We start from the raw sequence: 288,358 nt of genomic DNA, 5'->3' as shown, positions 1-288,358 counted from the left end.
ACCAATGAGCAATGGTAAAGATCATCCTCAAGCTGAGGGATTGCCGACAACCATCTCCCTAGCACGCCATGGACACGGAGGGTGTTTTTCTTGTTAACTTGTTGCCTAAAGGAGCCATAGTCAACTCAGAGGTCTATATCAAGACCCTGAAGAAGCTGAATCAATACATGCAAATAACCCAATAGAAACATGTTGAAAGTACTGCTCCCGTATAACAACATTCACTCGCATGCCACCTTGTACACCAAGGGCAATTTCATCATTTGGACAGTGTGCTGCTCCCGCCTCCCACAAGTTGAAGGATGAACTACAAGGGAGACATTTCTGGGATGACAACAAAGAGTGCGTATACACATGCATCGAGGTTGCTCCAACACGCTATGATTACAGTGCATTGGCGGAGACTTGATTAATCGAGTCTGTTGGAGTATGGTAATTACCGCTCTTCAGCAGACTTCAGCATCTCATGTATCATCATCCCCATGCTGAAAAATGGCAGTGGGGGCACTTTAACTAAAGATCATTGGACAAGCTTTAGTTAAAGTGCCCCCATGGCCATTTTTCAGTGTGGGCAGGTGATACACATGACGCTCCGGGCGCTCTCAGAGCTGCTCTAACTAAAGCACCCCCCACCCCCACCTCCCAGAGCACATGTATAAATGCCCAAAGTGATGGAGGCTGTCACAGTTGCTGCGCAACAAAGACAAGAACTTTTCGATGTCAGGATAGGTGCTTTTGTTCACCAATTGAAACAGGCTTTTGACGGAGAAGGAGTCCATGTTGAAAAATACCTCTGTGTTCAATTAGGATGTACAAATTTTCCATGCAAGGTTAATATTTTTTTCAATAGCATTTAGCTAATGGGGAGAGGGGGGGAGGGGAGGTTACTCTCAGACTGACTCTTGTACATAATCCAGAGACCAGTTCTGCGAAAGCTGCTATTAATAGTTGTTAGAGTCTCCGCTTCCTGGGTTGTGTGCTAGTTGTGTCCTCACCAGCTCCAGTCCTTTGATGTGTGAAACACTCCACTGGTACATGCTAATTTCTGGCACTATGTTAAGAGGCAAAACTAAGTGAAGTGCCACATGAACATGGCTACCCCAGCTTAGGGAATAGTACACACAGAGTAGCAGGGTAGATTTTGAAATGGCATGTAAGGCAGCAGCACGGATATGACCAGGCAGCCTCTGAAATGAAGGCAATGAATGCTAAGCTGGTCTGAGAAGCAACATGTCCAATAGGCCAGGCTCTGGATGGGGACTGGAGTTCTAGATCCCAGCTCAGCACCTGAATAGTTAGTTGACCTTGGCCAACATCTCACCATCAACACACAGACTCCTTCCCCCCACCTCCAAGCTCATATACTGCAAAGACTCTCTGTAGACGGCAGGAAGCAGAAGCCAGAGGAGAGAGACGGGGCTCAGAGATGCCAGCAGTAGCAGAAGGAGCATCAGGAGGAGCAGGAGCTCACAAGCAAGTTAACCACTTGTGTGCCATGTACAGCCCATGGGCTGGTATAGACCATATGCTCATCAAAGCAGGTGTCATCTCTGAACATGCATCTGTGCAGCACAGAAGCCCCAATCTTGGGATGCCTCATCTCAACTACAGTACAAATACCACCTCTTTGGCACATGTCCTATATCAGACAGAATATGTGCAAACCACAGAGCTCCACGAATCTCCTCACACTCACACCAGAGTCACCCTGAAGTCACTGGTGTTATCTGGCTAGAACAGTGGTTCCCAACCTTTTTAGATCATGGACCAGCAAACCGCGGACCATAAGTGACTGCGGACCAGCATACTGCAGACCACAAGTGACCAGCATACCGCAGACTGGCACACAACCCTTTTTTATACTCGGTATCAAGGATAGGCTGCCGGTCCACAGTATGCTGGTCACTTCTGGACTTCTGGTCCAGCAGCCAACTGTCCTGCGGACCGGCAGCCAACCCTTCATGGCTCTGTACCGGGCCATGGCCTGGTCACTGGGAACCTCTGTGCTAGAAGCAGGAGGAGAGGAAAGGACTTTTCCTGTTGTATAACAACACCTTTAGTTGGGCACAGCTGCAGGAAGAAGCCCATTCCCACAGAGCTGGAGGAACGCAGCAGCCAGGACTCAATGCCTAAGGTGCAACTCACCTGCCGTGTTGGCCAACTAAAAAGAGATCCTGGCCCAGATTTTTATGATACTGCAAAACAAAGAGAAACCCAGTCATCATGGCTAATTCTGAGTGATACAGAGACTGGGGGTGGAGAAAAGCTACAAAAACCATGTGTTGTTCAGAAGCACATCTTACCTCAGCCTAATCCATCATTGTCCACCTACCCTGCTGGGCCCAGGCAGCAGGTCATCAGCTGAGGCCTCTGTTCCACCACATTTTCTCTAGTGATCAAAGGGATGAGATCTGGGGCTCTGTAAGCTTTCCCGGCTGGAATTACCAACTGGTCGGACCATGTGACACTGCCAGAGAGCGGTTTCTTTTCATCTCTCTGCAGTATGTTCATTTAACCTCCAAGACCAAAGAAAACCCCACAAAGCTGAAAAGATTACAAAAGAGCAGACTGGGGTGGGGGGCTTTTTTAAAGCAAATATGGGACCAGCAGCCTGTTGAGACCAAAAATGCAGCTCAGGCGCTACTTCAGTATGTGATGGTCTTTGCTCAGAAGCTTGTAGCAACATGGCGGTTTATTGCCATAGCGCATTGGCTTAGAAGAGGCATAATCTGCATGTGGATCTATGTGGATAGAGCCCTAAACCTGGGGCAAAGGGACACTGCATAGTCCCAAGGGCCTATCCATGGTGATTTGAAAGTAGGACTGTGGCCTGCATGTGTAAAGTTGTGTCTACACCACAGCAGCTGAGTGCTCAGTTGTGTCACTGAAGGAAGAAGCTGTACCCACCTGCTCCTACTCCACATACATCAGCTCTGGAAATGAGGCAGTGAGGAGGTGCCTCTGGCACCATGTTAAGCCTTGGGTTTCTGTCACACTCAAAAGCAGCAGCTTAGGGTCCACCCAGGTCACCCTAACTCCCTGATTTCTGGGGGTGAGGTGTGTGGGAGGGGAGCAGGCGGGTACGGGCCATTTTCTCACCAGAACCCCTGAGTTCCTGCTGCGGTGGTGTAGACGTGCCCTGAGTAATTAAACACAACAACCTTGTATTTTCCAACAGGGTGCTGCTGTCACAAGCTGCTTCTGCAAAGGAACAGTGGGCATGTTTTAGCTGCAATCTCTATTTGCTGTATTAGAAATAAGAAGTCTCTCAAGAACATAAGACTGGGAGCAACTACCTATATGGCTGAGGGCAGTCCCCTGCTAGCCCAGGAGGCATGTCCTATAAGTGCAGATCAATCGAAATGGCAATTTTGCAAAATCTGGCATTGCCTGGGAAATCCACACACACACACACACACACACACACACACACAAAACCCCACAAATGTACTGAAAATAAAATCCTGACTACTCAAAGGGAGCCAGCAGTCCTCATGCTGCTGCAGCCCAGCTGCACAGCCCACCAGGGGGGAAGAGGGGAGGGAGGTTGCCAGCATGAAAGGGAGCCCAAGATGGCTGATGCCCCCACCCTTCATTGCTGATGGGGTGAGGGTTGCCAGTCGTGCATCCCCATCATTCTCCACCAATTGGTGGTGAATGGTGAGGCCGCATGATGGACAAACCTTGCAACCAATCAGCGGTGAGGAGTGGGACCACAGCCAGAGGCCTGTGGGTGCCCCACCATGATCAGCCCCACCATGATCAGCCCATGAATGTGATGGCCGGCCCCACAATCGCTCTGCAAAATTGGCCAGCCACCTCCTTGAGTTGAGTAGGCCCCTAACTATCAGGCTATTTGGAAACTGCTCACGCTCGGCTGGGTAATAAGTGATTAGGGATGAGATGAACCAAAATCTGCTCTGAAATGGGTGGCGGGGTTCTTATTAGTTATGCTAATGAGGCAAAACATGCTAGTGCTTAGAGGTTTTTTAAAAAAAAGGAGTTATGCTAAACTGAGCAGCACTCAAAACACATGGGTGTTCATGCACCTGTGTGTGTGTGTGTGCATGTATGTTTACATGCACACACACAGATGTCTACGTACACACACACACACACACACACACGTGTAATAATGAGTGCATTTTGTACTACGTCTATGCACACATTGCATCTTTCTTAACCTTCTCTCTTGATCCAGACAGAACCCTCTGTGCCATTCAAATTAGCCAATCATCTTCTGACCATGTCTATTTCTTATGCAGTTCCTTAAAGCAACGTGAGCTTTTCTTATAATAGGAAGCATCAACTTGTGTATAGTTTGATTAATGCTCTCCTGCTTATCTTTGTTTCTGAGAACACACAGGCCATCCGGAACGGTTAAATGGGCCTTCACGAGAGCAAATGCCCTTTATCTTGGTAGTCTCCAATTTAGTCGTGTCATATGAGATGAACAGCCAGGCACTATAAGAGTTGTGTGTGGGTGTGCATATTAGAGCTATACATACCCACATGCAAATGAAGGCTAGACAGACATAACTGAAGCAAACAGGACCCCTTAAGAAACACGGCCGGGGCAGATTCAGGGGGGAGGTGCAGTTGCACTCTCTTAGATCCCTGGTCCAGCCAAAATTTAAAACAAACTGCTTGGCAATGGCAGCAGCATTTCTACTCAAATAACAGTGAGTGAGTCACTTGACTTCACGGTTCATTCAAATCTAGTGGATTCCTGCTAAACTCTTCACTCCAGGGATGCTAATGACCCTCTCTCCTTTTTAAATGGTTTTAATGGTCCACTAATCAAGCTCTTTTTTCTTCAGCAGTTCTGCTGCCTGTTAGCTGGTCCTGGTAATGTAGCTCCTATTTCACAGCCCTGCAGATTGTATTTAACTCTGGCTGGAAACGTTAACTCAGGTGGGGAACTACATTTCAGTGAAGCATTGGATGCACTGGCAAGATGCTCAAGAAGGCTGGACTTTGTTTTATGAGTCGGAGAGGTGTCCATTTAATTCTAATGACTACAGGGCTAAAGAAACAACATCTTTGGGTTATTTTTGCCCAGTGTGTTATGTTTTTTAATATGTAAAGTGTGATATAGCAAATTAATGCACATTCAAATATATTTGTTTTTGCTTCTATCTTAAACTGAATAATACAGCCCTGGGCCGCTAGTGTATCTGTAAAACTTCTGGGGTTTTTCATATATTTCATAGGTATCATAGATGATAGGGCTGGAAGGGACCTCAAAGATCATCAAGTCCAGCCCCCTGTCCCAGGGGAACATGTGTTGTGTTATATGTGACATCGCAGCACACCTGTACCCCCTTTGTAAAATCCTAGGTCCGCCCATCAAAGGAGATACCACCATGTCACTGATGTCTCAGACATGCTACCTGTGCACCAATTAACTGATCATTAATTGAATCATCGAACTGAAGGGCTGGAAGGGACCTCGAAAGATCATTGAGTCCAATCCCCCTGCTCTGGGCAGGAATACTGCTGAGATCAAAATGATTTTAATCATTCACCTTGGCAACTACTACAGTTACATGGGCAGAGATATAAAGGTGTTGTCCTAAAATTCTTCTAAGTGGTACCAGTGCTTTAGCCACGTAAACTCATAGCTTGGGTAGCCGAACACGTAGCTTGGGTGTGGACTGCATCCTCTAGCTGACAACTTCATTGCTGCCCTTCTGCCTTTCTGCCATCACGAATTAAAAAATGACCTGGAGAAAGTCTAGGATTTGTATCCTTCTAAACGCGTGAAGCTTTGAGGTTCGGTGCCCACCTCTGTAGCAAAAGACTCAACCTGTCCGACCTCCATAGCAGCCGTCAGTTGTCCAATCTCCTTGCAAGTATCCCATCTACTATAGGTAACTTATCTCCCAAAAGCTTAGTTCTTAAACCCCGTGATGTTTTGCAGTACAGCCATGTTGCCTCCAATTACCCTGACATCTTACTGACTCAGAGAAGAAGATCCGTTTCTCCTATCAAGAGACTCACCGGAAACCACCACCATCCCCCCATTTGTTTTCCTCCTCTCTGTTCAGTTCCAGTAAAGAAAACCCTGAGTCTCCTTCAGCCGTCTGTCTTGGTAAGCAGCCGGACCCTCACGCATGAGGAAGAAATATGTGTGCATTAAGACAGAACATGCCGTATTGTTTAGATGTGAGAGGCAGGCAACAACGTGGGACGTGGCATGAATCAGAGCTGCGGCTGAGCTACAGTTTGTGGGCACCCCGCAACTCTCAGCTGTTGCTGATTATCTGGAGGGATTTTCATTTTTTTCCGTTATATCAAATCCAGCATTTCATCTTTGGCCCTGGCTGCGTCTGTTTTCTATAGATTACTCCTGGGATCCAATAGAAAACTCTCAATGGCTTTGGAGGACACGCAAGCAAGCCACGTTCTACCTTATTTTCCCCTTCGTGATTTCACTGAAATCAGCACTGCTCCGGAGGTATAGATATGTGAAGATGGTGGCCCCGTGCCTTCAAAAGACCCTAAACGTTGTCTGCACTGAAACCAGTGTTTCTAATTAGGAAACTGTTAAAGACAGACAGATTGACAAGTAGACAGAAAATGAGTGGGTGGAGGACTCACAATCCCACTGCTATGGAAAGAAACTTCTCACAAGATGAGAACCAGCGCAGTAATATAAATCATATTAAAGACAACCAGCTATCTGGCATTCAACTGCAACGGACACTTTACTTCAATAATAGAGTAACAACAAAACACGGCATCTTTCATCTGGAAGGATATTCATGAACTTTATGCAGTGAAGTACAAACCAATGCCCACCTCTTGATTCCTGCCATGAAACATGGCATCAGTTTAACGGCGCAGAGCACAGCCACCCAGAAGTTTAGGACAGGAAGTAAAACACACTTGCTCTGATCCCATTCTGTCCCTACGATGTCCAATAGTACTTAGATGGCCTTTAGGTCACCAGCCCTGAGTCCACACCACCCTGCTCAGCAGCCACAAAATTGTTAAGAGGCCTGAATTTATAATGTGCCTCCACCTTTGCCCAAAAAGACCCTTAGGTGACTGGATTGGGCCCAGCGCATATATCCAAAATGACTACCCATTTGTCCATCTGGGGAAGGGTGTCAACTCAGCCTAAGCCCCTGATTTCTTAGATGGTGCGAAACCATGCCAGCTATCGAGACTCACCCCCTTTTGCCCAATGGGCTAGGGCAGTGGTTCTCAAACCCTGACAGATTGCGCACCACCAATTTAAAATTATACAACCGTAAGTACCACCAGCAATTTTTTGTCATATAAATTAATTATAATAGATCTGTTAACAAGTACCACTGACAGGTTGTCTGTGCACCACCGGTGGTACGCATACTACAGATTGGGAACCGCTGGGTTTGGGTGTTAGGGCTCGTATCAGTGATTGGAAGACCCAATTCTAGGCCCCTGTCGGCCTGGAGGAGTTTTGAACCCACAACTCTTAACTTCTCAAGAAGATTCCCCAACTATCAGACCATGGCTAGGCAGGGCTGAGAATATCCTCCTAGCTCCTGCTGAAACTTGACCAACTGGGCAGCGAAAAATGAGACTCACAGGGCCAGGAGAACATGCAAGAACCAGATTCGATGGCCAAGTAAGACAGAGCCCTTTTCAGGCACCCCTGCACAATGGCTACCCAAAAATCACCAGTCACTTTTGAAGAAAACCTCATCTTCTATCTTTTTACATCCATAACAGAACCTGAAACACAAACATGGACCCCAGTTTAATGAATATTCATAATCCTTCCCATTGTTACAACACTTGGGGGCCAAAACCACAGATGCAGATGAGAAAATAAGGAAACAAAATAAGAGCAAGACGACCAGCTGTCTTGAGGTGTTGATCACATTCCTCCGCTTTCCACCCACTTCTCTCTTCTTGTCCTTTTAGTCATTCATCCAGGCAGCAGCCTTCGCAGGTGCTGACAAAGCCGGCGAGTCCAACTACATAAGCTTTTCACCAACGTCCGCTAATTCTCCGGCAGCCGTGCCATGTGGTTAGAAATGGCTGTAGGGTTCTGTAGTTCATAAAAATTCCAGGAATATTAGTTTAATAATAAGTCTAGCCTTTCAGTGTCAGTCCATTACAGACCCCCGGCTAGGCGTTTTAAATCCAGGATGACTATGAGAGAATGTTGTAAAGTCTCCAGGCTGCGAGCCTGGTTTTCTTTGCAAAAGAGGAAAATTAATAAGACAATCTAGAGAATGGGAAGTAGTCCAGGAGACAAAGCAAAAGAATGAAAGAAAGAAAAAAAAAAAAAAGATGGAAGAAAGCCAGATGAGGAAAGATGGAGGCTGATAAATTGCTCTGTAGAAAGGCCCATTAAAACGTTGTTTACCATCTCGTGGTACCAAAGCATGCAGTATTAATAGCCTTCGACACCTTGTAAACTCAGCAAAACTAATTTTGCAGCAGAGAAGAGCTTTCCCAGCAGTCTCCTCTTTCTTGCTTAACACGCATTTTCTATGGCTGACACGTCCCCTTGCCTCGCAACAGCAGAATGCGAAGTGAATTTTTTGCCAGGACACCTGGGGGAATATGCCCCTAACACTTGCAAAAAAAAAAAAAGATCTTTTTAATGAGATTTTTAATGAGCCCAAGTGCCAGCTAGCACCATGGTGGAGCAATGACTGAAGAGGAAAATTAACATCCTCCCCCCTCTCCCCACACACCATGACTACTATTGTCTCCATTCAGGAAAGATGAAGAGGAGAATAACTTGGGGTCATGTAACAAGCCCGTGTCCAAGCTGGGGATAAAACCCAGAGTCCTGACAAGGATGCCTCTGCACTTATCGCTGGATAAGGCTCTCTCCTTTCTTGCCCGCACCCTTCGTTCTAACCCAAGGCAGCAAAATCCCTCTTCCATGGGAATGGAAGACCAGCCCCTATTTTCCATCTCTCTTCAGGGTCACTACATTGGCCTGGCCCAGCCGGAGTCTGGTTGGGCAAATCACACCCTCCTCAGCTGCTCGGTACGAGATAGAGAAGACATACGCAGTCTTGGAGAAGTCCAAGTCCACCATGCCAAAGAGAGCCCGGAGGGCAGCAAAAAGCGGACGAATCCAGAGGCAGTCCAGGATGGTGTAGAAGAACGTCTCCTCCACTGCTTCCTTACAGAAAGGTTAGGCTGCCAATGCAGTGGGCAAAGGTGCCGATGGCCAGGGCCTTGTACAGCAGCTGCTACTTGAGGTCACCAATTCTCTTGGCGATGGGCAGCTTGTACAGTGTGCAACAAGCCAAGTGAGCTTGCTCTGGTGCTGTTGCGAGAGACGGAGCAGGAGAGAGAGAAAGCCTCACACCACTATTACCCAGTGGGCAGGACGCTCTTGCGGGATGCAGGAGAGAGCCATAACCACCAGGCCACAGAGTCTGTTCTCTACTCGGGATGAATAAACCAGTGCTTGGTGAGAAGGAGAGGCTGAATCTGAAGTTCACTGGTTGGGCCACTCCCCGGAAATATAAGATCCCCTGCTCCAATGACTATTTATATATACTAACAGGGGCAGATCTGGGGGAGGAGGGGATGGGGGCAAGAGGGGATGGGGGCATTCAGTGGTATAGTTGCACCTCCCATTAATTCCTACTCCGCTCAAAGTTTAAAACCAACTGCCTGACAGTAGCGACAGCATTTCTAGTGAGGAACTAGTGATGGAGTCTACTGACTTCATAGGTCATTATAATCAACTTGATTCCTTCTAAACTCTTCTATACATAGGTGTTAACAACCCTTGTTCCTTTTTAATGGTCCTTAATGGCTCTCCTAGCCTTTCTCCTGCAATTCTGCTGTCTTTTACCTGCTCCTACTAATATAACTCCCATTTCACTGCCTTGCAGACTGTTTTTACCTCTAGCTGGAAACAGTAACTCAAGTGTGGAAATGTTAACTCAGGTAAGCATTAGCTCAGGTGTGAAAATCATTTCCAGGGAAGCATTGGATGCACTGTTGAGATGGTCAAAAGGGCTTAATTCTGTTGTAAGGATCTGAAAAAGAGAGGTACATTGAACAATAATGACTACAAGACTAATGACACAACATATTTTGCATATTTTTGCCTAGTTTGTTATGTTTTTATATATGATATAGAAAATTAATGCACATTCCAATAAAGGGTTTTTTTTTGCTTTAGTCTTAAATTGAATACTTAATTTAAGTATTCAGTTGAATACATGACTAATTGAATAGAGTATTTGACTTGAATAATTGACTTGACTCAAGTAATTGACTCAATTAAATTGAGTAATTGAACACTTAATTTAAGCCAGCCCCCCACCCTTTTCAAAATCCTAGGTCTACCCATGCACACATAGTGAAACGGCTCCAACAGGAGTCATTGAGAAAATCCATCCCAGAGCAGCATGGAGGACATTCACTGCATTGTAGGACAGCGAGGTTGAGGTCTGAGGCCTGAAAGAGGCAGAGGAGGAACTTGAACTTGGGTCTTCCATATCCCAGCTGAGTGTCCCAGCCCATGTCCTAGATGTTGCATCCTGAAGCAGAGCGCCATTCCCCAATTAAATGGCAATGAAATGGCCACATCGCCACAAACAAATTGGACAAACTGGCATTTTCTGCTTCAAACCTTTTTGCACTTGGAAATTTCACTTAGTAGGGTCAGCTCATGAGCAGGGAGGAGGATACAGAAATAATTGCTTGAACGTACCTCCTTTGAGAAGGCAAGGGAAAGGCTGCAGTAGGTTGTCATGCAGGCCAGTTTATGGAGCCATTGCTGGCCTCCAGTTACAGGTCAGCCTTACCTCCTACTGCTGAGTGAGTAACATGATCTAGCGCTCCCCAACGGTGAGGGAGATTAGTGGACAGCCATAAACACCAGACTCAGTGCATGACCTGGTCAATCCACCTCTGTCGTGCATGCCTTCCCGACAGGGTCTGTCACACGGCCCTCCACCGTGACTCTCGCGGGGCTGATATATGTTCCAGAAGCAGCTGGGTCTTTGATCTCCTGCCATGTTTGGCTGCTGACTTCTTGACCCTTTCAGTAGCACAGCAAGAATCAAGACCAAGATGAACCCCTACCCCACCCTCGCCAATGAAAGGAAAACAAAGAGAGCCCTTGGTTTCTGAATCCCAATTCCCCAGAAGGTCACGTGCACTATTGCAACATTTAGCGGTCTCCCTCCTGGCCTTCAACCAACAAGAAAATCTGTTACTGCACTACCGTGAGTCTGGCTCTGCCTTGCAAGACCATCACACCTGAAATGGTAGTGAAACCATTCCCAAATCTGAAGGCTGCTACACCAGAAGGATCAAATCAGAGCGAGCCCAAGGAAACCCAAAGACACCTTCATCCAAGCTGAATCTCTAAATCCAGATCACCAGTCTGCTGATATCGGCAGTCTTTGCTGCCACTGATTTCAGTGAAGCTACACTTTCTGATGCCGCCTGACAACTTGGGGCCTGCTTTACAGCAGAAAACCTCGTGTTTGATCTTGTTGCCATTTGGATTACATGCTGATGGACACTGAAAGGGTATCAGTCATCTTATCCCAGTGAGGCATCAGGGCCCAATCCAGCAAGGACACTCAGGGCTCCTATACACATGCAGGGAGGCTGCTTTGACACGCTGTAATTGCTGGAGCGCGATCCAGCAGACTCCAGCATCACATGCATCAGCATCCCTACACTGAAAACTGGTGGCAGGGTGCTTTAAACTGAAGCTCGTTCAATGAGCCTTAGTTCAAAGTGCCCCCCACTATTTTTCAATGCGGGGACGCTGATGCATGGGATGCTTCGGGTGCTTTTAATTAGCATGGCTCTCAGAGCTGCACTAATTAAAGGTCCGTCCCACACACACACCTCCTGGAGCATGTCTGTAAATGGCCTAAGCTGTGTCATCAGCCCCCAAAAGCCCAAGGTAGATCTGCCTGCGCCTTGGGGAAGTTACCCACCCAATAGGCAATGTCTCCAGGGGACACATCAGCACCAGGAAAGGTTCAAATGATACAGAGAGGCTAAGAAGGTATCTTAGGGGGCCGACCGCTTTCTCCTGGGGCAAGCAAAGCCCAGCCCATCCCTAGTGTATTTGGCCTTAACACAGCTCCCCTTGCAAGGTCTAAGATATGGGGGCAAGACAGAGACTGTAAGCAGGAAGGGCATTTCAAGGGCAGCTCCATCAGTACAGAGATCTTGGGCTGCAGTACAGCCCCTGGGGTAACCCTGAAGGGCTGTGTCAGCCTCAGCTGGCCCCAGATTTAGGCAGCACAAAGATGGCCCCGTTGTCCTCATCCCCTCTCTCTTTCAGCTGGAGGCACAGCACAGAACAAGCTCCACTGAATTGCACAACCCCCAAAAAGTGACTCGCAACCAAAAAAGTGTACAAGTCTATAAAGAGGCAAGGTAATATAAGCTGCTCCCAGCAATCACATAAACACAGACCTATAATATATATTAACAGTCCACACGTTTCTCATGTGCAGCTCTGAGGCTGGCATGCCCCCCTTCCTGCCCCCCTTTTTTTGTTTGACCCATAAGTCACCATACAAATTTCCAGCCTTCCGAGAACCGACCCGATGAATCTGGGAAGGCATCCAAAAAACATCTGTCGCATCAACAGAGGGTGAAGGGGGAGGTTTATGGGGAGCCGTTGGCACTGGAAACCCATCAAGCAGGATTTCTGTAGCTCTGCCAGGCCCTTGTCTTCAGGGCAGGGCAAGGCGTTGAATGGGTAACTACCTGGAATCGAGAGCGGCGGCGGTGGGGGAAGACAGTGCTCTCTCACAAAGGTTTCTAAAAGCAAAACCATGTTGGGCTAGCGATTTAATGAGTCAGTTGTTGAACGTTACTGGAATACAGATTGATTAGAAACACATTGGCGTCTACTCCGGCAACAGACACACATCCATTGCTGGTGCTGAAGTCAATAATAAAGGGTACAGTAAATAGCTGATGCATGGCTCCAGGTCCCCATCCCACAGCATGACACAGAGGGGATCACCTTCTATCCAGAAGGGAAACAGGACTCCTGCCAAGGCCATTGGAGAGCAATGCACACGGTTGGGGCTGTTTGCAGCTATGTAACAGCATCAGGAGAAAATGTCTAGCGGCTGGTGGGTCTGCTGGATCTAGCTCACCCAATGCACCGGTTGAAAAGACAAGGGTAGGGAATGCACCCCTGAAACAAGCTCCTTAAATTCCCACTTCAAGCCTCACCAGTTCTGTTGTGTGGCCACAAAATGGAAACAAGGTGGTGCTTGGGAAGCCCTGAAGTGGTATAATGCTGCATAACATGAAGCGACTGAATGGTGCTCATTGGAGTCACAGCAGGGTAGTGCTGACCACACAGACTATTTCAGGAGGCACTAAAGGTAACAGGAGTCCTTTCATCAACTTCCAGAGGTGATGAATCAAGCCCAGTGTGAGGGGAGGGTCAAGCCCTTAACATTTTGCTCTTTACATTTACTGTAAAAGTGAGGAGCTAATTGAATCGGGCGCAGACCTCTGTGGAGCTGCCCCAATCCCGGACAACCATCCTTTTGTTCTTCTCCTTCTTCTTGCTCAAGGCTCTTTCCCCGTTGGGCCTGATCCAAAAGCCTGTTGGAATTCAATGAACTTCCAAACCACCAGACGCTCCAGGCCCTAACCACAGGACCAGCCCTTCCTGTCCCTCAATTCGTGTTCAATTTACATTTACTAAGCTCAGTCCGAACTCCTGACCTTTCCCTTGCAAGCCCCTCCATCAACCCTGCTCTCTCAATCCATCATCTGTCACTTAGTCCATAAGATGGACATGTTTGATTCCTCTTTCCCTTTCCTTCCACCCATCTGAGCTACGTCCAGATCATGACGCCTTTGCCAACCCATTCTCCTTAGGTCCCATTCTTGTCCTTATAGATAAATCTCTCATCCAAGGCCTTTCCGCCTCTCACGGTGTTTTTCCTATGGTCCCTAGATACAGGCATCTTCTTTGTTAGACTGACCACATCACCCTCAGGAAGTGCCTCCTACTGACCCACCTCCTCCACCCTATGCTCCAGCTTCCTACAATCATTGCCGACCCTACACAGCTCAGGCCCAACCTATTTAATTACCCCTGCTTCTTGTCAACTGCCCCACCCGGTAACATCCACCAGTTACGGCAGCCTTACTATATACTAAAAGTGTTTATACTGTACTAAAAGCGTCTATACTATACTAATTGCGTCAACTTACTCAGGCTGCCAATGCGGGCTAGCTTAAATCACAGCCTAGCTTATTTTGCAACAGCTTCTTCATGTGCAAGAGCCTAAACTAAAGAGTATAAAGGTATCCCAAACAAGGATGCTCAGAGAGGGTGTCTAGGGGCATAGACAGGCTTTGGTAGAGGGCAAAATCCTAAGCTGTCGCTCTATATTGGACGCTGTGTAGAGGAGTTGTGCCAAAAAGGTACTGCCCAGTGGATATTAGAAGATGTCTAGCAGCCCTCAAACAAATGACAGCTTAAAGCAACCCTCCCGACCTGGCATATCTATACCATGGAGGGTGTTACTACTGGCTGACCATGCCAGATCTCTCTCCACATAGACAAGCCCCAAAACAACTTGTCATGAGGTCTCGCAGGAAGGCTGTCAAAGCCGGAAAGTACAGCTGAGTCACTTGAAGGCCCACGATAAATCTGTCCATCTTCCCGGGATGTTAATTTGCATACCATAATTCATATTAATATCTACCTTCCCTTTCCTGAAGAAGCACAAATGATTTATATATATATATATATTTAAAAAAGAATAGATTAGAGACCTACAGAGAAAAGTGATTTCATTTTATGGGAAATGTCAATATTTTGACATTTGGTTTTCTATCATTTTGAGTTGGAATAAAACCAATATTTGGAAATCCTCCAAGAAATGGAAATCCTTGAGGCAGAGCCGTCCCTTGGGTAGGGCAAATCAGGGCAACCGCCCCAGGCCCCGTGCTTTGGGGGCAAAGCGGCCACGGCCCCTCCTGCGGGGCCTGCCTGGACCTGGCGGCTCAGCCCCGCACCGCGGAAGAAGTGTCTGGCCGTTCACCACCCCACAACCACCTGCCGCCAACTTCGCATCTGCTGAAGAGCAACTCATCCAGGGCGCATGGGATCTGCTTGGCCCGAGCACCAAATTTCATTGCTACGGCACTGCTGTGCCCTGCCTTTGCAGGGGTCCCACAGCCCCATGCAGTGTTAAAGGCTGATTTGCACCGGGCCCCGTACCCCCCTAGGCTCATCTCTGCCTCGAGGTCCCTGGCAGTCACACACGTGCAGGGTCCTGAAAGAGTCACGCACCCAAGAAGCCCAAGACACGCGGAGCCGTGAGCTGAAGAGTTAGTGTTACCTGGGACTCCCAGCACCCGGCTCCCATCAATTTGCTGGCGAGCTGCAGAGATGCCGACAGCCAGGATGACCCCCACTCTGTGGCAACCTGTCGGTGTCCAGAGGTGTTTGGTGAGGATAGATATTGGGAAGCTGCAGCTCCCATGTTTTCAGCTCCCCAGGGTTTAGGCACATGGCTAGTTCCTTTGACTTGGACATGTGCTCCACGCCTTGCTGGAACGTATCATGTGGCATTGGATGTTTATAATCCCTCTTCCATCTGGAAGTCATTATCTCTAAATGAAGTTTATTTGAAGAAATTGTATTAAATGATTACATGTTATTTTTACCTCGGTATGAAAGCAAACTGTTATCCCATTGCTGAGAACCTCTCTTTGGTTGGGATTTGTTTTAATATTTTCTCCAAGCTATCAGACTCAGGGCACGGCAGCTAATTTGGCTGCTTTGCTAAAATGTTTGGTGGTCGGACATAATTTATTAAGAGTTTGACTCTTTATTTAGGTTTATTAGTTACTGTTTCTCTTCTCTGGCCCCTGTGAGTTCTGTGTGCTGCCCAGACAAATTGTTGCTTTCTTTATTTTTTGATGTTTGCAATGAATATTGGAGCCACATATGAAAGCTCAGATAATAAAGAGATCAAGATTCCTCGGGAGAAAAAAAAAACGACCCTGCAGGGATGCCAAAATATCCTCACTTGTGTTGTGTACTAGGAAAACGCTGGACTAGACAGTTTGGGAAATCAAAGGAAAAAGAAGTCTTTCCTGTCCAGAGCAGGAGGGCTGGACCCAATGACCAGCCCTACACATCTGTGAATCTGTAAAATCCATGACAGCAAAAATCTTCTACTCTACCAGATTGAAAGATTTTAAGATAGGAAGGTATGGTTACAACCTGCTGCATCATACACCCGGGACAAGTCCACCCAATAATTTCGGTATCGAGCTCAACAAGTCACAGTCCTACTGGAGTACATCTTTTAAGAGAAAACAACACAGTCCTAATGTAAATATGTCAACGGATTGAGTTCTCATCGCATTGCTTGGCTTTACATCTAAGTCTTGCAGATCCCGTCTGCATAACATCTCTCAGATGCAACCGTTCCTGCCCGTATACACAGCTGAACCCTTGCCTAGAAACATTGTTTTCTCTGGCCTGGGCAAGTAGTCTGGCCCCATTGCCATCCATCCAGAATTAACCTCAGCTTTTATTTTTCTACCCTTTGATCATGTCCTCCACTGCACCACACACACACATACAATGCAGCCCTCGACTGGTTCCCCTCTCTCTCTCATATCAGCCGAGAGGTGCTTATCTTCCCTTTCAAAGCTCTTCACATCTTGCCATCCCTCATTCAGTATCAAGAGGTTGAGTCCTGCCTCTGAGGGACCCGTCTCATCCCACTTCTAGATTTCAAGCCAGCCCCTTGTGACTGGGAGGGGTTCCCGACAAACTTGCCAAAGCCGCATCTTATCCTCTTTCAGCCTCCTTGTTCAGGCTTTCTTTCCGCTGGGAACGCTTGTTACTGGTTAGGCTGCAATTTGCTGTGACCATTGTCTGCTTGCCCAACTACTAGTACTTCATGACTTCCTTGTGCTGTGGCTGTCTGCCTCCATCTGGTGCCTCTTGATTGGAGACTCTCTGGGGCACAGACCACCTTTTGGTCTTGTGCTTATGTTGCACGTGGCAGTGGGTCTACAATTCGTACAATAATACATATTCAAATGTCACTGCTTGAACATACCCAGCTTCGGCTTCCAGCCATTTGATCTTGGAAGATCTTGGCCAGGGAGATCATAAAGCTCTTAGTGTCAGATATCTGTTCTCTTGAGAATAACTGCATTTAGCTCCTTTAGGAGGCTGCATCTTTCTGTCTTCATGTCATCATTGTAGCTCTTCTCATTGAGCACCGAGACGCAGAAAATGCTACAACTTAGCCCAGAAGTCACATAACAAAGGGCCAGCTCCCATGCCACCTAGTAGGCACCAAAATGGACCCAGGCCCTTCAGTGTGATCCTATTCCAGGCTGGTCTATTCCCGCAAAAATTGTAAATACAAAGAGTGGGTGGATTGTCGTTCTGGTCACAACTTCCCATGACAGCCCTAAGGCCAAAGCTAAGATGACAATGCATTACATGAGGGTTGGTGTTTAAGGATTTTCAGGCACTTCAGTTGGGTGGAAAAGAACTGCGTTTAGGAGCATAAGGTCACTCAAGTGTTTAATAGGTAGAATTGCATTTCGCCCCAAGTACTGGACCATACCCTATACAAGTGGGATGCCTCTGTAGCAGTACAGGACACCGGATATTGTAGGACATGCTGCTTCTGCAATGGATTTTTGGATGCCTCACTTGGAGCATTGCCTAGTTTTGGGGCCCAATCTTCAAGAAGGATGTGGACAGACAGAGGAGAAAAAGTTCAGCAGAGAGCAGCAAAGATGATTAGGGACCTGGGCAGCAAGACTTATGAGGAAAGGCTGAAAGAGCTAGAGGTATATAGTCTGGAGAAGAGAAGACCGAGAGGGATAACGGTCTTCAATACCTGAAGAGGGATCACAAAGAAGGATGAGGACAGGCTTTTCTTTGACTGCGGGCGACAGGACTAGGAGCAATGGCCTCAACCTGTAGCAGAGGTTGGAGATCAGGAGAAACTTTCTGACTCTGAGGGTGGTCAAGCATTGGAACAGGCTACCTAGAGACACTGTGGGATCTGCACCCCTGGAAATGTTCATGAGCAGATTGAACAGACACTTGGCTGGGATGCTTTAGTTGGTTTGAGCGAGGGAGTGGGAACTGGACTAGATGTGACCTCATAAGGTCCCTCCCAATTCAAATTTCCTACAGTTCAATTGTTTGAGGAAATCTCTGGGCTGCCTTATCTGGTCCAGCTGAGCTGCACTTATTGCAATGCCAGGGAATCCCAGGTCCACCCTTGCATTCTGCTAAAGCTGAGATTAACTGGAGACCCAACTGCTCACCGGTATAAATTGGAGCAGCCCAAGAGCTACTTTAGTTCATGCTGTTACCCATGGTACAAGGATACCCTTCTGGCAGTCGGGAATAGCCAGAGAACAGAGACCTTTGTATCACAACCCCTTTCCCCTAGTTATATCCCTTGCAGCAATGGTTTGTGAGATAATGCAGCGCTGGTTCCACATTATTTGAGGATTTCCTTTATGCAACACCAGAATCTGGCCTGGAGCCTATATTAAAATGATGAATGACTTGAACAACAGCAGTATCCTCTCTCTGGTCCGCTTTGGCCGACACTGATTACTATCTCCTTTTTGGAACTAATTTTACTATTAAGAAAAGCTCCCCCACTCAGGAGCTCAGTCTGATCATCCCAAACTGGACTCAATACAAACATACTAGTATCATCATTACGCTTGAGAGAGATAAGACGCATTGGCCAAGGGGTTTATAGATGGTGTAATATTCCAGACAGACTAAGCACCCGCAGATCCAGCTGAAGTTGCTGGGAGCAGTATTTTGGAAATTTAGCATCTAGTGCCCATGATTCAGCAATAACATTTAAGAGCTTCCGTGCTCTGCAACTTATCTTATTGGAGGGAAAGTTAGAGTCACATCTGCAGCTGACACATCAAATGGGTATTAGAGGCATTAGAGGAGGCACTAGAGGAGATGTAAATACGTTTAAAGTTTGTATAAAAAATGGTGGTCCCCAGTCATAAATATTTTAGAAACGAGATGGAAAAAGGTGGCATGGCTCCCCCACTGTAAGCAACTTTCAGCTTGAAACCTAGTGAGTTAGGCTTCTTGCCACAATTGCACTGCCCCTATTATGATGACAGGCTTGCTTGAGGTTGGGATGTGCAGCAGAGGTATGTAAGACCTGACTTGTTAACCCCTCCTATAAACACCCCCAAATTTTTGTAGAGTATGACCCAAACACAGCTCTGAGTTTTGCAACTGGCTCTTACTGGGGGCTACTGGGTGCCAAATGGCAGCATAGTTTGAAAAGCAGCACTAGCTCCAGGACACTTGGTATAGGGATGTATTGCGCTCCTGTCTGGTTTGGTGGCACTCGTATTGAGTCGTCGGGTGTACCCCTACTTGCTGCAATGTGCATCACAACTGGAGACTCCTAAATTAGTGACAACCAACAGGCTATGCACACGCTCACTCAGCACCCCCTAAAATTTGGAGATGCACAATCCTGTCACATATAGACCTGTCATGGCTAACTAGTCTACCAGTACAGTGGGGACATCCATAAACCACCAAACTCTCAGCCACGTTACACAAAACCAATCTGGAATCAAGTGTGTGCTTTCAAAGAGTCTTGGTACAATCCTGTGGCACAGTGGAAGACATCCTGAGACAACGCTGATGCCCTCCAGGACGTACCTCATTGCTAACCCCTTGGAAAAGCCTCCTGGATTCGACCTCCCCCTGGGAATTTGGTGCGCTCTGAACTACAACAGAACATGGCAGGGCAGATGTTGACCTCTCTTTCATCCACATGACATCAAAACAAGGCCTGAGTAGAAATGCAGGCTTGTGGCACAAACTACAAACCGTGACATACCGCCAGTGAACAAGTGAAGTCATCGGTGTTGTATTTCTGACACCCACCAGACTAGTACAGGAGCTTCCCCTTGGCTCACCAGTCTTGACATAGCTATATCTGAGTTGCTGGTCACCTGCCATACAAAGCAAGGTGGAGGAGATCATTGAAGAGTGTGCAATTGCTCTTTGGACTGTTGACACATTTAATGGCCAAACACACCTTCAAATGCTGTGCCGAATCAAGCCTCTGTGCTTATACCGCACCTGTTGCTGTACCACCCAACCCCTTGACAAATAAAGGGGATCCAAATGAAGACCTACGTAAGACTGAGATGGAAATGTCTTGTCCTTCCTAGAGCATCTGAAGAGGGCTCAAACCAACCCCCACAGCCACAAAGACCCCTGAATTTTGGGGCCTGGACCTTGGAACTCTTACGTCTGTTCTTTGGGACTCTCCTTCCTGAAAATTGGATTTGTCCCTTTTTGAGACGAGCAAAACAAATGTAAGTTTGGCTGAAGCCAACACCACAGCAATAGCAGAATCCCAGTAGCAGAGAATGCACAGCTACTGGACCCAGTCCCAGGCATGGAAAAGAGGAGCTTGGCATCTCTTCAGATGTCATTGCCCAGTTTGCACAAAGACAAGGAAAATCATTCCCCTGCTCCCTCCCCAGACCTGCTCGTCTTCTCTAGGTATTACTGCCCCCTCTTTTATTTAAAAAAAAACAAAACCTCTTTATGCCTCAGCTTACAACTTCCTCCTTTGACTACTTCTCTGATTTATTGGATTTTTGCACTTCTGAGCACCTGGAAAGTGTTTTTATACCATTAATTTTGAACTTGGAAGTTTCAAGGGTCCTCAGAAGGGCAATAAATCATTCACATTGGGAAGATGTGACCGACACAACCGCCTCCCTTGTCTGAGATATCCCTCTTCCCGCCCTCTCCTACTGTTCCCTCGTCCATGAGGAATGGGGCGTGATAAACGCTGCCACACAGGGAATGAACTTTTCAGACGAGGAGTAACGCTGTAATTCTACCCGTCCAAACTCCACTTGTCTGAGCACCTAATTAAAACCCCCAACCACCGATGCACTCTCTGCAGCTGCGAAGCGACTTGGCTGCGTCATAATGCAGTGGCACACGGCTCTATGGGCCGCTTTCAAACAAGCCATGCTGAACGAGCTGCTCAGATCGCGACTCCAAGCCAGAGCCTTTCTCCGTGTTTCTCCAAAGTAGGATGGTCATCTCTCAAGATGTTTGAAAGTGTTGTCCGAGACTTCCAGATGCTTCGTGAAAATCAAGCCCCTATGCCTCCAGTTGTCTCTCTGAAAAAAAAATAAGAAGGCATACCAAATTAAGCTGTAAAAGTTCCCCTGGGTTGCCATTATCTCCAAAGCCTGATGAAGAGTGTTTGTGCCTGAAAGCTTCAAATTAAAGACTTTTTATTTTGCAAAAATCTAATTGGTCTAATAAACGATATCACCTCTACAACGAGTCCTGATTGCTTTATCAAATCTCTAGCACTTTGGGCAACTATGGCACTAAATGTGGCGAGAAATTCCAGGTCGTGCAAACACAAATGCAGTTGCGTTGTTGTGAACAGGAAATGTGGATTCATTGGATTAATGGATTCATTTTGTCTACACATGCCCATATGATCAACAGTCTTTTGCCCTTGTAGCTTGGTTCATACCTTTCATCTTCCTTGCACGCTCCCTCAATTGATACCACACGGGGTAACCCCCTCATTGCTCAGGGCAAACAAGATCCCTTATTCCGATTTTGAAGCGTAAATGCTGTTCTTATCCTGGATCTGAACAATGCTCAGATCTGTATCAGGCTCACTGAGGCTTGTCTTCTTAAGGTATTCAGTTTGTGAAAAATAAGGACCCACCACCAGCACAACCTGCTCAATGATATGTCACTGGTGCATGTGGGAGGGATAAACTGGATTAACTTGGCATTAATAGAGCTTATTTGACAGATCAGATCTCTTTGGCTTGTCTCTTCTCATCTAAATTATTTTCACTGCAGAGTTAGCATCAAGCTAAAATAATAATCGGACGGAGCTCTAGGTTTACAATTTATAATCTTGAGTCCATCTCTGGTTTATTGCATTATTTCTTTTTTTCTTCTTCTTCTTCTGATTCTCTCTACTTCTGGGTTTGGTCTGGGACAAGAAACGCTGAAACCCTGCAAGAAAGGTTGAATGGTCATCCTGTTCATTTTCAGTATTTTCAGAGACAACCAGTAGATGTCTCTGCAAGCTGTAGAGTTGCAGGAGGCCATGCCGTCTGGCAAACAAAAGAGACCACAGTGGAAGTCAAGCTGTGTGGAAGCCTCTTTTAGTGTGTGATAGTGTAGCTATTTCCCTTAAATGATGGCTGCTGTTTAGAGTGAACTGCAATTACAGACATGACAGCAGATAGGCTGAACAGGCATCTGCATCACAAAAACCATTAGTGGAGTGGGATGGAATAAAGTTAATGAATAAATGAGGCAGGCCAGGTTCTTTGAGTAGATGTGATATCTTTTATTAAACCAACTAAGTAGTTAGAAGAAAGTTTGTTGCAAGCTTTCGGGTGCAATCGCCCTTCTTCGGGCAGCGGGAGTCTCTGCTGGTCTGAGGCTCCAAGGAGTCTATGCCTATGAGTGAGGAAGGGTGACTGTGCCCAAAAGATGGCAAAGAACTTTCTTTCAGCTACTCGGTTAGTCTAATAAAAATCACATCTACCCAAAGAAACTTGCCCACCTATATCCTTAGACCAACACGACTACAACCAAAAACCCAGCAATGAATACATGAAGCACAAAGACTAAGGTACTGGCTTCTCTCTTCAGGAAAAGGTTGAGGCATACTGAATGGGTATCACAGGCACAGTCTGCATTACCACTCTTTGTACTGTACCTATTCAACGTGACGGGATTGCAAGCCCCAGTGCCAGCAACCCCTGTACAGTGTCCTCTGACTCCTCAGACTCATTCTTGGGGCAGTGGGTTTGTCCAAGTTTCTCTGCTTGGCGTCCTCTCTTGATGCCTTGTCCATCCTACAGCCGGTGTCATTTCTCCATCACCATCACAATCATATAAATTCCAGGTTCTGGCATTTAAGAGGATGGGTCCTTTTTGTCATTCTGTCAGGCTCCACCGGCCACCTCACTATTTCAGTAGGCTTATTCCTTTCACTAACAAAACTCTGTTATTAAAGATAGTCTTATGACACCATCCTGAAAAAGGTATTTATGTCTCAATTATGCACACTAGGAAGACAAAAAGTAATATCAAAGTAAAAAAGACATACAATCCACCCAAGCCCAGATAATGTGATTAAAGCATGCCAGTTTTGATAGGCGATGAGGGCACATACATAGCCATGTTCCAATGGCACATGACAGGGAAATCAGGACGGTTCAGTGAAGCCAAACAAGCCCGAGGGATCGCACTGCGGAAATGAAAGGATGCTACTTGTGCAGTTTATTTGAGACATGGGCATGTTTAGGGGATGGGAGGTGCTATAGAAGTCATTGGCAATGAAATAGTTCATCGTAGAATTACTGATACACAGTTTTAAAGCCATTAGTTAGGAAAGCCAGTGTGGAGGGAAATCATAAATAACTTCCTACTTAGCTGTTCTACGGTAGCTTTCATCCAGATCTCTCAAAACACTTTACTAATGTTAATTAAAATGCTCATGAAATTTCAGGCAAAGCGGCTAAATCTTAGCCCTGCGACAGATAAGGAAACTGAGGTTAAGTAATGTATTCCCAGCTGGCAGTTGCAAAAGCTTGTAGAAAGCAGGTGTCTGAGCTCTCAGGTCTCCTCTGCCCCGCAAGAATGACAAACAAAATTAAAAGTCAGAATGCAGGAAAAATGAAACCAATGAAGACATGTAGCGACGAAACCACACGGAGGAACTATGGTAGGCTCAGGGTTAGAAAACTGGTCCTCGGTGCAACCATCTGGCATTTTGGGATCACAGATTCACCGAAGTTGAGGGCTGGAAGGGACCTCGTGAGATCAGAGGAGGATCAGTTGTTGCACCCTAGGTAAGATAAACCATTAAGTAAAATGAGTAACACCAACAACACATTTGTACAGCACCTTTCAGCAGAGGCTAACACAGCGCCTATAAATACTAGGATAAATCCAGATGTAGCTGAACGCCAGAGTCCAACAGAAGCTGCGTCATTGGAAACCATCACTTCAAGGTTGGCAGGAATCACTACTCCCCGCTATTCCCACTTCACCGGAAACTATATCTACATAGCAAGGCAGCATCTATGCTAGGATTGGTATTCAGGAGTGTGGTCCTTTCTCCAGCACTTGATATCTATGCTGTGCAAGTAACCAGTGCCGTAGTAAGGAAGTTTGGCACCCAGCAGCAGCCTGCCCTCACCCCATGCACAGATCCAGGGAGCCCTCCCACATGCTTGCCTGAGAGTGCATGCAGCAGCAGGAGCCACCCATCCCAGCGCCCCCCCAAAAGAGCAGCTCGCAAGTCCGTCCCATGCCCTGCCCCAGCTGGGCAGCACCTGTTGGCACCCCTTTGCTTCGGTGCCCAGGGGGGTCCCCCCCCTTGCTACGGTACTGCAAGTAACAACGAACTATTGAAAACATTTGGGACAGGAAGTGAAAAATAAGACTGCATACTGAGACTGGGGTAGACAGAGCAATTGTCATAATTACTGATATAAGACCACAGCTGGGAGTAAAACATCAAGGCTAATCCGACTAGATTTCATAGATTTCATAGACATTAGGGCTGGAAGGGACCTTGGAGGATCATCGAGTCCAGCCCCCCGCCCGAGGGGCAGGAAGCCAGCTGGGGTCATAGGATCCCAGCAAGATAAGCATCCAATTTACTCTTGAAGGTGTTCAATGTAGGTGCTTGAACCACCTCCGATAGCAGGCTGTTTGGAAGTCACTAGTTTGATATTTAGGTGTCAATAATTAAGTAGTTATAAGGGCTCTCCTAGAAGACACTGGCAGGTCTTTAAAAGAACCGAAGTTGTTAAAAAGTAGGATCACAAATTTTGCTAGGTCTCCAACCGGAGCGAGAGCTGCCCCTGGGGCTGCTATAACACTCCCACTGTGCTTTCAATAGGTCAGTTCCCTGGTAACCAAGAGCAGAGGAATATGTTTTTTAAAGGCTGGATTTTCAAAGGCATTCCTCCTAGGTCTGTCCCAGCTCCCACAGAAACCAGTGGGGAAATTCCTGCTCGCCTCCAATGGGTAGAGGACAAGGGCCTAACTCATCTCTGGGAGGTCAAAGCATGAGGGACATCCTGTTTTCAAACTAGAGCATGGTTTCTCAAAAACTAGGACTGAAGGGTTCCTCAGTGCCATTTCCAGAACCCATTCATGTTCTTTTAATTTACAGCGTTAAGAAAACCTTTCCAGACATACCAGAGTTAGCGTGATGGACTGCTCCAAATTTTCTAGGACGCTCCTGAATTTCAGGGTTGCATCCCAGTGTCCCTAGAAAACTTTGCAGTGAGAAGGAAGGTGTCTTTCTGCAGCTCACGGGGCACGATCCCTTCATCAGGAGTGGCATTTCAAGACCAAGAAGCCTTGGCCCTTGTATAACAGCAAGATTGAGATCCCCACGATCACTGACCTGAAAATACTGGTCCAGCCATTTCAAGGCAGTGATGTTTCTCCCCCTCCAAAGTCCCAAGTTGTTAACCTTGAGTTGTTTTATTTTTAAGAGAAAAAAAAGGTAGGGGGGCAGTATTCAGACCATTATGTTTTGGGACCTATAGCTAGCAACACATGACCCCAGGTCTCCCATTGCAACTGTAAAGTGTTGATGTTAGTGTAACATAAGATGCCAAGGAAGCGATTCTTCACAAATATTATAATGGGGTTGTCATGTGGCAGTCCATGCAGAGTGATATACTGACTGACCCACACATGCCTGGCAGGCTCCACCACTGTAAGATGCCTCTCCTGCCCCCCATCCCCTCGACCGCCTGAGCCAATCTATTCTGCACATGCCAGGGGGTTTCTTCAAAGAGCATCCAGACTCCTCGGGGGGTGGAGGGATGGATATGTGAGAACAACAGGCCACTATGTTTCAAGGGTGTAATGACCCCGTTACCTCTTGTTCTAAATCGGGTAGTAAAAAGAAAGTTATTGGGACCTGCCCTGGTCTGAGGTGAAGCTGATATACATCTGCCAAAGCTGGAGAATGAGGAAACGGGGGTAGCTGGCTGTGTGTGCAAGAGCAATGGGGTCAAACTGCAGAGAGGAGCCCTGCCAACAACTCTAAGCTTATTTCCTCCAGGTCCAGTTCATTGGATGTCCCATTTCTTTTAAAAACAGAGGCACTTGCTGTGCCAATCCACATAGCCCGGTCCCATAACACACAAACACACAGATCCCCCCCCCGTGGAAGGCTATTGTAAAGCAAAAATATATGTTAGCGCTGCCAAGAATGGGCCGTAAATTCATGGCATCTGTCACACTCCTCTGATGGTTACAGAAGTCAGGGTAGGAAAAGAGCAATGAAATCATGCAGATCCCTGATCCAGCATCCTCCCCGTTATTTATGGCCATTACAGGCGGTGTTGCAGCAGTGTCCAGGAGCCACAGTTGGGCTCAGGTCCCCCTGTGTTAAGGAGGGAGGCAAAACCATGCATCATCACCGCTTTCAGTTTAAGAAACTCAGACGGTCAGCTGTGCTTTATAATGCTTTGTCAAGGCACCAATTGGGCAGCAAATATCAAAGTGTCCACCTCCCCACAAACACTTGCATTTGCAAGAGCCACCGATGGTGGGAGGAACAGAATAATCCCATCAAAGGTCCTCAGCCTACACCCAACTATAGGATCAGCGTAAGCAGAGAAATTTAAGGAAGGCAAGACAAGCCTATGACAATCCTTGCGGAGAATGGGTTTGCCAGTCACTTCCAGCGCAGCCGAACAAACTGGGCTACCTCGTTTTGTTACTCTCTACACCATATGCACAAAAGAGCTGCCAAGAAACTAATTGCATACTGACATGAAGGCAGCCCTGGGGGGAGCATTCAAATTCCTAGAAGATAGAGTATGCATGGGCATGGTCCAGATTAGAAGGAGAGATTTAACCTATTCCCCAGCCGGGAGAGAGCTGCCATGTGTAATGCACTCCCCGGCCATAACAAGAAGCCTAAAGAAGACTGCTGTGCCAAGACACGGACGCTCTGGCTTTCTGATCGCCTGAATATTATTTATTATCGTTGGGCCGAGGAGACACCTCTGAGATCAGATGGTGATCTGGTTTAGGCAACACACGAGCACATAGTAAAACACACTGCTCTGTCCTGCAGATCTTAGTGTAAGGAGACCAGGCAGGCAGAGGGTGTCAGCAAAGGAAAGAAGCACGGGAAAGCCAAGTGTCCTGTCCAAGCTCGCTCGCCATGTCAGCGACAGAGCTGGGGCTTGCTCACTACTACCCAGCACCTTCTCCATTAGGCTATGCTGACTCCTCTTGCACTTACAGTGAAGATGCCATTGCCCCCATCCTCATTAGAGGCCCTTTGAAGTCAACAGGAAGGATCCTATTGATTTTAGGGGGAGGTGAAGTGAGTTCTTAAAGCTTACCCGCTCCCAAGACGAGCTTTCTAGTGCACTAAAGCTTAGAAATAACAGAAAACCCTTTTGTGGGGTAGCAGCTCAGGAATCACAAAATCATAAAAAACAAGGGATGGAAGGGACCTCAGGAGGTGACATCTAGTCCATTCCCCTGCTTAAGGCAGGACCAGCCCCGACTAGATCATCCCAGCAAAGGCTTTGTCTACTCAGGTCTTTAAAACCTCCAATGATGGAGAGTCTGCAACCCCACTGGGTAACCTGTTTCAGTGCTTTACTACCCTTCTAGTGAGAAAGTTTTTCCTAATCTCTGACCTAAACTTCCCTTGCTGTAGGTTGAACCCATTGCTCCTTGTCCTGTCATCTGCCACCACTGAGAACGGTCCAACTCCATCCTTTTTGCAACCACCTTGCAGGGAGTTGAAGGCTGCTATTAAATCCCCTATTAGTTTTCTCCAGACTAAATAAGCCCAATGCCCTCAACCCCTTCTCAATGTCCCCTAGTCCCCTCAGCATTTTTGTTGCCCTCCGCTGGACTCTCTCCAAGTTGCCCACATCCTTTCTGTAGTGGGGGGCCCACAACTAGACACAGTATTGCAGATGTGGCCTTGCCAGTGCTGAATACAGGGGAGGAATCACTTCCTTTGATCTGCTGGCAACGCTCCTACCAATGCAGCCCAGGATGCCGTTAGCCTTCTTGGCAACCAGGGCACACTGCTGGCTCCTATTCAGCTTCTTGTCCCCTGTCACCCCACAGGTCCTTTTCTTCATAGCTGCTGCCCAACCAGTCACCCCCAGCCTGCACCTGTGTATGGGATTGTTGCCTCCGAAGTGCAGGAATTTGCATTTGTCCTTGTTGAACCTCATGAGATTTTTGGCCGAATCCTCCAGTTTGTCGAGGTCACTCTGAATCCTAGCCCTGCCCTGCAGTGTATCTACTACTCCCCGCAGCTTGGTGTCATCTGCAAACTTGCAGAGGGTGCGTTCCATCCTGTCTTCCAGGTCGTTGATGAAGACATTGAACAAAACCAGCCCCAGGACCAGCCCCTGGGGCACTACACTTGATACTAGCTGCAAACTAGACATCAAGCCATTGATTACTACTCTCTGATCCTGGTGCTTCAGCCAGTTTTCTATGCAAGAAACAGGGATGAAATATCTTGATATTTAAATTTGTTCATTTTTGCAAACACGTATCACTGTGAGTTACGTTGCTTTACACAGAGGTTTGTGCAAACAGCGTATCAGAAGCATCTCCACTGAAACCCATGACCTGGGTGGACTGGAGAAATGGTTCACAGTCAATCAGATGAGATTCAACATGAACAAGTGCCATCCTGCATTTGGGATGGAATAATTTCCCATACAGAAATACAAACTGGGGAACGACTGGCTAAGCCAGGGGTTGACAAAGCTTTGCAGCAGTGCTGAAACACCCACAACCGCAACTTGTAGGAAAGATGTTGGCATCTTTGTTGGCAGATAGCAGGGGAGCTGCAAGGGACTTGCTGTGGCAGTGCAGCCCCAGCCCCTTCCCTGCCATCTGTCCTGCGGTGCATGTGCACCCACCACCAGCAACAAGCCAGGCCAGGGCTCCACAAACCCCAGCACAGCCACTTGCAGCCTCTCAGCTGCTTGCCACAACCAGCCTGGGCTCTGGGCAGGCCTCTGCTGCCCACCAAAGATCCCAAGCTGCTCACAGCAGGTGGCAGGGAGGCTGCAAGCAGCTGCACTGGGGTATATGGAGCCTGGGCCTTGCTCATTGCTGGCTGCGAGTGCACGTGCACCCTGAGGCGGATGCTGGGCAAGAGGCTGGGGCTGCACTGCCACTGCTCCCTCGCCATCCAGCCTAAAGTGCACGTGCCAAGCGTAATGCCTTTGTATGTCATGCATGTCAGGGGTCACCGACTCCTAGACTAGGCTGCAGAGAAGGACCTGGGGGTTACAGTAGACCATAAACTGATATGAGCCAACACTGGGCTTTTGTTGGGGCGGAAAAAAAGCCAGCAGTATCCTGGGTTGCATGAACAGGAGTATCACTCGCAAATCAAGAGAAGTGATTATTCCCCTCTATTCAGCATGGATGAGGCCTCACCTGGAGCACTGTGTCCAGTTTCGGGCCCCGCGCTTCAAGAAGGATGTGGACAGAAAGAATCCAGTGCAGGGCAACACAAATGACTAGAGGCCCAGGAAACAAGATTTAGGAAGAAAGTTTGAAAGAGCTAGGATTATTTAGTGTGGAAAAGAGAAGACAGAGGTGAGATTTGATAACAGCCTTCAAATACCTGAAGGATGATTATAGAGGATGGAGATGGGCTTTTCTCTGTGGCCACAGGGGACAGGACTAGGGGCAGTGGCTTCCAGCTGCAGCAGAGGACATTTAGGTTGGAGATGAGGAGGAACTTTCCGACTCCGAGGGTGGTCAAGCATTGAAACTGGCTGCCCAGAAAATCTGTGCAATCTCTACCCCTGGACATTCTCAAGAGCATGTTAGGCAGACACTTGGTTGAGATGGTTTAATTGGGACGATCCTGCCTTGAGCAGCGGGCTAGATGACTTCATGAGGTCCTTTCCAGCCCTGCTTTCCTATAATCTTAAGATATCACAGGACAGACCCAGTGCCAGTAATGGATGAAGCTGGGGGCACATATAATTTACCAGAACCAACTTCACAGCTCAACTTAAACTTTGAAATACATTTTTCTCGACTAGGGACTAGGAATTTTAATGTTACCCTCTCTCACCTCAAAACTTCATCATATCACTTTGTCCCAAAGGACGTATATGCTCTGATCTGGGTATATCTAGGGGGAAAAAGGACACTGTCTGCTGCAGGGTGTATTAAAGCCAGGTTGTCAATCAGCCTCCTTGACTCTTCCAGTTATACAAGCTGGGCGAAAACATCACACACGAGCAGTGGAAAGAGCTTCGTCCGTGGATGGCCAGGTGCAACAGGGCACACCTAAAGACACGCTGTCACCCAGGTCACACGGCTCTCCTGCCAGGCTCTCTCCTACTCTCTACCCATTACAAAAGAGAATACAGCAACGCCTAAGCATTCACCACAAGATGTCCCTCACCATATGGAGTTTATTGGTATTTATACTTTCTCTGGTATTTCTTTCCAGTGCCTCAGGGAGTGAAGGCAGACATTGCGTGTGCAAAAGGAATTAAAGAAAAGCAAATCAGCTTCTCAGTCTCTGAAGCCTGCCTTTGTTACAGAAGGATTTCAAATAAAAAATATATATATACATGTGCAGTTTTCTTTCATTCCCCAGAAATGTTCTACTGATCTGGAGAGTATAAGGGCTTGGCTGAAATGGGGCATGGGGTGGGGAGGGGTAAATTCCTATTTATTTCTTTATTACCAGTCATTTACATTTGCTGCACTACCTGGAGGCTCTAACTCAGATTGAGCTCCCTGTGTTCAGCCTTGGCCATTTGCTTATCAACTGACAGAGCCTCGCTCCAGAGCATTTCTAGTTTAACCTGATAAGACCGACTTTCCCAAGGACTCTTTGCCCTTATATTATGGGAAAGGAGGCGTAAAGGCATCACTCTACTGTGCAGAAGTTGCAGATGGCTTTATCATCTCCTGTCTTACTCTCCTCCTTTCCAACAAAACCCACAGACATTTTAATCTCTCCTTGTCTGAACCTCTCTCCCCACAACATCGCTGCCTCTAATCATTTTCATTACCCTTCTCCAGCCCTTTGCTTTATCGCTGCAGTCTGGCAGGAGGATGCTGAAATGAGATCGTACTTGTATCTCCTGCTGTTTGCTAGGATGGCCTGGCATATTTCACTGGCCGGAGAGCTAGCTTAAATTCTTCTGCTTCCCAGCCAAGCCTCTGCAGATGAGCGAATCCATGTGTTGCGCTGCTTTGCCTTCTGGTGCTTTTCCTCTGCTCCTCAATCTGCCATATCCCATCCCCGCCTGGCTGGTGGAGGGAGCAGGGAAGATTTGTGCAGTGTCTCCACAAGGTTGAATTCCCAAACCAGACAGTTGCGAGCCCCATGATTCAGACTCCTCTTTCCCATGTGTGCTTGGCTCCTTTCCTCCAGGCTTTCACCCCCCTCTCCCCCCCATTGCATGCATATACACACACGCATGCATATAACTCTTCCCTCTATTTCACTGCTAGGTTCCCTCTGTTTCACAGCACAAAAAGCTTGATAAAGTATCCTTCGGGAAGTGCACCTTTCAATCTGAGGGTTACTCTGCAAATGGCATCTTGCAGGGTTATGTCCATTAGGAGGAGAAGCTGGTGTCATAAATCAGGTCCTTATCTGGGGTCGTTTTGTTCATTTACAGAGAACACGTGCAACGTGTTTGGGAGAGGGTCGCTCACCCAGCTTCCTTTTTAAGACCAGTCAGCTCCATGCTTTGGTTTCCAGACAGTTTATTTTACTTGGGCAACCTTGTCCGCACTGTAAAATAAAAACCACAAAACAAACAAGTGTAAAAACAGCGAAGAAATGAACAAACAGAACCCAAAACCTGCGGCCTGTCTTCAGACCCTGGGAGGAGTAACACAAGCTCCATCTCTCCTGCAGCACCACACCTCCTCTCTCTCTCCCTTGCACTCTGCTCCAGGACCTTTCAGCCCATTTCATGGCTCCACCCTCATTGATTCATCATGAGTTGCAGCTGGCCCCTAGCCTCCCAGCCAGGCAGTCTATGAACTGCTGCCTACCTGCAGCTGGGACCTCCGCAAGGGTGCACCTCCTGACAGTCTTGCTTCCTTGACCACAGTGGAAAAAGAGAGAAGTAGGTTGTTTCCTGGCTCTGAAATCCCCAGATCTGCCACCCCTGCAAGTCCCATGCCCAAGAATCCCTGTCTCGCTGCATCCTTTCAGACTATACCTACAGTGTAGGATTTTGTAAGCGTAGCTCTGTGAGCCAGGGGTATGAAGAAATATGATCCTTTATCAACATAACAGGACCCAGAAAAGCCCGTGGCAGACACACACACACATACACACACACTGGCACAATTGCTCTTTACTAGTATACCTTTAATTTCTGCTTGTGGAAGGTGGTTTTGCTGTACAAACGCCAAGAAGAGCTTTGCTGGTATAGCCACATTCATCGGGGGAACACTTTGGTAATGTCTCCATGTGACCATTCTGCTTGAGAACGGGGGGAAGGCTTTCGACAAATCCCAGGAGTGAAAGCCGTCCAAATACAAGCCAGTGGCCAGTACCTTCAGGGAGAAGGGTATGATGTGATGGTGTTGGGGCACTTAGAGCACAGGATCTGAGACCAAGGAGCTGGACTGATTGTTCTCCACCCCAACAACTGTACATCACTTGCTAAAACCATTGTCTAAGAATGTCTTTCTACTTTACATCTCTACCTTTCCTTCCCTTTTTCATGTCCTTATGACAAGGTATTTAGCAGCATTTGCAGATTCGCTGGAATCTGACAGGGGTATGCCACGAGAGCTTCTGCTATGTCCTCAAACTCATGACCTCTGGGCTGCCAACCCTGCATGTTAGCACCATCCCAGCTCCCATCTCTGTACCGATGAGGTTACCATGAGCAGGGTTGCTATATGACTATGTCCTAGATTGCATTAACATGCACCATCAATATATCCAATGTAGCAACCAGGCAGGAGGCCCCGTGATATTTAACAACTTTGCACATCCATGCAAATAACCGCACTTTTTCACATTCGCTGATTAAGTTTTATACCAGGACTCCTGGACTAAGAAAGCACTCTTAGTGTACACAGACTAAAGGTCCCTCCTTACAAGTGCTTCTCCAGGCTTTTTTGCTGGTGACATCTGCAGCCTGCAAACCCAAGCACCTACTTTCTGCATTTGCCATCAGGAAAACCTTGTTAATCTACCTGACGAAGCTCGGATCAGGTGGGCAGTAGCCTCTACTGTTTCCAGCTGTCCCTACCACATAAAAGTGTTTAATTGCTCCCTCCATAGAGCCTGAATGAAGCATGCCTCGCACACTCATTGGCTTTCAGCAGGTCTGGAAATGTCTCAAAGGCTGATTTGGACGCAGCTATTAGCACAATGGACCTAACAGTCTGCAAAATATGGATCTGCTCATCCTTAAGAAAGATGAGTTCTGCACAGATGCAAAGTCTCAGCCAGCACAAAGCACTCAGCACCGTGGGCTTCTCCCCACTCAATCACACACGGGATTTATGTGATGCCTACGCAAGCCAACACAGGGATGAATTTCATGCAGAAGTCAACCCACCTCCAGCAGCTGGCCCCACTGGTGTCAACAGGATAAGTCACATGAGCAAGGACTAGTCAAAGGAGCTAAGATACTTGGATCAGGCTGTACAAAGTTCACTTAAGAATGAGCTTGAATCCATCTTGCTGAAAGGTAGCCACCTCCAGATAGAAAGGCAACAGCTGTTTAACTGCACAAAACAACCCCAGGCACGAGTTTGGCTTAGAAAGTGAAACATAATGTGTTTTAATACCAATCTCCCCAGTTGACTGGTCTAATGAATGAATCCTTTAATTTTTTTTCACCCTGTGGAGTCATGTATTACTGCGGCACTGCCAAATCTCATGATTTTATTGCAAGTCTCATCTCGCAGTCTTGGGTACTTCAAGCCCCTGATTCTGGAGTCCTGGGATTAGGTGATCATCTCAGTTTCCTCCTCAACCCTTTAACTTATTTATTTATTTTTAATCAAGTCATTTCTTGTCCTTATGGCCATATTGAAAAGTTTCAAACTGGCACCTAGACACCATGACACCGGAAGATTAAATTTAAAGAGGCAAAAGAGTTTTGACTTCCTAAAACCTGACCATTTTTCATCCTTTTTAATGACTTTTGGGGGAGCAGTTTTTAACTCCTGGGGTCAACATTATTGTCCCTGTTGTGCATCTGCAGCTGCCCAGGACTCACTGCTGGACACTGTGGTCACTGAGAACTGCCAAAGACCAGCACTTCAGCATGTGGGATCCTGCATGCAACCTACAGGAGGACATCCGAGAAGCATAAGCACTTCATGGCGGAAGCAGACCAGGGTGGTATGGGGTTGAGCACTTCTGATTCTACCCAGTAGTGGACAGTGGTCATCACACACCCTAGGCAGCTCATTGCAATACCAGACTGAACTCAAAAACTCATATATGTTATCATTAAAGGCATGCAGAAGGCAGTCATCCTACTGGAACTAAGCCAAGGCACCCAAGTGTATGTCCTGAGTGATGCCATCTCTATACCCCATGTAAAATAGGGAGCGCTCTCTCCCTAATTGCACCTAGATCTCACTAAGCCATATCGTGTAACCCAGTTCTCTGTGGGGAAGCTCTAATTTATCAGTCAAGCTAGACGAGAGCCTTTTGGAAATTCCTTTGTGGTAGGACATGCTCGGCTCTGGAACATGTGCGCTGCAGTCTCAGGAATGAGCAATGTATATAGTCTGTCTTTTATGTCTAGGGCAGCTGGCCTTTGTAATAATAAAAAGAATCTGTCCCGTGACTTCACGCCAGTCTTCTCAGATACAAGGTACATGCAGGAAACTATTATGCCTTCAGGGGCGCTTGCCCATTAATGTGCCCATATCCCGCCTCAGTTTACTGACACGTCATTTGTTCCCATGCTGTGATATTTATACAGTGAGTCACGTAAATGCTGTTATATAAATAAAAACAAACCAGTTCACTCTTCCACTCAGAATTCGCTCAGAGACAAAAAAACAAATAAAAAAATCTCCCTTGTGAAGTTGACCTCTGCAGTGAAGAAAAAAAGACTTGGAAAAAATGAGATGCTTGGGGGAGTTTTAAGCAAGGAACTCAGCCAAATTCAACCAGCAGATGTACATGTAAGATCGGCTGACACCAGTGGGTAGAAGGCTGGCAGTATCTCGTGGGATTTGCATATTAGCAGTGAGAGCAGAAGTTGCCCCTTTAGAAATGCAACTTGTATCCGTATTTATTTCAGGGGAAATCATACGTATAAACGTTCAATGCAGCATCAGGAACCAAAAGTGCAACTAAACTGAGCTACCCAAGGTATGAGAAGTGAATTGGGGAAGTGAAACTGACTACGAGTAGGAAGTGAAATGGACCAGCCTGGTTTTACTGCATGAAATGCACAGAGCAAACCAACTGCATAGCTGGTGAAAAAGACTGGACTTTTTAGAGGGTTGTAGCCATGTTGGTCTAAGGACATAGGCTGACAAGGTTCTTTGGGTCAATCTGATATCTTTTATTAGGCCAACTCAAATAGTTGGAAAAAGTCTTCTTCGCAAGCTTTCAGGTATAAATACCCTTCGTCAGGCTGAGGAAGCATATGCAGGCGGTGTGTGCTTTTCCTGGATGTAATGAATAGTAAAGAAGCCAGAGGCTGGTGTGCATACAGGAAGGCCAGTCAGTGAAAATGTAAATCGAGGAGTCAGTGAGTGAGAGATAGGCTGGAGGGGCAGGGAATGAATGTAGCTGGTAAATAGTGGAGAGGTACCTGGCAAGTCAGATGTTAGGCAGGTTATAATGTGTCATAAATCCAATGTCTATATTTAGTCCATGATTTTTTGTATCTAGGAGGTTGGTGAAGTGAAGTTCATAGGCTCAGCTGTGAAAAGTGTTTTGTAAATTCACTCTGAGGACTAGAATTGAGAGATCGGAGAGAGAGTGGTTTTCTTGTGAGAAATGTGCCCCCGCAGGTAATTGGGTATTCTTGTCCTTGATAGATTGCCCATGTGTGTTCATGCTGGTGTGTAGCTGTTGTTTGGTTTCTCCTACGTATTTTCCATCCGGGCATATGGTGCATTGGATAAGATGTATTATTTTATGGTTCAAATATCAAAGGGTTGGCAGTATCAGAGGTAAGGGATTAAAGCAACAAAAAGGATGACTTTTATGGACAGATGGTCCTCTTAGAAGTTCATAAAATTGGAACTTAGAATTATGCATCCCATAATGGGGGCTCAATACTCAATCAGTCGATGGCTTTTTATCACTGAAAATAAGCTGCAATGGTTCCATAAATGCAAATAATACTTTGAACACACAATAAGCAAAGCAACAAAACATCCTGAATTTTTGGGACCGTCCCTTGTTTCAGGGCCGTGGCCCAAATGTCAACATCTTTTACTATCTTAGTGCCAAACAGTGTCCTCCTGTTGCATCCCCTGAGAGGACACAACACAGTGCTGCCTGGTAATGCATGAAGGCAGTCATGATGATTCTGATTCCTTCTGGCTCTTGCTGCCACAATAGCCTCGCTGTACTAACTGGCCAATGATGAAGTTACACATTACACTTAGACCATACTAAAGGCATTGAAAATGCAAGCGCCCACAAATTAAAGCTCATTAACTCATGCTAAGTGCCCTCTGAATGTCTCAAAGTTACACTGCTTCAGGTGAGGCTTAATTCTGGGGCATGCTACCTAGCTCATGTTAGGGTAACTTCAGCCATTGAGCATCCCAGGATGCATCATGTCAACCTCTCCTCCCCCCTCGAAGAGCACAAATAGAGCCCAGGTGTCCTGGCTCCTGATCACCCATGCCTGCCAGCCCTCTAGTGGCAAATCAGAGGTGTGTAGGCAAAAAATGGTATTAACACTTAATGCATGACACTTAATTAACACTTAATGCATGACTGCTCACAACATGTTCTAACTTTAACACCACTCATCATTCTACAAATTTAGTACGGCCTAAGCGTAACATATAACTTTACCCTTACAAGCAGGACTAATTAGTCTGTCTGCAGCAGTGCACTGTAGCTTCTATGTTACCTGAAATCAGAAATGGTGTGAACTATTAGCAGTTCCAGTCTGGGACCGTGTCCCAGATTTCACTCCCTGAAACTTGGCTGCTTTAACAAGACACATCCTCAGTCCTCAAACTGGCTTTAAGACAGACAAAACTAATATAAGATAAGGCACGAGCCAAGAAGCAGAATAGTACTGCATGGAAGAGAGAAGGAGGGATGCTTATTGTGGAGGGCAGCATGGCTGGAATAAAGTTGTGACATCCAACGTTAATAACAGGCTGATCTTCATGGCCTTGTGCTTGACACCCTGTCAGAAACAGGGCTTGACAAAGGTTACACCCACAGTGAACATGCACTGACCAAGAGTAACAAAGGTCTGGAATGGACCTACTGAACCATCAAGTCCAATCACCTGCTATTTCAAGTGGTCATTGGCACCGTGTAAGGGGTGCATGCAGGTGCATGTGCACCCCCTGAAAGAAGCAGTGCTGATGCTGCCGGCGGCACCTGCGGGCAGTTGCTGCTTGCTACCCTGCCACTCTTGCCGCCGACACTGATGGCAGAGTCTGCAGGCTGTCGATGATTGCCGCTGGCTGTTGCCAACACCACTGGTGGCATCTGTGGGTGGTTGCTGACCACCAGTCAGTGCTCACCACCCACCTCTCCCCCCACTGCCAACACTGCTGTGGCCACCTTCAGGAGCTGCCCTCTAGCTGCCGCCATGCCTCTGCCACTGCTGCTGCCACCTGCAGGCAGTCACCGTGCCCCCCCCCAGCCTCCAGGGGCATGCATCGTTCGTGCAAGTGGTCATATTACTTCCTCCCATTCATACATTTATCAAGCTCCAGTTTGGAACTGGTTGGCAGGTACTAGAATGAGGAAAGGAAGCATTCCCAGTAGGATTGTATTAAGATGATGAATTTGCAGGAAGCAGGAGAAGGGCACTTAGCAAATGGGAAGGATGAGGACTGTGCATGTAGTATGAATTTTTGCATATTAATTATTATGTTTAAATGATAATAGTATCAACTTGATCAACCTCTATGATTGTACGAACAACTAAAACTCCATTTTGTGCTTGTTCCCTCCTTGACATGAGTAGATGAACTTTGCATGCCCTGTGTACATGAGTGTCTGTGTGAGAGGGTGAATGGCAGAAGAATGGTAACTATTTGCATGCAAACAGAAAAGGTTTAATTGACCGTGTAAGTAACAAGGTGCCAATGTATAAGTTACCAGTCAGTAAACTAATTAAGTTAATTAATGGATGGCTAAGGAACTCATCTGTGATCAGGTGCGAAGAAGATAGTAAGAAGAAAGAATTTTGCATATCCTGCCATTTGAACTACACAATACTTCAAGGCAAAGATACCGACTACACAATGCTTTAAGGTGGAGATAACCAACCTTACTGGAATAACCTCAAGTTGAGATAACCAGAAGAAACAGCCTCTAATTAAAAACTGAGCATGGAAAAACCCCAATGCTGAACAAAGACTTGAAATCCCTATAAAAGTGCGATGCAGACAAGCCAAGATGGGGAATCCACTCTCTGCAACCTCATGGAGCACGGGCATGCATGCTTGTATACCCCCCCGCTCATATCCTCAATAAGCCTGGACCCGGCCATCCAGTGCTAATATTGAGTAACATCTGCTGGTAACTATAACATCTTACTGGAGTGGTTTTGTCTGTAGGTCTATGTCTGTTTGTATGTATGCTTGTGTATGCCTGTTTGTATGACTGGTGTGTCCAAGCGTATGTATCTGCTTCATGTAACCAAGAAACATGGCATTTTGCCTTATTTTAGGGTCTCACTCTTAATTTGAGCTATTGGCATTTTAGGTAACGTGTAGGAGCTGTCATGATAGATGGTACAATCTGGAGCCTAGGAGATGGGAGGTTTAGTTCAAAGGGAAATGGATCTGGGCCAATGAATAGGTGTGAAACCAATCCCAAATTCAACACTGATGAGTAACAACAAGATATCTAGTGGAGCTGGGATTTAGAGCTTCTCTGAGAAGCAGGCCCTGATGGGCTGCCCCAAGTCACATGTTCAATCCCAAACTGGATTAGGGATAAAATCATAGAAAAAGGGGGGCTGGAAGGGATCTCTGGCAATCATCTAAGTGCAGGGATAGCCAATTTACAGCACAAGTACCACAAGTGATACAAGCAGCCTCTGGGGCTAGGGACAGAAATTACACATAATCCAGCTCAAAACTGTAACACAACAGATGCTCAGTGCACATAAACTGCTTTCCAAATGGCCAAAACCAGTTTAATGTAAACCTAGATGGATGTAGTATCAGACTTAACTGATTTAGGTTAAATTAGTTTATTGAATTTATCTCAGATCCCCTCCAGACTCAAGTTAACTCACAGTCCCCCAGCATCCCAGGATGCTTTGCACCTCCTCCACAACCCCGCCCCCCGCCCCGCAGGATGAATGGGATAGCTTTGGCCCAAGCTGTCTGCTCCAGCCAAGCAGGGAGGCATATTGTAGTGCCCCACTCCCGGCTTCTGGCCTGAGCCACTGCAGACATCTGGCTGCATTTCCAGAATCAAAAGTGAACGTCTGTTCACTTGCTTATTGGCTCAATCTGCACAGTTTAGACTAACCTGTGAAGATTGCATCGATTCAGCCTCAGGATTTTTGACTCTCTGTACTTAGTCTGGATGCAGCATGCTGCAGATCAGGGAAGGGACAGGCAGCACAGCAGCACATAGGGCAGGGAGCACAGGGAAGGAAGCAGAAAGCAGAGCAGCAGATTAGGCAGAAAGCACAGGGCTGGGACTAGGAAGCAGAGCAGGCAGGGGAAGGGGATTGGAGAGGCATTTGGGGAGGATGTGAGGCTAATTTGGGCATTCCCTTCTAATAGATTGGCACCCCGCACTGGTCTATTCCAACCCCCTGCCCAAAGCAGGATCATCCCTATCCAAGCCATCCATACAAATCCTCATCAAAACTGTTACTAAAACTACAAGTACAAGGCACCGCTCCCTAACATGTCACAGGCAAAGCACGGGGACAACAGCAATCGGGGTCTTACAGGTGCAAGGGTTGTTAAAAGGGGTGTAGGCTGTAGCAGTGTTGGTCTAAGGACATGCATTTGAGGGATCCAGGTAGAGGCCATGCCCCTGCTACAGAGGAAGGCAAAACCTCCACAGTCTGCACCAAACTGAGCATAGGATCAAACTCTTTCCTGATCCCAAACATGGCCATTGATCCAACCCTGAGCGTAGCAGCAAGACTCTCTAGCTAAGTACCTTCAGGTTTTAACCCCAGCAGGAGCGCTGGCACACCCCAGCCAAAATCTCCAGGCTTGGCTGCAGCCAACACCCAATGCCTCTGAGGGACGGTGATTTCCATAGTCTCTGACATGAAACACTTCAGTACAGAGAGCCAGAAGAAAATGCTACTGAAGTCCTGTTGCTAAAGTCTCCTTTTGAATGCTTGACAGACTTAAACGGTGCCCAGCCCTTGTGCTACGCAGAGGTGATTTTACCCCAGGTACACAAAGAGAAGGACGGCAGGGCAACGAGTGATACTCATGTGAAGAGAAGAAAGCCCGATGAAATGTCTGGCACCCTGAAAAGAAACTTTGAACTCTTCTAAGGCAGAAGGGGTGGGGGAGCAAAGAGTATTAGCAAAATATTTTAGGCTGACCGGGGTTCAACTCAGAATGTGACATATTGAAAAGGGATTTGTAGCTGAAGGTGGAGCCGAGCACAGATCTGCCCTTGGGGAGCAGTTGGAGAATGAACAGAATTGCCTCCAAGTTGGAAAAACACAGATCTATCTTTCCCTTTGCAAGTGAAAGGGACTGCTCCAGGGTGGGGAGTGCATTAGGGAGCAAAAGAATAAACACAGAGGCACTGCGAAGCGGGAATAAATCCCCCATCAACAAGGAAAGGAAATGAGGCTGAAAATGTTTTAACCCCCAAACACACTGAATACACCTTCGTTACTGGGAGGGTGGGTTGTGGGAAGCAAACCAAGGGGAAAGCGCTCAAACAGTAGCATCCATCTCGAGTAATCATGCCAGCAAACTGCTCCAAATCTCCAGTAGCCTGATCACACAACGGGAAGAGGGGGAAAATGTATTTAATTTGGAACAATATGTTTTTCAATGGGGTTTCCTCATAAACAGGCTCCAGACATGCTTTTTTTTATTAATAGTGTGCATGGCGCTACCTACAGGCCCTACTGCACAAACGCAACGGTGATCAACCTTTTGGCCCCACGAGCTGGATGAGTTGCACAAGGTCAGTCTGCAGAGCCTCCGCCTGCCTGAATCAGGCCCCGTGCCACCACTCCCAGATCAGGCCCTGTGTGCCAGGATCAGGTCTCAGGGTGCCTTGCATGCCTGATCTAGCATGTAGGGCCATGCTATCCAGCCCATGGGACTCCCAACAGGTCTGGAAATTTGACTGTAGGGGATAGGCAATTAATGGTGTCACCAGTCCCCTGCCATAAAATTTTCAGACCTGTCAGGAGCTCCATGGGCCAGGGGTCGAGCACTCTTGCACAACTCCACCTACAAATTCAACAAGTGGGGGCAGCAAGGAATAGGAGATGCTCTGTTTACCAGGGCACCCCTTGGAGTCACTAGGAACAACGGCCACAAATGGACGGAGAGCAGATTTCGGTTGGACATCAGGATGAACTTCTTCATGGTAAGGGTTGCCAAAATCTGGAATGGGCTTCCAAGGGAGGTGGTGCTCTCCCCTACCTCGGGGGTCTTTAAGAGGAGGCTGGATAGGCATTTGGCTGGGGTCGTCTGACCCCAGCACTCTTTCCTGCCCAGGACAGGGGGTCGGACTCGATGATTTACTGAGGTCCCTTCCAACCCAAACATCTATGAAAACACAGGCACTGTCCCAAAGAGCTTATGATATCAATAGATAGGCAACCCAAGGTTACACAAGTGGGAATGCAACCAAAGTCTCCAAGCTCCCCACCCAGTGCTCTCTCCACAAGATCCCACCTCCTCCTCCGCACAAGGTACAGGCACCTTCCAGGCTGTGCAAACACATGCAGTGTAAACTAATACGTTTTGTTCCTAATCCTATGAGCCCATCTTGGCCTTGGCAGTGTTGGCAGCTGACAATTTGGTTGCAAGTTGGAGGATACCAGCTGTTTCTCTTCAAATACCAGGGTCTGAACCCATGGAAACATCTCAGCTTTCATTACAAAAAATTAGAAGTACCCAACCAGCCCTTGTGGTTATGAAGAAAGGTTTGAAAATAAAGACTCAAAGAAGATGACAAATAAATAATAGAGGCTGGACTCATATGTATTTATTTGTTACTCTTTCATGCTTTCTAGGCTATTTTATAACATTTGGGGAGTCATTTGATTCATAAATTTTCAGTGCTAGGTGCTGGCAAGAGATGATTGGAGTGTGTGTGTGTATCTATCTATCTAGACATAGACATATAGATATACATACATATATTCTTAATGTTGAATACTACACACACATGCATGCATGCACACACACATATTCTTAATGTTGAATACTAACAAACACAACAGGCTCCCCCACTACCTGCCCACACTTGCCTTTACGTGTATGAACGTGTAAGGGTGTCTGAATAGGTCTGGTTATAGGGATCATGAATTTTACTAGAGCAAAAGCTTTGGGGAAGGGTTTCCTCAGTCTGTCCCTAGACCAGGCCGAGCCAAGGCAACAATATCTCATATTTTAGCCCAGCAAATTATTGGAGAAGCCAGCTTAGAGATGAGGTAATATCCTTTATTGGCCCGGCTTGCTTAATTGAGAGAGATAGAAGACAAGTCCCAGGGCTCCAAGTACCCTTCATCAGGTCCGAGGAAAAAGCAATCACAGTCTAAGGTTAGAACAACTACTTTAGTTATGTATTAATTAGGTTAATTAATTTGACCTCTTTCCTAGACCTGATGAAAGGTGCTTGAAGCCTGAAAGTTTGTCTCCCGTCTCCTTTGCAACTGGTCCCATAAAAAAAAGTATTACCTCACCTCACAAATCTGGCTTCTCTCATCTCCATGGGCTCCCACAGCTACAACAAACCATTATCATTTCCATTACAGCACCACTTGGGCCCTGGTTCCACTTCTGGAGGCTTTGTACACTCATGGGATAACGAGGGAGCGCTTGTCCAAATAAACTTGCACATAGCAACACGTGGCCCATACCTCATACCCTTAGATTCACACCATCCTCAATGGTACCTCCAGTCTAACCCTTAAACTACCAAAACTGTCATTTCAGGCCAAGCATTGTGTGCTGTGGGTCCCTGAACCAATCTCATGAGGCCCATTTCACGTAGGCCGTCAAGCAAGTTGTACTGGGTATAATCTTCCAGTGACTACACACTTGGCATGGACTTGACCTGATGATCCTTGAGGGAAGATGCCCTGGGCCACCCAATTCCCAAGGGCATGGAGCATAATGAATTCCCAGCAGCTCCTTGAAAATAAGGAGAAGTTATGTGGAAAGTAAAGCTTTCCGAAGAGAAACGATTCCCTGGTGTGTTAGAGTGGGAAAGCCAGCCCTGCCACAGTCAGCAGGCTAGGTCACCGAAGTCTCTCAGGACGAATGGTTTTGATCTGTTTTGTGTCTTTCCTCCAGGTGTTAAGGAGGAAAATTTTTCAAATGCAAAATAATATCCATTTATGTGCCTAACTCCTGTTGCGTCTCAACGGGAGGTAAGCAAAGGAGCTGTGTTTGTGCCTTTGGAAAAAAATCACAGTACCTAGCACCATGGGGTCTGTTACAATCTACACAGCAAAATACAGATATTAATTTTCTACCTATGAGGACTTTTTACCATCTTTAATTTTACCTGAGCCTGAGGAAGGGCACGCATGTACCCGAAAGCTTGCAGAAAAAAAAGTGTTTTTTTTTATTTCTTAGTTGGTCTAATAAAAGGTCTCATCTCTGAACCAAGAGCTCTAGAGTTTTGCATTGCTTTTTGTCTCAGACCAACAAAGCTACCACATGCATCCCCAATCTACACAGCTGCCACTCGTCCACCAGGAGGTATTCATTAGGGAGAACAAGCTACAACCAAACCAAACAAAATGGCTTCCCATGGGAACCACATCTAGCTTGGGAGCCAGGTTCTGCCCTATTCCCGGTTTTGTCACTGAACTTCTGCATGACTTTGGACAAAGTCACTTCCCTTCTATCCATTCTCTTGTCTATTTAGGGCCTTGTCATACATTACACGTAGCACGTGTCAACTGCACCTCAAATGCCAGCATCTGAATATTCAACCAGAAAAGCACGTGCTAAGTGCCATCATAACATAGCAAAGATAAGGTTTTTCCAGCAGGGAGTATATCCAGACCATATTACTTAACGCATATAGAGTGAACGTCTAACTGCTCCAAAGAGGTAATATGATTGGGAGACTCCAGTGCAGCTGCTTGTCAGTCCCAGGCCCCCACCACACTGCAGATGGCTCAAGACACTGGTGTTATTTTTTTGGTCTCAGCCCCTGTAGCACAGTCTTCAATTAGCTTCAATGCTGTCGGCAGTCCTTTGAAGTCGAGGATGATGTCCGTCAGGCTTTGGGTCCTCAGGTGACTGAGGAGCCCGATTCTGGATGCACATGTTCTTTGGCAATGGGGGCATGTTGTTGTATGGGGGAGTGGGATTCACAGCCCTGGGTTGATCTCCTTTTCCGTTCCGCCTCAGTATCGAGTCATTGGGCCTCAAAGTGGTGTGAGCCTTGGTGGACCAGGTGGTGCTACACCAAACACTCAGCAACTTGTTCCTCCCAGCTGTTGGTGTTGATGCCTCCATGTTTGAGGGCGACCTTGAGTGTGTCTTTGTACCATTTTCTTCAGCCATCCTTTGAGCGTTGGCCAACGGAGAGCTGGGAAAAAAGAATCTGGCAAGGGAGGTGGTTCTCAGACATCTAGACACAGAGGCCCATCCACTGGAGCCAATTTCTCAAGAGCAAAGCTTCGATGCTGTTGGACACAGCTTGATGGAAGCCACTTGCACTGGTCCGGCTGTCCTCCCATTTGATCCCCAGGATTCAACGCAAGCACTGCTGGTGAAAGCTCTCAAGGGTCTTAACGTGGTGTTCGTAGACAGTCCAGGTTTCACTGCAATAGAGAGTGGTCAGCACGATAGCCTTGTAAACCAGGACCTTCGTCGACTTCTGAAGGTCTCTATTTTCAAAGATACGTTGTCACAGCTTGAAGGTGGAGGCACTGGTGCAGCTGACCCGGTGCTGGACTTCTTCATTGAAGAAGTAGTACTTCAATGGCTTCAATGCACTACAGGGGATTCAACCAGGTCTCAGCCCTCCCACCCAACCAATGCACTGGAGATGGTTCAAAACTGCAAGGGGGGAGGGGTTAGGACCAACAAAAAAATCTCCTTAGTCTTCAGTGGCTCTGGTGCTTAGGACATGCTGTATTTGGATCACAGCCAGCATTACCATTTGACTGCTCAGAAAACTTTCTAAGTTTTAGTACTGCTTACCACACCCCAAATAAAACACGTCCTAAGTGTAACGTGTGACAAAGGTCCTTAGCCTGCAACTTCTCTGGAGGCTAGACTGTCACTTAATACAAGTCTACAGCTCCAGTCTCCAGGACGCAGTGAGACACCGTGTGCATTTCTAGCACTAGCAAAGCCACGAACCTTCAGAGGGCAGAGAGAAGGAGCGGGAAGGCTAGGGGGAAGGAAAGTACTGTCAGTGCCTCAGAATAATAATTAGCAGTAAAAAATCACAACAGAGCCCACACATCCTTTCTCAAAATATAAAGAAATGCCAGATTTAAAAAGACCCTGCATAAAATTCCCCCTTTCCCAACTGGCCTCCTGGGAGGGGCACAGGATAGAGACACAGCTCCATTCAGACTGCTGATTAATTAGGTACTTAATGGGTGACTGCTCCGGACAATGTGCAGGAACAGCTAATATAGTGAACAGCACTGAATTACAGGCCTGAGAACGGGCTGAACAAAAACCACAGATCGTTTTATTAAATTGTTGTTATTAAATCATCTCGGCCGGGTAGGGCTGCTGTTTTAAACAGACTCACAGGTTTAAGGATAAGGGGGAACCAGTTGTGTTTTCCCAAGCTTGGTTTCTGCTTTACAGCTGCAGCCAGTTCATTCCCAAACCCTTCCCAACAACTCTCACTATAGCAGAGGAAGAGGCAAAAAGCTGAAGGACGCATTATAGACACAGGCGGGGGGGGGTGAAACTGGGAACTGCATGTTCTTTGGGGCAGGGACCAGCTTTCTCTTCTGCATTTGTATAGCAGGTTCCTGGTGAACGACTGGGGCTCCTATCTCCTACCATAATATGTTTAATAATTATATGAGCAACAGGATCCCACTGAGCGAAAGGGAAATTAAGGTTGAATATTAAGAAAGATCAAAGGCATCATGAGCCGGAGCACCAGTTGTTAACAGGTGTGCAGCCTGGAAAATATTTGCAGTGCACAACTTCAATGGTGTTATTGATCCCTGCAAATATATTATTAGTAGCACAATATTGCCTAGTCTTGCTAGATGGTGGGTGCTCTTTGCATGAATCCTCACACCTACATCTCTGTATACGTCCTGTAACACCTTTCACACTAGACTGCGGACCAACAGATGGGGATAAGGGATCTCACAAGGCCAAAGCCCAGTGAAATCAATGGAAGCCCCTTCACCATGGGGCTGGGGTATCAAGGATTTTGCCCCCTATGTTACAGGAGAGCAAGCAAATACGGATGGGAGGGGAGCAGCCACCCTGGTTTTTTTGCAAACACCTTTTCGCTTGAAACCTGCGGTATAAAGTAGGGGCCTCCGAGTTGGAGCTGATTAGAAACGTTCTTCCTCGTTGTCCCTCCCCCTGTAGGAAATGAGAACTGTTAACCTGAGAACAAAATTACCCCGATCAATCACGTCCAATCGGCTCAGGGAGAAATCCCAGCGGTACGAGGGAGTCTGCCCCAAAGCAAGAGGTGAGCCAGTCTTTCTGAAATCCCGTTTGTCATCACATCTGCAAAGCCCCCTTCCGCGCTGAGACCTGGCAGTTTCATTTTGCTCTGCAGAAAGCCGAAGTGCTCCAAAGGATCCCAGCAAAAAGACAGAGCCTAAAATGCAAATCATACAAGGCCCTCCCATCCAGGGAGAAGGATGTGATCTAGCTCGTGTGTAGCAGATGATAATTACCATGCTGTATTATCAGGTGCAAACATGCTTTCTAATGATGAACTGGATCACAACGACAGGAAGGAAAGGAACTGAAAGTTGGAGAGAGTAGACACTTGTCTTGCCTTCAGCAAGAGACACCACCTTGCTAAGACTTCAGCAAAATCTCGGCTCAGCTTCTAGCCTTTCTCTGCGGTCATGTTCCCTTTCAGTTTAATGAGGTCTCTGCTTCTAAACAAGTTCCTCCTTCCCTCTCCCTTCCTGGAAAATAGCACCAGGCTCTGCTGGGCTGCTAAAAATATCCTTAACATTTCCAGGCCGTTACAGATGGCACCTTGATGAATTAAGTAACGTGTCTTCCAGCAGTAATTCTCAACCAGGGTGCCCAAACACCTGAAGGTGCCTGGAAATCCTCCCAAGGGTGCCATGGGGTGACACACAACATCAGCACTTTTAGGTTTGCAAGATAAACCCAGAGATTTCCGATAGGATCCAGAGTGTTAAATACATTTTGACCAGTTGTGGTCTTTCTGGGTTCTTTACAATGGCAGAATCACTCTATTTTGTACTTAAAAAAAGGGGGGGGGGTGAAAAACTAAGAGCTGGTATTTTCTATGAGATCTCAAGTCTACCAAAGAATGCCTCAGATCTATTGAAGGGTGCCTTGAGTCTCAAAAGGTTGAGAACCACTGGTTTAAAGAAAAGTTTAATAATAAGGAACCAATGGTTTTGAAAGCATACTAGAGTAGTGAAATGGGGTACTCCTGCATAGATATCTGTGTGAAGACTGGCAACTGGTTTTCTTAGGCAGTCATTAAAATCTGACTGGTTTCTATGTATAAAAGATGTAAAAGATAACTATTCAATGATATAAAAGATAACTATTCTATCATGTTTTAGATGCGTTGCCCAGCCAGTCTAATTAGTCAACTGATGGTGATTAAAGACCCTCTAAGGCATACTTGCTGAACTACATACAGTAAACCAGGAATAAAAATGACCCATGTGGGGCAGGGGCCGGGCAACGTCCAATAACAAAAATGAACAAAGTTCTTCATTTTCTCGTGTGCTTGTCATAAATTAGATGTTTTTTTCCCCGAATTGTGCACATCTGAGACTGTTGCTGATAAGATATTTAAGCAGAATTTAGCAGATTCATTGGATCTCATAGGGGCCGTGATGTGAACACGTCTCCTACGGCATTCATTACATCCCTTCTGTTATGAATCAACTAAGTGACCAGACTGAGATGGTCTCTTATTTGTAGGCTTCATCTCGATCTGCTCCATCTTTGTAGTCTAGCTACAGATGCAATGGAGAAGTAGAAAGTTCCAAACTTTAAAAGGTGCAATACATGCAACAAACTGGGGGCAGGGCAGAAGAGAGTAACAAGAATGAGAAAAGGTTTAGGACACATGAATACTAAGGACAAGTTGAAAGAATAGGAGTGGGTTAGTCTAAAAAAGAGAAAACTAAAGGAAAAGACTGTCTTCCAACAGGGGTAAAGATTGTTGTGAAGAGATGAGTGATAATTTTCTCTCCATGTTCACTAGTAGAAAAGCAAAAAGTAACGGGATTGAATTGGCAGGCAAGAAGATTTAAGTTGAATATTAAGAGAATCTAACTAGTGGGGAAATGCTAGAATATACTAGAATAGACTATTCCTTGGACCGGAGTTATTTAATATCTTCATCAGCGATTTGGACAAGGGTGTGGAGAGCACCCTCTCCAAGTTCACAGATGATACCAAGTTATGGGGCAAAGTTATCACACCGGAGGGCAGGGAGCAGATACAGGCCGACCTGGACAGGTTGGATCAATGAGCAGAAAGAAATAGGATGCAATTCAACAAAGATACATGCAAGGTACTCCACCTAGGGAGGAGGAATCCCCTGCACACCTGTAGGTTGGGGGATGACCTCAGCAGCTCAGCGGCTGAGAGAGATCTTGGAGTCATAGTTGACTCCAAGATGAACATGAGCCGGCAGTGCAACGAGGCCATCAACAAAGCCAATCGCACCTTGTCGTGCATTAGCAGATGCATGACCAACAGATCGAGGGAAGTGATGCTCCCCATCTATGTGGCGCTGGTCAGGCCGCAGCTGGAGTACCGTGTCCAGTTCTGGGCACTGCACTTCAAGAGGGACGTGGAGAATCTGGAGAGGGTCCAGAGGAGGGCCACTCACATAATTAGTGGCCTCACTGAAAGACCTTATGAGGGGAGGTTGAGGGATCTGGATCACTTCAGCCTTCACAAGAGACGTCTGATAAAAACTTATACAAGGTCTCCCCTCAAGGGAGGACAACAGAGAGATGGAGATGCGTTATTTACCAGAGCACCTTTAGGAGTAACTAGAAATAATGGGTGCAAACTAGTGGAGAGTAGATTCAGGTTGGACGTTAGGGAGAAATGTTTCACAGTAAGGGTGGCCAGAATCTGGAACGGGCTGCCATGAGAGGTGGTGCTATCACCTAACTTGGAGGTCTTCAAGACGAGGCTTGACAATCACCTGGCTGGGGTTGTTTGACCTCAGTCCTCTTTCCTGCCGGGGCAGGGGGTCGGACACAATGATCCTTTGTGAGCCCTTCTGACTGTACAATATATAAATCCATGAATTGAGGGAGGTTGTGCAATACACCTTAATGGAGACATCCGAGAACGAATTAGACAAGTCTGTCAGAGGGGGGCTAAGGCATCCCTTGTTAAACTTTAAGCAGGGTGGGTGGGTGCAAAACTCAAATGGACACTTGGGTCACTCCAACCTATGTGATTAACTGACAAAGCAAGATTAATAGTGAAGCATAATCTTACACGGCAGGTCTAGACTACTGTGAAGCAAAGCTGGCCAGACTTTCAGTCTTCCTCTGCAGGGGTCCTCCAGATGGTTTGGCAGGTATCGTGTAGAGATCCAACCCATCCTTTGGCTTTTATACCCTTTCTTGATCACAGTCTCTCTGCATGCTCTGGCTAGGCCCTAACAAATCGAATACCAAATTGTTATCTTAGTCCTGTGGCTTTTAATTACTATTTTCTGGAGATGTTAATCCGTTTCTGCTCAGCCTGTTGACAAGTTTCATTCAAGCTCACTCGGCACATCTAGGGCAGCTTCTTTCCTGCTGACAAGTTTCAGCCATGTACGCTGCAGGGTTCCAGGGTCTTGCAGCTGCCTAATCCCTGTCAACAAGTTTTGGTCACGTAAGCTGGTGCCAGGCAGATTTTGCTGATTTTATCCTTACACTGATCCAGACTTAAGGGACTGGGCTGGGTGATCTAAAGATCTAGGCTACGGAAGAACGGGTTGGATGAATGGACTGCAAAGTGGATAGAAAACTGGCTGGATCCTCAGGTTCAGAGGGTAGTAAGCAATGGCTCTATGTCTAGCTGGCAGCTGGTATCAAGTGGATGGTCGGTCCTGGGACCGGTTGGTTTCAATATCTTTATCAACGACCTGGAAGATGGGATGAGGTGCACCCTCAGCAAGTTTGCAGACGACGCGATGATGGGGGCAGTAGAAGATGCACTGAAGGTAGGGACAGGATTCAGAGAGACCTAGACAAATTGGAGGATTGGACCAAACGAAATGTTATGAGGTTCAATAAGGACAAGTGCAAAGTCCTGCACTGGTACAGGTGGGGGCTGACTGGCTGGGCAGCAGCTCTGCAGAAAACAACCTGGGGGTTATAATGGACAATAAACTAAATAGGAGCCAGCAGTGTGTCCTTGTTGCCAAGAAGGCCAACAACATCCTGGGCTGCATTAGGAGAAGTGTTGTCAACAGATTGAGAGATGTGATTCTTCCCCTCTATTCAGCACTGATGAGGCCACATCTGGAGCACTACATCCAGTTTTGGGCCCTCTGCTATAGAAAGGATGTGCACAAGTTGGAAAGAGTCTAGTGAAGGGCAATGAAAATGGTAGGGGGGCTGGGGGACATGACTTGTGAGGAGATGCTGAGGGAACTGGGCTTATTGAGTCCGGAGAGAAGACTGAGGGGAGATTGAATAGCAGCCTTCAACTCCCTGCAGCAGGGTACAAAGAGGATGGAGCTGGGCTGTTCCCAGTGGGGGCAGATGACAGGACAAGCAGAATGGGCTCAAGATGCAGCAAGGGAAGTTTAGGTTTGTTTTTCCTAATATCTTTCTCACTAGGAGGGTAATAAAGTGCTGGATCAGGTTACCCAGAGAGGCTGCGGAGTCTCTGTTCTTGTAGGTTTTTAAGACTAGGGTAGACAAAGCCTTGGCTGGGGTGATCTAGTGGGGACTGTCTTGCTTTGAGCAGGTTGGACTAGATGTGACCCCCTGAGGTCCCTTCCCACCCTCATTTTGCATGGTTCTGTGATCTCTGGAGGCCCCTTTTGGTTTCTATATCCACAGTCACCCTGATCTTATTGCACCCTATATCCACACCCTGTGTACATGCTATATACTGCATTCAATACTTGCCAGATGAAGCTTTAAAGAGTGAGACCTTTAACCCTACAGCTCCAAGACACAGGCCAAGCATTACCAACTTTGTGACCTTTCCCCATTAAAGTACCAGGTACTCAGCTCATCCCACACCCAGTAGCTGATCCAGGAACAGGTCAAGGCGGGTACAATCCTCACTTTGGCTGGACTTGGAGCTCCACGTGAGCAGTGAGTTTTGAGCTGACCAGTCTGGCCAGAGATCCTCCTCTCCCCTGTTTTTGCACAGCTCTGGAGCCCAGGAGATGAGTCCTGCTGCTTTTCCATCATCCTTCCCTCCCCGCTGAATTAGAAGAGGAGGCAGCATTCACCACCATGGGAAAAGCAGGGGCTCCAGTCAGATCCTGGGCTGAGGACTCGCATACACGGCACAGCTAAAAGGCGGGCACGACTGCACCGCCACACGCCCTCTGGGTCTGCCTCCACCTGCACCACATAATTGAAAGCATTTATGTGCTAGAGGAAACACAGCCATCTAACCCTCCGCCTGGTTTGGAGGGACCGTGCGTGGCTAGCATCAGGGCCACAGTGCCAGGGGCTGCCATTCATCCTTCGCTTTCTGATCCTGTGCACAGAGCCACTTTTGAAATGGATGCACATTGTGCTGCAATGAGAGCTTGGGCAAGTGTCCTGGTGACTTAAGGGCTGTTGGTTGTAGCCGTGTCGGTCTAAGGACACAGGCAGACAAGGTTCTTTGGGTAAATGCGATATCTTTATTAGACCAACTCAAAACAATTATAAAAATAACTAATAAAAGATATTGCATTTGCCCAAAGAACCTTGTCTGCCTGGTGACTTAAGGAGACTTCGCACACATGGACCACAGTGGCTTCTAATGCCACCAGGAAGCACTTCTTCTCTTCTTCCTCCTGGCCCCAAACATTACCCTCTTCCCCCCTCTGCATCTCTTTCTGGTACAGGATATCATGGCTCCACAAGGGATGGTGTTTCAGCGGTATCCCACATTGCACTGCATTGTGTACTGCACTTATTCACAGCTAGGGTGCTGCAATAGTCTTTTAAAAGGACGTGCAATATTAGCAGTGTTTGGTGTGCAAACACCTACATGCGATGCACAAGATAAATCCAGAGATTTCAACTAGGAATCCAGAGTGGCAAAAATATTCTGACCTGTTATAAACTTTGTATTTTGGGGTAGAAGAATTGCTCTATTCCCCCGCGCCCAGCGAAACGAGTGAAAGCTAAGGGCTGGGTTTTTCTGAGAGGGGCCTCAAGTAATGAGGTTGAGAGTCGTTAGCCTACTGGAATCAGCATTTGCTTAAGTCAGGATTTCCTCTTAGAAGAAAAAAAAAAGTGATTTTGTGAAAAATTCCAGATTCTATGAAATTTCCATTTAAGATTATTCAAAGGGGATTCATTTTCTTTAAGCGTCTTTGCAATTTAAAACAACGTTATCCAATTTTTAGCTTCCGCTCTCGTCAAAAGCATGGATCTATCAAAATCTGCAACCAGTTGGCCATTTGCCATAAAACAACTTCAATCATGAGACTGAAAACATGGATAAAAAAAAAATGTATAATATTCATAAAAAAGATGAGGGGGAAAATTGCAAACATTTAAAACTTCCGACAGCAGCAGCAAGAGCAGCAGCTTATCAAGGCAAGTTGCTTTTTCTGATACAAAGACGTGCGCGTAAAAAAAAAAAGTGATTCATTTTATCTCCAGGCTGTATACCTACCTTCGCCAATTATGTTTTAATTTGCACTGCAAATTGCTAGGCAAATATTTTCCAATGTGTGCGACTAAAGTAGCCATAATCTATATTCACGTGTCCCAAATGATTTAATTTTCAGAGATGAGTCCCCATAGCTCCAATTAAAGTCAACTGGGTGGCTGGAATGTGGTAGGATTTTGCATTTGCTCTGCTCAGGTGGTAAACAGCATCAGGTGGTGAATTTGTTCACCGGCTCAGAAATGCATCTGGAAATTTTCCAAGAGCTCGTTTCCTCCTGACAATTTCCTACTTTTATTTCTCCAGCACCTGGGAATGAAGTGGGAGCCAAGATGAAACATAGCAAGAGAAGAATTGATGGAATTTATTTTTTTAAACTTCGGGAAAAAATAACCATTCATCGTTTCCTAGTGTGTTTCTGCTCATGTGATTTTCCTTTAAAACTATTTCTCTATGAAGTTAACTATTAAAGAAAGACAAGGTTGATGGCCCAAGGAAACGTCGACTTATGTAGGATTTGAGGCATCTTGGCCAATAGATTTCTACCATCGCTCGGTCTCGGTTACCTTGTGCTCCCCAATCTGTCCGTCTGCATCTGTCTGTTGTCTTCCAGCTGAAGCTTTGATTGTAAAGTCTTTGGGGCAGGTATCCTCTTTTTGTTACAAGTTTAAACCGCTCAGATCAGGGTGGGCTTCATGCCTATGCCTGGATCCTTGGGAGTTCCTATAATGCCCACAACAGGGAATTTGGACTTGCCAGTCTATTTTACATGGAAGGAGCTCGGGGCAGTATAATGATGGGTAACATTAGATAACGTATTGTATGCACCAGCTACTTCCAACATTGCCCAAGGGGCCGTGAAGCATCCACTCCATTGCAGCACAAAAGGCCATGCTGCTGTGGATGTGGCTGGTAGGGCTGTGCAAGGCTTTGGACAGAGCTTTGGATACAGAGAAGCTTTGGATACTTTGGGGTCCGAAGCAGCATGCCCGGGTCGAAGTGCCGCCTCATTTGGCTTCCCGAAGCGGTTCGGAGATCCGGCCACAGTGTATAATGGGGAAACAATAAAATATATACAACTTTGGGGGGTTTTTGGTCTGATTTGGATGAAATTTTCAGGGGTGATGGGACTCTGCAGAGAGCATGAAGTCTGCCAAGTTTCAAGAAGATCGGTGCAGATCGGTGCACCCCAAATTCTTGCAAGCAAAACTCCTGTCACTTCTATGTGTTACAACACAGCGGGGTCAAAACTGGAGGGGTGGTAGCCTATGCTGAGGCCACAAAGTCTGCCAAGTTTTAAGATAAGTGCAGGGGGTTGGGGGGAACTGCCCCTCAAGCTGCGGACAAGCAAAACTCGTGCCATGGGTGACACTGCATATGCTAAGGCGCAGCGGGGTGACAACTGCAGGGATGGTGGCCCCTGCTGTGGCCATGACACCTGCCAGCTGTGGAGGAGATCGGTGCAGGGGGGCTCGGGGGTCCTGCACCCCTAGCTGCTCGCAGGCAAAACTCGTGGCTGCCGTGTTACCAGTTACCAATCAATCACGATTCGCTCAGGGACCAGCTCAATACACAGGACCTAGCTAATGTAGCCAGTTAATCGCCATCAATTAGCGCCTACAAAACCACACTAAGGAGAAGAAAGAATCAATACAGAAAATCAGCTGCCCCAGGACAGACACAGTCAGTCCCACAAGCACCCATGGCACGAGTTTTGTCCATCAGCGGCTATGGGTGCAGGTCCCAGACTCCCCCTGCACCAATCTCCTGTGACAGGAGTTTGGCTTTCAAGCATTTGGGTTACAGTTCCCCCCGAACCCTTGCACCGATCTTCTTGAAATTTGGCAGGTTTCATGCTCTCAGCAGAGGCTACTATCTCTGCAAGTTTCACACAAATTGGACAAAACACAAAGTTATAGATATTTCATTGATTCCCCCGTTATACCCTATGGCTGGATCTCCGAGGCGGAGCCGCTTCGGCCGGATCGAGGTGGAAACCCAGTCGGGAGCTCTGGATCGGATCCGAAGCCAGATTGGATCGCTGCTGACTTGCACAGGCCTAGTGGCTGGGCCAGGGTTGGCAAGGTCTTCTACATTCATTGAATCAATTCTTCAGCGCCCTGAGTGCCAGGTTTGCATTTAAACTGTGCAAAAGTCACTTCCTAGATTTTGGCAAGACAGCAACCCCAAGGGATGGAAATCTCATAAGAACAATGGCACATCTTTGCAGGACTGAGTCTATGTTCCTACGAATACGAACTCGAGATGTAAAGACAGTGTGCAGAGGACTTGCCAGCTCTGCCTGCTAGCTCCCGGCTCTGTCCAGCAGCTCCCTGAAAAGATGCAGAGAGAAAGGGATGGGCCCAGCACCCAAAAAAGCTCGCAATTCAAATAGATGGAAAACGGATGGGAACTAGGACATATTATTATCCCCATTGTACAGATGGGGAACTGAGGCCCACAAAGGTGAAGTGACTTTTTCAAGGTCACACAAGACACATGGGCAAAAGCGGATGAATGTTGACTTCCTGGCTCTTACCCCAGGATGTTCACCCTCTTCTACAGTGCAAGACGCTCTCCGGTTTCCGCTTAGCAATGTCTCTGTTGCTGGCACCGTGAATAGGTTCATTACCATGGAGGAGGCTAATTGGCCCTAGCATTCTGCGGTGCAAATTCAACTGCCAGAAACAACACACAAATGTGGCCCTACTGCTTCTGGCTTTGAAGGCAGCCCATCAGGAGCCAGGCAGCATGCTTGAGGATGCCACTCTTCAGCTCCAGGTAAATGTACTGGGTTAGCCGGACCTCAGAATAGGTAGGTTTTCTTAGAGGCAAGGTAGAAGTCTTGCAGCAGTCCCCTGCCTTGCATGTGAGGTGCCCGCAGAGGCCTGCCCTGCTGCAGGGAAGGAGTGCACAGAAATAAAACCTTTGGGCACATCTACATGTGCATGAATACACTTTTCCTAATGTGCATTAAAGGTAGTACCACCAATGTGGGGGACTAAATAAATGCATATTAGGTCGCCCTAATGTGCAGTATGCAAAAGAGCATGCTTTTTTATAGATTCATAGATGTTAGGGTCAGAAGGGACCTCAACAGATCATCGAGTCCAACCCCCTGCATAAGCAGGAAAGAGCGCGGGGGTCAGATGACCCCAGCCAGATGCCTATCCAGCCTCCTCTTAAAGACCCCCAAGGTAGGGGAGAGCTTATTGCAAGCTTTTGGGTATAGAGACCCTTTGTCAGGATGAGGAAGCATCTGAAGTTGGTCTGCGCTCTTCCTGATGCTTCCTCATGATGCTTCCAGACACTTTCTCAGCCTGACGAAGGATATTCATACCCAAAAGCTTGCAAAGAAGACTTTTTTCAACTATTTGAGTCGGTCTAATAAAAGATATCAGATTGTACCAAAGAACCTTGTCTGCCTATGTCCTTAGACCAACACAGCTACAACTTATACCCGTTTTTTAATTGACGCTTAATGCACAGTAGCCTGTCTTACTGTGTATTTGCGTATTTGTATGGGTTTTTTATTCGCTGCTTTAATGTGCAGTAAAATAGGTTACTGTGCATTAAAACGCATGTGTAGATGCGCCCTTTGGTCGCTGAGCAAGTGGCCGTCCAAAGTTATCTCACCGTCAGCTCCCCCTGGCATCATCTGGAAGGCATGAACGACACCCACAGACAGCAAAATCAGGCCTCAGGTACTCTGCAATATTAACCACCTGCCATGGCATAGGAGACATCAAGGAGAAATCTGCTCAGAATCAGGTTGGGGCATGTTGAAAGCTCAGGTAAAACTCCCCAAGGTGACACAGCGGACGATTGATGGGGAAGGTGAGAAGAGGCTGATCTCTAAGCATCCTTACCACAACCGTAGCAATGAAGCTGACCCCCGACAGGAATCCTAACCATCCTCCCTGTTACTGTACATAAGTGCATGAGTTTCATGTATCCAGGTTGTAGCCGCATTGGTCTAGAGGAAAAAAACCCAATTAGGACTCGTGGTAGGGGTGGTACCTTTATTAGACCAACTAGATTTTTGCAAAAAAAATGTCAATGCACTCAGGTTTATCTTGAAAATATAGTGGCAGAGGGAAGGGACTTACTGTTGCACCTTTGAATCAGAAAGGCACCGCTCTTTCGTGACCTCCAAATGAGTTGAAGAACCCCATATATTACTTTGCTCTAAGAAAATTTCCATTTGCAGACAGCGTTTCCCAATGACATCTAGTGGCCACAATGAGTATGACACTAAACTAGACGAGGGGAAAAACCCTAGTCTTATTACTGAGAAGATTAATTACACGCACAATAATATCCAGGCCTTCTGATGAAATATTTTGCATTATATCGGCCCCAGGGGGCTAACTCTTTTGCTGATTTATTTTAACCTTCACGTTATGCAGATACATTATAGACTTCTTCAGAGATGCCACAGGTTTATTTGCCCCTTGACAGCAAATAATAAACTTGTTCTCAGCTATATAACATTTCCAAGGAACCACTTGACGTGACTAGAAAAATATCAAGGACAATTAAGTCATATGGCACTATAATCCCGGTGGGAAAGTACTTAGCTCCGCTCCATCACGCAGCTAGCATGGGAACCCCCGGTTCAAATGGAGAAGCAAGGACCCAAGTGGTAGCAATTATAAAAGATCCTCCCAGGTCTCTATATATTTTAATAATGGTTCTAGTCAACTTTACTGCTTCCAAAGAGAAAAATGAGACGAGCCCATTAGGAAAAGCAGGATTCCTTCTCCTCCCGCTTAGAGATTGACCTGCAGACCTGGGGGTGGAAACCCCAGTTACCTACAAAGTATTGACTGAAGATGGAGAGTGCATTGATGTGTTTTTGTTGGCGGTATATCTTCTCCTCTCACTTTAGCTTTTCTCCTTATTAGCTACAGAAGGGCAATGGCACAGCTAATGACAGCAGATCATCATAAAGGATGGTCTCAGGATGGAGGCACTGGGCTGGGATTCAGGAGACATTCCCCCCCCCCCCCCCCAAATCTCTGCTACAGATAAGCAGAATTCATTTTAGGCAAGTCACTTAAACTTTCTGGACCTCAGCTTCCCCACCTGTATGACAGCAATAATTATTCTGCATTTTCCCCGACTTTAGGCAATCTTGCCTTCCTAGACTGTAAAGCTCGTCAGAGCAGGGATTCTCTCTCATCGTGGGTTTGTGCAGCCCCTAACACCGCACGGACCTGATCCTAGGTGGATCTCTAGCTGTTGCCATGATGCAAAATAGATGCATGGTGCTGAACGGCGTTTGAGGAGCAGCAGCGGGCAGCCTCCTCATACCCAGCCGAGCGGGGACACCTGCAATATGTATGCATGCCTAATGAAAGGGGAAAGAGAGGCGAGAGCGTGACTTGCCAGCTCACACGCCACCCCATTAGCCATACAGCACGAGCAACCAGCATCACAGAGGCCATCCACAGCATCAACCACGTGGCACCCAGCTGCCTGGTCCACGAACGGGGCCTTTCAGTGCTAGGATAATGAGAATAAGAAAGACCGCGTAATGCAGCTGTGGGTTTATCCATCTTGTGTCAGCACGAAACATTTGTTACCTAGATGCAGGACTGCAGCAAGACGGAGACACCCCCCTTACCGCCCCTTTGGGGAGCTTGGGTTCAATTCGAGGCCCCACGGCTGCAGCCCATCTCGGCTCATTCGTAATGCAAGCCAGGAAGCAGCAACGAGGGTAATTTTTTCCAGGTTTCTTTCCTTTCGTATTGCAAAGACCTACAGGCCTTGAAGACCACTGTCAGCTTGGGCCTGGTGCTTCCCCCCTGCTAATCCAAACCCTGCCCCAGCTACGGGCTGCAGGTGACATCTGCACTACATATTTATGGCACTGGCAGAAGAACATCAAAGACGTGACTAAGCCCAAGTGGACCCAGAGGCAGAGAAACAGATGGCAGCTGGGATGCTAAGGAAGATTTAATGGGGAATGCCTACGAGTTCCTGACTTATTTGCAATGATAAAGCATGCCTCACTGCCCCCCACCTCCAGGAAAATCCCTCCGAAATCCTTTGACAGCTATCAAAGTGCCTTAATAAGATGTTATGATTCCTCTCTGGATGGTCAAATGATACCGTATCCCCCGTTTCTCTAATTGCCCTTGTTATTAGTACCGTGTCATGGGGCTGACAGATTAGGCCTGCCTGCCTAACCAAAAGCCTGTGGAGTGAAGCTTCACAGACCATTCATTTCCAGATGATTTAGGGCCATGTCTGTAAGCTAACAGCTCATATCCAAGACATCCTTCTTTCTAATTCCTAATGCAAACATTCGCCTTCTTTTTTTTTTTATTCCCAGCCATAAAACTCTTTAATGGACCTGAAGCCTGTTGGGTAAAAGCAGCTTTTGAAGGCCATCGCAACCCCGGATAGACCCGGCGTCGCTTCTTCAGATTTCGTAGACTCATAGATTTCGTAGACATTCAGCCTGAGAGTGACCTCGGGACATCATTGAGTCCAGCCCCCTGCCCCAAGGGCAGGAAGTCAGCTGGGGAAGGGGTCATCATACACAGTCTTGTAAGGGTCTGGGTGCTATAGTGATGGGCTCGCACAGGTGAAGGGGACAAGCAGACCCAAGCGGTAGAGAACAACCAACAGGACAGGGATGGGAGGTAACAGGGTGATAAGAACCAAAGGGAGGTTTCTACAAAGGGCGCTCGCTGCCTGGAGACATGCCGGATGCAGACGATACATGCACACAGCATAAATAAATAAATGCTCCCCTACTTCATCCTCCGCCCCCAATTTAGCTGAAAATGGAAATGTAGCATCTATAAGGTCTCAAAACTGAATCGTTGTTCAGCTCGCAGTATACAACGTGCTCTTGTAGGTCATGATACTGTTACCTTGGATGTAGGATATCCTGGGACTGGCAGTGGTGACTGGACCGGGCAGTTTTGATTTGGGGGCACAGACCTTACCTGTGGAATTGTCCTCATATTCCAGCCACCACCGCCTCTTTGAACCCCTCGCTGAGCTGTGTCATGCTCAGACCTTTCATCTGGAGAGATCTCCAAGGCCCCAATGAACCTTTCTGCTGATGGTGCAACCCTGCTCGCTGATGCTGGCATTAATGGAACGGGGGCAGTCCTCCAAACCCAGCCTGGACCTCTCTCCTGCAACCATTTTCCAGTTTCCTTCATTTAACTCCTGACATACTGCCTGAGATGGACCTCCAGGCTAATACCTTCTCAGCACTCACTTGCACCCATTTCAACCATGATGCTCACAAGAAATTATACCCATCATAATGGTTAGCGAGAAAATAGTTGGGAGACCCTTTTATATCCATATCTATATGTGTATCTCTATCTACCTAAAATCTCATATAGATCGATCGATCCATTCAACTCTGGCATTCACATATAGTCACACATTTCTGGCCCTGGCATTCATACATATGCCAATATGTGTATATTCATCTGTCTAAAACAACACACGCACCCCTAGATATACTTACCGAGAGTGCAGGAACAAGCCATCCTGTTGTGCAGGAAGACTAGCAAGTACGGTAGAAAATCAGCTTAGCTTAGCAGGGAACTCTTCAGTAAACTAAATCACAAAAAGGAAGCTTATAAGAAGTGGAAACTTGGACAAACTAGGGAAGAGTATAAGAGCATAGCTCAGGCTTGCAGAGATAAAGTCAGGAAGGCCAAAGAGCAATTGGAGTTGCTGCTAGCAAGGGACATGAAGGGTAACAAGAAGGGTTTCTACACGTATGTCGGTAGCAAGAGGAAGATCAGGGAAAGCATGGGTCCTTTAGTGAATGGGGGAGGCAACCTTGTTGGATGCAGAGAATGCAGCAAAGGCTGAAGTACTCAATGCCTTTTTTGCCTTAGTCTTCACAGGCAAGGTCATCTCCCAGATCACTGCACCGGGCAGCACAGTTTGGGGAGGAGGTGAGCAGCCAACAGTGGTGAAAGAACAGGTTAGGGACTATTTAGAAAAGCTGGACAAGTCCATGGGGCCAGATGGGATGCACCCAACCCAAGGGTGCTGAGGGAGTTGGCTGATGTGATTGCAGAGCCACTGGCCATTATCTTTGAAAACTCATGGTGATCAGGAAAGGTCCTGGATTATTGGAAAACAGCAAAAGTAGTGCCCATATTTAAGAAAGGGAAAAAGGAGGATCCAGAAAACTACATATCAAGAAACATTTGGACACTTACCTTGCTGGGATCCTTTGATCCCAGCTGACTTCCTGCCCCTGAGGCAGGGGGCTGGACTCGATGATCTTTCGAGGTCCCTTCTAGCCCTAACGTCTATGAAATCTATGAAACCAATTATCCTCACCTCAGTCCCTGGAAAAATCACGGAGCAGGCCCTCAAGGAATCCATTTCTAAGCACTTGGAGGAGAAGAGGGTGATTATGAACAGTCAGCATGGATTCACCAAGGGCAAGTCATGCCTGACCAACCTGATTGCCTTCTATGATAAAGTGAATGGCTCTGTGCATGTGGGGAGACCGGTGGATGTGGTGTACCTGGCTTTTAGGAAGGCTTTTGATCCGGTCTCCCACAGCATTCTCGCAGGCAAGTTAAGGAAGTATGGGCTGGATGAATGGACTCTAAGGGGGAGAGAAAACTGGCTGGAGCATCGGGCTCAGAGGGTAGTAATCAATGGCTTGAGGTCTAGCTGGCAGCTGGTATCAAGCGCAGTACCCCAGGGGTCTGTCCTGGGGCCGGTTTTGTTCAGTATCTTCATCAACGACCTGGAAGATGGGATGGAGCGCACCCTCAGCAAGTTTGCAGATGACTCCAAGCTGAGGGGAGTAGTAGATACGTTGGAGGGTAGGGCTAGGATTCAGAGTGACCTTGACACATCGGAGGATTGGGCTAACAGGCATCTCATGAGTTCAACAAAGACAAGCACAAAGTCCTGCACTTAGGAGGGAGCAATGACATGCACCGGTGCAGGCTGGGGCTGACTGGCTGGGCAGCAGCTCTGCAGAAAAGGACCTGGGGGTGACAGGGGACAATAAGCTGAATACGAGCCAGCAGTGTGTTGCCAAGAAGGCTAACAGCATCATGGGCTGCATTGGTAGAAACATTGCCAGCAGATTGAGGGAAGTGATTCCTCCCCTCTATTCAGCACTGGTGAGGCCACATCTGGAGTCCTGTGTCCAGTTGTGGGCCCCCACTACAGAACGGATGTGGACAAGTTGGGGGGCAATGAAAATGGTTCGGGGGCCTGAACGACATGACTGGTGAGGAGAGACTGAGGGAAATAGACTTATTTAGTCTAAAGAAGAGAAGACCAAGGGGGATTGAATAGCAGCCTTCAACTACCTGACAGGGGGCTGCAAAGAGGATGGAGCTGGACTGTTCTCTGTGGTGGCAGATGACAGAACAAGGAGCAATGGGCTCAAGTTGTATTAAGGGAAGTTTAGGTTAGATATTAGGAAGAATTTTCCCACTAGGAGGGTGGTAAAGCACTGGAAACAGGTTACCCAGAGAGATGATGGAAGCTCCTTCTTTGGAGGTTTTCAAAACCCGGCTAGACACAGCTTTGGCTGGGATGATCTAGTTGGAGCTGGTCCTGCTTTGAGCAGGGGTTGGACAAAATGACCTCCTGGGGTCCCTTCCACCCCTCATTTTCAATGATTCTATGATCTACAAACACAGACACACACATGCGTGTGCACGCGAGTGAGTGAGTGCGTGATTGTAGAGAGATAAATAGATATATGCACATATAGCTATAGATATATGAGGATCTCCAACTGCTTTCTTCCATTCTGGCTCAAGCTAATTCCACCAGCACTGAAGTCATGTTTATACAACACCAGCTCTGTTGGACAGGACGTGTCATAAGGATGCCTGAGAACCAGCTCCCAAAATAAGTCCTATTCTCCCAATTCACTGATGGGTCACCACAATAGAGATGGGCAAAAGAGGAGATTCAAGGACACTTTGAAGGCCAATCTGAAGAAATGCAATATTAACATCAACACTTCGGCGACTCAAGCACTGAATCACCCTCAGTGGCAATGTGAGGTATGACAAGGTGTCAATCATTTTGAGCAAACTCGCCTTACTATGGAGGCAGATAGATGAGAGACGCAAAGGGAAAGAACTGTGATCTGCCGTCACCAGGACCCACTTCTTCCTCCAACTATTTGCCACATTTGCACTTGAACATGTGGATTTCAGATTGGTCTCCTCAGCCATCTCCAGGCTCACCAATAACCCACCTATTTACTGAAAGACTGTCCTTGTATCCAGGGATCGCTGCCACGGCCATTGCTGACCTGCCAAGTCACAAATGACATCACTGCATGGAGTGATAACGAGACAAACCTAAAATTCAATTGTTGCTCAGTGAAGAGACCCCCGCACTTTCTATACAAGTAGTATTGGAGTTTGCTGTGGCCACGTGTCAACTTGCATAATTGTACCCTGTTTTTTGGCGTTTCTCCTGAAACTTCAACGGAAGCTTTCAAGCTGCCATTATTTCTGTATTAAAATTGGTCAGAGTGTTGTCATGGAAACTGTATCCTTTTCTCATTATCAAATCTTAAAAACCCCAAGTTTTTAGGGAAAAAAATCTCCATTTAAGTTCTCTCTAAAAAATCATAACCAATAAAGTTATGAGAGTTTGTTGGTAAATTAAATGTTGTTAATAGCTTTGAAAAAAATTTGGGGGGAAAAAAAAAGACACAAGTGACTTTTCCTTTTCTTCCAAAATGACAAAGAAGTCATCCATTACTAATGCCACCCTCTTCGCATGGTTGCAATGCGTAGACACACCAGCTGTGATCAAAATCCCAAAGCACTGCAAAACTGTACAGACATGCAGAGAGAAAGAGATGGTCCCAGCTCTCAAAAGTACAGAATTAAAAACAGACAAGATGGACAAAGGATGGGCCCTATGGTGGATTATTACCCTCATTTTACAGATGGGGAACTGAGGCCCACAAAGGAGAAGTGGCCTTTTCAAGGTCACACTGGACACCTGGACAAGAGCGGATGAATGTTGACTTCCTGGAGCTCATCCCAGGATGTTCGCCCTCTTCTACAGTTCAAGGCTGTCTCTCCAGCTTCTGTTTAGCAATGCCTCTGTTGCTGGTACCATGAGTAGGTTCGTTACCACAGAGGAGGCTAATTGGCCCTAGCATTCTGCGGTGCAAATTCAAGCGCCCCACAGATGCAGTCCCACTGCTTCTGGCTTTGAAAGCAGCCCATCCAGAGCCAGGCAGCACCCTTCAGCTCCTGGTAAGTGAACTGGGTTGGCCTGACCTCAGAAACTCTGGGCCAGTGTCCTGGCTCCTAAAACTGTTGGGCTAAGAAAGCAAAAAGACCTCCTCTTCCTCTTACAAACGTAAGAACTGCCCTTTACTGGGTCAGACCATAGGTCCATCTCCTTGCCCAGTCTGCTGTGTTACACAGGGGTAGGGGTGGGTGCAGAAAGGGAGAAAGGACAGGGTCTGACTAGGGTTTTTTTTTCCCCACTGTTCCTCTCCCACTTGCAGCCTCCAGCATTTAAGGTCTAGGAAGTTCAGATTCAGAGGCCGTGGCCCTAAACTCTAGTGCTCAGTAGCTACCAATGCCCCTTTCCTCCAAGACTGTCTCTAATCCCTTTTTGCTAAATTGGCAGCTTTTGCAACATTGAGCAGCAACGGGACCCGTGCTTTAATTACAGGCCGTGTTGAAAAAGAACTTCCCTTTGCTAGTTTTAACTGACAAAAAAAGACTTTCAGCCCCTAGTTGTGGTTTTCTGGGACAGACACTTTGGACACTTACATGGTTTATGCACCCACCTGTGTGCAATAAGCTTGCTATGGAGCGTGCACTGGCTGCACTGGACACTTCTGAGCCTGGGAGCTACATGGGGCGGGCATAGATCGAAGGTTATAAACAGATGACACTGAATGAGGGGATTCACTGTGCTGGGACATGTTCTGGCACAACTGGTTCACTTTATTGGGGAAAACAGATGTCACCTATTGTCCTCTTAGGGGGTGGTAGGGGCCTGATCTGTGGGGCACCACTGGTGGCATGCCTGTGCAGATAGGGGGATCCCAGGGAATCCCTTGCACGCCTCTGGACATCAGGGGTCTGATCCTGTGTGCCCTGGGAATTCACTTTGGAGCCACACAGGATCAGGCCCCTGACGCCCTGGGAGCACCTGGAGAGCATGGGCGGCTCTGGGCTGCCTGCCTACACTCTCCTGCCTTTAAACAAAGATGTTCACCACTGACAAATTAATGCTACCGTTGGTTATACCCACGAATCTGAAGCATGACAAAGGGTTTGGACGACTGTTTGTTTGGCCTTTGTGCTGCCAGAAACATTTTTATGCTGGCACAAAGACTATGTCCATTCCCAGCGTAAATGCCACTTACCTGCCTAGAGGGGACTTGGATGTGGGCTGTGCAGAAAGCCTGTGGCTGAGCAAAGATCTGGGCCCAGGCTCTTAAAGCACCCTAATTCCTGGATGGTCTTTCCTCTCCTACCTCCATCAGCCATGGTTGGGTGGCATTTCCACGCCCAGCAATGGCCATGGGGCTGCACAAATGCATCCCATTGACTCCATACACTTACTGTCCCATTGCATTGCTTCAGAATCAGATCCAGGGGCTCCAAATAGCTGCAAGGTTTTCCATAAAGCTTTGACATCTTTCATTTCCTTGAATTCAGTTTTTCCCCCTCGGATGATCAGCTCTTTTGCCTTTCATACATTTCCAGGGCCTGCAACCTCATAAAACTTCATGGGAGAAGGTTTCTGTTTGCTTGGCATGTGCAGGAAATTACTCTCATTTTTCACTCCTTTAACCCAAGAAGCTGCTCACCGAGCCTGTTATTTGGGCAATGCAAATTGGCTCTTTGCAGAGCTGTTCCCAGAGGTCTCTCTGAGCCAGCGGCAGCCATAGAAAAGCAGCCAAGCTGTTATTTTGACTGGCGCTGACAAGGCATCCTGGGCGTTTCAGTGACAGTAACACTCCAGCTGACTCCTCATACAAACCGCACACCATCTCTGCAGCAGTTACATCTGGCAAACACCTCCGACTCCTATGAGGTTAGCAGCAACCCAAATACACATGGTCATCCCGGTGTCAGACATAACATACCCTGCCCAAACCTATCTATTTATCTTCTCTGGGGATGGGGCCATCGCAATACGGTCTCCGAATAGCTCAACATATTTCACATGGCTATGCTGATGACAGCCCTGGGCATCGGGAAAGGGCTTATTCTCCTTGTACAGAGAGGGGATTGCGGGGCAAAGCAGCTAAGGGAGCCAAGGTCAGAGCAGAGATTTGAACTTGAGCTTTCAAAGTCCCAGGCTGGCAACTCTTGGCAACAGACAATACTTCTCTTCCCGTTCACCTTAAGAAGAGCCAGAGCAGTAAAATAAAATAAAATAAAATAAAATAAAAATGGGGGGGCGGGGAGAGGAAGTGCTATCCCAATATTGTCTTCTCCGTTGCTAGAGTACCATCCTGTTACTTGGGTGCTAAAAAGGCAAGGCTTGGAAGATACTATTAGTGTCCTAAAACTGAGCTCCTAGACAAAATATCAGATAGAAAGGGCCCCATTGGATCTCCCTGATCTCTGCTAGCATAAGATTGTTCCCTACAATCCCTTCCTGGATGCTTTGTCCAATCTAGTTTGGAAAGTCCCAGCCAACTGGGATTCCACTTCTGTATGGCCACAGCCAAATGCGTCTGAGATATGATGGTGCTCTAGTACAAGAGCATTTGGATCAGATGGAAAGGATGTTTGTGGGACATCCTACCTGTCATTCATTTGTCATATAATTCCTCTCCATTTCAGACCGTGATAATGGTCGGTAAATGTTGGTACCTTTTCTAATTGCTACATCTGCAATCGAACACACAAATCTTGGACTGGCCTCTTCAGTCATCTACAGACACACTGATGACTTCCCTATCGACTGGAAGACTGATATCCTTGCAGAGGGACTGCTGGCAATGACACTTCTTCACGGCAACATCATATTTCTCTGTTCTCACTGATGCTTGCCACTTTTCCCCAACAGCTTCAGCCTTTCTTGTCTATTTGCCAGCCTCTTCAAAGCAGAGACTGTGCCTTCCTCAGTCTCTAAATAGTACCTAGCATCTAGAAGGCAATGCAGAAATGGAAACAGTATAATAAAGCAACAATGACTTGTCAACGTTTGCAGGTGAGGTCAAACACTTATTTGGTGGACTGGGATAGCTAGAGATGAACAGAAAAAGGAAAGAATTTGGAATAGCTGCTCCAGAGGCCGAGGGGACGCAATTTGAGGGCAGATCTCCTTGCCTGTGGTGTTGCATTCACTAAAGCCAAAAAGAGCGAGAGACTTCAGAGCGGGGCTTGTCTTTTATAACAGTGTATTTGTGCAGGACCTAGCACAGCAAGGTGTTGCTTTCAGCCGGACCCTCCAGGCAACTACTGTAATAACATCTAGTGGTTCACCACAACGGTCTAGGGGGTTAAGCATGTTACTAAATCTATTTGTTCAGAGCAGCAGCTATGACAGTTTCCACGTTGTTCAGTAATTTTATCCCCTTTAAATTCCTAAATTCTTTCTGCGCGCGCGCACATGCACGCACACACACACACCCACCCCCCTGTAACAACAGCATGCAAAGGTTATGGGCTTTCCACAGTATGATTTTAATGTAATAATAATTTCCTAAATCTGGCCGATTGACAGCCCAGGAGACACAGGGCCTGGCAGGGAATGCAGATGTTCAAGGGAATATCATGGACCTGGCCTGTGGTGATGGGGTGAGGACACTGGGATGGCATGGACCTGCTGGGGAGTCAGGGTGCTGGCAAAGCCAGCCTGTGGCTCAGGCACTTTTCTACCTGGGACTCTGGCGTCTTGCTTAAGTAGAAATTCAATGATGCAGACTATGACATTAAAAAGTCATGGGTGAAGCCCCAAGACTCAGACGACTGGTTCTGAAGTCCTGAGATCTTTCTACAACAATTGATGGGGAAGGCGATGGAGCGCTACACAGGGCAAATGCCTTCCACCAAAGCACGTGAGGATCTAAATTGACCCTCAGAGGGCAAAAATGTGCCCTTCCCATTGGCTGCTCTTAGGGGAATGTCCTACTGCTCTCCACAGCCCCCAGGATGGGAGAACGGGTGCTTATTCCTCTCCATCTCCAACCCCCAACCACATGGTGCTCAGGTCAGGTCCCGGAGGATTGGAAGAGGGCCAGTGTCATCCCAATCTTTAAGAAGGGGAGGAAGGAGGATCCAGGGAATTATAGACCGGTTATCCTTACCTCCATCCCTGGGGAAAATCCTTGAAAAAATTATCAGGGAACACATCTGTGGGAGCCCGCTGGCTAATGTGATGTGGAGGGGTAACTAGTATGGGTTTATAGCAGGCAGGTCCTGCCTGACTAACCTAGTTTCTTTTTACAACAAGGCCACCAAATGTTTAGATGCAGGAGTCGAGGTGGATGGTATCTATCTGGAAAGTCAAGAAGGCCTTTGACACGGTATCCCATACCATCCTTATAAATAAGTTGAGGAGATTTGCCTTGGGTGACTATACGGTAGACTGGGTAGCAAACTGACTCAAGGGTCACACTCAGAGTGGTGGTGGATGGGTCGCTGTCAACCTGGAAAGATGTGTGTGGTGGAGTCCGTCAGGGCTCAGCTCTGGGGCTGGTGGTGGTCAACATCTTCATCAGTGATCTAGATGAGGGGGTGGGAAGCACCCTGTCCAAATTTGTAGATGACACAAAAATATGGGGTGAAGCTAACACCCTGGAGAAGAGGAACCAGATCCAGGCTGACCTAGACAGGTTGAGGAAGTGGGCAGAGAGCAACAGGATGCAATTCAATAAGGACAAGTGCAAGGTGCTTCATCTGGGGAGGAAGAACTGCCTTCATACCTACAGACTGGGGAGTGACCTTCTCAGCTCCACTGAGGCTGAAAGAGATCTTGGAGTCACTGTTGACTCCAGGATGAGCATGAGTCATCAACGTGATGAAGCAGTAGGCAGAGCCAATCACACCTTGTTGTGCATCCGTAGGTGCTTCACAAACGGGTCCAGGGAGGTGATTCTCGCTCTCTACGCAGCACTGGTCAGGCCGCAGCTGGAGTGCTGTGTCCGGTTCTGGACGCCGCAGTTCAAGCGGGATCTGGACAACCTGGAGAGGGTCCAAAGAAGGGCCACTCATCTGACTGGAGGCCTGCAGGGAAGGCCCTACGAGGAAAGGCTAAGGGACCTTAACCTCTTTGGCCTCTCCAAGAGAAGGCTGAGAGGGGGCCTTGTGGCGGTGTACAAATTCATAACGGGACAGCAACATGAAGTAGGCATCGATCTGTTCACCAGGGCACCCCCTGGAACAACAAGGAACAATGGCCATAAGCTACTGGAGAATAGGTTTAGACTGAATTGTGAAAAACTTTTTTCTAATGTTAGGGTTGCCAGGGTCTGGAATGGGCTTCCAAGGGAGGTGGTGCTCGCCCCATCCTTGGGGGTCTTCAAGAGGAGACTGGACAAGCATCTGGCTGGGATCACATGACCAGGTTTGGTGACCCTTTTCTTGCCTGCCAGGGGTAGGGGGTCGGACTGGATGGCCCACTGAGGTCCCTCCCGACCCTGGAATCTATGGACCTATGAATCCTGCATCGCCCCTTGGCCTCCCTGCTATTCCTCTTTTTCTTCCACTCCATTTCCTTGTATCCCCCTTCAACCTTCCTCCTTGAGACCCTTGAATGTGTTTCCTTAAAGCTCTTTATGTCTTAAGTGTCCCGTAATGAACCAGAGGTTGGTGGCTTTGATTGCTAGAATGGACCTGGATGCTAGTGGCCTACATACCCACAGCTGGCCCCAGTTGCCTACATGTGTGCAGCTGCCTACTTGTACACAGTAGCCCCTTCAGTGCCAATGCCTTGGAGGCTACTCAACAGGACAGAGGTCTCTCCGAGTAGCCCTGGGCTTCAGGCTCCTGACTCCAGCTGGATCCCTGCTCCTGCCTTGTCAGCTCCTTGCCCCTATCTCCAGCCTGGACTGTTGCTTTCTGACCCGATAGGGCCCTGACCCCTGACTCATGGCTCTCTAGTCTGAAGCCCCAGGGTGCTTACCCAGATCCCACTCATCCCTTGACACAACAGAAACTACTTGTCTTCATTGCCAAGGTCCTTCCTAGTCTATCACCTCCTTATCTAGCTTCTCATTCGTGACTGAAAGCCCAAGTCCCGATGGCCCCTGATGCCAGTCTCTACCTCTTCCTTTTCGTGTTTTCAAATAACCACACTTATGCTCTTCCCCCCGCCGCCACTGCCCTTCATGCTTGGGAGAAGCTCCTCATAAATATCCACAGCACTCACTCATTCTCTCTCAAAACCTTCTTCAAAACTCTCCATTTCTGAGACCCCTAAAGAAACTTGACAATAGTGAGATGAGCCAGGGGGGTGTGGTGTCTATCACAGCTGTCCCGTCGTTTCCCCATACTCCCCAGTCTGTCTCTCATCTGTTATCCATTCTATTATTTTTGTGTTGTAATCTCTGTGCGGCAGGGGCTTTTATTACCCAAGGGGGTCCTAGTTCATGGCTAGGTCGAGGGCCAGGAGACAAGGGCAAATCAGAAGCCTAATGCAGGAGTTCAGACTAGATGACCACCAGGAACTGGGATGAACATGTGCTGACTTTCAAGTGCTGCCCCAAATACCTGGCACCAGCCAACCTCCCAGGGTAACCAATCTGCATGAATCTGGGAAGACTGGCCAGTTCAGTCACTGCCCCATTGGCTGCAACTGGGGCGGGCTCTGGCCTCAATCATCATTCAGCCCCAAGACCCTTCCCACAGAGATGCCTATTGCAATTTATCCAAGGCGTGCCTACACAACAGAGCCATTTGGCTCATACTACCACGGAGCTGCTCTTGAAAAGGTCTCATTTTCTCCTTAGCCTCAACCGTCCAAGCCTGGTGATAAGCAGCCTTGACCTAACTAGATACATTGCATTTTCAGGGATCAAACATCATAAAGAGACTTTCCAAAAGAAAGTTGGGGGTTATGACTGACCACAAGATGAACATTTTCAATACGATGCCGCAGCTGGCAAAGCAAATAAACCTCTGGCTTGCATCTACTGATGCATCTTAAGCAAGACCCAAGAAGTCATCCTCCTGCTTTACTCGGCCTTGGGAGGCTGCAGCTGGAGTACTGCATCCAGTTTTGGGCTCTGCACTTTAGAAAGGACGTGGAGAAGCTTGAGAGAGTGCAGAGGAGAGCCATGCACATGATCAGAGGGCAGGAAAACAGGCCTTATGAGGAGAGGCTGAGCTGTGGGACTCTTCAGCCTGGAGAAGCAAAGGCTCAGGGCTGATTTGGTGGCCACCTGTAAGAACATACAGGGTGTCCATCAGGATCTGGGGAAATGTCAGTTCACCAGGGCACACCAAGGGAAGACAACATCTAATGGTCACAAACTGTTGGAAGATCATTTTAGACTGGACATATGGAAAAACTTTACTGTCCAAGTCTCCAGAGTCTGAAACGGACTCCCCCAAGAGTGGTGCAAGCACCTACTCTGGATACCTTCAAGAAATGCTTGGATGCCTAACTTGCTGGGGTGATCTGACCCCAGCTGACTTCCTGCCCCTTGGGCACGGGGCTGGACCTGATGATCTCGCAAGGTCCCTTCCAGCCCTGGTGTCTATGAAAACTATAACGCCTGGATCCAAGGTCTGGCTTTGAGAAAGAACCAGCTCAACTTCTTTCTTTGCCCCTCCCTGCAAGGTACAAAGAAACTAGGGATAGCGAGCACCTGGATTCTGCCGAGGGAACAAGAAAGCAAGCAGGCAGCCCTGCTTTAACTAATGCAGAGATCGTAGCAAGCTCCACCCTCAGTGAAATTACTTCATTTGCTGTAATTTATGGAGAGGATGTTTACCCCCCTGGGCTTGCAAACACATTCCAGCTTTGGTGTTCACTTGTACGTGTAATGTCCGTTTGTGCCTGGAAGAGTTTGCTGCTCCATGCACAAGTGAGCAGCATAAACAAACCGAGATTACAAAGTGTTTCCAGTCACTTGGACGCTTTATGGAGTTCAGATGGAGGAGCTGTTATTTGTTTTACAGAAGCACCCAGCTGAAATCAGGCTGCAGTCGTGCTAGGCAGCTGCAGTGACAGAAAGCAAGAAACTGTCACTGCCCAAAAGATACTGCAAACTAAATAGATAAGGGCTGGGAAGGGGAACAGAAGGAGATACGGGGAAGAGTTACCCCCAAAGACACAGCAGGGATACAGAAGTGGAAATAAAACCCAGATCTTAGGCTTGTTCCGTGTATTTGCAGAGTGTTAAGAGAGAATGTAACAAGGTGAAAGGGAAAAGCATTGGTAGGCATTGATTTTTGTGAGTAATATCGATCTTCCTCAGGTTTTGCCAGGCATTGATACCTATCTGATTCACCTTGAGAAACCAATGATAGTTTGTCTCGTTGAGGATGCCCAGGATGGAGATCAGGGCTGCTGGGTTTGGTGCCCAGCTCTGCCTCCCACCTTATACGTGACCACAGGCAAGTCCATGAATCCATTTTTATGCTTTTTTCCCCTCGACCGTGAAGTACAAGAGAGCTGTTGTGAAACGGAGTCTAGGGCTTTGAGATCCTGGGATGCAAGCCGCTCCAAAAAGGACAAAGTAGTACACTGCGGCTATTCAATACCCCATCATCTTTGCCATTAGGGAGGACCGATGCCCTATAAACCAAATAATTTCCTCTGCAAATCAGAGCTGCTTCTCCAAATGCATGGCACATCCTGGGCACAGCCAAAGAGATTGTGATTGATCAGCTGCCAATTCAGCCACACTAGGGGTGGGAAAAATGATATAATCAAAGACCTTTTTGCGCATCGGAGAAACATCTGAGGCTGGAATGCAACGCCCTTAAATTTTAGGCACATGAAGACAGCCATTCATCCACACACACTTGCCCCTTTCGGGGTTATCTTAATCCCATCTTCCTGTTCTGGCACCATGCTCCATAATCCCTTCCCTCTTCAAACAGGAACGTCAAGGTCTCTTCAACTCATGTATACTCTCTGCTTTGGTTGCTTTGCTGGTAATTTGTTCCATATGTTTAATTACTTTTTGCATGAACCACTTTGCTGCCCAAGTTCCCTGATTAGCTCCCTACATGGCCGTGTCTGGTCAGAGCCCCGAAACCTCTTCCACCCTCTCTCACATAAAGCCCAACCCTACAAGGCACCAAGTACTCTTGACTTTAATGGACTCTTCCATGATCGTGCCCTAAGACTGGAAACATCACTGGTTTGGCACGTGTTCACAATGACTCTAGTGCTTGTAACTTTGCTAACTAGTTCCTAGCAGGCAGACTCAGAAGGGGATTTCACGGGCCTGAAAATGAAGGTTTTTCAAGGGTTAAGCACCATGATCCATTAGCCCAAAGTCAGTCACAGCAATGGAGGAATAGGCCCAGGGGTATCTTAAAACCAAACCAAAGCACATGTCCCTGTCCTTGCCCAGACACAGAAGGGAAATGCAAAGCTAGAGAGAAGCTTCATATCCCAGACCCAACAGCTGTAATACATAACTGAGTTCAGCACCTGGGCTCTCCAAGACAAAGGTGGGATGACAGGATGGTGACCTGCCCTTGTGAGCAAGCCCTTGCGAAGCCTGGCTGGCTTCAATAGCAATCCACAGAAACTTCTGGGTGCGTCTACACAGAGCTGAGAGCAAAAGCAGGCAAGCAGTAATTCAGACCACGCAGGGTCTTTAGCATCTGGGATAAACAGGAGCTGCTGGCATCACCTAGGCAATTCAAATAAAGGGGTCTTTAACTGGTAGCAATTCAGCTGCATGGTCTTCACTGCTCCGACTCTCTTTCCCGATGCATGCAACGAGCAGGCTTCCTACCGAGCCACCTCCTTCTGTTGAATCCACAGCGTCTAATGGGGTGACCTTCAATGCAGCAGACTCCCTTCGACCTCCATGGGATGATACTCAGGCCCTAGCAGTGCTGAGGGAACCAGAAACCCAGCTCCAGCTGGATCATCCAGGCATGGTGGAAATACAGACACCTTTTAAAAAAAAAAATCAACATAAAAACCCCAGATCTTGTTTCCAGGCAAATCACATACCCAAGATAAGCAGACAATAAGACTATAGTCGAGAAGTTGCTTCTAAGTACAGTGTTTAACAGGAATACAGAGCCGGCTCCGTGCGACAGATAGTCCATAACTGTCGTATTTGTCCATTGCAGATGCAAGAGAAAATGCCACGTTATTATGCCCGATTCTCCTAGGACAGAGTCAGAAATGAACTAGGATGGATTTACGTTTAAAAACCACAAAGGGAAGGAATGAACGGCAACATTTTTCTAAGCCTTTTCTTGAATTCTTATAGTAACTAGAGACTCATGACACAGGTTAACAAAATCAAGTAGGATCAGCCAGACCCAGACTGTCCTTGGCCAGCGTGCATCTAATCCTGTTCTTAGAAACTTCCAAAGAAGATCGGGCAGTGTCCCGAGACGGCCAGTTCCTGCACTTTGCTACCTTTTAAAGCTTTCTGTAATTCCTAACCTACATCATCTTTGCCTCAAGGTCATCTTGTTTTACCCCCAGTGGGCACGATAATGTTTCCAGGCAAATCAAATACCCAAGATAAGGAGACAATAGAATATAGTCAAGAAATTGCTTCTAAGTACAGCGTTTAACAGGAATAGAGAGCCAGCTCTGTGTGACAGATGGTCCATAACTTCAAAGGTGGCAGAGGTCCACCATAAGCCCGAGGGTCCTATTCTGCACCACACTTGCCGAACCAATTGTTTTGCATTTTGGATCCACCTGTACTATTCTTCCTCCTCAAGACTGGCACTCTGCACTTGTCTTTATTGGTTTCATCGTGTGGATTTCAAGTTCCCCATTACATCAAGGTTGTTTTAAACTCTGATCCTCTTCTCCAAAGTGCTCACAGCCTCCTCCCTCTAGTGTCATCCACAAAATAAGCTCTAAATGCCATGACCCAGCTCACGAATTAAAACAATGACTGCTATTGGGCTCAGGACAGACACCTATAAGATCCTTCCTGCAAACCCCTCTGAGGCTGACAACAAACCACGGATAATTGAGGGCAGTTTTGCAATCAGTTGTGCACCTACTTTGAAGTCTGGATGAAATCACCGTATTTCCCTAGTTAGTCCCACATGTCATTCCCATAAGCAGCGCCAGAAGCCTTGCTACAGCCAAGATATATCACGCCCGCTGCTTTCTATTATCCACCAGGCCAGTTACTTGTCAGAGAGAGAGGACAAGGCTCGACCACATTTTCAGCCTATGAAGCCACTTGAATGCAAGGATATGATGCAGGGTAAGCTTCAAAAGGGAAATAGAGATGATAGGCCTCTCGGAGGCCTGGCGAGAGACAGATGTCCACCTCCCCAGGAAAATCAATGGGGATTTGGCTCCTAACTCATGGGGACAGTTTGAACATTTTAGTCAAAACCGATACTGATACTGAGAGCGAGATTGATGCCTGCATACCGCGTTGGCTCCACTAACCTCAGCGCAACCGTTCCCAAGACGTGTTCAGCATCAGGAAAGACAGCAGGGTCTAGACACAGGATAGCGAGGTACCCATGCTGACTGATGCACCAACATATGGAGATGCAAGTCACAAGCTAGGGCAACCTCATGGGCCATGTTGAGATGCCCTTACTTACACCCAAGCAATCTCAAAGCTCACAAACTAGTCTTGCTGCCCCATGGGAACAGTGCACGGTGCATGGCTGCCCCTCTCCACTCACGTGGATGGGCTGCAGTGGATGCCCACTGCACTTCATGCATTATTGCCTATACTCACTGCTTTACCTGGATGCTGGATTCAGAACCGCTGGGCACCGGCTGCCTTGGTGACAGGATGCTTACATTTTCCTCCTGTGCGCCAGGGAGGTGGGCTGAGGCAGCTGGTTTAGACTCTGATCCAACAGAATACTTATGTACATGCTTATCATTTAAGCTCACAAACATTTCCACCGATTTTCGAGTTTAGTGTTAAACGTGTGTGTATATGCTTATTTGGAGTAGGCCTTGCATTCCCCCATCCAGGGCAGCAGAAAGGGATAATCTACCGCTGCCCGAGGCAGTAAAATATACCCCCAGTCCGGCTGCAAGGCTCTTCTGGCACAGCTTGCTTGCTTGAATTTTTATCTGCAAACATTTTCAACCTGATACCGCTGGGAAACCCGCTTTTCCAAGACTTACCAACAGGAAATCCCAGAGCCAGAGGGTTTAGCTGTAATGAATTTATTGTATATCCAAGCGCCACAAGTCAGTTTGGATTACGATGTCAAAATAAGTGCCGAGTGCATGCAGTTATACCCTTGGGCCACCTGTCAGGAACTCCAAATTGAGATTAGCCAGATATGGAGCACTGCAGCACTGACTTTTCCATGCAGAAACAAACAGTGAGGATGAAATGATCCCCAGTGCAGGCTAGAGATGCACCTCCCCACCTCCCTTGTGTTTCCTATCTGATCTTCTGACTTAGGCACACCCACTAGTAGCCCTTTGCCAAATCAGCTCAGAGTCAGGTACATTGGGAGGTTTTGCCCCCCTTTACCCGAGCCACTGCAATGCGTGTTACTTCGAGATGCCCATTGTCAGGGATTTCATATACGAGCTCAAGAAAACTTGGAATACAATGGATACGCTAAGGGAAGGGAAAGGGAGGATAGTAGGAAACGGTTGTGGGATGGGTTTGTACCCACCTCCTCAGCAAAGATCCATGGGAGGTTGCATCTAGAAACCTACGAGTTATGGATCGTTGATGTCCTTCAGCCACCTTTCACCAGGCCTCTCCCCAGCCAAAACGGAGGAGGTTGGTGGTAAATGTACTGGACTGTGCTTGGGACATCTCGGTTCAGCGTCCAGCTCTGTCAGAAGTCACTTCTTCCCCCCAGCTTCATTCATCCTTTCTGCACAACTCAGATAACCATTTGTTTCCACCCTTTGTCCACCTGGCCCACTGAGATGGTCAAGTCATCAGGGCAGTGGCTGGCTCCCGCTCTGTATGTCTGTATGCACCCTACCGAACAAAGCCTCAGGTGCTACCATAATACAAACAGGTAGGGGAAAGGGTGTCAGGCATTTTGAATTTCCAGGTGTCATTCTCTGTATGCCATGAGATGCTACACCCATTTCATTGAATCACAAGGCTAGAAGGGACCCCAAGAGTCATGCAGTCCACCAACTAGGAGGACTTACTGCATCCAAGACCCCGAAGAACAACCACAGTTCGCAACGATGAAAAGAAAGTCCACACATTCTTTCCTGGAATGACCTGAAATACATCATGGTCATAGCATTGCACCAATTATATTATAATTGTAATTATTATAATGCAAGCATTATATTATAATTGTAATAATTATTCTATTATTGTAATTGCAGAGAGTAGCAAATTCCATGCATTCCCCCATGCCCCGAGAACTGTCGTTATGGATTTTCACTCTGATGCTCGCACATACACACACACCATCACAGAAGAGGACAGGAGAGAAGAGAAAGAAAGGAAGAATTTTTTTGCAGTCCAACTTTTATCGAGAGTTTACATCTCCATCCCTTTATCTCCCTCACTGCAGTTATTTCAGTCCTTCTCCCCTCCCTCCCCACCCCCACCTCCCTTTGATTCCCTTATCTCTTGTGTCCCAGGTTCGTTCCATCTTATACATGAGATTCTCCTTTACAGATCTGCTTTCTCTGGACACAAGAAAGCAGCAAAGCCAGCAGGTAGAGGCAAGGACTTGGAGAGGTGACTGGAATTGGTTTAGCACCTTCGTTGGAGGAAGTTGGGAACGGGCTCCCAAGGGAGGTGGTGCTCTCCCCTACCCTGGGGGTCTTCAAGAGGAGGTTGGATAGGCATCTAGCTGGGGTCATCTAGACCCAGCACTCTTTCCTGCCTAGGCAGGGGGTCGGACTCGATGATCTATTGAGGTCCCTTCTGACCCTAACATCTATGAATCTATAAATTTGCGGCATTGACCTCATCCACGCACAACCCCCAAAACTGTTCAAACAGGCTTGAGTCTACACTGAAGTGACAAAAGATCAGTCTCCAAGATCACTTACCCTCTCTCACATGCATCTAAGCTAGACGGCAGCTGTGGTCTCCAAGCTGGGACTTTCACCCTCGTTTAACTGCACCTTTGTTTGTCCTAACCTACATCGCTGCATCACATCCCATACTGGGCTATGGCCAGACATTGCTGCAAAAGCCATTTGATCCTACAGAAGATGCTGACCCACTAGAAGAGCTCACTGTATTGGGTCACTCTTTAACCCAAATCATGTTGGTTTCCTGGCTGTAGGAGCCATTCAAGGTGATGGCTTTGACTTATAAATGCTTGGTTTGAGCTACTCTGGAGATTGCCTCCTAGGAAAGTAGGGCTGGAAGGGACCTCACAAGGTCATCTAATCCATCTCCGCTTGTACTTATTTTTCAGCTGCGGCTCACGCAGTATTGCCTCCAAGTCTAAATGCAAGGATGTTGTTAGTCATGACCGGGGATCCTGGTTTTCTCCAAGAAAAAAAAAAAATCCCCAATTTTTGGATTAAAAGAAGTAACCCCAAATCCACATTTTCCATTATTAAAATGAAACATATCTATCTATCTCTCTCATTTTAATCATGGAAAAATTTGGATTGTGGGTTACTTTTTCAAATCCAAAAATTGAAGATTTTTGATTTGTGTATTTATTTTTAATCAGAGAAAAACCAGGATTCCTGGTTATGACATTTAAGATAAATCCTTCTCATTCACTCTACTTTCTCTAAACTTGCCAGTGCCCTACTTCCAGCCATCGGACTTTCGGGTCATTGTGCAAATACCATCCACTCACTCTGGCCTTCCCTGCGGAGGAGGATGGAGTGAAAATTGTAGTGAAAATGGCTTGAAGTTGCAGCAAAGCAGGTTTAGATTGGATATCAGGAAAAAACTTCTTCACAATTAGAATAGTGAGGCAGCAAAATAGATGTCTAGGGAAGCTGTGAACTCCCCATCGCTGGAGATGTTCAAGAGGGTGAACGACCACTAATTGCAGATGATCTGGGCATAATGATGCCTGTGTTCTGCTTTGGGTATTTCCCAGGCTTTGGGGCTTTGCTAGTTGCTCCTGCCCTGCCTTTTTTGCTGCATGCATCAGGGGATTTTATACCTCTTTCAAAGGCATTGGGTGTTGGATGCAACCAAGGCTGGGGCTTGCGACTGGGCTGTGCCAATGCTCCTGCTGGGATTTAAACTCTGAGGTTCCTGGCTGGAGGGTCTTGCCCCTTTGCTTGGGGTCAGACTGATGCCACATTTGGGATCAGGAAGGGATTTTACCCCACCGTCAGATTGGTACAGACTTGGGAGGTTGCCTTCCTCTGTAGCAGGGGCATGGCTCTCCTGGGATCTCTTGAGCATATATTAACAGCCTTTTATATAACCAGGAGGTTGGCTGCCATGGCTCCCCTGCTTCACCTGTAGCAGTTGTGTCAGGGTTGATGATAGTTTTATGAAGAGTTTAGATTATGCATTTGCATAGGATGGTCTGGATAGGGATGATCCTGCCTCGGGCAGGGGGTTGGACTAGATGACCCCTCTGGAGGTCCCTTCCAGCCCTACAAGTCTATGAAAGGCTGAACTCCTTCATATGGGTAGGGAGGGAGCAGCATGAACATTTGTGGCTTGGGACACGGTCTAGTCCCATTCAGTGCCCTGTAAGTCATGGCTAAGGGATGATGAAAGATGCACAGTCAAAAAAAAGCAAGAAAAATCCTGGTTTGTATTGCATTAATGTGCCCCGACAAACATTAATAGGTGAGAAATAATATTCTACAGGCAATGCACAATGGGGGGACGGTTAAGGTTGAGGGGGGTCAGCCTTACTTGTATAATCTCCTTATTTCCGAGTGTTTGAAATCTCCATTGGAGCGTTTCAGCAGTACAAGGGGAGTTGCTGCCTAGAACCAGCCTGCAGAGTCTTTTAAGAGGATCGGATGCCCGACAGTCTGGATAACATCAGTGTAGTAAGAGTTAAAACTCTTCCATTAGCTCATATACGTGAGCTCACATACAACTCCAACCAAGCTGACAGCACCTTGGATTTCTCACCCAGAAGAAATCTCATTCTGATTGGAGTCTCCTCGTCATGCTGCAGGGTAGCCAAGTGACCCCCTTCGCACGGTCACACGAGGCACTGTTGACAAAATTATCATTTTAAAAACAATCTGGAGCCAAACACAGCCGTGGCCCCTCTAGCTGCTCTAGCGTGAGAGCATTTCCTGCTTGAACGGGGGGAAATATATTAGCAATATGCATTAGGGGAGAGCAAAAAATAAAAAGGTTGTACTTGTGTTGCTTCCATGTGTAGTCTTACACTTAAGGTGCCCAAGTGGGCTCCAGGATGCCATTTGTTGTGCAGAAGCCCTCGGTAAAATAGTCTATGCAAAGCACCGTTGCAAGAAGACTTCTAACAGAAGGCTCTTACGCCAGACCAAAGACAATTGATGACTGGGAGCTGCAATTAGATCGATTCAAATAAGGAAATAAGGTTTAGAAACACCCTCAAGAGACAGGCTGTTTTTTTGAACATTTAGGTCCAACCCTGGATCCAGAAAAAGGGACGATAAGAGCAATTCTGAGCCCCTGCATTAGTCAGTCTTAACCCAGACCAAGTGTTTTCAGACTCGAGGAACTCCTCCCATGGCTGCTGAGCTGAGCAGCACCCCATTTCAAAACTGGATTTACTTATCATAGTGTTTAGGCTCAGGGGTCGGCAATGTTTTTGGGCAGAGTGCCAAAAATATCTGCAATCTCGACTTTTAAGATGTTGGTGTGCCAGGGGTGGATGGCAGGGGAGCTGCAAGGGACCTGATGCTTGTTGTGGCAGCTCATCCCTGGCCCTTCCCTGCCGACTGCCCCAAGATGCAACCACCATTGTGGATTGGGATGTGGTCTGGTCTCACACAGTGCCCTGTAAAGTCATGGCTAAGGGATGGTGAAAGATGCACAGTCAAAAAGCAAGCAAAATGCCTTCACGTGCCATGCTCTGGCCCCCATGTCAGGAGTTGCCTACCCCTGGTTTAGCTCCTCACACAGGGACCAGACAGTGGGAGTCGGGGGGGGGGGGGGGGGGGGAGGGAAAAGAGTAGCTGGGTAGAGGTGAGCATATAACTCATTGCAGAGGGGCCAAGCAGTTGGGGTGGGCGAGCGGTCAGGAAAGGACGAGCCTGAGCTGTGCTTAAATCTCATCTCCACCTCAGCACCCTGGTGGGGATTCACGAGCCTAGATTATTAGGCTAGTCCTACATGGGACCTAGTGATTGATGAACTTGGAGGATAATAGTCTAATACCGTAGCTGCGCTACTGGGATTATTTCATTTGGCTCAAGTGATACGAATCTGTGTTTTCATGCTGAAGGGGCAGAGCTGCTGACAGCTCATTACCTTATTCCTTACTATTTTGAGTTAAAAGTCCAGCTACATGCTTGATGCAAGGCAGGGGAGCATTAACAAGGTGGGTTGCCAATAAACAAGGGAAATGCATTCTCTTGAAGCAGATTTTGTTCCTGAAAAATAGTGCAGAATGGCAGAAGGACAACTGGGGTTCAGTTCATCAGACCTGAAGGTCAGCGGGTTGGAGACCTCTTTGTAGAGGGGATCGGGAGATACCTCCTTGACCTAAGCAGGTCCATCCCCCAAGGCAATGCTTGCATGGCATCAGTTTAAAGAGCGCTGGAGCCGGGGCTCTGCACTTCATTGCTATAGTCTCCTGCCTCCCAGAGGTCATGGAGACGGACCTCCCCACTTGCCAAGGCCGAGATGCAGACACCCTTTATGACAGCAGTATGATGTGACGGCCAGAGCACACAATGGCTGGAACAGAAATTGCACTGGGATTCCTCCCCTTACCATAAATGGCTTTTTCTGCACCTTGAGCCCATGATGCTGCCTTGCTCATACAAGCAGTTGGCAGGAAAGAGAGTGAGGGGACACCAGCTACGTGCAACCTTCAAAAGCAGAGACATTTGAGAGGTGCTACAGGATGGGCAGCAATTGGGAGAGAATGCTCTGCCTTTGCTTCCTAGATTGAAGACATCCCTCCCCTGGGACTGGCTAAACGGAAAAGGAAGAGCAAAAACCAGTGCACTGCAAACCCCAATGAATGCCTTTCGAACTAGAATGCCATTAGGACCCTGAGAAATGTTCTGAAATGCTAGAGAGCCGCTGCAGCTCCCTGCCAAGCTGCGAGACCTTAATGCACACAGATGCTAGTTTGCTTCCAGAGACTCGCATGATTCCAGTGCCGCAGCTGAGACGAGAGGCCCATTACTGACCCATGTCCTTGCACCCTTTCCTGCCCACATCACACAGTCCAAGACAATCAGTCCAACCATAAAGGGAAGCTCAGAGCCTTTCGGGGGATGATCAGCTCAGCATTGATTGCTGCAATTTGTCTGCAGCAAGAAAAGTGGGGGAAAAAAAATATTCCAAGTGCCACGATAAGCAGTTCATTTTAAGGTGAATTAGCAGCTGTGCAGCATCAACATGGAAAGCCTCTTCTTGTGTTTCCCATTGCCATTCGGTGCTGGGGAAGAGGTGATGCACAAGGCTGGGATAGCGGTCTGAAAGCAACCAAAAGGACTTGGATCGCTAATTGTTGCAGCGACACAACCCAAAGTCTTGTCTATGCTAAAGCCGTGGGTACCTGATTCGCTTTCAAAATGAGTCAGGGTTGACTTGGTTGCACCGCTGAAAAACTAAGTTGTGGGCATTTTTAATGTTTTGTGAAGGGGCGATGAAGAAAGACAGGGGCTTGCTAAGATGAAGGGAAGAACTGAGAAAGGAAGCCCTCAGAAAGCGTCTCCTGGACAAGTGCCGTAGTAGTGACCAGAGCAGGATTTTGGAAAGACCTCAGATACCACAGACCTAAGAAAAGGCTGCACATATCTCAGTATCAAGGTGCCAGCACCTTGATCTGCGTAGCCAAGGACCTACCAGGAAGAACAGCAAGTCCAGGTGAGAGCACAGGCATTGCAACGCATGGCCCAGTGCTATTTATAAGCTGGTAGCACCTATGAGCTATGTAGGTGGGGCCACATTACGTGCCTACCGCAGCAACCACAGACCCCTTGGATGCCAAGAGCTTCCCACCTAACCAGATCAGACAAACAGCAGGAGTGGAAGCAGAGATAAACGGGTGAATTCACCTGCTCAAGGTCCCACCAGTGCCAAAGGGTAAAACCAGGATGAGAACCCATGTCTCCCAAGTGCCCTGATCATTGCACCACGCTGCCCCATTACAGTACCAGGGGATTAACACTTACTTCGTGGTGGAGCTGGGAATCAGAGGCAGACTTGCCAACATAGCATGGATCTCCCAAGGCCCTCCCACCTGCGGGGGTCCTCGGGAAGACCAGCACGTGCATGCCTTGCACAGCAAGATCACTATTAGCTACTCGTTCCTACCGACTGCACCTTGCAGAGCTGCTGCCTCCCTCCAGTTTATGATCTAATGCGCCAGATTGCTTTCTACTCTGAACTGGAGCTCATTTTTGGCCACAGAGTATTTCTAGCTGCCTTGAACTCCTCCTTTGTGGAGATCTGCTCCCCCAGCTCCCAGTGCTGCGGGACTTGAGAACGGCCTGGAGACCAAGTTGTAATAACCTGTAATATTTATCCATAATTTCACTCTGACATTCGGATTCAACCACGCAATTTGATCCGTAATCACTTTTAATGGATACATGAAATAAAACACCAGGCAAGACAACTGAAAACATTGGAGTTGAGCAGCTACGGATTTAGCCTTCTTTGCAGATGACATCACTGAAAGGCAACCATTTTCCATGACATTTATTGAAGTGTATTAGCGCTCTTGCCGAGCTTGGGGAAAGGGTATCACTGGCGCAACCCATTGCAAAGTTAGCAGCAGGGGGTGGGGAAACCCTCCTGACAAGTATGTTATGGGAATATGATGGTTAGTAGCTGTAATTACATGATCCCCTTGATGCTCAGAGCCAGGACACGTCCCGCTGTTGGCAGGTGAATGAATGATGAAGAACCTGAGCACTGCTGCCAGGAGTCCAAAAAAAATTAATCAATAATTAGAGCAAGTGTTAGATTTACCCCCTTCCCGACAGCCTGCCCCAGCCCAGCCAAGGAAACGACATCAAGTTCTGCCTAAAGAAACAGTCTGAGCTCGTTCCGATTACGGCCGGCAATCAATACGGGTGCTTCAGCTGGGAAACTCCTGCTGCCCCAGCCCGCAGCATTGCAAAAGTAACCCTCCTCCGCTGCAGTCTTGTTGCTCAGCTTGTAGGGCTAAGGAGAAAATGCCAGCATTAAAAAATGTTCCTCTCCCCTTGTATACTTGATTGAACCTCCTCAGAGGAGCAGCAAATGTCTGCTTTCTGCAGTCAGGGAAATACTTGCTAGTCCAAGCGGGTTACACATGCTGGCTGACACGAGGAACCAATGCAAACCTGACTGAACGTATTTCTTCTGCCCGTCTGACGGTGCAAAAATGCAGCAATGGGTTTCGATAACATTTTGTTTTTCATTTTGGCTTTTTCTTTAAAAGAAAAAAAGACGGAAGCAAAAGCAGCCGCTGTAACCGAGAAGGAAATGGTTTTGGTTGTTGAACAACTTCAAAGAGACTCTAGGGGGATTTTTATTCCATACCTGTCAGTCAGTCAAGCAAAGACACCCAAGTAAAGTGACTTAAAAATGTAATTTAGCCAAAAACGATTATAGACTCATAGATTGCTAGGGGCTGGAAGGGACCTTGTGGATCATCGGGTCCAGCCCCCCTGCACTAGGCAGGAAAAGACAACTGGGGTCAAGTGACCCCAGCAAAGTGACCGTCCACAGTCTCCTCTTGAAGATTTCCAGGGTAGGCGATTGCACCACCTCTGGAGGGAGCTTATTCCAGAGTCTGAACACCCTGCCTGTGAAGGAGTTTTTCCTGGACTTGAGCCCAAAGTGGTCTTCCAGGAGTTTGTGTCCATTGCTTCTGGTCTCCCCAGGGATGCCCTGGTGATCAGCTGTTCACCGAGCTCTTGATGTACTCCCCTGATGTAGCAGTAAGCCGCTACCAAGCCCCCTCTCACCCTTCTCTTCTGCATGCTGAAGTGGCCCAGGTCCCTCAGCCTCTCCTCGTATGGCTTGTCTTGCAAGTCCCTGATCATACGGGTGGCTCTTCTCTGGACCTTCTCAAGTTTTTCCACGTCCTTGTTGAAATGCGGCGCCCAGAGCTGTATGATTAGCCAAACGCCCAGCAAAACACACAACTGCAACGGAGATGAGGAGCAAGGGAGGGAAGTTAGACTGAAGATCAGCTGTCGAATTTCTCCATCAGTACAACTCTGCTTTAGTCCATGAGGCGGTGAAATTCGTCCTGTGCACCACGTAGAGTTGCTGGATTCCCCTGAAACCAGTTTGCAGGTGGAAGGAGTTTCCTTAATGAAAAACAAGTGCTTTACAGGGTTGATTTTATAGATACAGGGGGGCACTCTACCATCTAAATAGTGCTTTAGGTACCAAGAGAACAAAGTTGAAGGAGTCGTCTTCAAGCCACACACAATGCTTTCTAAACCAGCCTCACCAGAAGAGCCTAAGTACCTGCACGCCGACTGGCCGTTGCAGGTATTTTCCCCAGACAGCTTCCCACCTGCTGTGCCTCTGTGCTCCCTCTTGGTCCGTGTAGCTCTCTGCTTGCAAGTACTCTGTCCAGGTGATGTCTGTGCTGCTGTTACAGCGAATGCTTTCTTGGAGACCTTGAAATTGCATCAAAAATGACTATATGGGCTGCAAGACTCTACCAGGCTTGTTACCTGCACTGCATCTAATAACACACCTGTCCAAAGGCTTACAAGAGGTTAGACCTGGATGCTGGTGGTAAGACACAGGCACAACTCATGTATAGTGCCCCCCAGGCCTAGTGCAAGTCCCCGAGACTTCCAGTCCTTCTCTTCCCTGTGCATCAAAACATTTTTGTGTTCCTCGGGCATCTATATATAACCAACATCAACACCTTTTCCAAATTACGCTAATCCTCAGACCTCCTGTCATTACCAGGTGTGTTCTTAAACCAGGGTTTCTCAACCTGTGGGCTGCAACCCAAAAGCGGGTTGCAAGAATATATGAAAGGGTCGTGGACAAATTAAAAATTTCCTTTCAAGGAAAAAAAACCATGGGAAATGATGGCTTTTCCCTTGGAGGCTGGCAGACTTCCCGGCTGCAAGGAGTTACTTGGGACCCCCCATACCCCACACGCACCACACTCTGCCCCACACACTGAGGGGCACTGGGTCAGAACTGGCCATCGATGTTTACAAATGGGTCCTGGTACAAAAAAAGATTGTGAACCACTGCTCTAAAAACTCTTAGGAACCACCCTTATCCATCAATTTAACAGCGGACTTTAACACTGCTGTCTGCCAAGTCTACTCTCATGGGCACCATGGTGCTGGGAGGCCAGCCTTCGGTAAGGCCTCTTTTGGTCAATGCTTTGGCTGTAACGTCATGATTTGTATATGCATCGATCAGCACTTAGGCAGGAAAGGTTTTTTGGGTAGATGTGATGTTTTATTAGACCAACTAAACAGTTGGAACAAAGTTCTTTGCAAGCTTTCGGGCACAGACACCCTTCTTCAGGCATTGGGGGACACTGCTGCTGTTACGAGTTCTCCTGAAAGCTTGCAAAGAACTTTTCCCCAACTATTTAGTCGGTCTAATAAAAGACATCACATCTCCCCAAAGAACCTGGCCTGCCTATGTCCTTACATGGCTACAATCAACACCCCTTGATCAGTATTTAACACTCGAGAGAGACTTATTTTGTGTAGAATCAGTAGCAAAGTCCCTCCTGCAATCTTTGGCTCTCAATTTTTGGCAACAATTGAGCTTGGCATATTAATTGACTTGTTTCAAAATGAATGAAACTTACTGAAAAGACAGAGGTGCTGAAGAAGATAGCATTGCCTTTTTTCCTAGGAATGGCTCCGATTCTGAATTTGCTTAGTTTCCTCCAGAAACTCATTCAGGAGCAGATCCTCTCTGCTGAGGATACCATCACCAGCTCTCGCACGTTCCTGACCTGGTGTGTCCCTGAGAGGTCAACGGCCCGGGCAAATTAGTTCATAGCTGCACAGTCCATATTAATACACCTGAAACGTGAGCGCTTTGCAAATTAGGATGTAGCCCGAGAATGGGTATCTGAAATCAGTTGGGAGTGGGGCAGGGACTAGAGCATAGGTGATCACACAGTAGCTCAGAGGGCCCAACTAAGATTGGGTCACCACTGCGCTAGCTACTGTCTGCCCAACAGTTTATAACTTAAATTAATCAAATGCAAACAAGGAATTTCCCTGTAGCACAGAGAAGAAATATCCAGGTTTCAGACTGGATACAAGGAAAAACTTCACAGTTTGTGTGACCAGACTCTGGAATAGACTCCTGCCCTGGAGATCTTCAAAAGGAGACTGGACACACACCTTGCTGGGGTTATTTGACCCCAGCAGTCTTTCCTGCCCACAGCAAAGGGGGCTGGACCTAGTGATCACGCAAGGTCCTTTCCAGCACTAAACTCCTGTAAATGTGGGAATCTTCCCAAGGGCAGCGGCAGAGTTGGGACCATGGGCAAGCTTTACTTCAGCAGGGTCTCCAGCTGTCTCAGTAGTTCAAATTCACTAATAAACTCTTTTGCATGCCCAGCATACACAATTCACTGGATCACCATAAAAAAATCAAAAACCCAACACATACAATGTCACACACCAGATGAAGACAAAGTGAAGAACAGTATGGCATTCACCTCGGGGACCTTCCCATCCCAGCTGTGTTGGGTTTACAGTCTGTACATTACCAGGTTTCCAGTTTGCTCCAGTTTTCTCTTGCACACTCCAGCTTCCCTTGCACGTGCACCCTTTGGCTGGGGTCCCAGCATTTTCCTATCTCAGGTAAGAGTGGGAGGAAGCACATTTTTCATCATTGTTCAAGCCTGGAGAGTCGCTTCGGTTCATGTTTTACACAGCCTCCATCTCCCGGTGCCCCAGGTCACGGTCACTCCCTTCGTCGGGGTGGCTGTGGTGGTGTCTTGTTGAGCTGGACGGTAAGCTTGTTAGACAGGCACATGGTGCTCATTAGCTTGGATCACAAGGTGCTGCAAGAGTAGCAAGCCTCCCTCATGCATGAACACGGCATTTCCACAATCCCCCAAAGTTGCACAAACCCAGCTGCCCCTCAACAGCATCACGCAATGGAGATCTGTTATTCCAGCTGCGGTCCATGGCGTTGATACAATCTCAGGTGAAACACAATTTGGATCGAATGGGACAGTACGATGTTTCCTTAACCTCAACCTGCTTTTGGAATATGTATCACACTCGAGTTACTATGAAACCAAGGAACTGCAAAACCGCAGGGTTTTTTACGAGAATACTTGACTCAGAACTCACCCTGCCCCACAATATGAAGCAACACACCAATTAAAAACCCTCATTAGTAAAGAACCCGCACTTTGCTTTAGGTTGATAGGGATCATATTTATTTCATAAATACAGATGCTCAGTACTCTTTCACAAATCACTAACAATACTTTAATGTGCCATTTACTGTGGAATATTTTACTTAGTTATTTAAACTATCTGGCTAGGCAATGATAAGCCAACAGTCTTCTGCTTGCTATGAAAATACAGCGGCTACAATCTTCCAAGACTAATATTCTGAAGAAAAAAAAAAATCTTTGCAATTCCTTGCAAAGGAGGGGGCGGAAAAAGGCAGTGAAACATTTTTTACTTGAAAACACTTGCAGGACTTTAACAGCATTACAGCTGTGCAGAAATTGAAAGGCTTTTGGCAGTTTAAATGTACAATGATGGATCGTTCCCCCTTCTTTAAAATTTACTGCGGGTCTCCCTCCCATCAATTATTATTTTTTTAACCTGTGCTGTTTAATAGGAAGCCATGAGGACGCAGCAGCTTGCAAAATTCATTTATTAACAACAGTCTGATTGGTCGCAATCCATCAGCCCCGCTCCTCCACCATCCCACGTTGTTCTAGGTAGACTATTATAAATACTGCAAGCAAACTTACTGGCGATTTAAGACTTGCAGCAGCCGGGGTTGGCACCTTGCAGCCGAAGAGGTGGGAGGCAGGGGAATGGCTCACTTCTGTAACGACCGTGCGTCAGTACAAGAGCGCTAAACAGCATAAGCAACACAACGTAAGGAAAGGGAGGCTTCATTTGGTTGGGTGCAATCTGGAATAACCTATTTGCGACGAACATAAAAAGAATTTGAAGTCGTCACAGTATTCTCTGCGTCCCATTTCCTGTGCTGTCTCGTGCTCTGAGATGCCACGTTTGTTTAAGGCAATGGTGCTCAAACTTTTGGCCCCGTGGACCAAATGAGTGGTCCACGACTCAGATGGAGCCCCACGCATCAGGATCAGGCCCTGGGGCTCAGTACCGCCTTCCCCACCCCCCTGCCCCAATCACTGAGATTGGTTCCCAAGAGCCTGCATCTCACCCCATGTGCTAAGATTGGTTCCAGGGGCCCGCTGGCACCCCTGCATGTTGGGATTGGGTGCTTGGGACCTGGATACACCCTCACATCGAGATTGGTCCCCGGAGGCCTGGTGCTGCCCTCACATGGCAGAATTGGTCCCTGGGAGGTTCAACGTTACCCCCACACATCGGGATTGGTTCCTGGGGGTCCAGCGCTGCCCCACGTGTCAGGATTGGGTCCCGGAGGCCCAGTGCTGGCCCATCCCAGCCCTCCATGCCAGGATTGGTCCTTGGAGTCCAACTTAAAAACTATTCAGTAAGCTTCCTCCCTGCAGAGTAGCGGAGCTATAACAGCTGTTACCCCAATGGAAATATGGACATTCATGCAAAACAGAGAACCGTCTTTCCTTCTCTATAAGAAAGTGTTTCATTTCTAGCTGCAGATGCACCAGCTCCACAAGGCACTTGTACAGCTGCAAATTCACACACAAGTCTGGGATGCTTTTGTGCTTAAAATTGGACCTGCGTGTAGGCATGTTTCTGAACTGAAGGCTTGGTTTCTTTCTCCAGCATGTCCTGTTGCGGTATCATAAAAATAGATGAGAAGCTGGATCCAATCATGCAGTTATAAACAACTTCAAATGCTGATAGGTGAAAACATCAATAGAATTTCATTACAACTATTAGGATGTTATATGAAAATGGACCTACTAGACAGTCAAACGGTGCATACTGCATCTCTTATACCCATAGATGCATTTTTAGATTATACTGGTGATTCTTACCCAGAGATAAGCAAGATAGCGTATCTCCTCATCTCCTTATAAGCAGATACACAGGCTCAGACCTGTCCCTGCCTTAATGACCCCCCATCCCCAGTAGCTTTTAAGCACTGCAATCTGTAAATCAGTTGTTGAAATTAGGTGCCACTCAAATCACAAAAGTTACGGAGGGGGGGAGTCTCAAGTTTCAGATGTGCCTTGGATCCGAAAAGATTGAGAACCACAGGATTATACATACCTAAAAGTAACATTTAGGCTAATCTTATGGTGAAGTTAGAAAGGTATAGACTAGGTTACTGATCCAAAAGAAACCTCCAAGCGGGAAAGAAGAGTCAGGCATGATGAAGTAAATTAAATTTTTATTCTGCTATATATATTTATATTTGCGAGCTCACAACCGAGCCCGAATTCTTAGGTATACAATATAGAAAGCAAGAGCAATGAAATCTGAACCCAAACAAATACCAGGAATCACAAGCAGACGGCAAATTCTGTTTTCCCGTTAGTGCAGTTGAAATACGTGCCAGTGGTAAACTACCTATCTACAATCAAACTGCGTCTCTGGTAAGCTGTTGAAAACCACTCCATTTAAAGTAGAGGTGGTACAATTAGAAGAGGTTAGGTATTTTAGATGAGTGATATGAAGTGCCCCCTTTCTACAAAAGGTGGAGTTAATAAATTAACCTAACTCCAATGTGTTGACTGCATTTTGAGTCTGGATTACTTAAGAACAGGTCCATGAAACGCATCACAGCACATTGTCTGAAATGACATGTCATAAAACACACGACAGGTGGCACCTACTGACATAGTGCATTTGTTCCCCTTTGGCCTCTGGCCTAGGCACAGTATTTTAATCCCAGATTGGGAGATGGTTCATTTGAACTGGTTAAAGATGACATTTTAAGAACAGCTAAGTGTTACTTTGCCCTTGAGGTCTGTCTAAAGACTGCACCCATTGGTAGCAAGCAGTGCGTGTGAAAGGAGCGGGGAGGGAAGGGAAGTTAAGTGGTGTGGTTATCATTTGTGGGGAAAGACACTGTGGTTAGTGTGCAGATGCGCGTTCTCTGGTACACCGGGTTTTGAAGAACTAGAAACCCATCAGTGCCATCTCAGAACTTCAAAAGACTACGAAGCACAGCTGAATAAGACAAGCTGCTCCCGAGTAGCAAATTCATGGTATTTCTGTAACACTGACTACATTGCTCAAGAAAAATTGTATATGGGAGAAGGTAAAAAATAATGTCTGCTGGTCTTCCCATAAATGTATTTTTAAATTAAAGTTCTTTCTTCTCAAAAAGATAGAAAATAAAATATAACTCTAAATAATAATTAAAGCAGACGCATATTCATACGAGGGCCGAAGCGGCACTAGATGCTCTCTCAAGGAAAGTATTCAGAATGGACGCTGGTACCTGAAAAAACAGATTATAAATACCAGACAAAGGAAGGACTGGAAGCAGAGTCAAAAATTTACCTGCACTGTGAATACACCATGATCCTGGGCTATTTGCTCTTGGTTATAAAGTCCATCTCCTAACGCAATAGGAACAGCTTTAATCATTTTTGCCATAACAAATACAAAGGATAAGTGCAATTTCATCATCTTCATTCCAGATCATTGATTTCACCTTGCTAACGTCTGCTACCCCATGTTCATCAAGCTTGCTTATTTGTCCGAGCTTTTGCGTGGCCTGCGAAAGCTGGACATGTTTTCATTCAGTGCATAGATCCTTCGGGAGAACTCTTCAAACTCCCCCAAAACTTGTTCATCACATTCCACGGCCACGGCGCAGTCCACCGGGATGCAGTTAAAGGCTTCTAGCTGATCTCCTGTGCTGAACCCCGTGGCTTCCATCCCAATGATTTCCTCAGCTTGCTCCACCGTGCAGCAAAGCTCAGTGCCAAGGGGATGACGCAGCTCACATGGCTGCCCGCCGCTTGCGATGCCAGAGCAGTCACTAGGTAGAAACGTCCCGTTTATTGCACTCGGATGTCCCACAAAAGACTCCTGCTGGTCCTGGACATTGTTCAGATCCCCGTTTTCTCCATTTAAACTGTCACACAAACCCTCGGGTTTTTTGTTGGTTCCTTTCGACGAGTCGATGGAGGTATCTAAGGATGAGGAGAGCGATCCTGGTTTTTTATTTGACTCTCCTTCAATGGTGACGGGCTGTGCCAACGCAGAGTGGTAACTAGAAGGGGATGTTTTGTGCTGCAGTCTTTCACTCTCTGTGCTGGCCCGCTTCCGGTGTCCTTTCTCTGGGGAGGAGCCCATATCCAAACCCCCGAAGGTAGAACTATGTCTCTTTGGAACTGGAATTGCACTAGAAGTGTGATGCCGATCACTATAAAAAAAAGATGAAATGAAAATAAATCAACGATTGATGAAATAGCATAACAAGTTCTTGTCTGAGTGGCAAAGGGTCAAGTCCATGACAAATAATTGCCACTAGTCTTGGACAACCTACATCACCTGAGGAACCCTAAAAAGCAAGGCTGGTGCTCAAGTCCGACAGCCAAAAGGTACTGGCTCATTTGTTTAAGGCTGTGTAAATTGTAGCCATTACCCCAAACAAAAACCCCTGGGAGAAAAACTGAGCTCAAGTGTAATGTATTTGGAGAACTGCCACTGCTAAACAGGCAAACTACCACATGACTATGAAGACATGCGTTAATTCTTGCACCTCTGGAGTGCCAGACTGTACTTCATGAATTACTATTTCTAAGGCCCCTGACAGACATTAAAGTAATGGCACTGCCACACATGCTTGGTAGGCGACATGACTGTGGGATCCTACATGAGATCCCATTGCACCATACTGCCAGCATAGCGGGAGCCTGATCCCAGGCTTCCCTGCACCAGCGAGTAACGAGCTTGGCTCCTAGGCAGGGACTGCACCATACTCTCCCGCCGCTGGGGGCTTCCAGTAGATGACTGGGGCTTGAGGTCCACTCCCCTTGTTGGGAGCCCTGATCAGCTGCACGGCCTCCCAGCCTCTGTAATGCATGGGAGTCTTGAAAGGCCACACATTCAAATCAAAGGCGTGAAAAGAACCAGCCACAAAGTTATTACACATATTATGTGTAATCATGTTGTGGTTTATGCCCCGTTTTAACATGCCATTTATCGAACAAATGTGCGGCCAGGTCACTACTTAAAACAGGATTAACCAGTGAACCACATCTTAAGAGTAATGTCTGCCAGGGGCCTAAGAAAACCATTCATGACCACAAGCCTTCCTCCTCACCTACCTCTGTGGGATCATCATAAAATCCCTAGAGAAGAAACAAAAAAATGCTGGAGACATGGTAGCGAGATCCTTCAAGTGCAAGTTCTCATGGAGGCAGGGATGAGACTTATTTCATGTGGGCAGCATGTGACCTAAACCTTAAAGTTACAATTTGTATTAGATTATTTTCGCTAAATCCTTTCCTTCTCCACACCATTTGATGTGTGTTCTGTGGCTCCGTATGGGTTTTCCCTACGAAGATTCAACATGTACCAAAATATAAGCACCCAAGACCCCTTACTACTTCTGAATGTGCTGTCTGTAAGTTCGCTTTCCTATCATGAAGTCTTGCAACAGGCAGCACAACTGACTGCAACTGGAAACACTTTCAAGTGGAAACTCCCCCAAACATGGCTTATTGCAAGACTACAGGATATCCCACACCAGGATTGTTAACTACTGTAAAATTAACTTGTACTATTCATGTAAAGGCTCGTCTCTCCTACAGAAACACTCTGGTAGCCAGAGCTATTTAAATACTATTGTTGTTAGCAAGATGCCAGCATCATTTCCTTGCCTAGCAAAAACAGAAGTGAGTTGTGGTAAACCATGCTATGGATTAAACCAGGTCATCCTGACTCAGTCCATTTTTGTAACTTGTGAACTACTACTATTTTTTGTTTGTTTAATGAAAGGAGCACAAGCAAATCTACCTTCACCTCTAACCCCAACAACAGCCAGATGCAAACCACCACCATAGTCTGGGAGATGGACACTGCCTATGAGACAACAAGGTTGGCAACTCTGCTGACATGTCACCATGGATGGTAAATGTCAGTATATGGTACGTGTCTGCTCATTAAAAATCTTGTGGCTACACACCCACGTCCATGCAGCCAGGCCAAATACAACCGTTAGCAGCCTCCTGGGTGAATCTGTTTCCTAACCATCCAATAGTTAGGAGGCTGGGGCACATGACTTGTGAGGAGAGGTTGAGGGAACTGGGCTTATTTAGTCTGGAGAAGAGAAGACCGAGTGGGGACTGAATGCCTTTAACTACTAGGTCTGCGCAAAATTTCGCTGGGTGTTTCGTTTCGACTCGTTCCGAGCTCGAAACGGCAAAATTGAAACAAAACGAAAGGCTTCGAAACAGCCTCGAAACAAAATGGGGGCAGTTGAAACGTTTCGAAAGTTTTGGAACATTTCAAGTTTCAAAGCTGGGCTTGCTTGCAGGGAAACAAAAACAAAGGAGAGAGACGGGGAAGAGGAAGGACTGCTCTCATTATTGATTGTGTAGCTGGCCAGCGATTGTGATCCTTCCCTGAGGTCCCTTCCAATCCCAGTGCTCTGGGGGAGGGCTGGGATAACAGCATAAAAAGCACTGTTTGAACTGAGCGTTCTCTGTGCCTTCACACTTACAAGTGACACGACTTTTGCTCTGAACAGTTTGAGGCGCAGTTTCCCTAACGCCTTGAAACATGATAGGCTTTGTGGCCTCAGCAGGGGCTACCCTCCCTGCTGTGTTCATTCAAATCAGGCACGAAACGATAAAGTTATTGGCATTTTCACGATTCCCCATTATAGCCAATGGGCGAAACGTCGAAACAGTTTCAACGAAACCAAATGCAACAGTGCTTCGAAATGGACCGTCAAAATAAAACATCATCCCTTCGAAATGGCGAAACGGAAGTCGAAATAAAACAGTTTTGACTTCCCTTTGAAGGGAAGTTTAAAAGAGGATGGAGCTGGACTGTTCTCAGTGATGGCAGATGACAAAACAAGGAGCAACGGTCTCAAGTTGCAATGAAGGAAGTTGAGGTTAGATATCATGAAAAAACTCTGCCTAGGAGAGTAATAAAGCACTGGAACAGGTTACCCAGAGAGCTTGTAGGGTCTCCATCCTTGGCAGTTTTTAAGACCCAGATTGACAAAACCTTGGCTGGGATGATCTAGTTGGGGCTGGACCTTCTTTGAGCAGGGGTTGGAATAGGTGTGACCTCCCAAGGTCCCTTCCAATCCTAATCATCTCTGATTCTGTGTTTCCCCATTACCAGGCCAGAGCCTTGTCCTCTGGGTCTCAAGGCTGCTTTAGGCTTCCTTTAAAACAAGTTGTTTTTTTTTACTAATGCTTTTTATTAAGGTTCTATCTTATAAATACAAGTGCTTAATAAAACAAGGAACACACGCTACAAACTTACTCTGTAGTACATTTATAAGGGCCACAAAAAGCAGTTTTATAGACTGACCTAAACTATTGATCTGCTGAGCTTTTAATACCTGGATAATTGTTACAAAACATCTGAAATTATTAATGCTGTGAATGGAATTTAATACAAAAGGCATGATTCCTTTTTGAAAGTGGTGTGACGTATGCAGGAACCTTGACTGGGATATGCTATGGAGAGGTGGAGAACAAGCAGTGCATTTTAGTTACCCAGGTGTGTGGCAACTAGCTCCATTATATCCTTTCAGTCCTTTCACAGTTTTAGATTCAGTGCGCAACCAAATACTCAATACTGAGTATTGGCACCGGATTCCCTTTTCATTGCATCTTAAGAAGAGTCTCCCTTTTCTTCCATTTTCTCTGGGTTTGCTGAGCCTTCCTTGGGAAAAGATGAACTACATAAAGAGCGCATGAAATGTGAAACAGAAGAATAAAGAGACATCAACTGCTCTGATTTTAGTTTAAAGCACCCATTATATTAAAAGCAAACTTTATATTAAGTTTAAACTGTAAAATGCTTTTAATATAAAGCATTCTGCTCTGCATTAAGTTAAAAGATATTTTCCAGATAAGTTGCATTAACTTGAAGTTTTGCTCTGGGCCCAGAGGATTTATGAACGCTGAATTCCAGCCCATATTTATGGCACTCTCTAGCAACTTGTCCAGAGCTGGAGGGAAGAGGCCTGTCACTGAAACTGCTTAAGCAAAATAACTAACCTCTCATAAATGATTATAACTAACCTCTTTAAATGGCTATTAAAAGGGGAATTGTGACGTCCAATTCTGATCATTCCCTCTTTAATTACCAGACGCTTGCAACTTAAAGAAACACTACTTTTCAATATAAAATGACTGTTTGTGTTTCAACAAACATGACAAATAGTAAATTTTCCCATGTCTAAATATAAAGAATAATTATATGGTGGACAGTTATTGTCTTTCTATTTTAACAGGACTGTCATACATCTAGTGAAAAGCTATCTTCATTACAAGCTGCATGCCTTGCCCAATAGATGTGGCCAGAGTAGCCTGCCCATCTGCCCTAGTAGCCTGGGGGGGGGACAGGAACTCTCACTGCTGGCTGAATGGGGATGACGGGCAATTGCTCAGAGCAAAGGGGAAATCGGATCAACCCAACGGGCACATTTGTCTATGGGGAAGACAAAGGAGACGGCTTGAATCTTCTCCCCACTGCAGGTCTGCATTCCTCCTGGTGCAGGAATTTGAGCATACGGGGCACACTGTCATCTGCTTGTGCCACTGACAGCTTAAAGACGGAGGCTTACTAAGAGTCAAAAACCAAACAAAAAATGGTAGGAGTCAGTTTGCAGAAGGTATACATCTATGCCAGAAAGATACAGCAACCGGGCATTCAGTCTAGCCGTTTAAACAGCATAAATGCAGACACCACAATAATTTTTACATAGCCCAAGAGCATGCTGTGTGACCTAGAAATGGTCCTTGGAGGTATACGCACAGCTTATCTTGTTTCAAACAAGATCTAATAAAGGGATGAAACTTCACCAGGAGTTTGTGTTCTAAAATTACTTGTGGACCTCAAGTAACTATAGGCACAGTAACAGTATGTAAGATCAGAAGTAGAACACGGGCAGGCCAGGCCCTTTGGGTAGGTGGGATATCTTTCATTAGACCCACTGAGTAGTTGGAAAAAAGTTTTTAGCAAGCTTTCGGATGCAATCACCGTTCTTCAAGAACAGGGAGTCTCTGCTGTTCGCAGAAGTAGAACATGATAATTCTGCCAGTCTTACTAATAACAATGACAAATGCTATCTTTTTAAGTTGTTGTTTTTTTGGTTTTGGTTTTAATGTGCCCAAGAGGGAATAATCATTCATTATGTGCAGTCTGCCCTCATCATCTCAATCTCAAAAGCTAATCTTATTCCCATCCCCTCAAAAAGGTAGGTTCCTCCCAGAATTGATTCCAACATTAATTTCCTTTGCAAAAATCAGAGATGAAATCATTCTCCTTGGGTTCTATAACAATGTCAGGAGTCAACAGTCAAATGTGAATCTCTTCCTGTTCACTGCGACCCCAGGAGAACAGTGCTGTCCAAAGGAGGCAGAAAAACCCTGCTTCAGACAGAGAGAGCACGAGCTGGCCCAGCAGTGATGGAACGAAGCCAAGGCACTCAAACAAAACAAGGCCTGTCTTTTGCAGAAGAAAAACACTGCGAGGCATGGCATATACACTGCAGAAGATTTGTTCGTGTTAGGACACTGTGATGCCAGCTGCATAAACAGATGCCACATTAACCACATTAGAGGCATTTAGCAGCTAAAGAGTGAGAAATGAATTCATTAGCAAAGCCAGCAAGGTTTTGCTGTATCTATTTATTTGAAAATAAAACCAGGGAATACAGTTATGACCAGACTATTTAAGCCAACGTGTTATTGAGCTCCAGGACTTTAAAAAGCATAGTTCGCAGACACAGAGAAGGGACTCTGTTCTCTTCCAAAGTCAGATATTCACACAAAGTGATCTTAATAGCCAAGCACAGCAGCAGTATAAAAATTAATTTCTAACGCTTGCAAAATAGCTTCCCAATTCTTTTAAGTGCGCACAGGCTGCTGTAGTTTCCAGCTCCATGGGGAAAGTCATCTCTGGCTACATTTTCTGAATGGTAAACAGATGAACTAATGAAAAGAATTGGAGCACACTTTTACAGGGTTCAAAAGTCAAGCTAGACACCTCGCCGAGTACATAAAAATGACATAACCCCATCCTAGATCTTACAATTTAAGGCTTGGATACTTCAATCAGATCCAAGCAGACCAGCTCTTGAGAACCCCTCCAGTGAAGCCCTTAGGGATCCACTCCTAGGAGTCTAATTACTGGGTCAGGTTTAGTTTCAGATACAACAAAGGAGGAACAAATCAAAGATGGAGAGGGCAGAAATTAAAAGAGAATCTCTTTTACTCAGCAAATGCCAATGGACACACTGCTGAACAATTAAAAAGTGTAACTGGAATAACTCCTGCTTTTAAACGTTCAGTTTCTCTAAGCGGGAAATTGCAATCATTTTGCTGCAGGCCATTCCCCCCTTGTCTCCGGCAGGGAAGAAAGCAAGCTAAGCATACTACAGTTATATGAACAGGACCAAACAATGGCAAGGGGGTAGAAGGACCAACCTTAACCAATAGAGTGATAGGAAGTGATAGGAAAAGGGGGCACTCAGGCAGACAGCATAAGCTGCAGCTACGCTCCCAGAGTGAAAAGATTAAGCAGGGCTGTTCTCCACATACTTTTCATATAGTAGTTAAGGAAAAACAACAGGTACTGTACTTCTGCAATATGTGAATGACCGTGTCGTAGAGGAAATGCATCACTGGGAATCGCTAAATAAAACAGCAGGGACAATTAATGAATTCTAAAAGTAGTGGGGAGAACCCCCCCCCCCCCATATAACTGAAAATTTGTATTCTCACTGCAGCAAATTTAGGACAAATTCATCCTTGATGTCATTTCACATAAGTGGAGATTCACCAAGGATTATTTGCTAAGGACTGAGCAACTCAGGGGGTGAGCACACACTTTATAAGAAAACAGAACTATCAGAGAGTATCTACTTGCTTTTCTTATTCTCGAGTTTCCCGTTTCACTATGGCTTAGCATTTTCCTTTTACTTTATTTGCAAAATAAATACTTCTGTGTTTGATTAAGTAAAGCCATCAACTGCACAGCAGCCTGCAATCACACCCTAAAAGAGAAGGTACAGAAGTAAGATTGATTTTCTACAACCTTAAAAATAAAAGTGTTTTGCATCTAGAGAAGTATAAGTAGGTTACTGCCTACAAGAGAGTCCTTAAAATATCACATATGGTAGTGAGTGAATTTGCAGTATATGCCTTCCCTAACTAGGTGTTGTCCAGCAAACAATAACTGATTAGTTTTGGATTTTAGGCAAAGAGCAAGTTAGTTATGCCAGTGATTAAGTAGTGTAGTCCATTCATGAACTCAGGCTAATGTACTGTTGAATTCAGTAATGTTCGTGGACAGAATTCTTTTCTTGGAGATTGAAATCTATTTATAAAACTGGTAAAGGATGGATTATATAAATGGTAAAGGATGGATGGTGACAGCATAAAAGGAATTCCCACAATGTTGTGCTAAGTTATAAACCCTAACCCGAACTACTTCTAAAGGTGAGCTGGTTTGGCCTTCAGCTGAAGGTACTTGGCTCATCTTCTGATAGTGCAAACAGATGTTGACACCTGTCTACACGAGTGGCCCAAAACCAGTGAAACAACTTGGTGAATTGCCATGTGACCATAATGACTTTCAATCATCAGCCTGGACCAGGCTGGAGTCAGAGAGCTGAGGGGCAAAAAGGAACTGGTGCTGTGAAAAGGAACTTATAAATAAAAATGCAGAAGCAGACTCACATTTACAGGGCATTACACATACAGCCTTACCTCCCTGGCAGAATCTGAATGTTTCACCTGTGTCCAAATCTCAAATGCCAAATTATAAAAAGCATTTATGCCTTACAAGCTACATGAAGTTACATTACCAGCCGCTCAAACATAAAGCACGTATCTGTGACAACCCTGCTGTTTCCCTTGCAGTCTGTATAGAGTATTCTTCCTTAACCAACTGGTAGTAAAACCCTCTGGATACTCTTACAAGCAACTATTATGCAAGAGACAGGAATTCAGCTATGCTGCAATACAAACATGAGAATTTGAAGATTTTCAAAAATCTGTTTCTCCACCATATTTCAAAGGTCCTTCTTTCCCCCCTCCTCCCCAAGTCAAGAGATCTGAGTTGCGATCTATTCACAGCTATATGTAAAAACATTCCTTTAATCAGATTCACTTGTGATTATTTAATCCGCCTGCAACAGGCTCTCAGAAACTGTAAAGCGTTATGAAAGACGGAATACAATTCACAGTCTCAAATATGTGTCTTTCCCTCCTTACCAAATGTTTCCTCTGAGGAACATTACTAGATCACAGCTGGTCAAAATACTAAATCTTGATAGTCTGGCCAGGTGCCAAAATCCACAGCTACAGCGCTATGGTATGAGAATACTTTTAAAAAAAATAACTTAAACACCATTTGATCTTTTTTGTTGCAAACGATGACCTCATGGCAGTAAGAACTCTAAATGAAGGTGTTTAAGTTGGTTTACAGCCATTTGAAATGTTTGAAGCTCCAGCCACAGCTCGGAGCCAATATCATGTCAGCTGTGCTAAAAAGCAATAATAGTTTCTCACCTTCTTAAGGATTACTGCTTAAATAATGCACAATAAATGACAGGGATGCAAAAGGTGCCAAAAGGAGGCCGCCAATACGAAGTTAAGGTGAAATTACGTCTTTGGCACCTAAGAAATCCTGACATAAGTTGTTTAAAAAGTTCATAAATTAAGCTACCAGAGTTTTCGAAACTCAGCAAACTCAGCTACGTTTTATCTGTCTCTTGAACCCGGCAGTATGAAACGAAGAGCAACTTTCAGGCACGTAATTTGATGACTAGATCACTGAGACCAAGTGATGCCTCGTGGGAAAACTTGTAGTACGTGGTATAAAAGTGAGACTTCCCTAAACACTGACTAAAAACGAATCTGAAGGAGCTTTTCGTGCTCATCAGAGGTGTTTAACGCATCGTGTTGTCTATTCGTTTACTAGACAGCATGAATCTAAAATGCATTCTTCATTAGCTGCTAGTGCTGCTTTTATGGCATCTCACCTACTTTTCTAGGGATGCTGCACAACTTGACTAAACAGAAATTGTACAGAAGAGTGAAACTCATAAGGGAAGGCTTAGATATGATTTCAGCTTCACAGTGCTTCAAAGAGCCTGATCTGTGAAAGAGAAACAGCTCCTTCCATGAAGAGGAATATAAACAACTGTTCTCTCTCAAGATTATACAGTCTAAATTTCAGTAATCCTCAGAAGCCAAAGCAAGAAAATACCCTAGAGAATGAGATCTTAAGGATAATATGGCTGTGCAGGGCCCTCCACATCAGCAAAAACTGCTCTTGAAAAGAAGCTGCTTTTCTGGGAGCCACTTAAACTCCAAGACAAAGACAATGTGGAAATAGAATTATTTTCAAAGGAAACAAAAGAAACTTAGAGAACCATAACACGGATAGGTTAATCAACAATTTTGCCTTCTTGTCTTTCACCTTAAAAAAAAAACACACGAGTCTACCTCCAGCCTTAGAAGAAACGCAAGTCTTGCAATTCTGTAAGAATCACAGAAAATGAGGGCTGGAAGGGACCGCAGGAGGTCACATCTACTCCAACCCCCCCGCTCGAAGCAGGACCAACCCCAACTGCATCACCCCAGCCAAGGCTTTGTCTATCCAGGTCTTAAAAACCTCCAAGGATGGAGACTCCACCACCGCTCTGGGTAACCTGTTCCAGTGCTTTCCTCCATGACTGCCATAACAGTGTGTAGACACTGCCAACTCTAACTTGACGTTGCCTGCAGACGGAAAATAAATACATAACGTATTTTATACATCACGTATAAAAAAAAAATAATGTTTTTCAGAGGAAATATGTAAACACAACAAAATACAGATGCCGGGAGAGGAGCCACTGGGGAACCTGAGCGTTTGGAAGCTTGCAAATTCAAAGCAGCAAATCATTTCTGTCGAGATGAGAAAACATGTGCATTAATCATTTGCACTCTCCTGGAGAAACCAAAGCAACACAAATCTCACCAGGCAGAGAGATGCAGAAGTAACACCATGGGGAAATTAAAGCCTGACCCACAGATACTGAGACGTGCTGCAGACTTACAACGGGGTTAAGGGCAGTCTTAGGGCTACAAGCCGAACAAAGGAATTTGCGAAACATCATGCTAAAAAGAAGGGGAAAAAAATGCCTCTCAAACAGATACACTCAACGGGTGGTTGCCAAACTGATCCAAACAGGAATTTAGGGGAAAGGATCTTTTGCAGAAAGTTAGGTTGTTTTAAAGAGGTGACAGATATTCTCAAATGTAAGCTGATGCCTATCTTGAGAAAAAGTGAAGCTGAATGAAGCATTTAATCTCCCCTAACACTTCCAGGGCATCCAGGTGCTGCAATGGGATTAGTAGCAGAAGACAGCTGCACCTCTGCAAGGCTGGTTTCTCTTATAAGACTGTATCACAACAGTGACTAAAAGAAAGAATGTGACGGCCCCTAGCGGACAACGGGGCATGCACAGTATTCAAAGTGCCCAAAGAGGTTTGGGGCAGGGACAGGGTAGGAACACGTGTAAGTGCATATACCAGATCTTGATGCATAGAAGCATGTTAAGCTAGTTGGTATAAAGCCACCCTATTGCTCTGCTAAGGTGGTTTCTATAAAACCGTGCCTAATTATTTTAAGCCGCAAAGAAGTGTGGAAGACGGATGCAAACAGCACGCGTGGAACATGTGCAGTATTCATGAAGTACGGCGGTAACGGAGCCCAGTGCAATTCATAAAACAGATTTATGTCAGAGCATTCTGATCAGAAAATGAATGGCTTCATTTAAGTACCAAGTGCATTTTTTTTTTTTTTTGCAATTTCTTAGTTGGTCTAATGAAAGGTATCATCTCTGAACCAAGAGTTTTGCATTTCTTTTAATCTATTAATGTATTCTCTCCATTATTATTACCGATACAATCAAAACTGTAGGCTTGGCCAATTAAAATGCAAAGACAATTCACAGGGACCTAGGCAGTAGCCCTGTCAGTCTGAGCACAAAAGGCAGGTGAAGCTTTGGGTAGAGGTGATATTTTTTATTATTAAGTTGGTCTAATAAAAGAGATCGCCTCTACCCAAAGATTTTGCAAGACAATTCACAGGTTTCCAAGAGCATCTTACCAGAATGGTCTTCCTAAAAGGCCAAGTTAGTCTCAAGAAACCGGGCTGTGCACCAGAACAACTAGACCAATTCAGTTGCTTTCTTCCATGTACCGTAGACAGGGGCAGTGGTACAAATTTTGTGCGTTAGGCATGCTTTTAATATAAAGCATTTTGCTGTGCATAAAGTTAAGATATTTTAAAGATAAGGTGTATATCTTGGAAATTTATTCCCAGTCCAGTGGGTTTCTGCATGGGTGCATTAGAGATTTGCACTGGTGGAAAAGTCAGTTTGCCTCCCCACCCCACCTCTACCCCGCAATACAGACAAATCCCAGGACTTGTAGGTTAAAAGGAGGGACTCCCAATAGGAAACCTGAAATCAGAGTTAGTTATTGGCAGTAAGCAAAGAATTATTCATTCACAAATGGGATACATGAATAGGTACGTTAGCTTAAGTGAATCGGATCTATAATAAAAAGTCACGGTTTCCCTTTGAATTCATGATTGTTCCCTATACCCTAATTTCATAGAAAAGGGCTAGCAAAAGCATTAAAACAAGAGCTAAACAGGTGACACACTGCCAATCACTCAATGTTCATTTATTCATTCATTCAATAGCATCTTCTAAAGACACTGCAAGACCTTTTCTTTAAGCAAGACTTAGTTTATTCTATATTGCATTTATTTTTTAAAGATTTTTTTTTTTTTTTTATCTGTCATTATAACTGATCTTGACCAACCAATTCAGCTGCAGCCCTCCCCAGCCACTCCCCCCAGAAACAGAGGTGTGAGGTGCAGGTTGAACCATGCCACGTGCCTCTGTTTCCAGAGGGAGTGGGAGTGATGGGGACGATGACCAAGAAGGGCTGCGGCAGAAGTAGCAACTCCTGCCTGCTTATCTAGAGACACACGGAGCTGGTCCACTTGGCTGCAGGGGTGATGCCAGCATCCCCCCAGTTGAGAACCACTGGGTGCTTGTACACGTGACGAAAAACCAGCCATTGTTGCGGTTTAATTGCGTCACGCTGTACACATGTGGGGGTTTTATTACAATTGAAATGAGTTTGCTACATTGCAAACTAAACCACGTCCACAGGTAGTTTAGTTTGCAACGTAGCTATTTTTAACGTTGAAGCCTTTGACAGCTCCTCCCCCTGTGGGAGAGGTAGGGTGAAGGCAGAAGCAGAGAAGGGCCTGATCCCTCCCTGCCACCCCCCCGGGTGCCTGCCCGCATTTCCTGCAGCGGGGCGGGCAAGCTGCTGGTAGGCCAAGCAGCCCCTGAGCTGAGGAAGGCCCTACTCCCTCCTACCGCAGCACTGGCACCTCCTGGGGCCACCCAGGTGGGCTGCTAGTGGGAAGGTGCTCCCCAGCTTGGGCTCGAGGACCAGATGGATCAGGCTGGGTGTTGCCCGTGAGCTGGGGCAACACCTGCCTGCTAGCCACCAGCCGAGGGGGGCACCGCCACGGAGGAAAGAACCAGGCCCCCGTAGCACAAGGGCTGCTTGGCCCACTGGCAGCTTGTGCCCCCCAGCTATGGGAGAGGCAGGCAGGCTCCATGGGGGGGGGGGGGGGGGGTGAGAGCAGGATCGGGCCCCTCACCGTAACAGCGACGGACGCTCCTCAATTAAAACGGTGGGTTTTTAATCGTCACAATTTAAAACTCACTGTTTCAATTTAGGGAACTAAACCCCTGTCACATGTACAAGTGGCCACCGACGTAAGCAGAGGTAGCACAACAGGAGTTCTCAACTGGGGTCCCCCAAATTAAAAACACTTATGGAAGAATACCCCAAATGTACTACTACTACCACTACTACTATTCAGAACCAGTGGTCTAAAACATAAAACAAAAGACTATATGACAGTTACTGGGAAGACGAATTAAAAGAAGAACTGGACCAGATAAGGAAATGCACACTTCCAAATTAGAAAGCGACAAAAAGCAACCTGGAACTACCTTAGCAGACACCTTTGCTATGGACTATCCAGTCAGAAGGAGACCACTCACCCAATTTATTCTGACAATCTTCACGTAGTCGCTGGAGGTGTGTGTTTACTTAGGCGTACAGAACCACATATTAGCCACACACATGGTATATTTGCACTCAAGTGTATATGCACACAATTGCAAATGTCTGACTTTGAAAATCTGGTCCATTATCTCCCCCTTGAGTACGGCTCCCTGAAAAGGCCCATTTCCATTTATATTATTAGGAAGTACTAGGAAGGATTGTTTAGAATCATTAGCCCTAAAAAGAGAGAACAACTATGCATTGCAAACCTCAGAGGCGAGAATGAAATGAGGCATAGACACTCTTTGGGGGAATACGATACTCCCAGAGAACTATGCCTCATATTCATACATGTTTTGAAATATCAGTCAGCCAAAAATGTGTTTCGTCTTGCTAATGACCGTGTACATCACTCCGAGAAATACCCATCTCTGTAAAGACAAAGTCCCTAAAGGATAATGAAGGATTCCATCATTGGCACTTCAAAGCAAAGGGCAAATAAAGCAAAAAAGGAATATCTAGTATTGCGTGTCTGGATGTAGAAAATTATTCCTGTTTAATCCATCTTTAAGAAAACTTACCCCATCTGTGCTGAAACATGACTGAAAATTTGACTCCCTTTACAATACTATTAGGTAGATATAAGCCTTTCAGAAATCAGGTCAGAGCCCTGTTCTCTTTCTGCCAGGGCTCTAACACGCTTTCCAAAGGGTATTCAAAACAGGTTGGCCTTTAAGGGTAGGTCATAGAAACAGAAAATTAGGGTTGAAGGGGACCTCAGGAGGTCATCTACTCCAACCCCCTGCTCAAAGCAGGACCAGCCCCAACTAGATTAACACAGGGAAGGCTTTGTCTCGCCGGGTCTTAAAAACCCCCAAGGATGGAGATTCTACAATCTCTCTGGGTAACCTGTTCCAGTGTTTTACTACCCCCCTCGTGAGAATTTTTTTCCTAATATCCAACCTCAACTTCCTTTGCTGCAACTTGAGCCCATTGCTCCTTGTCCTGTCATCTGCCACCACTGAGAACAGCCCAGCTCCATCCTCTTTTGAACCCCCCTGCAGGTAGCTGAAGGCTGCTATTAAATCTCCCCTCAGTCTTCTCTTCTCCAGACTAAATAAGCCCAGTTCTCTTAGCCTCTCCTCATAAGTCACATCTTCCAGTCCCTAAACCTTTTTCATTGCCCTCCGCTGGACTCTTTCCGATTTGTCCACATCCTTCCAGTAGTGAGGGGCCCAAAACTGAACACAGTACTCCAGATGTGGCCTCACCAGTGCTGAACAGAGGGGAATAATCACTTCCCTTCACCTGCTAGTAACACTCCTACCAATGCAGCCCACAATGCCATCAGTCTTCTTGGCAGCAAGGGCACACTGCTGATTCGTATCCATCTTATTGTCCACTGTAACCCCAGGTCCTTTTCTGCAGAGTTGCTGCCTGGCTAGTCAATCCCCAGCCTGTAGTCGTGCATGGGATTGCTCCAGCTTAAGTGCAGGACTTTGCACTTGTCTTTGTTGAGCCTCACGAGATTTCTTTTGGTCCAATCCTCCAGTTTATCTAAGTCTCTTTGAACCCTTGCCCTACTCTCCAGTGTACCTATTACTCCCCCCAGCTCGGTATCATCTGCAAACTTGCTGAGGGTGCGCTCCATCCCATCTTCCAAGTTGCTGATGAAGAGATATTGAACAAAACTAAACCCAGGACTAACCTAGCTTGATACTGGCTCTCAGCTAGACATCGTGCCATTGATTACTATCCTTTAAGCCCAATGATCCAGCCAGTTTTCTGTCCACTGGACAGTCTGTTCCTCTAACCCATACTTCCTTAGTGTCACAGAAGGCAAGCAGGCTGGTCAGGGACAACTTGTCCTTGGTGAATCCATGCTGCTCCTAATCACCTTCTCTTCCAAATGCTTAGAAGTGGATTCCTTGAGGACCTGTTCCATGATTTTTCCACAGACTGGGGGAAAAATCATTTTCAGTCCTGAGCGAATGCAGGGGCCCTGTAGCTCACAACTGTGGATCATTTTAGCACTTGCATACCTCAGTGACAGTTATTATATAAAAGCTTAAGAAACATCTACATACTGTAGGCAACCCCTTTTTAATGCGACTTGTTACAGGATCAGAGCTAGCAGAGGGGGAAAAATTCCTCAAATCAGATTTACTGTTGAAATCATTTGTGTTACGTATCTGGGATTAATTGGCACAGGGGAAAAAAAAATCTGTATTCCATAGATTCTGCTGAGTTTTAACCCAATAATCTTTTACATCATATTGGTGTTGGTGCTTATTCCCATCCATGATGCTTAGTATAATTTTGTATTTCCATATTTTACCTTTCCATTGCCTACATTATCTTTCAAACACAACTAAATCAGATTTGGACAGTAATCTAGGTCACTTATTAATCAGTATACCTTTCACAAAATATGCTGTAAAGTGCCCTGATTTCTAGCAGGAGACAAAACAGGTAAAGACCTAGGTGTTGGCCTTAAAAACAATAATCCTTTCCCCCTGCAAAAGGCATAAGTAAGGGCTAGAAAGGACAACTGTGTTCATAGACCATTAGTGAGGTTTACCAGGTCTAAACCACCAGGGAGGGTATGACAGGGGATAGATCACTCGAGATAAAAACTGGTCGTATACTCATTACTGCCACTGTCAGCAGCAGCTTAACTAGCAGGGGACAACCAGGGCAGCAACCATGGGCACAATTTGGGGGGTTAAGGGGGCAGAAAAATTACAGCAGTTGCCACAACTGTGCAATTGCACTGGCAGCACAGCAGCAGCCAGGAAAGTCACTGCTGTCCCCAAGCATCCCACTGTCCCGGGCACCTGGCTGCCTTGTTACGCCTGTCAGACTGGATACTGGGCTTGATGGACAGTTGGTCTGACCCAGTATGATACTTCCTATGTTCCTCTGTCTTGTCACTATTAAAGGCTGCAGGGCAGGCACGAACTTCATGGCTGAGAAAGTGAACGCCAGAAAGAAATTATCCAGAAAACTTCAAGGACGTTTTGTAGAGGGAAGAATATTATCTGTGTAAGGCTGTTATTGTGTTAAGTCTTTCTTCCACATAACTGATCGATCCCTTAGTAGCCCTTCCATGCAAATGAAGCCAAGGTAGCATTTGTTTCAACCCAGGACAATAGGATATAGAAGGAAGACACTGTGCTATGGCTGAAGGGTGACACCCTGTTTTGCAAAGATGGAGTTGAGAAACTACCCATCCAAGCCAGGGACAGTTGCACAGCGTTCCCCAAGGTTTGCTTCCATCACCTCCACTGTCCAGTGTTTTATGCAAAGCTGCCGGGGCAAGAGAATTAACAAGAGTCTGGAATACAGGAGCATTATTTAAACATTACAGTAAATGCCTTCACAGACACCAAAGAGATTTATTTGCAGTATTCTGTTCTATACAGCTCTGTCTAGCTTCAGAGTGCAGTAGCTTTTCTTTTCCAGTGCCAAGCTGACCTCGGGGCATTGATAAAGCCTATGCACTTAGGAGTTGAGACCATGGCTGGTAAGAGAGTTATCTAGAGGGTTTCAAGGGAGTTCTGTGATCACCATTTATTCATGAGTTTGCAATGCACAGATTCATAACATTTTAGGGCTGGAAGGGACCTCGTGAGATCATCGGGTCCAGCCCCCGCAATATAGTAATGGGATTGTCTGAGATGACAGACAGGATATTATCTAGGGCCGTGCAACACTTTGGTCGCCGATTCAATTCAGCACAGATTCGTCCTGATTCGGTGGCCGAATCTCTGAATCGAATCAGGAGACCCTTTAATCTCTCTGAATCGAATCGGAACCTTCTGAATCGATTCACAGATTCGATGATTTGGACATAGACGCAGTTTTAAATATTTTTTCTACATACCTCAAGGTACCAGGAGGCTTGTGAATACCGAGATACTGGGGCAGCTGAAGCGTCCCACAGAAGCGGGGGGGAGGAGGGAAAAGAGTCCCAGCGTGCTTGGCAGCGGACCCGGAAGTGGACCAGAAGCACTTTCAGTCCACTGGGGAGCGCATGGGGGACCCCCCTCACCACATCCTCTGGCTTGGTGACTAGTGCCTTCTGGGTCTGGGGGGGACACCTGAAGCCCTCCAGCAGCTGATTGCTGAGCCGGGGAGGTGCGTGGGGGGCACGCTCCTGTGGGATGCTCCATCCGCCCCAGCATTGCAGCGTTCACGAGCTGTGCCTGGTACTTCGAGGTATGTAGAAAAAACATTTAAAGCAGCATCTATGGCTGAATTGCTTTTTCTACGAATCAACATCGAATCTTCAGCTTCAGATTCGACCGAATCAAATCGGGACAGTAATCCGAATCAGCGAATCGAATCACTGTCCTCGATTCAGGCCAAATCTGAAATCAAATATGGCCCATTTTGCACACCCCTAATACTATCCTTGAAGGCAACTCAGGTTCAGGTATTGCACAATATGGTTGCCCATTTAATACTATGAACTGTACTGATCTTAATTCGCCTGTTCTCTACTGGTTTCTGATGGTGCTTTATCATTTAATTGAAGGTGGTGACCAATCTAAAGCCCCATGCTATTTCAGACATTGGCTTCCTGAATGAAAATCATCTCACCCCCCAGAAGTTACCTGACTACTGGAAAGTACTTCTTTTAGTGTCCCCAAAATACAAAGAAAATGGAATGATTAAACTTCCCTGGCTGGTCCAGAGTTTTAGGTCCTAAACCTTCTCTTGAAATGTTTTCCCCACCTCTGGCGTATCTTGCTTAACGTTCACTGGCATATAATGCCATTACCGGTAGGAGGAAAGGAGAGTTTGCTATGACGTACTCCATGCTGACAGCATTTAAGAGCTTTCATTGTGAAAGGGAGCTGCAGAGCACATGCCACCAAAAAAAAAATCTGGATGAACTAAAATTTGCTGTAGTTTCTAATTGATAAAAGAGGCACTTACCATCTGACCATCAGCCCATGCTCCATGAAGTTTTTCAGGTTAGGAAGAGTTTGCCTTAGATCTGGGGTACCCAGTCCATGTTGATACCTAAGCTACAAAGACAGAATTATTAGAATTAGTAGGGCTTTCCGAGTTCTACACTAGATTTCAAAACTGGATGTAGAGGATGCACAGGTTATTCACTAGGTTTCTGAATAAGAGTTAAAGGATAGCCAATCAATTTAAACTGGGGGGCGGGGGGGAGGAGGAAAAGGAAGTCATAAGTTTGCTATCCTTTAGGAACATTTTAAATGCAAAGCTCCATAATAATGGATTAGCAAAAGCCCTGAGGACAATGATAAAATAATCAATCAACCTGATCATTAATCCTTATTATAGTATAACTGCTTTGTTTCCTGCGCACTATGGAATGTGCTCTCCCTGTAAAGTGGGTTGATAAAACATGGGGGGCTTATATTTCAGTGCTGCATTCCAACATTCATTGGCTCAAAAACAGCAAAAATTGTTTACACATGGGTATCCAAGCATTGTCTGTTTTTATGAAAATATTACCCTGATCTATGCTAAACTAAGAGGTACGTTTCTGGGATGGTGCATTAGGAATTATACTCATAATATCCAATCCTGATAACGAACTTTCACATATTAATTCCTCCATGTGACATTTATAATTTTGACCACAGCAACTTATTTATGCAAAAAAATAAGTCTGACTTATATTGTATCCTTAGCTATCTACTAGTTTTGACATATTTGGCACAGCAAATAGAGATGCATTACAAACAAAGTAGTTATTATAGTGCGTGGGGAGACGACACGTTATTACATTAACTCACCTGAATCCCCTGACTAGCATACTAATTCAAAAGTGCGTACAAATACTAGCTGATGGAAGCAGCCCAACGTTCAGTGAATGAGCTTTCTTAAAAGATGTGATATTTTTCCATCCTCCCATCTCTGAGAATAATAATCTGCTGAGGCACAGACCTAATGTAGCTGCCTCAGTGCCAGTGTCTAACTTATCCTCTGGAAATTTAGTACCTCTTAGGAGAAGTACACTTGGAATTATGAAAAGGTAGTTACTGAGAAGTTTAAGTAGTTTAATTAGAAAATTTGTATATGGAGAACTACCATTCAGCAGTGGTAAAACAGCAGCATCATCAGTTGTTAATGCTATAACTGCCATCGCCAGGAGAGAACCTGGGAGGCAGAAACGTTTTATGGAACAAGTACTCTCACTGGGCCACACTGGATAAATCCACAAAACATAGGCCATCGTCCACTTAAACCACTTGGGTAACAGGGTTTAGAAAGGCCTACTGCAAGTCGTAACCAGGGATCTGGGTTTTCCAATCGTCGTGGAAAAACACATTAAAAACTGGATTTTCTCATTTTAAGGGGAAAAACATGGGATGGGACACTGTGGGTTTCCCCTTGCAAGCTGGCAGAATTCTGGTCTGCAAGGGGCTGGGGCGGGACAGTGGTCAGCAGGGGGCACTTGAAAGCCAAGCAGTCTGGAGAGCAGCTCCTGCAGATAAGTCCGGAGGGGGAAGTGAGAGGGATTGAGGCCCCCATGGTGAGGGAGGGAGTTGGGCAAGGCTGGGGATGCTGCCCAGCTGGGACAGTGCATGGGGATTGGGGCCCAGGACCATGTGCAGCTGCAGGGCCCAGGCCGGAAGTGGGATGGAGGCATGGGTGGCTTGTCAAGAGGGCAGCAGGGGGGGGCTTCCTACTGCTGCACGCACTCCCAGGGGAGAAATGAAAGGCACCCCCCCCCCCAAATATGTGCACGGGGCAGGAGCAGGCTGCCCGCTGCAGGTTTGGGGCTCCCCCACCATGCTGCCCTCCCCCCAGGTGAGACCTGGTGTGGCAGGACAGAGTGCAGCGGGGAAGCTCAATGCATGGCCAGGGCACCAGTATATCAGGGCTGCTCAGGGCCACAAAGCAGTGGGGGAAAGGGGCCAGGGGCGGAGCACAGCCAAGGCTGGATCTGCATCCTGGTGAATGCCGGAGGCAGAGGGGCTCTGAGTGTCCATGATAAAAAAAATCCAAATTTATAGGCATTTAGAATTTATTTTATTATAGTGACTGAGGCACTGGTAGGCTTCCAAACTGCATTAAAATTGTAAATATATCAATAAAAGATTGTGTTGAACTGATACTATACACACACGTACATATACATACATACGTGTACACATACACACACATATGTACATATACACACCCATACATATGAGTGGTGCTTCATTTTAATCATGGAAAAATGCGGATTTGGGGGGTTTAATTACAGTATTTGTGATTTTGGTTTTTTAATCATAGAAAACCAGGATCCTTGGTCATAACACACATGATCATTGCGGCCCTTGCCACCTTCTGCCTAGCTTAAGTATTTATGCTTACTAAAAAAAACATAAAAAACAACTGTTTCACTGATTTACTAGAAATCCGTGCCCATTATTTGATCCTGCATTCTAAACTTCCAGGAAGGTCTTGGAGTTGAATATATCCTCCAGCCTTTGTTCACAGTATGAAAGACATCCCTTAACACACAGCCTACTGGAATAAGCTAGGCTGAGTGTGATAAATGAATATTGCCATTAGTATAGTTCAAAGTCACAAAGAGGAAATCACTGCCATTTCTGAGAAATAAATGCTTAGCACCTGCACAATGTACCGATTCATTTAGCCGCAGTCAAAACAACTCCTTGGCTCCTTAGGATTATACATCTACGTAACTGGTAGTGCTTGCATGAAAATTAGCATCCTCCATTGGACACAATAGAAATTGAGCACTTTATGGATATCAGAATTTATTTTTCTCCTAATCCATTGTTTTAAAACAGTGTAAACTTTAATTTTTCAGGGAAGAAAGTCTTGGGAGTTACTTCTAGGTTTTCAAAGGAAAAAAAAACTGCTTTGGAAAAATAATTCTCAGCACTGGATTGTGCAACAGGAGGCCACTTTTACACAGTTTATTATTTCCATATGAACAAAACTATGTGGCATGGTGGGCTGCAATGCATATTTTCTGCTACAGTGACAGAACCTGGATTAGGACAACCATACAATGTAAATTACTGCATGATCAACCAAGCTCTCCTGATGGGATTACACTGGATTTGGTTAAGCAAAGAACTAGCCTAGAGCAAAAGAAAAAGAGAAATTTACAATAAAAATCAAAGACATTGCAGTTGGGTCTTCCCACCACAGCCAAACCTTTGCAATAGCTATTTTTTTAATAGTTTCTTTTAAAATTCTAAGGTTTCAAGGCATGAAAAGGACGGGATTAAAGGATTTTTCCCTTTAAGGCAGTCATGCACCCATTTCAAACACAGCCAGGATCAGAGGACTGTAAATGGGGAGCGGGGGGGAAGACTATGCAGTATTAAATATGAACAAGAGCCTTGTTTCTAGTCAATCAGTTTTCTATTACCAAGGAAGTTCACAAATGCCACTGAACAGCAGCTTTCATGCTGAGCTCTGTTTAAAAGTTTAGTCGTTTAAACAGATATGCTAAAATGTGAACTCCATACTGTCATGTTGGCAATGCAGAGCCGTACCAGAACTGATCAAATTCCCCTACTTCTACAAGAGTTTTAAATGAATAGAAACCTGTATTGTTCGGATATTTATGGTTAACATCACATGAAAACAAAAGCAGAAGCTTTAGCTTGGAGCACAAAGGAGGTATTGCCTGCAGAACAGCTTTAGCTGTGATGGCAAAGACTTAGGCAGCGACTGCATGGATGCTTTTACAATAAAGCAACTACTGGAATCATATTTTCCCCGTGTCTGCCGGGCCTGTGGCAGTTAATTTATAGACTAACATTTGCACCCTATAACAATAGTTCCAGACACAAGATTCCTTTTTAAAACCAAAATTCAAAATGGGGTAAGAAAACTTGATACACGGACAGCCTTGAGCTCCAGCAGATACACGCTGCTTGAACCATACGGTGCATGGCCTGAAACGAGACAGAAGCACGCCACATACGCCTGAATCATTGATTATATTCTCTGCTGTTAGGCAATATGCACAGGAAATAAAAATACAACTGACAGCAATCGTTCTGCTGCTTTTTGAATACAGAGAACATGGCTCAAACAACACAGAAGCCGCACAAGACCTGGAAAGTCCAGATGAAGCGACTTGCTAAGACATTTCAACGGAGACAACTGTTCCTACCTAGGATGCTTTACTGTGGTACCAACCATCAGTTCTGCTGTTATGGTGCCAGAGTAGTTAAATAGGTCTATAACAACTCTTGTACGCAATGGTGGAGATGAGACTGAATGGGGTCACTAAGGTAATCCCACCAGAAAGGCCAAACTCAGAATTTCCCAGTCCATTTCCCACCTCCTCCTGACCAATGTGAATCAAGTCTGATTACATTTACCGCTATCAAAATTACTTATCAGCCTGGAGATGGTCTGTATCATTTCTAAAATACTATACAAATATTTTGGTGTTGGTATACAAAAAAAAAAAAAAAAAAAAAAAAAAAAAAAAAAGCAGCTAATCATTACAATTAAATATAAAACACATACTACAGGTAACGCTGGGGATTAGCAGGAAGAAAGGCTTTCACCTTGTGACAACAGCATTGAATTCTCTCCCCTTCAACTAGAGTGGTTAAGCAACTAGTCCTGCTACTGCCATTTAAAATGATAATTTGATGTTGGATGCAAGCTAACATTTGTTCTAGTTGAGTGTTATAACTCCATCACTCCAATTATCTAGAGGAAAACATGCCTGTTTTCCTTTCAGGGCACAGGGGCTTCCAGATGTTTAAAAATAAAAAAATAAAACCCCCCAAACACCCCGTGCTTTACTTTAAACTTGGCACGTTCCCTTGCCAAGCCCTGCGCGTGCCCAGAGGAGGCAGCACATTACGTCAACCTGGCTCACCCAACGTCTGTAAAAGATTGGGCACTTTAGTGGGGCTTTTTTGGCACTTTTATCTAATAGCTGATTGAATCAACTTTGGCTAAAAGCGCCATAAAGCCCTGCTGAAGTGCCCAATCTTTATAGATGCTGCAGAGTCAGGTTGAAGAACTGCATTACTTCTTTTGGTATATTGCGTTTCTTTTTCTGGTTTTTGGTTTTGTTTTAACATCTGCAAGCAGTCCCAAAATACATCTATCCTCAAGTTTAATGAGGATAAAACATGTATCCTCAGAAGTGAAGGTAGTTATGCTAAGGATAAAACATATATCCTGAGCATAAACATGTATCCTCAGTAGCTAAGGGCCCTTTGGATGGCTAGTGTGCAACTGCCGGTATACCAATAATAAATCATTAAATTGCAGTTTCCCTGCTAATATTCAGCTTGTGTGCAGTAACTTTCTTTCCCCCCAAGTTAGCATGAACAAAAATGTGTAGCATACATGAAGAGGAGCAATCAGGCGATAACCGAAGTCTGATCAAGGACATGTACCGGCCTCCCAGCCAAGTTACTAACAAAACCCGCCCTGGAAACCTTCCTTTAATGGATTAAGAATACGGCTACATAACGTGCTGCAGAAGAGGAGAGGAGAGGAGAGTAGCCAGCTATGAACAGTGTCAAATTTGAAGAACCGTGAAGTTTTAAAAGCTTGCATTTACTTATTTTTTAAAAGGTTTAAACCTACTTATGACAATGCTTGGATTAGAGCACACAAACAAAATAATCCTAGCTCTTTTTGCTGTGCTCATTTCCTTTCTGCATTTCACACAAGGATAGGGAAATGACTCGCATTTTGATTTTACTTTTTGCTTCACATTCATTAATACAGCTATAGCACTGCTCGAAATGCAGACAGAAGCGGTTATTGGCTAGTGTGAAAAGATGCGGAACAACCTTCAAGGTTTGCAAAAGGGTGTTCCTCCTCTGCCCCCCTCCTACTTTAAAATAAAAATAATCTGGATTTGCCCCAGTTGTTCTAGCAGCAGGTGCCATGTTTGAGAGTCATGACAAGAAAAATTTTGAGGAAAAAAAAAAAAAAAAAGCAGAAATCAGGAAATGACATTAGCCATTTTGGGTACAAAATCAGCACAAGGAGCACTGAGTTTTCAGGAGAGGGACAGATGCGCACATCCCCCCCCCCCCCCCCGCAGAATTTATTGCTTTTCTGACGCTTTTGAGGACATCCTCATCATTTGGGAACTGGCTGCTCTGCCTTTACTTGTGAGCATGAGCTTGTTCATTAGATAACTGGATAACGCTCTTCCTTGTTGCAACACACTGGCTATACCAACACTTCCACGGCCACCCACCTTGCATGGAAACACGCGCCCACGTTGTACTAGAACCTGTCGATCCTGGGTTGGCCTCGCCAGCCATCTTTGGACCCACAGATAAGGCAATCTTGAAAGACGCTCATCCTCGACTGCAGGGGACTGCCGAGGACTGACACTACGCGTGCTCTCAGTCCTACTCTTAGAAGAACACACCGATTAATCTTTTTCTTTACTTTTAAAAGGCACAAAAAGCCCATAAGGTATCACTGCAAGCAAAGTCAACACTTCCTAGTGGTCAAAAAAACACTGGCCTAGGCGCACAATGAAAGGCAGTTGCTGGCATAGATGCAACTTTAAAGCTCTTAGCACTCTTTGATCTGCTAACGGCAACGATGGCAAACAGGCACCCAATTGTTTTCCATTCTCTACCTCCGTTACTACATCCAGCAACGGTGAAGAAACACGTCAGCTGAGTGTTTCTGCTGGTAGTCAGCCATGAAATAATGCTGAAACCGGAATAGTTAGGAGCTGGGGGTGGAGGTTTTCAAAGGCACAAGAGTCAATTAGGTGCTCAAATCCCACTGAAAAAGTTAATGGGAGTCAGGGCCTTAACTGCCTTTGAAAGCCATGCACTTTTCAGAATTAGCACCACACGGACCTCCCGCAACTCCTGCTCCAAGGTCTTTGCAGAAAGACAATAAGGTTTATTATTTGGCAGGTTCTCTTTGCAAGGTTTTGTTTTGTTTAATTTAAACGAGGCTTTACATCCACTACTGCAATAGCAACAGGCTCCATGTCAGCATAGCCCTGTAATAGAGAGGCTTGGGTCATCGACACAAAGTAGAAGCTGCATCAGCTGAAAAGCTAACTTCCCTGAATCTCAAAGCACATGGATAAAATGGGGACCAAACTCGCCTCAATCCGTAACACTCTTGCCCTCGGGAACTTCCATCTCTAGACAGCCAGGTATAATTTTGCTTTAAATTGCTAGCATTTATAGCATCCATCTAAAGGGCCCGTTGTGACCTGAAAACCAAGGGTATTGAGAAACTAGAGCAGTCTGTCCTGTTCTGGTACTCTGGTCACACACACTGGAATCGGGACGAGGGAAAAGAAAGCAGGACTTTGTTAACCAGTCCAGGTGAACATGCAAAAGTTAAATCTGAAAAGTGTCGGTATAACAGCCAAGTCTCCATTGTAGCTGACCCCGAGTCCCTGGCTACAGTGCAGATGTGGGAATAACACAGAAAACACACCAGTATCACTCCTGGTAAAGAGTAGCTTGGGCTTTCCCCAGAATGAACGACAACTCACATCAACAAGAAAATGCAAAAGGAATTACACACTGCTACCAAGAAACTTGGATTTAACATACCTTCATTTTTAAAACATTTTATATCATTTGAACCGTGGCAGATTTCTCCCTCCTGCTACTAACTTCACAAAGTTTATAAATGAAAGGCTGATTATTAACAGTCTCCCAATTAAGGCCTGCCTTTCTAGTCTATGGAATGGCAATGGTCAAACCTGTACTGCAACCACTACTGGAATTTAATATTCTGTATAATGTTAATTAGCCTTGATGGCCAGGAATGCATCATTCCATTTAATATAATTACAACGAGCCAGACAAATAAAAAGGGCATTTATTAAAGGCCGATAATCTTTATAACTGTCATTAGGTAAGTGCTACATCAAAACACGACGGCAACACAGGATAACGGTTGACAACTCTTTGCAGGCTTGTGTTTTTGTAAACACACGCTTCCATCTGCTACTTATTAGTGGCTCTTCTGCATTAGTTTCTATTTTACATCATCTTCCAAGATGGAAATGCAAAGTGGTGAGTTGCTAGTCATAACATTTCTGTTGCTGTGTGGAGCACTCGTGACTTTTGAACTTCAGGGAAATACTAGGTTGTGTCAGCAACTGAAAGTATGGCTTGTGTTGCTAAAGACGACTACAGCTTTTCAGAAGGGGATGCACAGAACGAATGACAATTTAATTGCAAAGAAAACCACTCCATTTCAATATACGAGAGATTTAAAGTGGTAAACATTCAATGATTAATGGCACCTGGCAGTAAATGTCAATGTTGAACCAGGATGTGCACGCTGACTCGGTTAGTATATCCTTTGCTGAGAATTCAGGATGCTCCCTTTCTAAATTTGTCTCTTAAAGAGTTTTATTTGTTTCCTTTCTTCTGCCATTGATAAATTGTGGTTTCCTCATTCTTGAAAATGCAGGGGCATTCTTCCAACACAGATAAGACAACCATATTTGCATTACCATCCGTCTCCAACCCGTCTTGTTGAGCATGCCAGTCTAGACCGAAAACTCATAGCACATCTGCATTTTCCCTAGTCTGCCAGCTGGCTTGATATTTTTAAAATAGTAGAAGCAGCACAAGTCCTGAGCTAAACCTCAGGAAGCAAAAGAAACAAACAAACAAAATTAACTGTATAACATATGTAGCACATACGGTGACAGTATCCGAGGCTTTGGGCATACCAACATTAATAGATTTTAAAACCACTAATTTCAACCGCAGAGCTCTATAGCAGTTCTAAACCAAGGTAAAATAACTGATGACCTTGTTAGTACATACCAATTTGAAGAATAAACATATGACCCACAAATTTGAGTACACAAACTTGAGAAACAGAAGCAGAAAAATGTCTTTGAACTAAGTCTGCAGCACTGGTTAAAAGCCAACTATTTACGTAAGGGTTTCAGAGGAGGTTGAATTCCAGGATGCAAAAAATATAAGAAGTAATTTTTAATAAAATGACATAGTTAATTGTTTTACAAGATCCTGGATGCATTTTCCTACTATGAAGGAGCAATGGCTAGGATTCAAATGACTCAACACTGCAGTAATGAAAAGAGAAAATCTTGTAATGCCTGCTGCTATATAAACAATCTTAGGGACTCAATTAAATAATGCCTGTTGCTATATAAACAATTGTGTGTTTATACCTTTTGGGGGAAATACAAGAACTTCAGATTATCTGCACACTAGAAGGTTTCCTACCTGTATTTAAATCTGTCTTCACTCCGAAATGTAAGTTTACTGAAAAGTTACTAACCTCTAACATGATTGCAATGTTGTCCTGTATTAACGGACTCCAAAATTAATTTGGAGAGAGTTAAGAAAAAGTTACACCGTGTCATTTTATAAATCAAATCAGCTGAGTTTAAAGTGGATGCTATGGTTGTAAGGATTTTTGTTTTCAAAAAGTGAGACAAGAGAGGAGAGGTGGGGGTAACAACTACAGCGCATCAATGCGCCAGACCTCTTTCCAACCCCGTAACAAGATGGCACTCAAAGGCCACTATGATGCCCCATGATGCCCAGTGGCTGCCTTGATCCTGCCTGGCTCCTGTTAAAAGGCAATGGAGGGAGGCTGCCCTCAGAGGCGGGTGAGCCCACGATGCTCTCGGTCTCTGCTCCGTCCTTCTCTTGGGTACCACTTGGCCCATCTGAATTTGGGGTTTGGATATTCTCCCAGTGGCCCACAGTCTCTTGGCCTAACCCCACTGGCCCAAACTGCTTTAAGGGCTAAATTCATGGCCTCCTCCAGCCCCTGCAGCCATGCCCATGCCTTGCAGAGGTTAGTCTGGGCACAGTTCAGTCCTTCTGTAGAGGCCTCAGCCCTCTTGGCTTTAGCCCCACTTTATCTGGCTTCTAGCTTTGGCCCACTGCTCAGCCCCAGCTCTCAGCCTCAGCCCCCTCTGTCTCTTTGGGCCCTTCGTCCCTATCTTGCACTTCATCCCAGGCCTCCTGGCATCCCTGATTGTACTGTTGTACAAGCTGCTGTACTGTTATGGCCATGATGGTCCAGGAAATGTATGGGAGGCAAGGGGTTTGGGGTTTTTTGTGATATTTTATTATACCAAGTGTATGGTTGGCAGAGATGCTGGATAAGATTTCAGACAAAAGAGACTTCCTTCAGAGTTAGGCTGGTCAGTCGGCTTCCCTGGGCCTTCTTTCCCTCCCCTTTATTACAGACGGGCATTACATTTAAAGTTTTCTAGGCTGCTGGGACCTCCCCTGACCTCTATTATGAACTCTCAACAATAAGTGCCAGTGGTTTTGTGATTGCCTCTGTCGACTCCTTGAGTATTCATGAATGAACCTCATCAGGCCCTGCTGATATAAAAATATTTGCCTTACCTAAGCAGGCTCCAACCTCTTTGTTTGCATACTCTACACTTTGAGTACCTAATCCCTGTCTTGGAATAATAATTGTGCCTGCCATTAATCATTTGTCCTTATCAATACAACCTCTATATAAGGAGTCATTAAATACTCCAATCTTTCCCATAAGATCCATTAGTAACCTCCCCTCTGCATTCAGGAAGGAGCTATTTTACTCAATCTTCCTCTTGCATGTTTACAGATGGGTTTTGGGCGGGGTATGGGTGGGGGGAGAGGAAGGAAGTCAACTTTTTGGCTACTTACTAGTTTTTTCACTTTGTGCCTCGGCCTTTCTGGTTTTATCTCCAACACGGCCAAGCAGCACACTTATGTATATCCGTGGCAATATGGCCAAACTTCTTTTGGGTTCTTCTTTAAGTCTCTTAAAAGCTCATGGTTTACCTGAGCCTGTCTCTTACTATAGGCTTCCTACCCTTTTTTCACATCAAGATAGCATGTTTTTGTGCCCTTAAACTTGCCTGAGCTACAATCAAACCTTTTGGAGTCCTTTTCCCCCTTCTATTTGCATCCTGTGGGATCTCGCCTACCAGTTCCGAATTTGTTCAAAGGCCACTTAAATCCATTTTTTGGCTGAATCTTTTCTTCGGGATCACAAACACTAGCAATTCATGGCACGTTCACACCAGTTGACTTCTGCCTACACACTCCCAAACAATTCCTTCTCCCAATCTGATTTTTACTAGTAAGGAAGAGCCTCCCGCGAGTTGATTGCCTTTGGCTTTTTTGAAAATTGTGTACACATCTTCAACGTATACTCTAGTTGTACAAAAATAGCCAAGTAAAATTTGTACAGCTGCAGTTTGCATGACCAACATCCTTTTAAAATCTGTTTTCTATAGTATCCTTTTACCCATGACACCAGTTTTACTGTTCGCTTGTGGCCAAGATAAAAATACATACTTTGGAGGCACTTACAGTAAAGAGAGGAAAGTTTAGCCTTAACTTCCCAGTATAGTTGTACATTTGGCATCAAAACCAAATTTAGTTAATCTGTTAATCCACAGAATATGATAATTCCCAGCCTTTCAACAAAGCTTTAACACTAGACCTTTGTAGAGGTCTCTTACCTCTTCATGTGTCATAAAAATAACTCCAGCGCTTTACCGGTCTGTTATACATGTCAATTAATTAAAACAAAAGAATAATTGTGATTACTTGCTTGCTTACTTTCCGATTTGTAAAATTTGGCAGTCTGCAGTAGTCACCCAGACGTTAGTGGACATTTTGTTCTATAACTCATTTAGAATTGAAGTTTGAGAAAACCTGATACTTAATACTGGACTTTGCTTTCACAGTAATTGTGTTTAGTGGAGATTTCCCACTAGAATTAACTTAAGAAAATAATGATATAGGAAATATGAGTATGCGTACATGTTAGCATGCATGCAGAACACGCTGTAAACTTAAAACATGTAGATCAGCCAAAATCTGCATTTCCTCCTAGAGCCACATATGGATGAAGCTTTCCATGACAGTAAACACAATACCCCTCCAGAGGGGTAGTATACATTAACTTTCACAAATTGGGTTTGGTATCCTAATAAGGATATAGAAAACCATTGTGAAAGACAGATTGGGAAAAGGACCACTTACGTAAGTGAAGTATTGCTATAAAGCCTGGAGGAGAGTGATTTCTTATTAAAAAAAAGAAAGAAAAAAAAAAAGCAGCAATGAAGTAGATGAGCAGGGGACCCATAAAGGTGTCTCTCATACTCTATGAGTCTTTTACACAGTTTAAAATTAAAAAAGCAATTTAGAAGATAGTAACTGCACTAGCCTGAAAAAAACACAGTCGAATCAAGCACTGAGACTTTTCAAACTGAAAGAGTTTTATTGCTGGACTGTAGTCTTGCTACATTATAACCTGAAACGCAGAAGTTTATGCCTTAGTACTCTTAAACTCCTCAGGATCACTAAGTGATGTTTATTGGATTTCAAGACGGGGGCACGTTCACTTCCTATGACTTCATTCATCATGAACTTCTATATTACAATAATCATTGCATCAAGAATTGAAGAGGGTCAGAAGTTCAAAAGCCTATGGAGAAACTTAAGTGACACTATCCACTCAAGTAGATCTCATTTAACATGTAAGGCAATTTCCTTTATGTGGTTAGTTTTACATCTGTAACGTAGCATTGAAGAAAGCAAGGTTTTGGATATGGTCTGCACTACCCACCATTAGACACCATGATCCACACCGTTTTGTTGTTTTCGGGTGAGCTAAATCACAGGCCGGCTTCTCTTGCTTCGTTTGCAAATTTTATTGCTTGGTGAAGGCCTTGGACTTGCAGCTGGTAAAGCACCCAAAGAAATCTATCATTTTGCATACGCTCCTCTCTCTACTTACACTTAACAAACATCCCAAATAATTGTGGTTAAACAAAGGACTTGTCAGTGGATAAAATATAAAATGCGAAATTTGGCATTAATCGCCCTTTCGGGTACTGGTGCACCTAACACTTGGTGTGGCTTGAATGAAGGTTAAACCTGAAGTGGGCAGATATGCAGGCCTGTTAAACGGGCTTAAAGCCACCTGGGACGGTTTGAAAGGGAAACTGGAACATCAAGCACTCTTGTGAACTGCGTCAATGCTATCTATGTCTGGAAACCCAATGTTTCATAGAAGTGGCCCAAGCATCCAGCATCCTACACTGCATTACTTCCCCTCCACAACTGTCCACACTGGTACGGGGTCAGACTCTACTTCCTGCCATTTCTCCCTTTTGTTGGCATTTTTTTTTAAAGTCACTGAGCTACCTTGCACTGCTTCTTCAATAAAAGCTATCTTTTCAACAACCATCTGTGCCCTCACATCCTACTCAATCTGAGCCCCTCACGATGCTTCCCCCTACTCTGGAAACCAAGAGTGCCCCCCCCCCACCTCTCAGTCAGAAAGCACACATTGCAAAGTTTGGTCAAGAAGACTAGTGAAGTTCACTGAACTCATGTTTAGGAGAGAAGGGGCGCATCTACATTTGCATTAATGCACATTAAATTTAGTACCTCCAATGTGAGGTACCACATTAATGCACATTAAGCCATGCCAATACACAGTAGCGCATTTGCATGCTTTTTTAATGATGCTTCATGCATGGTAGACTATTTTACTGTGCATTAATGTAATGTCACAGTTCTTTATGTGATGCTTTAATGTGCAGTAAAATAGTTTATTGCGCATTAAAGCGTATGCGTAGACACACCCACCTAAGGAAAAGCGGAAAAATGAAAGCACCCTCCTGCCAAAAGCCAACCACCCTTGGGGCTCCAAAACTATGGGTGGAAGCACCTAAAAGGTGATCGTGGTGCTAGAACACCACTTGTGGACACCTCTGACCCGTGACAGTTATGAACCGGCTCCCAATCAGTGGCATTTAAGAGCAGTATAACTGTTACGGACGTTCACACCCTGAATTGGCACTTTCAGGCTGTGTGAAGTAGAACAACGTTCTGCAAATCTGTATTTCAAATGCAGTAACCAAGTCTTGTTACTTCAGTAACCAACAGGCACTCGCATACGCTCTAGCCATTTCGCTGCTCCTCTTTCTGATTCAGTGGGAATGGACTGGAAAGCCTCTCCCGAAAGGTTTGTAGGCTTGGGAAACCTGATGAAACTGTGCTTTTCGGTAATTAATGTCACGCAAGACTTTCACACGGTCTGTCCAGATCTGTGGTGTCCATCCCTTTCTACAAGCAAGGCAAACTTTCAGCTCCCAGAAGGCTAGACTCAAGCAACTGGGAACAGGGCCATCGATCCCTTCAATGTTCAGAGTAGGATGCTATTCTGCAAGAAACAGCTGTGCCAAGACACTGATAGGAGACAGGAGCTACTCAGCCCTGACTAGAGTCTATAGCTTGGCACCGAATTGATAAAAGTGCCCATCACCTGTGCTGATCTGGATCAGTTTTATCCAGGATTGTAGAAGTTAGTCTGGAAATGGGATTATGGTTTGTACCCTAACAATGTACTAAATTGAAAACATTTTGGGAGTATGGTGAGAGAGAGTACAAGTGTTATACCAGCAACAATATTAATGCCTTAAAAAAACCCTTCCTAAGGGAGGAAAGAAGTTGATTTACTGAAGGATGGCCCTGCTGTTTTGAAACAAGATCAAAATAATGATTGCTTTACAAATATTAATTGAAATCCAAACACTCTTAAATTAGCAGTTAGTCCAATGGGTAGATAGGAAAATTCAGTAATGAGTTAAGTCAATGATTGACCCAAACCAACAGAGGTTGCCTATAGAACAACTGGGAAGAAAACCTGGGAGTCTAGTTTTCACTCTCAAACTCCATTTAAGTTGCACTGCTTGTTCGTCATAAGCTACTATCAGTAGGAAAGGAAAACCAAATGGATTCATTCGAACACTGGATTCTTACTCACTTGGCAACATCCTTTATCTCTCTGGCTTAAGCAGCAGAGGATGAATATTGTTAAGCTGAGTTTCACATTATATCAGCTATTTCAGATTTATAGCCTGCACAATCATACTGCTGGACTTCCAACTTGAACTGCACAAGATTTTTTTTCTAAAATTAATAAGGGGTTTAGCAAGTAACAGTGTCATTTGCTAGGCAATGAGGGACACTCTAAACTTCAGTCCTAAAGCCTCCCATCTGAAGGAACGCAGCATAAATTTAAAGGGTGAAAGACCAATGTAGCACTACACCACGACTGAACATTTGTTTGCCAGACATCAACAATTAATGCACTACATTGAGAAATCACTTTTTGAATATGGGGAAAAGAGGATTTCTGAGTAGGACTGGGTGCTTGGATAATGAAGAATGCTTCCTCAGCCCTTAACTCCCTTGTGGGGAAACAAAATACTTTTCAGCTCAGGGTTTTAAAATGTGCTGAATCGCACATCAGCGGCCTGGCCAACACGCAGCTCTTCTATCAGACAGTGCTCACATAAGAACGTAACATTTTAATCTGAAGCCACAGCTTGTAATAAAGTTTGAAAAGTATTTACATGAGATCAGCATCACAGTCCTACCCAAAGGCCTCAAAACAGGATCTGGGCCCCTTAGTGCTATATGGACAAGTAAGAGACTGTCCTCTTACTACAGAGTTCGCAATCTGCATGTAAGATGGCAAAAGGGGGGATTAAAAACAGACGAACAGGGTAAAAGTGTACTGGGAGGGCCGAATGGCAAGGTTAGCAAAAAGCGCAAGGCACAGCTTCTCATTTGCTTTACTTATGACCAGGGATCCGGGTTTTCCATTTTCCATGGGAAAAAAAAAAAGGAGAAAAAAAGTGGATTTCCCCCTTTACCCAAGAAACTGTAGATTTCTCATTTTAATGGAGAAACACGTGGATTTTGCAGTTGTGCAAAGAGCTCCCTGCAGGCTGGCACAGTTCCAGCCTGCAAGGGGCTGGGGGGAGCCAGAGGAGGGCGGTCAGGCAGGGGCTGCCATGTGCATGTGCGCACATACACATGCACATGGCTGCCAGGCAGCCTGGAGAGCAGCTCCTGTAGATAGATAAGTGAGGGTGCGGGGGCGGAGGGGATTGAGGCTCCCATAGTGAGGGAGTGAGTTGGGCAGGGCTAGGGCTGGGGCGGCATGTGGAGGTTAGGGGACTGCACGGCTGCAGGGCCCTGGTGGGGAATGGGACAGGGCCACGGGGCAATTCATCTGGGGGGTGAGAGGGGAGGGGCTGGCTCCCCACCACTGTGCACACTCCCAGGGAGGAACAGGGGGGACCTGTACCCCCCAGATCTGTGCGCGGGGCAGGAATGGAAGTGCACTGCCTTCTGAAGGCATGGGCTCCCTACCCTGCTCTTCTCCTCCAGGGCCTCCACAGCCCAGCAGGTGGGACCCGGCATGGCAGAGCAGAGCTGGATGGGAAAGCTCCCCGCTGCTGCAAGCCTGCGTTGCCCTGGTTAGTCATCCCCTACTCACCTGACAGCAGCGACGGAAGTGGTGTAAGGTTTTGCCCTTCGCTGCTGCAGGGCAGGCAGAGAGCACATTGCCAGGGCAGCGCAGAGCTTGCAGCGGCAAAGAGCTTCCTCAAATGGCCCTGTTCTGCCCTGCCGTGCCAGGTCACACCCACTGGACTGCAGAGGCCCCTGGGGAGGGCAGCAGGGCAAGGAGCCTGAGCCCGCAGCAGGCAGCCCACACCTGCCCCTGCTCTGTGCACAGATCTGGGGGGGCACAGGTCCCCTAGTCCCCTTGGAAGTGCGTACAGTGGTGGGGAGCGCCCAAGCCCACATCCACCCTTCCACGGGCTCCGCTCCAGCCGTGCTGCCCATGGGGGAGAGAGAGCCGGGCTCCGTACTCCGCTATGCTGCAGCAGCCAGCACCTCCCACGGGCAGCAGATGGGACTTGGGTGTTGCTGTAGGGGCAGGGGGCCGCAGACCCAGGTCCCTTCCAGCAGCACGGGGGGTGTTGAGGGGCAAGAAACATCAGCAGGGCCAGGGGGCTGTGGCTTGGGAATAAGGGGCCTGGACCTGCGTACTGTGAGCTAAGGGGGCGGAGAGAGCTCTGATTTTCCATGATAAAAACCCCAAATCAAATACTAAAACTTATAGGTATTTAGAGTTTATTTTATTCTAGTGATTGAGGCAATGCTTCACTGATATATCTACAATCGCAAAGCAGCTTAGAAGCCTACCAGTGCCTTATAATATATATATATTCAGAGAAAACCAGGATTCCTGCTAATGGCAGACCCAAGTAATTTGTAGGCATCCTGGCTAGGGACAGTTTCAAGAAAGGATTTTAAAAAGATGAACTACTGGCTTTATGAATTTTAACTAGGAATTTCTCCCAGACAGAGGAAGCAGCATGGGAAAAAAAAGTGAGGAAGTGCTTTTAGGAAAAGCAGACAGCTAGACAAGGGAGGCCCATCCATTCTACCCTTACTATAATATTACTGTCTCAAGCTTAAGTTTTCCACTCAGGTTTGAAAAGCATTAGTAGGGAGACAAGTAATGCTGCATATATTTTAGAAACTCTCACTGTATGCCAGTTAGAAAAACAAAACAAAACACTTTGTAAGTGCCAATTTAACTTCTCTTCTATCTTTACACAATTTAAATAAATGGCATTTATAATCAAAGTACATAAAGCAACTTATATGCACTGACGTTTATTATTTTCCCTTGGGATCGTTACGTTTTAATCAAGTAGAATTTGAATACATCTAATTATACACAAAGTACTAACCTTACATAACGAGTTTCCATACCAAAAATGTAAGGTTGCGGGGAATGTTAAGAACGCACAGTTAATGAACGACGCAGTTAAGAATACCCACAAAACCTTAATTCATTGGGAAAAAATATGAGCAATGCTACACTTCACAACTTCTCCAGTCTGTGCTAGCACTTGGCTTCAGAGCCACAGGCACCACTGGAGGGCTCTTCAAGAGAAATGTGGATGCTTATCTTGCTGGGATCCTATGTCCCCAGCTGACTTCCTGCCCCTCGGGCAGAGGACTGGACTCAATGATCTTCCGAGGTCCCTTCCGGCCCTAATGTCTATGAAACCTATGAAACTTCAAATGGGACTATTCACTGTTTGCTGAGGTTTTCCTTTCATCAATGACTGTCCTATGTTTTACGAACGACACAAAAAAAGCAGAAATCCTAGACAGGTTTCTGAACAGATGTTTGGCATAATTTTAAGGAACGAATACATTTTTTCCTGAGACAGGAGAAAAAGAAGGAGGAGGTGAAGTACAAAAAAAGATACTAGGCCTTCCTACCGGTTGGCAACCAACAAGCTTTGCCAACAAGCCAACAGGCGTAGGCCAGTTGGGGTACGCTGCATGGAAGAATTTCAAACTGGCAGTGGTATACATTATGTCACATTTACAGACAGTACAAAGACGTACCACCAAGTCTTCCTCCCATCCCCTGTGCTCCAAAACCCAATTGTTACAAGACTTGAGCGTTTTTCCTGAACAAAACCTTTTTCTTTATCATTACTGACATTTTCTTTTATTGTTAAGTTGGATATGGGTTTGCATTTCCCAATTAAAGCCCTACAAACTAGTAATCACAATCCGCATACCTACTGACAAGGTCCTGGGAAAAAGAAAAATTATAATGCTGCAAGAGCATTATAATTGGAGTTCAAGGGAGCTGAAGTATTAACTGGAAGTTTGCAAGATTCCTAATATTAACTCTGACAAAAAAAAAAAAAAAAGAGAGAGAGAGAAGGGGGCTGCACCATGAATTTAGCCAAGGCTTTGATTTTGCAAATGAAAGAAGGGAGAAGCTCTGAGCCTGAAACCCATTTGAGCCTAGAAGCAGACTGAAATTGTTATGAACATCCAGAATTAAACGCATTCTTTTGAAATCGAGAATGTAACAGCAAAGCAAGTTTCCCCGGATAGAGGCTCACAAACCTAGTACTGAGCTGTTTCAAATTCCATCTTAATTCTCCGGAGTGTAAGATGTGGTTTTCATTGCGATTACCCTAATGCTTAACAAAATAGCAGTCTATCTCCAGAGAAGTTTTGATTTCAGTCATTTTTCTTAGTATGGACCAGGTCTTTCTCCCCAGCACCCAAGCTCCAAGCCTACAGGAAAGCAACAACACAACAGCAGGAAAAACTGAGAGGAACATGTGTAATTCTCTATTAAGCCTCTTCTCCATGCACAGGAGCTCGGGAGGGCTGGCAGGGGACTTTGCTTGCCAATCACACAACTCATGAAGAGGCACATGGAAGCACCCCGTGTCTCAGATGATGATCAGAGCTCTCTTCATGGTGGCTCTAACCCAGGGGTGGGCAATTATTTTGGACGGAGGGCCACTTACTGAGTTTTGGCAAGCCACTGAGGACTGTATGACAGGCAGACCAGGGGCAGATAAATATTAATTTTCTAAATTTTTTAGGGGTCCCGCGGGCTGGATGGAATGGCCTGGCAGGCCGCATCTGGCCCGCGGGCCACATTTTGCCCATCCCTGCTCTAACCAGCACTTCTCTAGCAGAATCACAAAGCAGAAATGAAGGGGAGAGCATTAAAGAATTGCATTTACTCCTGACAGAAAACTGTCTGGTCAACAAGATCGGTGGGGTGGAACGCAGACAACCCCATGCTTCCTGTCATGCCCGACCCTCAAAGGGATGGTGCTGTTCCAGGGAAAAGGGGGCTGAGACGGCACTCCGGATTGAGAAGTGGAGGTTTACCCACATGGGCTCACTTCTGCACAGAGAAGGCTCTCTACACTTGTACCTAGAGAGGGACCTCTTTGAATAAAACTTCCAGGTGTCCTAAGAGAGCTTGTAAAGACCACCTGAACTGATGGTCCCCAACTCCAACCTCCAAAGCAGTATTTAAAAGGATTTAAAAAATGAAATTCTTTCCCTTTAAGTTTTGGTGGTCAATTTACTGCATTTTAAAGCAAGTGTGACATTTCCTGAAACAGTTCCTCTATCTGCTGTTCTGCTGAAAGGTCCTATTGTCTATACATGCATACAGTGCCAAGTTATGTCTTTATTGACTTTTCTTAAGCAGTTTAACACATGTCAGTTATTCTTCAACCTCAACAGCTGGGAATGAAACACTAAAAAGTCTTTACCAGACCTCTGTTTACATACACAGAACTTTTTGTGGAAGAAGAGTCTCTCTGAGTACTAGAAAATTCAAATACAGCAGTGTATGATCCAATATCTGAGGCACTTCAGTCATGTTTGGGGGCCAGATGACAACTCTAGAGCCTTGTGTGCCAAGTCTTACCTTTGTAGTGGTTTCAGAAACAATACACACAAAGTACAATAAATATTGTTTGGCATAAAAATAAAGCAGAGGAATAATCTTAAAAATATACTTCAGGACAGAACAGGAAGGATCTAGTTATCCTTTAAAAAAATAAATAAATTAGGAAGTAATCTTGTTATACTGGAAGGGGTTAAAAAGAACTGAACACATTATTTGGAGAATCCCATCAAGCAAAGCAGTAGACAACTAGTTAGAGCCACAGGACAGGAAAAGAGCAGAGATGGAAAGAGATTAAGATGCACCAACAGAAATAAAATTAGTAGTTGCTTTAGTGCATAAGACTAATGATGTGGACCACCATGTGCAGCTTCAATTTAAAAATAAAAGAAACATTAACTTGTGAACCTGTTAAAGGGCTTTATGTGGAAGCCACTGCAAAAGGTAAGCTACAGTCCAAGGAAGTCAATGGTGTTTTGCATCCAATCCATAGGCCATTTACAACAGTAACCTTAGAGTTGTGCAAGCTCCAACAATACATGGAAGCTTTCTGCATGGAGTACTGCATCATCTGGACTGAAGGCTGACTTGTTGGTACAGTCCATGTTGGGAGTCAAAAAACCCACAAAAATGAGTATTAGACAACTATGAAGCAGATAGGAGATAGCGGTGGCTTAAAAAAACCCCACAACTCTATATAACAAGTCAGTGTTTCCTTACCTGTGCTATGTTTTTGTTGAGAAGGTACACTCCATACTCAAATTGAAGTTTTTCCCCTCCTTTTGGATACAACGGAAACCTGAAGAGGAAAAGAAAAAGAAATCCGTTTTTATCATATAAAAAAGCAGTATCAGGGTTCTGTTTTTAAAAGGCACAGACTGATATGGAGGGGACAGAAAAACAAACCTCAAACAATTAAAAAAAAATGCAACTCTTCAAGATTCAAACAAGGTAGATTTCCTGGATTTGTCGGAAAGCTTTTACAGCTTTCCATGTAGCATGATGTACATAGACAGACAAGGTGCTTTGGGTAAAGCTGATCTCTTTTATTAAACCAACTCAAATAGATGGAAAAATTCTTCTTTGCAAGCTTTTGGGAACAAATACCCTACATCAGGCGAAGGAAGCATCTGCAGTTGGTGTGTGCTCTTCCTGGATGGAATGAATAGTCCAGCCACGATGCACATGGACTATTCTTTACCAAGGTAGGGTAGATTGTACCTTATAAATTCAAGTGTATACTATAATATATTAATATATTATTAGCACAAGCCTTTGTGGGCTAGAGCTCACTTCATCAGATGCAGATGATATAAGCTTGTGCTATATCTCTCTGCTTCAGTTAGTCTGTAAGGTGCAGATCTACCCTGCCTTCTACTTGGCTTCAGACTAATGTGGCTAATTACAACCATTCTACAGGTTTCCTTCGCTTTATGCGGGTTCTGTATGTGTGATTTCGCTCTTATGTGATGACCCTTTTATACCAAAAATGTGTTATATGTGAAGTACATTCACTCTTATGTGATTGGTTTGGTGGAAGCCTGCAGTCAGCTGCTTTGTGCGGTGCACTGTGCAAGTGATGTGCACCAAAATATAGTCTCCTGTGTGGATCTGTGCTCCTTGCTCATTGTTTGTGACATGTGTCTGTAGTTGCCATCCCCATTATGATAGTGCCCTGTGCTTGTGTGCACTGCCTGCTGTTGGCAAGTACCAATATTGTCTTGTAAAAGTGCTAGAAATGGGTCTGGGGGTCAGCAGAGTCGAGGTCAAGCAAAGCTTCTTCCCAAGGATTATACACCCTAACCCATCACTCCACAGTAAACCATTGCTAAAAGATACTGGCTTCTTGTTTACGAAACCTAAATGAGAACTGATGTCCTATGCTATGGTTATGATACTCAAAAAGTGTTACTATAGTACATAAGGGAAGTCTCAAAAAACACGAATTATCTTTAAGTGCTGAGATTTAGATAACTGTTGATAAGAGAAGTACAGCACGTTGGGAACGCTAGCACTTTGTACAAGAATTATCATGGCTAACTGCTGGCTCTTGGCTGCTGCAGGTAACAAGAGACAGCTCTCATGTCAGTCTCAAAAAGGTATTTAGCCCGTTCAGCTGTAATACTGAAAACCAATGTAAAGGTACATAAGGAACACAGACTCCTCCAGCAGCCCTAAAATGTTGCTTAGGATGAACCAATTATCTTTGCGGTTTTAATTCTGTATTTAGACTCCTTATTTGCACTCCCCCTCACAGCCTCAGCTAGGCTTTGGCTGAGTACGTGTGCATGGAAGTTAACGAGATATTTTTAAGTAAAATGTACAACCAATTCATGCAAGGATACCAGTGTGAGACAAGGTCTTCTGTCTGATTTTTAAAGCCAAGAGACCTGCGTTCTATATCGAAATAAATAAAAATACTGTATAGGCTCATGGCATCAAATCTTTGTTCCATCAGAAAGCAAGAAATATGAAAAGTTTCATATGTCAGATCAGTAACCTGAGCAGTGTTCAGTAGATGTAATTGCACATCAACTTCATTGCAACTCAAAGAGGGCTTCTTTACAGCTGACCAGACAAAGTACATTTGCAACCTTTAAACTCAGTTTTAAAGAGTGCTTTAAAGCCAAAAGTTAATAGATTAACATTATGGCAGATCAAATATTAAGATGCTAGCTCCAAGTTTTATGTGATTTTCAATCTCCTAATGGGTCACTTTAAGTTGAAGAGTATAAAAAAACCCACTGTAACTAGGATTATCTAGATCACCTTGCTCAATAGATATATAAATCCAGCCTGTCTGCAGTGGATGAAAAAAAAATCTCCGAAGTGAGCATGCTTATCACAAAAAGAAACCACCATTTAATGTTGAGTACAAGATACAGAGAAGAAGGAATTCATTTCAACATTTTAAACCATCCAGTTGCAGCAGAATTTACATTATGAAGGATACAATTACAATTAACAGTAAAAAAGACTCATTCAAGCTTGACAGAAGGCCTTAACACATAAAGCATGCTTCATTACATGATGGCATTTAATTTAGCCATTGGAAATAGGACCTATATATTTTATCTTCTTAGCAGAGGAGATTAGCTATACATAGCATGAATAAGGACAATATCAAGAACTCTTTAAAATAAATTTTCCTCCCTCATACCGATTAAGGGCACTAACCCCCATCCATTTTCCCCAATGAATCTTTAACAGGCTAAAAAAAACCTAACATTAACTCTTAAAAAAAAAATCTGGGAACATAGCCTAGGTATGGCGATGTGTGTATCTGTGGCATTTTACTATGAAAAAATGTTAAAAAGATTTCTTCATGATGTTATTTTCCCCCCCCTTTCCCTCCCCATCTATGTTGAATTCACGTATTTGGTTTGTTCATAAACTAAACTCTCCCGGGCACTTAGACTTGCAAATACCACGACTGACTAGTGGCCAACAGCACGGCTACTACGCTGCCTGGTTCCTATTAACAGTGTCAGGACTAAACTCATGCTTTTGACGTGTCATACAGCCCAAAGTCATTAGTTTTTTTGTAATTAAATCTATTCAACATCTCACAATAACAGCATCTATCCAGAGGCCTAGTGTTTCAATCATTTTGAGCATTTTGTGATTATTGAATATTTTCCTAGCCATTAATCACTCACAGAAATGCCTCTCTTGTCTCCATTCTTTAAATGGTCTTGACTTGAGTGCTTTCAGCTTTATAAAAACAGAAAATGAACATTCAAAGCTGACTGAGTACTCACTCTGAGAAAAAGAAATTCGAGGCACTCAGTCATGCACCACGAAGTGGGCCAGTTTATAAGCAAAGGGTTGTTGGTGTTTTAACACATCCAAATGCACTGGTAGTTATGCTCAACTGTCCACTTTTTGCATAACCTCTCAGTCTTTAGAACAAGAGTAAACTACGCTAACTTTGGAGGTGCTCGTGGTCACTTCTTGACCGAGGGAACTTTTCGCATTTCTCAGATCTCCCAGTAAGCATCATACCGGGCTTTTCTAACTATTAAGAGACAGGACCAAATCCATTTGTTTATACTTGACCATCTTTGGGAATTATATTCACAAAGCAAAAGTAAGATTCTGGAAGTTCATATTCTACAAACCTCAAAAATCAAAGAGCGCTTACAATCAGGGTTTACATGCAATTGAAAGAGTGCCTGTTACAACAAGTCGGAACTCATGGTAGAAGTAATATGTTTTATAGACTATATGGTTGAATAAAAGATATCACCTCTACCGTGAGTTCTGCTCCCTTTTGCCTCTAGACCAATACGGCTACAACCTGGACACCTGTTATAAGAAGTGCATTAATCAAAACTCTGAAATGGTCCACCACCTTACTCCTTAATTTTTGGTTTAGGAAAAAAAAAGTGAAAGATACAATCCTTGAACTCATACAAAGCTAAATCTGCCTATGTGAGAGTGGTCTCTCCATCTCTTAAATTACTACCATATTAATTCTCAGCACTACAATGGCATGCTATTCCTGCTGCATCAGAACCCCCTTTTTGAAGTTTCTCTGAACCAGTCTGATCACTGCTGACAAGTACATGGACTGCCAGTGATTAGACAGACTTGCTGTCCCAGCTTATGCTAGCCAGCATTGAAGGCGATATGCCTGCCCATACCGAGAGCACCAGTTGAAGGCAGCAGCACAACAAAGATCAGAGTGAATACTTTAAATTTGAGTAGAATACAGAATCTGAATTCTCAGCCAGGGTGCTGCAGCAGCCTGGGGTGCCACAAGATCCTTTTAAAGGTATTAGATACACAAACCCCTACACATGAGTCACAAGATAAACCCAGAGATTTTAAATAGGCACTGACAGTGTTAAAAATATTCCAACTTATTGCAGGTTCTCCGAGTGCTCTGCAATAAAAAGAACCATTCTATTATTTTTTTGCACTCAGGCAAGGAGTGAAAACTAAGAGCTGACATTTTCCGAGGGATGCCTTAAAAAGGTTGACAATCAGCAATTTTGACAGGTTTCAAAAACGGTAGTGAAACCCAAAATTTCATGTAATAGCAAGTACACTCTTTGCTCTTAAGAATCATTTATTCTTTCTGCCATGTAAGTAACAAAAGTAGCTCTGGGAGCTGGGGAGATCAGGGGAGAAAATCCTCAAAATTAAACTTACTGACTCCGAATGCAAATAGTAGGGCAGTGAATACAGGCTTTCCAAATGGCAAGCAAGCCAGCTTTAGACAAGGCACTTCCCAGCGTACGGCATGCTACGTGGAATAAAGCTCTCAAGATCTACATTAGCAAGCTCAAGATGATTATCTTGACAATAAAACAAAATCCAATTTGTTTGGGAAATCTCAGGTTTTGCTACTAAAACCACTAATGGCTGTGACAAACAGGAAGATCGTCGTAATTCTTTTGAAGCGTCTGTGTTCTATTTCATAGAAAGGCAAGGATTTCTTAGGGTGATATCTTTTATTGGAGCAACTGCATAGCTGGGATACAGTTAGACAAGCTTTCAAACGCAAGACATTCTTCTTCAAGTCATCAAGCAAAACCACCACCAACTTGCAGCACGCTGCAGACACTGAGTCACCAAATCCATAACCAAAGGCATCTATCTATCCTTATCTATCTGTCTATCCTTGGAAGTTTTAAGAGACAAACACTTGGCTGGAATGGTTTAAAGAAAGATGATCCTGCCTTAAATGGGCTAGACTAGATGACCTCTTGAAGTCCCCTTCTAGCCCTATTTTCCTAAAAAAATTCGCAAAAGCAGTTACAGGTGGAGCTACTGTGTCTGCTGTTCCCTGTTTCTCTTTAGGACAGCTCTAGGGTGGTAGAGATGAGCAGAGATACAGGTTTTCCAGGTCCTGCAGAAAAATGCAATTGTCCACTTTAAAGAAGAAAAACCCAGGAAATCATGAGTTTCCCCTTGCAGACTAGCAGAGTTTCAGCCTTCAAGGGGCTGCAGGGAGCAGGAGTGCAGAGGCAGAGGGCCATGTACATGTGTGTGCACATGCACACACGCACACGCACACACGCACGCACACGCACACACAGAGCCAGCAATGCAGCCAGGCAGCATGGTGGAGAGCAGCTCCTGAAGGTCCCTGCAGGTAAATCCACATAGGGGTGCAATGATAAAGTTATTTTTGGCAGATGCCGATAGCCGATTGTTAACAAGCCATATTGCCTGATGTCGATCCAATACCCAATTTACAGGAATGCAGCTGGCAGCCTGGAAAGCAGCGTCCTGCCAGCAGCCTGCCCCTGCCCCATGCACAAATCCGTGGGGGTGCCTCACCTTGGTGGTCATGGTGGCACGGCACCACCCCCCATGCCAGGTCCCGCCCGCTGGGCTGCAAAGGTGGCTCCTGACCAATACCGGCCTAGCCAGGCTGCAGCCCCACGCACTGCTTTGGGTGCAGAAATCTGGGGGGAAGCGTACTCTGCCACTGCCCCGAGCGCATTGCCTATGGCATCATCTATGCACATGAACCCTCTGCCCCACACACATCCCCCTTGGCCCACACATTGCGGTCCTGGGGGTAGAGGGCAGCAGGTCAGGTGTGAGGGGTGGCAGCAGGACTGGAGGGGGGCAGGAGGTGTGGGCTGGGAGTAAAGAGCAATGGCATGGGCAGGCCCAGGGCACCGGCATAGCCAAGCTACTCAGTACCAGGAAGCAGCAGGTGGGGGGACAGCCACAGCTGAACCTCGTGTCCTGGTGAGTGAAAGGGGCAGGGGAGCCCTGATTTTCCATGATTAAAAAAATAATAATAAAATCAAATCAAATGCCAAAATATATAGGTATTTAGAATTTATTGTATTATAATGATTGAAGCACTGGTAGGCTTCCAAACTGCTTTAAAATTGTAAATATAGCAATAAAACATTGTGTTCAACAGACACAGACATTTCATTTTAATTGTGGAAAAACAACGATTTGGGGTTTTTTAGTCAGAATTTTGGGGTTTTTTTTAACAGTATTCCTGGTTCCCTGGTGACGGTGGGTAACTACTCCTCTTTCCTTTACCTTTGGGGTTAAGCAGGATTATCTACTACTCCCCTAATGCTCTTTTTTCTGTCTATAGTAAGCTACCTAGACAATGAGATGCCACAGTCTTATCTTCCAGGGATACAGCCACTGACTGCCACAAGTCCCTACCAAATGTGATCCCTTCTCCAAGTCAAAAATAGCAAAAAAAAGAGATCAACTATATTATACAATTGCACCACAAAATGTTTATCTGTTAATTCTGCAAAGATTTCTTGTAACAGGAATAGCACAATGCTCCAGAACGGTGGGATTTTGAAAGATTGAGTACAGAGATTTTGAAACTGGAAAAATTTTCAAAGAAAGGAACAAATGACTGCCATGTTCAAAGGATTAATAGGAGTGCATGCCCCTCAGCTACTCCACAAGACAGACTCTCTGGGAGCCACTTCTTAAATACCTGTCTACATTTTTAATCAGTGTTTCTTAAGATGTAAATTTAATAACATAGTTCAGGTTGCAAGGGTGCAGCTGCATGCTTGTGTAAGCCACTAAAGAAGTTTTAGTGTATAATCTTCATATTAAACTGAGGTTAAAAATTGACAGACACCCCTTGAATTTAAAGCAAAGCCTTCCAATTGTCAAGTCAAATTAAGTTAAAAAAATTAAAAAAAAAAACTTTCTAGGAACATGAAGGAAATTCAATATATGCATTACAACACACAACTCAGAAAAATCAGGGAGTCTGGCTCCTGTCACTTCTACTCTAGCTGAATCATTAAGATGCAATCAATAAAAAAAATCTCAACTAAGCCAAAGCAGCTTTCAATTTAGTTTCCAATTCTTAAAATGCACCCTTAGCCTGTCATGGAGAATTTGTACAAAAAGCATGTCAACTGGGGCCTGCGCTGGATCATCAGAAACCAAGAGAAGACAAGAAATAGTTTTACCACCTGCACTTGGCCAGGATATAAGAGTCATTTATTCTGGATGAAGCCATGCTGTATCAGCCTGACGACTGGGCTACTGCAGCGTGCTCCAACCTTATGCAATGGGCATAAAAAATAGACCGCTGAGAATCAGGAGGACTATTTTACCGCTGTTCAGATTAATCCAATGCAAACTGTTTCCTCCATTCCGTTTAGCCCATAGTAAGCAGAAGCTAAACCCAAATAAATCTCCGACAAGATTCACGTTTCAATGCAGGGTAAAATTCAGGGTTCAGTTGCCAATTAACAGAAGATCCGTGTGTGCAGCGGATTCAGGGGGTGCAAGCTCACAAGCAACGTTAACCTACCGCGTTAAAATATATCCAATTGCTGGTCTGTAAACACCTGAAGCTATGGTTCTAGACCAGTGGTTTTCAAACTTCCTAAAGTTATGGAACCCATTTGTGTCACTTCTTCTGCAGAACCCCTACCCCTATCCTAAAGGCTGACACCGAGCCAGTGGCCCAGCCCGGCCCAGCCGTGGCAGCACACCACCTCCTGATCCACTCCTCTACTGCCACCAGTCTCTTTGCAGAACCCTGATGACCGGGAATCCTGGTTTTCTCCAATAAAAAAAAAAATCTCCAATTTTCAGATTTAAAATAAGTAACGCAAAATCCACATCTTTCCATGATTAAATTGAAACACCACTAACATATATATTTAGCGGTGTTTCATTTTGATCACAGAAAAATGTGGATTTTGAGTTACAATTTTTAAACTGAAAATTAGGGATTTTTTTTTTTTTTTTTTAATCAGAGAAAAGCAGGATCGCTGTCGATGACCTATCCTGGAACCCCAAGTTAAGTGGAGCAGCTTGAAAGCTGCTGTTCTAGACTAAACCAGAAAGTTTGGCTGCTGAATTTGGATCCAATTTAACTAACAGGTGTTAGTTCTTGGCTAAAGGATCTTGCCCTTCCACTCGGGGCCAGACTGATCACTATTTGGGGTCAAGAAGAGATTTTACCCCATGGTCACAATGTTACAGCATTTGGGTTGACTTCCTCTGCAATGCAGAGACATGACCCTTTTCCTTGGATCTCTCAAGCATATATTAATAACTCTTGCCAGAAGTAGGACAGCGGCCACCCATTGTCCTCCTGCTTTACCTGTGGCAGGTTAGGGTGGTGTGACAGGGTTGCGTAGTTTTAGTAGTAGGCCACCCCACCTATGCTAGGCATAAAGCCATCAACCACAGTATCGGTAATGTATCACTTGATTTGGCTGAGACTTCACCCACAAGCAGGAAAGCGGGGGTGCAAAGAGATCCCATTACTGGTGGGACCACTGCCCTTCCAGAACAGAGTCAGGGCAGGGCACAGCACTGGTGAGAAGACAGCCTTGTCAAGCCATACGTCACTGTGGATGCCTAAAAACTGCACCTCCCACACTGACAAAACTTTGGCTATACTTTACCTTTGACAGCATCTAAAACCCCATCCACAGCATCAAAAATACCTGTTCACACCAGCCCACAGCCATGCCATAAGTGAGACTGCAGTTATACTGTGGGTACAGCACCAAAAACATGGCTAAAGCTACTTCCAAGTTATTGCCACCACCTCATCCCTACTGGCCCACATCTCACACAGTGCAGCTAATACCCACTGGCAAAGTTTCAGGCAGGCATGGGGGGTTACATACCCCCAAATTTTTGCACCAATGGTGGGGCATGGGGCTGCAGCCCAGCCGGAGCCAGCGCCCAGCAGCAGTGGGGGCAGCAGCAACGTGAAACTGCCTCCCCACCATCAACACTTATATGTCGTCAATATTAATACCACAGCCCCACACCCGCCATCCATCTGAATGGACATATTTTTGTCTTTACTAGTCATGTTACTGGAAAGGCCACAATCCTTCCAGGCAATACCAATACAACAGATGAGGGAAGCCATTCCTGCAGAGACCTCACCCATGCTTCACAAAACAAATTTAAGGCATTCTTTTTCTAAGCAACAGGTACTTTATTTTGTACACAGAAAGAAAAAAAAAAGATTTCTGCTTAGGCCACGTCCAGACAAGTGTGGCTGGGCAGTATATGGCACTACAGACACATCTGCAAGCGCCACATACTGCACATTCAGTTGTTCTCCACTACAAGGGAGCAGTGCAGAGGGTTGTTTTGTTTTTTTTACCCCTGGATATCCAGGGGTCAAGAAAGCCCACTAAAAAGAAAAAAGCAGTGGCACACATGACAGGAGCATGAGCTGCTCAAAGCCGGAGCCTGGCTGGCCAGTCACACTGCTGCCAGCCAGGCTCCACGTGGCAGGAGTGACACGGCTGCAGCCCTGGGAGGCCCCCAGGACAGGCTGCTGGGGCCAGCCCCATGCTGGCTCTAGCCTCACCTACCCTGCCTGGGGTAGCTTGCCACGCACTGAAGCACGGGTGGCACAGGTGTTCCCCAGGGACAACCAGCAGCGGCACAAGGTGTGCTGCCGCTAGTTGTCCCCGCAGAACCAAACATCCCTGCACATCTGGATGCGGCCTTAGAGTGCAGCTGATATGTCTTTTAAAGACAAGTCCACCAACAGAACAGTGGCTCTTGGAAAGCAGCACTTTTTGGTGTCATACCCTTCCAGACATTAAACTTGTAATAATGACATTAGAGTTTCAAGCGTACCTGAGCCCACCACCATTACAGCTCAGGAACACAACTCTACTGTCATACTCACTCTGCCTTAGTGTCAAGTTCTCATCCCTGGACTATCTTATTGGGTTCACCTTAGATGAGTACTTGCCAATCATCAAAATCTTATGTAGTCTGATATAGTTCCATAGCTATAAAACACAATAGCATCACTAGGCAGCTTCAATATTTGAGCAACCTGAAGTAAATCTCAAGTTAACCCAGCACCAATCCAGGAGTCCAACAAGTAAAAGAGGACCTATACTCCAGAAATGTCAGATCTTGAGTTTGATCTTGCGAAAGCAAGTACAAATATTTTGATAACTGATTGATGGAGTCCTTTGTTTTTATCCAAAAATATCACCTACGTACCAATAATGCAATGAAAAGCAGTCAGTCACCAGTATAACCACCTGCCTTTAATACAAACTATTTTGAAAGTTTAAGCAACTGCTTGATTTTTAACTGCCTTCACCTGCTTCCAATTTAGCACTAAAACATGCAAGTAGTTTAGATCTTTTATTCTTTTCTAATCAGTCCTTTGCTTATGTTATTATCTGCACTGAAGGAAGTTCTCCAAGGAACCAGAAACCTAAAAATGTATTCTCCTTAAAAAACAGAAAGAAAGAAAAAAAAAGGGGGGTGGGGAAGGGGAGGAGGGATGGGACAGGCCTATTGTATGGCGCTAATTACTCAAGGATTATTTGCTCCCGAGTGCATGCTCAAACACTGGGCTCAGGAGCAAAAAACTGCAGAGCAGTAAGTTCTGGAGTTTATTCATGTGGACTTATTGCTCAAGTAGATGCCCTCTGACACTAACAAATTGCACCGAACAGTTTGAGCACATTTGCAAGCTGGGGGGAAAAAAAAGAAGAAAAAAAAGCAAAGATAGGTACAATCTCCGGCTGTCAAATTAAACAGTGCAAACCGTACCATCTATAAAGATTTACCAAATACTTTCCATTACTAAGGCCATCTTCCAGATGATACCTTTGCCAAATTTTAACTCAGACTGACATTTTCCATGCCAGCTGTATCTCTAGGGATGATTTTGTTTTTGAAAGTGATTCAGTAGACTTAAAAAAATGAGGTCAGGGGGAAATGCAACGTCTTGCCTATATTTAAAGATTCTTACAATCATTTCATTCGACAGCTCTAGCTCCCGCATGACTTGGAGGAGGAAACCCAAGTCTGGCACACAGAATGGCTGCTAGGACATCAGGGGCATTTCTTCTTGTCAGGGAAAGTCTGCCGAAATTTGGAATTACAGTCCCAAAAAGGGAGTGAGAAGGAAGATGACAAATCAAGGCACATGCGCTCAGACTACTAAAGAGCTTAAAAGCTAAATTCTGGAGTGGCAGGGAGGGCTACAGGGACAGAGCAGATCTTCCCTTATCAGTGCTCCTGACTAACCACTGCTGGGCACTAAAACAGAGCGCAGAGAGATGTTCACCTGTTCTCCTGGTGTTCTTCTGACTGATATTCAGACAGCATGCAGGACAAAAAGGAAAGTATACTGATGAAGGAACCAGCCACTAGTATATACTTCTTTGAACTGGACGCAAAGGTCTAAGCACCTGTACTGCTCGGCTTCCAGCAGATACCTACAATATCCACTTGCAAAGTGTTGCTAGGGGTGAATAGAGATACACAAGTCAACAAAGAGGACAGCATTCTCCCATTAACTGGTTCATTCATTCCAGTGGCAGAGGATTAAGGTCATGCATCTTATACCCGCCAGGCCCTCTATCAGCATAGCTGGCTGGATCAGAACATACAAAGAGTGGGTCCCCCCACCTTTTTTGGGGGGTTTTAAACAAGCTACCCCTTCTCCCCCCAGACTCACGTAATTAGATAAATACCAAAAGAAAGGTAAAGGTTAGAGTCTTATCAGTCAAAAGTTAGGAAATGAGTTTAGCCCTTCTGTTTCATTGGTATTACATAGTACAGTCTTTGGAAAAAATTGTAATCATGCAACTAAAGGAATTTCCCTCTCATTCGGTGCACAAGATGACGGATACTTGCTGAATTGACAAATATTCCATTTTTGAATCTACATTTGATGTGTGACCCCATGCAGTATTTACTCTATACTGTTCAAACCCTGCACCAAATGCTGAATTCATGCTTTCCCCATGGGCTTCTCAGCTGTGTTCCCATGATTATAGAGCTGAAACACTAATTGCACATGTAGATGTGCAGACTGATTAGCCTTCACAATCAGTCCTGAGAACCAAGACAGTGAGATGAACAGCAAAAATAGACTAGCATTGAGTAATTACAGGTGCCTAAGCCTAAAGCACTTTTTTCCCCAGTGTACTTAGCATTTTACGGCACTGTACTTGCATGTGGGATGACCAACGTGCACAGATCAGGCCGGCACCCAGGGGCCCTGACCAACAACAATAGGCATAAAGAGCTCCCACCCCAGACTTCCTAGTCCCAGACCGCCTCTGACCTAGAGGGAATAATGGCAATCTCAGAAAAAGAACTGCACAAATTTGAACCCGTCAGGCATCCACCTGCTGGCACAAGGGTGCAGCTAGAAACAACGGAGATACTGAAGCCTCAGCCTACTTGATGCTGCTCTCTCAAATAGCTGGACCACAGTTAGGCTGAAGGAGGGACTTAAATCCAGATAAGCCTTGACCAGCACAGCCGCTATGGGAGTGAATGCCAGATAACCCAGCAAAGTCCAGGATTTCACAGACTTACACCAAGCACCAGAAACCACAGGAGTTGGAAAGCACCATTTGGGCTGCACTGTACTTCTGTTTGCAGCTAGAGCACTGTTCTTAATGACCCATTTCCTAAGCGCAAGTCTTTGGCTCAGGTTAAGTGGAACGTAAGCTTTTGCTAGCTGGCCCATTGAGAGGTGAAATGAAGCCCAAGTGCTACTGAAATTCAAGCCAGGAATAAGGCAGTAACTTTAGCTACATAGTGACTGGATTACCACTTAATGAGTTGTAATATCAAGCATTTTGCTCCTACACGAGGGGAGTCGCTCGCTAGGTTAGCTTGAGTGGAGTAACTAGAGTGATGCAGCATGAATTAACGGGTGCAATAAAGTCAAGCCCCAAGACCAGAGCTTATTCCAACCTCTAATTCATTTTGAGATCCCAAACTGTATAAGGGTTAAGCCCTGAGATGAGGAACTACTGCTGGGGTGCAAGTCTCACCACAGTCCTAATCCCCCAAATTGTTCCCCAACATTACCCAAAGGAATGCACCTCCCAAAGACCCTAAATGCAGCACTGCTTCTGGGTTTGGTTCCTGACACTTTAGGGGACGTGCGCCTTGCTGGAAGCAAATGAGGCTCTCAGATGTGTGGTTTGGGATGCAGGCATCCCTTAAATATATAAATATATATATATATATATATATATATATATATATATAAAAATCAATCCAGGTTGCCTACTCCACGGCGGTTCAGAGCAGAGATCCCAAAGTGAGCTCAGTTGAAGCTGTGAGTGCTCAGCACTCATGGAAAATCAAAGCCTGTGGGTATCAAAATCAGATATTTTAAAAAACAGCAACCTTGCAACCGCCTGAGAAAAGTCTAACTTATGTGAGTTTCCCACAATTACACTATAACTCTGGTGATAGCAGCCAGGCAAGAATCCAACTATCTACAATAGCATTTAACTGCCTTAGACATAAGGCCATCTCTTTTTGTGCTTCCCTGCATCCATTACCACACTGAAGCCAGCTTGTACAAGCAATGGTGCCAAGGTCAATCTCCTACCTTCACTGCATCACCCAGCTCATTTCCAGGGCAATGTCCAGCCTGTGAGCTGTGAATGAGACAGGGATCCCATGGGGGAAAACCTGTAATTAGACTAACATGACGTGTATGAGAACCAAGATTTGTGAAGTGAAGCAATATCTTTTATTGGACCGACGCATGTAGTTGGGGGAGATACAAAACAAGCTTTCAGACCCAAAAAGTTTGGTCTCACATAGTTGGGGGAGACAGGAGACAAGCTTCTGGGTCTGAAAGCTTGCCTTGTATCTCTCCTAAGCATGCAAGCTGGTCCAATAAAAGATTGTCTCACCTCGCAAATCTTGCTTCTCATATCCCTTTATCATCGCAGCCACAAACATTACTGCCCCCCCCACCTTAATTCTGGTATTTCTTGACGGAAGCAATTGACTTTGTGACCTTAATACTGTATTGGGCTTTATTAAAAAAGCAATGTATACAGGACATGTAAATGTACTACTAGGACATTTTTATAATTTCACCATGCCGCTTAAATCTGAGAGGAGCATAAAAATAGTTTCCTATATGCTTTCACTTAAAAAGTGATTTAGTTTGTGGAAACTTGTCAAAACACCCCCTTAATTTGATCGAGAACAGTCGATATAGTTCTAACAGAAAAAAAACTTCTGCAGATGGTGCAACATAACCAGTTTTAAAGAAACAAAATGATGCAAACCTAAACAAAATTTAAATGCAGGTCACATGCCAGTCATCTGCTGCAATCTTTTTTTGTATACACCCCACCATCACATTTTTAGGAGTCAGTTGGCAAGAACAAGAGACCCAAGAGTACTTTGGGGCAAAAGTCTTTCAGAAGTGGAGATTACAAACAAACTATGATTTTGTGGAAGTCCTGTTTCCAGAGGGTGGGAATAAGCGAAGTGGGAGGCTAGGAGGGAAGCACTACTTTAAAAGGCACTTCTTTCTAAAACATCCAACTCAATCCTGGGATCCTCACAAGCCTCCAGTTCTATAGCCACAAAGCTTTCTAATTTTTTCTCCCACTCAGCAATTATTTTGCAGGAGCCTGAATAGCGATAAGAATTTTAAGAGCCTCTGCGGTCTGATTCTCCAACGATGAATCCGGTTTTCTGCGTTGCTTCCTTATCCCAGTACACCCAATGCAGAACTTAATAGCCAACCTCGCTCTCCCTTGGAGTAAAGTGACTGTTTTTTGGATGGCACATATACTCCAAATCGTGGGTCACAGTTTTAAGAGGGACTTTCTTAAACAAATTAATTGCTCCAAAAATCTGTTTTCATCCTGCTTCCCTTATGGAAAGATTTTTTTATTTTTTTTTAAACAAGAAACTACACTTTCCCCATTTTTCCCTACATGTGGCTCCTCCATTTCTACTTTAGGTCTCTCCTAGATGCCATCATTAAAATGGTACTCCTACAGAACAATCCCATGCACCGGTGCAGGCTGGGGGCCAGCTGGCTAAGCAGCAGCTCTACAGAAAAGGACCTGGGGGGGGACAGGGGACAAGAAGCTGAATAGGATCCAGCAGTGTGCCCTTGTTGCCAAGAAAGCTAACGGCACCCTGGGCTGCAATGGTTGGTGTGTTACCAGCAGACCAAGGGAAGTAATTATTCCCCTCTATTCAGCACCAGTAAGGCCACATCGAGTCCCGTGTCCAGTTCTGGGCCACCCACTACAGAAAGGATGTGGACACATTGGAGAGTCCAGTGGAGGGCAATGAAAATGGTTCGGGGGCCAGGACACACAACTCCTGAGAAAAGGCTGAGGGAACTTCTATAGTGGCCTTCTACAACCAGGGGTAGCAGTGGACATAGTCTTTCTGGACTTCAGGAAGGCCTTCGACACTGTCTCTCACCCCATTCTCATTAAAAAACTAGAGGACTGTGGTGTCGACACCTCCACAGTCATATGGGTTGCTAACTGGCTGGAGGGCCACACCCAGAGAGTGGTGGTGGACGGGTCATTCTTGACCTGGAGGGATGTGGGCAGTGGGGTCTCCAAGGGCTCGGTCCTTGGACCCGCACTGCTCAACGTCCTCATCAGCGACTTGGACAAAGGGGTGAAAAGCACCCTGTTCAAATTTACTGACAACACTAAGACGTTGGGGGAAGTGGGCACACTAGAAGGGAGGAATAGGCTGCAATTGGACCTGGACAGGTTACAGGGGTGGGCGGATGAGAACAGGATGGATTTCAATGCTGACAAGTGCAAGGTGCTGCACCTGGGGAGGAAGAACCAGCAGCACACCTACAGGTTGGGGAACTCCTTTCTCGTCAGCGCAGAGGCAGAAAAGGATCTTGGAGTCATTATTGATACCAAAATGAACATGGGCCGGCAGTGTGGGGATGCGGTCAGGAAGGCCAACCACACCTTGTCATGCATCCACAGATGCATCTCGAGCAGGTCCAAGGAGGTGATCCTGCCCCTCTATGTGGCACTGGTCAGGCCGCAGGTGGAGTACTGTGTCCAGTTCTGGGCGCCGCACTTCAGGGAGGGATGTGGACAACTTGGAGCGGGTCCAGAGGAGGGCCACCCTCATGATCAGGGGGCAGCAGGGCAGGCCCTACGAGGAGAGGCTAGGGGACCTGAACCTGTTCAGCCTCCACAAGAGAAGGCTGAGGGGGGACCTGGTGACCTGTTACAAACTAGTCAGAGGGGACAAGCAGGCATTGGGGGAGTCCCTGTTCCCCCCGAGTACTACCGGGAATGACTAGAAATAATGGTCACAAGCTGGCAGAGGGTAGATTCAGACTAGACATCAGGAGGCGCTACTTCACAGTCAGGGCGGGTAGGACCTGAAACCAACTTCCAAGAGAAGTGGTGCTGGCTCCTACCCTGGAGGTCTTTAACAGGAGGCTGGATGAACACCTCACCGGGGTCGTTTGACCCCAGTACTTTTTCCTGCCATGGCAGGGGGTCAGACTTGATGATCTGCTCAGGTCCCTTCCAACCCGACCAACTCTGAACTGGGCTTATTGAGTCTGGAGAAGAGGAGACTGAGGGGGAATTTAATAGCAGCCTTTAACTCCCTGAAGGAGGGTTCAGAAGAAGATGGAGCTGGACTGTTCTCAGTGGGGGTAGATGAGAGAACAAGGAGCAATGGGTTCAAGTTGCAGCAAGGGAAATCTGGTTAGATATTAGGAAGAACTCTCTCACTAGGAGGGTAGTGAAGCCCTGGAACAGGCTACCCAGAGGGGTTACAGACTCTCCATCCTCAAAAGTTTTTAAGACTTGGATAGAAAAAGGCTCGTCTGGGATGATCTAGTTGAGGATGGTCCTGCTTGTAGCAGGGGGTTGGACTAGATGTGACCTCCCGAGATCCCTTCCAACCCTCATCTCCTATGATTCTATAACAGGTCATTCAAAAATGGTTTCACTGCATGGTATGGAAAAAGCCATACCCATGAGTTCTTTTCCCCAGACTGACAGCGTGGCTGGTGCTGTACACGTTAAGGAATCTCAGCTGTGACTTAGACCAGTGATGTTCAACCTTCTGGCCTTGCTGGGGGTAATCTGCAGGCCAGATCCCTTGGGTTGTGTCAGTCTATGGACTGGATCCAGCGCGGGCTTAGCATGTGTGGACTGGCCTGCGGGTGCAATCTGGTGCACAGGACTAGTGTCATCCAGCCCATGGGGCTACCCACAGATCCAAAAATCTGCTACACCTCTGAAAGCTGCAGTTGGAGCTCTCTCACCACCAAATTTATGGATCCAGAGGAAGCTTTGGGGGCCAAATGACACAGCCCCCCAGACTGGAGGCGGAGCACCACTGACTTAAGACTAATACAGTCCCTAGTGGCTTAAGTGGCATGTGCTCTGTGCTCTAGGCTGCAGTGCTGATGGAGCCTGCCTGTGCCAGAGCAAAAGGTGCATAAGCAACAGGGGAGAAGAGAGACAGGGTTGGGGGACGAATGATGGAGAGAGGCACAGGGTGCAGGGAAGAGGGAAGGCAGGCAGCAATTGCAGATCTGGCCCCAACCCAGGCTTGGAGTAAGGGCCAGAGATACAGCCATAGCCACTGCCTGCTACCTCCGACTCAATTCCAAGACAAGGGGCTTTTCCTGCCCCCCCCCCATGTTAAATGGGGCAATAAAAAAAATTTGCCTTGGTATCAAGTAAATACGGTAGCTACTGATTTTGTAACCACATTTTGTGCCTAGCAAGTGCTTAATGAATAAACCAAACTATAGTTTTTGTGTGTTTCTGCTGTGATAAATTGAGTCAGATTTTATTACACCATTCATAGTAACACAGACAGGAAAAACTGACTGGGCCAACTGGTAATTATAAACAGAACAGTATTCCCCTCGTGACTGTCTTCATTCTTGCCAAGGTGCTCCAACTGCCCGGTTACTTGTATGACTATGAAACAGTGCTGCAATTATTTGGTGCCATCGGTTATACAGTGAAGCCCCCAGAACACACATAGGAACAGAGCAGAACAGCTGGTCTCCCACAGCTCGTCAAGGCTACATCCTCCCACATTTTGTGGTTGCAGATTGCAAAGTGACGTTTAAATAGTGACCGCAGTTTTCACATTAGTGCGTGCAGGTGCACCAGTGGGAGGATTGGCAAAGCACCGAAATGCAGAGGCAGAAATTTAGAGTGGATTTAAGGGCAGCAGGAGACACTGGACTAGTGATGCTATTCACAGCAGTGCCATTATATGCTCACGTTTAAAGGCAATAAGGAAGAATGACACCAACTTAGTGAATATAGAGCAAATTTATTGGAAAGTTGTTTCTAGCCATTCAAGTCCCAAAATTGCAGAAATGTAAATAAAAACACCTCCCCCACCCCCGCACACACCCAAACACCAGCAAGCACTCATGTTTCTGAAATCAAAAAGAACTAGCTAAATGTTCCCTATAGCTATATAGGAATACAGCTATAGGAATATAGCATATTCTTCACACTGCCCATGAAGGTAATACAACTAAGTCACCTGTGCTAGGTGCCACACAGGAAATCAAAAGAAAGCCAAACAGTAGAGTACTTGGAGCATTCATGAAGCATGCAACAGTATTTTGCTGTATTTATCATTTTGGCTAGGGACAGTTGTGCATTAACTGGTTTAAGCCATCAGAAACTGGTTTAAACCTGTAACAGAAGCATGGTACACATAAACCAGCTTCAAAATGGCTGAAACTGGTTTAAGATAAACCTGGCTGAATGTAGTATCAGACTTAACTGATTTGGGTCAAATCAGTTTATGTAATTTCTGTCCCAGATCCCTGCCTGGTTCAAGTTAAATCAGTCCCCCAGCATGCTTTCCAGCCCTGGGCCGGGCTGGGCTGCCTGCTCCAGAGAACAGGGCTGGCCTCGCCTCTCTGCTCCCAAGCTGGAGCAGTGAGGGCTGGCTGACAAGGGAGTGGGGGAGGCAAGCCCAGCTGGGGATGCAGCCCAGTCTGCAGGGGGCAGAGGGGCTGCCCCCTTCAGGGAAAGCCCAGCTGGGACCAGGAACAGAGGTTAAACATTCCTTCCCCTGCTCAAACTTACTGCTGGCTGCAATTATGGACTACAAATCCGAGGAGGCACCTGGAAGCAGGAAAAGGAAGTGATAATCAACCCTGCAGAGTCCTGCTGGTGTGATTTTGGGCCACAAATCCAAGAGACCTCAGGGGCAGCAGGAAGAGGAAGCAAACACATAGCCCATACTGGCTACGTGCCAGAGAGCTGTACTCTAGGGCCACCCGGCTTCTGGCCTGAGCCACTGCAGGCATGTGGCTGCATTTTCTGAATCAGAGGTAAATGTGTGTTCACTTCTGTTTCAATTTACTCTGTGCAGCTTGGACTAACCTGCAAAGACCGAATCGATTCAGCCTCAGACTTTTTGATCGTCTGTACTTAGTCTTCGTGTACAGTTACAAACAGCTGTGGTAGTAATTCTCTAGTTGCCTGCGTGATCCACAGAAGTGATGTAGAAGTCCTTATGCCTCACGTGAAAAAGCCTGCAATCACAGCAATTCATGATCCATCTCTTAAGAGGCAACTCGTCAGTGAATCTGCTAAAGAGGGCTGATGTATATCTAGGCAGGCTCCCTTTATGGCTTAACATTTCAGGTCCATCTGTCTGTCTGTAATATTCTTTAAAATGTGAATAGCTTGAAAACAATAAGAAACAGAACAGTTGTGTCTTCAGGTAAATGTCTTTGCTAGCTTAGCATTTGTTTAGTGACCATGTCAGGATGATCCTAACTTCTAGAACTGGGGAAAAAAAAATCAGGGGCCAGTGTTATTTCTACTGAGCTCCTCCCAGGAGGGCACCAGGAGCCCAGTGTGGCAGGGAAGGAATAGGAAGGGGCCAGCTAAGGAAAAGCAGGAGCCGGCCAGACCTGCGAGGCAGTGGGCGAACAGTGGTGGCCCCGTCCTGAGCCCCAAGCAGGGAGGGAGGTGCCCGGGTCGCGTGCGGAGGAAGCCCCAGGGCATGGGTAGCTGTTGCGAGGCACAGAGCTTGCCTGCCCTTGCCCAGCAAAAAGGCATGCAGGCAGCGGCCAGGCAGCAACATGGACGGGTCTGCCTCCAGCCCACTGAATGACAGCAAGTGCAGGAAGGGACTGGTATCTTCACATGTTCAGCCTATTTTATTTAAAGTTTTATAAATATTTAAATTTGTTTAATAAATATAAAAAGTAAAATCTATCCGTTTGTTATTTGAAATTCATCTGTCATTCTTGACCAGCAGTTTGCTAGTCTTTTAGATTAAGCAGCAGGGAACATGTATGTGCAGTTCTTCCCTGTGTTTTAGGAAAATCTGTGAGACTGGCACATTTCTCAATGGCTAACCTCTGCTTCATGCACCACCTAGCCCAGGGGTGGGCAAAATACGGCTTGCGGGTCGGATCCGGCCCATGAGGCCATTCTATCCAGTCTGCGGGCACCCTAAAAATGTAGAAAATTAAGATTTCTCTGCCCTTGGTTCCCGTCAAAAATGGAGCACACGGTGGGGCGGGAAGCGGCCCCTTCCCTGCCCCATGGCCAGCGCCCCGCACTGCAGCTGCTTGCAGCCTGCATGGGGCTGCCTGTGCCTGCTCCGGACAGCCCTGCATGGGCTGCAAGTGGCTGCAGCAGGGAGTGCTGGCCATGGGGAGGGGCCGCTTCCCCCCCCCCCATGCTCGGCTTTTCCCTGGGCTCCTTCCCCGCGTGGAGAAAAGTGGCCCCTCCCCCACCCCATGGCCGGTGCCCTGTGCTGCAGCTGCTTGCAGCCCACACTGGGCTGTCTGGAGCAGGCACAGGCAGCCCCAGGCCAGCTGTGAGCGGCTGCAGTGTGGGGCGCCAGGCATGGGGCAGGCGAGGGGCTGCTTCCCTCCCCTGTGCTCAACACCACCTTGTAACCTGGCCCCACTGCCAGGTTATAAGCAGCCCCTCACTCACAGGGATGAGCGGCCCCTCACTCAGTGTGGCTGGTGCCCCACGCTGCAGCTGCTTGCAGCCCATGCGGGGCTGCCTGTGCCTGCTCCAGAGAGCCCCACGTGGGCTGCAAGTGCCTGCAGCAGGGTGCGCCAGCCATGGGATGGGCATGGGGCCGCTTTTCCCCATGCTCAGCACCACCTTCTTCCCTGCTGGCGAGTGGGGGGGGGGAGGGGGGGAGGCTGGTTGGGGTCAGAATTTTGCATTGCCCCCCACCTGTACCACGGGGCTGGGGGGCACTGGGTGAGAGTGGGTGGGGAGCCAGTGGGAGCACAGGGCCCACACCGGTGCCCCGGGGCCAGCACCAGCGGGGCCTAGAGCAGGGTGGCAGGAGCGCGGGGTCCCAGCCAGCAGGGGCTCTATGGAGCCGGGCCAGCTCCCCGCTCTCCCTGCTGGTGCAGCCCAGCCCAGCTCCACAGACCCCTGTCAGCCTGTGCCCCGCTTTGGGCTCCACCAGTGCTGAGCCTAGGACACTGGTCCCACGACATTGGGACATTGGTCTCAAGATAGTGTCCAGGAGGTGGGGCACCTGTCAAGGGGCAGGGCTACCCATGCAGCCCTCCACAGCCTGCCAAAACTGGGTAAGCGGCACTCCGCCTGAAATAATTGCCTGCCTCGACCTAGCCCCAAGCTCAGGTGTTCTTGTCCTGAGTCCTGGGACGCTCCAAATTTTTTTATGCAAATGAGGCGCAAGGCATTTTGGTCTGGCTTCACCTCTTTCTGGGGCCAGACTAATCATATGCAACAGCTTGAGAAAGCAGCCAACAGAGGGATTAGGAGTGAAACGTTTGCCAGGTATTTAAGGTTGGTGAAGAAACAGGAATTATTGGAAATGGGAAAGAAAGGCACAGTTCAGCTGTGGGAGTGAAGAGGAAGTCAAAATGCATGCAGTGTAGTGGTTCACCGTGGACTTGAAAAAGAGTCAGTGCCGAGAGGGCCCACACTCAATGGGCACTAACATATATCTTACTCAGGTGGACTGCACTAACCTTTCCTTGTGGCAAGTTCCCATCAGCATCTCAGCTTTTTGGCTAAGATCAAGCATTTTTGGCACCAAGGGAGGGTGTGAGAGCAGACTCTCCAAGTGCTGGCCCGGTACTGCAGTACCTCCAGGCCTAGTGCTTGTTCCCTCTTGGGCAACCAGCTACCTGTTTTATTATTTAAGGGACACACACACACACACACACACACACACACACACACACACGTTACCTCATCAGCATGTTTGTCCAATATGGGCCATGTATTTTATAGTCATGCTTAGCGTTATGTGTATTTAAATCAGCTTCATAGTTTGGTTTCTATTACTAAGCACATGCTGCTTCTGGCAGCAGTTTAATGATAGACAATGTATTTAATGAGGTTTCCTTATATGAAAATATAAGAGGGGCTTCCCCACCATGCTGACTGAAAGAAAAAAAACCATCTTGTATTTGAGTAAATACAGTAAGTAAGAAGGTAGCACTCTACATTAGATGCACCATCACTTAGCTTGGAGCTAATAAAAATTCAGAACCACAAAAAGAAGGAATTGGCTGAGCTAATTTCAGAGTCGTTAGCTATCCTCTGTGAGAACCTGCAGATCCAGATGACTAGAAAACAGCAAATATTGTGCCTATCTTTTAAGTAGGGGAAGGAGAATCCAGGGAACTACAGACCAGTCTGACATCAATATTTGGGAAGATCACGGAGCAGGTACTGAGGGAATCTACCATGAAACCCCTACAGAAAATGGGGATCAGCAACACTCAGCATAGATTTACCAAGAGCACTCATGCCTGACCACCTTCTCTTTAGGGATTTACCCTAATCACGATTTTGTGTTTTCTCATGGAAACCACCAAAAAAAGGTTTCTGCGAACCCTGTGAAAATGGTGATCCCCATGATTTTGGCACAGAATCACAGGGGGAGGGAGGTGGGGTGAAACAAGTTACTAAAAATACAATGCTGGCTCACGGCCACGGTAGCCTAGCCATGCAGCCCACTTGGAAGGGGGAAGGGGGGGGTGTGTGTGTGTGTGGGGGAGGGGAAGGAGAGACACAAGACGGACGGACCACCATCATTGAGAGCAATGTTGGTGGCTGTCCAACCTGCTGCTAAAAATCGGCAGAAAGGGCTGCCTGTCATGTGGTCCCTCCCCCTCTACCAATAGGCAGCAAGGGGCAAGGCCATACAATGAGCAGCCCTCTTGGCCAAATCAGCAAGAGGTGAGGCTGCCAGGACCCCATAGCCAATCAGCAGTAGGGGGAGGGGCCACCGCAAAAGACCGTGAAAATGATGCCACACACTGCAAGCAGCCTGTGATTTTTCCTTTGCTTCAGGGCGATTTAGGTAGATCCCTACTTATCATAGGAAGAAATCAAATTGACAGGCTCTGTGGATGGGGGAAGAGCAGCAGATGCGATATGTTTCGACTTTAACAACGCTTTTGGCACTGGTCACCCACAATACTCTCATTAACAAGCTAAGGAAGTGCAGAAAGTAGTGCGAGGTGACTGGATCATCACGCTTAAAAAGAAGTCAATGGCTCAACGTTTAGGTGGGAGGAGGTATAAAGTGCAGCTCCCCAAGGGTCTGGTACCATTCCACATCTTCATTAATGATTTGAATGATGGGACTGCGTGCATGCTTAGCAAATTTCAATGATGGGACAACACTAAGTGGAGTGGAATTATAGATACTCTGGAGGGCAGGGATGCAGAATGACAGAATGACTTGGACAGACTGGAAAAAAATGGTCCACAATCAATCAGTTGAGATTCAATGAGAAGTGCAAAGTCCTGCACTTGAGATAGAATAATTGTGTGCACAAATATGATATAGGGCAGGGGTGGGCAATTATTTGGGCTGCAGGGCCACTTAAGCAGTTTTGATAAAGTGCTCCAGGTCCGGCGGTGGGAGGGGAGCAGTCCAGCAACAGGAAAGGGGTGCACTTGGTCCTATCTGACCCCAGGCTGTCTGATTTGCACCCACCACTGGGGGCTTGGGATGGAGTGGGCGAGGAGAGTCTCCCTTGGCACTGGCCTGGGACCCACACAGGCTGGGCCATGCTTGTTTGGATGGACAGGATGGGGCCATGGGTGAGTGGAGAGCAGCATCCAGGAGCAGGACAGGCAGGCAGGCAGGGCTGGGGCCACAATCACAACACAGTGACAGCATGGGGCCAGGACGGGTAGAGCTGCTCCCCACACATCCCTGCCTCTGGAACCAGCACCCGTCGCAGGGACGCGTGGGAAGTGGATCATGGTTCTGCCTAGGACCCAGACCCACACTGTCACCACCCCACAATCCTGGCTCCAGCCTCGCCTATCCATCCGGCTCCTGGATACAGCTCCCCGCCCACCCGCAACCCCATAACATCCACCCAACCAAGCGTGCCCCGCCTGCACAGATCCCAAGCCAATCTCCAAGGAGACCCTGCCCACCCACTACATCTAGCACCCAATTAGTGGGTGCAAGGAGGACTGGCAATGGCAGCCAGGCAGAGAACCACTGAGTCCAGGCACCATACCAAGTCCAGAACCCAAGTCCAGGCACCACACCACTCCCTCACCACCACACATCTGGGGGCAGTGGGACTGATTACACATGCCATGGCCCAGGCTACCCCCCATACCTGGGTGGGATGGGGCCAAGGGACCTGCCACAAGCCAAATAAAATCCCTTGGAGGACCAGATCTGGCCCATGATCTTATTTTGCCCACCCCTGGTCTGGGAATGACTAGCTAGGCTGCTGTACCATAGAGAAGAACATATGAGTTACAAAGACCACAGGCAGAACATTAGCCAGCATGCTGTTCTTGTTGCAAAAAAAGCCAACAGAATACCGAGTTTTATTAACAGGAGTGTCATTTGCAAATCAAGGGTGATTCTTCCTCTCCGAGCACCAGTAAGGCCTCACCTGGAGCACAGTGTCCAGTTTTGGGCCCCACACTTCAAGAAGGATGTGGACAGACTGGAAGGAGTCCAGTGCAGAGCCACAATAATGATCAGGGGCCTAAGAGACAGGACTTATGAGGAAAGGCTGAAGACTATGGGGGGGACTGGATAACAGCCTTCAAATACCGGAAAGATGATTACACAGAGGATAGAGATGGGATTTTCTCTTTGGCATGGGAGACAGGACTAGGAGCAGTGGCCTCAACCTGGAGCTGAAGAAATTTAAGATGGCGATTAGGAGGAATTCCCTGACTATGAAGGTGTTAAGCATGGAAAGAGGCTGCCTAGAGAGGTTGTAGAATCTGTGTCTCTGGAAACATTCAAGAGCAGGCTGGACACACACTTGGCTGCAATGGTTTAGGTGAGGGCTGGTCCTGCCTTGAGCAGGGGGTTGGGTTAGCCCTTTAAAGGTCCTTTCGAACCCTGCTCTTCTATAATCCTATCAATCTGCATGCTCAGACTGGGAGGCGGCACTGGTGAGGGTCTGCTTCTGTAAAACGACAGCATTTTAGTACTTATTCCCTGTTTGAATTACTCCTTACCTAAAGCATGGGGGGAAAAAATTTCTTGCCAAGACGAGCATACGCTGGAAGTGTCACGCAGTCGGCGAAGAATCAGTTTTTAAAAGAGTTAGCAAAAGTTTTCCAACACAAAAGATGCTGGCATCCAACATGAGGTAAATTAAACTAGTGATGATGGACAAAAATAAATTGCTGAATTGGAAACAGACTGTTGCCTGGAGATTAGCAACTATGACCTGTTTAGTTTAACAGAGAAAACTGGACAAGCTCACGTTATATGCACAGCATAAACCACCAAGGATATCTGCAGCTATGAGACAGCCATTTACATTATGCAAATGTACTGATCACTTGCCAAATCTTATCAATCTCAAATTTAAAAAGGCACCCTAAGCTAGTTTAAGCATGCCTGCTAATCAATAAAGGAAGAGCCTGTTCAGGTTTTCACACCTTGTTAATACTCATTATTATATGATTGCTTCCCTCTAATAAGAACCTAGAAATTGGCACAATCTATAGAGTTTCAGGCTGCTAAAGTGCAGAGCACTATCAGGAGCTGAGATGGGTTGGAAGGATTTGCCACCCCACCCTGTACTGCTTAACAAACTATCTAACTTAGACCAGGGTGGGCAAAATCCAGCCTGCAGGCCAGATCCAGCCTGCCAACTGACTGGATCTGGCCCGTCAGTGGGTGCTTACCAATTGATTGGACCTGGCCTACAGCTGCCCCCACCTGGGGCCAGCCCATGCCACACTCCCACCTGCGTCAGCCCTGGCACTGGCCTTGGCCCTGACCCCAGCCCCAGCCAGCACACAGCTTCCCGGCAAGACTGCTCCCTGTGCAGCTGCAGCCACTTGGGTACTGCTCAGCTCCCCCTGTCTCCAGCAGCTCCTCCTCCTGCCTCTGCTGCACCGCTCCAGATAACAGGTAATGCAGGGAAGTGATGGCCAACATGGGGAGCAGATGCCCAGCTAGGTGTGGGGTGAAGCTGCAGCCAGGCAGCTCCTGCCCCAGCACAGGGGTTCCAGCTCCCAGCCACTTTCCACCTACTCAGCCACCCAGAGGTAGCTGCTTAGCGTCCTGGGTGGGCGAAGTAGGAGGAAGGTAGCTGAAGCCCTGCACACTGAAGAAGGAGCCACCTGCCTACAGCTTCCCCCCACCTGGCTGAGCATCTGCTGCCTGGCATGCATCCCCATGGCTTCTCCACATTGCCTGCTGCAAAGAGCAGCGCTGCAGGGGCAGGGGGAAGAGGAGCAGGAGCCACTGGAAGTGAGGGGACCAAGCAGTATCTGTGCAGCTGTGCTCACTGGCAGGGGCCACCTGCCGGGCACAGGAATGGTGTGGGCTATCCCAGGTGGGAGCAGGCAGGGTTTGGCCCCATGCAAAGTGCTGCAGGGACAGCCATGAGCTGGATGATGGGGGAAAAGGGGAGCAGGCCACACCTGCACCACACTGCCAGGGCAAGCTCTGCTACATGGGCAACTCCCATACATTCACACAACCCCCCCCACCACACACACACCCTCCACACACTATACAACAGTAAGCCTTGATGTTGAGCTATTATGCAATTGTCTTTATATTCACTACTCAAAAAAAAAAAACATAAATCAGGATAAAAATTATTTTTTGAAATAAAATGTTATAGTAGATGTTTAATTTTTTAAATATATGATTTTTTTTACCTATAATTTGTTAAAATGATGTCTTCTGAAAGATGTGTATGAAAGAGCCCTTGACAGCTCACCAAAACTTGTTAAGTGGCCCTCCAGCTGAAATAACTGCCCACCCCTGGCTTAAGCAATATACAATTTTGTGCTTTAAAAGGGCCAATTTGCCCAAAACAGAGAAAAATGATGAGCAAGTGATTGGGAGGAAATATTCAGAAACAAGATCTGCTACTAGATTAGTCTATAAAAGGTGCATATCTATCTTGTCTTCCAATAGGCGGTTTGACTTGAAACTCACGACTCATGACTCTCTCTGCTGTGAGATTGCCAAACAGCAAGAATTGAACAGCCAAGAAGAGGAGGCACAGAAAACTAACACCCAAGAGTCCTTTCCTTTGGGTGAAGAGAGCTCTGGCATGCTGAAGTTAGTTTAATACAACTTTGAACAGAGGGGAAGTTCTAGGAGACTGGAAGAGCATCACACTCAAAAAAAGCAGCTGGATGACCCTGGTAACTACTGCCCAAACATCTATTCTGAGCAAAAAGGGAAAGCTGATACTGGATGTAATTAACAGTTACAATGGACAGGCATATAGAATTCATGGAAAAAAAATAAGTCACGTCAAACAATCCTGATTGCACTCCTTGAGACAGTTGCAGGTTTCATTGAAAAGGTAACTGTAGACTGAACGGATGCTTGTGAGCTGACTGACTTAATATTGCATTATGTTCCAATTAAAAAGAGCACTCTTCAGCAGGGCTCTCCAATTTCTAAAGGCCACAGGCCACACACCCTTCAGGCTGCACCACATGGACCCCTGCCCCCTACCTCCACTACAGCGCACATCCACAAGGATCCCTCCCCAACCACTGAACTGCATGGCCCTAGCCTCACACCGAGCTCCCCACACCATGCCCTGCCGTGCTGTCCTGCACTGCCCCTGAGGCAGGTACAGATCACGGAAGTCAGAGGAGGCTGACAACTTGGGCTACTGCTGCAGCCAGGGTGATAGGGGGACTGAAGGCTGGGCAAGAGCCTGTGGGCCACAATTTAATCGCATGGGCCGCCAGTTGGACAGCCCCGCTATACAGTATCACTAGAGCATACGTGGAACGGAGTAAGAACTGGCTAAGCAACAGATCTCAAAGTACTCAGAGGGACAACATTGGATGTTTTTTGGCAGACTTCCATAAGGGATCAGTACTTGGCTCACCATTGCGGAATTACTTCCAGATAACTCACAGAAATGGGGGAAGTGGGCAGAGCAGGTAGGATGGGGCAGGATGTAGAAATTGCTTCTGCTAAGATTTGTGGATGGCAATATTGGTTGAAAAGTAAATAATGAGCAAGACAAAGCACATTCAGAGCTGTCTGGTTCCCTTGGTAAGCTGGACCCAAAACAAAACATATTTTAAAATGCAGCCAAAAAGTTATACATTTGGGACAAGAAACAGAGTCATACTGCAGAACAGGGAGTACCTTGGATATTAGTGACTCAGAAAAGGATTTGGTTGCTTGTCAACTCTGACTCCAGTTTTGCAAAGAAACAAAACAATACAACGGGGAGAAGGGAGAAATGAAAGGCAAGATTTACCAGGGTTCAGCTGAACCCACTGTGAAACGTTTTGTCTGTCCACACCTACCCTATGGTAAATTGAAGTTAAACAGGGACAGATTGTTTATAGATTTTAGCAACAGAAAGGACCTATTAAATCATCAAGTCCAACCCCCTGCCCTGGGCAGGTAAACCCTGAAATGCCAATGAGTTACTGAAGTTTAGTGTTGCCTTCTATAGGACAGGAAGAGACAGAAGGGGAAAAAAAGTTTGAAAAAAAGAAACAAAACAAGCCAAAAAAAATAAACTTATCGTCTGATAAGTTTTCATGAGCCATAAGTTGCTCCCCCACTTTAAAACGGGATAAATATCTGTCCACACTCCCAATGCAACGTTGCAGCTAAAGACAATGCAATCTACTGATGCATTAATATAAGAGCGGTGAGCAGAAAGGTGATTTTTGTAGTCCTGCTGTCCATACGTTAAAGCTGAAAATTTAGAGAGTGCAAAAAAATAGCTAAGGGTTATTCAAGGGAGATGCAGTTCTTTGGGTAAATGTGATATCTTTTAAGGGTTATTCAAGGCTGGAGAAAGTGCCTCCGAAAGGAAGCTCAACCTGTTTAGCTTATCCAATAGACACAAGGTAACTTGGTTAACTTTGCTTCACAGGGAGAAAATCCTGGATCTACTGAAACACGAATCTAGCAAAGAATGGCATCTAGTCATATGGCTGGAAACTGAAGCCAGACTATTTCATTTAGAAGCAAGACAAAACAAAAAGAAAGAAAGAAAAGTAAAAGTGATGCACTGGGACAACCCATCGGAAGTGGTAGAATCTATCTAACACTTGGAAATCTAGAGCAGACCACATCTTCCGGAAAGATACCCCTTCAAAAAGTTACTGCTCCCAGCAAAAGCAACCGGCCCAAGTTCTGCACCCCTTTATCACACAGAAGGCAAGGAAGGTGGGCTGGACTCGATCTTCCGAGGTCCCTTCCAGCCTTAATGTCTATGAAATCTATGAAAGTGTTTTCTGGCCTCAGATCCAGATCTCTCTCAAAAGTAACCCCTTTTGAATATATTTCATAAAGGATATTTCACTTCATCAGTTTAACCTTTAAAGCCAGTTTATGTGACATTTAAAGGGCAGGCCAGGATAGGGCTTAAAGGGTTACAACTTTTAAGTAAAAGGAAAAAAAACTTCATTCAGTCTAATTCTTATGTAATCTATATTCCTATGGCATTATCCTTCTAGGTTAGCCCAACAAGCTGTTATTACATGTGAAAATTTACCTTACACATACCAACAGCTGTAACAGAGCGCACTGATGAGCTCAGTATATATTTCAAAGGAGACTTGCATTAATGATGTACATCTTGAAAGGTTTTGCATCAATCTTGAGAGTCAAATTAATATTGCTATTTGGACAAGGTAAATGGCAACCTTTATGCAAAAAGTTATCTGAAGGTAGTAAAAAGGAACAGAAAATTTATGCAAGTTTGCATAAATGATCATTTCCTGTCTGCTGTGTGCCAGTTTGTGGATGGTAATGCTTTAGCTTCATAGTTCGCTGAGGCAAGCCAACAACACCAACAACCTTTAGCTAAACTAAGCTTGCATGAAATAACTGCTAGAATCAAATTTTATATCAGAGGAGACTACAGTAACATTTTATTCCAAATAGCAAAAACAGTAAATGTATTGTTTAGGGAGCTGTCTGTTTGACATGAATGAATATGGTTAAAATGAAGATCTACAAAACAGATTCATTGCAGTCTGCCTGGTCTGTCTGTGAGGCAGTGTTAGTTTCACGATTAGAAACTGAAGTTACCAATTTTTATTTTTATTTTTTGCTGAAGACAGCAGGCCTAGGTCCTCAAACTAATGGAATTAGAACAAAACCGGAGACATTTAAACCAGTTGGCTATACATTTCAAACCAATCCCATATTTCAAACCCATACGCCACAATGGAAAAACTCTCCTGCTAACCTGAATGCTAAAATATAACCTATATGAAAGAATACACCATGTGATTATTCTATAGGCATCTTGCTTATTCAAGGTTGTTCAGCCTTCTTGACTTATGCCTAAGTGACATACTTACTCGCGTTCTTTCTCTGTCAGTTTGTCGTTGATATTGTCTTTGATTGCAGACCTGGAGCCCTTGTGAATTATGGGATACCTGAGTGGCACTTGTAAGAAATAGGAAATCATTGAGACCAAGTGAGCAGTGTAGCCCAGAGCAACAGCAATGCTTCCATCGTCTTTTGCTGCAAAGGGAAGAAGAAAAGAAAAATGGTCTTTCCCCAGCCAAATTTTACTAACATCATATATTTATTTAATGAACATTTGGCCTAGAAAATTCCCTTGCACACACACTGCATCACTTATGTTATGCCTGAGCTTTTAAAGATGTAAAGCTATATAGCTGGGCACTAAACAGCAAAGTTAGCAAGCATTTTACAGAAACCTTAAGGGCACTGGTTCAGGTCACCGTGTCCCAGACAGACTGTTCAATAAAGGAATGTATATTTAACTGTTCAACAAGAGATGATGCGATACTATGTTTCCAACATAGTATTTAACACTTTAATAAAAGTGTGATTGAATAACTAATTAAATACGAATAAATAGAAACTTTTGACTTTAAATCCGTTCGTCAACTTCAGTCCATCATTTGCATGTTGGGCTGAAAGGTGGCATCAGGCAGGCAATGACTTGGGCCTGAAAGTCCAGACGCACTTCATTTCAAACTGCCAGGGCAAGAGTTTTCAGCTCAAGTCTGAGCTGAAAGTTTTTTATAAAAATGGATTCTGAAGACAGAGTTCAAGTCTTTGGGGTTCAACATTTCTCTGCAAACCTCACACTCACAGCAGAGAAAGGTGCATTCCTGCATGCTTTTAGATTTAGTGAGATCAACTGTTGGAAGGAGACAGAACCCAAGAACCTGAACTCTGGTCCTGGTAGCCAGAAAAGCAACATTTTTTTTAAGTTTTACATTTGTTCCAAAAACTAAACATCTCAGCCTGAAATTCTGAATTTTTGTCTGCAAAGCCTCACCTCCAATCAAGGTTTTTTATGGCTCTTCTGCCTCCACTCCCACCCCTTTCCTACATAAAATAGCATGTTGGTCATTTTGCAAGAATTTTTTTTTTTTAACTTCTTATGCTGTATTAAGATTTTTATTTAGTTCTAAAAAAATGCACATAAATTTATGAACAGCTGGAAAGATGCTATGGCCATCCAATGCTGTTCAATGACAAAAGACATTCACTGAAAGAAGAATTGACAAAAATTGAGCAACATAAGAACCTGAATAAGAAAAAGCACTTAATGTATGTTGCCCATGACATCTATGAAATCATGCCATACTCAGTAATACCTAATGCATCAAAGGTTCAAATGCATGTCCCTTTTCAAGGAATTATTTTGCACAAAGGGATTTAACCTCTGCAGCAAGCCTGGGTCCTATTAAATTAAATGTTGATGCCACGGAGTCCACATTTTTTCAAGTCTGATTTTCCAATAAGAATCTGTGCTAACGTGCAAGAATCATACGAACACTTTCCAAGTGTAAGTCAATATATTTCATATTTTCCACTGAATTTTCAGTAATCCACAGGGCAGCCAGACTAATTCTCTGAGACAAACTTGTTCAGAACAGTAATCTTTGGAGAGCAACAATAAATTATGACAACCTAAAAAAGGAGGCCAATCAGAAATAGTCATAATAAAATCAGCACAAAGGCATTTTTTAAATGATTAGCAAACAAGATGCATGTCTTCAGGATTAAGAAACTGAAACCATGCTGTGTAGTCTGGGAGACAATGTAATTGGTATTTATTCAGTATAAAATTTCATCTGTTTTTTTTTTTTGTTTTAACATTAACTCAAATTACCAATTCACCCTCAAATATACCAAGAATTAGAACAAATGACCTGCATAAGAAATTAGCTACTACAATGTTTTTAAAAAGCCAAATGTTTGATTATTTGAATTGATTTTTATTTTCCCCTGGGAGGCAGTATGCCTAGCAAACTGACCAAGTGTTTGAGAGCCAAGAGTTTCAAAATATACATTTTATTAATTAATTTGTAGTTTAAATTTTTGTCTAAGTATCTGAAAATTAGCCTGTGTAGTTAACTGCACAACTGTTAGACAGGTAGGTATACAGATAGGGAAAAAAACCCAAACATCATACTTCTTATATCAGTGTTCATGTATTGAAGATGCAGTATAGGTATAAGTGGCAAAGTATTGTTTTACCAAGGGTGGAGATTAGTAGCAGTTGCAACAAATCCAATACCTGTGTCAGTCTATTTATACAGAGTGTACACTTGATGTAAAGGGAGTCTGGGAAGCTTACTGACAGCTACAGCAAGTTATTTTTGTGCAAACACACAGAGTTTAGCCAGAATGTACACACTGATCAGCTAGCTATGGTATTACAATTTGAACTTGGAATTTAATCTTTTATATGGCCATGACCAAAATAATATATCAGTGCTTCCCAGGTAGGACTCAAAAGTAGCTTCCTAACAGGCAAGCAGCCCTTTTGGGTTGGATCAGTATGTATCAGTAGTATCAAAGCCATAAGTACTATATGGAAAAAATATTCAGCTACCTTGAAAGTCTTCTGAATTAGGCAGCTTGACTCCACAAACAAAGTAATCCTTTTGATCGTTCTGTGGATTTAAAGGAAAATAATGCAAAGCGAGAATGTATAGCCCATCTAGAGGAAGACAGAAGTTGTACACTTTCCAAATAAAACTGCAGGCATGCCAAAAGCAAAACGAGAGAAACTTTGTAAAGACTGATTGGTACTAATCAGTAAAATAGTGTTGAAAAAATTAAAAATTATGTGAAACCTCATTTCATTAATTTAATTTATTTTTTTTCTCCCCTGGAAATAAGACAGGAATGCCCTTTTACAACTGAGCGTTGAAAATTAACCCATGCAGGTTTCCAATAAATGAAAATCTGAACCTGGGCAAACCATTTAATTCTTAGCGCTTCAGGGTATCTGTCATTTAAGTAACTAGAAAGATAGGTACGAAATTTATTCATATCCATGATGAGGTTTCTCCCTCCCCAATCAGAAGTTGAGGGGAAAGGGGGAGGGGGAGATTTGATTCAAGTACAGGTATTTCTCACTTAACGTCGTCCCAGTTAACGTTGTTTCGTTATCACATCACTGATCTATTAGAGAACGTATTCGTTTAAAGTCACGCAATGTTTGGTTATAACGTTGTTTGCCGCTGCGTGCTAATAGGCAGCTACTGCAACGTAATTGGATTCACTTAACATCGTTTCGCTTAAAGTTGCATTTTTCAAGAACATGGCGACGACATTAAGCGAGGAGTAGCTGTGCCAGCCCAGCACAGGTGGTGGCTCAGCTCTAGCTTTGGCCCCAAGCCCAGGGCTGAAGCCAGAGCTGAGCTGTAGACCTGTGCGAAGCAGCTAGTATTTGCTTTGGATTTGCTGATTTGGAGACAGCGATTCGATTTGGTGATTTGAATCAGTCCCAAATCGATTCGGCCAAATCACACAGGCCCATCCCCCTGCCCGCTCTCCCAGCCCAGCAATGGCTGCCCTGGCCACCCCAGCCCTTTAAGGGAGAAAAAAAAACAAGCAAAAAAACACAACACCCCCCCCCCCCCCATGAGAAAACCTCTTAGACTCACTGCTCCTGCCAGGTCGGGGGGATATCCGCTGCCCCACGCCTTATGAGGGGTTCTGCACAAGCCCCCTGAGGCTGCTGCAAGAGCAATGAATCCCAGGGTTTTTCCTTGTTTTGTTTTTTTTTCCCTTAAAAAGGGCCAGAGCTCAGACAGGCAGGACAGCAATGCAGGGGCTGGGACAGCAGGCTTGTGCAGAGGCCCCCATGCAGCATGGGGCAGTGGGAGCAGCAGGGATCACCCCCCGACCCGGCAGCACCCAGTGAGTGTGGCCTTTTTTTTTTTTTTTAAGGGCTGGGAGATGGGGCAAGTGGGGTAGCCATGGCGGGTGGGTGGGGGGGGGGGGCAGGCAGTGATCCTCCCATGGTCCCCTTCCCTCTCCTCCAACCCCCCCCTCACCAGCTCCAAGTCTGGCTGCAGCTCTCTGCTGTAGCAGGTGGGGACTGTCTGAATCATCGAAGCTCTCCAAATCTTTTCCAAAGATTCAGAGAGCTCTGAATCGGTTTGGACCTTTTAATTGGTCCTGATTCGATCCGGATTCAGAGATTCGGACGCTAAATCGGGTCGAACCTCCTCCGAATCGAATCAGCACCCAAAGCTTTGCACAAACCTACTGAGCTGCCGCCTGCACAGACTGGGATAGCTCGTTTGTTGGGGGAGGAGAAGGGGTTCAAAGCTTGGGGCAGCCTACAGAAACTCCCAGCATTAAGCCACAGCATAAACACAGCTGTATTCTTCAGGCAGCTCAGTGCAGCTCCACCAACACAGTGAAAGCTGTACCGCAGGCAGGCACCAGCTGAAGGGATCATGCAGCCAGGCTGTGGCACGCCAGGCTGTGTCCACAGAGGTAGTGTAAACTATGCTGCCATAAAGGGGAGCTCTGCCACTGCAGAGAAGTTCTGGGTGTGAACACACTCAGTTTTGCCAGTAAAACCAAAGTCCTTCTAGCAATACTTTGTAGCACAGAATAGATAGAAGTTAGGGATGTTTTCAGAGTCCAAATCAAGCATCCAGTCTTCTGTAAAACTCATTGCTTGAGTAAAAAGGAGGTTGGCAAAGCAGTCCCAAAGAAACTGCTGTGCCACAGGGGAAAAGAGCATGGGTAAGGCAAGATGTGGACAAGCAAACATGAGAAGACTGGGAGAGGCCCAGAGGCAAAATGTTAGCAAACGAGAACTCCATGCCAGGGGTAGGCAACCCCTGGCATGGGTGCCAAAACATGACACGTGAAAGCTACTTGGCACACATGCCTTGGGGCAGATGGCAGGGAATGGGCCAAGCCTGCGTGGCCACAAGAAGGATCGGACCCCTCATGGCTCTCCCACCATCCACCCCTGGCACATCAGCATCTTGGATGTTTATCCTGCTGGGATCCTATGACTCCAGCTGACTTCCTGCCTCTTGGGCAGGGGGCTGGACTTGATGATCTTCCAAGGTCCCTTCCAGACCTAATGTCTATGAAATCTTACACGTCAGGGTTGTGGGTGTTTTTGGCACTCTGCCCAAAAATGTTGCCAACCCCCCTGCTCTACGCCTTTCTGTTGCAACACACCCTGCCCACACAAGCTCATCATTAGAAAAAGATGTGTGCAAGAGGACTGACATGAGCATGGATCTTAACAGTATTTGGGAGAAAACTGAGTTTTACCCAGAAAAATGTCAGCTAAGTTCATTGTAGACCAGCAAGATTCTAAAGAGTTAAAAAATGCCAAGCTTACCAAATCAACAGGGTAAATATAAGAAAGCTCTGATAACAACTGTCTGCATCGAATGGTCAACTGTGCATTGGTCTTCAAAAATAGCTCTCTTCAGAGAAAAGAAAACAACATCAGTGATCTCAAACCTCCTTGCAAGTGTCAGAATCAAGCCCCTCAGGCCTTCCCAAGAAATCGTACCCCCATCTAGCAAAAAAAAAAAAAAAAAAGCCCAAAATAACTTTATCAATTGGGAGGATAGCTATAAAGGCCACAGTTCACTTTCAGTTTTCATTCTACATCTACATTGCATGTATCCTCAATTTCAAGGGTATTTTAAGTGTACTTTGGTAATGCAAGAGTACTTGAAGGCCAACCAAGACTGGGATCTGATTACTGGCCTAAATATTAAACACATTCTGTCTTTACCCCAGAGAACTTACAAACCAGACAGAAGAAAGGAAACACCACTACTTACTAGTCTATGGATATAAAAACCAAAGCAGATATTCAGGGGTACAAGTACTCCGAGGGGGAGACAGATACTGAATCAAGATCTCCCAATTCTTGGATGAAAGTCTTGTTCACCAGACCACCCTTCCTCTCCAAGATTTAAAAATGCAAGTGAAACCCCAAGTCCCATTACCTCTTAGCAGTGCATTCTTTTCTTAACTCATGTAGAGATTCATTATGTACTTGCAGCCTCTGGTATTCAGTCTTAAAAGTGTTTTCTACGGAATAAAAATTATTAGAAAAATATGAAACCATTAACAACATTGTCTATTTTCTGGACTAACACAAAATTCAAACCTAGACTACTTCTCAGGACTGGATGATAGTTCTGGCGCGCCAACTCCACCCTGGCAAGGCATGTCTTTTCTGTAGTATGCTGCAAATGGAGTATGCAGAAAAATGCTCTGGGAGAAAAAGAGAACTTCAGAAACCACCACCTCTCTCCCCATGGAAGAGAAAAGCCAGTTTCTACACCAGGGAATGGCAACCCCCAATACACGTGCCAGAGCATGGCACATGAAGCCATTTTCCTCGGCATGCCACCACAAGCAGCCTGGACTCTGGGTAACTGCTGCCAGCTACAGAGCCCAAGTTGCTTGTAGCAGACAGCCAGGAGGCTGCAAGCCCTGCTGCAAGGTAGCAGCTGCCCAGAGCCCGAGCTGGCTGCAGCCGGGAGGCTGCAAACAGCTGCACAGGGCTCTGCAGCCCCAGCACCAGACCAGTGCCTGTGATGGCTGCACATGTGCCTCTGGGCACAGGGCTGGTAAAGGGCTTGTGGCAGTGCAACCCTGGCCCCTCCCATGCCATCCACTCGGAGGTATATATGCAGCCACCGCCAACACGGAGCCAGTGGCAGGGCTGTGGAGCCTGGCACAGCTGTTTGCAGCCTGCCCAATGCCTGCTGCCCCACCCCAGAGCCCAGGCTGGCTGTGGCAGTCAGCTGGAAGGCTGCAAATATCTATGTCGTGCTCTGCAGTCCTAGCACCAGCTCCACGGAGGCAGGGGCTGCACGCGCATCTTGTGGCACACGGTGGGGAAGGGTCCAAAGCAGTGCCATCCCAGCCCTACACACTATGCACTGGTCAAGTAAAGCCAATACCAAAGCCCAAATCTCCTCTGACAGCTGTGTACAGGCAGTCCTTGACTTACAGCGTTTCAAACTTGCGGCGCTCCGCCATTTACACCCATGTTATTACTTACGGCGCTGGATCCTTGCACTTATGGCACTACAAGGAAATTTACAATGAGAAAAAGAGGGCAGCCCGGATCAGTTTCTCAAAAAGCCATCAAGTGGCCCTAAGTCTCCCCAAAATTTCCCCAAAGAAGCCCTTCTGAATTCCATGACCCTGATTAAAGGTTTCCTTCACCTTCTGATTAAATAAAATTTTATGTGATTAGTTACTGTATTGCCCTGTTTAACTGATTAATATACAGTGCACTTCAGAAAGCTTTGTACTGTACAGTGTATATCATTTATAGTTAACTAAATAGTTGATTTAAAATATAGTGTTTATGTTCATTTCTATAAAAAGTTGGGCATCAGGCCCTTGGTCAGGAATGTAACCCCCTATTATAATAGTGTTTCTATGGGAAAATCAGATTCGACTTACATCCTTTCGACTTACAGCACCTTTTCCAGGAACATAACTTGCTATAAGTGTGAGGACTGCCTGTATTCAAGGGGTGCTCCACCTTTTTGCCCTGTAGGTTGGATGGGTGGTGCCTGATCCCTCTGCAAGCCGGATCAGGCCAGTAGGTCCAATCTGTCTGTGTGCGGGGGAGGAGGGCATGGCTTATTACCAATTGGGCCATGCAGGGCTTGGGAATTTGGCAGTAGGGGAGGAGTGGCTGTACGAATTGCAACTGTGCCCCAGCCACCAAGTTTACTAACCCATGGGAAGCCCCACAAGCTGAATGTCACAGCTGTACAGGCCAAATTTGGCCTGTAGGCTGGGGATTAAGTACCCCTAGTCTATACCTCATCTCAGTTATGCAGAAAAGTAGCTCTGCCATTTGCATCATGAGAGTCAAGGCTTTGTAAGCTATCTGTAAGTATTTAATACAGATCAAAAGGGGATTCAAGATGTCAAGCAGAGATCAAGCCATTAAATTTGTGCAGCTCATAACCTATTGATGATCTGTGGAAAAAGACTGGTATTCAGCACTACCACAAAACATTATGATTTATGTAGTACCAACAGACAGCATTAAAACATTCAAACAGCAAGCTGCTTGTTATAGGAATAGTCTTTGCATAGGGACTAGCACAATATGCCCTGCTCTATCACAGGAGAATCTAGGCACTATGACAATATGAACAAATACACTGTCATTCCCAGATATTAATTTATGACATGCCTTTATTATACTATTATTCTTTGCTACACTGTGAAGTTGTTTTAGTAACTTGCTAATTAGTTTCTTACTTAATTCAACCATTTAAGCCCAATACTTCTTGGTATAACCTCTCTGCAGTTCCACTACACGTTTGTTATGCAAGATTGATATCGAGTATTTATTGTTACCACCGTTCCAGCTGCATGTAGATTAACATGATCCCACTCCCACGTATTTGGATTTCTTAACTCATAGAACCTCAACAATCACTGCCTCAAAGAATCAAATGCAAGCTTTTGAGACTGAAGAGATCACACCTGCTTACAAAACTGCAGGGAGAAAAACATGAAAAACCCCCCCTCAAAATTAGAATTTTCCTAGTAATTTTCACGTGCTAAGAGAGCAGCCTGGTTGTTTTTTTGGTTGTGAATGTTGAGCAGAAAGGTTCCTGTCATCTCTACACTTACCTTTCTCATGCAACACATTTTGTTTCTTATGTAATAAGGCCTCCTCTTGGCCTAGGGCCTTTCTCTGCCTCTCAAGCTCATTCTGAAGCACCAGGATCTTCAGCTGTAAACATTCATTTTCTTTTTTCTATGAAAATAAAGTGATCAATACGTTTAAAGGAAGCTTCACTGTATACCACTACTTGAAATACACACAGTAAGATGCAAGATATGTACATTCCTTGGCAGCGCTGAAGACTGAGCTGGAAAGATCCCAAAAAATAATACCCAAATTACAGAGAAACAAAAACATGGACTTTCATCAAGACTCCCCACCCCACCCCCTTTCTTTTTTTTTCTTTTAAGGAATGTACACAGAACTTTATAGACAGGACATGCTTTGAGGGCAGCCAAGGAAAGATTATCAGTGAAGAGACAGGCTAATTTCTGAGAACTGGTGCCTATCAAGTGCGACTTGTCTTTGATGTGACAAATGATGTTTTCAGTCTGTAGGGAGACTGCAGCATTCTGACTGGGCCAGTTGAACATAAACCTCTGAACAAACCTTGTTCAAATACTAGCAAAACCACCTTCAAAACTGCAGCCTTTCTTTGTAACCAAATCTTTCACACTTCAAGCCTGTATGGGACTTCTGATACAAGTAAGGCTAGAGCTCAAAGATCAGCTTCTTCTGAAGGTTTCCCTTAGATCCGTGTTTATTCCAAAAGCACCTGCTGGCTCAACATTTTGGTTCATAAAACCAGCGCAAACTATGACTCAATATTAAAGATTTAGGATACTAGCACTCACATTTAGTAGAAGAAATTCTGGTTACCCATTTTCTTTCCTTCTATTTACAATGACTGCAATACTGTACCGCTATTCCAGTTTCCTCTATACTAGACAGTTTAGAGGCTGCATTTTGCTTTGCTGAAAAATTGTTGCATGTTCTATGGACAACTTTGCTTGATGCAGTTTATTACACACTAACTACTGGCTTGGGTTGCTTATGCATAATTTTACTTCAGTCTTCCTACAAAGTGTAGAACTCACTCTTGCTGTAGTCCCCTCCCAGTGCCGCCGCCGCCAACCATCCTCGACCCCCAACCAGAAAAGAGCCTTGCGCCACCCTGTCCCCAGCCCACAGTGGCAGCCTGCCCTGCCCCGCGCAGATCTGGGGGTGCATACCTCCTGTCCCCTCCTGGGATGTGCATAGCAGCAGGAGCCACGCCTCCTGGACAAGCCGCTCACGACCCAGTCCCGTGCCCTGATGGCTGTGCAGCGCCTGCCCCTCCCCTAGCTCCAGCCCCAGCCCTACTCCCGCCCTCATTACTGCCTGCGCACCCCTCCCTACCCCTGCTTCAGCCACCAGAAGCCCGCAGCTGGGCTGCCTTGAAACCCTACTGTTGCCTCACATGGGGGGGGAGGGGGGGTGCTAAGTCCTGTTAGCTCCTCCCCCTTCCACCGCCTAGGCTTCCTCTTCCTGGTGCCCCTGAGGTCTCTGGGATTTGCAATCCGGAATCACAGCAGCAGGACTCTGCAGGGTTGTTCATCACTTCCTCTTCCTGCTTCCAGGTGCCTCTGGGATTTGTAGTAGCCAGCAGTAAGTTTTTAGCAGGGCAGAGCAGCTCTGTCCTCGGTGGGGTGGGGGGGTAGAGTTTAATCCCTCTCCCTGGCCCCAGACCCCAGCCAAGGTTTGCCTGGGGGGTGTGGAGGGGGAAAGGAAGGCAGTCCCTGCCACTCTCCTTCCCCCATTCTCTGCTGGAGCAGACAACACAGCCCAGCTCAGGGCTGGAAAGCACGCTGGGAGACTATGATTTAAACTTGAACCAGAAAAGATATGGGACAGAAGTTTCATAAGCCAGTTTGACCCAAATCGGTTAAGTCTGATACTACATTCAACCATGTTTATCTTAAACCAGTACAGCCATTTTTTAAACTGGTTTATGTGCACTGAACTTCTGTTCTCTCAGAGGTTTAAACCAGCTTCTGATGACTTAAACCAATTTACGTGCAACTTCTGCTCCTGGCCATGCAGTGCACAAAGCTATGGCTAATCCTCATAGGTGGTTAATATTTAAAATGGACATGTCACGTGTGTGTCTGATAAGTTATTATGTGCATTCCATTCATCTCAAAAGGCTGGCCTGAAAGCAAGTACACTAGCAGACTCAACCCAAACAACTAAAACCACACTTCCCTTTAGTAGATCATTAATCCCAACCTCTAACAGTTTATTTTTCCTGGCAAATCCTTTGTATTCACTGTGCAGCTAATGTTTATGCTTTTGCAAAGTAAAGCATTAAATAACTTATTAATTTCCCCCCTCTCAGTAAACGTATATTTAAACCAAAATCCAGCACATTGTGCTTTCCAGATGAATTTCCATTTATAAAATGACAAATATTAAAATACAGAGATTTCATGTTGACGTTTTAGAAGACGCCCGAGTCTCCAATAGTGTTATTTAACTACATTCTGAAGCAAAAGTGAGATTTCAAAAGCAAAGCCTACCAGTTCGTTGCTTGTAGATGTAAGTCTCAGTTTTTCTTCTATCTCTCTTCCTATTTTCTGAACAGTTACCTGAGTCTGTTTAATTGCACACTGGGCTCTGTGAAGCCTGTGAATAAAACACAAGTTACAGGAATTAAATTCTTTGTATGTGGCTCTAATGATGAGCTTGCCTGTTACTTCAGCAGCAGAATCAACACGACTGCAAGCAGACAATCAGCTGTGTTAAAGAGGGGCAGTATACAAATGGACTCTTTAGGCTAAGGAAGTTTAATAAGCAGTCTCCCAAAAAGCAGCTTAGTAACTTGAACTGCAGTGAATGCTTAGTGTCCTCCCCACTAGTTAGGTTAACAATACACAACCCTCATGTGCCCATGGCAAAAGTGAGAGGTTCAACAGATGGGACCCAACAGGCTGTCAAAGGTAGAAACAAGACATAAGGAAGTGTATCTAAAACACAGCACAATATAGAGATACTCCAGCTGGCATCAGAATACCTATCTCAGGTGCTACCTCGCTGCAACAGCTCAGAGCTCAGTACAGCAATGGTTTACCTTGCTAGTTTGGATATTTGTACCCTACACCGCAGGCCCTGTATACCCCAAACCACAGGGCGAGTGTGCCCCAAATAGATCAAGAAGAGGATATCCAGGTTCAGCAACTTCATATTCACCACTCCTTAAAATCAGGCCAAATAGAAGAGGCAGAGAGCTGAACATTTACTATGTACTTCTATGTTTCTTTAGTGAAAGTTAAAGATGCAGAGGAACGCAATAGGAAAAGCAGGCCCAGGAAGCATTAAGCTGATTCTTTTTTAAGCACTTGAACCACGGTTGCCACAAATGGCTGGCACATCTTAAAGAGGGAAGAATGCAAAACTCTCTAAATTTACATCCTCCAACAACCCTACAATCCAAGGTAGTATCAGTCTATCCAACCACATCCTCAACCCATCTGAGTGTTTGTACAATCCTATGGCCTTCCTTTCTGTCCCATTGAACAACTCTATACAGTGCATCTGTTTGGAGACCTCAAGGCTTTTTTCCCCCACTGCTTAAGACTAAGGGAATATTTCCAGGACAAGGAGGCAGACAACAAATCAACCCAGCACAGACCTAAATTATGTGCTAGACAAGGACAGCTCCTGGCCTCCAACCAAGGGATGCACCCCCACCCTGCACCTGTGTATAAACTGTTTCCACCTAGATGCCCACTCTGAGCTTTCTAAAAAACACCACCACTTACATTACAACCTCAGTCCTGTGGAACAGAGCCATACACAGCCTTAAAAACAATACTGATATCATTGGGAACGTCTACAGGTGTGCATTAGCCTATTTTAATGTACATTAAGGATTAACTAAAAAAGTGCTTTTGCTAATGCTCTTTAAAATAGACTAATGCGCATTAAAACATCACTAAAAAAATACATGGGGCGTTTTTACAGGTGCAAGTGCCGCAGTGCCAGGCACTTGGAAAAGCGCCTGGTGCCATGATGAATGCAGTTGTATAAGCAGCGAAATGCGCGCCAGTGCTAAAAAAATGGCAGTGGCGTGCTTTTGAATTAAAACACCTTGGCGGTTCTTTAGTTCACAAGCGCATTTCCCTACATATACAACTGCACACAGCACAGTGGAGTTCGCCTCCGGTGCATCGCAGGATAAAAAGATGTGTACAAACGGAGCCGATCCTAGGGGAGCCGGAGGCAAATCAGCCTGTGCTGATTTGCCTTTAACACTGAGTGGAGCTATGGGACCCCCTCAAAAGCAGGGTATGGCAGTGCTGTAGCAATTCAGTTTGATGCCTGGGGCTAAATCTCACATGCCCCAGACAAGCCACTCTTCAGTGTCGCAGTGCACAGCAGAGTGGGGAAGGAAGAGAGTGGCGAGCAGCCGGACGCTTCTTCTGCAGCACGGGGCTGATCCGCCAACTCCACGTGGGCCTCACAGGAGGTGTCACAGCCGCTCCACCTTGCTCCGCGGGGCCCCCCAAAGCATGGGGCCTGGGGTGGTCAACCCGATTCGCCCTACCCGAGGGACGGCTCTGTGTATAACTCTCCATGCTCTTTAGCTTATGCTCATTAAGATAAGCTAGTGCGCATTTTCCTAGTACATCACAGTAGAGGCACTAGATTTAATGTGCATCAACTAAAATGCATTACTGCACATATAGATGCATCCATCATGTAACAGGCTGGTGCAACTGGATAAAACATCATGCACACAGGAGTTTTTTTGTTCCTCCTTCTCTACACTTTGTATTGTAATCACTGCTTTCTGTTTAGCAGCTCTGTTTCCTGCAGTCTCTTCCCAGCATCTGATGAAGCCCTATGCTTAACAAAAGCTTATACTATACATCTCTGATTTAATTAGTTTATAAAGGTGCAGGAAGGACATGCTTAGAAACCACTATCAAGAAGAGAAGGCTGCAATGGCTTGGCCACATCAGAAGATTGGGAGGAAACCATATCCAAGAATATTTTGTGCAGCAAGATTCAAGGCAGCTCTAGAAAGTTAGGCCGCCCTCTGCGGCTGTACCACGTGGGCAAAAGTGATATGAAGTCATTCAGCATCAGCGTAGAAAGCTGGGAGGAGCACGCAGAATCCCATCCAATCTGGAGGGAACATCTGGCATCAACATAAAGCAGCTTTGATCCAGAAGATGGAAGCAAATCGAGAAAGAAGAAAGTGGTGCATTGTGAACTTGGACTTCAACTTGGAGATCACCGGGATCTGCGAAACTTGTAACAAGCTGTGTTGCTCTCGAATTGGGCTCGTCAGCCACAAGCGGATTCATTGGGCATTTGACTAGACCTCTTATGCATACACCACGAGTAGGATGGTCATCATAGAGGACATAAAGACATCTGGTTTCATACTGATAGATGACAGAAGACAACCGGACTGTCCTCTATGATGGCTACCCTAACCATGAGCCAAAGGATCAATAGTTGCTGATATAAAAGTGCAAATCTACCCTACAGGGTAACTAGCAGGCATGTGAACAGATGCCATGGAACAGCTGAGACAAGTTAAACCCCCATCTCTTCAACCCACAGTAAATCTGACTGTCTACACAACATCAGGATGCAGCATTGTGTTGTTGGACAACTCGTTCCCAAAGGAATAGTGGTATTTTACTAACTAGCAACCAAACATTGTTTCCCTATTTTTCATAAAAACTCAAAAAAAAAAAAAATCAGGGAAGATATTACTATGGAGAATTCACTCAGTAAAAACGAGAACATGACACTGCGTAGCACGTTTTTCCAGTCAAAGTCAGTATGAAGGAAGACACAGGGAAGCAAAAATATGATAAATCCTATACACAAAATTCATACTTCATGTTAAAAGACAAGTAATATCCAAGTGATAAGAAGGAAATTTTAAAATAATTTTGATCAGATGTTCATTTCCCTTATGACACTATCCTAAAAGCCATTAAACATCAAGTACACCTCCAAGGACAGCTTCATATAGATTCAATTTTTGTAGCCTCTCTACACAAAGCTTCCTCAATTTCTTCATTAGAGAATTCCCAAAACTTGTATCTTAATAATTTAAAAAAACAGATTAGCATTATATTTATGAAAAAACCACCTCTTGCAATTTTTTACTATGAGTCACATGGATACAGTTGTCTACTTATCCATAAACACTAAAAACTCAATGAGTTAGCAATTTTAGGCCAAGATTTCCCTGGCACATATTAGCATTAACTATGGTAACTGCAAGAGCTATGAGGGGCTGCAATGTTACATGTGCAACTCAAAATACTTAATCTTGGAGAAATAACTTAATTTCCATCTACTTCCTTTGACCCACAGAGTAAAGTCATAGACATAAGTAGGTAAATGAAATAATGCGTTAATAAAACAACACATAGCAAGTTTCTCCCAACATCATTATAGTCCAGTATGGTTTAAATCACAGATTTAATCTGTATTAAGACCAAATTTCTGCAACAGAAAAAAAACCCAAAAGAAACCCCACACACTGTCCCAACACCATCTCAGCAGAGAAGACAGCAAAAGCACCAACTGTACGTCATTGCAGAAGTACCATCCGTGCTTCAACTCTTAAAACAGGTTCACATTTCAGAAATTTCGAAGGCTGGTCCCAAGACATTGAGAACAAGAGTTTATTGCCTTCCAATTTTCCCTACTTTCAGCTCTTTGAACGTCAGGGAGACTAACAAAGGGCTCCTTCCAGGTTTCATAAGGCTCATTTTAAGAGGCTCGTATTAGTTTGTTTTCTAAAAATCTCAAAGGAATCGAGATCATTAGGATTCTTCAAGACTGTCTAACTCTCCAAAATGGAATCTGACATGCCAAGTCTCATATTGAAATCCTTATGCATAAGTTCCCACAGCTGGCTCAGGATCCAAATAGTTTGGGCAAACCGGAGAGAAACTTCAGGAACAAGGTGATCCAAGACACTAGTGTAGGGAAGCCAGATTACTTAGAGGGGTGGAAAGGGGAGAAGGTACTTCCATAGGGCATCCGCAAGCAACAGGAAATCCAAGGGCTGGGAGACTCTTGATCCAGGTAAAATTATGGGCAATTAAGCTAGGCTCTTCAAATTCTGACCAGTTACACCCCCCATACACAGGAGTTCCTGCATATGAACAAACAAGAATCCAAGACATTTTCTCTCTTCTTCAGTCTGCCCAAAGCAAGCCTACAGGCAGCAGAACTGGGGGAAAGAGCCTGGCAGGCAGGCTGCTTTCCACCTGGTCAATAAGGAAGGGCAGGGACGCGCTCCAGCAACACAGAAATGTGAACCACTCTTTAGTACATTACAACACTATTTCTGGATGTCGGTTTGAAGCACGTTATGTCGTCTTGCTGAAAAAAAACCTCGTCTCCAGTTTCTTATTGTACCACAGTCATGCCTAAGAGCCCCAGATCTCACACAGGTTAGGGATGGCATGGGGGGGCAGACCATCCCTGCCTCAGATTTTAGGACTTACTTAAATTAAGTACGCAGGCTTCATTCTTCTCCCAATTCCCTTTCTGTTAGGTCTGTTAGGTTTAAACCGGGGGGGGGTCAAAACTTTTTTGGCAGACATGCCATAAATTAGCCCCACACCCTCCGAATGCCACTCTAATCCCTTCCCCTGCCTGATCTGCTGCTCTTGCTTTTCTCCTCCCTGCCCTGTGCTCCTTGCCTGATTTGCTGCTCTGCTTCATTCCCTATCTGTTGCTATGCTGATCACCCTCTCCCTTATCTGCTCCACGCCACACACAAGATGCCTGTGCCACAAGTTCATTACTCCTAGTTTAAATCATGCCAAAATGTATTCTTTAGAGATGGGAACCAATGGGGGGGGCGGCTGGTCAGGCTCTCGTTTTAAGTGGTGCACGCTGCCCCTGCATGCGCCGCCCCGCTTTTTTCTTGCGTGGGGGTTTTTTTGACCCTAGGATCTCCCAGGGTCAAGAAACCCCTGTGCTGCTACCTTGCAGCATGAAGAACACCTGAAATGTGCAGTGTGTAGCACTGCGGACGGGTCTGGAGCACCACATACTGCATGGCCACGCTTGTCTGGACACAGCCACAAGTCTTGCTTTTCAACCACATCAATCCCAGCATCCAGAGCTCAGAACTGCAGGTTTCCATGTTTTATGAAACATCCGTTTCTTAAAACAACATGAATATTCTGGCAAAAATATTGTGAAGATTTTTCTCATGTCAGAAGGAAATAAATCAGTGTGCTTGTGCATAGCCACATGTGGATTCACTGGGCTGAAGCCTGGACCCAGACACCACCACTTTTCCCTGCTGTATGGGACTACAGAATAGTGTACATTAGCAAATAACTCCCACAAGGCATGGTAGTGGTCACAGTGAGAGCTTGCAGGAGGAACAGGCCAAAAACAATGATCTACAAAGCATTTTAATACATCTGCACTGATTAGTTTTGACTATCGAGTCAATTTGATTTTTGCTTGTACATTTGAAGGTTTCAAGGCATTCAGAATTCACCGGTAGCCAAACCTTATGAAAAAAAAACAAACTCTTTGGTTCAGACTGTAGCTAGCATCCACTTGCTTTACAAAGTGCATTTAACAAAAGCTGAATACAAAGACCCCCTATGGCAAAAAAAAGAGCCCTAGCGATATTTAAGTAATTCTACTTGTATAAAAACACATTTATATGCAGCACACAACTCTGGAAATAAGTAAAATTGCACAGAATCACTAGCAAATTAAACATCATACGACATGCAGTGGGGGGGAAAAAGTGAGGCCTCTTTTAGAGTATACTATAGTATTCAATCTGATGGCTGAAATTTTAGCCATGTGGAAAAAAAACGTTTACAGGAGTAGAGAAACTTACAGGAACACGGTTATGAATTTGAACCTAAAACTTATAATAGAGAGCATAGTGGCTCCGTTCTCTGCTTTTCATATCCTGTAATATAAGCTCACTAAATTTCATTCATCTGAATTGATCCAGTCCACTTAAAATAATGGGGGTTTTGTAAAATTAAAAAGTTAGCCTAACAAAGTTTGTTTTAGCTGCATCCAGATAAAACAAGGTAAATCACATTTCATGCTTCAGGATTATGTTGGCTCGTTCAAAAGGTACATGCCATAGCTAGGGGCAAATCACCTACTACTGATCTGCTTGTCTGCAATTTAAAAGTAATGGAGGACACGCACAACAGACCTAAGGTCAATTCCTTTAGTAACAACGTCAACTGAAGATCTCAGTTGCTTGCACAATATGCACACAACTGCTTTGGCCATTTTTGAAGACCTTTGTGCCAGGATGCTATATATACAGCATGCTATGCTATTCTAGATCTCATGGATTTGCATTCTCCAGCTCAAAAACATCCAAGTTTTCCAGCTCAATGAAACCATGGGACCGAGGAAGAAATATCTGGAGGTGTACTAGGAGGAACAGTCTTGTCAAGCCTAGTTTTGAATTACAGCAAATTAGCTGGTCCAGTTTACCAGATCAGAAAACATCTCGGAAAGGATACTTGTTGCTTGGCACAGATATAGTGTGGTCACTGTTGAGACGACCCAGCGATTAAAATGATTCTCCATGAAATTCGAAACTGTATGGACTTATCTTGCTCCTATAGCGGACTCTTAATTTGCCACTAGTTTCCAGATTACTTCCTCCAAAACATCTGGGACTTTATGATTCAATGAAAGTAACCTCTTTTGAAAGTAGGCCTTGCAAGGTCATCTCATCCAGCCTCCTGCTCAAGGCAGCATCAGTCCTGACCTAAACCACCCCAGGCAACCACCTATTTTTGAAAGTTTCCAGGGACAGAGATGCCGTAACTTCTCTAGGCAGCCTGTTCCAGTGGTCAATCATCCTCATAGTCAGGGAATTCCTCCTAATCATCAGCCTAAATTTCCTCTGCTGCAGCTTGAGGCCATTGCTCCTAGTCCTATCCCCTGTGGCCACAGAGAAAAGCCCATCTCTATCTTCTATAATTGCCCTTCAGATATTTGAAGGCTTATCAAATCCCCCCTCAGTCTTCCCTTTTCCACACTAAATAAACCTAGCTCTTTCCGCTTTTCCAAAAGTCTCGTCTCCCAAGCTCCTGATCATTTTTGTGGCTCCGCGCTGGACTCTTTCCAGTCTGTCCACGTTCTTCTTGAAGTGTGGGGCCCAAACCTGGACACTGTGCTCACTAGTGCTTGGAGCAGAAGAATCACCCTTGATTTGCAGGTGACATTCCTGTTAATACAATTCAGTATGTTGCTGGCCTTTTTTGCATCAAGAGTGCACTGTTGGCTCATGTTCTGCTTATAGTCCACCATAACCCCCCAGGTCCTTCTTTGCCATACCGCAGCCATTCACCAGTTTGTATTTGTGTATGCAATTATTCTACTCCAAGTACAGGACCGCACATTTTTCCTTGCTGAATCTCATCTATTAATTGTGGACCATTTTTTCCAGTCTATCTAGGTTATTCTGGATCCTAGTCCTGACCTCAAGACCATCTGGCAACTCTCCCCAACTTGCAGATGACATCAAGTTTACTAAGCATGCATTGGAGTACCATCATCCAAATCATTAATGAAGAAAATGGGGGAAAGTACTAGACCTAAGACAGACCCTTTTGCACCACTCTCTCCTGCAACTGCCTTTTTAATTATGTGGTAGCATTTGGTTTCCCATTTTCTTGCATATGAATATGACTTTATACCAAAAATTATTCTGTTTTTAACTCGTTTACTCAGGTCATTACTGAAGGTGTCAAGTAAGGTTGTCAAAAGGACCTAAAGATTTGGGAGCTGAAGACCCCATTTTCACTTCCCCACTTTTGAAAGTGTTCAACTTGAGCACTTTTGTGAGTTTTATCCAGTTAAAAAAAACACAACAAAAAACACCTGATTAATTCAGCTTTTTTAAGACAGCTATTTTGTAAATCAGTGGCTCTCTCGGGCAATTTGATCAATTAATAACTCTTCAAGAATTATAACGCTGCTTTAGGAATCTCCCTTTTCCCCCTGGGGCCCACAAGCAAGTTTGAGAGAGAGAGAAAGATCCAGGCATGCTTCCTTGAGCCAGTACATGGTGTAGGAGGATTCCCCCTACATCAATAGATTTGTGCTACACTTCAAATCCACTCAAACTATCATAAAGAACAATTCTGTGTGACAACTTATTTCCACAATCAAGTCTGCTTCTATTAAGCAAAGGCTTTACTTTTAAACCAAGAACCAGGCAGTCATGCTCCTGTTGTTTCCTTGGGTTCTGGAATAAAAACAGCTTTACTGTTAAAACTCAATTGCCTGGATGCTGACACAATACTATCACTTCAAGTGCTTGTACTAATTGATTGCATGGAGAGTCTGGGATGTTGGGTGCTGTGCCAAGAACTATGGCAGCAGTAACAGTAAGGTCATGTCCACAGCTGAAGCAAAATGTTCCAAAATTATAATTCTAAGGGACTTCTATGTCGTCGAGTCAATAGCAACACTCCAGTTGGACTCTCACAAATAAAGTTACAGGTTTTGAGGTCTGACACACTGGAACTGAGATCACTCGCAGAAGTGCTTGTGAGGAATTTCTTTGGCATGGGAAGGCCAAACTATTCCTTTAGCTTTAAGCAGGGGGGAAAAAAAAAAGACCACACGTTCCATTTTCTGCCAAGGACAGTTCATAAACCTGATGCATACCACAGACAAATGTCAAGCATAACAATGAAGCAAAGCCATCACTACAGGCAAGAAGACTGAAACTTATTCTCTTCACTCACAGAACAAGAACCGGATTTTTTTTTTTTTTTTGGCGCATGTAAATCAGCAGCATTTTAGTTTCAATGAGTAACTTATGGTGTACTCCGGTGGAAGAGTAATCAAAACCTGAACCACATATTGAATTCTAATCCAGTTTGAATTGGTTGGACAGCAATCTTGGCATCAATAGGCTGTGCATCGTTTCCATTGCCAACTTGAATCAAAGTCCAGACCCCGCAGCGCTCATCTTAAACTTAGGACGATTTGTGCTTTCAACTACAATCTACATCATTTATAGTCATGACAACTATGAGCAAACTGATGGCAAAATATACATAACAAAAAAGGTTGTTACAGAGCTGAGGGTGATCAACTGTTCCATATGGAGAAGGGCCGAAATTGCAGCGAGGTAGATGCGTTGGATATTAAGAAGAACTTTAACTCAGAGGGTGGATAAAAGCGGTTGTTGAATCTCCATCACTGGAAGTTTAGATGTAGGTTAGACGATAGTTTTCTGGGATGATCGTGAGCAGGTAGATGTGCTAGAGATGTACCAAGATTCCTTCTAGCCTTTTCTTATGATTTATGTAATTAGCCAAAACCATATTCTTCACAAGTTGGTCTATAGTTTGTTAAAAAAAAAATAGTACTAGAACTAATTCTGAGGATGCTAAAACCTACTGGCCAGAATCCTATTCCTATTTACATAGGAAAGCACAAGCCTCTTGACACACAAACAAGTTTATTGAAAAGTTTTACCCAATAACATCATCATTCAGTGTCTGGAGACCACTCTAGGATCTCTGCAGCACTTTACAACCTGGTCAAGCAACAATGGAAAGAAATATTAAAAAACAGGTGTTGTTGATACTGCAGTGCAATTCCCTCAAATCATGCAAGTGTTGTGCTAGGCAAAGCATGAGAAGCACAGTAGCTACTGGACCCCTTCCTTCGGAGAGGTGAGCTACCTTAAGATGACAGGTACATACCTGCAAAAGCCCTTAATCACAGCAACCAGGGAATTACAGTCAAAAGAAGATAGAGCAAGATTTCCTTCCCATCCTAAAGCTCAAGATATCCATTAACCCAATACCGATACAAGAAATCGTTCCCCTGAATACAGTCCATGAATGGTTTGCAGGAATAAGTTCAAACTACCTCCTTTCATCCCAAAAACTGGGGTGGCTAGCAGGTGCAGTGAGTTGCTCAGAGCATTTACTTCTAACAGGAGGGCTGAAATCTTTCACTCCTGAATTTAATTAGTTTTCTTAACCAGAATCTCTATGGGTTACAGTCTTTCACGCTGAAAATGTGAACAAAGCTATAGTTTTACCATTAGCCTCACCAGAATGATGACCTCATCCTGATACCCACCAAAATCACTGGTCTTATGATATGAATAAGGACTTCAGAATTAAGACCTTTATCTGCAAAACCTTTGAACTCCCTCACCATGCTATGATTCTCTCAGAAAACTTAGGCCTAATTAGTAGCACGATCACTCAGTCTCCTTGGACCTTATGATCTCTATATGAATCAGATTGTTGTTTTATGACAATATTTCTCGGTGGGTTGGCTTTTTTTTGGTGGAAGGAAACAGAAGTGCTCTGATATCCAATGTCTTCAATTTTTAGGCATTTGGGGATTATTTAGAGTAGTCACAATTCCCAGCTACTAACTGAAGAGCTACAGTCTATTACCTTTTTATGCTTGTTAGTTGAGACATCCAGATTTTAATAAGCATTTCCTTGCTGCAAAGTTGCTGTTGGTTCTATTCAAATTGTTCTGAGTCTTCTGGGGGGGGTGGGGGGGGGTTGTTTTTGTTTTTTTAAAACAATTTTATCTGGAGTTTTCCTGGACAATACTTATCGAATTCTTGATTGTAAGCCATGAAGAAAAGTCACACATGCTACAGCTATTTTTCACAAGTGAAATAAATATGCTGAAAGGTCATATTTGCCAAAACAATTTTAGTTTACAGTAAGTTTGTTTAACTAAAGGATTGACACTGGGGATTTGGAAAATAGAACAAAATATTTTGGCAAGGAAAGAGATATGGGATACCCAAATTGCAAACATCCAATCCCATTATTAAAAGCAACTTTTCTATTAGATATTTTAAACAAACATGAAACCCAAACAAACATTTCTTTATATTTGCCCAAGGACTAGAGTATAGAAAGTGCCTGCCAATTTTAAGTTTTTAACAAAAGCTCCACTAAACTGTCATGTCCTTTTTTCCTACGTTTCCCCTCTCATTGAAGACAGATTTTTATGCTTAGTAATCTATTTTGCTCTCACTGACTTCCTTCAGAAAAGGTGACAAGCTTTGGTGACAATCAATCAGAGAGAGGCCAAGAAGAGGTACATTGAGGCTGGATGGGGGGAAAGGAAATAAAAAAGGAAGAGACCTGGGCTCTATAACCGAGTTAGTGTGTGACCTTGGGAAACTCATGCAGGGATGGGGTTCCTGCGGCACACACTGTGCGCATATTTCTGAAGCACTCGTGGGCCTGCTAAACAAAACATGTTACGAAGAGCCAAAAATTGCAATAGTGAAGCTCAAAAATGGAAGATTTTCTGTTTGGGTGGAATAAGGTTACCCAGGAAAAGGGAGAGGCATAAGCCCCACTCTTTGAATTCAACCAAAAGTACCCAGGATAAAAAAAAAGAAATCAAAGGAGGAACAGGAAATTGAATCTATGCTCCTCTTCAAGTCCTTTAGTAAATACCTGTTTTAACAGGTTGCTTCAGCCTTCTTGCTTTTCTGCGTCAAAACTAGACTTATCAGTCATTGACAGCAAGAGCATCATGGGAAAATAAGGCTGGAAGGGACTCAAGGTCATCTAGTCCAACCCCCTACTCAAGGTAGGATCATCCCCAACTAAGCCAGCCCAACCAAGTATTTGTCTAACCCACTCTTGAAATTCCCAGGGATGGAGGTGCCACTTCTCTAGGGAATCTGTTCCAATGCTTGCTCACCTTCATAATCAGAAAGTTCTTCCTAACAATGAAGGTGGTCAAGGATTCCTCTACTGCCACAGCCAAAATAATTTAAAAGCCGTGTCACATTTGCTTGCACCACTTGCAAGTCACTGGAACGTAGTGACCTATTATAGTAGATGTTAGGAGATAATCCTTCCCTGGCAGGAAACAACTCCGCAACACTACAAGGGCATTTAACACATGCTAAACTGCTTGAACATCCATCTGCTTGTGTTTTAACTGTACTCGGTGTTAAACTGAAATAGGACACTACTCTACGAGTACTTTAAGTTACCTCAACAGCTCTTACCGTATAGGTAATGCATAGGTTGTTCCAAGTTCCTGATTTCTGGCCTTCTGGTGCTAGAATAAGGTTGAGATTTGTACAAGACCCTTCTCTGGACATTGGGAGAATATTATACCAAAGACCTGTCTTCTGAGAGGACACTGTAGTGAAAGTGATGGACTTGACACCAGCCAGCAGATTAAGGTTGGATTTGTTGACTGGGCACTTCACCATTTTCAGATGTAAACAGGTCTTTCACCAGACTAAACTCACAAAACAGTACGCAAGACATTTTTGTGTAGGAGATACTCCAAGAATAAGAATTCAGTCATGCCTGTGTTCATCTCTCCACTGACAAATACACATTCAAATAAACACCTCTGCTTGGCTTGGTCAACAAAATTCGTCTTCTTGGGTAAAAGGTTAATTTTCTTAAGTGAGAAGTGCATGGTTTCAGATGTGTGAACTGGTGTTACCAAAACAGGTCTGTTGGCCAGGGGAGGAGCAGTACTCCAACACCTCGATGAATCATTCCTCCAGCTGGCAGATGCTATACTAATTTGGTACCCATTCTCAGAAAGTGGGATTAATTAACAGAAATTTAATTTGCTTCATCCACTGGTTGTGAGACAGATCTCAGCCAACAGAGGAGACAGGCAGGATGGATATCCAAACTTAGGTGATAATTGTTATAGGTATACTGGATCACTGAAGCATGGGGGGGGGGGTGGAGGTTTTGGGGGTTTGTGTGTGTGTGTGTGTGTGTGTGTGTGTGTGTGTGTGTGTGTGTGTGTGTGTGTGTGTGTGAGAGATCAGAATTCCCTAGGCTACATGAAAGACTTTTCATTGCATTAACAAAATGTGAATATTCCCATTTTACTAAGAAGAGGCTTCATACCCATAGCATTCATTCTCATCAAGACCTCAGATTGCTTTCCCTGGCACGTGCATTGTTCTGTATCCAAGGCTTGAATAAGTTGCTGCTCTTTGTGCAGAAAGAGATGAAGGAATACAACTTTTCTTCTTCCCTGAAGCTAATTTTACTGTTTATGCAGGGCGTACATGGCAATTTAGTATTGGAAAAGCAAGCTGCCATCCTTGTGTAGCTTAGAAATTGTCCTCAACACATTCCCATTTTAAATCGCTGTGAGGCACATTCCCTATAGATGTTTCAGGCTGGGCCCCGCTCTGCCCATCCCCGATTCCAAGGCTAGAAACAAGAACACCAGTTTCCAATGCTCCCATCTGAACTAGAAATAATGGATTACTTCATCCACACTGTAGCTTTTCCATGGGTTGTGAAGACTACATATTGGGAGAAAGCAGTTCTGAAATCCTTGCAGGGTCCACCACACAGTACCCATTCGAGACAAGGCCAAGAGATGTTATTGGATCCAAGCCAAATGGGAGCCCTTTTGGTTCCATACTGAAAGAGCCTGATACTAACTAAGTGTCTTGCTCACCCCTGCATTAAATGCGGCCTGCCAGGCCATTCTCTCCTGCCCATAGGGCCCCTAAAAAAATTTAGAAAATTAATAGTTATCTGCCCCTGGCTGCCTGTCCTGCGGCCCTCGATGGCTTGCTAAAACTCAGTAAGCGGCCCACCATCCAAAATAATTGCCCACCCCAGTCTAATGCTAGGCAGGGCCAGTCAGAGAGCCAAGATAGTAGAAAGCAGTTACTGTTCTTGCACTTCCACGCAAAAGTGGTCAATAGAAGTCTTTCCCTCCGTCTGTACTTCAGATGGCTTCCCTTTCCCATCACCTGCATTCTTTTCTTCCAAAGTTTGGCAGAAGCCAGGGATGCAAGTCAACTTTTCTGATAGCTTTGAAGGGCCTCAGTTTTCCATCTCCCTGTTATGTTGCTAAGAACCGGGAAATGAGTCTCATCCAGATGACCAGACACTCATGTACTTGCATAAAAAAAAAAAAACAGAATTCCATTTTCCTCCCTGCTTCATGTTTTCATAAGGGAGAAACTTAAAAAAAAAACCCCAACCCTAAAAAACCCCCCAAAAAATGCATAACCTAAAAGTGTGCAAAATGGAGCACACTTGCAATACTGTTCACCCCTATTAAGAGTTACCTACAAAAGAAGGGTGGGAGGGGGTTCAGGATGTCAGAGGAAAGCACCTCTTTTCAATGTCTGCCTGATGCCACCCGTTTTCAGGCCCAAATCAAAATGACAAGGTGTCTGCCTTGACAGGAAGGAAGCTTTTCTTCCAGGTTAAAAAAAAAAAGCAAACCAAAAGCTTCCCGAGATAAAAACATCATCTTACTGGTACACACAGGAATTTTCTGAGCGTATCATACAAAACAGCTAAGGATAACTTCCATGTGAAAAAAATAAAGCTACCCTGGAGCAGTTGTTACGTTTTGAACATCCCTAACTGCACAATAGCTCATCTCAGAAAAGCTTCTTGGGGTAGGTAATGAATAGAAATCCTGGTTTTCTCCAATAAAAAAATCCCCAATTTTCAGTTTAAAAAAAGTAACCCAAAATCCACATTTTTCTGTGATCAAAATCAAACATCACTAATATTAGTGAAGACAACAATCTTTAGTAATGACAATTCTAAACTAATGACTGGACTCCGAATGAGCAGTTCATTTTCCTGAAAACACAGCAAAAGCCTGTAACTGCCTTCTCTCCCCATCAAAAATCCTCTTCAGAGGAAGCTGGTCCAATTCTAAGCCATTACTTTTAAGGGAAGCCCTTTGCACAGATTTAACACGTACCAATTATTACATCTGTAAAACTATCTCATTTTCCTATTTTAGGCAGGGCTTGATGTGATCAGTATCAAAAGTCATTAAAAGTTTCAAAGACTCTTTTCAGGTTTCAGACTTAACCCTCTGAGATAAGTTCATTTCGCACATCTCTGAACTGATTAGGACTTTCTATGGATTGCAGGAAGTTTAAATAAATATTCCTTTACACAATTTAACACAAAATTCTAGAGGTAGAAGGTGTAGACTCTACAAGAGAAAACTACATGGACCCTCCCCATAGCTAGGAGAGATTACATAGTGTATGAGGATCCTTCCAAGTATTAAATAAAAATCTGAGTGAGGACAAGATGTGCTAAAGTGATTTTCAGAGGTGTACTGATACATTGGTCCCATATTGGATCAGCACTGATATAACAAAAATTGACAGTACTGGCAATTGGCTTTTTTTTGGCTTTTTGTGGCCAATAAATGCTGCGTGCATGCGCACAGTCGCAGCACAGCATGCAAGCAGACAGGGGTGCAGCCCTGCAGCATGGAGAAGAGCTGCATCTGGCTGGTAAGTCTGTTGTGAGGCAAGAGGTTGGGAGTGGGGGGGAAGAGGTGGGGGGCAGATCAAGGCCCCCCACAGTAAGGGAGAGAGAGTGGGGCTGACGCTGGGGCTCAGGCAAGGGCTTGTGCTGCACAGTTGGGGGGGAATGGCGGGGCGTGGGACAGAACTGCAAGCAGCTTGTCCAGGGGGTACAGGGAGTGGGTGGCAGCTCCCACCCTGCATGCATCCCAGGAAGGCTTGGGGGGAGGGCGGGGGAGGGGAGGGAGTGCTTGTGCCCCCAGATCTGCATGCAGGGTGAGGGCGAGCTGCCGCTGGGGCCATGCCAGGCTCTTCCTGACTGGGGTCAGGTTGCACTCAGGGCAGACGGTGGCGGCACTGGGAGGGAAGGTTGGGAGGGCTACGACAAATATTGGGGTGGCAGCAGCCCCACCGCCCATAGCCCTCCTCCCAGTGCCACTGCTGCCCACCCCAAGTGCAGCCTGACCCAGTCCCCAACCGGGAAGACCTCAGCACCACCCCGACCCCAGCCTGCAGCATCAGCCCGCCCTTACCCCACGTGCAGATCCAGAGGTACATGCCTCCCCTCCCCATACCTTTCCAGGGTGTGCATAGCGGCAGGAGCTGCCCCTCCCTCACCCCTCCCCAGCCAAGCCGCTCACAGCTCCATCCCACACCCTGCCCCAGCCCTACTGCTTCTCTCACCATAGGGGCCTTGATCTGCGCCCCCCCCCCCCCCGCACCCATGCCCCTTCACCCTCCCACCCCCATCCCCCACAACAGACTTACCAGCCAGTCACCTGCTCTCCATTCTGCAGGGCTGCATATTGGCGATCGGGTCAGTATCAGCCAATATGGCTCATTATAAAATCGGACATTGGTATTGGCCCAAAAATCTCTATCGGTGCACACCTAGTCATTTTGTATTTCAGTGTCAGACACCAACATGCCTGCATAATCAAACTAGAACTTCAGCTCTTCTCTCTAGCTTTAATGCACTAAAAAACGCCCCCCTTCCCCCCCCCAAATACCCACTCCAAACAAGACTGCAGTTCACAAGTGGAGGCCTTGGCTACAATCAACACCACACTTGCTTACCAGCTGTAGAATTTCAATCCTAAATCCACACCAAGCTATATCCCGTGACTGTTCAGTTATCACAGTTTAGAAACCACTGAGTGGCATTAATAAGAAGAGACAAAAAACCTGGAGGAAGCATGTTACTGATTTTCCTGTTCAGGAGAGGGTTTAATTTGTTTTAAAAAGAGAGGAAAAAAAAAATCAGAGTCCACTTGTTCAAAGCACAATGATGCCAAGGAAATATTCCTGACCACAACTAAAGGAAATAGTAAGTGTCCGTCAACAACCAAGGCCTATGTGTACTCTTTTAAGTTTTTCATCCTCTCTTTACCATTGATACCACTATTTCAGCTTCACTTCTACTAGCAGGACTGAACATGCACTGCCGACCAGGTATGTACTTGGTAGACAGCTACCAAGTACATCAACGTGCTACCCAGTACATCCCCGAAACAGGGAAGATGCTGAATTTTAGCTGATTTGGGCTTTAAACTTCACTGCTGAACACCAAGAAAGATTTCTACACCCCCGTCTTTTTCATCTGATACCACCAGGGAAGGAATCCTATCTGATCTGCACATCAAAGAGCAACTCACAAAGACACTGTCACAGACCCAGAGGAATGGACTTCCATCTTCAGCTTCCTCTGTGCAAGAGTGAAATTTGTTTTCTACCTAAGGGAACTTGTTACCATCTTTAAATTTTCCCTGAGCCCGAGGAAGGGTGTGTGTGCGCAAAAGCTTGCAGGAAAACATTCTTTTTTTGAGATTTCTTAATTGGTCTAATAAAAAGGTATCGTCTCTGAACCAGGAGTTCAAGATTTCTGACGACCAGGGACATTTAGTCACGCCACCAAGACCTGCTTTGATTGGGTTACAGTACATCACGGTTAATGTCTCGGTAGCTACCTGGAGCTCTGCTCACACTGGTGTTCCCATGGGTGAAACTGAACTAGTGGCAGGAAACATTAGAAAGAGGACCTTGTGCAGACACAACCGAGTTGTTTTAAGTTTACACGTGCACAGTGAACTGGAACACCTGCAACAATTTGGCGATCTTCCATGTGTATTCATTTCTCAGAAATGAAGCTCCTCCGTGATGTAGCTGGTTAAGTGAAACTCTCAGGGAATCAGAAAGAATAGCCTGGCTTGTACAGCAAGATGCATAGCAGCATACACGAGGAGAAGAAATCTCCAAAGAAGCATAGTGCAATTAGCTTATCTAGTCTTTTTTGCTAGTATTTAAGGCAACTTGAGAGTTTATGACGTTTTGTAGGTCAAGGGTTTAGTATAAGATAAAATCAGGAGATGCGCAAATTACAGAAAGGGACAGATACAGCCCCACACATCTGCACTGCCAGCAGTCTTTAGTTGCACGGTTACAGCCACCTTCCCTCCAGCACAGCTCTGAAAGATGCACAACTTATAGAAGCGCCTTTCAGGAACTGACACGCAAAGTGGCTGTCAAGCATTAAAATTATGCAGACAAAATTAAAAGTTTTGCAGATATTTATGACCAATACATGTGCTAACTAGGAAGCTGTGGTTCCATGCATTAGAAGACTACTGAGCCACATGACCTCTGCATCCCGATGGACTCCACAGACCTATAGACTTAAAGGCATAAATACTAAAAAGTACAAAAGCTTGATCATATTGTAAAAGGACAGATATTTGTCAACATCCATCTAAAGTCTTTTAGGCCATTTCATCCAAGATACTAAGTCCTTCCTCAGTGCTCACCTCTACCACGTGCAACTTTCCATGCATTTATTATTCAACTAGCCAACTGCCCGTCAAGAATGACTGAAAGGGGGGGAGCGTTTGAGGACGGAGCCCCAGGCCCACTCCTGCTCCCCCTTCCCTTCTGCTGCTTGGGGTCTAGGCCCGCAGCAGCAGGGGGGAGGGAGGACCAGGACCAGGCCTGATTTGGTGGGGGGGGGGGGGGGTGCTTCCCCCCTCCCCCCCCATCCTATGTCCCCACCATCCTGGCAGCAGGCTGCTTTCTGTCAGAACTTTTTCATGCTCCGATTGGCTGTTTGTCAGCCAATCAGAGCACGAATAAAGCGTTACGGACCGACAGATTTAAGCTTTTTAATATTCGAGTATTGCTGTCATTAGAAGATGACAGAATCATGGGAAAGTGGGACTGGAAGGGACCTCGTGAAATCAGCCAGTCCAGCCCAAGTTCAAATCTATTTATATTAGTACTACCTTAGTATTAACCCTTCCTGGGATCTCTCAAGCATATTTTAACAACCTTTATAGCAGCAGGACATTGGACTGCCATGGTCCCCCTGCTTTACTTGCGGCAGATTAGGGTGTTAGGTCTTGTGCTGTGCCAGGGTTGACTGTGTAGGTATTGCTAAGAGGTGAGACAATGGATTTGCAGAGGATGGTTTGGATAGGGATGATCCTGCCTCAGGCAGGGGGTTGGACTAGATGACCTCCAAAGTCCCTTTCCAGCCCTACCTCTCTATAATGTTGTGACTTTCATTTTTCTGTAGTGAATGAATCAAACCCAAGCACCTAATCAACATTTAAAAAATTCATGAGATCCTACCCCTCTGAAAAAAGGGGCAATATAATACAGCACTCCCTGGAAAGTGAGTGGGTGGGGAAGAAGAAAATGAAGTTTCCCTTTTGGGATCTTGATTTCATAGCTGTTAACCAAGGAGTTTGCTCCTACTTTTAAAGGGGAGGGGGGAGGGAGGGGAAAGGAAAAACAAAAACCACACAACAAAAAAAACCCGAAACACTGAATTGTTGGTAACTTGGGGGGGGGGGGGGGGGTAACTTAACCGACTTAAGCAGCTCAGCAGTTCTTCAATACTATGGATCCACTGGCCCTTCAGCCTTTGGGTCATCTCTTCCCACCAGGACAGGATTGCTTATGGCGCTACAAAAGGATGCTTGGAATCTCTCTAGAGCAATGCTAAGCCCCTTCCTCCAGCTACAGTTGATTGTAAAACCCTGTAATTAAAGAACTGGCACATGTGCTCAGATACATCTCAAACATCCAGCTAACTCTTAAATGAATTTTCTATTATTCACTCTCACTCTTGACTGATTCTTAAAAATACAAATGAAACCAAGCATGTGCTTCTCATTAAAGGGCTATTTCAAGTTCAAAGCTGAAGCCACTTGTTTAAGGTGCAACTCAAAGCTCCAGAAGGCATTTTACTCCTACAAAAACAATTTAAATGGCAGGCAGAGACCAGGAATCAAGAGTCTCAGCATAAGATTCTGAGAAGTGTGTGAAAAAACGTTAAAATGGACAGGGCTTTAAAACTTTAAACTACAGTTGTAACTGCCCTAATCAGCCATACAGAACCATGGTATGTAGCTAAGAGACATTTGCCACAATGCAGAAATCTCCAGGACATCAAATACGTTTTGGGACCATCTATGTATACTGATACGGAAGATTAACCGTGTCAGACTACAAGCATTTTTGGATGTGGGACTTGTCTACCCTCTTTCTATCACTGTGTTGGGTTGGATTTCAAAGGAGCGGCGACAGAGGCCAAAAATAGAGGTCTGTTAAACTATGATGGTCCTCTATTCACAGGAAGTATACCGGGTTTGTACAAACTTGGCATCCATATAGGGCAAGCCAGTTTTCCCAAGACTGAACTCAGAGGGAGGTAAGTAGGTAGTGGTCACCTTATGAAAACAATCAGGGCATCATATGACCAAGAGAATTTAAGCTATAAAATAAAAGCCATTTGAGAAAAAAAAAAAAAAAAAAAAAAGATGAAACACTAAAAGTGACCCACAGCGTTAAGAGCTAGGGGTGCACTGACAAAATTTTTGGGCCTATACCAATGGTTGATTTTTAATGAACCATATCAGCCAATACCAATCCGATTGAAATATGTGGCCTGGCAGCTTGGAGAGCAGCATCCAGCTGGTAAGTCTGTTGGGGTGAAAGGGTGGAGAGAAGGGGAGGGGAGGGGTGTGGGGCAGGGCATGGGACAGAGCCGCAGCTCATCCGGAGGGCACAGCTCCCACCTCTGCACACCCCCTGGGCGGGCACGTGTCTCTGGATTTATGCATGGGGTGACAGTGGGCTGAGGCCAGGGGCTGCACAGGTAGCAGCACTGGGAAGAGTGGCGCTGTGGTGAATTTTGGGGTGGGTGCAGCCCACCCTGCAGCCCCCATCCCAGCTCCACTGCCGCCCATCCTGAGCATAGCCCTGGCCCAACCCCTCTGCTGGGAAGAGCCTGGCACTGCCCGCAGCAGCAGCCAGCAGCAGCAGCCTGCCCTCGCCCCACACACAGATCTGGGAGGCTCCCATGCCGTCCCAGTGTGCATGCAGCAGCAGAATCCACCCCTGCCCCCTCCCAGCGCCTCCCCCCAGACAAGCCGCTCGCAGCTCCATCCCATGCCCTCCCTCACTGCAGGGGCCTCATTCTTTGTTCCACCTCCCCCTCCCACACCCCTTCTCCCCTCACAACAGACTCACCACCCGGACACTGCTCTCCAAACTGCAGGACTGCACTCCTGCCGGCTGTGCACATGCACATGGCATTTACTGGTGACCTTATCAACCACATCAGCCAAAAAAAGCCAACTGCTGATAACATCAATTTTCCTTATACTGGAACTGATACAATATGGGATAGATGTATTGGTGCACCTCTAGTAAGAGCAGATTCCATAATCTAAAGCCGTAGTAGCAGCATGTGAGAGAGTAGAGATCCTGACTCTTTGGGGTAGTTTTGGGAACTGATTCAGGAATGCTCCAGTGTGGTAAGGAAACTGAGTGCAGATATCCATTTTGTGCTAACATGAAGAGTCCAGAGTCGGTGGTATGTTCTTCAAATATTACATGTGCCTGGAAAGGCAAACTTGTAGAACAAACTACATAACACTATGCCTCTAGAAGAGGATCCACTTAACCACCTGGGATATTTTGGAGTCAGCACTGGTGCAGGGAGTCTAGGGAAGATGGACTGCAAAGTATGGAAGGATTTGGATCCCAATAGTGCATAGAATTCAGGGGCAATGACAGGACATTACTCAATAAGAACAAGCACAAGCACGTGAAACCCAAACAACAACCTGGTGAATGTGCAGAAGTTGGCATAAGTAAAGGTCCCAACACCCTCATGTCCTACCGACTCAAGTTATGGACAACCAGTCACTTGCCAGATCAAGTACACAATTAAAACTAGACAGAGCTACAAACAAGGCTTCAGGACAGTGTTCCTGGCTGATTTATATTACTGCAGTGCACTCTTAACTTGCATTAAGTCTCCTCAACCATAGTAAAACATTTATACTAAAATAAGAAGTAGGGAAAATGGGTGCAATATCCAAGCAGAGTCTCCAGGTAACTGGCAAACACTTTTAGTTCCAGATTAACATTATGGGTTCTACAAGTAGGGTACGGAAACAGACTCCACTGTCTAATGAGACTGCATAGCATGCACCCAGCCAAATGTCTACTACAGTTCTAGCAAGACAGAAGTTGAGAACGCAGTTTTGACTTCAGCATTCATTATTTCGTTCTATAAAACACAACAAAACACTTGTTGCTCCTTAAAAGTGCTTATAGACTTGTGCATGCTAAGCGAGTGACCTGGAGTCAACTCAAAACACTTCCTGCCTTATACGCTGTAGCATGTAGACTGCATTATTGCCTTTAAGAAATGTCAACAGTGCCACCTGCTGGGATGATTTAAAAAGGATTTTAATTTTGGACGTAAAAGCTTAAATCCAAAACTACTTTTAACAGAAGGGATTTTTTTTAAGTATGGTTTTTTAAAAAAAGCTTCACTGGTGAGATGGGAAATACCACTGCCCTAGATGTAAATAATGTTCAAACACATTCATGTAAGAAGAGAATTTTTTTCAATGTTTTAATGCAAGCTTCTCAAGGGACTACATGGACATCAAGTTGCAGGTTCTGCTCTTATAACTTAAAGATGTTTTACTGGGTATTTCAACGGAAACTGCCCAGCAAAACAAAGCTCCTAGTTCATAGAAACAGAAAGTTAGGATTGGAAGGGACCTCAGGAGCTCACATCTAGTCCAACCGCCTGCTCAAGGCTGGATCATCCCCAACTACGTCAGCCCAGCCAAGACCATCTAGCCAGGTTTTAAAAATCTCTAAGGATGGCGATTTCACCACCTCTCTGGGTAACCTGTTCCAGTGCTTTATTACCTTCCTCAGGAGAAAGTCTTTCCCAGTATCTAAACCTAAACTTCCTTTGCTGCAACTTGAGACCGTTGATCCTCGTTCTGTCACCCATCACCACTGAGAACAGTGCAGCTCCATCCCCCTGCAGGGAGTTCAAGGCTGCTGTAAATCCCACCTCAATCTTCTCTTCTCCAGACTAAATAAGCCCAGTTCTCTCAGCCTCTCCTCACAAGTCATGTGTCCTAGGCCCCTCTCCGTTTTCACTGGACTCTCTCCAATTTATCCACATCTTTTCTGTAGTGGGAGGCCCAAACCTGGACACAGTATTGCAGATGTGGCCTCGCCAGTGCTGAATACAGGGGAGGAATCACTTCCTTTGATCTGCTGGCAACGCTCCTACCAATGCAGCCCAGAATGCCATTAGCTTTCTTGGCAACAAGGACACACTGCTGGCTCCTATTCAGCTTCTTGTCCCCTGACCCCCCCAGGTCCTTTTCTGCAGAGCTGCTGCTTAACCAGTCACCCCCCAGCCATTACCGATGCATGGGATTGCTCCGTCTAACACATAGGGCTTTGTACTTGTCCTTCATAGTTGGTAGGGTCAGAAGAGACATGAGCAGATCATCAAGTCCGACCCCCTGCCCTGGGCAGGAATGAATGCTGGGATCAAGTGACCCCAGCTAGATGATTATCTTGCCTCCTTTTGAAGACCCCCAGGTTAGGAGCCAGCACCACTTCCCTTGAAAGTTGGTTCCAAATCCTAGCCGCCCTGACTGGGAAGTAGTGCCTACTGATGTCTAGCCTGAACCTACTCTCAATCAACTTGTGGCTGTTATTCCTAGTTACTCCAGGTAGTGCTCAGGGGAACAGGTCCTCTCCCATTCCCCGCTGGTCCCCCCTGCTGGGTTTATAGATGGCCACCAGATCCCCTCTCAGCCTTTTCTTGAAGAGGCTGAACAGATTCGGGTCCTGTAGCTTCTCCTTGTAGGGCCTGCCCTGCCCTGGCCCTCCTCTGGACCCTCTCGATGATGGCCACGTTCCTCCTGAAGTGCAGCATCCAGAACTGGACGCAGTACTCCAACTGCAGCCTGACCAGTGTTGCATAAAGGGGGAAAGATCACCTCCTTGGACCTGCTCGTGATGCATCTGTGGATGCATGACAAGGTGCAGTTGGCCTTCCTTGACTGCGTCCTCACATTGGCAGACCATGTTCATCTTGGAATCAATAACGACATCAAGATCCTTTTCCGCCTCTGTGCTAACGAGAAGGGAGTTCCCCAGCCTGTAGGTGTGCTGCTGGTTCTCTTTCCCCAGGTGCAGCACCTTGCACTTGTCAGTATTGAATCCTATCCTATTCACCCACCCCTGTAACCTGTCCAGGTCTAGTTGCAGCCTGTCCCTCTCTTCTAGACTGCCCACTTCCCCACACACCTTAGTGTCATCTGCGAATTTGAACAGGGAGCTTTTTACCCCCTCGCTGAAGTCGCTGATGATTTTGAACAGTGCGGGCCCGAGGACCGAGCCCTGGGGGACTCCACTGCCCACATCCTTCCAAGTCGAAAATGACCCATCCACCACCACTCTCCTTGTTGTACCTCATGAGATTTCTTTTGGCCCAATCCTTCAATTTTTCTAAATCTCGTTGAATCCTAGCCCTACACTCCAGCATATCTACGACTCCCCCCAGCTTGGTGTCATCTGCAAACTTGCTGAGGGTGCACTCCATCCCATCTTCCAGGTCGCTGATGAAGAGATATTGAACAAAACTGGACCCAGGTCCAACCCCTGGGGCACTCCACTTGATACCGGCTGTCAGCTAGACCTTAAGCCATTGATTACTACCCTCTGAGACCCATGCTCCAGCCATTTTTCTATCTACCTTACAGTCCATTCATCCAGCCAGTACTTCCTGAGCTTGGGAATGTTGTGAGAGACTGTAATCAGAAGCCTTGCTTAAAAAAATTTTAAAAATTTAAAAATAAATAAATTTTAAAAAATCAAGGTACACCACACATCCACTGGTCTCCCCACATCCACAGAGCCATTAATCTCATAAGGCAATCAGGTTGGTCAGACATGACTTGCCCTTGGTGAATCCATGCCGACTGTCCCCCAACACCTTCTTCTCCTCCAGTGCTTAGAAAGGGATTCCTTGAGGATCTGCACCATGATTTTTCCAGGGACCGAGGCGAGGATGACTGGCCTGCAGTTCCCCAGATCTTCCTTTTCTTAAAGATAAGCACTATACTTGCCCGTTTCCAATAGTGTGGGACCTCTCCCAATCATCACAAATTGTCAAAGATAATAGCCAGCGGCTCTGTAATCACATCAGTCAAACTCCCTCAGCACCCTCAGGTGCATCACGTCTAGCCCCATGAATTTGTACCCCTCCTGCTTTCCTAAATAGTCCCTGTCAGCTGCTCACCTCTTCCCCAAACTGTGCTGCCAGGTACAGTAGTCTAGGACCTTTTTGCCTGTAAAAATGGAGGTAAAAAGAGGCACTGAGTACTTCAGCCTTTTCCTCATCATCTGTCACTAGGCTGTCTCCCCCAAAAGTAAGGGACCCACATTTTCCCTGACCTTCCTCTTGTTGCTGACGTACTTGTAGAAACCCTTCTTGTTACCCTTCACGTCCCTTGCTAGCTGCAACCCCAATTACACTTTAACCTTCCTGATTTCATCCCTGCATGCCCGAGCAATGCTCTTATACCCCTCCCTAGTGGAAACTTGGGCAAACAACTTCTTATAAGCTTCTGTTTTGTATTTTAGCTCCCTGAAGAGTTCCCTGCTAGTCTTCCTGTCTTTAGGACGTCAGTAAGGTTTCTTTAAAATACACCCAGCTCTGCTGCAGTCCCTTCCCTTCCCACCCCAGCCTGGCTTCCCAGGGGATCCTGCCCATCAGTTCCCTGAGGGAGCTGAAGTCTGCTTTTTTGAAGTTCAGGGTCCTTACTCAGCTGCTCTCCTTTTCCTCAGGAGCCTGAGCTCAATCATCTCATGGTCACTGTGCCCAAGTTGTCATCCACTTCTACATTCTCCACCAAGTCTTCCCTATTTGTGAGCTGCAGGTCAAGAAGGGCATGGCTCCTAGTGGCCTCTCAGCACCAGGAAGTTGTCTCCAACACTCTCCAAAAAATGTCCTGGATTTCCTGAGCACTGCTGTATTGCCCTCCCAGCAGGTGACTGAAGACCCCTATGAGAATCAGGGCCTGTGATGGGGAAACTTCTGCTAGCTGTTTGAAGAAAGCCTCAAAAACCTCATCCTCCTGGTCTGGTGGTCTATGCCATAGTAATAAGTGTGTTGCCTATTAGCCATTGTTGAAAGAGCCCGAATAGAAATATATAGAAATGAGACATAACAAAGTAAGTGTAAGTGATTCATAGTAAAACAAAACTTAAGATAACAGAATGAAACTTAATGCACCAATCAGGTGTGAGCATACAGGGTTACTTTAGAGCAATTGGAAAGTCCCAAAACTGGCTCGGGCCAGGAAAAATTGCTCAAAACTGGGTCAGTGGAGTGAAACGGGCATGCACTAGATGCTGCATCCACACCCAAATACGGGGCACTTGATGCTGCATCCGCACCCGAATATGGGACTTATGGCGAGGCGGAGTAGGAGGGGGCCATGACGCCAACTCACTCCATATAAACCGAGCATAAGTGATCCCAATTCAGAGGAGAACTCGCTTGCAGAGCATCGAAGGAAGAATCGCAAGTAGTTCGCGTTGCAGCCTGATCAACTGCACAGAGTCCCCGAGACAAATCTCTCGCTCTAAGTGAACAAGTCGTCTCGTCTGAAAGCCGCGGACCACCAAGCCAGCAATACCTTGTCTGACTCGGTAACAGAATAGAATAACCAAGTATGCTACACCTGTTGGCGTGGCAAGTATGAAATATGAATAATACAGATAATCCTGAAATCAGTAAAGTAATTGTAACCTGAAACTGTCCTTGTAATCCCTTTTCTGTAGTATCATTATCAACAGAAACAGGAGCAACAGTTTCTCTCGTATTTTGTGTGTTTGTGTATGTTTTGTTTCGTATGGTTTATGAAAGCTAAGCAGTTGTACAAGCGATCTAAGGAGTGGTAAATTAGTTAATACATTGTGTGTAATAAAGGAAGCTTAATGGTTAATAACACCCACCTCAGAAATCTCCTCAGTACTTACCCTTCGCACTCCTACATTCCAACTCCTAACGAGCTGTACCCTTCGGTCCTGTCACTTTACTGCCCCCACACGGTAATAGTCTATAACACACAGCCACCACGACACCACCCTTGTTGCTCTCCCCAGTGACCTCCATCAGTGACACTGCTCCAGGCATGCGAGCTCCCACCCAGTCTCTGCGATCCCGATCACATCATAGTTCTGTGACTGTGCAGGGACTTCCAATTCATCCTGCTTGTTTGACCTTAACTTTCCCCACTGAGTCATATAAAGTACATGATGGAAAATAAAGTCCCCATTCTGCAGTGTGATTGACAGAGGGAGACTGCTGTACCCATACAGAGTACCAGAAATCCAAAATACTTCGACAGGAAATCTGCTGTGTCCATGTGGCTTACCATGTGGATCCATTCCCAAGGTGAGCGCAAGTCAGTCAGTCATCAGAAGAATGTGAGAACTAAACAGCACTATTTTTCTTCTGACTACTGCATTATCCCATCCCTCTAATACTTAAGAAAAGAGGCTGCTAACCATTTTCAAGCCACAGGCCTGAACAATCCAGCTCCAACCTAGTGCAGACCTGGTGGCTTCAGCAGTGCAGAGGCTGGGGGATGTGGGGAAAAACAACACTGCCCCTGCCAGAATCATGCAACTATGATCCATGTCCAAACCATGTCGACTTCTCCCAGCCCCCTGCTCCCCCTCCTAGGTGTGATCCAAGAGTAGCTTCTCTAAACCCCCCTCACCCCACTATCCAGCTAAGGACCAGCACAGCTCCCCTTTGGCTGGAAGCTGTGCTCCCACCTCAGCCAAGCAGCAGGGGAGAGAAGTGGTAGAGCAGGGTACAGTGGGAAGTGACAGCAATATGTGCACAGCTTCCAACTCCCCCAAGGATGCAGCATAGACATGGCTGTGAAGTGGGAGGGGGCAGGGATAGCAGTTGCAGCAGGCATAGCTTCCAGCTCCCTGGCCCCTGCGCTGCTCCTTACTGCTCAGCCCCAGCATGGCTATGGGCAAAGGCAAAGCCCTGCAGTTCCACAGGCCAGACTGAGCACGCAGGTCATTTGTTGCCAACCCCTGCTTTAGAAAGAGCCAGGGTACTTTTTATGGACAATTTTTTTTTAAATTAGTTTCATCTGCTTTCACTTTGTGGAGCGGAGCAGACAAGGGGCTTTCTGCAGAGCTTAGCACAGGAAGTAGATTCCATAGCTGTTGGATGTGGAATGCACAGGGCTCTGGGACTGCAAGCTACACAGGCTGGCTTGCCTTTAAATCTCTGTTACACAGAGGTTTATGAGGTTTAATGACACTGGGGTAAAGACAAGTGCCCTCCTGATGGCTAGTGCTCCTCCCAGGTTATTAGCAATAATAACGCTGCACCAGTTAGGCACTTTCCTAAAGCGTGTTTCAGTCCAGAAACAGTTCCCTTTTTTAAAAAGGTTATATATTTCATTTCCTCATACACTGAGCAGTTCAACAAGTTGTACAGGATTATTCCAAAAACAAGAAGCCTTACCTAAGCAGAGAGAAGACGTCATAAGAGTTACGAACACAATTCTGATCCACCTGGAGAAGACTATTCTTCTGGGTACCTGAGTGATCCTGAAGGCAAAGAAGAGAGAGGAGAGTCATTTTTTCCTTCTTCTTAGAAGACGAATCTGGATTTTCTGAACACCAGTGCAACTATCAAAACAGTCGTGGTGGACACGTGTGACAAGTAACCATGAGCACTAAGGAGAAAACTGCACAAGCTAGACCATGCAACTTGTAGTTAGGCTTAATACATTTAGGCTGCTTGCAGACATTAACAAAAAAATAACGTGCTTTACTACAAGCAGCAGCACATTACTTCGACCCAGCTCTATAGCACCTATAGAGACTGGGTGCTTCAGCAGGGCTTTTTGGTGCTTTTATCTAATAGCTAATTGAATTAGCTATTAGATAAAAGCACCAAAAAGCCCCACTACAGTGCCTGATTTATACAAACATTGGGTGAGCCAGGTCCAACTAATGTGACGCTTCTTCTGGGTATGCACCGGGCTCAGTGTGGGAGTGCGTGGAGTTTAAAGTTAACAGCTAACAACAAGGGCTACTTGCAGACAAGTTTTAGTCTTCCGCTGCTACTTGTGTAATCCTTTGTCACACAAGTCGTCTAATACTGTTTATGCAAAGACATGTTAAACATCCCAATGTCATTCACTGAAACCTCCAGCTTCAACTCTGAACACTGAATACAGTGAGACTTCCATAAAGTCTTAAAAGAAAACCTGTCCTCATGTCTGACACTAAAACAGCAGGTCATAAATGCCATTGCTTATCCTCTCCCATAAATACTTATAAGAGAGTCACAGAAGTAGTCTCCCAAGGAAGACATGGAAGCATCCTAGAAATGCTGGACTCCTGATGAGCCAGATCTTACTGGCACAGAAACTTGTGCCTTTCTCATTTTGCCCATGACTGCCTTGTGCAGCAATTGTCAGCCTTCAGACAATTCCAAGTCAGGTCAGGTCAGGTACATTCACAGCTTGTTCTGCAGAGTCAGTAACAATGCAGTGCTCCCACTCAGGATTACAGCATTGTGTTGCACAACACACAATAGTCAGACAGCTTTGGATGAAGGGCTTGACAGTGCCATTAAATATCCTAAACATTTTTTTAAACCAGGGTCAGAACTTCCAGGTCCCTGAAGCAGTTTCCATTTGATACTGGAGACAGAGAGAGAGAGAAGGAGAGAGCCACTAAGTTTTCAGCACATGGTTAAATGCTTTCCATAACAGAAAAAGCTGTGCTTTAGTGAGGGAGATGCAGTTCCTATCTCTATGCCCTCTTTTCCTCAAAAGCCCATAATATGGCTTAGCTAATAGTAAAGTGCTTTGAAGTCCTCGGGCAGAGCTGCTCTGGCCCCTAGTAGATAAGTGGAAGGGACTTCATCTTGCCACTGAAAATACACACTACACCAGAGCTCACCCAACACTGACAATACAGTAAATTAAGATATGTTCTAAATATCTAGACACCAATACAACAAGTGTTACTGGGCAACATCTCCAAAGGAGATATTCTTTCTTCAGCTTCTCACTTTCTTTCACAAGGTGCTGCATGTTTGGAGTTTGAAGTGCAAGATCCATCTTTGGAAAGACCTTGAAAAGGAAGACCTCCTCATCCAAGTCTGTGACTGAAGGACTAACACAAAGCAGGAGACCTGCATGGCCTGAATGCCACCACACTGATGCTGTCCAGTAAGTTTTGTTTCATGTCAGTCGTTCTCAGACATGCTATGGTTTAAGAATAGGAAGGGAACTGAGAAGCAGGAGCTTCAAAAAGGGAAAGCATCACATCAGTATGAGCATGCCAGAGCCCATCTACTCCACCCATCCTGCTACAAGACTCCGTCGCAGTAACTGCCTTCTGGTGCCCTGTGACAAAAAGCAGGAGCCAAAACGAGGGCTGACTTGCTACCCTCAGCTATTTGCACAAACCACAACATGAGAAGGAAGGGGGAACCTCCAACTTCATTAATTAAGGAGGGGTCATTCCCCCACTACCCTCACCCCATAAGCGTCTCCCTCTTCTACCCACTGCACTATTCAACACAGTCACCAGGTATAGCAAGTTGTGCCTGCAAGCCAAAGCAGCCCATCTTGCCAGAGATATTCTGAAACACATTCTGACAGGCTACCTTTGCAAAGTAGTCAAGACCTGACTGGTAAGACAGGCAAGTAAGGACAGGGAAAAGCCCACAAGAAGTCACCTTTCATGTCTCCACATTAGAGGGCCTGAGGCCACAACTCCAGGTGGAAGACAAAGATGAACTTTCACTGCCCACTACCATAAGAGAAGATGGAGTAGAGGACAAGTTGGAAGATCAAAATATCTTTTTCAAGAGGCTGAATAGGCATTTAGCTGGGATGGTTTAGGAAAAGCAGATCCCAAATCTCTGAAAAAGGCTGGACTAGATGAGCTTTAAGGTGCCCTGCAGGCCTGAAATTCTCTAACAGAATCAATTTCCAAAGTGTTTCACAGATTGAGTCTCGTTTCCAAAAAAAGCTTTTACTGATTTTCATTGTTGCTTCTAATTATACAGTGCTTAGAGCCTCCATAAAAATAGTAAGTGGCATTTGCTTGCATGAAACGTCTTTACAAAACAAACCAAAACTTGAAGCTAAAGTCTGTTTTAACTGGCTATTAAGCCTGAAGATTAGCTTTAAATATACATGTATATTAGATGATGATATAGCTTAACTTTTATAACTGGTGTAATCTGGTCACCTTAAAAGTTTAAAGCCCCTTTTTCCTAACCATAAGGGCAGTCTACACTGCCTCTATAGTGTTCTTGAGACTGTTGCCAAAAACCTAAGCCTTGCCCACATGCTCCAAACCTGCAGTGGAGACAGTGAGGATGCTCTAGGACTGCCCCCTGCTGCTAGTTTCAGTCCCTCGTGCACTAGAGAGCTGCAGCAGGCGCAGCTTCACCTGAACTCTGGGTTTGGCATATGTGGAGGTTTAGGTTTGTTACTGGTAGTTGTGTGTGCACTGGCAGTGATGCAGGCCTCTTAAGTGTCATGGCCATTTTCTGCCTATTGACTTAAATACTCCAGGGTTGGGAACCACAACGTTATTAGACCAGGGGACCACTTTCATAATCAACCCTCAGGTTTTATGGCTCACCAGGCATCTTTATCAAGTGTAAGTGAAAAGGGAGGCCATGAACAGTGTAGCGTACACACCATAATTCAGGAATGACTGCTTAAATACTTCTCCAATTTAGACAAGCAGAAGAGTTAACATTTGAAACTGTGCTGGCAACAATACTACATCAATACTGAAATTCCACTTAGGTACAAGATGCACAACTGATAATTCTTGTTGTAAGGATGTTGCAACAGAAACTTCATTGCAGACAAGTTCAGAGAAATGAATAATTGGCCTGTTTTGTAACTGTACCTTAGTGTACTAGCATGTGTGCTCTGTACTGCTGTAAAGAATTCCCTGATTCAGCTGATACACGGCTACTAACAGGGAAGGGATAAGTACTTTATTTTTAACTTGCTTATTTTCCTCTCTTTATATGAGGGAGGAATGGCCACTGACAAGCCAAGACCTGGTTGCAATCAGTTCCATTAAATCGCTAGGAAACTTAAGCTGGTGACTCAAAAGCCAAGATTTTAACTGGATAGTAAGACTTGCTACAGTATTGAACCATGAATGTCTAAAGGTAAGCACCTGGCTAAAAAATATGGAAGAAAGATAACTCAGCACTGTTGGAAATGATGTCATCTATTCAAAACACCATAATTTTCTAGAAGGAGCTGAAAGTAAATTTCCACTTTCATTTAAAGGCTTAACATTTCCACATCCACACTAAAAATTCCAACCTAGGCTATTACTCACTTGGTGAGATTTAAATTCCAAGTGTACTAAGTAGTGTGCATAACTAGCGAGCATTATTACCTTCTGTTCAAATGAAGCGCCATAATAACCATCATTCAAACCAAAAATGATTTCATTTGGATTTCGGGCATGTATCTGTAAAACAAGAAGAGAGTTACATTAAGGCCAACTTAAAATTCCTGAATACAAGCATAATATTCAATTGCTGTTTCTGTGACAGCTAGAGGCACCTTTTCTGCTGTAAACTTTATTGACTTCCCCAGTTCCAAATGCTGAGTGACTGAGTATTCAGCTACTGTTTGTGGTACTCCCCTACTTTCCACGGTGCAAAGTGAAAATTAATAGTTATATTAATTACTCTGTGGCATCCTGTCTCATTACAGACACCATATCCACAAACAAGCTTTCCTCCTTTCCAGGGCCAGAATACATAGTAAAAGAAAGACTGAAAATACTAAAAAAAATAAATAAAAAAAGAAGATCAAAGCAGCTGCTCAGAAGCTGCTTAGTTATAGAAGGAGCTAGTTTTCAGAAGACTTTACTCAGAACTAGACCATATGCTCTGCAGCTTACAGTTGAGCACAAAAAAAAAAAAAAAAAAAAAAATCGATGCTATAGTGAGTTATCTATAGTGAAGTAGTGACTTATAAACTAGAGAGCCAGTATTAGAACATTCTCCAGACATCCCTTTGCTTACTCTATTAGGACAGAAACATGAGAGTGAAAATTACATTTTGTGTAGCAAAAGAACCAGATTCCAGAACAAGTGACTTCATTTCCAACATTTTAGAAGACTGACTTTTCAAAGAACTCCTTAAGTGCTTTCATTCTAAAAAGAATCTCCTTGAAGCAATAGGAAACAGCAATATATCCGAGATTACTTTAAAAACAGCACCTGTGTGCAGACACCTTCCATTCACTTCAGGAGATACAGCATTAGGTACTATTTTTCTATATCCGTTAGATGTCGTAATGCAAGCTCACATGCTCAAGGACTTGCATTATACAAAAGGTAATGACTAAAAATTACACTTTACCTATAACGTTCACGGAGAGCAAGTCCACGTCAGACAACTGCTGTCTGACTGTTTCTGGCTGGGATGGTTTAGTGGGGGTTGGTCATGCTTTGAGCAGAGAGTTGGACTAGATGTGACCTCCTGAGGTCCCTTCCACCCCTAAGTTTCTATGACTAACTGACCTCTCCATCTCAGTATTTCAGAAATGGACAAGCACAAGAAAAATTCTCAGGATTAGTAGCATCATCTCGTCTTATTCTTTAGAACGAAGGGCACTGTGGACATTCAATCGCTGCATTAAATTAATGTCTTGATGTGTACAGAAGCACAGAGATATTGGACCATATTTTACATACACAAACACACAACACCATACCACAGTTTCTCCACTAGGGCCACTGTTAACAGACTCACACAAACAATGCAACTTAAGTCACTTTAAAGTGTCTAATAACATGTGCCAGCCCTAATTATTGCTCCCTTGCAATGGATTGATCTATACATACTAGCAGGGTCTTAATTACTAGTTTTATGCCATAATTCAAAGTATGGTGCTCATTACCCATTAGCTCTCTCTTCCCCAAAAATGCCTTTTTTTTTTTTTTTTTTACCTGTTGACCCAAGTATTTCAGTCCATCCAGATTGACCTTCCACTCAATCAACATCTGATAATGCTCTTTCTTGCCACCCCAGATCCGCACCACAAAGCACGACACCGATGTATCAAGGCGATCAGGCATTAGTCCGAAGTCAAGACTCCTCCATGTCGGATTCTGTTAGTGTCCAAAATAAAGAGGTAAGAACAACCAAATAACTTGCACGTTCATATGATCTGTAGTTTTTAAACTGTAAGAAGGGTTGAATATACGAGTCCAGCTTCCAGCCTGCAAGGACTGAAGTAAAACCCTGCTAGTCTGATGTTCGAGCTATGCAAAGCCATCAGACTCTTCTTCGTAATTCAAGCCTTCCCTCCTCAACCAGCTTCCTAGGCTGGCTCCCATATTCCTCTACGACAAATCCAGACATTCCAACCCGCATCTCTTTCCTTCCAGAAGCTAGGAAATGACCTCTCCAACTGCATGTTGCCAGAACAAACACAAACTTTTTCCAAATTGATGGGGAAAAATGGTATTTAAGAAAACAGGAGTCATGAAAAGACAGTGCTCCATTCCATGTTTTATTGTTTGGTTTTGAAACAAGGCAGTGTAGTTAACATTAAACACTAATTTGCTCCTCATTAACTGAACGTGTCAGCAAATAACAGTTGTTCATTTTCCCCTCCCACTCCTCCCCCAGAACTGTGCCACGCTGACCAAACCCCATAGACAACTGACGTGGGGGGGGCACATGCCCCCCCCGCCACCCGACAGGGCTGCCCCTGCCGCTAGTGGCGGCTTCTGCGGGTGCTCGCCAGCCTCGTCCCCATCCCCATCGGCAGCTTCTGCAGTTGCTCGCCAGCCCCGTCCCCATCCCCGACGGCAGCTTCTGTGGTTGCCTGCCAGCCCAGTCCCCATCCCCGACAGCAGCTTCTGCGGTTGCTCGCCAGCCGCATCCCTGCTGCCAACAGCTTCTGGCGCCCCACCCCCCCCGACTCGGGAAGCACCAGTCACCCATGCCAAACCCCAAGTGCTGTCACCCTCAACAGCACTTTTTCATTTTAAAAAGGTGGAGAGGCAAGCCAGTCCAGAACTCAGTGGAAATGCGAGAGCACAGATGAAATCCAGGAGAGCTAATCTGGCAGGAGTCTAAAGAATGCAGTTTCTGAAGGTTTCAGGTGTCCCAAGAACTGAATAATCATAGTGGTCTTATTCCTAAGCAGCAACTGAAAACAGTTGTAACTGGACAAGGCACAACTTAGACGGCAGGTGAAATGAAAGCCATGCAAGCCTTGCTTTCTGGTGCTTAGGCAGTCTGACAAGTTAAACACGCACAGCTGGTTATTAGCAAGTCAGAGCAAGAAACATCCAGAGGATCCTTTTTTCACCCAACAAGTGATTACAAAAACATCCATCACCCCAGGGCTGTCTAATTTCAACAGTCAACAGCCCCAGGCCAAACACCACGTGGACTGCATGCAGGGGCAGGTGCAAGCTCCCGGGACCCCAGCAATAGAGCTGCTATCACCAGACAGGTAAGTCCTCCCTCCCTCCCACCCCCCTCACAGCTGCCCCAGAAACCCCAACCATGGTGGGGGGAATGGTAGCCAGGCACGAGTCCATCAGCCACTTGTTAACCCCTTGCAAGCCACCAGTTGGACAGCCCTGCTTTACCCCATGCTCACTTCAATATTTCCGAAAGAAAAAGGTGCTGTCTGAAGATCTGATAGCAGCTTGTACAAAAGGAAGCATAATGCTGGTAGGGAAGGTGGCAGTTAACTAGAAATTTTTCATGGGTGCTGCTTAAGGTGCAAAGTGGAGCTTCAGTAATCAAGTGGGGCTCTAACTAAAGCAAGGCAGCAAAATGATAAATTGCTACCAATAACGTGGGCATGGGTTTTCATGGGTGCTCTCCAAGCTGCCGGGCTGCATTCCTGTAAATCAACTATCAAATCAGTATTGGCCAATATGGCTTGTTAATAATCTGCTATCGGTGTCAGCAAGAAAATCTTTAAATCGGTGCACCCCTAATGCATGCCCCCAGCCCCGCCCCCACATTCAGCACGTAGAGAACACTTTGCAGGAAGGTCACAGTATCAGATGCTAGTTTATAAACTTCTGGCTACACAGAAGCCATCTACAGGCTGCTGACACTGAAACCCAGGCAATGGAAACCATTTCTGGACCTATACGCTTCACAGCTTACTGTGCTTGCATACACAAGGTGATGTTCCATAACCTTCACCTATATGCAAGGGCTTCAGTGCAGTTTGCCTCCAGTCGTCAAATACTTCTAAAAGCTCTAAATCTCAAATTCCTAGAAATTACGACGAATGACATGTCTAAAGAAGCTGTTATGACCAAAAACAAAAAGTTAAACTTAAAACCTGTCTTACTAAATTCTCTCTCCACGTTTGTGGATATCTATAGCATGCCATGTGAATGCTAGGCTGCTACTTCTAATACACGGTCATTTCAGGGAGTAGAAAAATTAAGCACTGGATAGCTTGTTCTGGGAAGCTAGAAGCAAGGAAAGCAAAAATGCTGTGTGGACTTTACTGCCAACCATCAAAAATACAAGCCAAGTTCTGAGTCTTGTTACTTGTTTCCTTTAAGAAAAAGGTTTCTGTAGGGCTTGGCAAGTCATTACAATTGCTGGCACTGGTATGTATCATAACCATAACCAATTCTCATCTAGATAGTGAAACAGTCAGACTAGTACTAAAACCATCTGCTAGATTTACAGCTTGCCAGACAAATTTACCCTTTTCAACACTTTAATAAGTTTGCAAGAAGGCTTTACTTCCTTCCAAACTAAAAGCAATTGGCCAAGAGAACGCTGTCTTGTTGATGCGACTAATATGCCAAAGCAAAAATACTTCCAAAAAGTGTAATTTGCTGAAATGTTACTGCCACTCAGTAAAATTCAGCTTCTAGGTATTTCAATCCATTTGAAGAGGGCTTGGAACAGGGACAAAACTGTTATTTTCTTTCCCAATTAAGCTATTTTGAAGTATGACGCACCCTTCTTAAAGGCCTGTTGTGGAAATTAAATTATCCTAATCAAAGGGACAGCAGACAGTCACTTATCCTAAAGACAGTTAGGCCCAGGAGCAAAGCCAACTATTCAGGCAGAACTACCTAACCAAGAGGCCAGATCTACGTGCTACATCTTGTACAACCTGAATCAAGAATCACCTTGGGCAGTAACAAAGAAAATCTCTTCAATATTCCAGGGTAGGACTTCAGCCTAACGTGAAGCAGGAGAGCGTACGTATCAAGGCTTTGGGATCATATCTTTAGAAATTATTAATAGGGCTGAGGACCTTACACTCAAAAGTGTCTCGCCATTGCTGTATACTCACAGTTGAGTGGTCGGGCAGGAGATCCCTAGGAATGCTACATCTTAAGTGCCCAGCTAAACTTGAAAACTATGGAGCATCTGAAGTGAGCTAGGTTATTTTATACATCTGCTCTATATCCCTTGGCTAGTTTCCATGGTTTTCCAATTGCAATGTGGGATTTCTTTTAAAAAACACTTTCCTCTGCTGTTGACAGGTGCAACAAACCAACTATAAAAAAAAATGCTATCAAAGGTACAAGAGATTTCTCAAACCATTCAGTTAGTAACCCTCAACATGGCTTGTAACCACAGTAATGAGTTCAGACTTACATGACACTGGGTGCATCTAACTGTCACCATATAGCGACGTTGCTATGGTGCCGTGCTTTAGTACTTCCTTTTGGTGCTTTAGTACAGTAAAAGTTCTGTTAACCGGCATCTTACAAGCTGGCACGCTCAATTAACCGGCACGCCAGCTTGTAAGATGTAGTGAAACTGGAAGTGCCCACCGTGGCACTTCCAGTTTCTCCAAGCCCCCACGGCCCGGGGGCATAACAGGCTGTGCAGGGCCCGCCTCCCTGTCCCATGGGGCCCATGCAGCGGGAGGGGCAGTGGGACACCTCAGACGCAGCGAGAAAAGCGGTGGCCTGGACAGCTCAATTAACTGGCATATTTTGTTATCCGGCATCCCACATTATGCCGGATAACGGAGCTTTTACTGTACTTCCTTTTGGAAGTACTAGAGCACGGCATAGTAAAAGCCCATACTGTGCCATACACACAGTTAGATTTTGCCACTACATTATAGTGACGCATTAAAATGGGGAAGCACGCTGCTAAGACAAAGTAGCTGCTGATCATGTGTAGACTCATGTGATCACTATATTGCTATAGCACACCAAACAGCGATACAGGGTGATGTGTAGACGCACTCATTAAGTTGTTAGTGTGTTCCTGATAGCCTGAAGTTATTACACTAAAGCACTGCCCCTTCCCTTTTACAGTCTGTGAATTTTCAAGAGTAAACACCACAATTACATCTGGTCTGGAAAATGGAAGCAAGAATTGTTTCAGGTGTTGTCTTCTGAATACAATGTAATAATAGAAGATGTGACGAGAGACAAGTGAAGCATGCAGATTTTTATGCAAGACAGTTGATATTAAAAACTTACCAGAGAGTTCTTAATCACCTCGCTCTGATAAAATTCTAGAGAAAGGAAAAAACAAAACGGAGGATGAGCTAAGAAAAAAAAACTACTTTAAACTTAGATACAACATCAATATTTATTCCAATTCAAACACCGGGCTTTCTAAAATGAAATAGGTTCATTCCAAGTCCTAAAAATCAAGTGTCCACAGAGATGACTTCCTTGCATTAGCTTGAAGCCAATTCAGCTCCTGCCAGAGCCAAATCAGATTCAAACAAACAGATTTTAAAACAGTTATTTTATGACTTAAAGACACAGCCTCAATTAAAAGTCTAACTGGTTGGTTAAACTTGTTGGACATCAACACTTAAGTTTACCACCTTGCCTCTACTCAAGAACAGCTTTTTACCAGATAAAATATTCTAGATTCAATACATTTTCTTAGTTGGGTTGTGTATTAGGGGAAGAGAGTGCCTCGAGCTACACTATACCTAGGATCTCTTGTTGAGATCTGAAAGACGCTTAGTTCACCAAACAACCTTCTTGGTTACTAGAAAGTAGGGTGTTACAATATAGGATCAGAGCAAAGCAGAGCTGGAAGGGACCTCCTGAGGTTATCCAGTCCAGCCCTGTGCTCAAGGCAAAAATCATCCCCGACTAAACCACCCCAGTCAAGTGTCTGTCTGATCTGCTCAAGAGCTTCCCAGGGTGGAAATTCCACGGCTTCTCTAGGAAACCTGTTCCGAAGCTGAACTGCCCTCACAGTGAGGTTTCATGACAGCACCTGCACTCTTTTTCTGAAATAGGGAAGAGTAATGGCCATGTTCCAGGATCACACAGGACTTCAGGTGTCCGACAGAAGTGCTAGAACAGCAACTCCCAGCACTAGTGTGCTGCAGGCACACTACTACTGGGGGGAAGGGGGCACACACTGCATGTAGGGCAGGGCACAGACTGGGATGTAGTGTCCCCCAGGTGCAGCTAGGGTGTGGCAGTGGCAGTTTGCAGATGTCTAGTCCCAGCACAGCCCACCAGGTGCAAGAGGCTGTGCATGCCCATATTCAGGGAGCACTCTACTCCCCACCCCAGTGGTGCCGGCACCCTGTGGTTTCACAGGGATGCATGAACTCCACTCCCCAGTCCCAGGGTGTCTGGACCAGAGACCAGACATTTGCAAACTGCAACTGTGCTGCCACTGCTTTTCCCACTCCCTCTTTCTGGGTACAAGAGAGTGAAATGTACTGCCAATTTTAACCTAAAAAAGATGCGCCCCAGGTAGCAAAAGTTTGGGAAATGCTGTGCGAGAACTAGATAGCAAAACTGCAGTTGTCCCTGCTGACTCATGCTGCAACACACAGATCTTGTCAGCTCTACCCAAACAGCTGTACGACAGTTTGGGATTTCTCTGGGTTGAGGTAATTCATGCTTGGACTGGTTTAAAAAGGAAGCTCTAGCAACAGCAGAGCTGGGATGGGAGGAGGGGGTGTATGGGGAAAGGAAGGAGGGGGTGAGAAGGCAGGGGAACACCATTTCTGCCAATGCATATGCCTTTAATGCAGCGCAAGTAACAAATTAAGCCATAAAAGGGGGGCAAATCTGAACTACACAGTGCAGATAAATGTTGTCTGGAGCAAGATAAGATTACCATCTGCTTGCAAACTTCTAAAAAGGAAGTTTAATGTCACACATCCAAAATAATTTAAGAGTGTATTAACTACATTACAGTGACCTGCTGAATGCAACATATCTTCAGCCTTAGCAGCATTAGGCAGAATCTTTTCATCAAGACTAAACTGTTTCAGTCCAGGCATATTAGTCACCCACCCTCTTCGCAGGCCACATCTGGATACAGCAGTGGGGCAAGCAGCATCGGGGAGCCATAAAGATCAAGGCACCTGTTGCTCACCCCCTGGCACTGACACACATACCTGACTTGGCTCCATGCCCCTAAATTCAGCAATGACACCTGCCTCCCACTCACCTCACCACCAAGCCAAATGACACTGCTCTACTGACCAGGTCTGGTCCATAAGACAAACATTTGACACCCCAGTTTAATCTAATAACCTATTCTAGCTATAGGTATTTAATCCTCAAACAGTGTCAGAGGTAGGGAACGGACGTGTAGAAAGAGTCTAATTCGTTCAATTGCCAGGTCTCATATACGCGTATAAGAACATACGACATTAAGACCACAGCTGCTGTTCCCACCATTATTTTAAAGCAGTGCATCCCACCTAAAACAGTGAAAACTAAAATGGTTTCCCCACTCCTAGCCTAGTAGGTTAAACCCATTCTTCATTCACAATCTTCTGAAAAGCTATGCTCAGCAGTCATGCTGCTACAAGGCTAGGAGTGAGGAAACAATTTTCAGTGGCAGAATTCCAGCTAAAGAAAATATTTCAAGAAGAATTCAACCAGAGTTACCACAGTGATAAGCACCTTAGAAAATACTTAAGATATATTATGCCCCAAACCCAGGCACAATAGGAGCCCAGGTCAGATGCAGGAGAAGCAAAATATGTGTTCCAGAGCTGGCATGGCATGGGAGAGGAATGTGCCTGCTGCTTCAATAGTTTAATCTTTTTCAACTGCTGAATAATGTCTGAAGCTTAGAATATACCAGCAGTAGGAGACCAGGCCTTTAAAACCATAATTTGAGTTACTGCACAGTAATGCAGTGCTCCATCATACAAGTTCTGGCTCCTTTAAACAGAACAAGCCATTGAAAGCTAGTGTCAAGCTGACCAAGTTCAATGCTTGGATCACAGCAAAGAAACCTGCACGAGCCAGATTAGAACCGGCTACATGTTCTACTCCTTTTCCTAACAGCAGGAAAAGTTCTCTTGTACTTTCAGATGAAATACAAGTCTCCCAATGGTAGTGAGACTCATTGAAATGCTGAATTTCAGTGAAAAAGCATGCCAGAGGAGAGCATTGTAGTAGTACAGAAAGATGGAGAATGAGAATATCTGTAACAGGTTTTTATGTTTTGTTTTGTTTTTACCTTTATATATCCTGGTGTTATCACACAAGTGAAGCGTGAAGTAGGTATCCAGGAGGCGAAAACCATTCCTATTAACAATATTTCGTGCAGCGATATTCCGTAGGTGGCGAAGCCGTCGCTAGAAGAGGGGGGAAATAAAGGGGAAATATTGAGAAACAGGTGGTGGTAACTGGTTAGGTAAACAGCCACTTTGTTCTACAAAAAAGTTGTAAGAAGCAACCTTAGAATTCAATAAAAATATCTGGTCTGAAGAAGCCTCTTGTCATTAAACCAATTCAAATATTCAGAAATTATTAATCCAGCTATGAAAATGAAGTGCATGAAACAGCAGTAATGGATTAACAACTGGATAAACAGGTAATAAACAGTAGCCTACAAGTACCCAAAAGTAAGATGGTAAGTCTATTCCTTGGCCAGACCCGTTCTGTGCAGCTTCTTATGCCAGGCCCATCACCATAATATCCAAGCACCTTCCAGTAACAGTGATAAGCCGCTGAAGCAGTCATGGCACCCAGATATTCTGTGTCATTTGCGACACAGGCAAAAAGTCTATTTTGGAAAGATGCTGCTGGGCATGTAGAGCATGAAGTAGCTGTAAAAAAAGTGACCCAAACCAAATACACATGTGGCTGACTAAACAAGGCTGTCCCAACTCCTAAGAGCAATAGAAACTTGGTCACCACACCCTTAAATAAATAGGAATCTCATTTTTAGAAAGCTGTCACTCCTTGGAAGCCTGGGCAGATGAATCCAGTCAGAATCCAAAATGTCTTTGAATTACTGAGATCTGTTACATTATAAATTAAAAAGTTTACTGGGGGGGGTTGTTTTAACTCTTTGCACAGATTTGGTCCAAGAGGAAGTGGCTGATTCCAAAGTGAAAGTAGTAAAAGGCTGATCAGAAGTGAAACAAATTAAGCGTATTTTTAGGACTCTGGCACACAATACTGCCCTGCCTGGAGCTCAGGCATTCCAGAGAACAGCAAATCCAAGCTAAAATAACGTGCACTTTTTTTCTGTTTACACACACACACAAACACAAATATATATTTTGTATGTGTGTATACAGACATACACACACACACACGCACGCAATCATCCAAATTATCCAGTTCTGACAACCTGTGTTTTAATCCTAAATTCTGGGCCAAGGTTACCCAACAGATTTCAAGTCCCAGCAGAGGCCCCTTGATTGCAGGCAAGCATCTCCATTTCACAACGGCCTCTACGCTCTGCACCTTCCCAGGCAGCTGACCATCTGCTCAAGTCAGCATTTGCAAAAGTCTTCAGACACGTGCACGAGGCCAAACACCCTTTTTCTAGGCATAACAAGTTATTCTGAACAAAAGAGAAAAGATTTTAAAGAAGTTCTCTATTATTGCCTGATGTTAACTATTGCCAGCTACTGCCACTTAATGTCCAATACTTGTCAAAAAGTTCTCACTGGCTACTTTAATATGCACTCTTTAGTTTACAGTTCTTGTCCTCCCAATCCGGTGGTACTGCTTCATCCTCCAGACCAGGGACAGGCAATTATTTTGGGTGGAGGGCCACTTAATGGAGTTTTGGTGAGCTGTCCAGGGCTGCATGGGTAGCCCCGCCCCTTGACAGGTGCCCCATCCCCTCGTCACCATCTTGGGACCAGAAGTCCTGCCCCTAACCACTGACCTTTGCCACCGTTAGTCCCTGCCCTTGCCCCGAGAAGTACTCCTTTTGGGAAGGGGGTTTGCAATCTTGGAACCGGAATCAAAAACAAATTGTATACTAAAAAAAACCACCAAACCCCCCGCCCCGCACCAAACAGTGACAATAGCATATTTTAATTTTATTAAAAATATATATTTTTGTCCTGGGGGGGTGGGTGGGTAGGTGTGTGGTTATATAGTGATTGCATAATAGCTCAAATTGAGGCCTTTCTCTTGTATATTGGGGGAGAGAGGGTATGGGTGGGTGGGTGTGGAAGTGTGTGCGTGGGGGGGGAGAGGGTATGGGGAGGTGTAGACGGGTATGGGGCGGTTGTGGGGACGTGTGGATTAGGATGAGTAGGGACTACATGCCACTACATGATTTTTGAGGAAACCACAAGTTCAGGGAATCTCTGCCTGCACCCTGCCTGTTGGCCCTGGCCCCTCTCCGCCAATTGGCTGAGAGCGCTGTCTGTTGTGTGGCCCTGTCCCCCTCCACCAATCGGCAGCAAGGAGCAGGGTCACCAGGGCTCCTCAGCCAGAGGTATGGGGGCAACAAGGCAGACCCCCGCCACACTGAGCCTGCAAAAATGGCACCTGGCCCCAGGACCTGCCCGTGAATTTGGCCAGCTGCCTCCTTGAGTTACGTAGGCCCCTAATTACAAGGGACTACTACAGCAACAAGACTACACCAGTCACTTCCAAGTTGCTGGTAAATTTACAAGCTAGGTGTGCAGCTTCTTTTGAATGACAAAAAAAACCAGTGTCCCTATCTTTAGCTCTGCGCGCTTTGGAGTTTTTGTTAATTCAGGACCTCTTGGCCAGAGACATTACCAGGGATCGCTACGTGGAAGTAGCTTTCGTCGATCCCCGACATGCATCAAAATTTCAAGCCATAAACTGTGACAAGGCATAAGCAACCACAATACGAAGTCAAAGGAGTTATTCACTTCACCCCATAGCAACTGTTACTTCAGCAGTTTTTACACAATATATAGCAACACAAGCTTGCATACCAGAGATCCAGTCCAAGTCTTTGGCATACTACAGGGACAAAGGCGGCTTCTGAAGCATTGATTAGAGATGCCACCCTAAAAAACCATTACAATTCCTCCAGAGTACAGCTCCCCCCCTTCCCAACTGGAAAGGCAGAATTAGATTTCGAAGCTGTTGCAATGCAAATATTTTGTAAGTCCTTGAGTGCACACAGATGCAACCAACATCAACACACCTGACACCCAACAGAAAAGACAGTGATGACTAATAGCTGGTTTCCCCGACCGTCAGCAAGCCCAACCTTCCAAATATTACAGTGAGACGCTAAGCGGCATGAATAAGTAGTTTTTGGCTTTATGCAAAAAAAATGGCTTTGACCCTGAAAGCAAAGCATCTGGCCTGTCAGCTCTAGTGCAGCCGACGTTATATCCACCTGGGAGCTGCCATGCTTAAGTTACTCTGATTTTATCACTGCCACACTAAGCATTCAAACTATCCAGGTGTTCCCTTCTGATAGACTGATGACCTTGACAGATGGGACCATACAACAGGGACCATGCAGCAGTCCATCAGCTCTACCAGGTTTCAAAACGTCTTACCCAGAGCTCAAGGACCCTCCAAAAAGGAATCTGTGTGGTTTAGTCTCTGCCATCCCTAGGGGAACCCTCAGACCTTTTGCAAGTTCCATGAACTGTTAATATAATTTCCTAACCCTTCTTAAACCAAATGTAATTCTGAACTCTGTGCAAGCAACAATGCACCCGGTTTCACCCTTACTAAGCAAGAAAATGCCAGCCAGGCTGCACATTTCAGACTCCAAAGTGACACTGGAAAAAACACAAAACAAAAAAAAAACCCTGAAAAAAACAGGGTGGGGTAGGAGGAGAAGGTGGGACATTGTGAAAAACACCCTGGAAGCTGTGAGTCAAATAAAATGAGCGTTTCAATACAATCCTAACTTCTTTCTTCTTGCCTTTAAATTCTTCATTACTTGTTTTCTAAAGTCATCATTCTTGCCACATTAAGGTGAATAACTATTTCCCCCAATATGAAGTCATTGGCAAATAAAGCCGACATTCTAACAGTAAAAGGGATTCCAGGAACATGAAGATTTATAAATGTAAAGCCCTATTATTAAAAAAATATATATAAATAAAATAATATCCGATTCCATTTTTTTTTAAAACCAACTAGCATTTATTCCAGTGCTTCGCAACCTTTTCCAACTCACGGCATCCCACAGGAAATGCACATTCTTCACTTTCACTCTTTTTTTTCTGACTACAGAAAAATAACAGAGCAATTTTTCAGTCACAGACAGCCCAGAAAGCCTGTAGCGGAGCAGAACAAACACTATGGATTCCTACTTGAAATCTCTGTATGTGTCTTGTGAATCATGTTTGCACACCTAACAACATTAGCACGGTCACCCTGTATCACCCCTAAAAGGATCTCAAGCCTCCTGAGGGTGCTGCAGCATCCTGACGGACAATCACTGGTCTATTCCTTTGCTAATTTCTGCCATAGTGTCTATAAGCCTCCAAAGCTGGGGTGCTAATAACCCCAGCACTATACAGAGAAGGAAAGTGCTTGTTTCAGGAAGCTCATGATATAATGAAGGATATAATGCGTTAACAATGAGTGATGAAGGCTTGGGGGAAGAGGACCTGTCACATGATCTAGCCGAGGCCACCTGCGTTCACAACCAGGTAGTTTAACATGAAATGAGAAACAGGAACGGTCTGTTAAAGCCAACAACTCCATTGTCAACTGATTGATTGAGGTCAGCACCATGGCAGGGAGGGAGCTAGGAGAAAGCATGAGTCATCTTAATACAGTTCTTTCGTTACCAGTTATTCACTTAGTTCAGCAGAGATTTGGGGGGCTTTGGTATTCTCTTTTCCACATTAAAAAGCATATACACATGTAAATATATTTGAATTGAGTAGCTTTCCTCCATGCTTTCGTGACCAACATAATGCTTGGATAAGTTATTCAGGCCAGGACATTTTTCCTAGTTCAGGAGTCAGCAACCTATTGCCTGCAGAGCCACTAGATCCAGCCTGCAGTAGGGCAGCTTTGGCAGAAAGGGGGCTTTGACTGAGCCATGACACAGCCAGGAAACAGAAAGATGGCAGCCAGGTCCTAGCACTAGCCCCTGCTTGGACCTGAGCTGGGTTATCTGGCCCACCACCAAAAAAACATTGCCAACTCCTGTCCCAGTCCACTGCACTATCCAGGAAACCATTTGAGCAAAGGGATTAACAGCTTGACATAGTCTTTAGATCAGGGGTGGGCAATTATTTAGGCCTGTGGGCCAAATAGGGAGTTCGCTGTCATGAGCCGAGTCAGCACACTCCTCTTTTCCCCCTAAGCAACAGCTCAAACCTCCCTGTGCGGGATGGGGCCATGGGTGGGCATGGAGCTGGCAGGGGCAAGCAGCAGCTTCAGCAGTGGCAGCTCAGCTGGGGCCCCCACCACCACCAGCTGCCCCAGGCCCCCGCACCAAGGACCCACAGGGCCAAGCAGGACCCCCCACAAGCCAGACAAAGTCCCTCCACAGGCCAAATCCAACCCACAGGCCATACTCTGCCCACTCTGCATTATATCATTTGATTCAACTCTACCCTAACCTGGGACCAAATGGAAGCGATTCCCATATTATATTTGGTTGGTGGATCTATATGAAGCAAGAGTGTTACCTATTTCTCCAATAACAAGTAGCCACACCACTCAAAACACACAAGTCAGGATTGTTTTATTAAATTACTTAATAAAAACAGGCATGAAAAAGAAAACTGTGGATGTCAGGGGCCCTAAAGAGCTGTACAGAATTTAATCATGAAATATTTTTAAACTCTCATAACCAGATATATAAGCCATGCCAACAAATTTTGTTGCAAAATTAGTTATGAAACTGATCTCAAGCTGACTCAATTAAAAAAAAAAAAAAAAAAAGAAAAAAGGACCAAATGAGACTACTAAAAAATTTTACTGCACTTCCAAGTACTTGATTTTCCTCAAGTTCAAGGACCAAATGACGAGCAGCTGAGCCCAGGGACAAAGCAGTTTGCCCAGGGTGACGCAACGAATGGCAGGATTCTCTCTTATCTAGTTATTTTGCATTCAGGATTTGATAATCCAGAACAGTACACTCATAAATATACCCAACGTATTGCTAGAATACTGCCAAACACCACATTTCTACCTCCTCCTCCTCTGGGGAGCTAACTCTGACAAACCCTTGACAGCTTGAATACCTCCATCCCTCCAAGGTACGAGCGGAGAAGCTCAAATCATTGAAGGGGCCCGATGATAGGTGAGACTTGGCCGATAGTTAACAGCGAGCCTCCACGATACCTCAACAGCTCCACGCAGAGATCTTGGTCCCGCTGCAAGTTTTGGATTAGGGTCGGCTAGATGATGCCTTGTCAGACATAGCGACAGCTTGTGCAATGATTGATCATCAACGGGTATTGGTCGGCCTCTGAAGCTATTAACTAGCAGTTACAACCACAGACCCCAGCTAGATTTGGGGCCCCAGCGTGCCTCTTCACAGCACGCAGCCAGGGTGGATAAAAATCAGTGTGTTGGAGGGTTTTTTTTGTTTTAAATCAAAAACTGGGGGGGGGAAGGTTATTTAAAAAATAAATAAATAAATTTAAAAAAAATCACATTTTTATATTTAATCGTAATTTTTTTATGATGATGCTTTAAAAATAAACAAACAAACAAAACCTATATAAAGATCGTTTTAAATTTAAGATCTGTTAGAGCTCAAAGAGATCATCATGGAATAGGGATTATAACTTATAATTATATATTTGAGACAATATACTCATGTAACCTTTTTTTAGAAAAGTTTTATAAGTAGGTCACTTTCCAGAGACTCCTCTATAGATTAGTAAAGATTAAAGAAAACCACTCTAACCAATGGGATCCAGTGCTCAGTCTAGAAGATCCTATTAAGCATCTCGGCGATGCTTAGTTTCAGTTCTCAAATGGTGGATTTGTGTCTCCAGAAATAACATTCTTGTTAACAGCAGTATATGCAGATGAGAGAGAACAGAGCTGATTACCTACCCATCAGCCCTCTCATCTCTCTGCAAGTTTGCATATACAGAGTCAAGCCCTTACCTCTCTCTAAAAGTACAAAGTTTCAAGAAGTTAAATGAATAAAGGATTGTTACAGTAGAGTAGATCTGGGCAAGGAAGGAGTCTGGAGATAAATGCAAGGACAGAGGAGCAGTAGAAACAGTAGAGAAACATTTTGAGCAGTCTATCCCAGAAGTATTGAGGGATAAGTTTATGAGGATAGCCTCTCCATTGATTTGAGATCTCGTGAGGGAATAGTATGATAGAAGGGAAAACTTATTGTGGCAGCAATAAGGCCTATACTGGGTGAAATAATTTGAAAAGCCCTTATCTGGACTCATCTTTGAACTTTGCCATACTGGTTATTATATCCTAACCCACCATTTGGGATTCTTAAAATTCCCTGATGGCTTAAGAAGCAATCACATTTGCTATGACAGCAGAGGGCCAACCTTCTTGGCAGGCACTACATTCTCCCCAAGTGTCCAATACCCCTTCTCTACCCAATCTACCACTCTGCTTTCTGCTCCCTGCCCCCCTGTGATCTGCATGCCACAGAGACTGCCCATGCCACTTGTGGCATGTGTGCTATGGGTTGCGCAGCCCCGTACTATGGTACAGACCTATAGAACTGAACTTACTTAACTCCGGCTGCCCTCTCAGTTCCTTCTCTCCTCATGTTGAAAGCGACATCTCAACACTTTGCCTGCTTGCCTATCTATCTATTTTTAAAATCTCCTCTGCTGCCCTCTCCCCCCGCTTTTTGAGAAATCACAGTTTTGTTTTCACTTGAAAATTCTGAAAATACTACCCTCCGCAAATATTTTTCACAAGAGATTCTTTATAAGTCCTTTAAAAGAAAGGGTATCAGTGCTGATCAGGCACTGTAAAGGTTAAGCATGCAAAAACATCTCCATTATAACCCTGTCTACCCATATCCTAGCTTCCCAGGACTAGGAAACACGGAAGCTTCATCCTTAAAAGCAAATCTACACCCACAGGCAATCAGGGAATTTAAGCAAAATCCTTCCATCTGTTTTAGCACTAATGGAGAACATAAGTATGCATGTAAGCTCTTTTTTTTTTTGCATACGGCTACAGCAAACATGGCTGAAATCCCAAACGTCACAAAACTAAACTTTCAAAGACAAATACATAACAGGTTAACAAACTTTACTTGCCACAGTTTGGAGTACTGGTCTTCTGCGGTCATGCATCTGTCAAGCACCCCTCCCAAAACATGCGTTGATGGTAACCAACTCTATGTCTTCACATCTGTAGAGAGCCTAAAGATAGGAGTTATGCACCATCTCTATTCACCTTAATGGAAGGACTCATGGCCACAAAACTAATTGCACCATGGATCACTTAAGCAGAAAATAGCCAAACTACTCTCCACAACTTACTGTCCCTTCTAGAGGCACCAAGAACTCCCACTGCAATCTTTTCAGTGCAGTTTCATGTTGTCAAATACATCTGCAGCACTGTGAATCAAGAATAAGGAATACTGTCAAATAGGCTGATTTACAAATTAAATGCTGTACTTATTCCACTTCGTTTTCTTAACGGAATTTACCAGGAGCGTTATAAGGGGTGGTGACCTCAAGTGGCAGCCATCACAGCTACCACTGGGGGCAAAGTGGTCTCCAGGACCCAAAACCCCACTGCTACCGCTTGGGGGGAAAAAGTTATGCCTCTGAAATTTCCCCTCACTTGTAAAATTTACCTAGAACTCCGAGAAAATGTCCAGATTTATGCAGCCGAGTGGCAGAAACCAGAGGACCTTGCAAGAGAATGTACCTGCAGTTTGCCAGCGAGTGTACAAGGCTTTAAAGCAAACAAGTGCCCAGTTTGAAAAAGGGAGCGCTAGGGAGTCTAATGTTATTAGATGCACGTAATAGTTAAAATAATTTAAATTGCATGCAGGTTCACAGACTACCTGCAATAAGCTTCAATTTAGAGAGACTCCATGAGAGCTATAGTCCCCCACAACTGACAAAAGATAGCTTGGATTAACAGCTTTATGCCAGCTAAATGAGGCAAATAGTAAGACTATGGCTGGTGTTAGCAGAAAGACTGACCAGAAGTGAACTTGCATGAAACTGTTAGCTCACTTGATCATAGGTTCGATCCACAGTTGGACTAGATGATCTCTTGAGGTCCCTTCCAGCCTTATTTCACTATAAATAGTAAAAAGTATACACTATTATCCATGGGGATGACAACTGGCCAACTACCTATCCAACATAAATGGCTTCCCACATTTACTGTGGGCATCTCAAATTATAACAGCTATATCACTTCAGTCTTCAAAGCATGCTCAAATAAAAAATGAAAACATTTATAGACACCTGTGGACATGGGTACCAGTAGAAGCATTTCAGAGGTAAGAGTACAACTGGTAAGCAGCAATTGTGAAGGGCACACTGAGTAATTTCTCACCAACCAGGCACTCATGGACTTCCAGCACCACTCCTATTCAACAAGTACTTGAACCCCCTGAGGAAGAGCAAGGCTAATAAGACTGCAGCACCACCGTAATGCCGACAACCAGTTATAGCTTCTTTCCAATTGTATCCAAGCATGGGTCAAGATTTTCCCATGTCACAAGTTGTGATCTGAGCATCATTTAGCAAAAGTGGAAACAGTCCAAGACTGATGTAATGCTGGCAGGTGTCAGCAACCTACAGTCCACAGAGCCGTGGCTTCAGCACTGGGAAGCTTGTTCCATGACATGCCACAGCTGGGCACCGGTGGGCTTTGTCTCATAGTTTCATAAGTTTCATAGGCATTAGGCCTGGAAGGGACCTCGGAAGATCATCGAGTCCAGCCCCCCGCCCAAAGGGCAGGACGTCAGCTGGGGTCATAGGATCCCAGCAAGATAAGCATCCAGTTTCATCTTGAAGGTGTTCAATGAAGGCACTTGAACAACCTCCGGTGGCAGGCTGTTCCAGACCTTGGGGGCTCGGACAGTAAAGAAATTCTTCCTTATGTCCAGCCTGAAACGATCTTGTAGTAGTTTGTGACCACTCGTCCTCGTCATCCCTTGGGGCGCTCTGGTGAACAAACGTTCCCCTAGATACTGGTGGTCACCCCTGATAAACTTGTAGGTGGCCATCAGATCACCCCTGAGCCTGCGCTTTTCCAAGCTAAAGAGCCCCAGGGCTCTCAGCCTGTCATCGTAGGGTCTGCTTCCCTGACCTCTGATCATGCGCGTGGCTCTTGTCGGAGGGAGGCTTTTGCCATGCTGCAGAGCTAACCTGCAGGGAGAAGTGTAAGCAGCAGCCAGGTCCCAATGCCTGCCCACCCCTAACCCAAGCTGCATCATTCTGGTCCCCACACCAGAAAACACTGCCAACCCCTGGCTCAAAGAAAGCAGTGAGAGAAGTACCACGTGGGTGATACCAGCAACAATGGGAAAGCACAGTTCTTTCTAGTTTTAGAGAAACTGGAGCTCCTCAGACATTTCCAATTTTGGGCAAGAATCATCAAATCCTGAGCTCTCAAAATTCATTAGTTTTAAAGTGGGCCTTCTATATATACTTCAGAGGACCTGCGCATCATTTATTAAAGTGATAATGAATTCAAGGGCAGGGACACAGGCGTTTAGAGCCCTTTCAAGAGGAGAACATGTCAAAAGCAGCAGCGGGTACATTGGTTCCCTTTTCAAAAGGGTTCCAAGTATTTGCTGTTCACACAACAAGGGTAATTTGTCAGACACCTTTTCCTGGCATATTCTACAGCAGGGGCATCAAACTCATCCAGTCTCATGAGCCAGATGAGGTGAGAAGGGCCAGTCTGCAGGCTGGATCAGACCCACAGGCCAGCCCCATGCACCAGAGCAAGCATGCAGGGTCAATCATGCAGCATGTGCCCCAGACCAGCTTTGTGTGCTACAAAGCAGGCATGCGCTGGCACCAGTCAGGGGCTCACTCATGGAAAAAGCACAGGGAGCATGCTACATGTGGCATCCTACCAGACAAGGCCTGTGCACTGGCTTTGGTGCGTAAGGCCACTTCATGTGAGCCCTGGAGCAAGTGTGCAGGGCCGGTTCAGCAGGGTGCTGCATGCAGCTCATGCCCTGGATCAGACCCATGTTACATGCAGCGTGTAAACTGGGTCCAGCCTCACATACTAGGTGCATGCACCACGCTAGTCTGGGGCTTATGCGACACGTAGGACTGACCCAGTCATATGCTACGCTCAACGCCCACCCCAGACCAGTCCTGCATAGGCACCACATACAACACTACCCATGCCAGCCATGCACTCCACACACAGTACATGGGACCATAGCCAGCACACGCAGCATGCAGGGTCCATCCGAGATTAATGGGCCAAAGCATAGGACTCTGTGGGTGATATCTTTAACAACCATGTGCTACAGTACAGTCTTAACTTTGTGGTTCCTGACTTGAGTCTTCAAAGGCCTCCAAAAAAAAAAAAAAAAGCTGAATGAACTAATCCTTCAGCATCTTGAGTCAGGCTCTTAAACTCCTGTGCCTTTTTATTTATTTATTTTTTAAACATTTTTCTGCAAGTGCATCAGGTTTGCACTTACATCTGAGCTTTGTACCTTTGTACTCTCAGGAATTTAGCATGAAAACAAGTTAATGCAATGTGTTTAGCATGTGATTTGCAAACAAAAAAAGAGAACGAGAAAATTATTTTCACAAGCATGAGTCAAGTACTCTTAAAAATCTAAAAGAAATACAATTGTAGCTTTCAGTCAACAAGCAGTTATCTAGCTCTTCAACAGCAGAGTGCATTTCTCTCTTTTTTGAAGAAAGCAAGATGTCTTTACATTTAAAGAATATATGAAGAGTTTTTGAAAACTAAACAAAGTTCACCTTTGAACGCACAGTCTGAACTAAAGCATGTCAGAATGAGATAGCTGCAAAGACCTCTCTATTGCTGTCACTGCTATTTCTTTTAACTCACTTATTTCTGTAAAGTTGCTGCAAGGGGAAGCATTTCTATTAATTCATAGGCAATTAATTGAGGGCAAGCCAGCAAGAAGGATCCACCCAATTAACATACTGAAAGATTTGCCTAAGCAGACGTTTTACAAGCATTGGTAGATATTAACTCGGATACAGAGGGAACCTGAAAAGGGAAGAAAAGTAGCTGCTGCTTGAGGAGGACCCAGGTGACAATAACAGATGAAGCAGGTACTTGGGTATATCTAGAACCTGGAAGAGCCCTTCGTTGGGTCAAACCAGCATTTGTGAAGGAAAGGGACGTAAGTTTTGACACTAATGGACCTCACAAGACCACTATCTTGGTCTTCAGCGCAGACGATATAATCCCCAATTACAATGGAGAACTTAACACAGATTTCAAAAACTATATAGGTTTGCTACCTCCTCAGAGCAAAAATGAGCTATTGCATCACTTGTTCCCTTCTCTGGCCTTGGTTTAATGCCCCCTTTTCTCTGCTGTACATAAACAGCTGCCCACCAGGCTACTCTTGTACAGTTCTTTACTTTCAAATGTCTCTTCAGCACAGCACAATCTCTGAGCACTGATCTCTGCAGCCAAGAGCAAATCTTTTCCCCCCTGCCACGACGGGCCAGGGTACATATCGTGGTGCCCTGTGACCAGTGGGGTCCCTCAGGGGTCTCTCCTAGGGCCCTTACTTTTTAACATCTTCATCGATGATGTAGACCATGGTGTCAGAAGCGGACTGGCCAAGTTTGCCGACAACACCAAACTCTGGGGTAAAGCATCCATACCTGAGGGCAGATGGGTGATCCAGGCAGCTCTTGACAGGCTCATGAAATGAACAGATGAGAACCTGATGGCGTTTAACACTGAAAAATGAAAGGTTGTCCACCTTTGGAGGAAAAACCTGCAGCATGCTTATAGGCCCGGCAGTGCTACATTGGCTAGCACTACAGCTGAAAGGGACTCGGGGGTCATGATTGACCGATGAACATGAGCCTTCAATGTGGTGCTGCAGTTAGTAAAGCGAGCAAAACGCTGGCTTGAATCCATAGATGCTGGGTCAAGCAAATCCCAGGACGTCATTCTCCCATTGTACTCGGACTTAGTGAGGCCGCAGCTGGAGTACTGCACCCAGTTTTGTGCTCCACAATTCAAAAAGGATGTGAAGAAGCTTGAGAGAGTGCAGAGGAGAGCCATGCACATGATTAGAGGGCAGGAAAACAGACCTTATGACGAGAGGCTGAGAGCCACGAGGCTCTTCAGCCTGGAAAAGCGCAGGCTCAGGGGTGATCTGGTGACCACCTATAAGTTTATTAGGGGTGTTCCCCAGGATCTGGGGGAAATTCTGTTCACCAGAGCGTCCCAAAGGATGACAAGGTTGAACTGTCACAAACTCCTCTGCGACCGTTTCAGGCTGGACATAAGGAAAAACTTCTTTACTGTCTGAGCCCCCAAGGTTTGGAATAGATTGCTGCCGGAGGTGGTCCAAGCACCTACTCTGAACGCCTTCAAGACACTTTTGAATGTTTATCTTGCTGGGATCCTATGATCCCTAAAGACTTCCTGCCCCTGGGCAGGAGGCTGGACTCGATGACCCCCGGGGTCCCTTTCAGCCCGAATGTCTATGAAATCTGTACCATCCAAAGAGTGCCTCAAACTAGCAAACATGTTAAGACATCCAAAGATACTAATTAGCTTATAGCTAATTATATGCATCCCACTTCAGTCTGCTGCACCCAACTGATACAGCACAACAGGGTACACAAAGTTTCTAGCCCCAGCTGGAACAAGCCGCATTAAAGAGCTAGACTAATAGCTATAATCTCCTAACACAGATGCAGCTTTCTGAGTATAAAAGACTGCTCTGTACCACTATGAAACGGCATTCCCAGAGAGCAAGAGGGACCCCTATACTGGCTACACTGATAAAACTACATCCACACCCAAGCTCTGACTGATAGGGATGTTTTAGTGAAGGCAGCTATTTTCTTCTGTACTACACCAGTAAAACCTTTAAGTGCAGACCAGGCAAAAGAGAAGTGAAAACTATTTAAATATGGAACTTCCTTTGTCATTCGGTCTTCCCCTCCAGGATTTAGTCCTATTTCCTCTTTCATACAAAAGCTATTCTGTCCCTGCACCAGTAGGAAGCCAAGACTATCATCTATTTTTACCAGGGGACAACAGAAGTGTTATGCGACTTACAACACAGAGACTCCCTTAGCCATCAGCTCTCTCTTAGATAGGAATGAAGAGCACATTGCAAACTTGCTCCCAAGCAGGGACAGCATGGAAAAGTAGAGAACCTTTCATTCATGTTAATAAAGCACCCCCAAAAATTATCTGGCCAACCCAAACTCCCCTCATTTAACTCCTTAAGAACTTTTCTGCCATTCTAATTATAAGGGAAATAAAGTTGAGCATATTATCCATCTAAAAAGAATAGCTGTGAAATGTTAACCCTTGATAAAATTATTCTTTTCTTAACATTGTCATCTATTCTTTATACCTCCTTAAGGAATCACATCCAACTTTAAACTGTACAGCCTTCAGGTTAAACAATGCACTTGCATTTTTGTCATCTGCCTAGCAGATTTTTGGAGTCAGCTAGTAACACATGTAAACTCAACCAATTATTTAAACTTATAAGGCAGAGGGAAAACTATAATTCAAGAGAACAGACTCCAGAGTGCTGCATTTCAGCAGCAGCTTTAATAGATTAACATAATCTTTATTATAAATGGTTTGAACTGAAGATCCCAGGGAATGGTTCAATAAGTATATGCTTCAGGTTTAATGCCCTCAGCAATCTTGGAACCAGAAGTGAATCCCAAAAGGCTCATGGACTGCATACATGTAGCTTGACATGTTGGGGTCTAACATGACAACAGGCAAAAAACATGCTTCTCTGGTCCCTTTTGTAAGACAAGGGAAGGAATCATATCTCTTGCTCACCACCAGTTCAGAACATAGGACTGGAAACAAATTTCTGGGCCAAAAAAATCCAGCCTCCTGTTCGTGCAGGCAACCATGTCATGTAACTTCTTTTATAAAGTGATCAAAATCCACGCTGTTTTCTGCTCTGATGGTTAGAGACGTGGTAGTTTCTAGTCTACATTTCACTTTTCAGTGAGGACACCTCTAGACCTCATCCTAGGAAGTAGTTTAGGACCTTTCTTAATTATGCACTACAATTCTGCACATGCAGCACACATGTTGAACCCTACTGCAAATTGTCTCTGTTATTTGTTTCTTTATTCATTATACAATTGACGAGAGAAATGACAACAGAATTCAAGAAACACCAACTTGAAGCTGGTGGTTCTGGCACAAAGTTAAGAGCTAGGGATTACTTTAAATCAGTGATTCTCAACCAGGGCGCTACGGCACCCTGGGGTGTTGAAAGATCCTTTGAAGGGTGCCAAGAGGTGTGAGGAGATAAGTAGGTAAATGAAAGCTCAGACCTGTCCCTGCCTGACCGATCCCTTCCCTCCACAGCAAGGAAGTTAAGTATTGTCATATATAAATTAAGTTTTTGAAATTGGCTATCACTCTTTTTACAAGACTGATGGAGGGGTGTCTCCAAGCCAATGAGGGTGAGAACCACTGCTTCAGGTTAAAAGCCTCAGTGGTGTACCTGTAGGTGCTAATCTGCTCCAACACGCTGGAGGAACACTCGCCCACTACACTGATGACAGCCTCGAAAATATGAACAACCACCTCCCTTCAAAACCATGAAAACAGGCAGAGACTTAGAAAAACTGACACCATCAAAAAAAATAAATGTTTCTCTCTGCACTTCACACAGCCCCACCCCCCCCCAAACACACACACACACAGGATGGACCACACTATACACCAATGTACAAACTTAAAAAACAAATGAAAAGAGTAAAATTGTCTAATACTTCTTTTACAGAAAGTTGTTGTTACTTAAGAAAAACAGAAACTCCAACATTAGGCTGACCACAATCCTTCAGAGTTGTAACTTATATGAAATGATTCTCTCTTATACACATTACTGCAGCTGATGACACTACCAGAAAATTAATCAAAGAAAAAAATTGCAAGCCTTCAGCTAGCATCTCACAATTCATTAACATTTCCAATCTTTCCATACTGAAATCAGTAACAGACCTCTCATCAGTTTCAGCAGAAAGAGAAGTGAGCTAGAAAGGCTGGAAATAACTGTGAAAAGGGACTTTCCTGCTTCTAAATAACGACATGCAACATCCCTTTTGATCAAGAATCAGTAATTAGTACAGAAACGTTCAACAGATCACTTGACGGCAGTATGACTGACTCTGGATGTTAAAACAGCATTTTTGTTCAAATCCCTCCTACTGGAATACACAAAGTCTTATTCATTCCTCTAACTGTGTTATGTATGACAGGACTGAAAACTGTGCTTTTAAGCTATTATGACGAGAACTAGAAAGGGAACCAGTGCCCCTCTTGACCCATGCCACTTGCTCCATGCAGGCTCAGGGAGATCTGGAGTAGCCGAATGCTCCTTTTTCCAAAATGGAATTATTTTAGAGAGGAGCCTATCACTTTGGTTAGGTCCATTTAGATTATTTCTCAACCAGACAACAAGCAGCTGACAGTTCGCCACCATCATAGAAACTATGATCAGAGCTCAGAGTTCAAGGGTGCAACTCTCCAGGATAACCATGCCAGCAAATCCTCTCAGTGCAGCTGAAACTGAATAAGCAATATTATAAAAAGGACTCTCTCAGTACTACTGCAACAATATTAAGTTTTGAGTGATTTTGTTTGTTTGCTTTGTTTTGTTACTGGCACAGCTACCTGTTATTAGGGACTTTTTTGTGCATTCCCTAACAAATGGCAGGAAAACAGACTAAACACAAAGGACATCCTCACATGCTCAGTCAGGCAGTGATGCAATTTGAAACATTTATTATTTCCCAAGATTAACAGACATGAGCCAGATTACCACGTCTCTTGTCTTTACAATAAAAGTGTAGCACTGAGTGTGCTAGTAGCACCAAAGTGCTGGAACAGGAGTCAGGTGCACTCTGCATTAGCAGGTGAGACTATTGCCCTGCATGCTGTACTGCACTCAAAGCAGTCTGATATCTCTTACCAGTCAGAAAGCGTTTTCCACCTTATTTCTCACAGGGAGGGAGCCAACATAACCATGAGAAGCTGGATGAGATTTAGATCTAGATTTCAAAATTGTGTATTTGGCAGCCGTGTTGGTCTGAGACAAAAAGAAATGTAAAATTCTAGATGAGACCTTTTATTAGACCCGCTAAGAAACAAGAATTTTTGCACGATTTCTTAGCAGGTCTAATACAAGGTCTCCTCTCTGAACCAAGAGTTTTACAGTTTTGCGTTTCAAAATTGCGATTAGACATTAAGAAAAAAATTCTGCTTCACCTACCTCCCAAAAAACCGGAGTTTTACAAGCTTCGTCACTTTTGCTTATTACTACTATTGGCATTTTTGTGAAAGAAATGTAAGCTTTTTTTTTTTTTTTTTTATAAGCTGTTAGCACTTTCATGAAAGACATTTTTCACCACCGTATAAATTATAGACAACTCTACATATCAGACAACTCTGGATATTACAATTAAGACTCTGAACCAGGATTCGGGAGCACTTTCGTGAAAGACATTTTTCACCGCCGTATAAATTATAGACAACTCTGGATATTATAATTAAGACTCCAAACCAGGATTCGGGAGCACTTTCGTGAAGGACATTGTTCACTGCTGTATAAATTATAGACAACTCTGGATATTAGACAACTCTGGATATGACGATTAAGGCTCTGAACCAGGATTCGGGAGCACTTTCACGAGAGACATTTTTCACCGCCGTATAAATTATAGACAACTCTGGATATTAGGCAACTCTGGATATTATAATTAAGACTCCAAACCAGGATACGGGAGCACTTTCGTGAAGGACATTGTTCACTGCTGTATAAATTATAGACAACTCTGGATAATCGTCATATCCAGAGTTGTCTAATAAGGCTCTGAGCCAGGATTTGGGAGCACTTTCACGAGACATTTTTCACCGCCGTATAAATTATAGACAACTCTGGATATTATAATTAAGACTCTGAACCAGGATTCGGGAGCACTTTCGTGAAAGACATTTTTCACCGCCGTATAAATTATAGACAACTCTGGATATTAGGCAACTCTGGATATTATAATTAAGACTCCAAACCAGGATTCGGGAGCACTTTCGTGAAGGACATTGTTCACTGCTGTATAAATTATAGACAACTCTGGATATTAGACAACTCTGGATATGACGATTAAGGCTCTGAACCAGGATTCGGAAGCACTTTCACGAGAGACATTTTTCACCGCCGTATAAATTATAGACAACTCTGGATATGACGATTAAGACTCTGAACCAGGATTCGGGAGCACTTTCGTGAAAGACATTGTTCACTGCTGTATAAATTATAGACAACTCTGGATATTATAATTAAGACTCTGAACCAGGATTCGGGAGCACTTTCGTGAAAGACATTGTTCACTGCTGTATAAATTATAGACAACTCTGGATATTAGACAACTCTGGATATGACGATTATGGCTCTGAACCAGGATTCGGGAGCACTTTCGTGAAAGACATTTTTCACTGCCGTATAAATTATAGACAACTCTGGATATCAGGCAACTCTAGATATGACGATTAAGACTCTGAACCAGGATTCGGGAGCTCAGATTCAGATCCAAGCTCCTCAAACGAGTCATTTAGCTTCTGCCTTCAAACCCTCAGCTTTGGCTTCTACGTTGCAGCCGTCTCTTTCCCTCGTAGTTCCTAGTCCTCTAATACTTTAACTAGCTGTTAAGCCAAACCCACTGGAGAATAATACCTCATAATCTGAGCCCTCCAAGTACCAGATCAAACAAAGGGGTGTATTTCTAGGCCCATGTGAAAACCGTAACGTGTTATCCCGTTGCCTCCTCACCCGTTCGCTTCCTGTGAATATTACCCAATATATTTGCTTCCAATATTATTATTTTTGCTGCGAATATTGCACAACGTTTCCTTAAAAGCGCGGTCATTTCTGCTCCTAGAAAGCAAATACACGCGACGCATGTTTCATTCATTGGAAAGGAGGGAAAGGGGGGAATTTCCCCCACCCAAAAAAATAATCAAATATTTTGAAGGATTTACTTATTTCTTGCCGCTAAGCCAGAAGGGGGTAGAAGGTATTTAAGTTGCCAGTCCCTCCCATACATCTCCCTTATTCAGGCTCGTATGCGGGTCCCTTCACCCAGTGCCCTCCACAACCCGCTCAGCAAACAGGGGCAGCGGGCAACCTTTGGCCTGCCCCACCCCCTACGAGCACGCCACTCTCCTCACCCCACTGCCCCAGCCCAGCCCCGCTACCTGCTGCGAGGGCAGCTCCACGTGCCAGGCGCGGTTGGCGGGGCCGGCGGCCGAGCTCATGGCGGCGGCAGGCAGCGGCCCGGCAGCGCCTGCGCATCAGGGCCGCCCGGGCAGGCGGGGGTTAATGACGGCCGGCGCCGACACCGGGCCGGACCGCCGCCGGCGGAGCCATATTACCGCAGTGCTCAGGGAGGAGGGGCGGGGCGGGGCGGGGCGCGCGGCCCGCCCATTGGCCCCGCAGGAGGAGAGGCGGGACGGCTATTGGCGGCGCGGGCCGCCCATCGCAGGGGCTTTGTCGAACCGCCGAAAGGGGCCCGCCCCCGCCGGTTTCTGGATTGGCTGAGCGGCTCCTTGTGGGCGGCATCAAAAAGGAGGAAGCTGGCTCGGATTGGGTCGCGGGGCTGTGATGGGCAGGCGCCCCGTCACGTGGGGGAGCTGTTTTGGTCACGTGCCGCCGAGCGCGAGCGTTCGCGGGGAGGAGGGCGGGGGCGCCGTCGTCGTGGCAACGGAGGAGAGCGGGCAGCCGGGCCTGGCCGGCGAGGTCTCCCAGCATGCATTGCGCGCCAGCCCCAGGTGATCTCACCACGGGGCTGCTCCCAGCATGCACTGCGGCTTTGAAGGGGACAGCTCCCAGCATGCACTGCGTGCCAGCCCCTTACGATCTTACTGATAGAGGGGCCAGGCTTCCCTTGGGAATGAACTGCTCCCAGCATGCACTGCGGTCTTAAAAGTGCCTGTTCCCAGCATGCACTGAGGTGTTAAAGAGGCCTGCTCCCAGCATGCACTGCGTGCCAGCCCCTGACTTGGGGACCAGGCTTCCCTTGGGAACGGACTGCTCCCAGCATGCACTGCGGGCTTGAAAGTGCCTGTTCCCAGCATGCACTGAGGCATTAAAGAGGCCTGCTCCCAGTGTGCACTGGGGCCTGGAAGAGGCCTGCTCCCAGCATGCACTGGGCTAGGGGCAGAGTTAAGGTTGTCCTTGATTATCACCTGTATTCGTATTTTTTTATTCTCGCCTCCAGTATAACAAGCTTTCTTGGGCCTGGTTCTCAAATGGGGAGTACTGAAAGGCAGTCTAGAGGCGCACCTTAGAGGCTAACTGAATCAGAGGTGCATAACCTTTCATAAGCCACCTCACAAAAGCATCTCTCTGTCTTTCTCTCTGGCTGCACGTTACATTTATTACGCCATTGTGGCGACTCTTTGTCATCAGACCCTGAAGTCAGCATCCTAGGCCTCAGGGTTGGCGTAGGGATCAGGGCGGTCAGGCTGATGGCCTAAGCCTGCGCTGTACCCACAGTTGTGGAGGTGGATGCCCCCTGAGGGTAACACATGAGCCATAACCCTGAGTCGGGGCAGCAGCACGAAGACCTAACGGCTGGCGAGCGGACGGGGTGTAGGGGAGGCGGAGCCCCAAGAACCACCGTGGCGAACCCGTGAGTATCCCGTCTTCGGGTCCAGGAGGAAGGAACACCACTGAACCCCTTCTTCTTTACATTTTCCATCAAGTCGTGGCAGGCGAGTTGAGGGACCCAGACCACGGAGCGGGAATGTACTCACAGCGCCAACTGGGGGCGCCAGAGCCATTCACTGGTGAATCGTGGACTCCGTTTAGACCGGCCCTAGGGACAAAGTAAGAGTGGCCACTCGTGCAAAGTAATTACCACACAATTCATTGGTTAATCAGGCCATATATTTAGACCAGCCACACGCGCAAAGTAATCATCACACACTCAAAATGACTCCAGCTATAAAAATAGTCAACTAGCTACAAAGTTAGTGCTTGAAAATGTGTCACAACTCTATAGGTGATTTCTATCCAACTTTAATTTGAGCATGTAGTAGGGCCCTCTGGTCTCACAGCTTTCAATCTCCTCTCGTCTTACACCGTCTCCGTCCACCATGGCACATCTTCGCCTATCTCACCCCGATCAGTTCTTACGTTCACTTCCCATCGTTGCCTTGGTCTGCCTCAAGGTCCGATACTCTCCACCGCAGCATCCAAAACCCTCCTCATATGTCTTCTCTCATCGCTTCTTGCTATGTACCCTGACCATGTCGTTCTCTGCACTCCTATCTTGCTCAGGACATCCAATCTTTTGTAAAGCTCTGCAAGCTCTTGATCATGTCTTCTGCATACGCTGTTTGCTCGCACTGCACCAAATATTTTCTTGAAGTACTTTTCTTTCAAGTGCTCACAGCCTTTTTCCATTTGCCTTTGTCAAGCATTCAGGATTCACATCCATAGAAAAGCGCAAATTGAACAATTGAACTGTAAAGCTGGATGTTAAGATTTCTTAAGGTTTGATCTAGGCCAACAGGCATATACTAGCATTGCACATTCTTGCCATGTAGTCTTCAGCCATTTGATTGTCCTCAGTAATTATTGTTCCTAAATATTTAAATTTCTCTACCTTTTCCATATTGTCAGTCCCTAGCCATATCTTCCTGAGATTTATTGATTCCTTGCTGACATTGATAGCAAGCCTAGCATCTTTGGCATTTGACTTATGATATCTGTATGCACCTCTGATTCAGTTAGTCTATAAGATCTACCATACCTCCTGCCTGACTTAAGACTAACACAACTAACTACCTCTGTCCATTTACAGGCAACCCCCACTTAACGCTGTTTTGCTTAGCGCTATTTTGCTATAACGCTTGTGTTAAATTGATACCTGATTCCACCTAGCACTCAGTGTATTTCATTATAACATTCGCAGTCACTATCTTGGGTCATTAAAAACACTTGTGGTCACCATCTTGGGTCGTCAGAAACTTTTGCTTTCGCTTACCTCTGTTTTCGCTTAACGCTCGGTTTTTCAGGAACCAATTAAGAGCGCTAAGCAGGGGTTACCTGTATGTTGAAAGGAAAACTGATAAAATGTCTGAACAGGAAAACAACAGCAATGGGATAGTATTAACAATAAGTTAACATATCCAGAAATAAGAACTTGTTGATGGGAATTCTGCTGACTTCAATGGCCTTAGGTTCTTTTTATTCTGGGAGCAGGAGCCTAAGAAATACACCCAGCAATACAAAACCTGTGACACAACTGAAAGAGCTGACTATAATTCAAAGACGCTGCCCTTTGCTTCCTCGTTTGGTCAAAGAGTGTGTTGCTGCAGGCTCCAAAACAGTCAATACATAAGGTACCACATTACCTGTAATACTGAAATGAGCTGAGGATGGAGTTTCAGTCTTACACTTTAATTTCATGACTTTTGACAGATCAAGTCTGCCCCCATGTATTGTACATAGCTACTGAACTTGAAGACAAAATGAATACAGAGATATTTCATGTCATATTATGTAGGTGGTCAAACAAGAAAATCACAATTCTCTCTTCTGGCCTTAAAATCATGAACTTATGATTAGATATGGCTTGGTAGACTGAACTAAAATAGCAAGAATGCATTATGAATACATTTAATCAGAGCACTTGTAAATCTCCTTGAGCACAGACTGTGTCTTCTATGTTTTGTAAAATGCCAACCACTCAGAAGGCACCTAAATAACTAACAAAACCTGATAGCACAGTGCTGAAAATCTTGGCCATATATTTGACTTGACATAGGAGCCTTTGTAAAGGGTTGAAGACTTAGCAAAATGTAATTCTAAATTTCAACCAAACAGGGAAGCTAATTGTTATCCACTCATGTATGTTTGATGACCCTGGAAATGACTAAATTAAGAAGGGAGGCAGTGCCAGTTTTTGATCTGATTTTATCAAATGCGTAGATATGCAGCACTTGCAACTCCATTCCCAAATCCTCAGTCCTGCTCTCACACAAATGCAATGTATTGCAACACCAAATATGTTTACAAAATAATCACATGACTTTCAGGCAAGGGATCGAAATGCTTAACAAGCTTATGTGTCTTGTGTTCGTAGAAAATTTAAGCTCACCAAATCTCCCTGATAAGAGAGCTATTCACTTTAGTCATAACCCTGGCCAGAAACCATTTCTTCTAGTCACTTTTTGGAAAACAAAGCCAGGAAAGAATTAGAATGATTGTTAAAAGAATTATAAGTAGCATTTTTAATGGAATAGAATATACCATTCTATAGAAGAAAATATATTTCATGTCTCAAAAACTACTCAGGCAAATTGGATGACAGAGCACTGAAGTTAGCCAGAAGTGGTGTTAGGGATCTATTATGTATGGTCTTTTTCGGAGCCATTAATTGATCAGTTAGTTGACACACTGTTGAGAGCAGAGCTATCAGAGGGTTCTGTGGGGTTCCCAACCACAGACCATTATTTACATCCCACAGCATGTTTTGCAAGATCAGATGTGGTAATGCCAGTGCTTTGGCTAAATTCCAGTTCTACCTTTAATTCTCTGCCCACAGATTCAGTTAGATCTAATATTCTTCATTTTCTGTCTCTAAAATGTTGTATGACATTGGTGTGGGCTATTAAACCTTCACTACGCTTCACTAGAAAACAACTGTGTTTCACTGAAAGATAAAATAATTATTGTGTAGGGGATCACATACAGAATTACCCCTTTATGCACACATTTTACTCTAAGATGTGAAGTTACTGCAACTGCTTGTGCAATTTAGGCACATGAATGTACAGATGTATCTGCTCATGGAATAGGACAAGCAAAGTTCTGAACATCTGGGCTGGGGACAGAAATCACACATAAACTGGTATAAGCGATCCGTAATACAACAGAAGTTCAGTGCACATAAAATGCTTTCAGAGTTGACGAAACAGATTTAAGATAAACCTGGATGGATGTGTGGATGTAGTATCAGACTTAACTGATTTAAATTAAATTGGTTTATTGAACTTCTGCCCCAGATCCCCTCCAGATTCAAGTTAACTCACAGTCCCCCAGCATCCCAGGATGCTTTGTACCGGCCCCCCCACCCCACAGGGTGGGCAGGCTACCCTTGGCTAAAGCCGTCTGCTCCAGCCAAGCAGGGAGGCATGTTCTAGCACCCCCTGGCTTCTGCCCTGGGCCACTGCAGGCAGATGGCTGCATTTCTGGAATCAAAAGTGAACATCTGTTCACTTGCTTATTGGTTCAGGACTGTATTCATTTGGCTGGAAGTCTGGAAAATGCTGATTCAGAACAAGGTAGTACTGTATAAGGAGACTTGAAAGGGAAGGCCAGGTACTTCAGGTGATGATAAGGGAGATTAAAGTCTGGAGCCAGAAAAGTAGTTCAGCATGTATGTATAGCATTAAACCAGTAGTGCTCAACCTTTTTAGACTGATGGTACCCCTCATTAGATTCAAAGCTCCCCTTGGAAAATGCCAGCTCTTTGCTTTCACTCCTTTTTTTTAATATAGAAAGTAATAAAGTAATTATTCTGTTGAAAGCTCCCAACAGGTCAGAATGGTTTTGACACCATGGATTCCTATTTGAAATCTCTGGGTTTATTTTGTGAATCATGGGTAGGTGTTTGCACACCTAGCAGTGGTAATGTTCCAGGGCCCCCACATAGCATCCTTAAAAGGATCTCTTATAGCACCCCAGGGTTGAGAATTGCTTCTTTAAGCAGGCAAGCAGTCCTGCATCAGTAGGGCTTTGTATCTTCCTAAGGTTAGGTTTATTTTGTAGCTGACTGAATCAGAACCTGAATACACAGTACTCTCCACTTGGAAACATTGCTCCAACAAGGCATATGGGGACTAGGTGCTGTTTTGAATCTGATGTAAAACTGAGACGCTGACTATCTGTAGTCATTAAAGACCCTCCAGGGCAAAAGTTGCACTATGATTCTAAATCATTATTAAATGCATTTGCTGAACATCTATAACTCTGGTCATTAAGTTCACTGGATTTAATAATAAAGACTGACGTTTCATTTACAAACCCCAAAGAGCAGCATGGGATATAACTCATGGCTAGATTAGGGAATGGACAAGAATGTGCTCCCAGGTGTGTTCTCAGGGATCAAGAGGTTATAAATTCCTGGGATGCCATGAAGATTAAGAGTCTTTGAACTATATACCTGAGAGCTTGCATGTGACTGATGCATTGCATAGATCTTACACTTGTTCATGATGCAAATGTGAATTTTGTTCTCTGGAAACTGCCTGAATGTTGTGCTGATCAAAATGGGTGCAACCTTCTCTAAAATTTCCTTCCATAGCAATGCTCATTTCCATGCTTTGTCCTCTTGGATGCTGTTGCTGCTTGTACCAATAACAACATACCACTAGCACCTTCCAGATTCTTTCCAAACAATGCCTTGCAGAAATTCCTATGGTAAATAGGAAATACCATTATCTACTTTTGGGATTAGCTGTTATGCATTGGGATTAACTATTATGCTTTGATAGTTTCAGTGCATGGTGGTGGAATTACATAGTTTAATATTTTCCAATGGGATCAGCTTTTCTTTAACATGTAATTTCAATGCAACCTATTTAGAGAGCTTCATGGTTTATTGGTTTGGGCACGGGACTAAGAATGAGCACGTTCATTTTTAATCATGTCTTGACTCTCACTCCATCTGTGGCCTTCAGCCAGCCACATTGGCATGGCCTGTGCTAGAGAAATTAAACCAGCAATAGCTCCCAGAATGCTTATATACCATGGTTAAACATGCCCCAGACAGTCTACAAATGGTGTTTCAATGGTTTAATCACCAGTGAGAACAGAAAACCTGCCAGCAGGTTTAAGAACCAGATAAAATTTAACGAATTCATCCTGAACCAGTGGGATGCCACTGATCATGCCAACAAGCTGAAACGGTTTGGCTAGTGCATGTTGTATTGTTTGTTCTGAGAGCTTATCCAGAAATCTTGAGCTCAGCACACAGGAGGTATTGCACCTAGAAGGTTTACAAGAGCACCAGTATGCACATGAGCATGAATTAAACTGACTCATTGTGGCTAATATGGATACGCGACAGTTAAACCAATTATGTATGAATGCTACAGCACGAGGTTAAATCCTCCGTTGTGGACAAGACCTCGTATACTGTGAGAAATGCAGGTATTCAACAGGTGGGGGAGCACCAGTGCTCTATTCTGGTTGAATGGCATTGGATTAGACCAGCTTTCCAAAGGGTTAAAAAACAGTCCAATTTGCTAGACGACTGTCTTTCAGGGCATCCAGGCCCTTTCAAACTCTCCCAGAATCCCTTGCTGCTACACTTGCCCAACTGGAACAGTACAAAGCAGTGTTAGTTCAGAGGCAGGTCAGAGCTTGCAGTAATTCAGAACATGGGTCGACATAGCTAGTGTGAAGGCATTGAACTACTAAGCCAAAATCAGTACAGTATGACTGGTTCCAGTAGCAACAGTTCAGTTCTCTGGTGCAGACACAGGCTTAAGTTTTCTTGCCTCTAAAATAATGCAAGAAGCAAGGGGTGGGGTAGGGTTTGGTTCTGTTTTGCTCTTTGCTAACATCTCTTATTGGAGAGATGTTAGATAAGCTTTTGAACACAAAGTGCCCTCTTTCCTCAGGTCTGGGAAAGAAGCAGAAACAACCTAAGCTAAATGCCAGATAAAATAATGAGTTTTGGATAAAAAAAACTTGCTTTTCACCTGTTTCTGGGACCCTTGTACCTAAAAGAACACTCCAGCCCCTCCAACATGGTGATAATAAATCCTTTTTTCCAACCCTTTAGTTGGTCTATTAAAAGACAACACATCTACCCAAAGAACCTTTCCTGCCTGTGTCCTTAGACCAAGACAGCTGTAACCAACAACCCTGCCTACTTTGTAGAGTATTGTGAAAATGAATTAGTTGATGCATATAAAGGGTTTTCAAGAGTAGTATAGCATTACCTGGATATTGGTATGATTTTTTTTGTGATTGTGTTTTATATTCAAGGAAGCTCATATTTCATCTCATGGCTGAGATGTTCAGTAATGGGTTCTCTGGTGGCTGATAAACCTGATTTTTACCTGAAATGCATGGTGACTAGCAGGATAGATGACGTGGACTGGAACAGTTGTTCTTGACATGAAGACATCCCTTGTCGATGCATCCCTGATGTGTTGGTTCTCCTGGGGTGGCGTGGGTGCTAAGGTGCACAATTCATAGCCCAGAGGTAGCAAGTCTGAGGCCACAGCAGAAGCACTCATGGTGTGTGTGGTCTGTCAGACTCAAAGTGAGATCTGCAAATTCTGTGAAATATGTTGTCACAAGGACATGAAAAATTAAAGGATGATGAACTGATGTGCCTGTATCTTGCAATTATGGGCTTTTTTCCCCCAGCTTTGAACACTGGTGCCACAGTGATGGAGGACTGTTTTTATAACAATCCTTATATCTCTTTCACTGCTCAACACTAAGCATCTGGAACAAAATCCCCCCAGAGGTGGTGCAAGCACCTACCCTGAACTCATTCAAATGGCGTTCAGATGCTTATTTTGCAGGGGGTCATTTGACCCCAGCAGACTTCCTGCCTATGGCAGGGGGGCTGGACTCAATGATCTTGCAAGGTCCCTTCCACCCCTAATGTCTATAAAACTATGAATCAACCAGACACCAGGATTTTGTTAAGTCTCACTTAGCACTTTTACATGTGCTTGGGGGGGGAGGGGGGTGGGGAACGGTGCTTTAATTAGAACAGCTCCAAGAGCCACTCTAATTAAAGCACCACAGCGTCTCTTGTATCAGTGTCCCCACGCTTGAAAATGGTGGCTGAAGTGCTTGAACTAAAGCTCATTCAACCTGTTTATCAGCATGGGGATGCTGATAAACAAGATGTAGGAAGCTGCTGGTCACCTTCACCATCCACCGTAAAGCTGGCAAGTCAGTCAGCAATACAGAAGTCACTCGACTTCTGGAAAGCTGACTTTGACAATCTCAGGAAGCTTGTCAGTGAGGCCCTAAGGGACCACGACCCAAAGGGGAGAGGAGTTCAGGACAAGTGGTTGCTCCTCAAGGTAGCAATCCTGGATGCACAAGCAAAGTCTATTACGTCTCAAAGGAAAGGCAGCAAAAGGTCACAACAGCCCCCTTGGCTCTGCAGGGAACTAGTGGACCTCTTGCATCTAAGAAGAAAGACCTACAAAGGATGGAGGACTGGATCCACCTCCAAGAGGAATACTCTGCACTTGTCCGGACCTGCAGGGAGTGAACCAGGAAAGCCAAGGCTGCGACGGAACTCCAACTAGCTACAGGTATCAAGGACAATAAAAAGCCCTTTTTTAGATATGTGGGGAGCTGGAGGAAAAGCAAGGGCAACATTGGACCCCTGGTAAACCAGATGGGACAACTGACAAGCGATGCCCAGGAAAAAGCCAACTTACTAAATGAGTACTTTGTATCGGTTTTTGACCAGTCCCAAGGGGCGCCCCTCCCCATTACGGGACGGGAACGCCTGGGTAAGGGTGATCAATGCTGACCTCGTGAAAGAACACCTTGAGAGGCTGGACACCTTTAAGTCAGCTGGCCTTAACAGTTTACACCCCAGGGTACTCAAGGAGCTGGCGAGCATCATAGCTCAGCCCCTGGCACAGATCTTTGAGAGCTCCTGGTGCTCTGGTGAAGTGCCCAAAGATTGGAAGAAGGCCAATGTGGTGCCTATCTTTAAGAAAGGGAGGAAGGTGGATCTGGCAAACTACAGGGCCCATCAGTCTGACCTCTATCCCGGGGAAGGTCTTAGAAAAGATTATCAAAGAGGCCATTCTTAATAGACTGGCCGATGGCAACATCTTGAGGGATACCCAGCATGGGTTTGTTGCAGGTAGGTCTTGCTTGACCAATCTTATTTCCTTTTATGACCAGGTGTAACCTATCACCTGGACAAGAGAGAAGAGATTGATGTCATATATCTTGACTTTAAAAAAGCGTTTGATCTGGTATCCCATGATCACCTCTTGGAAAAACTGGCCAACTGCGGCCTCGGCTTCACCATAATATGCTGGCTGGGTAATTGGCTCGGTGGTCGGACCCAGAGGGTGGTAATTGATGGAAGTTAATTGTCATGGTGCCCTGTGACCAGTGGGATCCCCCAAGGCTCTGTCCTTGGGCCAACACTATTCAACATCTTCATTAATGATGTGGACATGGGTGTCACAAGTGGACTGGCCAAACTCTGGGGTAAAGCATCCACACCAGAGGACAGGAGAACGATCCAGGCTGACCTTGACAGGCTCTGGAAATGGTCGGATGAGACCCTGATGGTGTTTAACACCGAAAAATGAAAGGTTCTCCATGTTGGGAAGAGGTTCTCCATCACTGTGGCACTGCAGCATGCTTATAGGCTCGGCAGTGCTACACTGGCTAGCACTATGGACAAAAAGGACTTGCGGGTCATGATTGACCACAAGATGAACATGAGCCTTCAATGTGATGCTGCAGCTAGTAAAGCGAGCAAAACGCTGGCTTGCATGCATAGATGCTTCTCAAGCAAATCCTGGGACGTCATTCTCCCGTTGTACTCGGCCTTGGTGAAGCCACAGCTGGAGTACTGCGTCCAGTTTTGGGCTCCACAGTTCAAAAAGGATGTGGAGAAGCTTGAGAGAGTGCAGAGGAGAGCCACGCACATGATCAGAGGGCAGGAAAACAGACCTTATGATGAGAGGCTGAGAGCTATGGGACTCTTCAGCCTGGAAAAGCGCAGGCTCAGGGGTGATCTGGTGGCCACCTATAACTTTATCAGGGGTGCTCACCAGGATCTGGGGGAACATCTGTTCACCAGAGCATCCCAAGGGAAGACAAGGTCAAATGGTCACAAACTCCTCCATGACTCCTCAGGCTGGACATAAGGAAGAACTTCTTTACTGTCCGAGTCCCCAAGGTCTGGAATAGACTGCTGTCAGATGTGGTTCAGGCACCTACCTTGAACACCTTCAAGAGACTTTTGGATGTTTATTTTGCTGGGATCCTATGACTCCTGCTGACTTCCTGCCCCTGGGGCAGGGGCCTGGAGTCGATGATCTTCCGAGGTCCCTTCCAGCCCTAATGTCTATGAAATCTATGAAAACCTTAGCTCTGCCTCCATAATCATAGCCCTTATTCCCCGGCATATTTGCTTATTGAAGAACTTAGGTATCTAGCTTGAGAAGCACTGGGGTAGAGATTGTTTCTGGAAACCAAGTTCAGGATCAGCATGGAGGAGCAGATTTCTCCTGCCAGAATGTTATAAACCAAGAAGTTCATGGAAAGGAAGGAAGCTTGTGTGATGGGACATTTTTTTCCCCAAACCAGTTTTAAAAGCTCAGCAGTATCTTAGGCAGGCAAGGTTCTTTGAGTAGATGTGAGATCTTTTATTAGACCAACTGTGTAGCTGGAACAAAGTTCTTTGCAAGCTTTCTGGCACAGGGAAACTCCGCTGTTTTGAGATTTCCAAGGAATGAGAGAAGCTAAAAGTGTGACAGGATATCAGTGAGAATGTGAATAGGTAGAAATTAGGAAAACAAAAGGTAAAGCTGGGAAGGGAGGGGAAAAAGGGGAAAGAAAAGCCAAAGGTGAGTACATTTGGAAGAATCACCTGGATACCACATGAAGAATTGCTGCAATACAAAAAGAAAATCCCCACAAATCGCACACCATTATTTTTGACATATCTTCCTTCCCTGAAACTTACATGGAATATCCTTAAACCATTGCAACTCGTACTAGAAGAAGATCCAATTCTTAAAGAGGTCTTTCCAGAACCACCCATCCTAGCTTTTAAACAAGCACCGAACCTCACTAACCTCATCACTAGAAGCAAACTTCCTATGACCCAGACCACACCAAATGAATTCAGACAATAGATTGATTGTAAAGAGCTGGAAGGGACTTCACAAGATCATTGGGTCCAGCCACCCTGCACTAGGCAAGAAATAAGGGGATGTGTTGCCCTAGAATTGAACCTGGGTCAACTATTGGGAAGGCAGCTATGCTCACCACTATACCACCAACATGAGGTTCAAAAATGGGCTCATCTGGGATTTGAACTGAGGACCTCTTGTATCCTAAGCAATTCTCACACCCCTAGATCAATGAGCCAACAACCTGCATGAGAACAAGAAATGTAAAACCTGCCAACACATCTCTACTACCCCCACAATAACTACACCCTATAACAGAAGCATCACCATTGCTGGATCTTACACTGGCACCTCCAGAAACATTATATATCTCATCCAGTGCATTGAATGCTCTGATGGAAAATACGTAGGAGAAACCAAACAACAACTGCACACCAGAATGAATGCACACCGAAAATCTATCAAAGACAAAAATCTATCAAATCCCCAATTTGATAGCTAGCCAGTGTAGCACTGCCGAGCCTATAAGCATGCTGCAGTGCCAGTGATGGAGAACCTCTTCCCAACATGGAGAACCTTGCATTTTTCAGTATTAAACGCCATCAGGTTCTCTTCCGCCCATTTCCTGACAAAAATCTATCAAATACCCAATTACCTGTAGGGGCACACTTCTCACAAGACAACCACTCCCTCTCTGATCTCTCAGTTCTGATCCTCAAAGGGAATTTACAAAATGCCTTTTATTGACAAGCCGATGAACTTCACTTCATAAATCTACCGGATACAAAAAATCATGGACTCAGTATAGACCTTGGATTTACAACACAGTATAACCTGCCTGACATCTGATTCACCAGGTACGTGCCAGGCCTGACCTCTTACATCTCCCACCCCCGCTTTTTCCCCTTCTCTCCCCTCCCCTACTTTTCTGCCCTTTATCTTCCTAATTTCCAGCTCTTCCCTTTTTCACAGACTGCCTCTTTTCTACCTTGAATTACTACCACTGTAGTGTCTCCCTTACTCACCTTTGGCTTTTCTTTCCCCTTCCCTTTTCCCCTTCCCTTCCCTCCTCTACCATTCGTTTTCCTAATTCCTACCTATTTACATTCCTGTCAAACTTTTAGCTTCTCTCATTCCTTGGAATCTCAGGCCAGCAGAGACTCCCTATGCCTGAAGAAGGGTGATTGCACCCAAAAGCTTGCTGAGAACTTTTTTCCAACTACTCACAGGTTTGTCACAGGTAGATCCTGCCTGACAAACCTTGTAGCCTTCTATGACCTGGTCACACACTGCCTGGACACGGGAGCTGAGGCTGATGTCATCTTCCTAGACTTTAGGAAGGCCTTCGACACAGTCTCACACCCTATCCTCATTGGGAAGCTAGCAGACTGTGGAGTGGACGCCTGCACGGCCAGGTGGGTGGCCAACTGGCTTAGGGACTGAACCCAGAGAGTGGTGGTGGATGGTTCCTTCTCGGCCTGGAGGGAGGTGGGCAGTGGGGTCCCGCAGGGTTCGGTCCGCAGACTGATATTATTTAATATCTTCATCAGCAATTTGGACGAGGATGTGGAGAGCACCCTCTCCAAGTTCGCTGATGATACCAAGTTATGGGGCAAAGTTAGTACACCGGAGGGCAGGGAGCAGATTCAGGCTGACCTGGACAAGTTGGATCAATGGGTAGAGAGAAATAGGATGCAATTTAATAAAGATAAATGTAAGGTACTTCACCTGGGAAGGAGGAATCCCCAGCACACCTGTAGGTTGGGGAGTGTCCTTCTCAGCAGCTCAGAGGCAGAGAGGGATCTTGGAGTCATAGTTGACTCCAAGATGAACATGAGCCGCCAACGTAACAAGGCCATCAACAAGGCCAATCACACCTTGTCTTGCATTAGCAGGTGCATGACTAATAGATCAAAGGAGGTGATGCTCCCCCTCTATGCGGCACTGGTCAGGCCACAGTTGGAGTACTGTGTCCAGTTTTGTGTGCCACACTTCAAGAGGGACGCGGATAATCTGGAGAGGGTCCAGAGGAGGGCCACTCGCATGATTAGTGGCCTGTGGGAAAGACCCTTCAGGGGGAGGTTGAGAGAGCTGAATCTCTTCTGCCTTCACAAGAGACAGCTGAGGGGAGATCTTGTGGCCGCCTATAAATTTATTAGGGGAGGTCAACAGGGAATAGGTGACACACTGTTTACTAAGGCGCCCCAAGGAGTGACTAGGAATAACAGGTGTAAACTAGTTGAGAATGGATTTAGGTTAGATATTAGGAAGAAATTTTTCACAGTAAGGGTGGCCAGGATCTGGAATGGGCTTCCAAGAGAGGTGGTGCTTTCACCTAGCTTGGAGGTCTTCAAGAAGAGGCTAGATAGTCACCTGGCTGGGGTCATCTGACCTCGGTCCTCTTTCCTGCCAGGGGCAGGGGGTCAGACACGATGATCCATTGTGGTCCCTTCCGACTCTACAATCTATGAATCTATGAATCTATTCTCAGTTGGTCTAATAAAAGATATCACATCTACTCAAAGAACGTTGCCTGCCTACGTCCTTAGACCAAAATGGCTACAAACAAAAACTTGAGCAGTAACTTTGCATTTGTTCCTTAGCTGTAAATTTGGTGTTAGTAGGTGTTGCTTTAGTATAAGTCACCAGATGCCGCTTTTACACATGGTCTGATTCTGGGAGGTTCACTCAGTCTTTAAAGACATGCTGCATGTGCAATTCATTTTGTGATGTGACTGATAGTCTGTTGCAAACCTCCAGAGAATATCCTCAGTGCCTTAAACTCTCTTGGATCCACTTCCTTCTTGGGAATGAGGTGGTGGGGTTAGGTTCAATGTTTTGAAAGAGGTGGATTGCCGAAGTGCTGCTTGATCCTTTCTGTGTAATTGATGCATATAGGATTCATTTAGGGCTAAGAGGAGACAGATTCTGTACTGCAAGGTAAAGGGGCCAGCTGTGTATCAGCTACTCTGTGGTAGCTGGCCAGGTACACAGGTTTAGCCCATGGTAAGTGGAAGCTAAACTGGGGTAATGTACCCCTCTCTCCTTAGGGGCTAAGCCTCTGTGGGTTACCCCCACCTGCTGCAGGGTAAGCATATGCACAAGGGCAGCTCCCACCTCCTCCCCCACAGTAAATACCTCTAAGGAGACACACAGATGTTTGTTTCCTCATTGTTTCTCCTCCAGCAAAAAGTGACATTACAGTATTTTTGGTTAACTGCAATGTGAATTCACTTGCATGTACCATGTAACAAGACCAGAGAGCCTTGTTCTAATGGCTTTTGCCTGATACCATAAGGACTGGGACACAGAGGCTAGGGACAGACATTCAAAAAGCCAGAGCCTAAATTGATTCAATCTTTGCAGGTTAGTCTACATCCAGACATGCAGGCACATGCCTGCAGTGACTCAGGCTAGAAACTGGGGGGCGCTAGAGCAGCCCTCCCTTCCCTTCCACAGAGCTGAACTGAGGGTGGGTGTGGCCAGGCCCTGTCAGGATTAGGGAGGGGTCCCCTCCCCCCCCCCCCCCCCCGCTTGATAACAGAGCATTTATCAGCTCTGTTATCAATTTGTCAGCATTTCTCACCCCATCAGAAAATAAACAGCCTCTCTCATTAGTTCAAACTCTTCTTAAACTAAGAAGGAATAGAGGGACATTACCGGCCGAGCTGTTGATTAGCTCTAAAAGGCCCTAAGCCAACACTGGTGTCTACCACAGCCCAGACCGTAGCCAGCATATGGTCTGCTAGCTAATGCTGAGGTGCCTGTGTAAAGCAAAGGGGACGGGGGATCCCTGCTTAGCAGGGAGTGGTGAGGGGAGGGGGAGAGCAGGAGGAAGCCACGCAGACACTGCTGTGCTTGCAAGTCTCTGCTGGAGCTGCAGCTAGGGAGCAGAGGGGAGAGACCAGCCCTGCTGCGGAGCAGAGAGCCCTGCCCAGTCCAGAGAGCATGCCGGGATGCTGGGGGAGTCTGATTTAACTTAAACCAGCAAGGGGTCTGGGAGAATCCACCTTCCAAGGCATCTGGGAGCTGGAGCCAGAGCTCCACATGCTAGGCAGAAGCTGTGGGGCTGAAGCTTCCCACCTGCCCACCCAGAGCAGCGTGGCAGCTGCTGGTGAGGGGGCAGAACAGCCTCCCCTGCCCCTGCCAGCTCACTGCTAGTTGTGCAGCTGCAGCCCCCAAGTCCTGCATAGGACAGGGGGGATGGCAGTGGCTGCCAGGCTGAGGGCCCATCAGTGTATCTGAGCTGGCCCAGGAAATCTGCTCTCCAGCCAGCTCCCACCTGTGCTGCCAGGCTGGGATGTCACACAGCTGCAGCCGGCTCAGAAGGGTCCTACCTCCACAGACCAGCCGCACAGGGCCTTTCCCAGCCTGCTGAGGCTCCATGACAGCCCTGCCCAGCTTGGGCATGGGGAGCCGGGAGCAATCTGGTGCACAGCCCCCACAGCCCCAGTCCAAGCTGCAGCCTGATGGGAAGGGTCTCGCCCTGGTGGCCCAGCCCAGGATGCCCCTCTGCCTCCGCCCTCAGCAACATCTACAGGCCAGCTCGGCTCAGCCCCAGCCACAGACACAGCCCCAGGCCTGAACAGATAGCAGGGTCATGCTGACCGGCTCTGGCCAGGCCCCCCACTGCTAGAGCAGGAGGGAAAGTTGGGCAGACCCCAGCTGGGGTCCCATGCCCACCCAGAGAAGGGGAATTTAATCCCCACCCCCTGCCCCCCTTTGCCTGAGTCGCTGCCCCGGCCAGTGTCTGGCCTCAGGGACAAGCCTGGCAAAGGCTGCTTCCCCTCTCCTCCTTGAGGCATAGCCTGGCTGGGGTCACTACAGGCCAGGGTGGGGTTTAAACCCATCCACCATCATACTTAGCCCCTGCAGAAGCCTGGCCATGCCCCCCAGCTCAGCTTCTCTTCAACCTTGTGGCTACAGCAGAGGAGAGAGAGCGCTGTTCTAGCACCCCCGGCTTCTAGCCTGAGCCACTGCAGGCATGTACTGGCATTTCCAGAATTAAATGTGAATGTCTGTGCACTTGCAAATTAGTTCAACCTTTGCAGGTTAAACTAACCTGCAAAAATTGAATCAATTCAGGCTCCAGCTTTTTGAATGTCTGTCCCTAGCCTCAGAGTCTGGAACTGAAGCCACAGATGCATGAATTAGAGGTGAGGCCCACGTGCTTTCCCATAGCTGCATTCATTCTGCGGGCCTAGGAGAATTAGTTTTAAATAAGGGCTTGAATAACCAAAACAAGCCGCTACGTCTTGAAATGCACGCAGAGGGTTTCTCTCTAAGACGAGGTGTTCCTGCTTGCTTATAATCCCCACAGACCAGTTAAACCAAGGCATGGGAAGCTCAGGGAGAGTGGGAATTTCCTGAGGACAGCTTTAAAGGGCAGATTAGAAGAATGTTCTTGGTCAAAGTTCAGTTGTTGCTCATGGCTGTGCTAAGGTGACTAAGCTTTTATCCACAGAGTAGGGAGGATATTTTGGCTAGCATCATAGAAAAATTGGGCTGGAAGGAAAGTCAGATCAGCTAGTTCAACCCCTGTTCCAGGCAGGATCAGGCCTGATCAAATCATCCCAGCCAAGTGTCTGCCTAACTTTCTCCTTAAAATCTTCCCAGGATGGAGATTTCAATGCCTCTCTAGGTAGCCAGTTCCAGTGCTGAAGCACTCACAGAGTAAGAAAGTTCTTTTCTAATGTCCACGTTACATCGCCCTTGCTGTAATTTAAGACCGCTATTCTTTGTGCTGTCCGTTACTACCACAGAGATATCCACCACCATCCTCTTTATGACAACCCTTCAAGTACTTGAAGACTGTTATCAAATCCCCACTCAGTCTTCGTGTCTTCAAACTAACTAGTCTTCCAGACCTTCCTCATAAGTCATATTTCTTAGACCTCTAATCATGTTTGTTGCTTTCCACTGGACTGTCTCACTTACCCATGAGGTTCTTGAAATGCAGCGTCCAAAACTGTTTCAGGGATATAGGTTGTAGCCATGTCGGTTTGGACCCAAAAGCTTGTAAAGAAAAACATTTTTTGCTGCTATTTAGTTGGTCTAATAAAAGATATTGCTTCTACCCCAAGAGTTTTGTCTGTGTCCAAAACTGGACACAGTGCTCCAGGTGAGGCCTCACTGGTGCCAAACAGAGAGGAAGGATCACATCCCCTGACTTTCAAGTGACACTCCTGGCAATATAACCCAGTAGGCTGTTGGCTTTTTTTTCAACAAGAGCACACATATTTAGCTTATGATCCACTGTGACTCCCAGGTCCTTTTCTATAGTACTGCATACAGTCCTACCCCAGCTTGTATTCATGCGTGTGATTATTCTGCTCTAAATGCAAGACTTTGCATTTGTCCCTAATGAATTTAATTTGCTTAATTTCAAATGATTTCAGCAGTTTATTGTGTTAATTCTGGATCATTGCCCTACCCTGTAGGGTGTTTGCAAATCTATCCAATTTGGTGTCATCCACAGATTTCTAAGAGTGCACTCAATCCCATCTTCCAAGTCATTACTGAAGATATTAGACAATACTGGGCCCAGGACAGACCCCTGGGGAATCCCACTTGATACCTCTTTCCAATTAGACATTGAGCTATTGATGACTACTCTTTAAGCATGATGATCTGACCTGTTATGAATCCACCTTATAGCAGTTTCATCTAGATTGTATTTCCTTCTCTTACTAATGAGACTGGCATGGGTGACTGTGTCAAAAGCCTTGCTACGGGCTTGTTCTGTCTTGTTGGCAGTCCCTCAAAGTCGAGGTGATGTCCGTCAGGCTTGACGGGTCCTCAGGTGACTGAGGAGCCCAATTCTGGATGTACATGTTCTTTGGCAATGGGGGCATGTTGTTGCATGGGGGAGTGGGATTTGCAGCCCTGAGTTGGTCTCCTTCACCTTCCTCCACCACTGCCATTCCACCTCAGTATTGAGTCATTTGGCCTCAAAATGGCATGCGTCTTGATGAACCAGGTGGCACCATGTCGAATGGTCAGCAGCTTGCTCCTCCCAGCCATTGATGTCAATGCCTCCATGCTTGAGGGCAACCTTGAGCGTGTCTCTGTACCATTTCCTTTGGCCACCCTTTGAGCACTGGCCAACGGAGAGCTCGCCTTATGCTGTCTGTGCAGCACCTAGCACAATAGGTCCCAATCCATAACACACAATAAGCCATATACTATATAACAACAGTATGATGTAGGTATTTCCTATGATCAAGTTTCTTAAAGCACATGCTTGCTCTCCAGAGACTCGCCACGTGAGGGCAGCACGTGCATTCTCTTCTGTCTCTTCTGCAAGGATTTAGCGGGTTGAAACCAGAGGTGAAAATTCCTTTGCAGTCGAGACTCCAATATCCCTGGGCATTGTTACATTCCCATAGGATATCCCAAGGGTCCTTCTGATCATATAAACATTTCTCTCTCCCTTTGTGGATCTGAAACCATTTTCAAAACCTCAGTGAAATCGTTTTGCTGCTTAAACGGGAGGTAGGCATCATAGGAGTATAGGCATTATTACACTTTGCAGAGACAGAGGCAGTGCACCTTGTACAACAGCAAGCCAGTAGCAAGGATCAGAGCAAACACAGGCATCCTGCATCCCAGGTGCCTTGTCCACAGAACCAGTGAACCGATCCTTGTAGCAGCTCCCAGAGGATGGATCGCTTTGAACACAAGCTATAGATTCGACTGGGCTATGTAAAACTGTAGAAGTTGCATCTCTCTATAGAGAAGCTTTAAAGCATGAATGTTCAGGGCTACAGCAACAAGACAGATAGCATTAGCAAAAAGGAACACAAGGACAATTAATAGTTACATGAGAAACAGGAGGGGACAACGGGCAATGACTCTGCTAAGGAATAAGGAGGGCAAAGACCCCTTTTCATTACACCAGCGCATGAACACTATCAGAGCTAGTCAGGTACAGAACAGCAAGGCAAAGCCTACGGTCTGATGCAACATATCCCAGTAGGAATGGATGAATTCATAGTGGGACTTGCTGTAATTATTTCTAAGAGGGAAGACTAGGCCCCAGGAGACTGGAGGGAAGCCAAGGAAACTTTGCTTTAATATCCAAGATGTTTTTAAGACATTTAATGAATCAGTAAAAGCAATGGGATAAATGGAAGGCCACAGGGGCTCATCAGAAACCAGCAGGACCAGTATAGCAATAGTTTATTGTTTACTGCCTAATGGTGGTGCCTCAGGGCCCAATGGAGACAAGGGCTCCTTAGCGCCGGGGGCTGTACATGTACATATTAGAGAACAGTCACTGATCTGAAAATCTTAAGTAAAGCCTGGGGCAGGAGCAGGTGAAATGATTTGCCTGCAGTGATAAAGTCAGTCAGGGTAGAGCTAGGAATAGACCCCAAGCCCCCTCATGCTAGTGAAGCCCCTCACTTTTATATAGTGGCTCTTGCTGGAGGTGCTCAGTTGGGAACATTGGACTGACCGTCTGAACCAGGGATATTAGTCTGAGGCTTTGGCCGGTCTCGACTCCCCTTCTGAGATTCTTTAGGAATATCTACTCTTGCACATGTGTGCAGGATTAGACTAGAAGGGGATGTTCAGCCCCCCACCCAGATCCAGCCCCACAGGACTTGGCCCTGCATACTAGATCAGGGCCTATTCCCAGTGCATGGGGCTCCAGAGCCCGATCCCAGTGCACACATGTCAGCTGAGGCCATGCAGGGCCCAATCCTGGCACACAGACTAATCCCTTGCTACTTACCTGGCCCATGAGGTCAAAAAATGGGGTGCCACTAGAGGAGGCAAGTTTGTGGTCCCTTCTGGTTCTACTTACATTTCCCCTTCCTACAGTACTGTGCCAGGGAGACCCACAAGAGCACACACAGCACTGCACAGCTCCTCTTGCATTGCCCCTTGACTACACTCCCAGAGCTTGATACCTGCAAAGGGTGCAGGAGCCCAGGCCCCAGTCCTCAGGAAGGCCTTGCATCAGTGATCCAAATCCCCCATGCAAACCCCCTTCCACAAGGGCAAACCAGGGGGGTGCAAGTCACTTCTAGAAGCAAGGCAGCATCCCAGGCATAAGCTGGCTGCTTCTTTGCACCTGCTGCCCAGAGGCAAGGGGGAGTCTAGCTCTGGTAAGAGCTTGTACTCACTTCATGCCATCCCTGCAGTTGCTGCTCCCACAGCAAAGGGGGAGGGGGGGGCAAAGGAGCCCTGAGGCCTAATATCCCTCATTGGCAAAGTTACCCATGAATAAGTATGTTGGAGATTAACAGCTTGCAGTGCAAGGCAGATGGAAGCAGCAGGCTAGGACTTTGGCCCCATCCTCAGCGTAACTGCCTTAGTCCACGTCTGCGAGTGGAGCCCCCAGGCTACCTTCTAGGATCAGAGAAGAGATGGGCAAGACTCAGATTTGGCAGTCAACTGCCTTTCTGTCCCTCTGGCACTCCTCACGCAGGAGTTTATGATCCAGCACTGAACTAGGCATAGGGGGGAAAAAAAAGAAACATTGGTTTTAAATATCAGCCTCCTATTTAGTCTAGTGCCAAGGCTTGGAAACTGAAAAGTGCTACAGGAGAAATCCTAGCAGTAAATCACTTCTGAGGGATGATTTGTCCAGTCTCAAGGGTAGTTGCTTCAGAGCAGTGGCTGTGCTCATAGCACTTGTCTCCTCCATTTCCACCAGCCCTTTGAAGAGGTGGATTTTGGTCACTGGCATTCCCAGGACATTCTCCTGCCCTGAATTTATCATCTCTAAAATGCCATTCCCACCCTGGTTGGAGCTGATTAACAAAGTGGGTCCTGAACAGAATATTTACAGGAACGCTTTAGCCTCTTGCTTGGAACTGGAAGCTAAGAACCAAGTAACTCTAAGCCCAGCTCTGCTCCTTGCTGGATGCACAATGGGGCAATTCACTCAGATGCTAGCTTTCCAAAATTGTTCACCAGCAGCAAATAAAGGACCAGCTACCATTCTGAGGCTCATCATCTTTGAGCCTGAAAAACCAGGGGTTCAGAACCAAAATTTACTGGGGTGTAGGTCCTATTACCTAGCCCTATTGGCAGGGATGAAATGCTTGCATTTTGTCAGTTCTCACACCAGGCAGGAAGCCTTAATGTGTAGACACCATTTCCCTGACTTATTATAGCTCAAATGGTGAAGAACCTCCTTAATTTGCTAGGTATTATTACCTTAATACACATGCCTGGGACTGTCCTGGCAGGGACCCCCAAGAGACTTTATGCAAGTTCACTACAGCCATGAAATCAATGCATAGCAATGTATGGAAGCCCCATGTTGATGTTCTCACTCAGTTTTAAGTCTCCTTTGATTCCAAGTTTGCAAAATTGGGGTGTCCCATTAAGGAAAAACCTCAAAAAGCACTGGAGCACCACTTGAGCAGACAGTGTAAATAAAAGCAAAATTACAGGAGGCAGCTTGCAGGGAATGGAGCTGCCTGGCTGTACCCTGTACAGGGGAAGGATACAGGAACACGTGCACAAGTTTTTGCTCATATTTTATTTTTATAAATTTTGTACAAAATGGGCAGGTGCGGTTACAACACCCCACCGAAGGATCGAACACTTTGTTTGGTCTTACAACGCAAAATTCCAGGAACACAAAGCCCCGGCCTCTCACCCGAGACAAAGGCACAATTGCAGAGCTTCAATACACTCACCGAGGAACTGCTGAAGGCAGGTTACACATGCAGTAGTGCAACGCTCCAAACACATCAATACTTCGAACAACAAGTCTCACTACAAGCATCAACATCCATGTAAACATTTACAGAAACATTTAAAAACCAGTCAGTGTTGGTCCTGTGTAGAAAGGCGACTCTTGCATCCACTGGATTGAACATTAGAATCAATACATCTAAAAGTCAGCTTTAAAAAAAAAAAAAAAAAAAAAAAAAAAAAAAAAAAAAGGAGAAATTATTCCCAACATCACGCATCAGCCTGGATCCTGGGAACATGCACAATTTTATATGTGCATGAACAAGTCTCCTTGGGTTTACTCCAACGCAGAAGTCTCAGTGGTTGTCACAGCTTGTTGCATTCACATGAAAATTGCACCTCCAAATACTTCTAGAATTTAAAGTATTGCTGGCTCATTGCAAGCTTTCCAAACCTCCTTCACCGCCACACATTCAAATACCATCACGAGTCAGACGCTCACAGAGGGACAGGGAGATATTTCTGGGGCAGTTAAATATCCAACACCATGTAGGGAAATAGCAGGGTTTGAGACACAAAGTTCTTTGGTTTCCAACCCCATGCGCAGCAAAAGCCACATGAGATCCCAACCAAATTGCATTGTTTGTGCTTCCAGAGGGGGCATTTCTAACTCAAAATGCCCTTGTGCTCCAACTAAAGAGGGCAGTTATTGTGCAATGGACCTGATCTAGTTAAGGCCATGATCTAATCAGGCAAGTGCTTCATTTTTTTTTTTTTTTTGGCTGCAAAATGGGCCCTACCATCCCAGCACAATCTGTGCCACTGCTGGGGCCATGGAGACTCATAGTACTCCCCATGCTATCACTGGCTGTCAGAGTATGAGAACAGTATACATGAAGCCAGCACATTCCCCTCCCACCTCAATCCCAACTTCTGGGGACATGGGAAACAGGAGAGAGGTTTTTTTTGATAGCAGGAGTAATGTATTAAGGGATGCATCTGAAGCAAGGTTAATTTTAAAAACCGTCTAATATCTGGAGATTAACAGTTGCTTTCCTTTAAAACCAACACTGCCATCTGCACCCACGCGCACTTTCAGATTTATCAAACAGACATCTGGAGTCCTGGAGAAAATGTCTGTGGGGCCAATTCCAGGACGGAGCACCCACCAAGCCAAATCAAATGTCGCCCTTTCAGTTGACTTCCAAGATCTCCGTCTCTGGCAGGCCGAACTTAGCCTTGTACTTGTCAAAGAGCTTACTCAGCGAGCTCACGTACATGCTGTGATAAAGGTCGATTTCCCTCTGGGTGGGATGAGCTGTTTTCGGGATGGTGATTGGCTCCCCAACTGAAGGAGGGTGAAAAAAAATACAAGGAAAGTTAGAGTTTGTCCGCCCCAAAGAAAAAAAAACAAAACAAAACAGCAGCAGAGTGTTATTATTTACAGAGAATAAAAAAAGTGGAGTTTGTGCATACTGTAGCTGAATTATTCTCATTCAATGCTGCAGTTACAACAATGTAGATGCAGCTTGCATCAGAATTGTCTACCCCAGCAAAAGGCTCATCCTCCACTGACTTCAACAGGCACTGGATCAGACATGAAGTTACCAGGGCAAAATAATCACACCACAGAATCCCCTTCTTGCAGCAAAGCATGCTGCACTCACACCATACTTGCACAAAGCTACCCTGTAGCACATGGCACCCCTGGCACCAAGACAAGAGATTATAAATTTGCTGCCATTACAGACCAGTGGGTGCTCCCGACCATGTCCCCAGCAAGGGGGCAGGAGTGATGCTGTGTTTTACAGCTTGGTGCTTCCTGGGACTTGACACATGCTGAACCAAGCTGGCAGGTCTGACTAGTGCACACTGTTCATGAATGGGCCGCACCAAATCAAACAAGCTTTGTGCATGCTAGAATTGGCTACTGATTCACCAGGTGTTCACACCCTGTTCCCAAGAAGAGCTGTTGCCATACACTACTAAGTGGGATACTAGACAGGCTCCACACAGAGAGAGGAAGCAGAGAAGTCTGAGGACTCTGGGCTTGAAGCAGCGCTTAGGGAATTGCATGGTTACTTAGATTCTGTGCATCCTTCAGCAAGAGCCTTGTTCCTGGTAGATCCGATTAGGAGCCGAGTTTAAGTGAATCGGGCACCCAACATCTACCCTAAAGTGACACCTGGAAAGATGCTGGTCATTTCTCCCTCCTGAAGGGCTTTGCTACTTTAGGATTAAGGGGCTTGGGTTCATGTCACATTTATCTAGACAGCCACCCAGAAAAATAGCCTCTAGCTGGACAAATCAGAGTGAACAAGCAAGGGACTCGGTTCATCTTGGAATTAAGGGTTATCAACCCTGCTCCAAACCCCAGTGCAGGTGACCGAATTGGCCACCTCCACCTAGAAATGCAACAGCTCAGCACTGCAGGGCTAACAGCAGGACTCACCAACTGTGGTGATGGGGTTAGGGTAAGGGATCAAACCCCAGGTGTTGGAAGAGAAGAGGCCACGACCATGAAAGATGCACGGAGCAAAGCCAATGTACTTCTGAAACTTCTTCTGGACCCATCTGCCCCAGCAGCCCTCCTCGAAGATCACCTGCTTGTACACCTCGTTCTCGCCAAATGAGTACACGGGAACTAGATCTGCCCTAGAAGGGGGGAAAGGCAAAAGGCTGTTAGAACTGGATAGAAATCAGGGTCCCAGCTCCATGCAGACATGTGGCCAAGCAAAAAAAAAAAAAAAGGAGTGCAGGCAGGGTCTCCAATGGAGTTTTGCAGGCTGTATTTCCTGGAATTTTTGACCTGAAGCATACCAGTGAGCTCCTGCTATGTCTAGGAGTTGCTGTGGTCAGCCAGATCCTACCTGCTACAGTGGGTCCTATGGTGTTGGTCAAGACATCAGACACTCAAGAGATCTGGGTTGGATGCCTGCTCTGCCACAGACTCAGTGTTACCCTAGGTTAGTTCCTTGCCCTTCTGGTTTCCAATTTAGGAGCAGTTTGTCCTGTGCTTCTATCAGACTTGATAAGGCTGGGGCATTTACCCCCATTTTCTTGTGCATCTATTGATCACTTCAGATTGCAATGTCTTTAGAGAAGGGACTGCTCACATTCATGAAAGGTCTCTAGCACAAGGGGCTCTGATCTCAGCTGGGACCATTCGGCATTACTATTACATACAGTAAGAGAACCAGAATGCTTTAACATGTACAAAAAAAAAAAAGCACACGGGGAGGTGAACTCTGTAAATCCCTTGCATAAGAAGGGGGAAGGGAAGCCAGTACTTCAGCTGCTTGCTGGTTCATATTTCAGGACAGGACAACACTGTGGAACTGGCCCTGGGTGAAGAACGAGTCAAAGCTCTGGAAATGCAGCGGCTTCCTCCTTTGGTGCAGGTGGTAGAGCAAGCAGCCACAGCCCATGCCACAGAAGCTGGGAGAGAAGAGGGCATTAACAGAAGGATTTCTGCTCTGGGACTGGTTGCTTCCACTGCAAATCATGTCACATGCCTCTGCCATAGAAGAGGCAAGGACACTCTTGTGCCTGAAATTTCTCCAATGCAGTGGGAAGACTCCACTATAATCAGCAGGGAGGGGTGAACTGAAAGAACATGGAAAGTGGGTGCTGGATGTAAAAGGCAGACAGGCACCAACCCAAGCCCACTTCTTACCCATGCTGCAGAGCCAGCTTTACAAATCCTTTCCGATTTTTCAGAATCACCAAGTTCTTCCCAGGCGTGCAGTTCAGGGACTCTGCTGCTCCCCCCACCACAATGATCACGGCGTTGCCAGTGCCATTCTTGGATAGGATGAAATCTATGGAGTGACGGTTCACAGGGCAAATACCTATGTGATCCAAAATAAGCAGGGGGGGGGGGGAGAAGTCAGGCTATGAGGTACTGAGGACCCGCAGGTTTCTAGCAACTGAAGAGTCAGCACAAGGATTTGCATTGGATTCTAGAAAGGCACAAGCAGCTCAGTACTGCCCCCAAATGCTATACAAACCTAAACACAGCAACTGCAGGGGAAAAAAAACCCCACCCAAACACAAGTCACTTATTAAACCCAGCCCTTGCTATACCTATTAGCTGAAACTACCGAGACTTGTGGATGGTATGACATTAGGCCAAGCACCCTCTTAACAGAAGGAAAATTTTGGCCTGTGGGATTTATCATCTAAAAGGTGCCCAATTCTTGCAAAAGCTCATAGAAAGCATCTTGTGATCCTTCCCAGTGAGCTGGGGAGACCACCTGTTAGGTGAGCAGATTGGGTTTTAGTTATTTAAAAAAATAAAATAAAAATATTAAACTCAAAAAGAGTCCCCCCAAACCTTCCCCCACCACTATAGCTGCAGTACTGATTTTTAAAGTCAAAGCCCCTCCAACCCCAAGCCCACAGCCCTTCCTTATTACAGGGCTCAGCTGCGTGACCACCTGAGCTGAACCTAACCCTCTTCAGTTAGTAGCACAGGTCTGTCCAGCTTTAGAGCAAAAGGAGCCAAAAGCCTCTGGGCTGCACCAAGCCGAGCTAGGCTGTGCCCCTGGGGTGGAGGCTGGCAAGGGAAGCCAGAAGGAAGGGGAGCCTGAAGACCATCTGCTGCTGCAGCCAGGGTTGGGGGGCCCTGCAGCCTGGAGGCTCCCTTTTAATTCCTCAGAGACCACACAGCTTGGGAGCTCCAAATTAGACAGTCCCACTTTTGAGACTGGAGTAGATTAGTGAAAGTCAACAGCTTGGTTCCACAGGTTAATCCCTCCCTGCCCCGTCTACAAAAAACAGAGCTTTTTTAAAAAAGGACAAGTGCTCCGTGAACAGCTGTGTGGGCACAACTGCTCCAAGCACTTGCATCTGTATCCCCACTAGGCAACTAATTAAAGCAAATAAACCAAGCAAATTGCACAGCGAGGTGAGCAGGCACAGCAAGGGATCAGCCCTCTTGGGTGTTCAATCTAAATGAAACCTCCTCACAGCCTCCTGCCAAACAGAGCCGCTTTCTAATCATCCAAGGCTAACATCTATCGCCCTGCTACTTGACAAAGGATTTAGGCTTTTGGAAGGGAAGGCCTGGACTACTAATAAGCTTCCGAAAAGAAATGCAAAACTCTAGGACTCTTGGTTCGGAGATGATACCTTTATTAGACCAACTCGGTTGGTCTAATAAAAAGTATTATCTCCGAACCAAGAGTCCTAGAGTTTTGCATTTCTTTTCATCTCAGACCAGCACGGCTACCAAATCCATCCCTAATAACTTCCTAAAACATCTGTGAAGTGCCCCCTATGGTAAAAACTGTAGGCATCAGGGCAGAGAAGCAAAGTGTATTAGTGACAAGTACTGAAGGGAAGGCTTGCATCCATTTTCTGGAGAGATCTGGCCTGTTCTCTCATTAACACCACTAGGCTACTTAGCTACAGACAGCTCTGCCCCAAAGCCGATCAGGACAAGCTGCTCTTGGGAAAGGACCGATTTGGCACGGAAAGGGATCTTGCATCAAGTTTCTAGCAGTCAGAGCCAACATTTCCAAAACTGTTTCCTGACATTACTATGCACTGAAAGAGACTAGGACTGCTCTGGAGGAGATAAGAGCAAACTCCCTCCTTCCCTTCACTTACCACCGGACATCAAGTAGTCCCTCAAAATTGGTATCCGGAAGTTCCCAGCCAACGTAGCAAGATACGGTCTAATGCCAGGAAACTTCTGGCTGACCCCGGTGGCTTCTGTGCCAAAGTTGCAGAATGCGCCAAAGCCCATGATGCCATGTGGGTGGTAGCCAAATATGTAATTCCGATTGGTTGGCAAGTTGTGGGTCTTCACCAGCTACAACAAAGAGGAGAGTCTTGGCTTAGAGCAGAGAAGACATGTGCAGAAGCTGTTACATGATGTCACTGGAGGCCCGAAAGAAAGTCAGCGTGACATCGAGTTCCAAAACCCATGATACAGTCATGACCGTTACTGTCCCAGCCCTTAAAGTCACCTCCTGCCAAGGATGTGCACATCATGCACACTTCAGCTCAGCAAGATTCATGGAAAGGACTATTTAAAAAAAATCAAGAGAATCCTTCTGGCTCCTAACCTTTAAACAAACACATACTGTGCAAATGAATATATTCATAGTCACTGAAGCAGGACAGGAGATGGATCAGTTTGGAGAAGCCCTGTATACCTCCACGGAGGAAATACCTTTCCCCCTTAGCACGTTGTCTTCTCATTTCAGGTGCACTTTAAAACCTGAAGCAGGAAGGCATACAGGCTTGTTCACCCAGTTTAAGTTTGCCTGGAAGGGCTTAAATCCATTCACTGAACTGATTCAGCGTTATATGGGGACAGTGCTCTGACGTGGGTCCGGCTGATCCTCCAAACATCCCACACTGCTTTGTTCCTCCCCACCATGCTGCTGAGGGATGCAGCAAGAACGCTCTTCCCCACCTCCTTTATATCACTGAGCTCCCTTGCACTGCTTATTCAGTAAGAGTGATCCAACAGCTAGCTGCATCCTCACTCGACTCCACTGCAGCCCATCATCGCACCCTGCCATCTCCTCAGTTTCTGGGCACACACAAGTGCAAGCCTACAGCCAAGTCAGGCAAGCACACTTCAGGTCATTTACAGCCTACTGAAGTCACATTTAGGAGAGAAGGGACACAAGTGAAAAATGCTGTCAACCACAAGACATCCACACCTTGGACCTCTCAAAACATGGGTGCAAGGCTCCCCGCATCCTCCACAAGGCATGCTTCAGAGCCACAGTACTTCACATAACAATGAACTGGTTCCCTGTCAGGGGCATCTGGGAAGGGCTGTGCGTGTCTGCACCCCAAGAGATACAGGACACTGGGTTTGATGGACCTGTGGTCTGACCCAGGACAGCAGGTCTGATCTTGTTGGATTTCATTAATAACCTTACCCCCGCTCTTTTTAGTTCCCTCCTGCTCTCTCCCTGACCCTTCACAAACTAAAAGTCTTCCTTGTCCTGGAACTGCAGGTCACACTTTATTCTACAATGCTTTTTACTATAGGCTATGACCCATGCAAGAGCTAAGGACACCAGGGCCAAGCATCCCACATCTGTGGCCCACAGCTGTTAGTGAGGCTAGACTGATACCCAGCTACAGGCTCTGGGACTTGCAACAACCCTGCAAGCTCCTGCTTGGTACTGTGAGAGCTGCTCCATACTAGCCACTCTCCCCTTTCAGCAGCATCACCAGGTTTCTTCTCAAACCACAGCAGATTTGTACCTCCTTTCTCCTCATGTCACGCAGACCTTTGCCCTTTGTAGTCTTACCCTCTCACAGGCTTTTTACCGTGCCAAAACAGGGCACGGAAGGCCCCTGCAGCCAGTATTCAGTTCCTGGAGGGATTGTATGGGAACCCAAGTGACAAGGCTTTGATTCATGGCTGAAAGTATTTTTTTGACCATTTGAAAAATAGGGAGAAAAAAAGCCTGGCACAGAACCAATCCCTCTTAAAACAAGCCAAAATGTCACGGGTGTGTCTCAGTTCCCACCTGTGGGCACAGTGCAGAGGAACAAATCCATGGGTTGGCTGAATCTGTGCCAGCTGCCTGGTATGGCAAACTGGGTTCCCCTTACAGAGAATGCCTATCAGAGCAGAAAGAGCCATGAATGGTTGTTTGACTGGGAAAGGCAACCCAATACTTGGGCTGCAGCTTGGTTTACCTGTAATCCGTATGGGAGGGACCGCCTGGCATCACTTCCCTCAGTCCTCTGATCTGCCATGAAAGCCCGGACAGCACGCGCAAGCTGCCAGCTGGCCTTTCACAAAGCAGACAGGGGAATGCAGAGTACAATTCCTCGGTGGCTGTGGGAGCAGAGATGTGCTTGGTTTCCCTGCATTCAGAGGCAGGCTTTAGGGGCTGTCAGGTTCAGAAAAAGCAGAGGCTTTATCTGCTCTGTAACAGATGCTCCAGTGCCCCTCAGGCAGCTGGGCCAGTTTCTGCCAAAAAACTCATGTATTTAAACTGCGGCACCCCCAACGTGACCCAGGACCCTGCTGCACTAGCTGTGTAAAGACCATCCCCAAAGAGCCGGCAGGCCCCCACATCTAGAGGCAGAACCTGGCCCTTTCTAGCACAAATATGCACTATTAGGCATGTGTATAAAGCACAAAGCAGCTTTCCCCCAAAAGCTAGGTCAGTAGCACTGTGCTGCTGCGAGCTTAAGCCAAAAGTTTTCTTGGCAATAGAAGGTAACATATGACAACACCACAGCACGTGGCTGAAATGGGCTTCCGGTGTCCCCAATACATTGTAGTTAATCAAATAACTGTTTGAAGGACACATGGGACGGCACTTGCTAATGAGCTGTAGAAAACACGTTAGTGTTTCTTCCTGAAAAGCACATGCAGTAGTGCAGCACGTCAGTCAACAGATCACCCCCTACCCTGGGGACCACATTTCTCATTCCAAGTTACACTGCTATGAATTGCTGTGACTAATCTCGAGAGCCACAAGAATACAGCCAATCCCTGAATTATGACAGCACCTAGCGTTCAAGACCTGGAGGCAGCCCCCTTATGCCAAGTGCTGTATATTTAGCGACAGCCACACCCACAGTGAAGTTCACTGCTTAATGAATTACGGCAACAGCGACTTTTAACCTTATTGTCTAATCACTCCCTTGTTAATAGTGTGCCAAGCAACCCGTCTGCCCTCCCTGCGTGAATACCGACCAGCCTGGCAGACCCGTGTACATTCACTCTGGCCTTTCCCAGCAGAGCTCAGCTCTATCTTTGCTGCCCAGATGCACAGTGAAGGGGGTTGGGCACTCCAGGTGCTAAGGCAGAGTATCCCAACCCCTGGGCCATGGCCCAGTACTGGGCTGCAAAGGGTTGGCTGCCGGACTGCAAGTCCAGAAGCGACCGGCGTACTGTGGACCGGCAGCCAACCCTTATTTTATAATTTTGTATACAGTGTTGGCTGCCAGTCCACAGTATGCCAATTACTTCTGGTCTGCAGTTTGCTGGTCCACGATCTAAAAAAAGTTAGGACCCACTGTGCTAGGGGATGCACCAACAGATCAATCAAGACAGTTTTCATTATGACACCCACTACCCTTGAGAAGTCAGGAGCAGCGTGCTTTTCAGATAAACACATTGTGCTCCAGATAAAAGGCTGTGACCCTTTCCCCTTCATCTTAATTGCTAGACAAGTCTAATGCATCTCAAGCAACTAGAGCTGCATGGCATGTTCATGGTTATGGATGGAGAAGACGGCAAATCCATGTGGCTATGGCTTTGCCAGGTAAGGGGGGGGTCGGACTCGATCTATTGAGGTCCCTTCCGACCCTAACATCTATGAAACAGGGAGAGTTCTCAGTGCCAGGAATGCAAACTGCTTCAGGCAGAAAGAGAGGGAAGAAAACTGGCTAAAAAGAAAGTGGACTTTGAAGGGAAGAAAAATGATCAGATTTATCTTGCACATGCAGTGCTGGATGTCAGTCTGAACGTCAATGCTGAGCTTGCCAATTCAGGGCATGTCAGAGCCATCTCCGGGCCTTGCTGTACCCACAAGCAGCCAGTTGAAACTAGTCTCATCCTCTGCTCCTGCTCCACACCAAACCAACTCCCTGAAACACAAGGCAATGTGGCTGCCTTGGAGCAGCTCCAGGTGTGTACTCAGCATCACCCTCAAACAGCTTTCCCCAAGCACAGTGCAGAAGATGTATGGGCTTGACCGAACAGGGCAGGGGGATGAAGGCAGCTGGCTTGTCCCAGCAGATGACCTTGGTCAGCTCAAATCTTGTGCACGTGGGTTTACTACGGAAGGGAGTTCACACCCTTCACAGCCAAGAGGCATTCTTGATTGGACTTGTCAATCTGTCACCACTTCCATTAGTCCAGAGACCCTGCCACAACCCCACTTGCCTTCTGGGGACAGAAGCAGCAAGCATCACCAAGAAGCACCCTATTCCCTTGTGCAGGCACAGACCCAGCTAAGAAAACCCCCAAGGCTGAGTGCGACTCCAGGCTGGACGAAGCTAGTCCCTCTGGTGCAGATGGCCACACAGCAGAGCATTGGCTTTGGGAGATGGACACTCTTCCATTCTTTCCTCCACAGCTTAACACAGGCTTTGGGGCCAAAACAGGGTGGACCAACAAGTTGCAGCTGCCATGCCTGGAAAGTGTGCTCAGTGCCTGCCCGAGCAGCCTGGGCTTCCAGGGACCAAGTGTCAAGTAGATGGAGGGAAAACATAAGCAGCCCCAAGTGGGCTCTAACTGGGAGATGGAGGGTGAAAGAATACACCGCAGCCAAGGCGGCAGGGCAACAGGGCTGGGGGCAGAACGCAGCAAGAGATGTTGCTGCCCAACAGGAAGAACTGAACAATAGGAGCAATCAAGAAAAGCCAGACTGACAAGCAAACATGCATGTATAAGAAAGGGCAGAGGACAAAAGGTAGGACTGCAAGGAGTGTGCAGGAAAGGCTGGGGTTAGTTTTCTTTGCCTTTTCCCCAAGCAGAGTAAGAACCAGCCAGAGGCTGCTCTCACCTAGACCCACAGGCTGCAAGGTCTCTGCAGAGAGCCCTCCACTGCTCCAGGCAACATAGCCCTACCCTCCTAAAAACAGTCTACAGGGTTGTATTCATTTTTGTTTCAACCTTAAACCAAATAATGCAACCCCAGGCCCTGGCATATTAGTACAGTTTCTAGGTCATTTTTAACCGGAGAAAAATGTGTTTTATACGTGGTGATGCACCTCACCATCTATGCTGGTCTCAGAGCTCTAGGTGTGCCCATGGCTGGTTGCAGGCCTCAGATCTGAGCTACCCAGGTTCATCTGTATAATTTCAGCAGAAAGAGCTGCCTGTGGAACTGAACATTATTGGAAGCAGGTATTACAGGTGATCTGCTGCAAGACCCATGGGCCCTTGCTAACCTACCGATATACAAAAGCAGCTAGAAAGAGAAGAAAGCTCTTCCTGGATGCCAGTGAGCTCAGCCAGAGCCAAGCTGTTCAGCAGCAAGCAGCAAAAGCTCCTGACAAGGCTCAACCCTTGGCAAAGATACTTACTCTGGCTGTAACCACTGCAACTCCACTAAAGTGTTCATACAGTGCCAAGATAAAGCTTAGGTCTGAGGACATCTCTTGACCAGTTCTAGCAGAACTTGAGGGAATTAGCACTTAAGCCATGCCTAGAGGCCTGGGTGTGGTATCTCCAGCATGCTTGCTCAGCAAGAGGAGCAGTGCAAGCATGCACGTGCACAGATCCTGGCTCATGGGAGTTTCCCTGACTGTAATTAAGTCAGGGAAATTAAGACCTTTAGAATTTGACACTCGCCATCATCATAAAGAGATAAGTATGGATCAGTAGGGCACATCAGTACCTGCACTCTGGAGACAGACTACATCATCCTGCACTTTAGAGCCATTACTAGCCAGCTGGATGTTTGCTGCTGCACTCCGTCCAAAGGGCTGCATCAAAAGATTAGGTGTTACTACTCCTACAGGGCTGTTGTGCACCAGCCTGTAGATCGCTGCAATTCTCCTTCAAAGCCCAGTTACCCACATTTATGGACTTAAAGAGCTCTGAGCCCTTGGCAATGAACTTCATGAAGTCACGGGAGACCAGTCAAGTACCAGAGGACTGGAAGGGGGGCCAATGTAGTGCCTTTCTCATATAGATCAAGAAAAGAGGAGGACCTAGGGAACTACAGACTGGTTAGCTTCACCTCAATACCGAGGAAGTTAGTGGAGCATCTCTTAAGGAAGGCCATGTGCAAGCATCTAGAGAAGGAAAGACTGGTCACAAGCAGCCGGCATGGATTTGTCAAACTCATGCTCACCAAGCCCGGAGCAGGAAGCACAAGCCTAGGAAGCTGCTGGCCTGGTGAAGTGTTTGGCCCTCTTGCTTGCTACCCTCACTAACTGCATTGCTGGCTGCGCTTCCAGCAGTAGGGCTGTTCGGTCCCCTGCACAGGCTTTAAACAAGGGGAATGGACACTTGGGAAGCACACTCCAGCTCTCCGAGCATGCAATGTAAGATTAGTGCCCTGGGCTTAGTTGGCCAACATTGTATTTTCTGTAACCTAGTTGCATTCCCCTGCTCACCCCCCATCTCTCTTATGTTAGTCCCTCACTCAGGTGCACACTATTTTCCTACTGGCTTTGTCCTCTTTTTGGTTCAAAACTGTTAACATAAAAGATTAGTAACTACACTGTCCAGGTAACTAAGCTGCCAGTGTCTGCTCCCAGACCAGGACCCCGACAGGTCCAAGTTGTGGCAGACCCAAGCAACCTGGCTTTGTACTTCAGGGAACACAGCAGCCTCATCTTGTTTCTCAAAGAATTAAGAAGCTCAGGCAAGTTGTGTGCTTAAGTTGTCAGAGGAGAAACTAAGCAGAGGCCAGGGCTGGAAGCTGAAGCAATTTGTTGGACGTCCCAGAGGTGGTGTGTGACAGGCCCATTTTACTCGCTCCTTGACTGAGATCACTAGATCAGTCTGGACCAGTACCTGTTTGTTTAATGCCCTATCTTGTAGCACAGCCCATGCTAGTTTACTTGCTATTTCAATTGCATGCATAGAGCTGCCTAGGAGTTTTTCCAAGCTGCAGATTTGCCCCAAACCTAAGAAGTTCATGAAAATATATTAGTTACATTAACACCCAACTGGGAACACTAGCATCGCTGAGGAAGCCCGAGTTTCCAGGGTGTGGAGGGAGCAGCTATACCACATGGATTGGGCTGGGGACCCTATAGGCCCCATCACAGCCAGACAGCTCTGACTCCCCATCAGACTGGTGGAGAACCCAGGAGCTTTTCAAGCCATGGGTTAACTAAGACCCCAAAGTCTTGTGATATAGCCCCTTTAATATTTCTCTCCCCACTTTAAAAAAAATTGCTTAGGTCACTTCTAAGCAGAAGTCAGATCCCTCCCCCTGTAGAAAGCTTCTCCTATTCAATCCAAAGTGAAAGGCAATTTTGCAATCTCCCATGGACTGAGACTGCAACTTCTGCATTTCCTGCTGCAACTGCACCTGCCCTAGAGCATGTATGGACTTAACCAGGTGTTGCATCTCCATCTGTGCAAGACACCAGTGCACTGAAGTTCAGTGTTCAGACCAGTTGCTAGACTCTGTCTAGGACAGGCCAACAGATACAGAAGGGAAATTAAGCTATGTTGCCTCTGTTGCAAATCATAAAGCCCAGCTTAGTTGCTCAACACCTATGGGAAAGAGCCAGGCAGGGCAAAGTCCTGCCATAAGAGTGTAATTTTCCCCAACTGCAGCAAAGCTGCAAGGGGTTGTGTGGTTTCAAGAGTCCAGCCCACCTCCTTGTTTTGCACTTTACAAGCTCCAAGAGCCAAACAGACCAATATCAGTTTATGTAATTACACAAAGGCTGGAAAGACAGAAGCCACAGCATGAAAAACACTCATATGCTTCTCAGTTCTTTTGCCACACCAGAAGTCATTTAAATTCTTTGCTCTAACCCTACTATAAGATCCAACACCCCCTTGGCATCAAGTTGTAGCACTTGCCCCTCTGTGCAATAAGAGAGGTGCCACTTAGGCCAGTGGCATGTGCATTGGAGGCGGCGCATCTCCAACACCTTCCAGCAGAAGATGACCATGCATGAGCACAGGAGCAGCTTTGAATACAGGATCTGCCAGGGACTGGTCTTTGCTAAGGGTGTGCACAGCTTCCAGCCTCTGCTGGTACCCTCGACCCATCTTGCCCTTCCTTTAACACATGCTGGATACAGTCTGGGGGTAAAGTTAGGGCAGGATTTTGAACTGGTCAGGGCAGAGACCTAGGAGTGGTTTGTTTGAAAACAAACCACATTACCCCCTCATGCCAGTGCCCAGAATGGCAAGCAAGCCTGTGCTCTTTTCCTAGGAGCAGCAGTCATGGCATATGCATTCAGCTGTGTTTGCTAGCAGGCAAGCCTCATTTTCTCCTCCCTTTGCCCTGTGCAAGGCCTCCATATACACACACCCCACCTCCACACCTGGCTATGTAGGTCCTCTGAGCCTGAAAGATATGCCTAGACACGCTATGCACCTTTATGGGACAAAGAACATGTGATTTCTAGTTACCTGGCTACAGTAAGGGGAGGGGAGGATGGGGGGGGTCTGATCTGTGAGAAGGGGCTCACTATCTCAGTTTACTTAGAACAGCTCATGCTTCATGTCAATACTCCTGTGCGTCTGGAAAGAGTCCCATGGCTGTACGTTTGACAAAGTGCCTGAACCGACTCTGCCCTCCCCTTACAGCCATGCTCTCACACAAGGCAGGAGCATGGGGCTGCAGAGGGGAGTTCAGCCAACACCAACATTCATCCAGGCAGGCAGCAAGAAGCAGCCAGCATCAGTTCCCAATTGCATCGCAATGTTGGTACTGGCTCTAGGTCTGAGTCGGCAGCTGAGCGCGTGCCTGGCTGGTCGTGGGTGATAAGCATTTATTTGCATTCTCCCTTTGTACACAGGAGCCAGAGATAAGTGGCAGGACACATCCTCCCTGTTGAGATGCTTTTGTTGAAGAGCATCCACACAAAGCAGTGGACCAATTGATGCCTTCAAGTCACTGGGGACTCATCTCAAAAGCGTATGACAATCCTATTGATAGGGGTGCAACAGATTTGTAAGGCAAAAAGCAGACTGGGTTTAACAAAAAGAGATCAACAAAAGGGAAAAAAAAAAATAGTCGTTCTGTTCAAACTCTGCTTCCTACAAAACATCTGAGAGAGTCACAAAGTCAAAGCACTTAAGAGCAGTAAGAGATTAAGAGCTGACTGAAGTGAAAGTTGTTTACCCGTATTGGAAAATAATCTCTGAAGTACCGCCACATGGCCCAGTTTCTGACCCACGGGGATCTTCTTCCACCTTAAAATAAGAAAACGTATTGTGAAAAAGTGGGGGGGGAACCCCACAACACTCAGAAGGAAGAACCTGTCAATGCTGACACCAACCAGAAACCTCAGAACCATGCAGACACTCATGGAAACCATCCTGCATTAAAATTGTGAGAAGCAACAAGTGTGCGACACCTGCATCACCCCCTGACTTCAGACAGGAGCAACCTGAGCATGGCAGAGTTGTGACTACTGCAGAAGTGCCAGACAAGAGAACCCAGGAGTCAAGTTTTAGAGCGGTATTGACACAAGGAGTTTAAAAGAAGCGGTCAAACTATTTTAAGTCAGGACTGCCAGAATGAGGACTCAATCTTGTTAAAGCTTTTTTTTTTTTGGGGGGGGGGGGGGGGGTGGAAATCTGCAAAAGAAAAAAAGAAAAAAAAGTCAGGGCAATGGGTTGCTAAGATTACCAAAGTGCCCGGCATCTAAAATCTCCTGCTAAATCCTATTTTTGACCAAGAGGATTATTTGCAATCACTACCTGGACATAAGAATTTCACATAAGATGTAAAAAGGCATAAAGCCAGCCACACTTATTCAGAATTGAGCCTGCCTATGAAAATTAGGGGAAAAACTTATTTGGCATTCTTCCAAATATGGCAGTTTGGATGTACAGTAGGGCTGTATGACATTTTGCCAGCAGTTTTGTTTCAGGCTTGAAACAGCAAAATCGAAATGAAACAAGAGCTTCAAAACAGCCCTGAAACAAAAGGAGGCAAGTTGAAAAGTTTCAAAGTTTTCAAAACATTGAGTTTTGAAGCTTAAGCTGGGCTTGCCTGCAGGGAAACAAACTAAAGTAAGGAGAGGGAGGGGGAAGGAGTGCTCTCATTATTGACTGTGTAGCTGGCCAGTGACTGGCACCCTTTCCTGGGGTCCCTTCCAATCCCAGTGCTCTGGGGGAGGGATGGGAAAACCGCATAAAAGGCAGTATTGTTTGAACTGCCCTGCTTTCTGCCTTGGGGTCAGCCAAGCGAGGGCGCACCTTAACAGTGTCACCCACCCATGTCACAAGTTTTGCCTGTCAGCAGCTAGGGGTGCAGGGTCCCAGAACTCAGACTCCCCCTGCACCCATCTCCTTGACAGCTCGCAGGCTTCGTGGCCACAGCAGGGCCTGGCAGACCTGCAGTTTTCACCCCCTCGGCCCCAAGATGGGCAGTCCCACAAGCACCCATGGCATGAGTTTTGCCTGTCAGTAGCTAGAGGTGCAGGCCCCAAAACCCCTGCACCAATCTCTTCCACAGCTGGCAGGCTTCATGGCCTCACCAGGGACTAACTAGCAGGCCTGCTGCACCTTAACAGTGTCACCCATGTCACGAGTTTTGCTTGTCTGCAGCTTGAGGTGCTGTTTCCCCCAAACCCCTGCACTTATCTCCTTGAAGCTTGGCAAGCTTCATGCCCTCAGAAGGGGCTACCATCCCTGCAACTTTCATCCAAGCCAGAGTGCCAGAAATGACAAAGTTATAGGCCGTTTTGAGCTTCCCCATTTTAGCCTATGGGTGAGACATCGAAACAGCAACGCTGTTTTGACAAAAAAAAACAACAACCGTTTCAAATCGAAACAAAACAGTGTCATTTCGCACAGTCCTGATGTACAGCCCCCCAACATAGGAGTAAGCAGCAGTGTTCGGTGTTTTGTAATGCTTACCCTTCATTGGAGTATCCCAATCGAACACCAGCCATGCCACATACAGTGCTGCAATTGCCCAGCAGTCTGTGCAGAGGATGTACACGAGTATGATAGAGCAAGTAACACCTGGGAGTTGCCAAAAAGGAGAGGAGAGCAAATGTCAAGTCACTGTGGAGGGGCTGCACATTAGCACAAACACGCCTTGCCGGATGCTTTCCATACTTAAGGCTTAGTCTCAATGTGAGGTCGTTAATCCTTAACAACAGCACTCTCCCCTCCTCCAGATCAACAGGTTCTCTAGCTATTGCAGCTGGGTCACTGGATCTCATGAGAGCTTTACCCACAGCAGGATTTCCTTCCCTGTCATATGAAAGCCTCTCAGGGTACAGGATGTTTCCCCAAGACATGCTTTTTCTTTGCAACTGGGTCAGTTCTAAGCCCTTCAGACTGGTGGGAGATGCCATGTTAAATCTAGCATCAGTGAGGAAGGAAAGGACAGTTCACTTGATGTCCCAGAGTCTGGGATGAGCTGGCAGTAGTTCAGACAAGCCTGTTGGATTGGGCAAAGCAAAAACTATCTTGAGCAGTCTGACCAACTGGCCCACTGATTCAAGTGTGGTTTGAGCTGCTATGGAACAGAAGAGACAAGCCATCTTTGGTGCTTTAATAAGGATTTTTTTTTTTGTGCCTGTTGGTAACGAGTCCTGTGTCCCACTTCAAAACCTTCAATTATCAATAAGCTCAAAGGAGGAGGGAAAAGCCAACTGCAGCCTACCTGCCCGCTGCATTAAAGCATCATGCACAAGATGACTAGCTGCAATTGTTGCGGGCTCTCTCAGTTGAACACCAGCCATGCCAAATAGTGCTGCAATTGCCCAGCAGACAGGAATCTCGGAGTTAATGTTGCCAGCACCATTTAAGAGAGGGCTGAAAAAAGCACTGGAGAATATGCTGTGGGCAGCAGCCTTGCAGCTATAAGGAAAGTGGGTGAATTTTCCCCCTCTTGGTTGCATGGTCTTAGTGGCCAACAGTCAACTTTTCCAGACACTTTGAACAGTAATGGCAATAAAAAGCTCACTGGTTGATCAAAGTCAGCCATTCAAAGAAGTGATCCTCCAACACCTGCAAGCCACTTTTTGCCATGCTATGTGCAACACACATGCAGCACATAATGATGGGTTAGCTAAGCCATTCCAACTTAATATTCCTAAGGAATGGGAAACCTAGGGTTAAACCTGACCGTCAGAATAAGCTCTTTCCCCCATTGATTGTAGACTAAAAGCATTACTTACCCAGGACAAGGAAAGACAGAACCCATTGCAGCACGGATATAATCTGGAGCTGTTTCTCAAACTTGGACTTTGAGAACCAGAATACATCCTGAAGGGCAGAGAGGATGTTTGACCCAGTGCCTATGGGAAGGAAAAACAAAAAGAAAAGAAGGTTTTACTTTGTAGGCATTTAGAACAAAGCCTCATTTCAAAATTAATTAAAAGCACAAACATTCAGTTTTGTGCTCTCTGCTGGGGGGGGGGGGGGGGGGGCCAAGCTTCCAGGCTGCGATCAAAGATTACCAGCGTCAAAACTTGCATGAGGCAGCCAAGAGAACTGCAGATCAAAGCAATAAGTTAGAGGGAGTTTTTAAACCCACAACTGCTCCAAAGCATGGCTTTGGACAAAATTTAAGACAGACTAATCTAGAAGGAGGTGTCACTACTGTATGGATGCCCAGTTCTTATAGGAATGGCCACGTGTCCAGATTGCTGGACAGAAGTTAGTTCAGGGTTACCAATCTATACTGGAGTGAGAATGAGGCGCAATGACATGGGATATGCAATCCAAGCTGGGGTGGTTTGTTTAAATAAATAAATAAATAAATAAATAAATAAATAAATAAAACAAAAACAAAACCCAAAGACTTCAAATACCCATCCCGTCCCCATTAAAAGACTACACACCACACAATGGAGGGAGTCACATGGAGGAATTAAGTTCTCCCATCTGATCCTGTTCTGGACTACGATGCACGCATGTGCTATGGGAACTGTGCTTGCAAAAGTAACCACATCCACTTTTTCTGCACTTGATTTTGTCATTTGATTTCTTGTTTAAAAACTGCAGGTTGCAGCAGGTCACCAACGTTTAGACAGGGAAAAAAGCTTACAGAACTCAGTAAGTTACTCCACATTTCCCCTTGAAACATTTGCATCTTGGTTGAGCCAATGAAGGAGGCAGCTCAAAAGTCCTATGTTTAAAAGCAAAGAAACCCTGCTTGTAAACAATCCGACTGCCAATTAACTATTCACAACCTGCCAACAAGCTTTTCAGGTTTATAATGTGGTATTTGGGAAGGCTCCAAAGTCCTATTGCTTGCAGCAAATACCAGTATTGAAATAGTTGGAAGCACCAACTAGAAATCTATGACAAGCGACTGAAGTTTAAAGAAGAAAAAAAATTCTGTACCATAACAGCCTGCATGCGTTAGCAGGACATGCAGCCGCACATTGTTTAAGCCACATGGCTCGTTCTAGACAGATTTAACAAGCTAAGGCCAACTGTTAGTAGCATGCCAAAAACCCTGCTGCGAGAGGCCAGCATCTTCCATTATCCCAGTTCACAAGGGATGCTCCAACGTAGTCTTGTTCTGTTTACCAAGAGTTTGAGATTGAGTTTACCGTGCAACTCTTTAGGCTGCACTCCAATATATTAGCGACTACAGCCTATGATCACATGCACCAACATCTCTGGTTAAAATGAAGCCTCGTTGTATAGGACTGCAAGTTGCCCACGAGATTTTAGAAAGGATGGTAATTTGTACTGGAGCTATTCCCGCCCATGGAAGTTCAGAGCTAGATCAGAAGCTTTCCTCCTACTGCCATCCATTGGCCTGCAGGTGGCTTGAGACTATTGCAAGGCTGACCAGCTTTTTGACACAAATGAAATGAATTTTAGTTCCCTTTTAGAGGATACTGACTGCAAAGGCATAGTTACTAGAGCGCTAATTGGTCCTCTTGAACCAGTTACACATGAACCAGTTTAAATAGATCAGAAACTGGTTTAAAACCTCTAACAGAACAGAAGTTTAGTGCACATAAACCAGTTTCAGAATGGGCAAAACTGGTTGAAGATAAGCCTGGTTGAATGTAGTATCAGGCTTAACTGATTTAGGTCAAACCAGTTTAGGGAACTTCTGTCCTAAACCCTTTCCTGGCTGAAGTTTCCTGCTGGTCCCCCAGCATCCCAGCATGCTCTGCAGCCCTGGGCTGGGCTGTGCCATCTGTGCTCCAGAGAGCAGGGCTGGCTTTGCCCCTCTGCCCTCTAGCTGGAGCAATGAGGGCTGGCTGACAAGGGGGTGGGAAGCCCCTGCCAGACTTTCCCCCGTGGAAGGAGGGGGTGGGAGCATGGGGCAGGAAGGGGTAACAGCTTGAGAGAGGGTTTGTTTGGGGGGTGGGCAGTCTATCTGGGGTCTGGGAGGGGCTTTAAGTCGCTGCTCGATGCAGGAACCCTCTTACTGATGCAAGAGCCCATTTATCTACAGAGGTAGGACTAAAACTCACCTGTCTCGAGGAGAATGCAAGGATGGCTATTTGTGATGTGCTACCAGCCACAACATTAAATGAGAGAATAACCATCCACTAATTATGAGACACCGATCTTACTTACATGGCTGGAAATGATACCCTAAGACAGGGGATGGCCACCTATGACCCATCAAGGATTTGGATATGATCTGCAGCATCTGGGAGATATCTGCCTCCCACAGCAGCTGGGTCGCTGGGTCACTGGAGTACTCCTATGCCACGTTCTGCCTTTCCCCTCCCGAGTTGCTTCTCCAACTTAAATCACAATTTGTCCCCATGCGTGGTCATTAGCTACACACGCTTGTGGCTCCTCATGGCAAGGGCCAGCAGAAAGACTGCAAGGTGCATGCATACACATGCAAGAGCAGACAGCTGGCAGCCCGCCACGGAGGCCAGGTTACCAGAGCTGTTTGTAGGAAGTTGCCCACCCCTGCCCTAGGAGAAAGTTAACCCCAGGGCATGTTTAGCAGTGTGCAGGGAATGCCATTAAACCTAACCAGCAAGGTCCAGTCACCCTAACACCCCTAACAGGATAAACCACCATGGGCTCAGTAAACACATCCGAGATAAGAACCAAGGAGTTAAGGGCGACTTCCACTGCAGGATAAAGATCAAAAAGGGAAAATTTAATTGCTGGTCAGCCACTAAAAAGTAACTGAACTGACCATAAAAAGAAATTCAATTTACTGCCAGAGGTCTGAACACAGAGGAAAAAAAATTAACCAAGGACTAGGTACATCTAGGACTGCAGATAAAGATAAATAGCTCGTTTTAGAGAGAAGGGCCCTTTCTTCAGTCATCAGAAGTGAGAGGCATCAATCAGTAAGTTAGTCTCCAGTTAGGGCCAGTTTTTATTTTTTTTAAATGAAAAAAAAAAAAAAAATCAGGCTGAAGGAGAACTGCAACACAGAAGTACAGCAACTGCAGTAAGAAAAAGCACTTAACCCTGGCGCCTTTTAACCAGGAACGCTGTACTGCAAAAAAGCAGAAAGCCCTGCAGTACAACACGCCTTAATCCAAGGGGGGCAGCAGAAGGGGCTGGAAGCAGAAGGCAAAGCAGGAGATCAGGCAAGGAGCACAGGGCAGGAAGCAGAGTAGGAGATTATACAGGGGAAGGAGATCAAAATGGCACTTAGAAGGTACAGGGCTAATTTATGGTGCACCTGTCACAAAGATTGGTCCCCCAATGCCCTAAAACCATCCCTAGAGCCAGCTACCATGGCTGTTTTGTAGAAGCCAAAACTGCTTTAACATAACACCTTGATAGAAAGCCTGCAAGACACCCCAACCGCTCCTATGCAACGAGGTGGAAAACCCCTCTTCTGAAACACAAGCGTCATTACAGCTCCTGCAATCTTTAGGTAGTCTTTCCCCACTCGTCTTCCCCTCCCAAGACTGGTCAACTTGATGCAAGGAGTTTAAAAGTTTATTACGGGCAATTTTGGGTCTGAAAACTAACCCAACTGACCCTGCTCCAGTGTGAAACAAGGTTTGTGTTTTGCAAAACTAGCGGCTTCAGCATATGATATTGTGAAATCCTGTACAACCGTTTGTTACCTTGCTGTTGCAGCTTGCTTACCCCTTCCCTTCAGGCACCCAATTATGCCTATCTGGTCCCAAAAGAGCCCATGATGGGAAGTTTTAACACACAAATCAATGATCCAGATTTCTGTGGATCAGAGCCAGATGAGCGATCCCAAATTGTGGAGAGGAGTGGTCCTGAATTTCTGGCAATCAGCATGCTGGAAAAATCTTTGTAACAAGTCCCCAGAAGTGCCTTGGACTTGCAACAAGGGTAAAGGGAAATTGCTCACTGAATTACAGTTGCGCAGACCCAGGGGGAGAAGAACAATGCCAGCTTCCATAAAAGCTCTTGAGGAACTACTTGCAAGGGACTGGCCAACCACACCAGCCTCAGCATACGAGCTTGTTATAAGTTGCAAGTCAAGAAGGAACCTTAATATTTTTGCATCTAAACGAAACCTTCCCAGGGCTGCTGAAGAGAAGCCAAGTTAACACTGGCAGAAGATTTGACAAGCAGAACAGAGTATAAAGCCACACCAAGCCTAAACTGCTTTTAGGAAGTGCTAAGCAAGCCTGTCCTGTCCTGTCCTGGTGCCTCAGGCCTTGGAGAATAGCATACAAGCCTCTTGGCCAATAACCCCACATTAGGATGGCCATCCCGAGGAGTCAAGGAGACTGGTTTCTGCTCCAAAGCACAAGAGCATGACAGCAAAATGCACATAATCATGACAATGAATAGCTGCAGGTGGTACTATTATAGTTCCTTTCCATTAAGGAAACCCACTCCATCTTTGGAATAGGCAAACCCCAATCTCTTTTTTCCTCCAAAGCAAGCACGTGTCTAATCCCAAGTCAAACTTGTATTTCAGCATTTTGCAAAGGACCCCACACACATGGGCTGTTTACACTATTAACCTCCTAGTACAGGTCATTTCTGGTCTGCAACCAGCTATTGCTCTTGCTCCCCGTGTCTGGAACCGCATTAAGCACACTAGGGCTCTGGCTGCCGTGTGAAGCCACACGCTCTCCAAAAGCAATAGCCCAGTAATGAAGAGCCATTCAGAGGCAGATTTAATGGGTTGCCAAGCGTCTGGATCTTAGCAAGCAGTTCCTGTGCAAGTTAATCACAGCAACCATTAATCTGCAAATAAAAGCCTAGCATTGCGTATTTACCAAAGGGTTTTAAGAGTGTTCTGGGACGAATTTTAAGGTTCAAACTGCAAAACAGAGACAGCTTCTGCACAAGTTTCTATGCTGCACTTGAGTCAGTGGTAGTGGTCAAGTTCATTCAACATGCAATGCTTTGAGTGCTTGAGTGAACTGGAAGGTAGCGCTATGTTTAAAGATCAAGGTGATGCTATTTTAAAATTTAGCATAGAGCACATAGCATCTCTAGGACCTTACCATGTAGGCTGCACCAATACCCAAGGGAGATGGTGTTCGTTGAAAAGCATCCCAGAAGAGATCAGAAGGGAAAAGGACTGGGGAAGGACAGACATCTTTACTGATCCAAGTTAGGGGTTGGCAATCTTTTAAGCTTGCCAAGTTATTCACACTACCTCCCAATCCTCAACAGGCTGGCCCAGCTTCACACCTCCCCTTGAGAGATGTCACTGGTGCAGCAGGAAGTGTCAATGTGGCCGGCCACCTGGGTTAACCTTGCCGCCAATAGGTGCAAAGACCCTTCTCATTCCTTACACAACACCCACCACTGATCGTCAGTGAACGCAACAATCAAAGCTAAATTTGGCAGCAAGAAAGGCAGCAGCAGCTGCAGCTGATCCAAGCAGTTGAGCAGAAGAAAAATCACTGCTAATGGTAAGACCCAACAGCAACAAGGCAGTCCACCAAGAAGTCCCCTCCCTGGCTCCAAGTAGCAGGTATAGTAAGGTAGATAACAGATGCCGTAGCTTCTGGACTTATCCAGACTGTCTGGTAGCCTGTAGTCTGCACAGAAGTCGCATGCTCCTGGCATTAAGTCTAGAAGTGATCCTATGCGTTGCCCCAAGGATCAATCATAGTAGTAATACAGCAACAACACTAATATAAAAGACAGGGGTGTACCTTCCAGTCCCTATTTCTCATAAATCAAATCCACGACCATACAGCAATTATCTTTAGACCCCAATCAATATGTTCATAGCAGTAGGAGGGCTGACCTGGTCTTCAATGTCTAGTTAGCTTGGCCTTTTCCCAGGGACCAAATTGGAGCCCTGGAAAGACACTGGGGCTGGAAGGGACCTCAGAAGATCGAGCCCAGCCCTCTGCCCCCGAGGCAGGAAGTCAGCTAGGGTCATAGGATCCCAGCAACAAACATCCAGGTTTCTCTTGAAGGCGTTCAAAGTAGTTGCTTGAACCACCTCTGGCAGATTACCCCTGTCCTCAGGTGTGGATGCTTTACCCCAAAGTTTGGTGTCATGGTACATTTCAATGGAAGGGGACAGACACCAACTGCTCTCTGGTGGCACCCTACAGCAATACCCACTAGCCCATCAGTCGCCTGCCCTATGAACATGCCAGAACCCGGGAACGGCCAGCACATTATCCCTTGCAATAATCCGGATCATGTACGTGGCAACGCATGACTACATGCGCACTTTCTTGTTCCAAGAGGCGAGGCTGCCCCATCCAAGAAGCAAACAAGCTTGACCAGCACTTACAGCCCTAACTCCAGGTCCCGGGGAACTTCGCTTCGTGCCAAGTTAACCCAGATCCAAGTGAAGGACATTTACTTTTGCCCAAGACTGATCCTCAACCGGGGTTTGCAAGATCCTTAAGGGTGCTACAGACCTCAGTAATAAATGCTCTCCTTGCCCCACAACCACCCCAGCACCCTGTAGACCAAGTGGCATCCACTGGGCTCCTCGGAGGACTCCTGTTGCTGCCCCCACAACTTCTGCGCCAGCTGCCCTCATGCCAGGCAGTGGAGGTGGGTGGATGCGGGGCCACAGCACCATGTTTTTAAGCCCAGCTCACCCCTCCCACAACCAGCAAGGGGCTGTGAGGGCAGGTGGTTTCAGGTGCACATCCCTGAAGGAGCAGCTTCAACTGCACCAGTCCCTTTGGGTACAGAGCAGGGGCAGATGACAGAAAAAGCACGATGTGGCTGGATGCAGTTTTGCCCCCACCTGGCACCAGCTAGATTCTGCCTCCGACTCGACCGGGGAGCTGCTAAATTCACAAGACTTATGGAGGGTGCCTTGAGGCTCAAAAGGCTGAAGTGAAAACCACTGAATCAAGAGATGCCTTCCAGTGTCATCATGACCCATACCCAGATGACCTACAGCTTGCCTACAGCACCCTCCAAACAGATCTAGACATTTCCATGGTTGCCTTTTACAGTAGATCTGTTGCAATACTCTTCCCAAAGCTTTCAAGTACCACTTTCTGCCTCTCTCCAGGTTTCAGCAGTAACTTCAAGGATGCTGTCATTAGTCAAAAGGTTTCTTTTGGAAGTAGTGAGCAAGTTATTCCCCTTAAGCGGGAAGCAGACCACAGTACAGCCAGCCACTAAAGGGACTGCAGGGATAGCGGTCGGGGACAGCCAGGTAACACCTTGTACACATTTCCAAGTTGGCTGCGTTGTTTGAACCAGGTTAGTTCCAGCCAGTCACTCTCCATTTGTGATTTGGTACTAGAAACAAGGCCAGCAACTGCCCTCAAAGCCTTAGTCTGCTTGGGTTTGCAAGCATTACTGCAAACCCTCATCCTAGGGCAGGGTCACCACTACACTCACACTGACAGGGAACTTGGATAAAATGTGGTGGTATATGTGCCTGCTGGAGGCAAACAGAGCAAAAGCAGCCAAAAAATAAAAAGAAAAAAGAAAAAAAAAACAAGGTTTACAGCAAAAGGGAAGAACAAAACCCCCATAAAGTTGATTAAGCAGCTCACTATTTTTACGTGGAAGGGGCTCAACCAGGTCACGACAGGCTATGGCACAGGACCCACTAGCTAGAGTCCAACATAAAACAAGACCTTAGGATGCCAGCCGGGCTCCGACATCAGGCACATGAAGTCAAAGAATCTGCAGCAGTTAATTAAAAAGCAAGAGCGTTTGCTAGAAAACGCTATTGTTGCTATAGGCAATTCATATATGCTGAACACTTATTAAAAAAGCAAGCATCAGCTACTGAATCCAAGTATAATTTCTAAGAGCAATTCGTATCTTTAAATGTTGTTGAGGCTACTGCACTGCAGGGCAGAAATGAGAACTGGCCTTCAGCTTATATTCTGCCTAGTAGCTATAGAGCATGCAGCTTAGTTTGGATACCAAGTTCTCAGAGGGTGTCAACTGCTATCACTCCACTGAACTACGCATTTACATTAACCGATTCAAAGTAAAAATATTTAAGTTTCCATGCACTGCAGATCTGGCCCCACCAGTTCTGGTGCTCTTCACCGCTGTTTGTTCATTAGCATCAAACAGATGGGTTTAGAGGTGCCTTGCAAGGAAGCAGCAGTGGCGTACAAGTTTTAGTAGCTGACTGGGCAGACCCCTGAAGATTAGGCTGCAGTCGGTCCTACATGTGGAGATGACCCAGCAGAGACCAAGGTACTGCCCGCTGCTACTTCTGGCCCTGTTAAGAGTCCTACCTGCATCCATGCAATGAGTTATTTTGCTTTAATTCTCAATGTTTGCTTCTCAAGAGTGTGCCCTTGGATCAAGCAACGGCAAACTGAGGACAGTCGTGTTTGAGCAAGAATTGGAGGCGTTCAGAGCAGGGACCACATGGGTTGACGTATGCTAGTCGAACGACTGACATGCATTTCAAGTTAAGCACAGAACAAGGGAATGCTTGGAGAGAAAGGGGCTGCAGGACCAGACTAGCCACAAGGGCCCATCAAAAAAATCAGACACATCAAGGCTGTAAAACAGGTCCCATCCCCAGCAATGCTATGCTCCAACAAGCCCCAAGCAGGTGGCTAATGGCAACACAGCTGCAAGGACAGGTTAACTGGCCCAGTCACTCTGCAGTGAGAAGTAGATAACCCCAAGCACCACCATGCAGCAGCTGCACTGCTCCCAGCATAGAAAAGCAGCTCCTTATCCTTAACAGCACCATCCTTAAGGCTACATGTGGGTAGCTAGCCCTTGGACAGGGAGAAGGGCAGAGATCTGCAGCCCACAATCATGGCCTAGTCGAGCGACCAGCTTGCATTTACAAAAGACTGCCAAACCTGGATAGAAACAAATGTTCTTGACCTTATTAGACTCAAGGCCCTGCTTGGAAAGTGCCAGCTCTGAGCTTTCACTTGTTTCTTGACTGTAAGTGGGGCAGGAAAAGAAGTCACAAATCAATTTTTCTGCTGCAAACAACTGAAAGACCCCAACAGGTCAGATTATTCGATACTCCAGATTCCTATTTATAATCTCTGGGTTTATCTTCAGAAATCACGTATAGGTATTTGCACACCCAACAGTGCCAATATTGTGTGGCACCCCCACGGTATCCAAAGGATCTCATGACATGCTGGCCGAGAGCTACTGGGATAGAGGGAACCAAAGTGACTTTAGCCTGGTAATCGGGACACTCGCCTAGGAGCTGGGACGCCTGGGTCCCAGGCCCTATTCCAGTGTTTTCCAAATCTAAAGTGGAACAGCATCAGCGAAAGACATGCAAAAGCCTCCCCGCCCCGGCCCTAACAAATTCAGCATCATGGTGAGGGCAGGCATTCTCCCAGAAGGTGGGAGATGCAGGTTTTAATCCCACCCGGACACTGGGATTGAACCCAGGCCTGCAACACATTGGCTTGCGCTCCAACTATGACGCTTGGATGGGACCAGGTTCACTCCGCTAGGGACCACTCGCACGCTTAGCAAGGCAGACACTTGCCAACAAAGAGACTACACTCTAAACTGGCAGTGACATCCTAGTCGGAGAAGGGAACTCCATGGCAGGGAGGTTAAATGGCTTGCCCAAGGTCACGCAGCAGGTAAGTGGCAGAGCCATGATCCAATTCCAGCGCACCCGCAGTCTCCACAGATCATGTTACCTCCGGCAAGGTGAATCCCACCAATTAAACCCCCTCCTGCAGGACAGGAGCTGCAAGGCTCCGGGGACTCTGTCCAGATGGAGCCTTTGAAGTTCTCATTAGTCCCAGCTTCAGTCCCTCATGACAAATGGCAGAGCTGCAAGCAGTCTGCCGGCTTCCCAAGTGGTACTATTTAATTAACTTTTGTGTATGTGTGGAGGGAGGGGGTGGAAACTGCAGTTACCAAGGCAATGACTTCTATGCCTGCATCCCAGCTTTCTGGATGGACAAGATATACGCATGGAAGACGACACACAAGTATGCTAGGCTGCAGGACTGCTGAAACAGGCCTCAAAAGGGGGAACCGACCTGCATGGAAAATTAAGTCATTCCACCTCCAAGCAGGAGTTCAGGCCAGCTACGCCATCCCCTAAACTACAGGCCATTTTAAATTATGCACATGTCCTAAATACATTATTAACATTCTGGCTCAGAACAGGCCTCTGCAAAGGGAGGGCTGTCGAGTCCATCAGCTCAGTGCTATATATTTGATGTCTCAAATGAATGATTTATTCTTTTTTATTTAATAAGGTAAGTTACCTCTAAAACACTGCATATATGACAACTCACTCACTCCAAGTGGCACCTGGGACTCTCTCAGCTCCTGCCAGATCCCCCTCTTGCTTATTAAGGGTCAGTGTTATTGGTACTGACAAGCCGGTGCAGTCCCTTCCCCTCTGCCCTGAAGTTTGCAGCCTCCGGCTCCCTGGGCATGGACAGATGAACACGTTGTGAAGTCTGACAGTTTGCTCCATTGTGGGGTAAGTTAAGCCAGGGTTGTTCACACCCAAGCAGGACAGGGTTACGTTACTGTGGGATGGGGGCAGACAGATGAAGTATTAGCTGAAGTGCATGCAGTTGCCACACTCACTCCCCAACACAACCACTTGAATACACCAGTGTAATCGTTGATCCGTCCATGCCAGTTAGATCTGCCAACACACACCTCACTCCCATTACACTATGCTTACACTGGATAAGTTTCCTTTCCCCATCCTTTAGCAAAGATGTACTGGGTATCTTGGCTAAAACCAGACTCTCCCTAAGATATGCCAGAGGCATTTTCCCCAAGGGTCCTGCTCCCAGTCAAGCCCCCGAACCCCTCGGCCATACAGATTTGACATTTTAAAATTCACTGAAGTTTAGCAAGACCGTAGCTGCGTAGGAGCCCTGCACTGCTAAGATGTGCTTTTCTAAGACAGGCTGCACAGAGTAAATATTTGCACTTGCAAAGCTTTTTCCTGCTGTATCGCAGCAAAGCTTTTCACGGACACTCAAGGCAGCTGCAATGCAAGCTTCCCCACGCTCCAGCAACATCAGCCCCCAACCAAAAAGTTCAGCCCTGTCTGGAGGGCGTGCACGGCATTACCAGGTACCCCTGGGAGAGCCTCACAGCACAGTCGACTGTTGCATGTCAAATCGCCGGCACCAAGATGGAGTCAAGACCCACCGAGACTCATTTCACTAAGGGAAGGTGTGGAGCTCTGTACAGGAAGCAGAGGAGAGGATGCCTTTGTTATCCTACCTGGCATAAAAGCTTATTTTTGAAAACCTAAATCGACAACATGATTTAGGGAGACCAGTAAGAAGTCAGCCATCTCTCCCTTCGCCCACAGCCACAGGTGCAACAAAGGTGGCATTTAGGAAGCAGAACCAAGTTTGCATGGCCAGTTTTGGATGAATTATCACTGCACCGATAATACCAGCTTTTGTCCTTCAGCCATACAATGCCCTGTTTGTATTTATGGAAATACAAAAAAAAACCCAAAAAAACCAGGAGGTATTTTGCCAAGAAACATTAAGATATAAAACACTTGCTAACAGCTTTGAGGAGCCAAAGGGCAATAAAAGCACTGGTTTCCCAAAGCTTGCTGAAGGGCATCTCACCGACGAATCACACCCCGGAGTTAGCAGGAATAAGCAATATTTGCTATTAGTGGGAAGAGCAATGTTTAATGCTTAGCTCAAGCTGCATTTGCCTCCTTCCCAGACCTAGGGCAGCAGACTGGACAAGGGGGGCTGATGGTTTGAGCCAGGAAAGGGCAATCCTTGCATCCCTAGGTGCTATAAGAAGGGTCCCTTGCACCCCAAAAGCTTGCAAAGAACATTTCCCCCCTCCCCCCACCTATTTAGTTGATCTAATAAAAAGATAAATCACATCTACCCAAAGCACCTCGTTTGCCCACACCCTCAGACCAACACCTAAACCCAGCCGATGCAATAAAACATGCCCCAACCCCCCCAAATCCTTGCCCCTCCACTCCCTGGACCATCACAGGGACATTGTGCATCCCTCCAACAGCAATAAATTTAAGCCTTCAGCCATTCCCCTCCCCTTCTCTCCTCCAAACGCAACTATGGAGGGATGCATGTTGCAGCATCATGCCCTCCCCCCATCCATCACCCCCTCCCCCCAAGTGCATGCTGAGGCCCCGCCAGCTCATTGCACCCAAGACGGCGCAGGCAGCAGCAGCAGCAGCACCCGCACCCCGGGAGAGGCAGCAATACCTCGCAAGACGCCCGAGTAGGCAGCAATGAGCGTCTTCATGGTGCAAAAGCAGCGCTGTCAACAGAAAGCGCCCTCCCCCACCGAGCGCTGCGCCTCCCGCGCAGCGAATAAGCCAGATCGCTGCCTGCTCGCCCTTTTATAGGCGCCTGGAGGGGCAGGCGCGAGCCTTGCGCATGCGCCCTGCGCTTCCGCCCGCGAGGCACTGTGAGGTAGCGCTGTTAACCAGCGGTCTGGGCGGGACCATCCATGGATGCCAAGGGGGGGGGAGGAGTAGTGGGGAATTTTACTCCCACCTTAATTTCGCCATATTAAAATACGCGTTTTAAAAAAAAAATGACATTGTGTGTTGCAATCGCAGGGGATGTCAGTGGTGAGAGGGAGGGAAAAGCTTTCTCTGCTCTCTGCCCTCCCACCCGAAGATGCGGGGTGGTAGGTGCCAAGGGCTAGGATAACAGCTGGCGCTGTGGACGGTACCATTGCACGGGTCTATGGGGGGGGGGTCGCCACTGCCCCCCAGACGAGCTACAGCAATGTTCCAGCCACTGGTTCCCCCCATCCTCTGCCACTGACTCGTTATGGGGCCCCGGGCATGTCCCTTTGCACGTCAGCACCCCTATGCTGGCAGCAGCTGCTGGCTGTGGCTGCACCTGGGATTCATTCCCTGGTGCAATGAGCAACAAAATGATTTAGGAAGGTGCTGGGCCCCGGGGTGCAGGGAAAGGGCAGTAGCATGCCAAAGTGCAAAAGTTTTGTGCAACCAGTGCTCCCCCTCCAAGGAGCTGCTACTTTGGTGACTCTCAACCGGGGCTCTGCAGCACCCTGGGGTGCCACAGGATCCTTTTAAGGGCACCTCAGGGTGCTGGACAATGTCAGCACTGTTGGGTGTGCAAAAAAACCCACGATAAACCCAGAAATGGCAAATAGTCAGGTATCCAGGTTGTAGCTGTAGTAATCCAGTGGCAAAAGCAATCAGGACTCGTGATAGAGGCGAAGTCTTTTATTAAACCAACTCGATTTTTGCAAAAAAAAAATAAATATATATATATATATATGATGTATATTATATAATAATATAATATATAATATTATATATATATTTTTTTTTATTTTTTTTTTTGCAAAAATCAAGTTGGCCTAATAAAAGATGCCATCTCTACCAAAAGTCCTGACTGAAATGGCAAATAGGCATCCAGAAGATCAAAACCCCTGTGCCCCGTTGTGGTCTGAGTTCTTTGCTCTACTTTCTTCCGTAGTCATGAAATGAGTGAAAACTAAGACCTGGCATTTTTGGAGGCGACCCTGGAGACTTGAATCCCGAAAGCTTGAGACCCACTGGTACAGAGGCCAAGAACC

The 288,358-nt window shown here is 45.8% G+C and overlaps 2 protein-coding genes across 3 annotated transcripts; both read right to left on the bottom strand.

Annotated features, from left to right (window-relative positions):
- Positions 1-91,116: 91,116 nt before the first annotated feature.
- On the bottom strand, positions 91,117-234,706 carry UVRAG (UV radiation resistance associated). Of its 2 annotated transcripts, XM_014601517.3 has the most exons (15): positions 234,517-234,702; positions 215,408-215,525; positions 212,425-212,459; positions 207,925-208,086; positions 206,358-206,432; positions 202,423-202,508; positions 173,752-173,857; positions 171,259-171,385; positions 168,588-168,672; positions 167,966-168,053; positions 165,194-165,254; positions 162,672-162,837; positions 131,842-131,920; positions 110,998-111,089; positions 91,117-93,122 (listed from the first exon to the last, which is right to left on the bottom strand). In XM_014601517.3, exons 1-15 carry the CDS (start codon positions 234,574-234,576, stop codon positions 92,444-92,446), a joined length of 2,019 nt encoding a protein of 672 aa, XP_014457003.1. In that variant the 5' UTR covers positions 234,577-234,702; the 3' UTR covers positions 91,117-92,443. The 2 variants fall into 2 exon arrangements, with proteins under 2 accessions (XP_014457003.1, XP_059578543.1); XM_059722560.1 differs by lacking the exon at positions 110,998-111,089 and having other exon boundaries at positions 93,038-93,122; positions 234,517-234,706.
- A 21,977-nt stretch (positions 234,707-256,683) lies between these two features.
- Positions 256,684-287,117, bottom strand: DGAT2 (diacylglycerol O-acyltransferase 2). Its single transcript, XM_014601496.3, has 8 exons — positions 287,005-287,117; positions 274,648-274,767; positions 273,374-273,481; positions 271,629-271,699; positions 262,474-262,678; positions 260,537-260,711; positions 259,313-259,515; positions 256,684-258,208 (listed from the first exon to the last, which is right to left on the bottom strand). Exons 1-8 carry the CDS (start codon positions 287,042-287,044, stop codon positions 258,054-258,056), a joined length of 1,077 nt encoding a protein of 358 aa, XP_014456982.1. The 5' UTR covers positions 287,045-287,117; the 3' UTR covers positions 256,684-258,053.
- Between the last annotated feature and the right edge of the window lie 1,241 nt (positions 287,118-288,358).

The sequence above is a fragment of the Alligator mississippiensis genome, chromosome 1, assembly GCF_030867095.1.
Source record: "Alligator mississippiensis isolate rAllMis1 chromosome 1, rAllMis1, whole genome shotgun sequence".
Taxonomy (NCBI): Eukaryota; Metazoa; Chordata; order Crocodylia; family Alligatoridae; genus Alligator; species Alligator mississippiensis.
Note: the sequence above shows the minus strand (reverse complement) of the source record. Positions and strands in the feature narration are given on the sequence as shown.

Coding starts and splice junctions, on each gene's coding strand:
- UVRAG (XM_014601517.3), bottom strand. CDS start 234,576: ATGAGCTCGGCCGCCGGCCCCGCCAACCGCGCCTGGCACGTGGAGCTG. Junction 173,858..202,422: donor GACGTCTTCTCTCTGCTTAG/GTAAGGCTTCTT, acceptor TTTTATTCACAG/GCTTCACAGAGCCCAGTGTG. Junction 168,054..168,587: donor AAAGAATGCACTGCTAAGAG/GTAATGGGACTT, acceptor TTTTCTCTGAAG/AGAGCTATTTTTGAAGACCA.
- DGAT2 (XM_014601496.3), bottom strand. CDS start 287,044: ATGAAGACGCTCATTGCTGCCTACTCGGGCGTCTTGCGAG. Junction 274,768..287,004: donor CTACTCGGGCGTCTTGCGAG/GTATTGCTGCCT, acceptor TCCTTCCCATAG/GCACTGGGTCAAACATCCTC. Junction 259,516..260,536: donor AAGCTGGCTCTGCAGCATGG/GTAAGAAGTGGG, acceptor CCCCCCTTCTAG/GGCAGATCTAGTTCCCGTGT.